At 40.5% G+C, this 288,358-nt stretch overlaps 1 protein-coding gene across 2 annotated transcripts; it reads left to right on the top strand.

Moving 5' to 3' along the window:
• The first annotated feature begins 96,560 nt into the window (after positions 1–96,560).
• LOC124717044 (TRPL translocation defect protein 14) lies at positions 96,561–263,307 on the top strand. 2 transcript variants are annotated; one of them, XM_047243710.1, is made up of 12 exons: positions 96,561–96,776; positions 96,958–97,025; positions 101,383–101,420; positions 101,544–101,581; positions 189,262–189,333; positions 203,169–203,297; positions 210,587–210,723; positions 210,897–211,037; positions 219,556–219,748; positions 240,415–240,622; positions 256,036–256,217; positions 262,977–263,307. In XM_047243710.1, exons 1-12 carry the CDS (start codon positions 96,731–96,733, stop codon positions 263,048–263,050), a joined length of 1,326 nt encoding a protein of 441 aa, XP_047099666.1. In that variant the 5' UTR covers positions 96,561–96,730; the 3' UTR covers positions 263,051–263,307. The 2 variants fall into 2 exon arrangements, with proteins under 2 accessions (XP_047099666.1, XP_047099676.1); XM_047243720.1 differs by lacking the exon at positions 189,262–189,333 and having other exon boundaries at positions 262,977–263,305.
• Positions 263,308–288,358: the final 25,051 nt, after the last annotated feature.

The following is a 288,358-nucleotide window of genomic DNA, read 5'->3' as shown; positions in this document are numbered from 1 at the left end:
ACTACGACACTGAACATAGACGGTGATCGCCAGAGTGTATATTATCAGACTAACAGTGAAGTTACACGTCGCCAATCATATAACCTCGTGAGAAAATCACCGAATTTAGAAAGTGGCTCGGCTAAGGAACGTGGTACGAAACCGATATTTGCAACTCCCTCGCGCCACCGTTAGATATGTCTCGACACAATGTCAGAGGTTCCGCGATATATCCACTGGGTTATAGGTGATGGTTGATTGAGAAAGATCACAAACAGTAGATGGTGTGCTGATTGAGGTTGTAAGAAATGTACTCAGGTTTTCATATCTCTAGTGTTACAGTCTCCAGTAGGAATACTGTCTATGATTTTGAATCAAGTCTTTCCAGTCAACCATATACCTGCGTAGGATCTTGTGGAGAAGCCCTTTAATGATTACAGCCACTAGTGAATCATATTTCTGGCACTCTCATATCTCGAAAGAAGTCACCTTTTTTGAACCTGTCTGTTACAGTAAAATTCCAACATGGCTTTTTAGGCAGTCCCTATGCCTCTTGCAACTGCTGCCATTCCTGTAGCTTTGCGCAAGTGATCATTTAAATTCAAGTCAGAACTGAGAAGAAGTCAGTGAGAACTATATCTACCACCTTTTGCAACCTGTGTAGAATCAGAGTGACCTGAGTCAAGTAAGAGCCAATCTGAATGCTCCATTCATTCACAAAACATCCTTTGTTCTGGGACATAGGAGCCTCTACATAGCGACAAGAACGTTTACCGTTTCTGAGACATATTTTGGAAGCAGGACGACGTGATTTCCAGGAAGGGTAACACATAACAGATGGGATGCCTCGTTAGGACCATCAGCAAGGATGCCATCGGTGTTATTCTGGACTATTCTCGTAAGCAGCTCCTGTTAGGACAAGAATTTCCATGCAGACATGCTGAGACATCATGAAAGCTACTACAAAAGCGACCGTTAACTATTTTTGCGATACTTAACGATTTCTGTGAGGGGCTGATATGTGATGGACGGGTTCTGCTGTTAGGAGCACCAGGAAGAATGCATTCGGCGTTATTCTGGACTATTTTTGTTAACAGTTTCTGAAAGCATTGCAGAAGATTTCTATAGCGCGTCCAGAGGGGGCACTTGGCTGTTATTTACATAGACATGAGACATCAGTATAGCACTGACAGCGTTTTAGCTGTGTCTGCGATGGTGAGTCACTACGCAAACTTTTGTGGCAGTGCGTCAGCCACACTGGGCACATAAACATGTGCATGGCTGGATGCATCTCCCATGTCCCGTTAGGACTGCTAGGACCAATGCACCCTGTGCTACTCTGGGAAGCATTGCAACACTTTTCTATAGTGTGTTGAGAGAGAGAGACTTGGCTGTTATTTACATAGACATGTGACGTCAGTATAACATTGAGAACCTTTTATCTGCGCCTATGATGGTGAGTCGCTCAGCAATCAAGTCTTTGCTGGACCACAGGTAGGTAGGGATCGCACCAGCAACAGTAAACATGTGTGCACAGCACAGAGGCATGTCACATATGGGACCAGGAGTGAGCACGCCACCCGGTGTGCACGCCTTGGAGCTCTGTAGGGCGGCAGTTCGATAATACGGAGCGGTTGACGATAGTTAGAAAGCGTCTTTCACGTGCTATGAGTGATTGTGCACTGTATTATTTTCGTCTGTTTAAGCATTGTGAGCATGTTTGCACAGAGTTACACATGCATTACCTTTTGACAATTTATGAGTTGTTTTCGTGTCTCTTGCATTATTTTGTGAACAGGTGTGCAGGCTGTGCAGTTGATTATTTCTACAGTTGACGATCATCAAGCGTGTTTGCAGAGCCTTTTACATGCATTATTTTGACAATTTACGAGTTGTTTGCATGTCTCCACATCAGTGTAATTCATTATTTCGGTGATTTACGAGTAGTTTGTAGGTCTGTAGAGTATTTATTGTGACAAAGCTACGTGAAAACCGTTCATAAATAAACTGCATGCATTATTGCGACAGTTTATAATTAGTGATCGTGTCTGCAGAGCGCTTTAGATGCATTAACTTGGTGATTTATGAGTAGTTTGTAGTTCTGTAGGCTATGTAGCGTGACCTCAAGCATGCCGGAGTGAGTGCTTTGTATCAGTGTAATTAATGAACTACTTGAAATCCATCACTAAATACATTGTTCCAAAATAAATAACGTACACTCCTTTCTCTCTCTGGCAGCCCCATAAAGGCTGAGTCGTTTTCCCACTACTTTCCCCCAGACCGCCATCTTGGAATTTGTTACGGAAGGGACGACAGTGCCCTCTGGTCGCAGTACTGTGTACTAGGTCAGTTGGACTCCAGACCTCATGGTGAACAGAGTGGATGGAGCTACTTCCTCAGACTGTTTATATAAATGCTGCATGCAAAATAAAGACTTACATCCCCCCATGAACCATGGACCTTGCCGTTGGTGGGCAGGCTTGAGTGCCTCAGCGATACAGATAGCCGTACCGTAGGTGCAACCACAACGGAGGGGTATCTGTTCAGAGGCCAGACAAATGTGTGGTTCCTGAAGAGGGGCAGCAGCCTTTTCAGTAGTTGCAAGGGCAACAGTCTGGATGATTGACTGATCTGGGCTTGTATCACTAACCAAAACGACCTTGCTGTGCTGGTACTGCGAACGGCTGAAAGCAAGGGGAAACTACAGCCGTAATTTTTCCCGAGGACATGCAGCTTTACTGTATGGCGTCCTCTTGGGTAAAATATTCCAGAGGTAAAATAATCCCCCATTCGGATCTCCGGGCGGGGACTACTCAAGAGGATGTCATTACCGGGAGAAAGAAAACTGGCGTTCTACGGATCGGAGCGTGGAATGTCAGATCCCTTAATCGGGCAGGTAGGTTAGAAAATTTAAAAAGGGAAATGGATAGGTTAAAGATAGATATAGTGGGAATTTATGAAGTTCAGTGGAAGGAGGAACAAGACTTCTGGTCAGGTGACTACAGGGTTATAAACACAAAATCAAATAGGGGTATTGCAGGAGTAGGTTTAATAATGAATAGGAAAATAGGAATGCGGGTAAGCTACTAAAAACAGCATAGTGAACGCATTATTGTGGCCAAGATGGATACGAAGCCCACGCCTACAGCAGTAGTACAAGTTTATATGCCAACTAGCTCTGCAGATGACGAAGAAATTGAAGAAATGTATGATGAATTAAAAGAAATTATTCAGATTGTGAAGGGCGACGAAAATTTAATACTCATGGGTGACTGGAATTCGGCAGTAGGAAATGGGAGAGAAGGAAACGCAGTGGGTGAATATGGATTGGGGCTAAGAAATGAAAGAGGAAGCCGCCTGGTAGAATTTTGCACAGAGCACAACTTAATCATAGCTAATACTTGGTTCAAGAACCATGAAAGAAGGCTGTATACATGGAAGAACAGATGTGGATTCTGACCACAATCTATTGGTTATGAACTGTAGATTAAAACTGAAGAAACTGTAAAAAGGCGGGAATTTAAGGAGATGGGACCTGGATAAACTGACTTAACCAGAGGTTGTACAGAGTTTCAGGGAGAGCATAAGGGAACGATTGGCAGGAATGGGGAAAAGAAATACAGAAGAAGAAGAATGGGTAGCTTTGAGGAATGAAGTAGTGAAGGCAGCAGACGATCAAGTAGGTAAAAAGACGAGGGTTAGTAGAAATCCTTGGGTGACAGAAGAAATACTGAATTTAACTGATGAAAGGAGAAAATATAAAAATGCAGTAAATGAAGCAGGCAAAAAGGAATACAAAAGTCTCAAAAATGAGATCGACAGGAAGTGCAAAATGGCTAAGCAGGCATGGCTCCAGGACAAATGTAAGGATGTAGAGGCTTATCTCACTAGCGGTAAGATAGATACTGCCTACAGTAAAATTAAAGAGACCTTCAGAGAAAAGAGAACCACTTGCATGAATATCAAACGGTCAGATGGAAACCCATTTCTAAGCAAAGAAGGGGAAGCAGAAAGGTGGAAGAAGTATATAGAGGGTCTATACAAGGGCGATGTACTTGAGGACAATATTATGGAAATGGAAGAGGATGTAGATGAAGATGAAATGGAAGATACGATACTGCATGAAGAGTTTGACAGAGCACTGAAAGACCTGAGTCGGAACAAGGCCCCAGGAGTAGACAACATTCCATTAGAACTACTGACGGCCTTGGGAGAGCCAGTCCTGACAAAACTCTACCATCTGGTGAGCAAGATGTATGATACAGGGGAAATACCCTCAGACTTCAAGAAGAATATAATAATTCCAATCCCAAAGAAAGCAGGTGTTGACAGATGTGAAAATTACCGAACTATCAGTTTAATAAGTCACGCCTGCAAAATACTAACGCGGATTCTTTACAGACGAATGGAAAAGCTAGTAGAAGCCGACCTCGGGGAAGATCAGTTTGGATTCCGTAGAATTGTTGGAACACGTGAGGCAGTAGTGACCCTACGACTTATCTTAGAAGCTAGATTAAGGAAAGGCAAACCTACGTTTCTAGCATTTGTAGACTAGAAAGCTTTTGACAATGTTGACTGGAATACCCTCTTTCAAATTCTGAAGGTGGCAAGGGTAGAATACAGGGAGCGAAAGGCTATTTACAATTTGTGCAGAAACCAGATGGCAGTTATAAGAGTCGAGGGGCACAAAAGGGAAGCAGTGGTTGGGAAGGGAGTGTGACAGGGTTGTAGTCTCTCCTCGATGTTATTCAATCTGTATATTGAGCAAGCAGTGAAGGAAACAAAAGAAAAATTCGGAGTAGGTATTAAAATCCAGGGAGAAGAAATAAAAACTTTGAGGTTCGCCGATGACATTGTAATTCTGTCAGAGACAGCAAAGGACTTGGAAGAGCAGTTGAATGGAATGGATAGTGTCTTGAAAGGAGGGTATAAGATGAACATCAACAAAAGCAAAACGAGGATAATGGAATGTAGTCGAATTAAGTTGGGTGAAGCTGAGGGAATTAGATTAGGAAATGAGAGACTTAAAGTAGGAAAGGAGTTTTGCTGTTTGGGGAGCAAAATAACTGATGATGGTCGAAGTAGAGAGGATTTCAAATGTAGACTGGCAATGGCAAGGAAAGCGTTTCTGAGGAAGAGAAATTTGTTGACATCACGTATAGATTTAAGTGTCAGGAAGTCATTTCTGAAAGTATTTGTATGGAGTGTAGCCCTGTATGGAAGTGAAACATGGACGATAAATAGTTTGGACAAGAAGAGAATAGAAGCTTTCGAAATGTGGTGCTACAGAAGAATGCTGAAGATTAGATGGGTAGATCACATAACTAATGAGGAAGTATTGAATACGATTGGGGAAAAGAGAAGTTTGTGGCACAACTTGACTAGAAGAAGGGATCGGTTGGTAGGACATGTGTTGAGGCATCCAGGGACCACCAAATTAGTATTGGAGGGCAGCGTGGAGGGTAAAAATCGCAGAGGGAGACCAAGAGATGGACACACTAAGCAGATTCAGAAGGATGTAGGTTGCAGTAGGTACTGGGAGATGAAGAAGCTTGCACAGGATAGAGTAGCATGGAGAGCTGCATCAAACCAGTCTCAGGACTGAAGACCACAACAAGAACATCCATGCTATCCAGTAATCCAGCACAGGATGAGTCCAAGGAAGAGGTGGTGGTTGGATGAATTAGGTTAATGCAGGTAGCCCAAGTGACCTCCTTTCCCACCATTTTCTCAGGTTAGTGGAGGAAGTGAAATTGACCTTCTTTCTGTCAAAATTTGAACTTCCTGCCATTTTATGTGTGAGGGGCAGGGTGATGATGGGGGAGGAGAGGGGAGGGGGTTAGGTTAGTGAAGGTAGCTCAGCTGATCTATCTACCTGCCAAAATTTGAACTTTCCTTCATGACATCATTGTGACGTTGCCACATCTCTCACCGCCATCTTGAATAAATTTGGCAACAATGCAACATTGAGCGATGTTGTCCTACTACTTTCGTCCACACATGGCACCCGTCTCTATGAACTGCTTGCATGATGAGGTACTTCAGTGGCCAACAAGAACTCCAGACCTGTCCCTATGGAACATGTGTAGGACCAAATTGGACATCAGGCTCATCCCAGTGACTTTATCCAGGATATCAAGAACCAGACAGAACAGTTGTGGGTGAGCTTCTTACAGGAAATGATACAGTACTTGCATCCAGCCCAGAAAGTGTGCAGCTTCATACTGTAAGTGGTCCCATACTGTCAAGTTCTTTGTAAATTGTAGTCACTTCTTTACCAGTTCACTAGGTTTCCCTTCGATTCCACCATTCTTTCTGGATCATTCCCTTTTTTGCTAGGCAGTGTAATTAAACTGCAATGCGTGAAGGTTTGTATAGATTATGACTCGCTTCCATATGTCCTGATGGCTCTATGCTGATCAAGTTGAATACGTAAATACGCTGATAAATCAAAACTTTGTGACTACTGCCCACCTCTATGTTGGATGCCGCCTGATCAAGTTGAAAACGTAAATACGCTGATAAACCAAAACATTAGGACTACCGCACACCTCTATGTTGGATGCCGCCTTGTGGCATAGCCGGCAGTTGGTGAGGTTAGGGAAGTATGTACGTGGAGCAGACACGGACAGGGGATCACCCTAGCGAAGGTAATGGAGTGCGAAGGCGAAATCTATTGAGATAAGCGACTTTGACAAAGGGCAGATTATTACGCAGAAGCAGCTCGAATGTTCATGTGCTACTGTCGTGAGAATCTATGGAAAGAGGTAGAAGGACAGTAAAACTACAATTGGGCGCTAAACTCTTGGACGTCCAGGACTCTTCAAAGAATGTAGGATTCGGAAGCTTGTCTGCACTGTAGAGTAGGATAGACGGCGATCTGTGGCATCTCTGTCGAAAGGGTACAATGCGGGTGCCCATACAAGTGTTTCGGAGCACACTGTTCATCGTACAATGTTGGACATGACGCTCCGCAGCTGAGTGTCCATGAATGTTCACACGTTGACCCAACAACATCGTCAGTTACGACTGCAATGGGCTCAGGACCATCGAGATTCGACCGCCGGTTAATGGAAACTTGTCCGCTCTTCGAGTGAATCACATTTTTGCTACACTAGGTCGATGGTCGACTCCACAAACACCATCATTGAGGTGAACGGCGGGTAGACGCATGCAGTTCACCACGGACGCAGGCTTGTGGGGCAGTATTATGCTATGGGAGGCATTTTCCAGCGCTTGCATGGGACCTGTGATAGTACCCGAAGACATACTGACAGCTGCAAACCACCTGCATCCCTGCATGCTTGATGTCTTCCTTGACGCCGATGTCATCTTTCAGCAGTATAACTGTCCGCGTCTCGAGGCCAGAAACTTGTTGCTACAGCGGTTTGAGGAGCGTTATAGTGAACTCACATTGATGTCTCGGCGATCAGATTCGCCTGATGTAAATCCTGTGGAAGCCAATTGGGTCGCTATCGAGTGCAACCACCACGTACAAAAATCAGCGGCCCAATATTTAAGTGGGTAGGCATCTAACGCCACATACCTCCACAAACCTACCAATAAACTGTCGGCTCCCTGATATACAGAATCAGTGATGTATTTTGTTCCAAAGACGGATAAATAAGCTATTAAGCGGGTGGTCACAATGTTTTGGCTCATCGGTGTAAGTAAATCAACGATTCATTGGTAGTTGATTTGCAATAGTTTTTTAATAGTCTATACGACGGTTTTGTGAAAAATCTCGTTGTTTTGGACGTTGAAGAAACGGCTAGACCAGTGTATTATGCAGTGAAGTATCGTGTGTTGGTTCAAATGGCTCTGAGCACTATGGGACTTAACTTCTGAGGTCGCGCGGTTCCAGACTGTAGCGCCTAGAACCGCTCGGTCACAACGGGCGGTATATCGTGTGTAGTAGTTGTCTACACTCGATGTTCATAGCTTCAGACTCCTGATGAGTACTACAATTAACAGTTTTATATTTTATGAGGAAGAAAATTCTGAGAATTTACTTGTGGGACACAGCACCATACGAAAGCAAATCACGGATGTGGGATAATCGACAAGGGAGAGAAATGAAATGTTTGAGATGTGGCGCTGTAGAAACATGTTGAAAATTAGTTGAACGGGAAATATTAGAAATGGCTAGGTTCTCCACAGAACTGAAATATGTGTTAAGGCTCAAATGGCTCTGAGCACTATGGAACTTAACATCTGTGGTCATCAGTCCCCTAGAACTTAGAACTACTTAAACCTAACTAACCTAAGGACATCACACACATCCATGCCCGAGGCAGGATTCGAACCTGCGACCGTAGCGGACACGCGGTTCTAGACTGAAGCGCCTAGAACCGCACGGCCACACCGGCCGGCTATGTGTTAAGATATCAGGGAATAAGTTCCACGATAACTGACGGAGTTCTAGAGGGTAAGAACCGTAGCGGAATACAGAGATTGGAATAATGCAACAAATGATTTAAGACGTTTGGTGGAAGTGCTATACTCTGAGACGAAGTAGTTGGCATAGGTAAACCAGTGGCAGGAGGACATGTACCTTATACACAGTACAGTCACTTCAATGCGACCACCTGTCAAAAGCCTGAATAACCACCTTTGCAGCGCGGACATCTGCGAGAAGTGCAGGGAGAGAGTGTCAGTTAGGTTCTGGAAGGTATCGACAGAGATGTGAAGTCATGAACGACTCCAGTGCCGTAGCCAGCTGCACTAGGTTTCTCCGTTGAGGATCCATAGCACGAACAGCGCGATCGAATTGGTCTCTCAGATTCTCGACTGGGTTTAAATACGGGGAGGTTGGTGGTCAAGGGCGCTCGGTAAACTCTTGCTGGTGCTCTTCAAACCACCCAAATATATTGCGAACTGTGTGACACGTTGTATTCTCCTGCTGGTACTTATAGTGGTGAACATGGTTCCCAAGGATACTTGCGTACTTGTGTTGATCCACTGTGCCTTCCAGAACGACGAGGTCACCCATGGAATGCCGCGAAAACTTCTCCCGACCACAACCCTCCCTCCTCAGGCCTGGAACCTTCCACTGATTGTTGCAGCCGCCGATAGAACATACATGCCGCCACTCAGTGGACCCCCCACTGCGGTATTGGCGATTCCAGCCTACGTCGCTGATCAACAGCAATCAGCATGAGTGCGTGATCCACGTGCCTGCTGTGGAGGCCCATACGCAGCAACGTCCGCTGAAAGGTCGCTGGGAGGGCAATGTTGGTAGCTCCTTGGTTCATCCTGGCGATCGCTGTCTCAAAAGATGCACGTCTATTCACCTGTACACATCTCCACAGCCATCGTTCACCCTCTCATCGATGGCACGTGGTTTTGGAAAGCGCCATTTTGGCATGCAAGGCACACTTTAACCACGACGGTACGCCAGCAGTTTACAAACTTTTTGTTATCAGTTTCGGAAATGCTTCCACCTTTGACCCGAAAGCCAATGATCATGCCCTCTTCGACACCAGATAAATCGCCCCGTTTCCGCATTATAACAATGACTGCACTGTTTCCCCCGTCCCCCGGACACCGTTTATACACTCTCCACTACTAACACCACCACCTCCCGTCTGTGAGCGGTTACTGCACATTGCCGTCGAACTTAGGCGATGGTCACATTATTTGGACTGGACTATGTATAAGACACATCAATGTGAAATTGTTAGCTCATTTTTAAAAGTAGCCAACTTCTTATTGGTCAGTAAGTATTTCATTTTACTGATAATTTAGATCTCGAAACAGACCTTCACTGCAATACAAGTTGTAAAAAAGTAATCAGTAGTTGTTTGCTTGTTTAAATAAGTGCAAGCACTACAGTTGGGCTCATGGACATCAAAATCAGTTGAACAGAACCATAATTATTCGAAATACTGTTTTAACATCTATGTGTTGTAGAGCTCATTTCGATCTCATTGTTACTATTTTAGGGAAAGAAACTGACAGTTTAAGTCGTTGTACAGAAGACTGTCGTGTCCGAAATGTGACGTAATTCTTAGAACTTAGGCATAGTTCCTTTTACTTATCTTAATGCAACATGATAGATAACCTACGACAAATTTCCAATTAAAACTATGTCAGCCAGAATCTTCTAGATCATTTTAGTGGCTTAACATTTCCATTACTGCAAAACATTGTAATACGATTGTGGAATCACCCGGTCGAAGTACAGTAAGGGAACGTAATGAAGACCACTGCAGCTTGATGAAGAAAAAACGGTAATTTTTGTGAGAGGGGACGTTTAGTTTAAGTCGTACTTCGCATTTGTGCATTACTGAAATAAAACCTTAACCTCTACAGACTGCGCAAATAGAAGCACAGTCACGTTCTGGTCGTTTGTATCTACTGCTTACCTCGAGTATCGCCGAGCAAATTATCAAGAATTAGCAATGTTATGTAATTGCAAAATACACTGAACCGTCTCGCATTGATCATTTACAGTGTCGAAACAATCAGACACCGTGTCACAAATTATCGTTTTGCCATATGTATTTATTACACGTGAAAGTTATAAAGTTGCAATATCTTACTCGATTACATTCCAATAACTCATTCCTCTTTATTGACTCTGTCTTTTGTAATGTCAATATGTCAAGTATTCCTCTTCTTCTCACTGGAGCTGGAATTTATAATTTTCTTTTCGAATATTTCTCCTTACTTCTTTCGTGACATTGCATGTGTGTTTTGTGTTATTGGTATTATTTGCGAAACTAGTATGATCATAGCGTAATGTACGACATAACGTGGCAAAAAATCTGATACGTTAACCTCAGACCTAATTTTGTTTTCGAATCGAGTTCGTTCCCAGTCAGCATTTTGATGTGTGACGTTGAGTTCAACGGACAGGATATAAGTAAGTGTCCGTTTCTCCACAGCCGTGAATAATACATACACGTTCTTCCTTTCGTTAAGTTACCTGGGTATGTTCTACGGTGTATTGGTGAGGGCCTTAAAGAGGACGAAGCCAAACTCCGTCGCCTTCAGTCACGTGTTTTCACGGAAGTTGGTCGTGAAGCAGTTGCGCACCACTTCATAAGATACCATACTTCCTTTTCGTTTTAATTACCGTGAGCTGACACATCTTGCGTTGTTTCAAGGAGTCAGCTCTTTCTGAACGCAAGCAAATGAGATTGGCTCACTTTAGCAATAACATTAATCGTCCTTCTTCATGAAGTCCTCTTCCGACGACATTCAAAAACAATTCATGTTTGCCTCATTAAGACGCGGCGTCCAAATCGCTCTCCCTACAAAAAACTCTGACTTTCTTCGTCTGGCTGTTGAAAGCTTCTTTTAGTATTTAACCCTCCTATTCACGTTTAACAATGTACACATTTAGCAATGGTTCAGTTGAGAGAACAATTACTGTCTTTGTAACAATGTGCGACTATGCAAATCCAATAACATACTAAACGAAGTCCTAGCAGTACGCAAGAGTAAAACACATTACTGGCAAGAGCAGCTGAACACGCCGCCGAGATGTCATATTCAGTGATATCACTCCGCTTAAATGCTGACGTCGTTTATGTTATTTTTTTATTCAATTATTGGCACTCGATCATTAGAGGTGTGTCCTTCCTTTTTGGCATCAAGAATTTTGTTTACGAATGAACGCCTTGCATATATCAACAGGCGGTGGAGTTCATTATACGAAACGGAGTAAGTTTAAGGATAAGAAAGAAGAATATCTTCAACGGAAGATGTTTATAACATCAAATATCGATAGAGAATCAAGGTAGATGATCTAGAGCGCAGTATTCAAAGGAAACGAGATGTGGACAATACCAAGACCACACAAGAAGTTATAGAAATCATATTATATGTCATACTACAGAAAGATATTAACAGTAACACTTGCTTTAGAGTTGACATGACGAAAGTTAAAGGTTTTGAAGGATACACTTGACGTCAGTAAACGTTTATGGCGATAATATATATCGCTCCGTTGTAGGTAGCTGTATGTGGACCTTGTGAACATATGACACAGTAGCTGTTTCGCAATCACTGAATGCCAGAATGTACGTACATGGAATCCGGAAGCGCGTTAGTCTGTGACCTAGTCAGAGCAACAAGTTGGCCCTGAGATAGCCAGTCTGAGAGACGCTCTGGTCAGATCTAACGCATCAGCCTCCAAGTCGCAGGCAGAAAGGCGGAGAGCAGGCTGCCGAATCAGCCCAGAGGGAAGCCATACGCAATTCACCAACGACTGAGACAGAAAAAGAGCTGTTCCCCTTATAAAAGGAGGTGCGTTGAGAATTCCCAAGAGCTGGATGTGCGTGAATGATGTGTGCCTCAGTAACTGTGTCCAGCCAATTCCCACATCAGCCATCAAATCAAATACATGATGTTCGGAAATTCCCATTTCAAACTTCTAGGACTTGTAGAGAGGAATGAGTACACAACATTTTGAATAGGAACCCATGTCCGGAAATGTAGCGTTCCCCTGCTACAGCTGTTTGAAAACATGTTTGCGAGGTAGGTACGCAACAGAGCACTCATGTTAGGGAGTGGTTACGTCGGATCGGTTGATGTCATTTGACGTTTATCCCGCCTCTCTCACGTGTCTGTGAGTTTTAGTGCAACATGGGTGAGTACACTTTTGCAGAATACACTGACATGATCCTTCTAAATAACAAAGCTCACGGTAATGGGAGAGCTGCTCGTCGCCTTTGTCAAGATCGTTCTCTACAACGTCCAACATCGTCGCTAAACCTTTTCGCCACAATTACACAACTGCTTCGAGAAAGAGTACGTTCACCAGTAATAGGGCAGCAGGGCTATGAGGACGTTCTCTTAGTGTGGGTAACCTATATTCAGGGGCAAGTATGCATTCAGGGACAAACCTATTGTTCTCTTTTGATTGACAAGCCCTTAACCTATTGTTCTGCTAAGAGGATTATGACTCCCTGGAGATAATCTGGCCTTCTGAGAAACTTCCCCCACCCCTCTCCCCCCCCACTCCTCCTCCCAACCCCTCAGGAAACCTCCAGTCCTCCACCCACCCCCAGACTCATACAGGTACATTTTCAGGCCTGAGTTATTCGAATATCCACCTCCCACTCCACCAGTTTTCAAAAATGGCTCTGAGCACTTTGGGACTCAACTGCGGAGGTCATTAGTTCCCTAGAACTTGAAACTAGTTAAACCTAACTAACCTGAGGACATCACAAACATCCATGCCCGAGGCAGGATTCGAACCTGCGACCGTAGCGGCCTTGCGGTTCCAGACTGCAGCGCCTTTAACCGCACGGCCACTTCGGCCCACCCCCCCTCCCCAGATTTATTGACTAATTAATTAAATTAATCAATTAATTAAAACCTCACCGTCTGTTAAATCCCCCAACCCTATCCTCCCACCCCCCCCCCAGGAAACTGGGAAACTGGTCGCTCTTTGTTGGAGCGAAAGGATCTCATGATAGGAAATTCAATTACGTAGCAGAGGGTATATTGTTTATTTATAAAAAATTCAATTGCAGGGTTTGGATCTCTCTTGCTCATCATTTACTGCTACTTGGGAAGATGAAGGTATTGTAAGAGAAATCGAAAAGCAGTAATTAAGTCGATTGTTGCCACTTATTCCGATCGCGTATGTAATATCGTCATGAAACAGTCATCAAATATAGTTACACTGTTAAAAATCTTTCGATAACAAAGCATGTACCGTCCACCATCAGCCGTCCGCTGGCCCGCGCAGAGCACTGGTTCGCGCCACTGCACGTGCAGGTCGCTTGGGGTCCCGCAAAGTGACGCGTCCGTCAGCGCCTGCGCCACACGGCGGCATCCAAGAGGTGTCGGCACAGGCCCCGTGACTGACAGACTGGATGTCGTGCTGAAGCCCGAACAAAAGTGTCAGGTGGCGAAGACCCTTTGATATTTGAAACCCGAGAAATTCCTGTCGAAACACCTGCTCTCTCTCGTCCTGTAGCGCGCCACTGCCGCTCAGATCGAACTGCAAACAAAGCAGCATTTACCTGATAGACCTCCAGCTGTGGATGTCTTGGAAATATTCCCTCACTCTGACAGACAGATAAACCAATTAATTAAATCGATACCCGCTATGTGGGACAATTTTTTCTTGCTTCCTATTGATAGGTATCAGGATTGGAATATTTGGTGGGATTCGATCCCGCAACGACCCGGTTTCCAAACTCCACTGGATTTTTTCCCTTGCCTCCTGTCGATGAATACTGGCACAGTTATGTCATTTGGTAGAAAGTCCATCACGTTGGAGGTAGCTGAAAATTTCGAATTTGAGAGCAGTTGCATGCTATGTCCTTAAACAACTTGCGGGAGGGGCTGGACAGATGCGTGCTTGCAGTACAACTATCGGAAACAATAAACTGATCAATCGAGAATTTGGCCTTGAAATTGGGTTTTGAAGGTAAATTGGTCCTCTCCGCTACATTCGAAGGAGGATGAAAGGTCTACCACGTGATGGAATAGTAACAACAACAACAAATACTGAGAAGCAAGACAGACGACGCACTTAAACCAAGATCCAGTCCGTAGCAGTAGTTATCATGGCTAGATATCAGAGATCGCTGTCAATCGGAAATTTGACGTCACGACTGGTGTTTTAAAGTACTATAGGATTCCTAAATTGGTTCTCTCCACTACATTTGGAAGGAGGAAGGCCTACTGCATGACAGGATAGAGACAACAGCAAATACCACTGCAAGACAGAGTCAACTGCGGAGTACTGAAAAGCACTAAACACGACACACTTAAACCACAAACCAGTAGATGTCAGAGATCGCAATCACTCGGGATTTGGCGTCACGAGTGCGTTTTTAAAGCATTATACAATTCCTAAATTTGCTCTCTCTACTACATTCGGAAGAAGGAAGGGCCTACTGCGTTATAGGATAGAGACAACAGCAATTACCACTGCAAGACAGAGTCCACTGCAATGCATTGAGGAAGCACTAAACACGACAGACTTAAACGACGAACCAGTCCGTAGCAGGAGCTGTGATGGCTAGATGTCGGAGATTGTTGAAACACTCGCACATCCTGTGCGCTCATGTCCCGATGTCCAGAAGAAGCTTGCCGATCAGTGGCTGGTGAACACTACAGCCGCAGCCACTGTCGCAGCTGGAGGCGAGTGTATGCCGGAGTGCACCACCCCCCAGCCATGGAGGGCATCCAGGTTTGATTGGGGTAGTGGGAATTCGAATGTTATCAATACATCCAGGTCAATCACACGCCCATATTGAATTTTCTCTCACCCAACACACCGGTCTTGTCGCCAGCCCTCGCTGCTGTGGGCAATATCAGACAGGTCGGCGCATTCCTTGTTCCCGTCACAGGCTGAGCTAATCCGCAACTAGAATAGTAAACTCATTTTTGACTCAAAATGGAGTGCTAAGATCTATCTCTATTACAGGACACCTCCTCACTCTCGAACTCCCTTGAAGTAACCAAATGCCTTGCCACGCATGAAGTCTCCTAAGGTAATAGCACAGAGAAGTTGTGAACATCAAGTTTATACTATGTATCACTTCATAAATTCAGTAATACATCTGATTTTATTCCGAGCGTCGTCTTTCCCTGCGTAGGTGAGAGATTGAAATATCACTAAAAGATATCACTACAACGAATAAAACGCTTATTTACCCGCCAAGTCAAGATTCATATCTGCTGTACCCTAGCCATCATCTCCAATCGCTAGGCGGCGCGTCATTGATAAACTGATACGCTAATTAATGAAATTGATCATAAGAGTCACTTTGCATGGCGAGTAATTTTTTTCCAGCAGTCGAATTACACTTACCAGATAGCTCAAATGGGAATCCCTGGAGGGAAGACGATGTTCTTTTCGAGGAACACTACCGAGAACCAACATATGAAGCTGACCGCAGAAGTATCATACCACCTACGACATACATTTCACGTAAGGATCGCGCTATTAGAAACACGATGACAAAGACTATGTTGCTGTCAGCCTGCACAAAAAGCGGTCTTGGTTCTACAGGTAACTGACTCGTAGACAACTGGCTGTTCTGTGTGTGAGGAACTTGGTAAACAGCAGGCGTCGTACACCTCTGGAAACCTATCTAGTGTTTCTGTTACAAAGAATCGATACTTTGTTTGGTGTGCAAGGTAGTAGGTTTATCACTTTAAAGTTTGTATCATAGTTCATCATAGAGAAACTTGCATGGAGAATGTATGTCATGCGCTAGGAATGTATATCTTACATTGGAATATTAACAGCGTTGCAGTCTCACGACTAATAGGTCGGAAACCACACCGCTGTAGCATTACAGCACGTTTTAAGTATAAAACCGTGTAGCCTTAGGAATGTATGTGTTTATGTTCGAAAATCATTTCTCTCTTACCTATACCTTCTTCGTACTGACCCCAGACACTAGAACAATACTTTATAATTGACAGTGGAGTTGATTTACGTAAAATGCTCCAAACTGCGTCCATCTGGAGCTCCATCATTCGTAAACCACACTTTTCTTTTTCACAAGCGTCTGTTATAGCATCACAAAACTCTCATATCTACTGTATATCGATAAAGGGTGCTAACCTCCTCGACATGCGTGCAGCTGAAGAAATCTCGTGCACTTGGATGAGTGCTGTGTGTAAGATTGGTGCGAAACAGCAGTTACGGACTCGGGGCGTGGAATGTAGCCTCCTACTTCTGGTCAGCTAAAAATTAAATCGGCGTCGGTGTTGCAGGAAGAGTTGGTCAAAGACAGTGCGAGGGTATCTTTCAGTCTCTAACTTTATCCTAAGAATGTGAGAATGCTCTGCGCTTACCACCCGCATAGGGAAAGATGGACAATCGTAATTGTAAACTACGCACTTTGATCAAAATGCTAGAAATATGTAGATTGGTATAGGACATTGCTTGTTATACGTTGGTATATATATATACTCCTGGAAATTGAAATAAGAACACCGTGAATTCATTGTCCCAGGAAGGGGAAACTTTATTGACACATTCCTGGGGTCAGATACATCACATGATCACACTGACAGAACCACAGGCACATAGACACAGGCAACAGAGCATGCACAATGTCGGTACTAGTACAGTGTATATCCACCTTTCGCAGCAATGCAGGCTGCTATTCTCCCATGGAGACGATCGTAGACATGCTGGATGTAGTCCTGTGGAACGGCTTGCCATGCCATTTCCACCTGGCGCCTCAGTTGGACCAGCGTTCGTGCTGGACGTGCAGACCGCGTGAGACGACGCTTCATCCAGTCCCAAACATGCTCAATGGGGGACAGATCCGGAGATCTTGCTGGCCAGGGTAGTTGACTTACACCTTCTAGAGCACGTTGGGTGGCACGGGATACATGCGGACGTGCATTGTCCTGTTGGAACAGCAAGTTCCCTTGCCGGTCTAGGAATGGTAGAACGATGGGTTCGATGACGGTTTGGATGTACCGTGCACTATTCAGTGTCCCCTCGACGATCACCAGTGGTGTACGGCCAGTGTAGGAGATCGCTCCCCACACCATGATGCCGGGTGTTGGCCCTGTGTGCCTCGGTCGTATGCAGTCCTGATTGTGGCGCTCACCTGCACGGCGCCAAACACGCATACGACCATCATTGGCACCAAGGCAGAAGCGACTCTTATCGCTGAAGACGACACGTCTCCATTCGTCCCTCCATTCACGCCTGTCGCGACACCACTGGAGGCGGGCTGCACGATGTTGGGGCGTGAGCGGAAGACGGCCTAACGGTGTGCGGGACCGTAGCCCAGCTTCATGGAGACGGTTGCGAATGGTCCTCGCCGATACCCCAGGAGCAACAGTGTCCCTAATTTGCTGGGAAGTGGCGGTGCGGTCCCCTACGGCACTGCGTAGGATCCTACGGTCTTGGCTGCATCCGTGCGTCGCTGTGGTCCGGTCCCAGGTCGACGGGCACGTGCACCTTCCGCCGACCACTGGCGACAACATCGATGTACTGTGGAGACCTCACGCCCCACGTGTTGAGCAATTCGGCGGTACGTCCACCCGGCCTCCCGCATGCCCACTATACGCCCTCGCTCAAAGTCCGTCAACTGCACATACGGTTCACGTCCACGCTGTCGCGGCATGCTACCAGTGTTAAAGACTGCGATAGAGCTCCGTATGCCACGGCAAACTGGCTGACACTGACGGCGGCGGTGCACAAATGCTGCGCAGCTAGCGCCATTCGACGGCCAACACCGCGGTTCCTGGTGTGTCCGCTGTGCCGTGCGTGTGATCATTGCTTGTACAGCCCTCTCGCAGTGTCCGGAGCAAGTATGGTGGGTCTGACACACCGGTGTCAATGTGTTCTTTTTTCCATTTCCAGGAGTATATATATATATATATATATATATATATATATATATATATATATATATATATATATGTGTGTGTGTGTGTGTGTGTGGGTGTGTGTGTGTGGGTGTGGGTGGGTGTGGGTGTGTATTCGGGAATTAACAATGAATGGATGTACTGCACGGTCATTTATCTACATTCGCAAACTAGTATATGTTACTCGCAAAGTAGTGGAAGAGTGGTTCAGAGATGATACGGAAATTCAGAAGCATGCTGCTACGTCATTGGCCGGCGTTAAAATTACGGAAAAACCTAGTAATATTGTTAAAATTGATTCCACTATCAACTGTGGCGCTTATTACAGTATATCGATGGTGTCTTTTCCATCCCATCTGACCACAGGTACTACATGACTGACTGACTGACATCACTTGTTTGAGATGGAGAATGAGTCTTGGAGGAGGGGCAACACCTTCCATGGACAGTTAGCACTGAAACAGTAATTGCGTACATGAGTGCAATATGAGGAATCAATCGAAACCAAACACACTTTGAAAGACGAGTTTAAACGTAGAGGTCGTCAATCACCTTTGGACAGCTGTTTGGAAATGCTTCACAATGCCGCGAAACTCTCCCAGTTTCCATACGTTGTGACTGTCTTTTATTTCAATCAATTTGTGTGTGCTGTGGGAGTGGCAGCATAAATTACACTGTACGATGTCCAGTTTTCTGTGTAATTCATTTGATCGAGACATGTTAATGTCGATTTAACACCTAACACAATCCTCAAAGTCATGATGGAAAAAACAAAATGATGGCGATGTATTTAGTTGTAGTCATACACTGTTAGGAATGTGTCAGACAACAACATAGGAACCCTCTCTTGTGAGTGATAATCTGTGGGATATGGTCCTCCTACAGTACAGATGACGAAACTTGACACTGGTCTGTGGAAGCGTCTTAGACCATGAGCAACCTGCCCCAATGAACCAATACTTGTATATGTAATAGGAGCGACACACTTGGTCAATGCCAGCATGCAGACGGTATTTGTTCGAAAACATATGTATCTGAAGACAGGAGAACAGCAATATTTTTGTTGTCTTATCTACTGGATGATGTTAGCGAAGTTTTTATAGTCACAGTTTTTCTTTGTTGGATGGTACAATATAACAAGGGAGAGAAAGTTGGGGTATCAGACATGAATGCACCCTGAGAGATGCAATCTCCTTCGGACTGCAGTACCTGTATGTAGTTTAGAGATGTACCACAATGCAGTAGCAAAATCGTCATCCTTCTTCCAGTTCCCTTAACTTTTCGTACTGTCTTTTCTACTACTTCATGTTGCAGGAGGAAGCTTCGTTTGGCGCTAGCCTTACACATCGTACACAGTTGCTGGAGGTAGGACAACATGTTGCCATTTCCACTGAGTGGTAAAAAAAGGCGGTCGTGTCATATTTACTCAGCTCACCCTGTTTCTCCACGGGTTGCAGAAGGTCTTATAGCATTCTCCGACTTTTGCTCAGTTGCGACTTAAATTGAAACGGATGACATGGACGAAGTTGTAGGGAGGGCGGGGGCAGAGAATGAGGACCAGTTACAAGATGCAGTGGAACTGTCTAAGAAAACCTCGCTGGCTTTTTGCCGTAGCAGATGAAGGTGTTTCGCTTTGAGATATGAGAGTGCCACGAATACGATTCGCTAGTGGCTGTAATCATTAAAACACAAGGATATGGTTGAATCGAGAGACTTGATTCCAAATCACACACAGCATTTCTACTACAAAGTGTAACACTATCAACGACTGTTGTGTGTCTGTAGGAACAAGACCACTTTTTATGCAGGGTGACAGGAAAATAGTCGTTTCGTGTTTTTAATAGCGCAGTCCTTAGGCGAAATGATTGTTGCCGGCAGTACAATCCTTCTGCGGTCAGCTTCAAATGTCGGTTCTTAATAGCGTTCCTCGAAAAAAAAAACACCGTCTTCCCTCCAGGGATTTCCATTTGAGCTACCTGGTGAGTGTAATCCGCATGCTGTAAAAAAATTACTCGCCATGCAAAGTGCCTCTCATGATCAGTTTAACTTATTAGCCAATCAATTTGATATCAGTGACATGCCACCTGGTGTGTGGAAGCGATGGCCAGAGTATAACAGATATGAGTCTTGACTTGGGGTGGTAAACAGACCGTTTTGTCATTGCGGTGATGTCTTTCAACATTATTTAAAACTCCCACCTACACAGGAAGAGACAACCATAGTAACAAAATTAGATGTATTACTGAATTTTAAAATGTTACGTATAAGTAGGATAAACCTGATATTTACAACTTCTCTGTGCTGCTATATTAAGAGATTTCGTATATGGCAAGGCATTTGGTTACCTTGAGAGAGAGTTCGAAAATGAAGAGGCATCCTGTGACAGTGGTCGATCTTAGCACTCGATGAGTTTAATAGCCTAATCCTGAGATGCATGACGTAACAGATAAGGAAAGATTCTTCCTACCTGATGAGAAAATAATTAGAGGAAATGTACTGTTACATAATTTTCACAACAAATAACGCTACTCCAGCAATGTGGAAGAGCATGTATGCCTCGATTTATTCTGTCTTCGAAAATGACTTGTATAAAAGGGAGAAATCAACATGTCGTGCGAGATATTCGAGGCGTGTGCTCAACAACTTAGATGTCTCGGATTGGTTAAAGAGGATTTTTTAAACTGGGGGATCTATGTCGGTGTGGAACTATTTAGAATTACTGTATACTTCCATGTTGCAGCTGCTTGTTTTGCAGATCCTTACGGCTGGCTGCAGCGACGGTCGCGAGGACTCGGCAACCAGAAGTAACGAATTAGCTCAGCCTGTGTCGGCTACAGAGAATACGCCAAACTGTCTGATCTTGCTCACTGCAGCGAGGGCTGGCCAAGTGACCAGTGTGCTGGGTGAGCGCGACAGAAGCGGACATATGTGTTGCATGAGAGAGGATCTAAAATGGTGGGTGTTTACACTGGACATATTAATAACGTTGTGTCTAGGAATCCTGCATACTCGGTTCGCTACACGAACAAACAACTCGTATTAATGAGTTTTATTACAACAAAGAACTGTTTCTGCTATTTAGTTGATATGTCATTGCCAGGAGATCCTATGGATAGTCTGGCTGCCTGTAATCACTGTTGCTCAGAATTCTTCACTGACATCCTGCTGATTGGTCAACTTCCATCTGAGTTTAAAAAGGTGAAGATAATATCTGTTCTGAAACCTGGCAAACCCAGCAACAGGGTAGAAAACTATCGCCCCATTTCCCTACTCAGCTGCTGCTACAAGCTTTTTGAAAAGCTAATATATAACAGAATAAGTAGCGCTATCTTAGAGAACGTTCCAGTTGATCAGGCAGGCTTCAGACCAGGGCGTAGCTGCTGCGACCAAGTATTGTCTCCCACATCCTTCATAGAGTCAGGATACCAAATGAAGCAGAAAACATCTGTGGCATTTGTTGATCTAACTACCGCCTTCGACACTGTGTGGAGGGAAGGCCTTATCTACAAATTTCTCCGCATCATACCCTGCAGAACAATGGCTCGACTGATTAACAGCATGCTAAGTGATCGGAAGTTCCAGGTAATCACTGGAAGCAACATAAGTAAGGAGAGGAAGCTGAACAACGGATTGCCTCAAGGATCAGTTCTCTCACCCTTACTGTTCAACCTATATCTATCTGATCTACCTTACACTTCGTCCAGAAAATACTGCTATGCCGATGATCTGGCTCTAGCCGTCAAACACCAGGAAATGAAGACAACAGAAGAGATTTTAGCCAATGACCTGTCTGCATTAGACAATTACTTCAAAATCTGGAGACTCCAACCCAGTGTGAGTAAAACAGAAGTGTGTTGCTTCCATCTAAATAACCAGTTGGCGAACGTAAAACTGGAGGTAAGTTTCAGAGGCAGAATTCTTCATCACAACTGGAACCCAAAATATCTTGGTGTCACCCTGGATCGTACACTATGCTTCAAACAACACCTTCTTAACTTAGCTCAAAAGCTGAGGACTCGAAACAACATCCTCCATAAGCTATGCGGAACTACCTGGGGATCTTCAGCAACCACCCTGCGAACTTCAGCTCTGGGCTTGGTATACTCGAGTGCTGAGTATTGTGCACCTGTTTGGATGAATAGTCATCATACAAGGCTTGTTGATACCCAGCTGAATACGACAATGCGCATAATATCTGGCACAATCAGATCTACTCCAGTTTATTGGCTTCCACTGTTAACTGGTATAATGCCTCCTGATCTACGCAGATGTACTGCCCTTATGAGAGAATTCCACAAGATCTCCAGGAATTCTAACCTACCCGTGCATAGCGACCTGCCACTTTTAAATCGCAAGAGACTGAAATCACGTCATCCAACTGTGTGCGATGCTGCTGACATGGTGGCTAAGAATTTCAAACCTCTTGAAGAATGGAAAGGTCGGTGGGAAGCAGTGACAGATGTGCACCTGCATAACATCTTCTCAGGTGCTAAACTTCCAAGTGGATTCGACTTACCACGCAAGACGTGGTCTACTCTCAACAGAATCCGTACCAGCCATGGGCGATGCAGGGATGCTCTCTTTAAGTGGAACAAGCTGCCTGATCCAGCTTGTGACTGCGGGGCTCCATACCAGACTGTTCACCACATCGTCAGTGAATGCAGGATTCGAGCCTATCACGGCGCCAAAGAGGACTTCCTGCTAGCAACTCCAGATGCAGTGCGCTGGATTGAAGGACTGGATATTCAGTTGTAAAAACAAACTTAAGTTTCTTGTGTGCCAATATGTACATATATATATGTACTTTCATGATATGTCTGTATTAGCCATACGCTAAATAAATAAATAAATAAATAAATAAATAATTACAACAAAGTCAATACAAATACTTAACTTTGATAGATGTGCCACAAGGAAAGGACGACATACAAAATAATCAGTTCTTCTTGAGAATAGACAAACATAAGTCTATGCTAAGTATAGAGTACTAATGATAGAGGCTACGATGGGTCGGCTAAAGAAGTGGCTAACGTTGAAGCTTCTATCGAAGTGGGATGTCACCAGTCAGGCGCGGCGCTTATGTCCCCTTCATCTAGGGGCCGCTGCTGTCGCGTTGTCATCCTGGAGGGAGGTCGGTCAGTGTGCAATTGGCTGACGTCTTCTCACAGCCATCTCTTCTCTGTCGCTCCCGACTGGCGTGTCGGCGCTGACTTTACGCTGTAGCATTCCTCCTCTCCTCCTTCCCCCCCCCCCCCCCCCTCCCTCATAAGCAAAAGACCGTCGTCGTATATGGAGCAAGACAAGAGGAGGAGGGGGGGGGGGGGGGGGGAGGTAGGCAGGAGCGTGGACGCTCTGATGGACCTGAAGCTGTGGCTACAAGGGACGTCAGGCTTCCGGTCGTACCCCGCCATCCGGCCTTCGCTCGGATGGAAACGACCCCCGCAAAACGCCCAGAAGGGTACGTCCGCCTCCTGAGGCCCACACGATGACGTAGAAGGTGTCGGCCGCTGCGGCGTGGCCGGTCCAGCTCCATCGGTAGGAGCAGAGGAGGAGTAGGAGACGAAGGCTCCGTCTCCATGGGGTCATCCCGCTGTGTATTGATGACAACCTCTGGTGGCTGGTGTGGCCGCGCTGCCCTTAGGATCCGTGAATCTGCGGGAACAGATACAGGAGGATCACCGTGAACACAACAGTGGCGAATCTGATTGTGATGTCGGTGCTGCAATCCGTCTGGGCTTGAAATGAGATACATGCATTGTCCAGGTCGACGAAGGATCTCGCCTCGTGCTCACCGTCTGCTGCCGCTAAAACCCTGAAAAACAAAGTATCATGCGGCTCGAAGCGATACTTGGGGCCTTTCTTCAGCGCCGGCTACTGAGGACGGTGGAGCGGGTGGAGCAGTGTCCAATGGCGTCGGCCGTGAAGCAATTTCGCCGCCGATGGTCCATCTCGTGGATGCGAACGATAGAAGGCTAGAAACAGTTACAATGCTTGATTCCTGGTATGTGCGGTGCGAAGTTCGGCCATCTTTTGCTTGAAGGTTCTGACAAAACGTCCCGCTTCGCCGTTTGACTGTGGATGGAACGGTGCACTAATTAGATGCTGTATGCCACTGCGTTCACAAAATGTTTCAAATTCATTTGACGTGAACTGAGTGCCATTGTCTGACACTATGAATTCAGGTAAACCTTCAAGGTAAAAAATAGAGGACAACGCCTTCTCTGTGCTACGTGACATTGTCGAGTAGATTGGCACAGCCAAAGGAGACTTGCTAGAAGAGTCTACCACAATCAACCAACGAGTGTTCCAAAAAGGACGTGCAAAGTCTATATGCACACGTTGCCATGGCGATTGCGACTTAGGCCAAGTAGAGAATTTTTGTGGTGGATCGGACTGATTTTCCGCACATGCGTGACACCATGACGTCATCTTTTCTATTTGCCAAGTACAGTGTCGACGCGCTGTTTCGTACGAACAATCCCCCAGTGTCCTTAGTAAAGTAACCGCAACACTTATTTTTGTAAAGCTTTGGAGATCAACACACGTGACTGTCCACTGTCATTTTGAACAAAAATGACACCTTGCTGTATAGCGAGGCTATGCCGACGTGCAAAATTTCGGCGCACTACGGAGTTCTTTATGCTATACAAATTAGCGAGGCCAGGCTGTGCGAATATATTTTAGCAAAATGTTCACATCTGAATCAGCTTCCGTGATCTGTACAATTGTCCTATAGTTCAGAGGAAAGGATTGAAGCAATTCAGAATACTGAACATCGATGTGACAACAAGATGCAGCAGAAGAGTCAAAGTCTGTGTCAGGGCCAATCGGAAGACGTGAAAGTGCGACCGAATTACCATGTTGAACTGTCGGACGATACACAATCTCGTACCGGTATTGAGACAACAATAAAGCCCATCTTTGCAGTTTTTGGGCAGTTCGTACAGGAACCTGCTTCATCGGATGAAACAAGGACTGCAGCGGCTTGTGATCCGTTACTAAGTAGAATTTTCTGCCATACAGATGATGGAATTTGGTGACACCATACACAATAGCCGATGCCTCTTCCTCTACTTGTGAATAGTTACACTGAGCTTTGGACAACACTATTGATGCGAAAACAATAGGTCTGTCTTTATCACCAATTCTGTGTGAAAGCACTCCAGCGACTGCTCAAGAACAAGCGTCAACTTGCAACAAAACCGGTTTGTCAGAATCAAAGTGAACCAAGCTTCGATTACTGAGCAATGCATCTTTAAGTTTTTGAAAAGCTTCTTGGCACTCATCTGTCCAAACAAAGGGGACATTCTTGCAACGCAAGCGATGCAATGGCGCTGCGATTTGTGAAGCATTCGGTATGAACCGGATATACGAGTAATAGTTCATTTTCCCTACCACTGACTGCAATTGTGCGATATTGCCAGGGACTGGCAGGTCGCGTTTGGCTAACAAATGTGACTAAATAGGATGTACACCTTGACTGTTTATGACATAACCAAGATGCTGCAGTTCAGGTTTAAAAAACTCAAACTTGTCCAGTCCACACTTTAGTCCTGCATCAGGTAACTCACGAAACAAAACATGCAAATTTGAAATGTGTTCTTCAGATGTACGACCTGTTACGACAATATCGTCTAAATAGTTTGAACAGTTTCGTACTTGAGCAGTCAGCTGTTCCAAATACCGTTGGAAAATGGCGGTGGTATTTGAAAAAATGTGTCGCGCAAATCAATTTTTGAAAAGTATCTACCGGAGTCTAATCTGTCGGGGCGTGGCAATGGATAACTATCAATCACAGGTTGGGGCTTGACTGTAGACTTAAAGTAAACACAGTGGCGAATGCGATCTGAAGATTTGGGGAGCAAAACCAGTGGACTTACCCACTGACTAGCTTTTATGGGTGCAACATCTCCGCTATTTTGCGATTCTGTAAGTTCAACAGCCACTTTGTCCCGTAATGCAATGGGATCAATTCTGGCCCGGCAAAATTTCGGCAGAGCATTGGTTCTCATAGTAATAATGTGTGCAACAAACTTGGCTGGCTTCAAAAAAGAGTTCAGGCAATTTTTCAGCAAGCGAGCTACACTGCCTTTGGCATAGAATGCAGTCACTGACAACACACTGTCCTGAATGTTAAAGCCAAATAAACCAAATTAATCAAAGCGAAATATGTTCTCACAATCGCGTGATTGTAGCACAGTGAAAGTCACAGTTAGCATATGCGAGTGATACATGGCAGGCAAAGTACATTTTCTGAGAATGTCTTGTCCATTGTAAGCCGTCAGGTGCGTGCTAGTTTTAGACAGATGTGGGGAGCCTAAGAGTTCATATGCGTGACGATTCAGCAATGAAACAAAGACACCCGCGTCCAGCTGGAATTTCACACGTTTTCCACAGAGATGCAAATGAACAAATAGGTTGTTGGACTGGCGTAGCACTGAAGAAACTGTTTGCTTGCTAGTTTTGCTAATGCCTGCAGCAGGCTTTGAATACACTACATTGATTATATGGGCCTTGTGACTAGATTGTTGTGAGCGGGCAGAATTCTTATGTTTATTATATTGCAAACATACGGATTGTAGGTGACCTTTCTTGCCACAAGCGTAACACTGTGCTTGTCTGGATGGGCAATCTTGGCGTTTGTGCCATGAATGGCACAGAGGGCATGACTTAATTCTATTCACTGATGCAGCCACCTGTTTAGAGAACTGTTTACATCGCTTGGCGCATGCATGCTGTAGCTGCCTACTGGACCGTTCATGAGCAAGAGACAACTCAACCCGACAAATTGGTGTCTTCACAAATTTATCTGCCGCCATGGCACATGAATCATACTGATCTAGAATTTGCACTACGTGATGATGATGTTTGGTTTGTGGGGCGCTCAACTGCGCGGTCATCAGTGCCTGTACAAAGTCCCAGTTTTTTCACAGTCCAATTTTTTTCACAGTCCAATTTTTTTCACACTCCAATCCAGCAACTGTCACGAATGATGAGGTTGGTGATGAAATGATGATGACAACACAAATTCCCAGGCCCTGGGCAGAGAAAATCCGCAGCCCGGCCGGGAATCGCACCCGGGACCCTGTGATCCAGAGATAGCAACGCTAGCCACTTGACGACGAACTGCGGACACACTACGTAATGAAAAGATGGATCTGATTGTTTCGCAGTCTGTTCTCTAAGTTTGACATCAGCTACGTTGTACTCGATTTCATCACACAACATAACATCTGAATATAAATCACCACAAGCTCATTTGAATTTGCATTTCCTCGTCATACCACACAAATCTGTTACCCACTCGCGATAAGTTTGTTCTGACCTTTGCCGGCCGGAGTGGCCGAGCGGTTCTAGGCGCTACAGTCTGGAACCGGGCAACCGCTACGGTCGCAGGTTCGAATCCTGCCTCGGGCATGGATGTGTGTGATGTCCTTAGGTTAGTTAGGTTTAAGTAGTTCTAAGTTCTAGGGGACTGATGACCTCGGAAGTCCCATAGTGCTCTGAGTCTTTTTTTTTTTTTTTTTGTTCTGACCTTTTCTCGCAACGAAAGAATTGGTACCTAGCCGATACCACATTCACTTGTTAGTCATAATAACTAGTTACATAACATACAACCTGATCACAGGAAAGTTCACTCAGAGTGGCGCTGGGAACAATTTCTGAATGAGGTGAAAGATCGCACTTTCTACCGTTGACTAAAAGTAATGTTGTTTCACAGTACCTGATACTTTGTGAGCAATGATGTGGGCTTCATACCATTGCAACCACTCGAGCCACTCCTCTTCGTTTTCGTTTAACTGGCGAAAAGCCGGTATAGCACTCGGAGCTACAGTTGTTGCATGTTGGTCGGTTGGCGGCGCTGCGTTGGTCGCTTGGTTGGCCAGTAACTGCCGTACTGAGTTTAGAAGGGTTGCAGTCTGCTGCGTCTGAAACCGAAACTTCTGTGTTAGCTGCGTGGCACCTATCGCTGGAAGCTGAGGCACCTGAGCAGGAGATGGGAGAGGTGGGTTGCTCATTTTGGAATGGGCAAATGCAATAAACAGACAATGCAAGCAATAAAAAGAAGCACACAAGCAAAGAAAATTTCTGCAACTACTTCTACAGACTGGATCATGGCTTAAGTGTATTTCGTGTTTAGTGCTTCTCAGCACATTGCAGTTGACTCTGTCTTCCAGGGGCATTTGTTGTTCAAAATCTTAAACATGTCTGCGAAACAGCAACTGTGTAAATATGAAGAGGTTGAAAACTCAGCTAACCAGTTGCGAAACAAAGGTTGACCTAGGTTTCGATATTTCTAAAAAGCCACTCGACTTCATCTAATCTAATGAACCATCATGTGATGTGATCTTCTGAAGATTTTTTAGAAATATCGAACCCTACGTCAAGGGCTAATAAACCTTTGTTTCGCAACTGGTTGGCTGATTTTTCAACCTCTTTGCATTTGTTGTTGTTGTTACTATTCCATTACGTGGTAGACCCGTCCTCCTCCTTCTGAATGTAGTGGAGAAGACCAGTTTAGGAATTCTATAGTGCTTTAAAAACCCAATCGCAACGTCAAATTCCCGATTAATCACTTTATTGTTTCCAATAGTTGCGTTGCGAGCACGCATCTGTCCAGATTAATCCGCAAATTGTTTAAGGATATAGCATGCAATTGAGCTGAAATTTTAAATTTTCAGTTACCTTCAACGTGACGGACTTCCTACAGAATAACCCAACTGTGCCAGTATTCACCAATAGGAGGCAAGAGGAAAAAAAATCCGGCAGGGTTTGGAAAACAGGTCGTTGCAAGATCGAATCCCGCCAAATATTCCAATTATGTTATTCACCAACAGGAAGCAAGGAAAAATTGTCCCACACAAAAGGTATCGATAATTAATTAGTCAATCAATCTGATAGACTGAGGGAATATTTCTAAGACATCCTCAGTTGGTGATTTACCAGATAAACGCTGCTTTGGTTGCGCATCGGTCTGACCAGCAGTGGCACACTACAGCGCGAGAGAGTGTTTCAACAGGAAATCCCACCACCTGACGCTTTTTTTCAGGCATTAGCGCGACTTCCAGTCTGTCAGGCAAGGGCCTGAGCGGTCACCTCTGGGGCTCCAGCACGTGGTGTGACCACTGACATACATGCCATTTTGTGGGACCCTGAGCAGCCTGCTCGTGACCAGGCACTCTGTTTAGTTAATTAGTCGATAAAATTGGTAGAGTGGGAGGGGGCTATTTGAATAACTAAGGCCTGAAAACGTACCTGTATCAGCGAGGGGGAAGGTGAAGGATTGGATGTTTTTTGAGAGGTTGGGTGGAGGAGGGGGAGGGATGGCGTGAGGTTTCTCAGGACAGATTATTTTCAGGGGTCATAATTCTCTTAGCAGACCTGTAGGTTAAGGACCCATCAATCAAAAGAGAAAACAATGTATACTTGCCCCTGAATGTAGGCAACCTGCACTAACAAATTGTGTTTATACACCCCCCCCCCCCCTTGTCCCACTACTTTCACTATGAGCACTTATGACTTTGGTGCTCCAAGGAAAGGCCACACACCCAAATTGGAAGAGGCTGTACTGTATCATGTTGAAGAGAATCTATCAGCTAGTACACAAGCAGTTTCAGTGGCTGTTAATGAATGGAATTGTAAAAAAGTGATCTACTGGGTCATACCTAATCAATTAGCTGTACAAGTGGTCGCATAACCAACATGTTTTCGAGTGGTTGTAGCATGGAAATGGTACGTTCTCGTACAAGGCCCCAGTTCAAAATATTATCTACTCACTCCAGTCTACAAGTCCTAGAGGTTTGTAACTGGAGTTTTCGAATATCCTGTATAGTGCGTCCAAAAACTCATTTCACATTTTCTATGAACATATAGTTTACTGTGTTATATGGAATCATATAAGTCACTGAACTAGAAGGCTAATATGTAAATTTCAAAACTTCCATCTGTAAAGTTCAAACCGAGCTAGGTGGCGCAGTGGTTAGCACACTGGACTCGCATTCGGGAGGACGACGGTTCACTCCCGCGTCCGACCATCCTGATATAGGTTTTCCGTGATTTCCCTAAATCACTCCAGACCGACATCCTGCCCTAATCCGATGAGCCCGATGACCTCGCTGTCTGGTCTCCTCCTCAAAACAACCCAACCCAATGCTGACAGTTCAACATGGTCGCCTTGTAGTTCTTACGGTCTTTTGTAGCTGCAACCACCCTCTTGAGTGTAACTATCAGTTGGTTGCTATTCTTCGGTTTACACTACTACATTTCTACACGAATTCCAATTTGATCGAGAAAATTAATATATGAAAATTAGATCTCGATGAAAACAGATTGACTGAAAGAGTAATGCATGGAAACATCAACGTTTATTATTGTATCAAATATACAAATGTACTCCCAGGGCATATTCGACTGGATACAGACATGACTCAGTAACGGAGCAAGTAGGAGGGAGGGGTGAGGAAATAAACCAGTTCATCTTGCTACTCAACGGATTCAATTTTACATAAAGGATGTAGCCCCCCTTCGTCAACCTGTTGTCGTCGACTTCCCTGATGGAAAATATATTGTTATCTACTGTGTATGCGCGGCTTTTAGTTAGTTCCCTACATCAGATGAAGCAGCCACAAACATCTTCACTGTAACGGTCACTAAATTTCAGGTTTTCATAATAATTAATGTTAACTTTTTGGCTCAGTCGATCACACTTCATTTGTTGCTGCGTTACCGAAGACAATGTAGTTAGTAACGTCTTTGGATGATAGTTATTATTCACCAATACAGATGATGTTATGGAAATCACTTTAGCTTTTTATTAACAACATTCAATAATAATTAAATGACCATGATTGATTGCATTTTGAGCAGAGGGAAAAGGAGGGTTGATTCTACAATTACTCTCAACAATTACGGCAACTTAAATGTCCGTGACTTTTATAGTTCATCACTCACAAGATATAATAGCAGGGATTAAGGTCCATTACTATACTTCGATACAGTCATTCAAACAGCGTACGCTTGTATTTTCACAAAGCTAAGTGTCCAGTCTCGTTCTTATGTTCAGTTTACCGTCCCTTCATTTAGTCCACTGATCCAATTACCAGTTATTGGTATGTGCTAGAACTTAAAACTGAGCGCTGCTTTTTCTCGCGCACGCAATTCCTCAGATATTCTAATTCCGTGGCCTATAGCAAAAGCCTGTCCCGTATAAATTAGCTATAGTCAATTTCCTTGCAATTTAACAAAAGTGCCCTGATCCCTTCCGTAGCGTATCACCCTCTACATCGCACGCCTCAGCTACGTAGGCTTATTCGGAGAGCAGAAAATAAAAGAACGGACAATACCCGCACATGGTTTATATAGTAGAATTCAGAAACAAAAGTAAGCATTTTAATTGCCCGCCATGTTGGCCGTGCGGTCTAACGCACGGCTTTCCGGGCGGGAAGGAGCGCCTGGTCCCCGGCACGAATCCGCCCGGCGGATTTGTGTCTAGGTCCGGTGAACCGGCCAGTCTGTGGATGGTTTTTAGGCGGTTTTCCATCTGCCTCGGCGAATGCGGGCTGGTTCCCCTTATTCCGCCTCAGTTACACTATGTCGGCGATTGCTGCACAAACAAGTTCTCCACGTACGCATACACCACCATTACTCTACCACGCAAACATAGGAGTTACACTCGTCTGGTGTGAGACGTTCCCTGGGGGGGGTCCACCGGGGGCCGAACCGCACAATAGCCCTGGGTTCGGTGTGGGGCGCCGGAGGGGCGAAGTGGACTGCGGTAGTCGCTATGGTGTTGTGGACCACTGCGGCTGCGGCGGGGACGGAGCCTCTCCGTCGCTTCTAGGTCCCCGGTTAACATACAACACAATACAATACAACCATTTTAATTAAAACTTTTTCATTGTTATTAGTTGTTACCCATATTATCGATCACCTCTCCCTATATAAAAATGAGCCTGATAATATTGTTCTTAGTTGAAAGAGCGGTTATAAGGAGTATGAGGCTGATGTGAAGCCAGTGCAATTTGTCGATCACCTCTCGTCATGGGTGTGGCTGCAGGTTGACATCTGGCAACTTTCATCTTCCATGTTCTCCAGTTTTGAGGTTTTTTTTTTTGGAAGCTTAACTCGGTGCTCCTTTTGTGCTGGCGGACTGCCAGCCATAATCCCTCCAGGTAGCACGCGTCTCGATGGTCGACGTAGTGTCATTGTCTTCGCCCTTGGTGTCTATTGTCTGCAGTCATCATAGGCGTCCTCAGAAATTTTTCCAAAGAGGGGTGCAGGGGGGGGGGGGGAGTTGAGGAGGTGCAAGTCTCTGAAATTGTCATTTTTGATATAAATTAATTGGTCAGTTTCGAAACATGCCATGCCATATTATATCCCAGAAAATTGATAATTATCCACTTAACATATGAATAAATCTTTGTCCTTAAGATCCTAGGGGGGAGGTGGTAGCAAGTGCCTCCTCTTACTCCTTCTTGCAGACGTCTATAGCAGTGATTATCTCTTAGAGGTCGTGTCAGGGGAACAAACGGATACTGAGATCAGACTGGCAAAAAGTCAGATGCTTAAAGATTCAAGCACTGCACCACAATATAATCCAAAAGGCACAGAATGGAAATTGAGTATGTCACAAGGTGACGCCAGACATCGGAATAAAAACAAAGACTTGACTGAAGCCTGAAATCTGAATCGACAATAGAGTGGCGTGCCTCTAGAACACAAAATTAGAGCGCTTTGTGAGAAAAACCACGAAAATCACTGCTTCTCAGGAATCTCTGAGATAAGTGTCTTCGCTCACCGACTGTCTCTCCTATTACTCGCTGTCTCTCTCCTCCTGTCTGATCTCTCATTATTCTGTCGTTCTCTGATTGATTCTGCTACTGCTGCTGCTCCTGCTAGGCAGTTCTGTTAACAGTTCCCCAATCTGTCCTCCACAGCGCTGAATTTTTCATCCTGACGTCTCTGTCACTGCCAGGCTCCATCTGCAATCTAATCCAATGAACGATCGACACTGCGTAACCACGCCTCCTGGTTTTCGCAGAAGATGACAAAATTTCCGATCTTGCGGTGGCAGACACGCAATGCCCCGTTGTTGTGGCACCTCTCAGTGTTGGTTGCTGGTTCCCTAGCGAATTGCTCACCACTAGGATTGCTTGGAACGTTCGTCTGAGTTACTGATTCGTCAAGAAGGCAGCATCCCAACAGACTTACTGGTTTGTAACCAGGTATGCTTGAGATTTGCCTACGTACCCCCAGGCATTTGGGACTTGGAGGCGCCCTTATTGCAATCACACAGCTTTTAAATAGGGCAGTCGTTTTACAGTGAAACAAAACCTAGTTAAATTGAACCGGTCTAGCTTTCGGGGAAGTCTCACAAGCATCTGTGGCCTAAATGGAGCCCTCTGATCCCAAGTGTCTGCGGATGAAATGTTACAATATAGTGCACAGTTTTCTTTTTTTCACTTTATCAAAAAAAATGTTCAAATGTATGTGAAATCTTACGGGACTTCGTAACCTCCCAACAGAAAAGTTCCGTAACCTCCCAACAGTAAAAAATATAATTATATCGTTCACATTCAGTATAACCTACCAACAGAAAAATTGCATAACCTATCAATAATAAAACGTGACTAATCTCCTAATAAAAAATGTGAATCATAGATAACCTTTCAATAATTGACTATAAATTTAAACTAGTAAATTTTGGACGTCAGCAGTGCTGCGTCATGGCCCTGAAAGATCATAGTGAATAAATTGAAAATTCTTACCTCAGTCAAGTCGCCGGATAACGCATATATATCTGCTCCTATATGAAACTAAACTTTTCTGGCACAGCCCTGTGCAATGCTGGCCGATAGATTTGTCATGTATAAAAAGAAATAACTGATTTTTCTTTTCAATGACCAGGATGACCATGGATTGGAGAAATTAGTAAATTCTTTAAATTGAGATGAATAATTGTCAAAAGTTAATTTTTTATGAGAAAGATTATTATTAAGAGATTTTTTTTAACATTTACATGGGACTTGATATAACAATACTACATATGCGCGAAGCTGCTTTTACCTAATATTATATCGCTCAGGCTCCGCCAGCGCTCCCCACGACCGGCCCAGCCAACTCCATACACCAGACTGCTATTTAGCAACAACTTACTCTTACTGCTACACAGTTCCTACTGCATACAACACTGCTCTTTGGTCCGAGATTCTCTTATAGCTCACATATCGCAGGCAGCGCGAGCAATCCATCGAAATTACATCTGCTCGAGTGCGCCAGCAACAAATTCCTTAATCATGGACCTCTAACAACTTAACTGCTAAGGTCATCAGTCCTTAAGCTTACACACTATTTAACCTAAATTATCCTAAGGCAAAGACACACACCAATGCCCGAGGGAGGACTCGAACCTCCGCTGGGACCAGCCGTTCACTTTATCTTTACATGCTTTACCAAGAAGTACTACTGAAATACTTGTGTGCAAAGTAAGAAGAAATTCTGCAAGGGCCAGAGTGTAAGTCGCACACGTGTTGAGGGAAGGAAGACATAGAAACTCAGTGGATAAAAATGAAGGTCACTAAACATACAAGAGCTGTTCACAGTATGATCACTTTCAATCACATTTTTTATGCCGTAGCATAGATACCAGCTGTCTAATCACAGTCTCCACTATTCACTATTTTCATCATTGGTATTTGTTTAATCACTGTCAGCACTTATGCCACATTCTTCCCAAAATTTATTACCCTTGCTACCATTCAGAGACCGGACATGCAACACTTCTTGAATCCTTTGATGATAAATGAAGAGAACGTTCACTCACACATAATGCTGACTGGTGGCTTTTTATTATTGCCAGGTGGACTGAGTGCGTGCTCCTCTTCTGAACGCAAATCGGATTAGTCTTTTTGGAGACGGTATTTAAATGTTTATGAGAACAAGCACCTGCAGTTTGAAAGTCATACCTCCAGGTGTAACTACTAGATCTGAGTTCAATCCAGTACCTTTATTCTTCAGTTTAGGTGTGAGGGACCATTAAAGGCATCCAATTCTAGGGTAACTCTTTTCCTCGGCGCACCAGCGATTTCCAAAGAGTGGCTCAACAGCCCGTCATTAATTACGTTGTCAGTCAGCTTTTTTCTTGATAGCGAGTCGCTAACCCCTTCGAAAAATTTTAGCCTTCCTCCCTTTTCGGTAACAGTTAACATTACGGAAAGTCTTTATGAGAAACTTTACTTTACTAAGCAACATTACTGGAATTCATATGAGCAAAATAAGAAGAAATTCTATACTGTTCAAAACATAAGCCGAACATTTGTTGAGGAAAGAAAAACAGAGAAACGCAGTGGAGAAAAATATATGTCATTACACAGTTACAAAAGCCTCTCACACTGTGGTTACTTGTTATCACATTTATTATGCTGTTCTAGTAGAGAGGATGGGAGTACCGCTGCAACATTTGGATTACATTCGTCTGGAAATTTCTCTACGAAATCTTCTGGCAGTCTTTGTGGTGGTGAAGCACTTCAGTGTCGCTTCTGTGTGTATACCTGCCGCACCAACCGGTACTGTCACGTACGAGTAAATCTATTTGAGGTATCTTTAAGGTCTTTCCAGTTTCCAAGGCCTTTAATTGGATTATTTGTCGACAGATGGGTATAATATATTTTCGTTTATCTTGTGCGAATGAAAGAAAAATAGTTCAAATGACTCTATGCACTATGGGACTTAACATCTGAGGTCATCAGTCCCGTAGACTACTTAAACTTGAACCTAACTAATCTAAGGACATCACACACATCCATGCCCGAGGCAGGAGTCGCAACTGCGATCGTAGCGGTCGCGCGATTCCAGACTGAAGCGCCTAGAACCGTTCGGCCACAGCGGCCGGCCGAATGAAACAAACCTAGTTTCAAGCTTAGAATATTTCCCAGCATTAGCGCCTGAAGAATTTCCTAGATGGAAGGGCAGGTCGCGCTTATTCTCCAATGTGATCCAACTCCGCACGTCACATTCGTCGAAATCATACTTTTTGTCCGATTCTCTATTAGATGTACTCTTCACATAACTAATATCTGCGAGTTTGAAATTTGCGTCATAACTGAGCTTAATTTCGAAGTTTGTCGATATTTCTCTTTCGACTTTTGAGCCCAAAACCGAAATGGTAGCAATCTTAACATCATACACGCTCGGTTATCTAACCACTACTATAGTAATCAGGTGTGACTCTCGATCCACTCTGACAACTTCACTTCTGCCAGTACACTCTCCTACCGTCCAAACCTTACTAAAGTTGTCTTCCATGATTTGTGCGACCAACACTACTGGGAGAAAGAATATTGCTGAAAAATGACGTGGGCGCTGCTTACGTGATCGTTTCCAGAATGAATCTTTAGCTCAGCAGCGGAGTGGCCACAGTTTTGAAATCTCCTGGCAGTTTCAATCCACTCAGGTGGATCAACTAAATCGTCCTTCATCGACCATTCTGTCTTTTCTCTTCACTTTATTGAGCTTCTTTTAGTTTCTCCAATAGATTTATTAATCAAATTGAAGAATAATGAATCTATTAGAAAAAGTAAGTATTGACAGCTATTGTCTTTACGACACCGAGAAAGTGTTCGACAAGATATGACCTGATGGCTTAATCTACAAACAGTCCCAGTTAGACATTCCAGGGCACACGATTTGCATGACTGTCTCGTTCCTGGCAGGGAGGCAGTCCTCTGTCAGGAGCGGCAAGCATGTTAGTACGATCAGTAACGCTGTGGCCAGCGTCCTGCAGGACTCTGTTCGAGGCCCCGTATTATACACGCTTTACACCAACGATGTGACTACGCTGGGAGGAGGTGAAATTGCCTTGTACGCAGATGACATGGCGGTCTATAGAAGCAGCAGTACTTAACTGCAAGAAAACTGCAGGAAAACCCAGACGCTATCACCCAGTGGTATAAGAACTGGGAAATAAAGATAAATCTTGACAAAAGCGTTGCAGTAACGTTCACAAACAAGATAACAACTCCAAACTGCCAGATTTCTGTGGCAGGCACAGAAACAAATCAACAGAGCAAGAAGTAGAGGCTGCGCTGCGTACTGTCAGTTGCACCCGCTCTCAAAAGGGTGGGGATCTATCAGTAGAGACTAAGCTAGGGATCAATAGAAGTGCGATCCTTCCTACTATGCTGTACGGATCCGAGGGAGTTGTCCAAGGCAGCAGACACACATCTGAGTGAATTACAATCATTGCAGAGCAAAATCCTTCACACCATATCCGACGGCGACAAACACACACCAAACATGCACGTTAGGGACCTCCTAGGCTAACCATCTATGTCTACATTAATGCATATCGGCCTTCCTATTAATATAAAGCGGGGTGGATTCAAATTAGATTAGATTAGATTAATACTAGTTCCATGGATCATGAATACGATATTTCGTAATGATGTGGAACGAGTCAAATTTTCCAATACATGTTATAATTAAGTTAATTTAACAACATAATTAAGTTTATATAAAAACTTTTTTATTTTTTTAAACTTTTTTTATAATTGATTTGTTTGGTTTTTTCTTTTTTTCTTAATTTATATCTGAAAATTCCTCTATGGATTAGAAGGAGTTGTCATTAAGAAATTCTTTTAATTTCTTCTTAAATACTTGTTGGTTATCTGTCAGACTTTTGATACTATTTGGTAAGTGACCAAAGAATTTAGTGGCAGTATAATTCACCCCTTTCTGTGCCAAAGTTAGATTTAATCTTGAATAGTGAAGATCATCCTTTCTCCTAGTATTGTAGTTATGCACACTGCTATTACTTTTGAATTGGGTTTGGTTGTTAATAACAAATTTCATAAGAGGGTATATATACTGAGAAGCTACTGTGAATATCCCTAGATCCTTAAATAAATGTCTGCAGGATGATCTTGGGTGGACTCCAGCTATTATTCTGATTACACACTTTTGTGCAATAAATACTTTATTCCTCAGTGATGAATTACCCCCAAAATATGATGCCATATGCAAGCAATGAGTGAAATAGGCTTAGTAAGCTAATTTACTAAGATGTTTATCACCAAAATTTGCAATGACCCTAATTGCATAAGTAGCTGAACTCAAACGTTTCAGCAGATCATCAATGCATTTCTTCCAATTTAATCTCTCATCAATAGACACACCTAAAAATTTTGAATATTCTACCTTAGCTATATGCTTCTGATTAAGGTCTATATTTATTAATGGCGTCATACCATTCCCTGTACGGAACTGTATGTACTGTGTCTTATCAAAATTCAGTGAGAGTCCGTTTACAAGGAACCACTTAGTAATTTTCTGAAAGACAGTATTGACAATTTCATCAGTTAATTCTTGTTTGTCAGGTGTGATTACTGTACTTGTATCATATTAAGAACAACAAAAGACCCAAGACCAACCCATGTGGAACCCCATTCTTGATAGTTCCCCAGTTTGAGGAATGTGCTGATCTTTGCATATCATGAGAAGTGCTTATTTCAACTTTCTGTACTCTTCCAGTTAGGTACGAATTAAACCATTTGTGCACTGTCCCACTCATGCCACAATACTTGAGCTTGTCTAGCAGAATTTCATGATTTACACAATCAAAAGCCTTTGAGAGATCACAAAAAAAATCCCAATGGGTGGTGTTCGGTTATTCAGATCATTCAAAATTTGATTGGTGAAAGCATATATGGCATTTTCTGTTGAAAAACCTTTCTGGAAACCAAACTGACATTTTGTTAGTACTTCATTTTTACAGATATGCGAAGCTACTCTTGAATACCTTACATCCTCAAAAATTTTGGATAAAGCTGTTAGAAGGGAGATTGGATGGTAATTGTTGACATCAGATCTATCCCCTTTTTTTATGCAAAGGTATAACAATAGTATATTTCAGTCTATCAGGGAAAATGCCCTGTTCCAGAGAGCTATTACACAGGTGGCTGAGAATCTTACTTATCTGTTGAGAACAAGCTTTTAGTATTTTGCTGGAAATGCCATCAATTTCATGTGAGTTTTTGCTTTGAAGCAAGTTTATTATTTTCCTAATTTCTGAGGGAGAAGTGGGTGAGATTTCAGTTGTATCAAATTGCATAGGTATGGCCTCTTCCATTAACAGCCTAGCATCTTCTAATGAACACCTGGATCCTACTTTATCCACAACATTTAGATAATGATTATTGAAAATATTTTCAAATTCTGACTTTCTGTTTGTAAAGTTTTCATTCAATTTGATGATAATACTGTCTTCCTGTGCTCTTGGTTGACCTGTTTCTCTTTTAATAATATTCTGTATTGTTTTAATTTTATTATCAGAGTTGCTGATATCAGACATGATACACATACTTCTGGATTTTTTAATAACTTTTCTTAATATAGCACAGTAGTTTTTATAATGTTTGATAGTTTCTGGGTCACTATTCTTTCTTGCTGTCATATACATTTCCCTTTTTCGGTTACAAGATATTTTTATACCCTCAGTAAGCCATGGTTTGTTACATGGTTTCTTACGAGTATATTTAACTATTTTCTTGGGGAAGCAGTTTTCAAATGCATTTATAAAAGTGGCATGAAATAAATTATATTTTAAATTGGCATCAGGTTCACGGTACACCTCATTCCAGTCTAACTGCTGTAGGCATTCCCTGAAATTTGCAATTGTTAAATCGTTGACTGAACGTACTACTTTGGAGGATGTTTAGTACAGCTGAATGGGGCTATGTCATATATTGTAACTAGCTGTGCTCCATGATCAGAAAGACCATTCTCAACAGGCTGAGCATTTATCTGGTTAAACTTATCTTGGTCTATAAAGAAGTTATCTATCAGTGAGCTGCTATCCTTTACCACCCGAGTAGGAAAATCAATAACGGGAGTCAAATTGAAAGAACCGAGTAATACTTCAAGGTCATTTTTCCTATTACCCTCTTTCAGAGAATCTACATTAAAGTCCCCACAAATAATAATTTGCTTCCCCCTGTCTGACAGATAGCACGACAAGGGGTCCAAATTTTTCAGAAATAGATGAAAATTTCCCGATGGGGACGTATATACAGTTACATTTATAAATGTGCCTTTATTTAATTTAAGCTCACAGGCACATGCTTCTATATGTTTCCCTACACAAAACTTTTTTGTTTCTATACTTTTTGCACAATGATAACTTTTGACATATATGGCAGCTCCTCCTTTCTCCATATTTTCTCTAATTACATGTGCACAGAGCTTATATCCACTTACATTTACCTTATCCATATCAGAAACAATGTGATGCTCAGACAGGCATAGTGTATCTATTTCATCCTCAGCTTCTAAATCTTCTAAACAAACCAGAAGCTCATCTATTTTATTCTTCAAACTCCCAATATTTTGATGAAATATACTTACATTATTTTTAATTATACTTTTATGAGAACCTTTCCTTATTCTAACATTTGCAGTACTCTCCTGTCTGAGTTTCTCATTTAGTGGCGATGGAGTGACTGAGCGGACGACCTTCATTTAATCTTCCATCACGGCAGGCGATGACGCGGACGTCTGGTTTGAACGTGAAATGGGAAAGGTTTGTCAGTGGTTCTGCGTAATTCAGAGGTAGTTTGTAGACATCTTGTACTTGCAGACGAATAAAGGAGAAGGGCAATACCAGCGAGATTCACTGATGGGTTAACCCAATGCTCTTTGTGTAATCATCGCTATCGACGAATTATTTTTTTCGCCAGTCTTTTGACTGGTTTGATGCCATCTTCTATAGCTATCGCCTGTCATTCTTTTGTTCTGGCGACGTTACTACATCCAACGCCTCCTATAAACGGTTTTACATTAGCTAGTATCTGTCGGTCCCTAGAATTTCTGCTTCCTCCAGTAATTCCAGTATTTCATCACGCCATACGATGCGGTGAAGTGATTAGACACTGGATTTGTACTCGAGAGTACAGCAATACAAATCCCCGTCTGGCTATCCAGATGTATCACAATTAACAGTGAAAACTAATACGGATGAAAGTACATGATTATACCGCCTGACAAAAAAATGAAACATCCAGAAAACATGGTCAAATGTTAGTATAAGTTCGGCGAGTATGTAAATTCTCTGTAGCAGAGTGTTGTTTCCAGGTCTAGTAGGGTATATGAGGGAAGTAAACAGTGTCAGGTGTTGAGTGATCACTCTGAAGTACATAGAAATGCCACGTACTCGTTTAGAACACCGTTGTCGGGACCTGGCAGAGTTTGTAAGGGGCCTCATTGTAGGTCTCCATTTGTCTGTCTGGTCGAATTGTACACCATCTAGATTTATGTGACACTTGGATGTGGCAGTGGCCCGATGTTAGACTGCATGGGAACGAGAGGCCTGGCATACTCTTCCAGTCCACCACGTCCGACCACTACAATGGAGGATCGGTTTACTGTACACCAAGCACATGGTAACGCTGCATCTGCGCCTACCATCTGCGAACAAGTAACAGATTCCCTGCAACACTCTGTGCCATCCCACATCACTGGTCAAAAACTAGGAGCAGCCAAACTAGGGGACTTAAGTAGGCAGCTGTTAACACAACACAAAATGGCTGTGTCTGGAGTGGTACTGTGGTCGAGAAGTAAGGCGTGCTGATGAATAGCATCACATAATGTTCAGGGGTCGATCGTGGTTCCGCACAACTCGTCTGCCAATATGGCGGCGATTTGGGAAGACATCTCATTCTTCCATTGTTCGCCCCCGGTAGCTGAGTGGTCAGCGTGGCAGAATGTCAATCCTAAGGGCCCGGGTTCGATTTCCGGCTGGGTCGGAGATTTTCTCCGCTCAGGGACTGGGTGTTGTGTTGTCCTAATCATCATCATTTCATCCCCATCGACACGCAAGTCGCCGAAGTGGCGTCAAATCGAAAGACTTGCACCCGGCGAACGGTCCACCCGACGGGAGGCCCTAGTCACATGACATTTACATTCTTCCGTTGTTTTGTAGAAGCCCTGCAGTGTTCTTCCAGCGCCGTGATATGGGAAACCATCGAGTATCATTTAAAGTCACGGCCGTTAGTTGAGGGAACTGTGACGGCACAACAGTACCTCACGGACATATTGCGTCCTCAACTGTTACCTCTCATGCGGTAGTACAGCGATGCTATTTTTCAACAGACAATACTTGTACACACACGGCACGTTTCTCCACGAACTATGTTATGTTGACGTACCTCCGTGGCCAGCAAGATCCCCAGATCTGTTCCCGATCGAAAACGTGTGCGGGACCAGCTCTGATGTCAACGCCATCCCAGTGATAGTATTCAGAATACCAAGGACTATTTACAACATTTGTGAGCCTGCTTGCCTCAGACGAGAATACAACGGCTTTATGACATCCTTCGAACCACGTGCACCTGGGCTAGAGGTTGCAAAGTGAAACTGATAAGTTGGCTCACACTGCCTAGTTTATTGTAAATTTGTCTCGATTTTGCAGTCACTAAAATAACATCATACACCGTGTGATCCTATGAAGTTTCGTTTCGTTTCCTCTTCCCGTTTTGGGTGCTTTACTTTTTTTGCTCAGGCAGTGCAAAAGTAAAAAAAAAAAAAAAAAAAATCCCAGTAAGTATGCGTCTGTGTAAAGGAGCCGTTTGCGAGATAATTACGAATGAGCGACTCCGAACTTCCACTGCTTCGGTAAGAAACGTATCTGAAATGTAAACTTTTCAATTAAGTCTCCTTCCTGCTGGGTTCAAATTTCACCAATAGCCTAGCTTAACAAGAAATACAAAACTAGGGTGTAGAATAATAACCGCTACAAGCTACAATAGAAAATGATTTTATTTAACATACGACCGGTTTCGAGCCTGTGCCCATCTTCAGGTGATTTACAATCATTTACAAGTTTCCACACTCAGTGTAGGACTTCACTGCTTAAGGAGAAAGTCAGTAATGTAATTACGACTAAATAAACACAACTGAAACAATTTGAAGTGGCTAAGCGGCATGCGCTGAAAATATAAGTTTACTTACACATGTATCTAGAGTATCTCTATCGTTTCCACAGTTTACATTTATCACATTTTTTTATAAACATACTAGATGAGTACCTCATGTTGCCCGTGTATGTATTTATTCCAATCTTCTATTAGTTCATCTTCTTCTCTCCCTTCTTTCTGCCCATATCCGCCTCTCGCTCTTTCTGTCCATCCCTTCCCCCCTCCCCTTTTTCTGTCCATCTCCTCCTCCCCCACCTCTCTTCACTTTCATGCTCACCACAATAGGAGATTGGTGGTTCTTACCCCCACAATTTCGTAACCAATATGAGTACAAAATTTCGTTGAAATCGTCCCAGAGGCTTAGTTTGAGCTTTATAAACGTGTATTTGCCCGCATATGAACATGTCAAATAAATCTCACAAGTATTTAACATATTTTACATATATTTGTACACATATTTAACCGTATCTCTAGCGAATTTCACCCTGCAGTTTCATTTTCACGCAGCTCAGTGTTTTTGACGCCGTATCTCCTGAACTATGTATGATGCAATGATATTTTTATCAGCGACGTATGCGGATACTGTCCGCGAAATGTGCTGCGAATAGAGGTAGCAGTAAATGATGATGAGGTCCCGTACTCCGAGGAGCGTAAGGGACGATGTGGGAGACCCGCACCGCTGACTAGCCAAGATCCTAGGTGAGGTGGCTTGCCATTGCCTTCCTCCTACCGTCATGGGGATGAATGATGATGATGAAGACGACACAACACACAGTCCCTGACCCCACCGGGAATCGAACGCGGGACCCCACGCGCGAGAAGCGAGAACGCTACCGCAAGACCACGAGCTGCGCGCAGCAGTAAAGAAGTAATAAATTAAAATGTTATGCATTGTGCGGCAGTTTTTTACACATCTCAGTATTTGACGTCATATCAGCTGAACTATGTGTCGCACAATGATATACAGTTTTGTAGGTACATTTAGCGACGTATGTGGATGCTATGTGCGAAAAGTGTTCCGAATAGAGTTACTAGTAACGAAGTAAAAAATTTAACCGTCTTGCATAGTGCTACTGGTTTTCACCTACCTGGGTGTTTATGGTGTCATATCTCCTGGGCAATGTGACGTACAATCATATAATTTTGCTGGTACACTCAGTGATATATGTGAATACTGTTAGCAAAACGTGTCGCGAATACAGTTAGCAGTAAAGAAATAATAAATTAAAACGTCATGCTTCATGCTGCAGTTTTACTACATGAACAGAGAAAGTATAGTAAGCGATAACCTTTTTTCCTTTCGCACTTTGTGTAGGTTGACAGCGAAGAAAAGCTCGTAAAGGCTTGAAGTTATGTATAAAGATTGTAACAAATTTCTAACTGCTCTCATTCTCAAATACTGGATGACTAGTGCACATAAAATCAGGCGTCATATGTTACACTACTTCTTCCCCCACATCCCCATCCCCTTGATAGGTAAATGGTTCTTACCCCAACAGCGATTCTATCCAGACAGCAAGTGATATGTGTACCAAGTTTGGTTGAAATCGGCCCAGTCATTTAGGAGACGATGTGGAACACACATATATACAAATATACGTGCAACCATTTCTATCATATGTTTGGATTTCGATTTTTCACACGTTAACTGTGTATCAGTCACCATGGTAAATATTGCAACTTCCATGTTATGCCTTTGATACAGTAGTGACACTCTAAATGTTAGGAACAGCAGAAGGAGATGCACTCACAACATCCAACGTTTAGTATTTTGTCTATTCTCAGCAACTTAGTTGTATATATCTGAATAATCAGCAAAAAGTTGCATAAAAGAAATTTAATTTCTTAACCGGTTTCGGGCCCTAAGTGCCCTTCTCCAGAAGCTCCAGTCACAGGTACCAGCCTCATGATGCGCTTCCACCCTGTTCCTGCTGACAGGCTTATGCGCATCATGGGGCTGGAACTTTTGACTGGACCTTCTGGAGAAGAGCACTTCGTGCCCGAAACCGATAAATAAATTAAATTTCTTTTGTGCAACTGCTTGCTGATTATTTCGATACGACACCCAACGTGTGTTCATTGGCAAAACAGAGGTTACGGTCAAAGAGCTTAGATCTAAGTACAATACTAGTTAATACTAGTTTAGCACGTTACATGTTAGAATATACTGCGCACTCGTAACTGTTTAAGGAGGTGTTCCATGTTACATCCTCGCATTTGGATTCAATACTGCACTTGCAGTGAGTTACAAATTCCTTCAAGAGTTCCCGAATCGTTCCATAAACCTTATCAGGGCTTCAGCCGTATCAACGGAAATGCTGTGCACTTCCCTTTTACAATGACCGCAGACAGAAAAATCTAGAGAATTCAGGTGTCATGATCTTGAAGATCGAGTTACAGGTCCTGCTCCACCTATCCATCTAGCCCATATTGGCGCTAGATGTGGTCTCACATCAAGAGGCAAATGTACCGGAGCCCCATAATGCATGAACCGCATTTCGCAACCATGGGTCGTGGTTGAATTTGAAGCCAGTTACATTCGAACGTGACACTAAAGTTTATATTTGTGCTTATTAGGACAATTTTTAAACTGAAATCAGAGACGGCTCGTAACCACATTAGCACTTATCACGCACATGGCTCATCTACGGACTCGTGTTTACTGGAACGTTCTTGCTCGTATCACATAGTTTCGCTTGTATCAGTTTTCTCTATTACGATACACCCCATAGGTATTCCGTAATTTCTGTTCCTTTGCACGATTGATTTCCTATTGGTAAGGACTGATTTTCTTACAACCCGCCAGGGTAGCCGAGAGCGCTAACGCACTGCTTCTTGGACTCGCGTAGGCGCGACGGCCCCGGATCGAATCCGCCCGGAGGATTAACGACGAAGGGCCGGTGTGCTGGCCAGCCTGGATGTGGTTTTTAGGCGGTTTTCCACATCCCCCTAGGTGAATACCGGGCTGATCCCCATGTTCCGCCTCTGCAACCCATTCACACAATTCCATGGCTTACATTAGACACAAACAGCTGGGGTACACTAATTCCTTCCTGGGGGGTACGGGGTGGTAGGAGGAAGGGCATCTGGCCACCCCTTAAACTTACCATGCCACATCCAATTAACCATGGCCGACCCTGCGTAACTGCGGGACAAGGCTCAGACAAAGCGTAACGCCGGAAATGCATATCCTTCTATTTCCATCTATTGTACTATAGATTTTTCCTTATTTTGTCATCTGAAGATATGACATTTCTCTCTTTATATATTGTAATTGTTTTACTGTTTGTATATATATATATATATATATATATATATATATATATATATATGCATTTATGTTGGTTTGTTTTGTGAATATTATTTGTATTTATACGCTGGGTCTGGCCTAGGGAAAACTATGCTATCGAACGAATACATCGATAGGTCGTGTGGAGAACCAAAGTGTTTAGGATCTTTGGTAGTGGAGCGGGGGCAGAGCAGAGAGAGTCTGGCTGGGGTGGTGCAGTGGAGCAGGTGTGTTGTGTGACGCTCCCGCGAGTTGCCGCGCTTTCGGGGTTGGGCAGCATGTAATTGCGCTCCACTTGCTATGATAATTTCTGACACGGTGTCGCGGACGGGAAGCATTAGCTGGCGCACATCAAGAGCCCGTTTCGCCTGGTGACCGTGTCGGGAAGAAGGCGCGCCAACGTCCAGCTTCTGCAACAGCGACGGCCGACAATGAGTGACTGTCGATACCTCCTCGATCGACGGCTTCAAACCTTCAATCAACCAACAAGGAAGACTGGAAGCACGTAAAGTTTTAGAACTGTATGGCAGACCTCAGCTTTTCAAACTTTTAAAATTGTTGCATCACAAAATTACAGCAACTTAGCATGAACCTTTGTTACTCATTGTCCCAACTGCATTACCAAGCAGGGTCCCTTCCTTTTCCAAAATGAACCCGAGTGTCGTTGAAATTCAAGCGCCAGCATTAAAATAATATAATTCGATTTCACTGCTTTAATTTCAAAGTTCAGTTAAAGTATTCATAGCTGGCTACAATATTTAGATTACACGAGCACAAATTAAGAGTGCGAGTTTTGTTAGCATATTTTAGCTTACCTGTGACTGCAGCTCAGCTTGGTACGTACTAAATTTTACTATTGTTAATTGTTCAGAATCATCTAATTCAAGTTCGAGGTTAAATCTCTTATTTCTAAATTGCGTAGATTCAGGTAGCTTTTGAAATGATTGTGAGGTATCCCAAGACTAACTGTATTTTACTGAATTTCGGTATGCTTCAGAAACAAAGTTCACTATTAATCTCAGTCACTAAATTAACTTTCAATTTTCCGGTTTTATTAATTCTTTTGCTAAATTAAGTCAGAGTGTAGCGAAATTTATTACTTCTGACAAACTTTCAGTTTTCACACTACACGTGTCAACCTTCAGTTGCCACGCTTCTAGTGCTAATTATATGTGTAATAACCTTTCTTTTTCAGTTACTATTGTAGTTGTCCATAGGACTGTCGACCGTAATTTTCCCCAAATCTCAAATATCTAATTACCGCTAGTTTATTGTTAACGTAACGGCCGCACATTTACTTTCTTTATTAACTTTACCCCTTTTCAAAATTAATTTCCACCAGTTTCATTTGCATTTTTCCTTTCATTTAGATGTAACCCTTTCCTCCCTCTTTACCGACAAATTAACTTCGGTGACGATTGCTTTTTTCCCAAATTTCCATTAGGTACACGCGGTTTAATTTTTCACTGTCATTAAGGTCGATAAGTGAGGGGGAGGTTACAAAAGAAAGAAAGAAAGAAGGAAAGGACTGATTTTCTTACCAGGAAATCAGTTGTGCAAAGGAAGGGAATTACATTCGTAGTATTCCCGGTCGATGCTGGGTTTGTTGGACAGTTAGTTTCATGTTCCATGGATTATTTGCACTATAAACCTAATATTGTGGAACGAGTCATTTTACATTCACATCGCAAATTAATTTGTAAACATGGCCAGTAACATTTATGAGGTTGTGCTAAAAAGTAACGCGTCGGAATTTTTTGTTCTGTTCTCAACATTGGTTAAGGTATTAGATGTTAAGCACATTCCTCAGTTGACTTTCCCGCTTCGCTGACGCAAGTTGCAAGCCTCTGTTGCGAGAGGGATCCGAATTGCAGCGTGTAACGTGGCACTGTGTAACGTAACCACGTCGGTGTACTGCTGCGCACCCTCAGAAACTGAGAGCACATGGAGCTCTCTCCTTCAGCATGACAATGCTAGGCCACACACGAGCGTTGCGCCATTTGCCATAGTCGGACACCGTGGGTTCGCTGTTGTCAGTCAGCCTCCATACAAGTGGTCATCAAACTGCGGCCCGAATCAAGTGCTCGTCCTGGCCTGCGTTTCTCTGTCGAAAGTCCTTCAACCGCTCTTACACATTACAGTAACAGAAATTTTTCTGCATAAAATAAGCAGTTGTCAAGGACAAAGTTTTTCAGTTTTTTTCAGAGTATGTGTATGTGATTAAAAATTTTACTTGCAGCATTGCAGCACTTTTTGCGCTAAAGACAACTTTAATGTGGAGTAATGAATTGTACTGCAATTATGTACATCATAGTTCCTTTTGAATTGGAGTGGATTATTTATAACAAATTTCATGAGGGAATAAATATTCTGTGGAGCAGTAGTCAGTATGCCCAACTCCTTAAACAGATGTCTACAAGACGATCGTGGATGTACACAACATACTCTCCTTACAGAACGTTTTTGAGCAATGAAGACTTCCTTTCTTAAAGATGAGTTACCCCAGATAGCTGAAGTCAGCGCTTACCACGATCATGTGCTTATGATGTTCTCTATTTTCAAATCTAGGCCGTCTTCAAATGAGTCTTCAACCGATGTTTGTTTGTTCGATACTTCTGTCAACTATCGGCGAGTGTTCCACGTATTAGGAGTCGTTGTTTGATACAAGTCGAGACTGGAGTACGTCGCTGAAGTACTGAGCGCAACTCAGGTAACTGTGGTAAACGAAAACCCGCTTGTGACTTGAAACGCAGGGACATCAGAAATTAAGTTAAACATACCGTCTCGCTCTTAAACTGTTGCTCAAGCAAGAGTGGTGAATAGTCAGATGAGAGTACATGCAGACACAGTTCTGCTGCAACGGTACGAACAACAGGTGCATTAAGTGTGCGACTGAAATGACGTGGTCACTCGAAACACGCTCCGAAACTGAATTAGGCAGGACCACACCAACCAGATTTACCGTGAAATTCTGGCAGTATATCGACCCAGTGCGATGTCCCATTCATCTGTAGTGAAATGGAGCGAACAATTTTGTAAGTAGGCTGTTTATGTTTTCTTATTGGCAACGTTATGTAGCGCTCTGTATGAAAATCACTGGCTGTGCTGTGTGCAGTCTGTGGCTAGTTTGCATTGTTGTCTGCCATTGTAGTGTTGGGCAGCGGCAGCTGGACGTGAACAGCGCGTAGCGTTGCGCAGTTGGAGGTGAGCCACCAGCAGTGGTGGATGTGGGGAGAGAGATGGCGGAGTTGTGAAATTTGTGAGACTGGATGTCATGAACTGCTATATATATTATGACTATTAAGGTAAATACATCATTTGTTCTCTATCAAAATCTTTCATTTGCTAACTATGCCTATCAGTAGTTAGTGCCTTCCGTAGTTTGAATCTTTTATTTAGCTGGCAGTAGTGGCGCTCGCTGTATTGCAGTAGTTCGAGTAACCAAGATTTTTGTGAGGTAAGCGATTTGTGAAACGCGTAGGTTAATGTTAGTCAGGGCCATTTTTTTTTGTAGGGATTTTTGAAAGTCAGATTGCGTTGCGCTAAAAATATTGTGTGCCAGTTCAAGGACAGTCATGTATAATTGTTCTAAGGGGACGTTTCATATGTCGACCCTTAGCTGAGGATACCTCACTGGAATCTTCTGATTTTTTTTTTTTTTTGTAGTTTGTGTAATTAGTGTAGATTTTGTTTATTGCTAGCGCGTAATTGTAGAGAGAATCTCCTTTGTAGTTGTAGTCTTTCATTGTTGTACAGTAAAACAGGTGTGGCACGCATGTAAATTTGCACCAAGTATTTCGCAGCTTGCAATTAACTACTGTAGATATTATTTTCAGCGCTATGTTAATGTGTTCTCTTATTTTCTGTGTTATCGTGTGAAATATTGTGACAATAATGGCGCGTGAAAAACGTAACACTAGGCTCCAAAGTAAACAGAGAAATAATAGTGACGACGAGCGTAACTTACCAGCACCGCTGTGTAATGAATTAACAGACATTCAAAGTAGTAACTTGGTAACTGTGCATAGGGAAATGGAGCGGGCGTCAAATAATGGTATAGACAGTGAAACAGGTAGTGAACAGGGAAGCATTATCGATCGATCGGTCGGCAACAGCTCGCCTCGGGAATCGGGAATGACAGAACACAATATTGCAAATACTGTAGACTCAGGTTTTGGGTTCTCACCTTTTCTCAAATGAGTCCAGACACATTTTCCGCTTGTCAAAATGTGAATGTTGCCGGTGCAAATTCACTGCCGAAAAGCACTCAGGAACATGTTTCAGACACCAGTGCATTACAATTAATGCAACAAATGGGACAAAAGCTTCAAAAGTTAGACACAATGGAACAAAATCAGAGACAAACACAGCAAAAGCTTCAAAAGTTAGACACAATGGAACAACACCAGAGACAAACACAGCAACAGTTAGACGCAATGGAACAAAATTTTCACACCACCCTTGAACAAACACGTGAAGATTTAACTACTGAGTTACATAAAATCGAATCGAAATGTCAAAAAGTCTGTAACGACGTAAAAACACAAATTTGTGAGCATTTTCAACCTATTTTTTCGCGGCATGAAAATGCATTACAGAATCACGAAGCAGCCGCATTTCCGTATTAATGAATATGACAGAGATAATCATAGAAACAGACAATATGGCAACCAGAACTATTATTATCACGGAAGACAGAATAACTTCAGACGCAACGGACCACCGTGCAGTGATAATTCAGGGAGAAATTCTCCACCACTTAACCGACAAGAAAGAAACTACAGGAACTACCGACATGACGACAGACGATATACTCATAACGACAGACCTGAATTTCATCAGAACTGGCGAGATTCAAACAGAGCAGGGCACTCTTGACAAGGTGAATTTGTAGAAGTTAGGTCTCCTAATCCCAATAACGACGCGCGCCAACAAAGAGACAGACAGTGACTCGCACCGCAGCAGCCACGTGCGCCCGCTGGCTCCGAGAAAAATAACATAAGTCGCTAGCCTTGAGAAAAATTTTAGCATTCCTTACCGACGTATACCACATGAGAATTGCGTTGAAGTTGAAACTCTGCGTACTAGGAAGAGTAAAGGTTTACACCACATTTCACATGTAAAAGCGTTTATTGAAAGATAATCTGCTTTTTAACTTTGTCTTTGCCATATAACTTTTCACTTTACATTACTAGTATGCTTTGTCAGACTTTGAATCTGTTAACATGCAACAATGTTTGAAGTTAAATATCCAGTCAAGGACCAAGAGAACTTATTTAAACAGAAATTACGAATGCATTGTTATTGTGAACAGACGACACAGTGTTATTGTGTGTGTACATTCTTGCTTGTTAGTTGCACGATTACGTAACGACTATAAGGCTCACCTCCAACTGCGCAACGCTACGCGCTGTTCACATCCATCTGCCGCTGCCCAACACTACAATGGCAGACAACAATGCAAACTAGCCACAGACTGCACACAGCACAGCCAGTGATTTTCATACAGAGCGCTACATAACGTTGCCAATAAGAAAACATAAACAGCCTACTTACAATTTGACCATCGCTGCACAGACTTGGGTGATGCTAATCAGGAGGGGAGGCCACCGGTATCCCCAATAGAGGACAATGTCCAGACAATGGAGGAAAAACATCTTGAGGAGGAGGGTGAGGGGTGGAGGAGACTTTAAATTTTCCTATGATGAGGAAGTTGACAAGCCGATTCTCGACTGGCTCCCTGACCAGGGAGTGGATTTCTAGCGAGGAACAGAACGACTGATCGAACGTTCCGACCGACGTTGGCAGAGACTTGATGACTAGATTGTTTCACTTTGAAATCTAGTGCAGCATTCATTAAAAGTTGCTTGGTCTCCCACAACTGTGTGTAAAACATCTTTTGAAGCCCCCCCAAAAAATATCCTTGTTAGCTAACCTTCTCAGGCATTTCCATACAATATGAAGTTTCATGGAACATCCTGTTGTTTTCTTATTGTGAAGGCTGATCTGAAACGGCTAACTGCGACTAGGTTCTATGGCGTCGGTGGTCGGTGAAAAGGGATGAGGCAGACGCGTGGTGGGGATGCTGGTGGGGGTGGGGGTGGAGGTGAGGGAATGCTGGAATGGCAATTAAACAATGCATCACTTGAGGTTTGCAAACATTACGAGAGCTGGCTGTTTACAAACGCAAATTTTATAAGTTCTCAAAGAATTGGCAACACTTTAGAAATAATCGTTACATTGCAGCGATGTGTTCTGGTCATCGAATGGCTACTTCCTCAGGCACGTGCAGAACTGCTTTGGATGGCCTTGTGAGTAAACCAGCCGCTCCTCAGCCGCTGACCGCCCTTTACCCTCCTCCGTCGCTGCAGGCGGGACGCGGGGCAGCCCCATGATTTGCTGCCATCGACAACTCACTTGCTCATGCTCCCCAGGGTGAAGGCTGGCGACCGGCTGTCCCTATCTCCAGTTGGCTTACAAGCCCTCCTTTCCAGTCTGTCACAACGGCAAGGGGCAGTACTACACGTAACATAGTGTTTAAAAAGGTTCTCCATGCTTTTCTCGTAAACATTAAAGAAAAAGTCGTCAAAAAAGACCCAAATTAATAGTAGTGTATACATACGCTGAAGCATAAATTTAGCGAATACTGGGAATGTATTTTATTTATATCCTTTCTTGCTTCTACCTTTCTAATTTTGTATGAAGGTGAAATAACGTGCTGACTGCCATTAATTAAAAGTACTTTTTTTAGTTAATCGATCAATGGTTTCGCCATATATCCTAGTCAGCACTGAAGTGTCGCAGTTCACTGCACAGTGGGCGACATTAGCTACATTTGGCCTGATAGATATCAGCTTAAAGACGATACATTAGAATGAAAGAAAATAACTAGATACCCATATGTAAACAAGGCTACTAATTGGTAGGCACAAAAAAAGGGGGGATTGAAGAATTACGGGTATTCCAGTTTTCTTCTCCTGAATATGTAGTGTATGTATATTGGTTTCCAAATTAATCTTTTTCATTCACCTAAACTAAAATTTAGCCTAAGTAAAACTTACTAGTTAATGTCTGATTGAGCTCAGGGGTAATGGCCTAAGAAAGGTTGGGAACCACTGCTTACAGTAATGTGGAGAGTTTATTGAATACCTGCGCGAGAGTCTGAAGGCGGTATTGTCTGTCAAGGTCTGCGGTGCGTGTTTATCGTGGAACATTGATTATGATATGTAGCACTCTGTTCTGTACGACCTGCACGCTGCACAGGCGAGTTGGAGCCGCGTTTCCACAGACTAGAGCCGGTACGTTGTCAGTGGTCATGTACATGGACCTCGACACCATCCTACTCGGTGTGCTTTGCCTGTAGGGTAAAGCCGTTTGAGCCTCGCGTTTGCTCGGTTGGTTACATATTCAGTGTGACCCCAGCCAGACACTGAGATATCTGACCTTCGCACAGAGTACTGGGTCTGCATGTAGTGTTATTTGTCTGCAGTCTTTATGTTTGCGCAGTTGTTTCGTTTTGCGTGTGAAACAGAACTACTTCGCACTTGTCGACGTTTACTTTAACACACCATCATTGCAGCTAAGGCTCGGCAGTTCTGAGTGCTGTGTAATCGTGAATTAATGGTTGACGGTTTCCAATCTTGTGCTAGGATGGCAGTTTCACCTGCGTAGGTGGCTTCCACAGTGTTTTGTGTAACTGGAAAGTCATTAATGTAGAGGTTAAACAAGAGGGGTCCTAGGATACTGCCTTGCGGTACTCTCGCTTGTATACCGTGACGTATTGACTGTTTACCCTGAACGTCAGCGTTGAAGTTTCTGTCGGTGAAGTATGAGTGTATGAGACGTATGAGCTCGTCTGGGAAAGCAGCATCGCTGAGTTTGAGAATGAGACCGTTGTGCCATAGACGGTCGAAGGCCTTTTCGGTGTCCAGTATCAGCGCCCGTGTAGCTCTGTTGGTGTTGTAGCCGTATGTAATGCGTTCTGCTACACGGAGGAGTTGTGTTGTGGAGTGGTGAATCTTGAATCCGAAATATTCCGGTCTCAGTGTGTCATTGGTGGTGAAGTGCTTAGCAAGACGTGTGAGAATCATCTTCTCAACAATCTTGCCGAGCGAGCATAGCACACTGATGGGTCGGTAATTTTGTGGGAGGGAGTTGTCCTTCCGTGGCTTCCTGAACATCAGGACCTTGGTCGCCTTCCTAAAGGCAACGTCGTTGGATAGCATTCGTGATAAGTGTGAGATATACTATAGCGTTATCCGTGAACTCCTGGAGAACAAAGTTTTGAATGCTATCGGAATCAGGAACTTTTCTAGCTGTAGTGTGCTTAATAATCCATGTAATTTCGTGTGTGCTAATACGGCTTATTTTGTCGCGAGTGGGCTGGCTTAGAAGTCGTGTAACCTGCTGGTCCATTTCAAGTGTGTATGCTCGCTCGGAAGGAACCAGATTCGGTGCGAATAACGCGGCTAGTGTTCTGGCAATTCAGTTTACCCTTGTCCTCCGAGGAGTATGCTGGTCCGTCGGGTCCTTGTAAAGTTGGTGTGTTGTGTTCCTCCTTGGTGAATTGATGAGCTAGTTGCCGCAATCCAGGTCGTGTGGTATCAAGCTCTGTGATTTTATTGATCGATTATGTGGTTTTAAATGTTTGAATTTTTCCCTGTATGATCCCCTAGAGCCTATTAATGTGCTGTTTGTACAGCGGTCGAAGATGCGCTGCCAGTATCTCCTGAGACCGTTTCCCACTGAGATCAGCTCCTGGATTTCCGGAGACAGGGCCGCTGAGCGTTGTTGTAAGTACTGGGATGGTACCAATTACTGCGTCCTGAACCGCGGTGGTGAGGGTTTCAATAGCTTCACCAATTTGTGCGATTTGCGTAATTTCGTGAATTTCTGGGATACGAAATGCCCGGATTCAAAAGGGTGTAAGACAGGCATTTAGTCTTTCTCCCCTATTGTTCGAACTATACATCTAAGAAGCAATCATGAAAATAAAAGAAAGATTCAAGAGCGGGTTGAAATTCAAGATGAAAAGATAGCAATGATAAGATTCGCTGATGACATTGCTATCCTCAGTGAAAGTGAAGAAGAATTACAGGATCTGTTGAATGAAATGAGCAGTCTCATGAGTACAGAATATGGGCTGAGAGTAAATCGAACAAAAACGAAAGTAATGAGAAGAATCAGAAATGAAAACAACGAGAAACTTAACGCCATAATTGGGGATCACGAAATGGACGAAGTTAAGAAGCAAAATAACCCACGATGGACGGAGCAAGGAGGATATAGAAAGCAGACTAGCACTGGCGAAGAGGATATTCCTGATCAAGAAAAGTCTGTTAATACACACGTCAAAAAAAAGTTTTGCATCACCCCTATTGCCAGAACTCCTGAAGATTGACGTTGACTGTGGATATTGTATCACAGCCGAAGTCTCTTAGACTGTTCAGAGATGCCACTAAACCCAGCCAAAGCTGTAAACAACCATGCATGAACAGCGCCTATTAGACAGAGGGGTCCTACAGCCGACCAGTTCCAGTCATTCCACCAGGAAGGAGGTACACGGCTCCTGTTGTCTTTAGTTCAACCATGCCTAGACGATCAATACCGAGGTTCGATTGCGTCCGCATTGTTACTTTGTGCCAGGAAGGGCTCTCAACAAGGGAAATGTCCAGGCGTCTCGGAATGAACCAAAGTGATGTTGTTCAGACATGGAGGAGGTACAGAGAGAGACAGGAACTGTCGATGCCATTGCCTTGCTCAGGCCGCCCAAGGGCTACTACTGCAATGGATGACCGCTACCTACGGATTTTGCAATAATGCCTTTCATGCAGCCACAGGACGTGGTGTTACGACTCAAACTGATAGGCTGCATGATGCGCAACTTCACTCTCGACGTCCATGGCGAGGTCCATCTTTGCAACCACGACACCATGCAGCGCAGTACAGAAGGGCCCAACAACATGCCGAATGGACTGCTCAGGATTGGCTTCACGTTCTCTTCACCGATGAGTGTCGCATATGCCTTCAACTACATAATCGTCTGAGACGTGTTTGGAGGCAACCCAGTCAGGCTGAACACCTTAGACAAACTGTCCAGCGAGTGCAGCAAGGTGGGGGTTCCCTGCTGTTTTGGGGTGGCATTATGTGGGGCCGACGTACGCCGCTGGTGGTCATGGAAGGCGCCGTAACAGCTGCAAGATACATGAATACCATCCTCCGACCGACAGTGCAACCATATCGGCAGGATATTGGTGAGGCATTCGTCTTCATGGACGACAATTCGCGCCCCCATCGTACACATCTTGTGAGTGACTTCCTTGAGGAAAACGACGTCACTCGACAAGAGTGGTCAGCATGTTTTCCTTCAGGAAAACGACATCACTCGACTAGAGTGGCCAGCATGGCCTTCAGACATGAACCCTATCAAACGTGCATGGGGTAGACTGAAAAGGTGTGTTTATGGACAACGTGACTCACCAACCACTCTGAGGGATCTACGCCGAATCGCCGTTGAGGAGTGGGACAATCTGGACCAACAGTGCCTTGATGAATAGCATGCCACGACGAATACAAGCATGCATCAATGCAAGTGGACGTGCTACTGGGTGTTAGAGGTACTGGTGTGTACAGCAATCTGGACCACCACCTCTGATGGTCTCGCTGTGTGGTGGTACAACATACAATGTGTGGTTTTCATGAGCAATAAAAATGGCGGAAATGGTGTTTATGTTGATATCTATTCCAATTTTCTGTTCAGGTTCCGGAACTCTCGGAACCGAGGTGATGCAAAGCTTTTTGATTTGTATATCAAACATAGGTCTTAATTTGAAGAAGAAATTCCTGAGAATATACGTCTGCAGTACAGCATTGTTTGTTAGTGAAACACGAACTGTGGGAAAATCGGAACAGTAGAGAATCGAAGCATTGGGGATGCAGTGCTACAGACGAGCTTTGAAAATTATGTGGACTGATAAGATAAGGAATATGAATGTTCTCTGTAGAATCGGCGAGGAAATATTGACAAGAAGTAGGGACAGGATGATAGGACATTAGTGAATAATTTAGCTGTAGAGGCTAAAAACTGCAGTGCAAGACAGAGACTGGAGTACATCCAGCAAATAACTGTGGACGTAGGCTGCAAAAGATACTCTCAGATGAAAAGGTTGCCACAGGAGAGGAATTCGTGGCGTACCGCATCAAACAATTCGGAAGACTTGTACCGATATACAGTAGGAAATATTAAAACATGTGACGAAAAGTCAGACAAAACAAAAAAATGAAAATAGTAAAAAAACTCGGAAAATGCGAGTGCAATTAGGTCTCATAATGGTAATTTATAATAAAATGAAATAATAATGGTACAGACAGACTCTATAACTGTATAGGATCCCTGTGTTAATTATTCTTTTACTCGCTGACGAAAGAAACTAAAAAGACCAGCGTTATTGCTCACTCTTTGTTCTAGTCTTGAAGCTAACGCACGCTACAGCAACCATTTCACACTTTAAGTTTAAATTTTAAATAATATGTTGTAATTTATGCTGATTGTGTATTTTTTCCTTCATATGCCTAGTGACCTTCATGCAGGACTAAAACTGTTATTAGTAAGGTTTTCAGCACGCCGGATAAACGACAAGAACGGTCGAACAATCGACCATTCTTGGCAGACATCTTGCATAGGAAAAATTTCATTATAAACTTCATTGCGTTTCGTCATCAACGGACGCATTAAAAGACTCGAACCTAATTATTAAGAAAAAGAAAGTGGATATGCAAACTTATGTTGTATTAAAGTAAAAAACTAAGAACATTTAATTCAGTTCAAATATTGGCCGCTTCTCGGCAAGACGAAGATTATTACTTTAAGAAAGAGAGAAATACTTTATCTCATTACAAGGCTTCTTTTGATTAAATTTCACTACAGTAAAGATACAGTAAAGATCGTGCAGCAATATTTAAATTTGATAACACGAAATACAATCCCTGAGATTAGGTTTACGTTTTTCTGTCATTATGAAAGCTCCACCTAGACCTTTGTTTAAATTAATTCCAAAAGCGCCTCAAGCAATCCTATATTAACATGGTGGTGAGTCGCGCGTTGTTAAATTATGAGTTCAGAGAACTATGTTACGTAAGTATGGATTCAGGTCCCACTTATTTTCATGTTTCTTTCTTGTGTCCGCTCCGCCAAATAAGTGCTCTATTCACGCTCTTGCCGGGCGCAAAAATCAGTAAAGTTAGGCAATAAGATCATGCACTCTTTTCGTCACATTCATTGAGTACACCGTAAGTACACTTGAGACGGTGTTCGGACCTGGACGGTAGTGGCACAGACTGGTAACTAAAAGATAAGTATGTCAATAATTTCATCGAGTTTTCGAATAAAATATTGTTTTTACTATTTTCAGTCATCTTCCAGCTTTTTTTTTTTCTTTGGAGCTGCTAATTGTAGCCACCAGTCAATATGTATACCGGATTTAGTAAACCGATTTCACAACACCGTCATATAAACACTCCCAAATCGATTCTGGAAATTCGTTCCTAGTTGCCGATTTTTTGCTTCCACAATCGATTTTCGCTCCCATGTAAACGTATAACCGTGACTGAAACGTGCTTGGGTTGTCAGGTTACGTCTTGTTTTCAAAATATCCGGTTAATATGGATGGAGTTACTTATTGTGCAGTGAAGGAAGAGCAGAGATTAGACTGAGTATGAAGCTGTCTGCCTCTGATATTTTAGTAAAGAGACATAGCGACTATGCAGACTACATCAGAAACTCGAACATCTGCTTTCCAGACGTCACATTTAAGTGGGCTAGCAAATCAGCTTCAGACTTTAACATGTAAACATGACAGCTAAAAACAGTCTCCGAAATTCTGTTTTCGTCTTTCTGAAGACGTGTTGCATGTAAACGAAGTGAGTTCTTAGGCCCTGAATCGACTCTTGCTTCTTTCTAATGAAATCATCACTTCCCACGCAGCTAGTGTGGCACTTATTTCGTGCAAGTAATATCCATGCGAAGAAAGTTTATCCTGCAAATGAAGTAAGGCGAACACACTGTACTTGTTGCGGTTACTACCTTGTTCCGAAGGTGAAATATGCTTGTGTTGATACGGGTTGGGTCGTAAAAAACAATGGCTCAGCTCACTCAGTCGTTTCTCCTAACCTGACTTGCTATCGCCGACCTATCGCGTCAACCTATCAAGGCGATCTTTGAAATGAAAATGCTTTCATTTAAAGAGACTGAAGAAATAACGTGCCTGTATTAAGTAATGAATTCCTCATACAGAGGTAACACTTTGAGAAGTTGACGGTTTTCTATTTTTCTGGATTTTCCGACTATGATTCCGCAGGGGAACACTTCTCCTTGTCGTACTGAGTCAAAAATTTCGTGCAGTTGATTTCTATAGAAAATGAAACAATGTGGTTGATAACCCAAGAGAAACCATTAGAATTTTGAAAAGCGCCATATAGGAACCATCGTACTGTCCAAATTCAAACCTGTATAAATATTTCGCAACTCCCTACAGTCACGTCACCATGTAATGTAAAATGGAATGCCGGTAACATATTCCCATAAGTAAACTGTGTCTTTAAAGAACTTTTGTTTGTACGTCGTAGTCCACTGATCCAAACTAGAGAAATTTATATACGAAAATTCGACATATTGGACATTGCATATAATGATTTCATGATGTCAATGAAAATGTATTTCTGACTTTTTGAATGGCTATGTATTAATATTACGAGATACCAATTCTCCGGTTTCGCCCTTTTTTTTATATCGTTTCAGAAAAATTCATTAATAATCTAGGAGTTACATCTGTTATATGAAAGCAAAACACTTGTCTCACTGTGACTCTTTGTCTTTTTTACATTGTTGTCTACATATGTTATGATACTTGTGTGCTACGTTATTAGAGAATACATTATCAGTAAGGTGGCTCCTAGTCCGCCAACTCACGCCATGTACTCATGTATGTGCTGTTCCATGTACTGCACACTCAACTCAGCCAGTTCTTTGTTGATAAGTTGCAGGCTCCCTTCTCTGATGCGGTTTTGCTGACCTAATCTCGCTTTCGCCAATGTACGTCTCAACCAGAGTCAGACGTTCATCGCCCAGTTGTTTGCATTCAGTCAACTGACTCATAGAATTGCACTGCACACTGAGCTGGACTCTGGCTGACCTAGTTAACCAACAGGTCTTGTAACACGTATCATTCCGACAACAACGACATGCAACATGTAAAAGTTCATTTTCTGATGAGTTTCGTTGTTGCATTCGAATGTGTTTCCTGCAGAACCTCGTCCTTAATGTCGAATAGACAGAAATCGGCGAACTTGAGAGCCTGAAACTACAACAGTCACTTCCAAGATAGTTGTTTTGACAGTATCACCGAAAACACATTTTGCTTCAATTACACTGTTTAATTTTGTGCACATTATAGGTCTATCAATGCCCAAAACTCTAATGTTATGCGTGTCAGAGACGCCAATGCATCGATGTCATTGATGATGAGATGCAAAATCAAATCACAAGTGATATTACTTATACTGGAAATATTAAAACACCCCACTAACACCCACCACCTTAATCATAATGTACGGAAAACATGTGCCGAATATCACCCGAACATATACCTTTCACTTCAAACTACCTGTACTTTTCGTCTGTAGTTAAGCTCAACAGTTTTACGTTGTGGTACGTCTTGAATGTTTTTCCCCACAGTTCATCCATGTGAGCCAGGCAATATATATTGTGAAGAGTGGCGCTATGGCTTAGCGAGTAAACTTTCTCACATTCACCTTCAGATCAGTGAGAAGTAGTCTTTTTAAGTTAAGGTGCACAAATTCTTCCAATAGTACTCTTTTACATCAACGCACTTTGTCCAATCTTTTTTTAGTGAACAAAGTTGTATCTCTGAGGAGTGATCAAAATATCAATATTCAGCAACCAAACATATGCATTTTCTAGTCAAAGGCATAAACAGTCAAAGGGCGTCAAATTACATTACTAATATATATAATCCAACAACTCATCATTTAAATCGCTCAAATTTCCCATTGCCAACGTTCATTTGTAGACTGGTGTACTGATCTGAAGAAAGATGATTTTAAAAATGACAAATTAAAACTTTGTTATATACTGTAACAATGTATAATTTTATTTTTACAGGTTTTCGACTTCTTAGGCTTTCACCATGTGACAACTGATTGTCATAAAAGCAAATATGTCATCGGAGAAACTGAGAGATGAATGAAACAAAAATTATGAGTGGAGTGTACACTGATTTAAAACTTCATCACAGAGTTAAACTGTTTGCCAGACTGGAATTCGAAATTCCGATCTTTGCGTTTTGCAAGCAAGTGGTCAACTGACTGAACTCTCTTCCTTCTTTTTTAACTGAATCTTTTATTGTGGTACAATGCAATGAATTACAGCTTTGTAAAAATTTTGATGCAAAACTTAGGCAATACCGTCATTCAAATAATAATCACATTAAGCAAAGAATTAATTTAAGAATAAAAAAAGGAACAAGATAAAAGAAGGCAATACAAATGCACATTTGTAAGCACGAGAACCCCAAACAAGACTTCCACCCCCTGGAACATTTCTTTCTCTTACATACATTGGAGGACTAGCAATCCTTTCTTCCAAGAAAGCAGAGAGGATTGTGGGAATCATTCTAACGATGATGCTAGTCGGAAATGAGGAAATGCAGTGGCATAAGCAACTGTACAAAGCGTACATTGTTATGGCCCAGCACCCATGGATGTTATGTACTTCCAGCTTTACACCTACAAACCGTCATCTCATAATTTGTGGCTATGGCATGAGGCACATTGGGTGCCAGCTTTGCACCCACAAACCACTACCTTATAATTTAAAAAAGCTGTGTGATCAGTACATAGATATCTGGTGCCACTCCCCCCAGAAACCTGGCAAGGACTCCTCAAACCCGCGTCCACAGAATCTCTGGTATATTGCGTTCCATAGGTGACCCAACACACTCTTAAGCTGGTGAACATACAGAGTAATTGGGCTGATGTAGTACAAGAAAAATCTACATTCCACAATGAGATTTGCAGTCTGCAGCGGAGTGTGTGCTGATATGAAACTTCCTGGCAGATTAAAACTGTGTGCCAGACCAAGGCTAGAAATCGGGAAGTGAAGTTTGGAAGGTAGGAGACCAGTTGCTGGCGGAATTGAGACTGGGAGGAGGGTTTGTGAGTTGTGCTTGAGTAGCTCAGATAGTAGAGCACTTGTCTGCAAAAGACAAGGGTCCTGAGTTCAAGTCTCGGTCTGTTTCACAGTCTTAATCTCCAGGAAGTTTCAAAATCTACATTGTTGCCAGATTTATCCCCCTCTCCTTTCTTTCATGATGTCACCAAAGATGCCACACAATGTCACTAGAGCTTCCCTCCTCCACCCTTGGATGTAGCCGAAATAGCCTTTGTATAAAATAGGAGAAATCTAAAAAAAGAAACAGTGGGCAATTAAAAATCTAGGTTTCCCCCACCCCTCTGATGTCACTGCGTGGTAAGGATGGCGGGAAATTCAAAAAATGCAAGATGCGCATTTAACCTGTTGTTGTGAAATAAAAAATCCAAAATGGCGATTCAAGAAGGCGCTCATGAGATACGAGGACAATCTCTATGATTTCAGAACCCACGATGTCTTACATGGAGATATAAGGAGAGTCTCTATGACATCACAATCTACAATGGTGACTTGGAGATAAGAGCAGTCTACACGGTTGCCAGGTCACTTAAATCTGTAGATGGTGTGCCAGGGATACAGGACAGACTGCATGTTGTCAGATTTTGCATTTTCTAAGTTTATAATTATGGTGTGAAATCAAAAAATCATTGGTTTTCCTTTATCCTGTAATATTACTGTTCAGAGGCAGGCCACTAGCCATAACTTTAAATCCATTTGTGCTATGCCCATATTCAATGTTTAAACAATTCCTCCCACCCCTTTGCTGTCACAGATTGACACTCTACTTTTGGAGCTGATTTGCCCTATGTTGAAACGTTTACTGAAGGAATACGATGGAAACAAACAATGCTGTGAGGGCCTCTTCAGTGTACATCACGAAGTTCACTACTGGTAAGTTTCCACACCACACCGCATTAATTTAACTGTTTTACATTATTCATAAGACATATAACATTTTAAGTGAATTTATAAATGGTGATAGTTGAGGAATCTGAAGGTGTAAGTGATATGCGAAAGGTTTTCATGATCGTAATCAACTGGTGGAGAAGTAAGGCTTTCTTTCATGAGACTGAGCACTGCCTTAGGATTTCTAAATAATTTTCTAATGAATACTAACATGATTCCTTCAAAAAGGTCGCTTGTGCAGGAAGTATTCAGCTGGTGAAGGTTGTGAGTTTTGGAAGATAAGCCGTGAAATCACAGGGAGAAATTCATGAATAGGAGGGCTATCTGAAAACTAAGGTTACAAGACATGTAGCTTTAGCATGGAATGTCCGTGGGGGAAGTTGGTAACATTGTCGTGTAGCGGGAAGCCAGCAGAAGAAACGACCATTCCCAACACTCAATAGCTCGTCGATTAGTGTTGTGGTGACTGTTTGAAACGAGCGTTCTCATTCCGGCTCCCGCCAAGTGCGAAGTGCGTGCTGTGATTTGCTACATAGATGCTAAGGGCACGAACGCCATTGCATTTCATTGGGAAATTGTTTCAATTTATGGAGAGGACGTAATTTCAAGGCAGCTTGTGATGAAATGGGTACGGAATTTCAATGCTGGCCGGGCGGAAATTCATGATGTAGACAGAAGCGGAAGTCCGTTTGTTGTGACTGACGATGTGACTGACGATGTGCTGCAGAAAATCGACGAAAATCTTTTCTCTGATCGCGTTTCGACAACTGACGATTGCATGCAGTTCGTCCAAAAGTTTCACGAAATGTTGTTCATGAAGTCGTAACTGATCGACTAAATTACCGCAAGTTGCGTGCGCGATGGGTGCCCAGGATGCTTACCGAAGCAAACAAAATGAGCAGGGTCAGTGCCACTCGCGAATTTCTTGGCCATTTTGAGACTGAAGGCGAGGTTTTCTCAACTGTATGGTGATGAAACTTGGGCTTATCACCATACTCCAGAGAGCAAACAATGCATGTAAATTCTGTTAAAACGAATCATTTTTGTATTTCAAAAAATTCTTAAAAAAATTACTTTTCAGATTAGTCTCATACATTCAACAATTGTAGAACATAGAAGTATTCAAGATCGTGAGAGTTCGTTTTCACGAAGGTCATTCTGACATATTTTGGGTGGAGTTCAGGTTCTGAATTCTGTGCATGAAGCGGAAATATGATGCGAATTTGAACAATTTATGCACTGATCAACGGAGTCTATGGAACAGTTCAGCTCACACACCTACAAGCTGTAGTGAAATTATAACAAAATAATCCATGTTGCACTAAAATTGTAACAAAATGCTCCATGTTACAGTGAAATTGTAACTAACTGTCCCCTATTACAGCAAAAAAGGTCACAAAATGCCCTATGTTTCAGTAAAATTTAATAAAAATGTTACATGTTACAGTGAAGTTGTATGCAAATACCCCACGTTACAGTAAAATTGTAGCAAAATATGTCCTGTTGTAATAAAATTTGTAACATGTGACCCTATGTTACAATTGGATTGTAACAAATGGCTATATGTTATAGTGAAATTGTAACCAATAGCCCTATGTTATAGTGATGTAGTAACAGAATCCTCCCCACGAACCATGCACCTTGCGGTTGGTGGGGAGGCTTGCATCCTCAGCGATACAGATAGCCGTACCATAGGTGCAACCACAACAGAGGGGTATCTGTTGAGAGGCCAGACGAACGTGTGGTTCCTGAAGAGGAGCAGCAGCCTTTTCAGTAGTTGCAGAGCCAACAGTCTGGATGACTGACTGATCTGGCCTTGTAACACTAATCAAAACGGCCTTGCTGTGCTGGTACTGCGAACAGACATGCAGCTTTCCCAAGGGCATGCAGCTTTACTGTATGGTTAAATGATGATGGCGTCCTCTTAGGTAAAATATTCTGGAGGTAAAATAGTTCCCTATTCGGATCTCCGGGTGGGGACTAATCTGGATGACATCGTTATCAGGAGAAAGAAAACTGGTGTCTACGGATCGGAGTGTGGAATGTCAGCTCCCTTAATCGAGCAGATAGGTTAGAAAATTTAAAAAGGGAAATGGATAGGTTAAAGTTAGATATAGTAGGAATTAGCGAAGTTGGGTGGCTGGAGGAACAAGACTTTTGGTCAGGCGAATACAGGGTTATAAATACAAAATCAAATAGGGGTAATGCAGGAGTAGGTTTAACAATGAATAAAAAAATAGGAGAATGGATAAGCTACTACAAACAGCATAGTGAACGCATTATTGTGGCCAAGATAGACATGAAGCCCACACCTACTACAGTTGTACAAGTTTATGTGCCAACTAGCTCTGCAGATGACGAAGAAATTGAAGAAATATATGATGACATAAAAGAAATTATTCAGATAGTGAAGGGAGACGAAAATTTAATAGTCATGGGTGACTGGACTTCGTCAGTAGGAAAAGGGAGAGAAGGAAACATAGTAGGTGAATATGGATTGGGTGTAAGAAATGAAAGAGGAAGCCGCCTGGTAGAATTTTGCACAGAGCACAACTTAATCATAGCTAACACTTGGTTCAAGAATCATAAAAGAAATTTGTATACATGGAAGAACCCTGGAGATACTGACAGGTTTCAGATAGATTATATAATGGTAAGACAGAGACTCAGGAACCAGGGTTTAAATTGTAAGACATTTCCAGGGGCAGATGTAGACTCTGACCACAATCTATTGGTTATGAATTGTAGATTAAAACTGAAGAAACTGCAAAAAGGTGGTAATTTAAGGACATAGGACCTGGATAAGCTGACTAAACCAGAGGTTGCACAGAGTTTCAGGGAGACCATAAGGGAACGATTGACAGGAATGGGGGAAAGAAATGCAGTAGAAGAAGAATGGGTAGCTTTGAGAGATGAAATAGTGAAGGCAGCAGAGGATCAAGTAGGTAAAAACACGAGGTCTAGTAGAAATCCTTGGGTAACAGAAGAAATATTGAGTTTAGTTGATGAAAGGAGAAAATATAAAAATGCAGTAAATGAAGCAGGCAAAAAGGAATACAAACATCTCAAAAATGAGATCTACAGGAAGTGCAAAATGGCTAACCAGGGATGGCTAGAGGACAAATGTAAGGATTTAGAGGCTTATCTCACTAGGGGTAAGATAGATACTGCCTACGGGAAAATTAAAGAGACCTATGGAGAAAAGAGAACCACTTGTATGAATGTCAAGAACTCAGATGGAAACACAGTTCTAAGCAAAGAAGGGAAAACAGAAAGTTGGAAGGAGTATATAGAGGCTCTATACAAGGGCGATGTACCTGAGGACAATATTATGGAAATGGAAGAGGAAGTAGATGAAGATGAAATGGGAGATACGATACTGCATGAAGAGTTTGACAGAGCACTTAAAGACCTGAGTCGAAACAAGGCTCTGGGAGTAGACAACATTCCATTAGAACTACTGATATCCTTGGGAGAGCCAGTCCTGACAAAACTCTACCATCTGGTGAGCAAGATGTATGAGACACGCGAAATACCCTCAGACTTCAAGAAGAATATAATAATTCCAATCCCAAAGAAAGCAGGTGCTGACAGATGTGAAAATTACCGATCTATCAGTTTAATAAGTCACAGCTGCAAAATACTAACACGAATTCTTTACAGACGAATGGAAAAACTGGTAGAAGCCGACCTCAGGGAAGATCAGTTTGGATTCCATAGAAATGTTGGAACACGTGAGGCAATACTGACCTTACGACTTATCTTAGAAGAAAGATTAAGGAAAGGCAAACCTACGTTTCCAGCATTTGTAGACCTAGAGAAAGCTTTTGACAATGTTGACTGGAATACTCTCTTTCAAATTCTGAAGGTGGCAGGGGTAGTAAAACACAGGGAGCGAAAGGCTATTTACAATTTGTACAGAAACCAGATGGCAGTTATAAGTGTCGAGGGACATGAAAGGTAAGCAGTGGTTGGGAAGGGAGTGGGACAGGGTTGTAGCTTCTCCCCGATGTTATTCAAACTGTATATTGAGCAAGCAGTGAAGGAAACGAAAGAAAAATTGGGAGTAGGTATTAAAATCCATGGAGAAGAAATAAAAACTTTGAGGTTCGCTGATGACATTGTAGTTCTGTCAGAGCAAAGAACTCCTCTTTCATTAACTAATTGTACATCATTATTCTGTAACACATTTTTGAATTCATAGTCCAGTCTGTTGTAAAAGTAGGGATACAAAGTCATTTTCCTCTTATTGTTGTACATGACAAGTACTTGCTAAATCCTTTACTTGAGGCAAAATATAACCATATCTTACCCCCTTCTGATCGTTTTGTGTTTGAACACTGGTATCTTTGCATATGCAGATGCAGACCAGCCAGTGCTGTTGTATGATGAGTAGTGAGACATTTATCTCCACTAATTTTGAGATGTTTTGACTTTGGAGCTGATGTTTGACTGAGTCCTTGGCACTTGACCCAGGAAAAGTCAGAATTCCAGAAGTGAAGTGTTCTCACTGTCTCAAATACAATGTCCTATTCCACTAGGAGCATTACAGTTTCAAGTTTTTGGAGCTTATTTTCTACAATACAAAAAGATCTGTCAACAGGCATGTATGAATCGCCATGTACAGGGAAGAACCACTGAATCTGAAATCCATATTGTGATGTAATCACACAGAATGGAAATAAGATACAGTAATTTTTGTTTTGAGTTGCTGCAATTGTCACAAAACAATAGAACACACTTAATATCATTTGCATCCTAGTGTGGTTTTAAGAGTGACTTGAAAAAAATTCCATACACATGAACTAATTTACTTTGGACCCCTTGATCCTCAAGCCACTTATGAAGCTGTCATGTGTAGTGAAACATTTTTTTCTCCTCATGAGTAACTATTCCCAGCACATGAAACCATAGCTCTCTTAATTTGTGTCCTCGATAAAGGCTGATTTTGCATTAAATAAAAGTTCATTGATATACTGCCATCTGGAAATTTCTGAAGGTTTTGAAAAAAGCCTTTTAATTTTATTTTATGGACAGGTCTTTCCACAACAAGCCTCATTGCAGGTGTCCCGTTTTATGTTGCCAAACTCCAGATTGAATTTGGTGACAAAAATTTAAAGAAAAAAAGCAGGTAATTAGATATTGCATTTTAGTATCCAGTGATCTTTACAGAAATTTTAGACATAATAAAAATCTAACTTATATCTGTCAATTCATCATATCGTATCTATTAGACAATTAATTTACTGCTCACTTTATACTACATCATTTGAGTACACTGTGTTGATTATGTTGAACTTGAGCTGCCAGCTGTTCTCTCTTCGCCAAATAAATTCTGCATCTTACATATGGTTTATACTGGAGCCATATATTTTCTTAGTGGTGTCTTTTTCCTTCCCAGTGCATTTAAACCTTGTTATTTGAGCAATAATTTCAGCCCGTAGTTCTTCATTACATCACCCAGCCTTATACCATCTCTTGTTTCAGGAATTGCTGCCTAACTATTCATTTTCTCATCATTTGCATACTAAAAATTACTTCTCCCAACATTAAAAACACATAGAAGTATAGGTCTACAAACATCTACCTTCCCCTGAAGGCCAGTTTGTATGCTTTAGTTTATTATTTTCTTTCTGCTTGAACATTCTTTCTACCTGTGAATAGGCCTTTTTCTTTTACAATAATTCACGTCGGTACACCATAATAAAATGTTTCTCTGACTCACAGCATCTGTATTGTTCCAATATCTGATACTTTCATGAATCATGTCATCTTCTGATATGTATGATGGTTTGCAAAAATTATAATTATGTTCACATATGATCTGAGGTTTTGCACTTGCAACAGAAAAATATTTTTCATGTTTAAAAGCATTCTGCTTCCACATATTTACAGGTCCTTTACATTTCCTTGGCTTTTCTGTAAATTCAGGCACATCAGCACATTCACCTCACATATTAGAATTTATTTTAAGTGTTAACTATAAACACACAAAACAGAAAACACAAGAATATTACATGACATAACACAATAACAAACTGAAGGCAGCCATTACTGAAACAGTAATTATTTGTATGTGATTGCACGGACTCTCTATACTGGATCACTGCGTTTATGGTGTCACAGTACTCAGCCAGATCATTGCAAGAGGACTTGGTACTTCTTACTATGAAGGTTCAAATGGATTACATTTTGTGCAGAAATTTACATGGAATTGTTTATCTTTTACTGTTTCTATTATTCAAAGAAGGAAGCAACTTCCTTAAGTTATCATGATAGTACACAACAGAATGAGTGCTATTATACACTACATGCATCATGTTATGTAAAAACAAAAAAAAGGGGGCGTTCCACCTGCGATGGATTGAATTTGTTCCCTCATCGTCACTGTTAAATTCTTATAAAGAGTATCCAAACATTTTTAGAACTTCATAAAACCTGCAATCGCATTCCAAGAGAGAACAAGTATCTCTTCTCTTGAGGATACCTACACTTAATATATATCGGCTCTGCTTCTTATCTGAAATATCTAGTCACTTCCTACACAACTAAAATTCGATCACAGTGTTAACAAAAACATCTGTAAAGATACATTTGTTGTGTACAGAACTATTCAAACTATAGATGAAGGTAACAAATCAAGAGATTGTGACTATAACTGCGATGCAATGTAGCAAATGTAACCATTAGTTTCAATAATACTTAACAACTTAATGACTGTGGAACAACAGCTATCTAAGAACAACGCTGCTCTATTTGCCACAAACAAAAAATTTATTTGTTGATTACTGCTACTTGATTGATTACTACATTGATGTTAAGAGGGCTTTTGACCGTGTCAGATGGGACAAACAGATGAAAACCCTAAGGAAACATGGAGTTGACTGGAGGGATAGAGGGCTAATTAGAAATTTATATTTGAACCAGAGAGCAAGAGTAAGAATAGGAGGCTGATGAGCGAAGAAATTGAACTGGGAAGAGGTGTAAGACAAGGTTCTTGTTCATCACCAACACTGTTCAATACCTATCTGTAGGAAATTATTAATAAAAGTTTTGTTGGAAGGACAGGAGTTTGTATAGGGAGTCAGAGTGTGGAGAGTATAAGATTTGCAGTCAACACAGTTGTGATGGCAGAGAGAGCAAGAGAGATGGAACAAATGTTAGATTATCTAAACACAAAATTATAAGAATATGGAATGAAGAAAATGAAAAGGATGGTGATTGGAGGAAAGGGGAGAAAATGCCATATGAAAATAGAGGGACAGGAAATGGTGCAAGTGAATAACTTCAATTACTTGGGAAGTGTAATAATGGATGATATGTATTGCTCAACAGAAATTAGGAAAAGAATTGCAATAGCAAAAGAAGGATTCAAGAGGAAACAGAAATTACTTTGCAGACCACTGATCAAAGATCTGAGGCAAAGACTTGCCAATGTTATATCTGGAGCATTGCACTGTATGGTGTGAAGACCTGAACATTGAGCAAGGAAGAAGAAACAAGATTGGAGACACTAGAGATGTGAATATGGAGAATAATGCAAATAGTGAAATGGTAAGACCGAGAAAGGAATGAAGAAGTATTAAGAAGAACTGGAGAAGAAAGAAACATGCTGAAAGTCATCAGAAAGAGAAAACAGAACTGGACTGGACATTGATAGATGAGGAACTGTTTATTGAAGGAAAGAATAGAAGGAATGGTGGAGGGAAAAAGGGGAAGAGGAAAAAGAAGATATCAGATGCTGGACAATATCAAAAGAGACAAATATTCAGAAATGAAAAGACTGTCTATGGACAGACAAAAGTGGAAGAGGCTTAACCCATGACAAGACCTGCCATAAGGCAGGATACCATAATACTACTACTGCTACTTTTATAAGACCTATTAATTTCAGACTATAAAGAAATTAGCATCACATTGTTAGTTACAAACATAATGAAATGTAAAAAGCAATATTATTGGACTTCATTTTTAAAATTTTACAAATGCTATATATTTAACTGAAAATAATTTAACTGAAAATTATATGTATAATACACAGAATATTGCGTATTTACATCATATAGTAGCACATTAATTTCTCCAGTATGTGATATATTAACCATTTAAAATTTCAAAATATTATATTTACTCTGCTGGCCACCGTAAATGCAACACCCTGAAGGAAGCATCCGAATCAAGTGAAATTTACACCATGGGGTTGCAGCGATGAGATATGCAACTGATTAGATTTTCCGTGCAGACGCACATCACGCGCGCCTGTGGCGCCACCTCATAGCACCATTTAAAGCTTGGCGATTTCGACGAGTGTACGTTCGGCACGTGTGTTTACCTTGTGGTTGTTTCACAAGACGATCAGTTATGCCTCGTAGACAACAGCGAACATCGTTTGATCAAGTATCCGAGTTCGACAGAGGAAGGATAGTGAATTACCGGGATTGTGGATTATCATACAGAGAAATCGCTAGTCGTGTTGGACGAAACCAAACAACTCTAATGCGGATATGTGACCGTTGGATGCAGGAGGGTACGACGGACCGACGTGGTCGATCGCATTCACCTCGGTGCACCACTGCACGTGCTGATAGGCAAATTGTGCGCATGGCAGTGACGGATCGCTCAGTGACATCCCGAACCATAGCACAGCACATTGCGTCTGTAACGCATCATCCAGTGTCTGCGTGTACCATTCGACGCCGTTTACAGCAGAGTGGTCTGTCCGCAAGACGTCCATTGCTTCGTCTACCATTGACGCAGAACCACAGACGTGTCCATCGCCAGTGGTGTGATGACAGACGGATGTGGACGGCAGAATGCAATGACATTGTCTTTACTGACGAGGCACGCTTCTGTCTTCAGCACCATGATGGTCGGATTCGAGTGTGGAGACACCGTGGAGAGAGGATGCTGGACAGCTGCATTATGCACCGCCACACTGGTCTTGCACCGGGTATTACGGTATGGGGCGCTATTGGATATTACTCTTGCACGCCTCTAGTAAGTATTGCCGGTACTTTAAATAGCCGGCGCTACATATCCGAGGTGCTGGAGCCAGTTGTCCTTCCTTACCTTCAGGGCTCGGCCACAGCCATAATTCAACAGGATAATGCGCGACCACACGTGGCACGCATTGTCCAAAGGTTCTTCGTCAATAACCAGATTGAATTGCTTCCCTGGCTGGCTCGCTCTCCTGATCTTTCGCCGATAGAAAACATGTGGTCCATGGTTGCACAACAAGTGACCCAGATTACATCCCCAGCTGCCACACCAGATGATCTATGGCAACGTGTGGAAGCTGCTTGGGCTGCTGTACCCCAGGAACACATGCCACGTCTCTTTGACTCAATGCCGAGACGTGTGGTAGCGGTGATCTCCAACAATGGCGGCTACTCTGGCTACTGATTCTGGCAGGAAACACATGTCACAGACGCCTGTAAACGTAATCATTTGATACTTGGTCAACATGTTATCTACAAAATAAATTTTGTTGTGCTACCTCTTGTCTTTCTTGGTGTTGTATTTACGGTGGCCAGCAGTGTAGTACACATAACTAAAAATCCAATCCTTGAAACATCTAAACTTCCTTCTCCAATGACATTGTTAATCAGGAACCTATTTGGTTTTAGACTTCAAGAAGGTGAAGCAATGCCCTCTATTTTCTTATACAGTTATGGGAAGTGTTATTCCAAGCTGACCCAAAACGAAATTAGATTCTGCTGCAGGCCTGCTTCACCTTACAGACACTGAAAACAAATTCTATAAGACAGAAAAATCTTACAACAGCTGCAAAGCCATTGAGTGCTAAGTAATCATTAATTTCAACATGGCCTCATGGTCCAGACACACATATTTTCAGGCATCAAAAACCACCATTATCCATGGCTGCCACCCCTTCCCCCTTTCCACTAGCAAGCACTTCATTAACATTCCCATTCTGCACCCAAAGTCACGACTGGTAATGTGATGTAATGAATCCGCTAAGTAACTAGATGTCTGTTGTATTTACTACACATAACCGAAAATGCAACCTCTGAAACAGAAGGTCTCTTTTCAAATTCGAAAACTGCTCTTTGGACATTCACAGATGTATACAGAGACAAACAGAGCTCTAGCCACGAACCTATATAAGAAAAACCCGAGAACCAGGTTTATCTGTTGTCTTGAGGTGGCCAACGATGTGAAACTTCTTTTCATCAGCCTGAAAGTAGCTAAATTTATTGTGAACTTGTATTGATCCAAAAATGCAGTGCATTTTTAAAATAAAGCATTTCTGTATAATCATCCTCTATGCTTTCTTTGGCAGATATAGATATATTTTGGATAGATTTAGCGGTAGTCAGAATTGTTGTAACACTTGTTACAAGATGTAGATTTATAAATAGGACCTTGTGGGAAAGTGCTTACTCGCTTCCTACAGTTTAGCTAGTACATGATACTATATATACTATACAAGACAGCATGTTAATGGATGCAAGTCAAACACAGAGTGCTAAATGAAAGGAAATGAGACAGTCTGATCATCAACTTCGCTCTGGCCTCTTGGTCTTGAGCCAGTAAGGATGCACTATGGATGGCATGTTAGAGTAAATGCTGGTATAAAGGCAGTTTGCTAACGGAAATGAAACATATAACGATTATACTTGTAAAATACCAAAGTGACATCATATGGTCTCTATCATAACCCCATTTGTAAACTGTAGAGTAATGCACAACTGTTGAGCAGAGATGGGAGTTGTGTCGTACTTGTTACTATAGAGTCCTGGCAAGTCAATTGCAACACATGTGTGACCTTTTTACTGTTTAATGACTATGTCAAAGTCTTGGGTACAACAACACACCCATTACATCACTCAATAAATAGTCATACTGACTGCACAATAACTTAATTAATTGCGAATGATGAAAAAGTTAAGTAATGTCACAATTCAGACTGATTTTATTTTAAAATAAATAACATGTATTAAACTTTCAGTTCATAAACAGACACAACAACAGATTGAATTCCTTACAAAGAAAAGTCCTTAAGAGTAGCATACTATATTAGTATTAGACCCTAGCAGCTAACTATCAAAACTCTAACACTAGTCCAAAATTTGGTCTCAAAATTGTAATCCAACCAAGCTAAGTGGCGAAAATTACAAGTTAGTTAACTGGTGAAAATCGTAAGTTCAGCTCTTGTTGTTAAATTTTAAAGTCAAACCTACATGGACTGGTGAAAATTACAAATCTTCAGATCTGTTTCCCAAAAAATTCTAAGTTCACAGTACTGTAGCCTGAAATTATCAAAAGTCCCCAATACAGTCCTCAGATAATTATAAGTTCATTTTAACCATGTGACCAACACATTGCTCAAAGACCCACACATCTGCTTCCTTTCAAGACTCAGAACGAACTATACTGAGCCACATTGGCTGCAACTCTTAAATAATCTTGCCCTGTCGTAGTCAAATTCACTAATACACATATTTTTAAAGTTTATAAGTCTTTACTAAACATTCCTCTTGAATAACTTAAAAACCAATGGCCTTAATGAGTGTGCACTTAGATGCATGTTCTCATTTTAATTTCCTCTTTAATTCAATATATGTGCTTAATTTCTAGCTGTATTGGTTGATTTAATGGTTTTGTTTCTGACAAGGGAACATCCCCATCGCACCCCCCTCAGATTTAGTTATAAGTTGGCACAGTGGACAGGCCTTGAAAAACTGAACACAGATCAATCGAGAAAACAGGAAGAAGTTGTGTAGAACTATGAAAAAATAAGCAAAATATACAAACTGGGTCGTCCATGCCTAACATAGGCAATATTAAGGGCAATGTGAGCTGAGGAGCGCCATGGTCCCGTGGTTAGCGTGAACAGCTGCGGAACAAGAGGTCTTTAGCTCGAATCTGCCCTCGGCTGAAAATTTTGCTTTCTTTATTTTCGCAAAGTTATGATCTGTCCGTTCGTTCATTGACGTCTCTGTTCACTGTAATAAGTGTAGTGTCTGTGTTTTGCGACAGCACCGCAAAACCGTGCGATTAGTTGACGAAAGGACGTGTCTCTCCAATGGGAACCGAAAACATTTGATCGCAAGGTCATAGGTCAACCGATTCCTCCACAGGAAAACACGTCTGATATATTCTATACGACACTGGTGACAGCATGTGCCTCACATGACAGGAATATGTTGTCGACTCACCTAATTAGTATACTTGGCGAATGGATAAAAAGATTCTTCTACCTTGCCCGATTTAGGTTTTCTTGTGGATGTAATAATCACTCCAAAAAAAGTGAGGAAAACATAAGGGTTTGTCACATAAACTGAAAATAAAAAGTTAAAATTTTCGGTCGAGGGAAGATTTGAACCGAAGACCTCTAGTTCCGCAGCTGTTCACGCTAACCACGGGACCACGGCTCTCCTCGTCACACCTTGCCCATAATATTGCCTATTTTGCACATGGATGACCCAGTTTGTATATTTTGCTTATTTTTTCATAGTTCCACACAATTTCTTCCTGTTTTCTCGATCGATCTGTGTTCAGTTTTTCAAGGCCTATCCACTGTGCCAACTTATAACTAAATCTGAGGGGGGTGCGATGGGGAGGTTCCCTTGTGAGCAATGAATATTTCAGGTGCTTGTTCCCTTCAAAGTGGAACCTCCCTCCTTCCCTTCTTATTTGCTAATAAAAACATAGTAAAACAAGCACAATTATATAAAGACATCTTAGCTTACTTTATCATATTTCTGTTCCTTTCATTATTTTAGAAGATATTTTACATATAAATGATATTTAATAGGTATTTTGCTAGCATGTTCCGATAGAATCGTTGAGCAATATTCATAGGCACTTAGTTTGTGAAAATCGATCAAGGTAGTAAACAGTTATTAGTTTTTAAAGTTCAAATGACTTAACATAATATTCACCTTGAATATCTTAAAAACCAATAGCCATACTAAGAGAATGTTTAGATAGATATTCTCATCTTAATTTTCTCTTCAATCTAATGTATTTATTTTCATTGAGTATATGTATAAGCAATTAATAATTTCAGTTGCTTATACATGCCAAAGCAGAAACCTCTATCCACAGTCGGTCAACTGCTGAACATCCTGGGTTTCCCAGTGGCAGTAATGGTTATAGGTAATGCTCTCTGCCCCCTGCTGTCCAAATGAAAGACAGGCTTTTATTTCCACTTAAAGCAGAATTTGAAATCGTCGTCTGCTCATGACCAGTGACCGAAAGTCAAATCGCCAGCTCCTAATGAACGCTGCACCCCTGTGTTCCACTTAAAGTGGCTGCCATCCATTTAGCTGTCTCAATAGACTGTGTACCCAGCTGAGTCTGTCTATAAAGTCTCGACATTTAGGTGCATCTGGTCGTTACCTCTCAGAGTATACACGTGTTACAAATGTTCATAGGAAAATTACGAGACAAATGTGTGAATTAATGACATGATATCATTGTTCTATTTGTTCAGTAGATTCAGAAACATATACTAAATCATCATCATCATCATCAAATCAAATCGGCGATCGAGGACCCTGCAGATCATGTGTCGACCTCACAATGCTCCTCCACAGATGGTGATCTTGTGCACTTTGGATTCAGTGGTCACGGACTCCTAGCTGGCAAAGGTCTTTCCGTAGCTCATCCTCCCATCTTTTTCTGGGTCTTCCAATTGGATAGGTACCATCAGGTATTGCCATAAGTATTGCTTTTTCCTGAGAGGTGTCTAGTCTCCTAGCAATGTGGCCTGCCAAGTTTATTCGCCATGCTTTCAGTTTTTGAAAGATGTTTGGTTGCCTCATCAGCTCATACAATTCTTGGTGTTTTTGTACGTGTCTACGAACTCTCTTCCTTCTTTGTTATGCTTAGAATTTCTGTCCCATACAACAATGCTGGCACTATCACAGCATTGTATGCTTTAAGTTCGGTCTTAATTGACAGATTCCTGGATGACATCATCTGCTTTAGACTGAAATAAGTTTTAGACCCATTCACAATACATTGGTTTATTTCCTGTTTAAAATTATTTTGCCTGTTGAACCATGTACCAAAATACTTAAAAATTTCCACTTTAGCAAATTTCCATATCCCTAACTATAATGGAATGTCATTAGGGGATTCTCTTGATACCTCCATTACTTCAGTCTTTTCCACATTAATCCATAATCCAACCTTACTTGTATTTTGCACTAGGCCCTCTACAATTCCTGCGACCTCTTCTTTTGATTCTGCTGGAACTGTGATGTCATCTGCATAACCCAATAAATCTGTCCTACCCCATTGTTTTCTCTTTTCATTTCTCGGATTACTTTCTCTAAGAGCAGATTAAATAACAGTGGTGAATAATATCACCTTTTCTCACGCCTGGTCTGATATGGAATTCCTTGAACAGCCTCCCTTGGTACTAGACTTTGGCTTTTGTCTCTGCTGTGCGCACCTTGACCATATTTATTAACTTCATTGGTATACCGACCTCTCTCAGGATGTTGTACATACTTAATCTTTAGATACTGTCATAAGACTTTGAGAAGGCCACAAACGTCACCAGAAACCGATAGTTGAATTCCCAGCAGTTTTCCCAGATTTGCCTCATGGTGAAAATTTGATCGATGGTCGATCGTCCTTCCTGGAAGCCTGCCTGGTACTCCCCTACAATATATTTTGCAAATGACATAAATTTTTCAAGTATTATTAAAAATAGAACTTTATAAGGTACACTTAGGAGAGAAACGCCTCTGTAGTTGTTAAAATTCTTATTACTGTTCTTTTTATGCAGTGGGATCATGACAGCTGATTTCCACTCTTCTGGGATATCCTTTTTTTTTCAATATTTCTTTTATGAGATTGTACAGCTCTTTCTGAATTGTTTCTCCTCCTGCCTTCAACAGCTTTGCCGTTATCGTATCTTCTCCTGGTGCATTATTATTCTTTAGTTTCCTCATTGCTCTTTCTACATCTCGTTGAATCACTTGAATATTTGCGGCTTCTCCTTCACCCTCTGTATTATTCTCACGTGGAAAGACACTCTCTGGGTCTTCAGCATTTAGTAACTCTTCAAAATATTCTTTCCACCCATTCAGATTTTTTTTCTGTTAATATATTACCATTCTTATCATTAATAACTAAAGCTTCGTTTCTGTGACCATTCCTCACACGTTTCAACATCTGAAGTATTTTCCTGCTGTATGATATTCTATTTGCCTTTTCGATTTCATTGATCATATTGTTTATGAACTTCCTTTTTTCTGTTCTCAGAATCCTTCTTACCGTTTTGAGTTCTTCCTGTTTTTCTGCACATTGTCTGTCTAGCATGTGCACCGCCCTTGCTCTCTTCCTGGCCTTCACAGCTTGTTCACATGCCTCATTGAACCATTTATTCTTAGTTGTTAGCTTTTTCTCTCCTCGAATTTCTTCAGCTGCTTCAGTTACAGAGGTTCTTATTTCTTCCCATCACTTGTTAGCACTTATTTCATCAGAGTGGTCTGATTACAATACTTCAAACTTGTTGTGCACTTTAATGTAATACTGCCTGCACATCTCTGGATGCTTGAGCTTCTCAATATCAAACTGTCTCTTGGCCATGTTGTTCTTTTTCATTTTGTAGCACAGCTGTAAGCATAATTTGGCTATGACTAGGAAGTGGTTTCTGTCCGCATTTGCATCTCTGTACGATCTCACATCCATCACACACTTCTTGTGCCTCTCATCTATCAGCAGATGATCTGTCTGATTGACAGTGCTACCATCTGGAAAATCCAAATGTATTTGTGGATCTGTTTGTGGGGGAAAATGTTGAGCTCACCACAAGCATCTGACTTAACGCAAAACTGATTAACAGCAGGCCATTTTCATTTATTTTTATTTGCATGTAAACTCTCTTTTACAGTTGTTGGTCTCTGCATCTTTATCGTCCCACTCTGGCATTGAAGTCTCCCAGAATAATCTTAAGATTTCTGTTGCTAATGCTCTCCTCTGTTCTTTCCAGTTCTTCATAGAATTCACTCTTCTCCTCTTCATCACTTACGTCTGTTGGTGCATGTACAATAACATGGGTGAGATCGCCATACTTATGTCTAATAGTTAGACACAATATCCTGTTGCTGACTGCACTGAACGCCTTTACTAGCCCTATCATCCGCTCATTCACTACAAATCCCGTTCCACATTCATGCTTACCATTTTCTTCACGATCTTCCATAAAATATTATTAATTTCTTCTCACATAATATCCCTTGCCCTAGCCATATTGTTTCTTGTAATGCAGTAACGTCTATTTTATACCCATCTAGTTCAGAGACTACTGTCTTAACAGCTCCAGGCCTATAGTGAATTTTAATATTCCGCGTGTCAACTCGTAACCCAGTGTAACTAGCCATTTTCAGCTTATGGGGTGCCATCTTATTCTGAGGCACATTTGTGAACTTTTTGTGGGTGTAAAATGTTCCCTGCCCGCTTTACAGGTGCTGTGCAGGATTAGCCCAGTAGTGGAGCTGCCAATGTTCTGCCCTGAGCTGGCAGGATTTCTTTTCAGGGTTTACTCCTTTAGGAAACCTGACTTCACCAAACCTAGAGAGCTGTCCCTACCTCGTGGTTGGAGATAGAAAAGAAAAATGAAAGACGCCCTTGGGCCTCAAAACCTAGTACCATTGGTGTCAAAAAAGTAAGAGTTGGCCAATAGGAAAGAAAACAGAAGAGGCCTGACACATGTAAGTGGAAGTGACGTCAGACTTATCTAAGGAGCCATGTAGTTGCCACCCACACACACCCAATGCGAGAGTGCCCTTGGGGGACTACTCTTTGTCTGTAGCCTCACCAATTGACCTGTATGCATGGGCGATCCTACCAGGAGCATAGCTCTCGTGGCATAGCTCAGTGGATCACTGAGACACCCAAACCTACCCACCAACGTAAGGTGATAGTCCTTGAGGTACTACATAACAATCCAAATATTTCTTCAAGGAGAAAATGAACCTAAGCAGATATTCTGAATGCATCAAATAATTGTCTTTCTTGTCTCATGTTAAGCACCATGGATCAAGCGATTCAGGTTTGGTAGACACTCCTTGATGTCTGTAAAACATTAGTGCAAATGAAATGAAGTGATCAGATGGCATTATTGGGTGGGAGACCTGATATGTGGCGCTTTAGAGCATTGTAAAAATCATAAATTTTGCTAAAATTGTGCTCATAATCTTAATCCAGAAACGAACTGCTGATGAAGCAAAATTCAGAACACAAACCCCAAGGAAAATTACAAGTAGATATTTAAAACGAAGTTACTTGTGACTAATAATATGAAGGAAAAACATATATAATTTCAAAATCCTTCTAAATGTTATGACTGTCCACATTTCGAAAAGTGTGGCGATATTATCCATTTAGAGCCTGGTAAAACTTCAACAAAATGTAATGAACAGTGCAACAAACAAAGATATTTCATTAATTAACAAAAATATAACGACCATTTAATGAAAAATTTGTGGACCAAAATCAGAAATAACTATGTTCAAAAAAGATTTTGAATTGTAGATAGAGACACTTGTGACAGAAGAAGTATGTAAAAGAAATTGTAGCAAAAGTGAATGATAGCTGACACAGGAAAATTATTGATTTAAAAACATTTGGTCAGCAAAATCTGAACATATCTGAAAATACTGTACAACCCTGATGTTTGCAAAGAAAACTTCCTCTTTGTTGGTATTCAATCCAGACGTATTTGATCAGAAAATCTAACTAGCTAGTCTGTACTGAATCTGGGGCATCCAAGTTAGCTACAGTCTTATTTAGTGTATTGTGAAAACAATAATATGTACCCTGTGAAACGTTAATTTAGTATTTATGTACTCTACCATCAAAAAAATATCAATAACTTTTTGTACATTCCTATATAGAAGAGGATAAAATAGAGCAGAAGTTTTGATAATCCGGTATTTTATGCAGACTTAATCTCTTCAAAGTATACATTGTAGTTCAATTTTATACACTGACCATACATTTATCTACTAATTACAAACATGAGTGTAAACATTGAAGTGCTGATGTATGAACTGAAATGGAGTTGCTAAGATTTGTACTGACAGGTTTTTAAAATTATTTCTTAAGAATTCTTCTACCAAATTGAATTTCTTATTTTTAGGCCTCACTCTTAACACTCTCATACTCAACTTGTTGAAAAATTTTATGCTTTCATTGTTGTCATTATGTGCAATAGAGAATACTATATAAACTGTTAAGTTATGTCATTATATTAGCTTATTTAATGTTCTTTCTGAAGGATGTCCTTGGCTCTAACTACAAGATGTAACTAACAGCTTTCTTCTGTGGGCTTTCAAATAACTACGCACCCTCCTACTCAACGTTGCAATATTAAAAGTTTTGGCTGGTTTCGTTGTCTAGGGTCTGGGATACGTAGTTGCCACATTACAGGCAAAATACTGCTGAGTCTACAGTATACGATAAGAATACACACATGAATCGAATGGTCAAAGGTTTCTATCACTCGGCAATTGCGAATTATGAAAGTAACATGTAAATTTATAAATGAAAGATTGTAATTAAATAAAATCTGCAGGTGCTATCTTAAAGACTTCAAATGGTGAATAAGATAGTAAAAGTACTTTCGAGATTGCGGTATATTTCTGTAAAACACTTATTGGTGTCGATGGTCCAGGAATTAAATAAAATATAAGTTGAATAACAGGGAAACAATAGATTCCGCCAGCATGTAATTAGTTATGAACAACAACTCAGCTCGCGAGATATTCACTTCTAAACCCACACTACATCCTCACTGTAGGAGTCCCACGGAAATCTCACAAGTTCACAAGTCTGCACTCCGAAGTATTTCTATCTCTCGCGACCACATGCAAAACGCTCCACACACTCCAAGTCTCTCCACGACCCCGAATCCGTCGTGCTGTACCATTCTGGCACTTCCCGTTTCCTGTGCTGTCCTGTCCATAACTCCCACACTCCCAGCACTCCCCCAGAACTCTCCGAAAACCATGCTCTCTTCCCACTTCCATCCAGTCTCCCCACTCACAAGAGCTGTGATTGGGTTGAGCGCTCCCGCCATATCTTGAAGCGAACACACATTCACAAACTTAATTAAACACTTTCTAAATACTGGATTTACATTTAAATAACTTGAAATTAAATAAATATTCCTAAGGCTGGGCCATAAACACGCTCTAACACACATTATTAAATACATAAACAACTAAATAAACATACATCAAAAGAAAAGAAGGAAAAGGTAGGCTAGGAGCCTAATGTCCCTGTGCTTTCTAAAACACAGTAAATAACTGACCAGTTTCTTCATGAATAGCATATATAGGATATTAATAAAGATATAGATGAATCAATAAATTTATAAGCATGCTGCCACCGTTTTCTCGTGTAACTGTAGAGTACTTATGGCTTGTCACGATCGATAGTAATCGGCCACTTTGACCTCCAATAACTAATGTACTATTTAAGTTACATTCCTGTAATTCATACCAATTTAGGTTTACACTAATAGCTTTCTGAAGACATGGCGATCGACAAAAGCGGATGAAGCATTTATATTTATATTCGTGTCTGGGTGTTACTTGTATAATTTACTCTCAATTACTAAACTTTAAACTAATAAAGATATTGAAAATCTGATTACACCATCAGAATCATCATGCAAATAACGATAATCTACATGTTTCTTTTTGAGGTATCTTGACTCATGTGGCTACTATTAATTTCTATACAAACTGTGAAATGTCTGCCATGATGGTTTCACAAAGTTCGCCATCTTTGGCACTCTCGGCATACAAGTCTCTTTCACTGGCACAGACTCACCCTGGAATTCCCAGCCATGCAGCTGGACCATGTGCTGGGGCTACCTCTCTCGTCCAGCTAACGTTCGCCACCACGTGTTTGTTGTTGGGTATCGGCTGGCCGACTGGCCCGAGTAGCCAAGCCAACTTAGAATATTTTCAGGGCGCCACAATTCGCCCGTTACCTCACACTTCTAACATCTGAAATTATGTTTAGTGCCATGTAAAGTTCCCTCATAGTAATTTTCTGTGCTGCAGATGAGTGTGGAATAAAGCAAAATAAATGTTGAGTAATTACAGTTGGCATTAATTTTATCTTAATTTATATAAAATAAAAGTATACAATGCCATTTACGGCACAGATAATTCGTGTGTTCTTCCCAAGAGTGATTTTATTTAAGCTGTCCCAGTAGTTACACTGTTTATTTTCAATTGTGATTACCTGAAGTTTAAAGACACCCTCTTATGTTTTCTTCACCTGACAACAGCTATTACGCTCTTACACAGTTTTCTGTTGCTTTCAAAGGCAGTGTAAATTTAATTTAATGCCATGTGATCAGAAAACAACATATTTTTGCATATATATTGGATGTCACTCCTAAAGCCATCAGGTGGATTTTCTCTGGTGTCTGGCAAATATTTGCGATTTCCTTTTGGCAAAGTCTAGCTGGAGTCAGCCAAAACAAATATTTCTCATCATATCTTTCACACAACGCCCATTGTAGATGGAAAACACTGATTTGTTTCCCATTACAAACAAAATTATTTTAAAAGGAAATTTTATGTATCCACTTGATAGAATGGTCCTACATTAGTCTACTACGATATTCGTTTTTTCGGTATGTATTAGCAGGAACATTAATATACAGTACCATGAATAACCAGTACTCCAGCAGCAACTCATGTACCACTCCGGTCTGCCCTGGCTGCTGGCACCATGCAGTACTGCTGCCCAGCCCCTGTGGGTGTACAGTGTTTTAGTGTTCTTGTTCATACATACTGATAAAACAAATATCGCACTAAACTAGTTTAGGTGCATTCTATCGAATGGACATGTAAAATTGCACTTCAAAAACATTTTCTTTTTGTTGATGGGAAACAAACCGACTGATTCAGTCACCACTAGTCACCATATGAATGATGTAACGAGCAGTTTTACCTTGGGCCTACTCCAGCTACACATGGCAAAAAGGAAATTGTAAATGTCTGCTGAAACACCAGAGAGAACAGGAATGATGATGATCTTACACCCGTATAATTCGAAAGTCATCAGAATGGGCAATTAATGATAAATGTTTGGCAAAAGATCGTCAGGAATTCCTGTTTTTATTTGCAAAACCACTCTGTGCGAAAAGCTGTCTGGTCCTAGAAAACCAATTTTGGGCTATGCACACCTTAAAAATTTACGTTAACAATTTTTTTACTATGCACAGTTTTAATTTCAATGGATAACGCGATTTCCAAGGCCATAAGTATATATTCTAAACTGGAGATTTACCCAAAACTCTATTTTAATGGGAACTGAAGGTGTCTAACTGCAACAGTTTTTCAAAAAGCACAATAAGTTATTCAGGAAAACACAGTAAAATACCAACAAATTACTGAAGGTTTCTGAATGACTTTTAAACTCAATTCGTATAACTTTAATTAATGGATTTTGAATGGCTTGCAGAGTTACTTTCGCCACGAGATATTTAAGCCATTCTAACGCAAAATATCAAACAGTAATCTGGTATGAAAATTCATTAACCCAAACGAGCTCAGTTGCTGTACATCCGCTCATTAATCAAGGGGCTCATGTACTCAACACAGTAACTGAGAATCTGAGTCAGGTTATCGTACAGAAATCCGTAAAAGCGGTCCAAGAATGCCCCATCATACCAGTTGTGCAATTTATCCTCACTGTAATTATTCTTGGATAGCTGTGCTGGATGCTGCTGATGTGTGGATAACTTTGCTGTGGAGGATGTGGGCTGCAATTCCAAACTCCCTGTCGTCCACCAAGACACATTCTCTGGATCATGACTTCAGTGTCTCCACCACACTCTGATCTCCTACCATGAACTCTGACCACCATTGCCTATTTCCTAGCATCATCCTAAGCTCAGCATCATTTTCCTGAGAAGCCATACAAATCCGCCAATAGCAAAAAGTGTGTATATGGTGGCCCAATAAGAAGGATTCTCTCCAGCATGTAGAATGCCGACAAGACAACTTGTCGCGACACCAATCCAACTGTACTGCGAAATCGCCTTCCCACTTTTAAAAAGCAGTCGCTTTGGCTCTATCTCATCCTTGTCACTGACTAATTTACCAATGCCACATTTTCGCACCCAGCACTAGCCTCACACAAGAGATTCTCTGGAATTAGAGAGTCATATGCGAGGCTAGGCCCATTATTTCACTGCTCCTTGTTTCTTTGGGAAAGTGAGCAATGGTTGTTGGCAAAAGCTTCTATTGAAACATAGGGTTACTGGAGTCAAGGCACAGATATTAGGCAGAGTAATGGGCCTAGCATAATTTATAAAAAGTTCATTGATATTATTACCATCATGTGAGACATTAATTTCTTTGCAAGAATTCTTTATAATATTACTGTCACAGAAATGGGGTTGTAAATATTATAATAACTGTTAATACATATAATAAAAATGATTATTTTCCCAGTCTAGTAGGGGTATGTGTACAGTAATCTAATTACACCGATACAGTAGAACATACATGGTACTGTACTTTTCACACTGACTTACAGAGTGCAAACAAGAGTTACCTGTAGATAATTTAGTTGAATTACATTTTATACATATTACTGATATGCTTATTGTAAAGACATGTAATGAATTTCCTTACTAATTATTTAGTATCACTAATATTTTGATGTGGCTTAATGCAGACTATTTACAGGTTAAATTATGTAAGTGTAAAATTATTATTTTTGTAATGGACCTATGCATGTAATTACATTCCACTACATAAAGTGTATGATTGTGTAATATTTTTCTATAGAATAGATATTCTTAAAGAAAGTTTTTGAGCTTATCAAAGTTCTCTTTGGTCCAGGCCAGTCATTTTATGTTAACATCAGTGATCAGAATGTCAGTAATAGTAATACTTATTACTTTCTGATCTAGTTTTAATGAGAACTAATAAATGTTTTTATTTAGTATTGTAATTCTGAATGTTGTTAGTTTTACTGAATTTTAATGAATTGTGTGCAACAAATTTTGTAAGAGACCTTACACTATGTCATGCTGTAATTACAATATAGGACTCCTTATACAGTGTATACAGGATGAATGGGAGTGGAAACCCAGAATTTTTCTTACTTCATGACTGTGGAAAATTTCCTTACTTAAAAGTGTATTATACTTTAACAAAATTTTCTTTGGCCATTTCTAAATAAGTCCATTTTGATTGTTCCTCTGAGCTTGTACTAAACACACAGCGTCTATGAGAGGAATATAGATGGATGCCATATATTTTCTTACTTTGTAGCTTTGTGCAGTACTTCCTTAATATCCTTTGGGTATCATTAAGTGAGTCCATATCACTTATTCTTCAGGGCTTATTTTCGTAATTCGCGTATCTACGTGAATCTAGTTCAAATGGTTCAAATGGCTCTAAGCACTATTAGACTTAAGCGAATCTAGTGTGCACTTTATTTTACCATACAAAGTACAAAAAACTGGGGTGTACATAAAATTCGATCGCGCATTAGATTTGAGTACAAACTTGAATCGGTCACCGGTATTTCTTACCCTATGTGATCCGAAGTAGAAAAACCTTTATTAAACTCTAGCAAGAAAATATAGGCATGGTATCTGTGAATTAAAGAAAGGAAGATGTAAATTGGGTAAGAGGTTATCGAGTTAAAAGAGCTGGTATATATTTCCTGTTCAGAATTCTGTTTGCAGGCATCAGAACAAAATCCATTACTGCCACGAGTGGAAATTTTCTTTAGTCATCAGTTCAAATAGAACGTGTTTTTTTTGTGTGTATTTTATTTGCAAGTTGAAATTTAGGTTCTGTCACGTACATCGACACATTGTTGTACTTCTCAATCTCGTTTCATTAATGTTGGCCTTCTACAGTACTTCACATTATGTTTCCATTAGGTAGTCACGAAATGGAAGGCAAACAGAGAAGAATATCGTATGAAGCTACTTTCAACCGTAAAGTAATTCTTTAAGCTGAAAAATATTGTAAGAGAAGGGCAGGAAAAAAGTTCAATGTAGCTGAGCGTAAAGTTCACTTATGGAAGGAACAGAAATTGGAATTATTTTCAACTGCCACTACTAGAAAGAAATTCACTGGACTTCACAAAGGTTCAAATGGCTCTGAGCACTATGGAACTTAACATCTGAGGTCACCAGTCCCCTAGAACTTAGAACTACTTAAACCTAACTAACCTAAGGACGACACACACATCCATGCCCAAGGCAGGATTCGAACCTGAGGCCGTAGCGGTCACGCGGTTCTAGACTGAAGCGCCTAGAACCGCCTGGCCACTCCAGCCGACGGACTTCACAAAGGAAGACGTCATTACGGTGAGGTTAATGTTTTGGAATTCGTCCGAGAAAGGAGTAAGAATGAGCAACTTGTGACCAGTAACACCATAACAAAAAAGCAAAAGAGGTGGCTGCAGCTTTTAGCATATCGAAGCAAGAGTTTAAGGCTATCCGGGGATGGTTTGAACGCTTTATGAAACGAGAGGGCTTATCTCTGCGACGCCGTACAACAATATGCCAAAAGCTTCCACAGAATTTTGAGAAGAAACTTCAAGAATTTCAGCGGTATGTTACCACACTTCCGAAAGGGAAGAATTTTTCGATAGGCCACGCTAATGAGACTCCAGTTTGGTTTGATATGCCACGTAATTACAGTATTGACATGAATGGTACAAAAGAAGTTACCATCAAAACATCTGGGTATGAAAAACAGCGTGTAACAGTGATGATGGAAATCACAGCAGATGGGAACAAACTTCCCCCTTTTTAATCTTCAAGCGAAAAACAAGCCCAAAGACTCCAAAAAATGAAAAGCTACTCCCTGATGACATCATTGTTCGGAATAGAGAGAAGGGATTGATGACTAAAATTTTGATGCTTGACTGGCTCCAAAACTGTGGGAATTCCGTCCTCGTGGGCTTTCCAAGTAACCATAAATGATTTGTTTTGATACATTTCGTGGGCATCTCACTGACGACATAAAACAGGAGGTCCACAGCTACCCAGTGACTGTGTTATTATTCCTGGAGGAAAGACTTCTGTATTACAGCACCTGGACGTTAGTATAAATAAACTTTTCAAAGGTTATGTTCAGGAACAGTACGAAAAATGGTTTTGCCAACTAAACCATGAACTGACTCTGACAGGAAAAATTAAACATGCTGCTTCCTACATTATTGTGCACTGGGTTTCAGCTGCCTGGAAACGCATCAAAGCACCAACGATCGTAGAATCATTAAGAAATGCTGTATTTCAAATACTCTGAATGTCAGTGAAGATGATGTGCTCTGGAACGACACCGAGGATGGTGGGGAAGGAAGAAATGAATCTATTTCTGACATAGACTCTTCTGAGGATTGCAATAATGATGACATTAGTGATTAATAATGAGTAATGCCTGTAATTTACAGTAAGTTTCTTTGTATGTCATATAGATAATCAAGCTAAGCATTCTTTTCTAATAATGAAAATGTCACTTATTACAATGATAAGTTACTTAAAAATAAATTATTCTTGTTTCTTATAGTTCTTGTATACTTTCACTATTGTTTGAAATAAAGTTAGGACTGTAAAATAAATTTCAATGATATAAAAATACCCTACCAGCGATGTGCCAAAATTCCTTTCTTTATTTATATCATTTTTAAAATTCGGATGCACATTACATTCAATGGCACATTAGATACTTACAAGAAAATAACATATTTAAATCAAGATAGAGAATGTGTAGACTCAATTAATCTAATATCTCCTGTTAACAAATAAGAAGAATTCCATGGAGATCTAAAGACAAATTAGAAGTACACAAAGACTTCTATGGTGGAAAACAATGAATATGCCATTTTCATAACACTAACATTTTACATAATCATACTGCATTTAAGAACACGCACAGTAGAAACAGTGAAAAATTTTAACTGCTTGCAATTCAACATAATTTACTATAGATACAGAGATATTAACAATAAATTAAAAGTATGCCAATATTCTGTGACATCTTAAAGAGAAAACTAATCGAAGCTAATGAAACGGACAACCCTAAATCACTATGAGATGATAATTGTACCTGCAACTTTATGTGGCACAGATGCATTGGCTATGAGTAAACTGTTGATGAAGAGGACAGAGATGGCCTAAAGGAAATTCCTGTGTATTGTTGGAGACTACGCATTAATCGATAAGAAGCAAAACGAATGCACTTGTAAGGAATAAAAAGTAGTGTCAACATGTCTGTAGAAATAACACTGAAAGACTGCTTTGTAACATCCAAAGAACAATGAAATATTGCTTTGAGAGATTTTGTTCATGTAAGAAGAAGCGATCAGGAATCATCTCAGTAAAATGGAATCAGCAGTTTTAGGTTTGGAACTGGAATGAATCCGTTGACTGAATTCTTGTTTATTGCTGACGATGCTTATTGAGTGAAAGTAAGCAAAATATGTTAATTTACACATGTTTTTCTTGTGTCTCACTGTTTAGCGGCACAAAACGCGTGGGTGTTTTCAGCTCGTTACTAAATGCAAATAAGTAGGAGACCAAGTTCGTAGGAGCTGAAGGAGTCCAGGTTGCAATAATATGCAGTATGGCACACTGTTAAGAGAAGGATTATTATTCAAGAAACACATAGTACAATGAAAATTACTTATCTTCAGTAGTTTATAGGACTGCAGCTACGGCTATGAACTAACAATCTCGAAACATGGAATACCATAAACTAATACAACATATTCTCAGGGACTAAGCCTGATGGGCCCTCCCCAGAGAATCAGTGCAAACAGAACTGGCTGAGGGCCGATTATGAAAATGCATCGGCCTAGGTTGAAATCTAGCAAAGAAGTGAACGAGGCACACTCCAGTTCCATAGAGCTGCACAGCTCGCTAGAGTGAGCTGTGCTTGGCAGACGACGGGCTGCCAACCTTGTATTGGCGCAGAGTTGTAGTAATATCTGTGGCAATGATACTACAGTTTTTCTCTGGAAATTTCAGTAACGCAAAGTGCAAAACAGACTCTACTGAATTGTTTTGAAAGTTACAGAAAGCATTTCTAAAGTATCAATTGTTGACATTTAAACACTCAAAAAATTAGTCTTTCTTCATTAATAATCCTAGGCTAAGTACTACATACATCACTGGAGTTGAATATGTAGAACTTACTATGCTGTTTTCTTACAACATTAATACAGTCATTAATTAGTGAAAACCTGTGACAAATTATCTTAAAATCATTAGGGCCAACCTACAATGAACATCAAGGGGCATAAGACGGAGTCATCTTCAAATGGTGATGTGCATATAATATGGAATGTCAACATAATGTTACTTCACTTAGCCCAGAACTGAACGAAGAAAATGAGGCTAAGAGAAACTGTATGTGATACAAAAGTCAGATTATACTGTCAGAACTAAGGAACTAGCTACCATAGAGCTTATAAAGAACCGAAGAAAATATCATAATGAGAACAGATGTTCTCAACAAACTTTGCATGATAAACTGTTGAGAAGTGAAACGTAAGGAAAAACGCCATCCAAACATTTCTAAACATCGATGTTTATTTGCTGGGGAAAATATTTATATAAAATTACATTAAACAAATTCAGAAGGCAATGTTAGATTCCTTTTACCTTATCCATTATTTTGTTTTTTTATTTAAGTATCGAAATGTTGGAATTGTGTGAACAATATATTTCGTGTGTGACGGCGCAAAGTGCACTGTGTAAAATAGACCTCTTTGGCATTGTCTAACACTCTTTGTGTGCGCTAATTATTCTGTTGTGTTCGCTGTAAATTTTTTTGTTCTTGAATGTGCAAATATAGTTATTAGTGAAATGTCGTTTTTTTCCCCTTAATACTTATTCAGCTGCGCAAATTCCAATAGGTTATGGGCCCAGGCTGCATTTGGAATAAGTATATCAATAAAATAGTAGGGAGAAACTATTGGAAAAGTTCCAATTTACGTGAAGTGCGAGTTATCCTTACAAGACGATCGCAATTTTTTCCGCATTATTTTTCGGTGTTCTTTACGGCAATAAAAAACAAGTTACCGTTAAGAATGAGTGCGGCACAAATTCCACAGATTGAAAGACTTATAGGTCGCGAAAACTATGCAACCTGGAAGTTCGCAGTAGAAGCGTATTTACGTTTAGACGACCTATGGGACGTGGTAGATGGGACAATGAAATCCACAGATCAGAATTATTCGAATAAAGATAGGAAAGCAAAATCAAAATTGATATTACTCATTGATTCAGTGAATTATGTTCATGTTGAAAAAGCTGCTACAGCGAAGGAAGTGTTTGACAATTTACGAAGTGCATTCGAGGATGGTGGTCTTATGAGAAAAGTAGGATTATTACGCGCGTTAATTACCACTCATCTGGACAAAGGTAAGAGTGTAGACGAATATGTTAACAAAATAATAGCCACGTCGAACCGACTGAGAAACATCAGATTCGAGATGACTGACGAATGGATGGGAACATTGCTGTTGTCAGGACTCCCCGAAAGGTATGCACCTATGACTATGGGACTTGAAAGATCGGGTATACCAATCACAGGCGACAGTGTTAAGGTGAAAATCCTGCAGGGCGTAAAGAGTGCTCCAAGCTGTTGTACATTGGAGAAGGAAGGTGCGTCTGCTCTCTACTCTAAAAACAAAAGGGGGAAATCGGTGAGGTGCTATAAATGTCAGAAGATGGGACATATTGCGTCTCAGTGCAAAGAAAAAGTAAGCCCAAGATCAGACTCTCAGCAAAAGAGGTATGTTACTGATAGCCCAGAGAGAAGGACTAATAACAAAGGTAAGGCACTCTCATGTTTTTATTCTTTTGGTGGGATGAGTAATCGTGATATGGAATGGATTTTAGACTCAGGTGCATCTGTGCATATTGTTAAAGATAAATCACTTCTTTATGACATCAAAGATAAGACTCATATGGGAATATCTACTGTTGATGGCAACAAGCTCCAGTGTCACCTGGCTGGGAAACTAGATCAACAAGTAAGTGTAAATTGTGAATCAGATATGGCTACAGCACACAATGTTCATTATGTGAAAAATGTGGCAACTAACCTGCTGTCTGTAGGGGAAATTGTCAAGAAAGGAAATACAGTCACTTTTGACATGCAGGGTGCAAGAGTAATCAGTGAAAGTGGTGAAGTTATAGCTACAGCAAGTAACGAAAGGGGTATTTTTAAGTTGGATACCATTTACAGTAAACATAAAAATGTTAGTGATTCATATATTCTGCAGAAGGTTTTTTATGGCATCGGAGGCTTGGACATCTAAATAGAAAGGATATGGTAAAGGGAATACAGAATTTTAGTGTGTCCAAGGAGCCTTGTGAGACATGTATAAAGGGAAAACAAGCAAGGTTACCCTTCAAGACTAGTAAGAGTAAATCCACAGAAGTCTTACAGTTAATCCACACAGATGTATGTGGCCCGATGGAGTGTGAATCCATATGTGGGAGTAATTATTTTCTTACGTTTATTGATGATTACTCATGATATACTCATGTTTATTTTCTTAGTTCTAAAGACCAAGTGAGAGATATCTTTGAGGAATATTGCAATATGGTTGAAAGGTGGATGGGAAAGAAGATCAAGATCATCAGGTCTGATAATGGGAGAGAATATATTAACCAGAAATTGAAGAAACTTCTGGCAGAAAAGGGAATCAGGCATCAAACTACCATAAGGTACAGCCCATCTCAAAATGGGGTTGCTGAGAGGGCTAATAGGACCTTTGTTGAGAAAGCAAGGAGCATGATGACTGATGCTGAATTATCCAAAGATTTTTGGGCAGAGGCAGTGTCAACAGCTGTATATTTGAACAATAGATCACCTACAAAAGCATTAAAGAATAGAACCCCTTATGAGATATGGATAGGAAATAAACCTAATCTAAGCAATATAAGGGTTTTTGAGTGTGATGCAATGGCACATATTCCAAAACAGCTAAGAGGAAAATGGGATCTGAAAGCTAGAAAGTATATTTTTGTAGGCTATTGTGAAAATTCAAAGGGCTACCGATTAATGGATCTATTGACTAAAAAGATTGTCACAAGTAGAGATGTAATATTCTTTGAAAATAGAAAGGACTCAAAAGAGAGCAAAACCACTAAGTCAACTGCACCTAGTTCAGAAGGTGAAACCTTGTGTGAGGAAATAGAAAGTGAAGAAGAGGAAGACGACAGCCAAGGACAAATGGATACAATTTATGATGACAATGAGTTAGAGGATGAAAAAAATGAAGAAAACAATGTAAGGCGTTCTTCTCGTGTACCAAAACCGAAGGAATATTCGGATTTTGAGATGTATACAGCACAGTCTTTTAATGATGAGCCAAGAACAGCAGAAGAAGCAATGAGTGGCCCAAACTCTCAAGAATGGAAAGAAGCGATGAAGAGAGAATTAGAATCTTTATATCAGAACGAAACCTTTGAATGGGTAGATATGCCAGGAGATAAGAAACCACTGCAGGCAAGATGGGTATTCAATTTGAAGAACCCTGGAAGCTCATCACCAAAATACAAAGCAAGACTTGTGGTAAAAGGATATTCACAAAAACAAGGGGTAGATTACGAAGAAACTTTTTCACCTGTAGTCAAGTATGCTTCATTGAGATATCTTTTAGCCTTGGCAGTAAAACGAAATTTAATAATTCATCATATGAATGTTAAAACGGCATATTTAAATGGGAAATTGGAAGCCATAAAAACCAGATCAGAAAGTAAAAAGATTTGGCGTTTGAGAAAAAGTATTTATGGACTTAAACAAAGTGGACGTTGCTGGAATCGATGTGTACATGAAACTCTAATAAATATGAATATGAAGCAAACCAAGGCAGATCCCAGCATTTACTATAAAGGGAGAAAAGAAGAAATAATAATAATAATGGTGATATGGGTGGACGATTTCTTTATCCTGACTGAAAGTGAAGGCCAAATGAGAATTTCCAAGAAACAGCTGCAAACCAAGTTTAAGCTGCATGATTTGGGAGAAGTCAAACGTTATTTAGGTATGCAGATTACTAAGGATGAAGAAAGACAAGAATTGAGCATCAGTCAATCATCATACACAGAAAAAATATTAAAGAAATCTGGCATGAGTGATTGCAAACCCATAAGTACTCCAATGGAAGTAGGAGTGAAGTTAAGTGTAAATGAGACTGATGTGGAATGTGACAAGAATGTTCCTTATTTAGAAGCAGTAGGGAGTCTGTTATATTTGTCTCAAACGTCATGACCCGACATTGCTTTTGCCACCAATGCAGTGAGCAGATATTGCAGAGACCCAAAGGAAAAGCACTGGAAAGCTGTAAAGAGGATATTCCGATACCTAAGAGGAACCTCAAACTATGAGTTAAAATACCATAGAGATGGTAACGCAAAACTAGAGGGATATAGCGATGCGGACTGGGGGAGTGAATTGGGAGACAGATACTCCACCACTGGCTGCTGTTTTAAATTAATGGGGGGCCTCACATCATGGTCCTGTCAAAAGCAAAAAACTGTTGCATTGAGCACCGTAGAGGCCGAGTATATGGCACTATCTTACGCCACACAGGAAGCATTATGTCTACGAACATTAATAAGTGAGTTGAACCCAACTTAATTGAGGAACCTACAACCATCTTCTGTGACAATAAGGGAGCCATAAACCTAGCTAAAAATGATGTTACTAGTGCTAGGACAAAGCATATTGATATACGGCACCATTTCATTCGGGACCACATAGAGCGACAGAACATTGCCGTGGACTATCTGCACACAGAAGACATGTTAGCTGACCTTCTGACCAAACCCTTGGAAAGGGAGAAGTTTGAGAAGATTGTGGGAATATTTGGTTTATCTTGTGGAAGCAACACACAAAATATAAGTTCAAGGAGGGGTGTTGGAATTGTGTGAACAATATATTTCGTGTGTGACGAGCAAAGTGCACTGTGTAAAATAGACCTTTGGCATTGTCTAACACTCTTTGTGTGCGCTAATTATTCTGTTGTGTTCGCTGTAAATTTTTTTGTTCTTGAATGTGCAAATATAGTTATTAGTAAAATGTCCTTTTTTTCTCCTTAATACTTATTCAGCTGCGCAAATTCCAATAGAAAAAGTCAATGAATTTTATTATTATTCTTCAATACAACTGACTTTTTCACTGTTAAAAAAGCATTGTCTAAGGAAAATTAGTTCATCAATTTATATTCTTATCTGTTCACAGTGTAGGATTTATCTTTGTCCCGCTATTGGCAAATCTGCTATTTTTTTTTTTTACTTTCATGTACTTGACCTCTTTTATGGAACTGCACTCATAAGAAAAATGTGCTACTCCCCATGGAAATTTCACAAAATATCACGGAAACAAATCAAAATAAAATAAGGATTTAGGAGACACGATACACAACACATATTATGCAGGCGACGCCACACGCAACGTTACAACTGTCTTCCCAAGAATCTTGATGGAGTCGTATGGTTCCAATGAATTTTGTTGAGGACATGCGTGAATGTCGTTACTTGAAATTCATTGTGAAACGTTTAGCTTTACTGTTCCGTGAACAACGGGTCGACCTTTATTTACAATTTCTTTTTCTTCTACATGGCAATACCCATATTGTGTGTAACAAATCAATTCGGCATGTTAGTTATTAAATAAAAAAATTTGACATATGGTAGTTATGGTATTAGATGAGTGACAGTAGTATACTGATCTTGTGAATCAATTAGCCAGTAATTTGGCTTAAGGTGAACATACAATCGAGAGTTGCATTCGATATCAAAGTTTCTCCAACGTAACACTGTCACATCTTTGTTGCGGCAAAGATTTCAAACTGTTCTGCTAACAAAGTTATGTCGTTCAAGGCGGCATGGAGGATGGTAGGGCTGTGTAGCTGAACAGAGGGGAAGAGAAGCATCTTTCGTTGCTGACGAATGTCATAATCAATTATCGTGATCGCAATGATTTGACTAGCACTACCGTTCATCACTAGTATTTTACAACTTCATTAGAACATCTGTCAACGATGGAAACCAAGAAGCACAGAGTATATAAGGTCGTCCTGACCGGAGGTAAGACAACCGCAGTTATGTTTTTAGTTTGAATAAAGACTTGTGGTTTGCGGACATAATTTTTTTTACACTATGTGACACGTTTAGTTCATTAATACGTGGTGGAAATTTTGCAAATCCGCTTACTATGCGACATTTGCGCACACGTTCATAAGGTTCATCCAGTCTTTCGATGTTTCAGGCCCCTGCGGTGGCAAAACTACTGGACAATCACGTCTGTGCACGTTTTTTGAAAACATGGGATGGAAGGTAAGTGATTTGCTCTTTTTCTCATGCGGGAGTGCTTACTGATGAAGTTAGGACTAGTTTAGAAAACTGCGGTCGCTCCCAGTGATAACCTTTGGGAATAGGTTGCTGTGGAAGTTTGGTTTGGTTAGCGTCGCATTAGTTGGTTGTCACCAAGGAAAGGAAAGTTTACTCCTTCAAAATCCTGGAGAATGATAGAAAGTAATAAGTAATACAATTACTTCCACACAGATTTATAAATAATTTCTGAAAAGATTCGCACGTTAGTAGGCTAATCCTCAGTAGTAATGGATCCATTGAGACTTGTGATCTAAGTTGTTAGAGAGCAGATGGTGTAAACAGTGTACGAAAGCAATAATCTGACAGTTTTTTTTTCAGATATGAGAAGGGGTATGTTTTAATATTAAAACGTTAAATTCTTGAGTGTATAACATGTTTAGTAAAATAACTTCATTTTTTTCGTATCTTCAGGATGAACGTTGCCAAATTAATAACTACTGGTGTTTAGTAAGTAGGTTGCTAACAAAGAATCAACGGGCTTTCCATATGACAGAAAACAATCAGTTACAAAAATAGATCCGGACTACTTAAACTGGCCCAGAATGAGGAGAATAGAGCATCTTGCAGGACAGTAAATGTTGATTGATATATTGACTAGGGAACATATGGAGGATGTTAAACCATGTGACAGTGACAATATCTATACATTACAAATAAGCATTTCTGCACATCGAACCCTTATAAGCTATTTGATTATTTTATTTTTATGAAATCTTCTCAAATTTATCGTTTATGTTTACACCCTGTTCTCTGTTTGCTCTGTTTTAAGTGTTCATAGCCTATATTGAATGTAATTTGGTACAATGCCTCTCTCCATAACTGACCATGTTTAAATGTGTGTGCCCATCCAAATGCAACTTGCAATGAGCAAACTATAACACCAGTTTGCAGTAAGTAAAAACACAAATTGTTTTATATTCATGCTATGCCTCAACTTCATACGGCATGGCATGAGTCAAGTGAAGTTCGCAGTACTATCCATTAACTTTAATCCATGTTGTGGGGTCAAGACTAATGTTTGATATGAGTCACTTTGGCCAGTGATGTAATGTTAATGGCTGTTGTCACATCATGTTCCTGTGCATATATTCAGTTACTTAGTAAAGCCAATGAATGTGAAGAGGAAAAATGAAAGAAAATTTAAAAAATAACAGTGGTTGTGGTGACAGATTGATTCATCACTTAGCATGAACTACAGGTTAGGCACTAAGATGACAGTTTGAGTTGACAAAGTTGTATTGAACTTTTCAGTCAATTAGTTTGTAATTCATTCACTGATAATGTGTCCTTGAAGTTTTTTGTAAAAGAGACTTTCATGATAATATCATTCGGTAACTGAAGAAATATCTTGTTATGCTTGGGTAGTTAGCCACTTTTATTACACAAACTCTTACGTACAGATAGTTTGGCACTGTGGCAACAAGGAATCGGATATGTTCTTTAAGAGTCTGACATTTATTTTTACTAGTCTGAGTATGAGTGAATATACATCTTTGTCATTACTTTTTGGCATTGACAATTGTCGGTGAATAGTAAATCAGTCTTGTGGCATCTTTTGATGCCTGACACAATTTGGGCAGACACTGAAGTGTGAACTAAGGGTTATGCAGACATAGATTCCCACTTTAACTACTTGTTCTGAACTGTGCTTTGCCACCCTTCTTCACACAAATTCCTATCATGTCAGCAAGTACCAATTCTCCAAATTAACATTGTTGTACAAGTAACCTTTAAATTATAGTTACATCTGAGCAGCTCTCACTGTATTGATGACCTTCATTCATAAGATGCAATTCTGTCCTGCGATCAAAGTTGTAACTGGAAGTCATTAACTTTGATGGATTGTGTGGCCATAACTCATATGTCCCTTTTTCAGGTGTGTCTAGAACATATGATAGCATTTGGGAATGAAATGTGGCTAGAAACCAGGTATGAATAATGTTTTGTAGTAGCTGAAGAAGAATTATTCCATATTCATTTGTAGATGGCAATGGACCTGAAAACCTCCATTAAAGTGTACATTTTCTGCTTTCATTTGTCATCCTGTTATACACATAACACAACTGGAACTATAAATTTATGCACCAAAAGTGATGGCCAGCAGCCATTAAAACTGTGTCACTGGGTGAAGCCAACTACTCAAACCAGACATTCCTCTTGACCCAAAAAGTGAAGTTATATGGCATGAATGGCTAAGAGACCAAGAAGGGCAGGTTTTGTCATGCAATTGGAAAGGTTTTCCCTGGCCTTTGCATCCAGTCACTTTCTCATCATGAAATATGTCATCTACTACTTTAAATTATGCTGCACTTCCCTATTTGTACATATCTATATTACAGTTAATTATCATCTGTCTAAAGTGAAATATGGAAGTCATTTTCACTGTTCTTTCATTTAGTATACAATACTTCTTGAAGTACATCATGTCAAAGTGGAAGATAATGTAAGACTAGTGGCTGATAGGTACTATTATAGGAAAATACATGAAAATTCTTTAGATGAATTAAAGGATTAATTTGTTCAAAGACTTGAAAATGTGTAGATATAGACCTGAGTTTTCTCTATGAAACTTACTAGGTTTACCTTGTGACATAAGGAACATCTTTGAAGAGTGATCAAGGAAATATAGAAAAAAAACCTTCAAATAACAGCACCTAGTGGGAAGAGTATCAGTGACAGAACCTACTTACTATTCATTTAAGTTGTCCTGAAGTGTTACCCTGAAGGTAATGCAACTTCGTTATTAAAGTTGCATTCTTGGTATTGAACTAATATTGTGATAACTGTATTTCGACACACTTCAAATATAGTTGGTATGTTTTATCCCTACAATATGTCTATTTTCAGCATAAATTTGTAATTGTTGTTATTTAATATTGTTTTTAGCTGCCAGAGTTATGTTTATACAACAAAGAAGGGAGTGTTCACATTTTTCAATGTGTAGATAAGCATTTTCATTTTCTATATATAAGTTCAGTTTTACATAAATACATTATATAGTGCTCAGTGGTTGCTAACTTATGAACTGAATATATCACAAAAATCAGATGTTTCCTCCAAGCAGATCCTCGACAATGTCCTGATCTCCAAGTAGACCAGTCATGCTCTGCCAGAGCATATCAGTGGTTACTGCAGAGGCACTGGCCACATGCAAGCTCTCCAATTTGTCTGCTTGGGTTGAATAAGATCTTGACTATCCAACTTATTTAGTGTGCTATTGGTTCTCAACACCCCAACAATATGCACAGACAGCAGCATTTATCTTGCAAATATTACCCAGAAAGTGATTGAGCTACAGTGGTACGGACCTCTGAATTTTTCAGGACACAGTTGTCCCAAGACCTCCCAGAAAATGAATTGGGGGGGGGGAGGTGTCTTCTTGCAAATGACATAACCCTTAGTGAGCACCTACTTATCCTCAGTTCAATGCATCTGTATGTGTCCCTGAACATAAAGTGAGGGTAAATAACGTATGGAAACAAGAAACGTGGCAGCACAGACACCACCAGTGCACTGTACATATGCAACATGCTTGGTGTGAAAATCATAATTTACAGATTGAACACACAATCTGTTGCTACATAATATCCACTTAAGGATATACGTCCATCATGGAAATTTACTGTCGTGTTCACAGTAAGGGCTTGTATTTCTCATCCTGTGCATATTAGCATTATGTATTCTATATGTGTGAATGGTAATAATGATCAGTCTGCCTCTGTAGCTCAGTGGCCAGTGTGTGTGACGGCAGTGCAAGGTACCCCACCAGGTTCGATTCCCGGTTACTGCCAGGGACTTTCCCTTGGGGGAGAACTGGAAAGGGATGCACTCAGCTTCATGATGGTAATTGAGGAGGTACTTGATTTAGAAGTAGCAACTCCATGTCAAGAAAACTGATAGCAACCAGTTTTCTGTGATGTTTGGAAGCTGTTTATTTGCAAACATTATTTAAGTTGGAAATAACCCACAGCAAGAGTGCTTGGTTGATATTGCATAAGGTCTTTAGTAGTGCTTGGTAAATAACATATTTGTTAAAGCCACTTCTTTTTGACTAGCAGTTTATGCTTTCTGCATCCATAATGGTTTCCTTTATGAAAGAAGCTAATAAGCAATAAGTGACTGAATAGCAGAGAAGCAGGTGGCATGGGAGTCATCAGATGTGTACCACTATGTGGAAAATATTACAGAATTAATTATTAAGTTTTGTTGCCAAAAAATTCTTTTTTCGAGAACTCTCTATTACAAGTGACATACTATTATGTGACAGATTGAAAGATAACTTTCTTCTTTACAATTTCAGGTATTTAGAGTACCAGAAACAGCAACAGTTCTTTTGAGGTATGTAGTTTTTGTTCATTTAAATTTGGTACCTTTCACATTGGTTTGCAATTTTGAACAAATATTGTGCTCATGTTTATGTACTTGTCAATTAATGTCAAAATTTCTTTATCTGTTTTCTAGTGGTGGGATAAAATTCACAGATCTCTCAGCACAAGAGGGTGAGTACAATTGTCAGTAATGTACTTACAATGTGAATGCAGCCTTCTACGCTTTGTCCTTCTCCTTGTCTGTGTGCTCAAAAGTACTGCGGAATGCTCTCGCATATATACTAATTCTTGAAGAGAAGAGGACTTTGATACTGATTTACTCGTGTGTGTGTGTGTGTGTGTGTGTGTGTGTGTGTGTGTGTGTTTCCTAATGCATGGTAAATGTGAAGTGTTGGACTGATTCTTGTGATTCACTAACAGTGGTAAATAATTGAGCAAACTGTATTGTACAAAATGTTGAATTATCATTCTGATGGCATTACAGGTAAGGAGCAGTATAAGGGCACAGTAAAGTAATTTGAGACAGAACAGTAAATTGTTAGTGTTGATTAAGATTTTGTTCCTGTTTCACATACCTGTTGACATGTGTATTAACTGCTGTTGCTCCATTGTATATTTAGCATTTCCTGTTGCTTTTGTCAGCTGCAATATTTAAGTCTGTATATTTTATTAGTCGTCATTGTTCTGGTCACAACTCGTTGCTGGAACAAATTGGGTGTGATTGAGACTATTGTTAGTATCTTTTCTAACCAAAGTTCATTTAATATACCTTATGCAGTGGTGGTATCTTTCCAGTGTTGTAGACTTAGTTGCTCTGACACCTGAAGGTCTTAAGATCTTTATCATGGCCTTCTGCACCACTATGTTTTAAAACTTTGCTCTCTTAACCCTGTCCTAAGCTGTTCTTCATAGCATTTTTAGTCTACAAAACTTTGTTTGGTTTCTATATACTCAAAATTTCTGTTATGTATGGCCGTGTTTCGCCAAAGTGAATTTAGTTTCCATGGTCTAACCCAAAGTGTTTGTTGATAACATCTGAAATGAGGAGACATGATGGCTGAGCAGTGTATTTATGTAGCTAAGGATATATTTATGTTTTTGTTTTGATTTGGGGAGGGGTCATTCCATATCAAATCACCCAATAAAAAATAAATTTTACACCCACTTCCTTAGATTTTCATGAAATTTGGCTCAAATGGTTCTAATACCATCCTGACAACACCTGCAATTTTTTTTTTGCTGTATCTCTTACAGTTTTTTTATAAATTTTTAAAGTTTTTATGTTTTGCGTTTTCTGAACCTTTGGAAATGGTCAGTTTAATTTGTATTCAAAACTTTAAATTTGCTTATCTTAAAAACTCTTTTAGATAACATCATGAATTTTTGCAGCAAGTTTATTTATTATACATATTTGAAGATAAAAATGATGCTATTAAAATATATTAATATTTTCTATGAAAAAAATATATATATGTATTTTTTCTTTTTTTTAACGGATGTTTTGTTTCATAAGAATTGCAATATCTAGAGTCTCAGACCTGATAGAATGCTCAAATTTGTTTTAATTTACTCTTAAACATATAGGCTACTTCATAAAACAAAAATAATGATGGCTTTTTAACATGTTTATTAACTATAGCAGATTACATTAGAATTATGTACAAAGATAGTTTACTTACGACACTTATGTATAACCCAACTGATTGCTTGAAACATTGAATTTTTTGAGTAATTTTGTCTTTTTAATAAACATTAATGCTGATTCAAACTGTTTTTCCACTTCATCCAAGAGCTTTCAGTTCTTTTGATACAGTCTTTTTTGAAGTAATACATTCTCCCAGTGCCGCTTGATTGAGGTGCGTCTAATACAGACTATGTGCTCCAAAGGCACTATGCAGGAATCTTCTCTTTCAGGCCAGTAAAATTATGCAGCGGGTCCTGAAGGATGTAGAAATAGAATTTCTGCATCTTCTTCATCATTGAATATTGTTTTTACCAGTCCAAAGTACCAGTTACCATCATAATTTGCAGCCACATAGCAATTTATGGATGGTTCAACACGAACCCAATCAGAAGAAGAATGGAAAGAAAAGACTAAGGAGGGTTTTACACTATCTGTAGTCCTTCTATTTTCAAGGTTGTTTGTTGGAAGTGGTTTGAAGTTATGAAAACTTCTAGTTCCAGGAATGGTTCGGGTTGCTGAAAACCGTTTTTCTAGTTTTAACCGTAGCAAATCAGCTTCTTTTTTGTCAATAAAGTGAAAATGAATGTTTTCAATATTTTTTTCACAAAACTTATACACATAGATTGCTGTCATTATTTGTTCTTTGTCTGAAAGCTGTAGACTGGCTTTCCTTAAAATTCTTTTAATAGTTCCTCCTAGGCCATCACAAATTGACTTCCCATGACTTGTTGCAAAAAAGTGTTGGGCCTTCAAATTAAAATCTCTCAAGTGTTCAGTCAAATTTTTAAAACTGTTTCTATTTTTGTACTGCCCAGCACAACCATCTGTAAAGTTGTGAACTGAGTCAATGTCAGTATGATGTAATGACAGCCACTTTGTAATTTCTTTTTGTACAAAGTTAACAAAACCAGTGTCATGTTCTTGGTCATCACTAATAAAACAGTGGTTGGAAACAAAAATATTGTTTTCCTCATTTCGTAGAAAAACTCCAACTGGGTGTAGAGGACAACCAACTCTATTCCAGTGGTAACTTTGGATCTCATTTTGTATAACAAAGGAATAATTTTCACTGAAATCCATCACAATAATTGCTGTTTTGGGTGGTGGGTCTTCTTTCAATCTTTTAAAGGCTGCTGATTGGGATTTTGCTATAAATGAGTGTGGGGTGAGCTTTTCCAATGACCTAACCAATAAAGAAATGTTGTCTTCAACACTGATAGACTGTTTGATCATTTCTGCCCTGTCTGTGTTAACCCACTGACTGATTACAATTTCTTCTTCTAAATCATAATCTTCACTTAGTTTTTCAGTTAAGCACTCTGTTAGTGCAGTATTTGCAGGACAGTTGTTGCAATGATGTAGCATGCAGTTTTGGTTTTCTGTGTTGCACACAAGCATCTTAATTAGGTCTTTATAAGATTCTTCAATTTTCACAGCATCCAGTAATAGTTTAACATTCTGGTGGGTACTGCATACGCATACAGTGTGTGTCCCTGCAGCACCAGCAAGGATACACCATTTAGGTCTCAAGAAACAAAATTTTGAAAATCCTACTTCTACGTCGGGATTCTCCCATTTGAAAGAATAATAGAGTTCTCTCAAGTTACACAAAATGAGTCTTTTTTGCATGTACACATTTTTTTGAACACTTACTTTGTCTTTTGTTCCAGGTAGCACTCTGGAACTTTCATCCTTTTCATAAAAATCTGTTACAAGTCTTACTGTATTTTCAGAAAGAGTTTTACCTTTTTTTGGACCAGGAGTTTCCAAAATACCCTTTTCAGATTTTAGCTTTCTAACTTGTCGCATCATGTACTCACTTACATTAAATTCTTTCATCACTTTATTTCGAGTCCAAGAATCTGGAGCCAAGGTCAGAATCTGGATTTTTCTAGACCTCCCAACAGATGAAATCTTCTTTCATAAGAGAAATCATTACATCAAAATCCTTTGCTTTCTCAACCACACTTTTATCTTCTTCGTCATCATCAGAACTTGGTGCATCATATTTTAATGCTTTTGAAACCGCCTTTTTTGCAGTCTTTTCAATACTGCTAACCTTCCTTTTAAAATAAGACCCTTTACTTTGTTCTGACAAGCCATGAAGCTTTATCGGTGTTAAACCTAAATAATAAAGAGCAATGTTTGTTTGTACGAGGGATTCATTTCTGGATTCCAATGATTCTAATTCAACCATGACTTCATCATCTGTTTCACTTTCATTGACTTCAACTCTTAATTTTTCCTCACAAAAGTTACGGCATGTTGAGCAAAGCTTTTGTCCAGGTTTTATGCTAATATTTTTTGTCAGTAATTGTTTAGAAAGATCCAAACCTACACTTCTCAACGATTTTTTGATGGCCTTTTTGTGTTTTTTAGTGGGTCTACACATGTTGTTTGATACTTTTCAAAAACATTTAAAAAGTAGTAGCTGTGGTGTGAACATATATTTTTAAATTCACACAGATTAATTCCAGATCGTAAGTGGATCAAATCTTTTTCTTCCTCACTCAATTCTGATACTGGTTGTAACTTTTTTGAAGGTGTGTAGGTTGTTTGGAAACAGATTTTTTAAATAACCCTACACTATAGGTTTGAATATCTGACATACTGATTTCACTTTTGGTCTGATTACTGTTCTGGTTACTTTTATAGGATATTGGAAAAGAATCTCTGTAAACTAAGCAACAGTACTTACTGAGAGTTCGAATAAACTTAATAAAATACTATCCAAGCACTATTTAACACTGTAATAATTTTTTACTTTAAAACACAGGAGTAACAATACAAAATCCAAGTGTACATTGTTACTCCAAGAAGACAAAAACTTATTTTCGGTGTCTAAGTCACTTGGTATTTTTTATTTTTAAAATATGATTAATATTATTTTAAAAATTAGATAACTATTAAACAGGTTAAAAAGCCAACATAATTTTTCTTTTATCTAATAGCCTATACAATTAAGAGTATTTTAAAACAAATTTGAGCCTTCTATCAGGTCCGAGACTCTAGATATTGCAGTCTTTGTAAAACTAAACATCCGTTAGCTAAAAAAAAATAAAAAACTTATAAATTTTTTTTCATTTTGAAGAATTTAATATATCTTTATGGTAATTTTTTTTAACATTTAGATATAATACACAAACTTATTCCAAAATTTCATACTGATATCTTGAGTATTCTTTAATATACAATTTTTTTTAGTTGTGAGGACACGTTTAAGTTACAATTTCCAACTACTGAAACAAAGCCAAATCTAAAAACTTTAAAAATTTATAAAAAAAAACTATAAGAGATAGAGCAAAAAAATTTTACAAGTGCTTTCAGGATGATGAAAGAAGTAATTGTATCAAGTTTCATCAAAATCTGACATGGTTGGTGTCAAGGCCTGGGTGACTTGACATGGAATGACACGGAGAAATATTATCTATTTAATGTACCAACCATACTGCTTGCTAGAGTATAATCAAATTGAATAATCAGAGAAAAACTGTGTGTGCAGTGGTAGGTAAACACAGGCATGTAATAAATTTTTCATTTATTTTTTCTGCACCTTGGCATTCTTGTTAGTGCATGTCTCCGGACGCAAGTAAACAATGATAAACGAAGCTATTAGCTTCCGAGGTAAAATAAGCCATCAACTTTACTCTGAATTGTTTTGAAATAACAATGTACATTTAATATCCACATTCATTGTTTCCACTAACTTACAACCAGTGAGGCCCCTTGCGGGTCTGGAGGTTAGAATAGGCCTGAGGTATTCCTGCCTGTTGTAAGAGGCGACTAAAAGGAGTCCCACATGTTTCAGCCTTTATGTGATGGTCCCCTGTAGGGTTTGACCTCCATTTTTCAAAATTTTTCCAAAGAGCGAACCGACTGGGGAAGGGCGCCTTACATGGTGCATAGTGTCAATTGTGCATTGAGATCTTTAGCCCACTGTCTTGTCACATTGCAGTCCTGCTCATTCTCCATGTCGTTGGGCGAGGACATCTTCCTGGGTGTGGTTTCCACCAAGCACTATGCAATGTCACTTTCTGTGCTGACGATGACCGTGGACTTCTTTGCACCTCATATCCGGCATGGTAACCAGTCAGTTGTGCTGGGGCTGCCATGTGCCCTGTTGGTTGTAGGCCTCTGACAACACAGGAATCACTATGCTCATGCCTGCACTGTTAACTCCCCATGTATGGCAAGGACCAGATGCCCATCATCCTGGGGCATCAGGACTCCCAGCAATGGCCATCCTGCCAGGTGGCCTTTGCTGCAGCTGGGTGGTGCCTGTGGACAGGGCCCGTGGTCAGAGTGGGTGGCATCAGGGTGGATGACATGCCATGAAGCGTAGTAAGTCATCTCTTGCTGGTGGTCTGCCGCAAGCAGTCTCTGTGGGCAAAGTCTAATTTCAATGCTAAGAAATATGACCCCAAGTCATTCCCCTCCCTGGCAACACTATGGGAGGAATGCCAGGCTAAGGACGGCAGTAAAGCTTATTCGCCCCAGTACCTTGCATGTACGAGAGCTGATGGGGAATCTTTCATGTCCATGAAGCCTCAGTTTTTTGTGGAGCATTTGGAGGACAAGTTTGGGAAGGTGGAGGGCTTGTCCAAAATATGCTCTGGGTCAGTTTTGATAAAAACAGCATCCTCTGCCCAGTCATGGGCATTACTCGCTTGTGGCAAGTTGGGGATGTTTGTTACCATCACGCCCCATATGAGCTTAAATATAGTCCAAGGTATTACATTCCACAGGGACCTTCTTTTGCAGTCTGGTGACAAGCTGCATTCCAATTTAGAGCAGCAAGGTGTTAATTTTGTCCAGCGCATCCATCAGGGTCAGAGGGATAACCAGGTTGCCACCGGTACCTTCATTTTGGCCTTCGAGGGTGACACATTGCCTGAGAAGGTCAAGGTGATGGTCTACCGCTGTGACGTCAAGCCGTACATCCCTCCCACAATGTCGTGTTTTAAGTGCTGGAAGTTCGGCCATTAGTCTTCCCGCTGTACTTCCAGCATCATGTGTTGAGAGTGTGGATGTCCATCGCATCTCAGTACTCCATGTGCCCCACCTCCCATCTGTCACAGCTGCAGAGAGCATCATTCACCTTGCTCGCTAGACTGCAAGATTTTATAGAAAGAGAGGAAAATCATGGAATATAAGACCCTGGACCGACTGACCTACACTGATGCAAAGAGGAAATTTGAGCACCAACATCCTGTGGCTATGACCACCTCATACGCCGCCTCTACGAGAACAGTTCCTCAAATTCCTGTCGCCTCTCAGAACTGGGAGACTACTGCCCCATTGATGGTGGGGGACCACTTCCCTCCCTGTTCCTCCTGCATCATCTGTTGGTAGTAACACCCCCCCCCCCCCCCCCCTAACTATTGGGGATTTCGGTCCCCACTTTTGAGCCAGAGAAGTGTAAGGCTTCTTCAGCTCCTCTCGCTAGGGAGGGGTCCTTTGGGTGACTCCCTTCCCATGTTTCTGTTAGTGGGAACGGTGACACCTGCCAGTGGCTGAAGAGCCCACAAGCAGCTGGTCACAGGTCTTCACACTCACCCTCAGTCCCAGAGACAGATTCAGTGAAGTTCTCGCAGCCAGGGAAACCCAAGGAACAGTGCGAGAAATTGAAAAAGAAGACCCCCAAGAACAAGGAACTTGTGGTGGCACCCACACCACTGCTACCTACAAGCTCTGCGTCTGAGGATGGGGTGGAGATCTGACATCTGCTGAGGACCTGGATATTGCCAGGCCTTCAAACAAAACATATATAGACTGCTTAGGCAAAAAGTCAGTGGCAGTAGGTGACCCTGAGGTGTAAACTCCCTCATTGAATGTTCCATACCTTCCCAGTCACATGATGATGTCATCCTCCAGTGGAATTGTGGCAGTTTTTTCCACCACCTGCCTGAGCTACAGCAACTGTTAAGGTTTACACCTGCTTTTTGCATTGCCCTCCAGGAAGCATGGTTCCTGGGAATGCGGACCCTTGCCCTCTGCGGCTATAAGGGATATTACAGGAGCTGTAGCGACTAAAATAGTGTCAGATTGTTTTTGTTTATGTGTTAAACTTAGTCTGTAGTGAAACTGTGCCACTTCAAACCCCTCTTGAAGCTTTGGCTGTCTGAATATGGACGATGCAGGAAATAACTGTCTGCATCCTCCAGGTGGTGCAGTACCCTGAATGTATTTGCTGCACTGATCGATAAACCCTCTAAACCATTCCTGCTTTTGGGAGATTGTAATGCCCATAATCCCTTGTGGGATGGCACCATGCTTACTGGCCAAGGCAGAGATGTCAAAACTCTGCTGTCTCAGTTCGACCTCTGCCTCTTAAATACTGGGGCTGCCACACATTTCATTGTGGCTCATGGTAGTTACTCGGCCATTGATTTATGGATTTGCAGCCCAGGACTTCTCCCATCTATCCACTGGGGAGCACATGACGACCTGTGTGGTAGTGACCACTTCCCCATCTTCCTGTCACTGACCTGGTGTCAGGCCCACAGACGTCTGCCCAGATGGGCTTTAAACAAGGCGGATTAGGAAACTTTCACCTCTGCTGTCACCATTGAATCTCCCCCACATGGGAACATCGATGTGATGGTTGAGCAGGTGACTACCACAATCGTTTCTGTGGCAGAAAACGCGATCCCTCGATCTTTAGGGTGGCCCCGGTGAAAGACAGTCCCTTGGTAGTCGCCAGAAGTCGCTGAGGTAATTACAGTGTGTCGGCAAGCTGTACAGTGACATAAGCGGCACCCTTCTCTAGGTGTCCTTGGCATTACCATCAATGGTGTGCTATGTACTGATGCAAACGCAATTGCCGAGCACTTTGCTGAGTGCTATGCTCGAGCCTCTACGTTAGAGCACTACCCCCAGTCTTTTGCACCCTCAAACGGCGGATGGAAAGTAAAGTCCTCTTGTTCACTGCACGCCATAGTGAAACCTATAAGGCCCGCATCTACGGAGTGGGAGCTCCTCAGCGCACTTGCACATTGCCCTGACACAGCTCCTGGGCTGGGTCGGATCCAGTCAGATGATTAAACATCTCATCTGACTACAAGCGACATCATCATCTTCAACAGGATCTGGTGCGATGGCATCTTTCCATCGCAATGGCAGTAGAGCACCATCATTCTGGTTCTCAGAACTGTTTGAAACCCACTTGATGTGGATAGCTATTGGCCCATCAGCCTCATCAACGTTGTTTGTAAGCTGCTGGAACGTATGGTGTCGGCAGTTAGTTTGGGTTCTGGACTTGGGTGGCCTACTGGCTGCATCTCAGGGTGTCTTCCTCCTGGGTCACTCTACCACTGTTAATCTTGTGTCCCTAAAGTCTGCATCCAACCGTCTTTTTTCAGATGCCAACACCTGGTTGCCGTCTTTTTTTTAGCTGCACAAAGCATATGACACCACCTGGTGACATCATATCCTTGCCACATTATATGAGTGGGGTCTCAGAAGCCCGCTCCAGATTTTTATCCAGAATTTCCTGTTGCTCCGTACTTCCCGTGTCCAAGTTGGCGCCTCCCATAGTTCGCCCCCCATATCCAGGAGATGGGGTCCCGCAGGGCTCCGTATTGAGTGTATCACTATTTTTTGTGGCCATTAACAGTCTAGCAGCAGCTGTAGGGCAGTCCGTCTCACCCTCTCTGTATGCAGATGACTTCTGCTTTTCGTACTTCTCAGTACTGGTGTTGCTGACCAGTGCCTACAGGGAACCATACGCAAGGCGCAGTCATGGGTTCTCACCCACGGCTTCCAGTTTTCGGCCGCAAACTGGTGTGTTATGCACTTCTGCCAGTGTCTTACCATTCATCCTGAACCAGAACTTTACCTTAATGACAATTCACTCACTGTAGTGGACACACATTGATTCGTAGGACTGGTTTTCGACGTCCGATTGGCTTGGCATTCTCACCTTAGTCAGCTTAAGTGGAAGTGCTGGCAGCACCTCAGTGCCCTCTGCTACCTGAGCAACACCAACTAGGGTGCACATCGCTCTATGCTGCTGCAGCTCTAAAAAGCCCTTGTCCAATCCCACCTAGACTGTGGGAGTATGCTTTATGGTTCAGTGGTGCCCTCAACGCTGCGTGTACTCGACCCAGTGCACCACTGTGGCGTTCACCTAGCTACAGGAGCTTTTAGAACGATTCCGGTGACCAGTATCCTTGTGGAGGCCGGAGTCCCTCCATTGCAGATCTGACATGCACAACTGCTCATCAGTTACATTGCACACACTAATTTTTCTCCTGAGCATCCGAATTACTGTCTCCTTTTTCACCCCTTGGCAGTTCATCTCCTGTACTGGCAGCCCAGGTCAGTAATAACGATTGCAGTTTGCATGTGATCCCTCCTGTCTGGAGTCCTTCCCTTTACCACCTCCAGTCCAGGTCCATCCGCATACACCTCCATGGTGTAAACCTAGGCCGCAGATTCATCTGGACCTTTCGCATGATCCTAAGGACCCAGTTACTCCTGCCACTCTTCGTTGTCACTTCCTCTAGATTCTTGACGTGTTCCGGGGCTTTGAAGTGGTTTACACAGATGGCTCGATGGCTGATGGTCATGTTGGCTTCACCTACATCCACAGAGGCCATTTTTAACAGCACTCCTTGCCCGATGGCTGCTGTGTATTCACTGCAGAGGTTGTGGCCATCTCTTGTGCACTTCAGTATATCTGTTCATGCCCCGGGAAATCGTTTCTTCTGTGTACTGACTCCTTGAGCAGCCTACAAGCTATTGATCAGTGCTCCCCTCGCCATCCTTTGGTATCATCCATCCAGAAGACGATCTATGCCCTGGACCGGTCCCATCATTCAGTGGTGTTTTTTGTGGAACCCAGGACACTTCGGCATCAGACAACGAACTTGCCGACAGGCTGGCCAAACTGGCTACACAGAAACCCCTTCTGGAGATAGGAATCTCTGACCCTGACCTGCGTTCTGACATATTCCATTCGTTGGGTTTTTCGGCTTTGGGAGATGGAATGGCATAACAGTACACACAACAAACTGCATGTCATTAAGGAGACTACAAATGTGTAGAAGTCTTCCATGCAAGCCTCTTGCAGGGAATCAGTTGTCCTCTGCTGGCTCCATATTGCCAGCATGTGGGTTGATGTTCTTTTTTTCCCCCGGTATTGCGGTATTGTTCGTTGCATTTGGTCTGGGTGGACACCCCAAGACATCCTTTGAAGTTGATCGTTGATTCCTTTACACTTTTTTTTATTATTACAGAGGGCGAGCAACCCTCTGATTGAACATGCTGAACTACCATGCCGGGGACTTGGGTGACCCACGGTTACCTCCTGTGCCGTGAACAACTGCCTGAGTGTCGGTGCAGTCCCAGTTGACAGTGGCCCATTTTCTGGTGCACTGTCCCACTTTGACTGCCCAGCGACGAAATCTTGGGTTACTGGACTCGTTGCCACTAATTTTATCTGACAATGCCTCATTGGCTGATTTAGTTTTACGTTTTATTTGTGAGGGTGGGTTTTATCATTTGAGCTAAGTTTTAGTGCATGTTCTTTGTCCCTCTGTGTCCTCCACCCTAGTGATTCTAGGGTGGAGGTTTTAATGTGTTGCAGGGTGCCTGGCTTCTCCTTTTTTATTCTCATAGTCAGACAGCCATGCTAATCTGCTTTGTTGTTTTAATCTCTTCATCCCATCTCTTGTGTTTCTGTCGTTTTCTTGTCCCCTTTTGTCCATTTACGTGTTTGGTGCCCTTCATAGGTCATGTGATTTTTCCTTTCATTCTGTTTTGAATTGTCAGTCTCATTTGTTTTATTCTCACACTTGTGGCATTGTTTTATTTGGATCAAGGGGCTTATGATCTCGTAGTTTGGCCCCTTTCCCCATCTTTTAATCCAACCAACTTACAACTAGTGACCCCTCCAACCTAACCTAGACCTTGGTCTAAACTACAGATATGTCTGTCACCACAATGTGGATTCCTTCATTCAGGTGAAATCATTAATTATATTCCAACGCAGATAATGCAGAAATGCTGTAATTATCAGTAACAGAAAGTATTCTAAGGAGAAGAATTAGAAAATAAAGAAATGATCATGTACAGAGGTGATAGATTTGTATAATTTTGGCAACCCTTGCCACAGTATTTATTTTAGATTAAATCATAAGTAACATTTCAGCATGAAAGATGTGGAAGCATGTGAACTTTAGGAGCCATTTGCTTCTGTTAGAAGGGTTGAAGTAAAAGAAAGTGGGATGAAGGAAAAGTACTTGAGTTTTGGGAAAAGGGGCGAGTTACAGAAAACTTGCCCAGAACTAAAGATTACGTGAGACTTTCTACAGGGTAGAAGGAAAATGCCCTGACTCCCTCACCTCATTTTTCTCTGATGTTTCAGCAGATATTTGCAACTTTGTTTTCGCCATTTGTAACTGGAGTCAGATCAAACAAATATTGATCACATCTTTCATGTGGTGCCCAATTTACAAACTGAATGATTTTTAAAGGGGAATTCTATGTGCCCATTCTATTGACCTGTCCCAAATTAGTTAAGTGTGAAATTTGTTTTACGATTGCATAGTAATAGGTGCAGTAAAACACTAAGAATAACGAGAGCTTCAACAGCCTTTCATCTACCAATGATTGTTGGCTACCTGTAACTTGGCACGGATACAGGTTGCAGGCATCTGGTCTATATTGCAAACACAGGCTGCATCTGGATGGTCCTTCATAAGGTTTAGCTTTATTTTGTGTGTGCTGTGGAGATGGTTTTCCACTTCCATCGAGATGATTGCTAGGTGCTCTAATCATGATGCTTCTTGTTATACATTTATTGGCATTAATCACAGTTAGCCTCTCTTTGTGTGTGTGTGTGTGTGTGTGTGTGTGTGTGTGTGTGTGTGTGTGTGTGTCTTAGTCTATCATGATATGTTTGTTCTGTGACATGAGCTCAGTGCAGCATATATCATAATCTAATGACACAGTACAACTACTGTTACTGCTCACATTGATTTACTTTTACAATGCCAATCCCAGACGTTGTATTTTTATGCTTAAATGTTCTGTTTGTGGTTACATCTGAGTTTCTACATTCCTTTTGCTGCCACAATTAACACTTATTACTTACATATCATTGCAGCCATTCTGTCTAAATTAAACTACCATCTCTGAAGTTAAATGATTAATCAGTTTTTATTTTCTCTCCCTACATTAACCTCTAAAGTGATGGTTCTGATATAACTTAGTGTGTGTGTCTTGAAGGACAGATATTCATGGCTTAAATGCCAGTCACACAATTGGCACAAAGTTACAAATCTTTAAAAAATTAACTCAAAGATAAGCAGTATGGCAGTGGGTGCAGGGCTGTTTATACAAGTAATTACTGTGTGACCTCGAGGGCAGATGTCCAATCACAATTGTGCTGTTATCACCATGATAGAGATGATCTGTGTGCAGCCACTTCAACTTCCCTACCTACTAATGTGACTAATGTAGATTTTGACAAGACCTGTCATTTCCCTAATTCGTGTAAGGATGAAAGATGTTGATAAAATAAAATAGTCATCACGTGTGCAATTTATTGAAATTGTAAAAGTTCTGACTTTTCAGACAGTTGGAACAACACACATGGACAGACTTTGATATCTCTTAATACTTCCTCAAATTTAGACTTTAATTTTCTTAGTTTGTGGACTATATAATCATAATTTCTTTCTCATATTTTTATTGAGCTAGTATTCTGAAATGGGTTGTCAGAATAAGTGTGTAATTCTGTATTAACTCCATTGTCCTGTCTCTTGCCATTAAACCCACATCCACTCACTTCACAAGTAGACTGATCATGCATGGGTCTAAGAGACAACTCACAGCTATGTGAAGTTTTCACATGATAGTGATTTAATTTTAGTCGTGCTGTTTCAGGCGTATATATTACTGTCTGATCCACAGTCTTAAGTATTCCATCAGAAAATGGCAATGACAAATTCCATTCAAACAACAATAGTGGGATCTGTGAAAAATTACTTTGTAGCTCTTAGTAGGCCCAGGGCTGGCACTATAGCAGTGTGCAAATAAGAAGGTAGTTGCTGGGATGATGGCACAGTGGCAAAGAGGAGTGTACCATATGACACTCTGGCCAATAGCCTCATGCTGCCATGTCTGTCTGCAGCATGTGCATTGAGCAGCCCGCAGAACAATAGTTTTCCAAATGTAGTCAGTCAGAAGTAGAAACTGTGGCCAGGTAGGCAACAGCAGGAGTAAGAGACAGGGAACAGGGCAGAGCACACTGGTGGTGATGAGTTATTTTGTCTGTGTGGAATGCATAGTGCTGCAGCCTCCTTATGTGCACCTGACTATAGCAGTCACCTTGGATGTTAACCTTACATCGTCCTTGTTACAGAGGTCTGGGGCTATTGTAAAAATATTTGAGAATGGAAGCATGTGTACTCCATATTATATTTTCAGAAAAATGTTTTGTAACATGTTATGCCAGCACTGCAAATGCCAAACTATACTAATACCTCTAACCAGAGGGATAGGTTGAACTACTCTGTGGCGTATTCTGGTTGTCTCGTGAATTTAAGAGAAAATGAAACAAGTTTACAGTACAAAATTCCTTATCTGCTCATTCTCTGGGCTATCCAGCGTATGGACCTTGTACAGTTCAGCACTCTCTTTTTCACAAACAGCGTCTATGGAAAGAGTTGATTTTTGTTGAGTACCAGACCTGTCGCATTTTCATAAGTGACAAAAGGTAGAGAATAAAACAAAAATGCTTTGAAACATTTTGTAAAAGGTAGGATGGTAAGGGCAGTTGACTCAAGGGAAACTTTTGGAAACAATGATAATGAAAAGTTGATTTGTGCCTCTGTAAAGAATTGTCCATCTACTGAAAATAATAACCACGATTACTGACAATGTATGAAAAGACATATTGCTACTGACTGAAAGAAGACGCATAAAGTTGCTTCAGGCACAATTAAGACACACACACACACACACACACACACACACACACACACACACACACACGTGTGCTGCAGACAGACATGGCAGCATGAGGCTATTGGCCAGAGTGTCATATGGTACACTCCTTTTTGCCACTGTGCCATCATCCCAGAAGCACACCTTGTGTGCACAGAGTTGCCATCTCTAGCATCTTGGGATGGAATGCGTGACCAAGATGCTGGAGCTGGTGTGTGTGTGTGTGTGTGTGTGTGTGTGTGTGTGTGTGTGTGTGTGTGTGTGTGTGTGTTTTACTGACGAAGGCTGTGGCCGAAAGCTTTGTGAGTGTTTTTTAATTGTGCGTGTAGCAATTTGACACATCTTCTTTACGGTAAGGAGCAATCTGTCTTTTTCTATATTGTAGATATTCCTACCTGGAGTTACTGTTGTTTGAAACACCATTATTGGCATATTACACATTGTCTTGCATAATTTAATCCCTAAAACTGCTTGTTTCCTCATTATCTTCAATTTTTTGAAGTAATATTGCACAATGAAGCCAATAAACTAGAGAAAGAAGAAATCAAGTACAAAACCAAAGAAATTGCATAAATAAGAGGTGATAAAAGTTGGAAGTTATTCAGCAATGCCATGTGATGAATCAATAAATTCCTATAATTTTCATAAATGATTGCTGAAAAATGATACGATGAACTAAAAACAATCATTAGGATCAAAATTGTAGAGCATTTCGGATTGTTTAATTTAATGTAAAACGATGTTACTGGAAATATGCATTGTCTGTGTTGCAATAAAAAAAAATGTTTTTGACTTTTTTAACTGTTTTGCATTTCAGGGGAAAAATGAAAAATATAAAATTGAAATTCATAATCAGCACTCCAAAACTCATAAATGACCAGATTTTCAGAATTCCTCTAAAGCTTTCAAAATAAAAGCACTGTTTGCCTGGAGTATAGAATTAAAAATGGGAATAGTATTGTTCTCCTCTACAATAACTGTATCGGTGAATCTTTTCAGTCTTCTCCTGCTACTGCTATTACTCAAGTATGCTTTCTTAAACCACTTAGAAGAATGTGGTTGGTGCTTCAAGAATATTCATAAATGCAGGCACATTTGGTAGAAAGTAAACAGCAAGCAACATCATTCAGAGCCTGAAACACACTCTTATTGTGATGTGTACACATAAGGCACTACTTTTCACTTGCTTGATTTTTTTTTTTTATCAAACAGTGGTTAAGTCACTAAGTGTCTCAGAGAAGTAGGGTTTAAATCTTCATTTGGCCATTAGAGTTTGGGTATTGATGGCTTTCGTAAATCATTTTAGGTAAACTGCCAGAGCCCATTAAAGACAGTCTATGATGACTGCTTAGTAGGCCCCTTTTCCTTTATTATTTCAGTAACATCCTATCTCCTTCCTTCCCTTGTTAGGTTAATCTATTAGAGGGGAACTAGACCCATGTGGTTACCACAGCATGTATGGATCAGGTACATAACTGCTTTATTGTTGAATAGTAATTTTGACTTGTGGGAATAAACCTAAAATGTATAGTATTTCTGCACCTCGGTTAAATGTGGGCAGAATCAACTGGCTGCCAAAGGCTTCACAGGAAGATGGGTAAGATTTTAGAGAGGATTGCCTTCCAGTTGCAAGAGCACACTTACTACAGGCACATCTCCTGCTGATTCATCAAGAATAGTGGGGGATTGTTTAAGACACTGTAATATCTTTGAGGGAACAGTTCAAATGCTCATTTACCCATTCACATTTAGGTTTCCCTAAATCTCGTAAGGAAGGTACCAAGGTATTTGCTTTGTAAAGGACATGAACAGTTTCTTCCTTATCTCTCTCCTATTCAGTTGTATGTTTCATTTGTAATGGCCTTGTCATCTTCCAATGCACATCCTCTTCTGTCATCTCAGGATCAAGAAACACATTTTCTGTGGTAGTATATGTTGGGGCTGCACTGACAAATTTTCATCTCCAACAGGCTTTCTTGATGTCTGAACCACTGAAACATAATGGTAGTTGGAAGAAGATCCCAAGTGTCAAATGAAATTACTTTGATTTCCACCCAAACCCACTATAAGATAATGGAAAATCATTACCTGCAGATATCATATTTGTGCTCCGTCGTTCATGATATCATGTGGAGTAAGATGATAGAGGCTTCAAAATGGCTGTGTGTAGTTACCTATATTAATAGTATGCTTCTGGGTGTTAGGCTAATTTGTAGTTTCCATTTTATGAAATGAAATGAACAGATTGGCTAAACTCTCAGAAGTTAAATGAGCACATATTAGAGACCATTGTAAGAGCATAAATTAGGATACATTTTCATCAAAATTATGAAGTTGTATTTGTAAAATAATGCTTTAAGTAGCTTAGAAGTAAAGTAATTACTTTCTTTGGTGTTCTTACACTGCTGTGAAAGCACGGTTATGTATTCGTAATGGAGGTTTCCCAAAGAACCAATGTCTTGGCTCAAAGTTACTGCAAAATTATATCATCTGTTAAGTTTCAGCTATAAGCAACCTGCATTGTTTATGAAAATATTTCTTGCTTAATGATCATGCTGTATATTGCTACTATACATCTTCTCTTTAAAGGAGTGCAGCTTCTGAAGTTCTCATTGTAGGATAATTTTTAAAGGGACAAAATGAAATTTCCTCAATCTGGCAGACTATTTGTTGGTAAAGAAAAATGTGAAATCCTTTAGTTTTAAACAAAGATTACATTTAGATTAATGCACACCCACTTACTTTCCTAGTGCTCTTGCAGAGATTGTAGATTGCAGTTCTTGTGTTATACCTGGAGAACTGGCTATAGTATAATGGATCACCTGCAAGTAATGAACAAAATTTTGAGTGTGAAGTAAGACTTTGTTGGGAATTCAAAGACTTTGAGGAAGGTATTGACTTGGTTTCACCCACCAAAATATGTACAGACAGCTCTTGATGAACAGAGAATAGATTCCACATACATTAGGATACTAAAGACTATGTATGCCAATGTCAACAACTTCCGTTTGATTCTATAGAGTAGGCAGAAACTGAAGTGAGGGCAGAGTTAGCAAGAATTTTCTGTAACATAAAAACTATTCCCAGCAGGCCAAAAGGTAGTTTCAGCACCCTGAAACTGCAAAAACGTGTAAGGCATACATACTGAAGGGACATATCTGAACCTCATTCATTTTACAGGTGTCATTGTAATGTTTGCCTCAAGTTCAGATAACCTTCAGTGATGAATGAAGAACTTCATACAGCCAGTTTGAAAGTAGGCCTGAAAGTCTCATTATAATGAGTCAGTGATGTATAACCCAATAAAGTGAAAAGAAAGTGTTACTAATTAACAATGAAGTAGTAGAACTTGTTGATGAGTTTGTGAGGGAAATTAAAGATGACTGGATGGACAATGAAATAAAGACTTGGAATGCTCTTTGTTTACACAAGTGTTTCCAAAATAGGATTGTGACGAGTCTAAAAGGGGAAGCTTACAACTGGTGTATGGCACCAGTTCTGACTTCAATCAGTGACACACTAACTTTTCCTATGAAAACCATTCAAAAACTGAGTGTCACCCAGTTAACAATGGAGAGGTGCATATTGGTAATTACTAAGAAGGGTAGGAAGACAAACAAATTGATTAGGGAATGGGCAGGAAGAGAGAGAGACATTATGGCATAACACAAATGAAACTGAACTGGGAAGGGCACATGACCAGACAAATTGATGGTAGCTGGTTGAGGAAATTCTTTGCTGGACTGCCTGACATAAAGACAGACTTTGGCCTTATGGAAGGTGAGTAATGACATTGGACCACATGCAGTGCAACTTGGATGCATATAGCTGAAGTCAGTAATAAGTGGAAAAGTTTAGAGGAGGCTGTCATCCAGTCATGGATACTGGAAGGCCCACAGTCATAGTTGTCTTAAACTGTTTTTCAAATTTCTGCCAGTTACATTACATGATGAACTCGTTGATCATCATTCACACTGTTTTTTCTGTAGGTACATAGTGCTTCATAAATCCTGTATAGCTGATCCAATCCTTAAATTTCATATCACCACGTTTCATAGAAACAGATATTTTTCAGATGAACCTAATTCCATTTTGGCCCTCAAGTATTCAAAGGCTTTATTACTGTTATTCTTTGGGAAGCATGCATTATTAATTTATGTGTACATTTGTGAATGTCATGCCAATAAGCAACATAATTAATGTCATAGTAGAGGTTTGGGCATTTAGTGCTAGTCCTGTCTCTAACAATCCTTGTACCTACATTGCTGAAATAAGGGTGTCAGTATAGCACATATGCTATGTGATTGGTACTGTAGCATTACTATGGCACAATGAACATAAACTAATGTCTCTGTGTTAATAGATGGCAATTAGTGGGTGGTGATGAAGGATGGAGGGAGGCTTGAGACTCCGTGGATTGAACTGGATGTAAATTCTTGTTGGTCACTAGAAAAGGAAATCTCGAAGTATAAAAAATCTAAATCAGAGAATCTGAAAGGTGATAAATTTGAAGACAGGTTTGTAAGGAAAAGGTAAAAAGATGCTGTAGAAGTGCAAATGGAAGGCATTAATATAGTATAGATGAGCTACCACTCTGAACTGGAAAAAAGATGTGGAAGAGAGCAGTTACGTCCAGCACAGGGAGGAAAGGATGAAAACTGATACAGAAGAAATGGGCTGTTAGTGCAGCAACTTGGATTGCTTGAGCTTTGAAAGTATGGAGTTTAAATAAGGTGGTCTAATAGCATCTCAATATGTCATTAAAAGTTGCTTTTAAAATCAGCAGATGAATTACCTATTAGATGATAGTTTGGTGCTCAGTCAGAGAGTGTATCACTTAATCATTTTCACATTTCTCCAGTGATATTTAGGAGACCAGTAGGGGAAGAAAAAAGAACTGACTAGTTCCAAAAGCTAAAGCCATCAGAGGCTCTTTAATAATAGAAGGAAGTACATTTCTCCAGTGATATTTAGGAGACCAGTAGGGGAAGAAAAAAGAACTGACTAGTTCCAAAAGCTAAAGCCATCAGAGGCTCTTTAATAATAGAAGGAAGTGTTGAGAAAAGCCAGAGTATCTTTACGATAGAGAAATTAATTATATAAGGTATTTAATAATGTGATTACTTCATGTGAGTAGTATTCTATCGACCTTGTGAAGATGTGAAGAAGAGGGTTTGTGATATACATTAAAGTCTAGTTTTTTTAATATATTTTGGGGTATGTGATAAAATGACTAAATTTATAAAATACTATAGTGTTGCAACACTAATATCAGTTATATTTATAAGCTAATACATAAATTTCCCCCCCCCCCCATGAACCATGGACCTTGCCGTTGGTGGGGAGGCTTGCGTGCCTCAATGATACAGATAGCTGTACCGTAGGTGCAACCACAACGGAGGGGTATCTGTTGAGAGGCCAGACAAACGTGTGGTTCCTGAAGAGGGGCAGCAGCCTTTTCAGTAGTTGCAGGGGCAACAGTCTGGATGATTGACTGATCTGGCCTTGTAACATTAACCAAAACGGCCTTGCTGTGCTGGTACTGCGAACGGCTGAAAGCAAGGGGAAACTACAGCCGTAATTTTTCCCGAGGGCACACAGCTTTACTGTATGATTAAATGATGGCGTCCTCTTGAGTAAAATATTCCGGAGGTAAAATAGTCCCCCCTTCGGATCTCCGGGCAAGGATTACTCAAGAGGACATCGTTATCAGGAGAAAGAAAACTGGCATTCTACGGATCGGAGTGTGGAATGTCAGGTCCCTTAATCGGGTAGGTTAGAAAATTTAAAAAGGGAAATGGGTAGGTTGAAGTTAGATGTAGTCGGAATTAGTGAAGTTCGGTGGCAGGAGCAACAAGACTTTTGGTCAGGTGAATACAGGGTTATAAATACAAAATCAAATAGGGGTAATGCAGGAGTAGGTTTAATAATGAATAGGAAAATAGGAATGCGAGTAAGCTACTACAAACAGCATAGTGAACACATTATTGTGACCAAGATACACGAAGCCCACGCCTACTACAGTAGTACAAGTTTATATGCCAACTAGCTCTGCCGATGATGAAGTAGTTGATGAAATGTATGATGAGATAAAAGAAATTATTCAGGTAGTGAAGGGAGATGAAAATTTAGTCATGGGTGACTGGAATTCGTCAGTAGGAAAAGGAAGAGAAGGAAATGTAGTAGGTGAATGTGGATTGGGGCTAAGAAATGAAAGAGGAAGCCACATGGTAGAATTTTGCACAGAGCATAACTTAATCATAGCTAACACTTGGTTCAAGAATCATGAAAGAAGGTTGTATACATGGAAGAACCCTGGAGATAATAAAAGGTTTCAGATAGATTATATAATGGTAAGACACAGATTTAGGAACCAGGTTTTAAATTGTAAGACATTTCCAGGGGCAGATGTGGACTCTGACCACAATCTATTGGTTATGACCTGTAGATTAAAACTGAAGAAACTGCGAAAAGATGGGAATTTGAGGAGATGGGACCTGGATAAACTGAAAGAACCAGAGGTTGTACAAAGTTTCAGGGAGAGCATAAGGGAACAATTGACAGGAATGGGGGAAAGAAATACAGTAGAAGAAGAATGGGTAGCTTTGAGGGATGAAATAGTGAAGGCAGCAGAGGATCAAGTAGGTAAAAAGAAGAGGGCTAGTAGAAATCCTTGGGTAACAGAAGAGATACTGAATTTAATTGATGAAAGGAGAAAATACAAAAATGCAGCAAGTGAATCAGGCAAAAAGGAATACAAACGTCTCAAAAATGAGATCTACAGGAAGTGCAAAATGGCTAAGCAGGGATGGCTAGAGGACAAATGTAGGAATGTGGAGGCTGATCTCATGAGGGGTAAGATAGATAGATACTGCCTACAGGAAAATTAAAGAGACCTTTGGAGAAATGAGAACCATTTGTATGAATATCAAGAGCTCAGATGGAAACCCAGCTCTAAGCAAAGATGGGAATGCAGAAAGGTGGAAGAAGTATATAGTGTCCATACAGCGGCGATGTTCTTGAGGACAATATTACGGAAATTGAAGAGGAGGTAGATGAAATGGGAGATATGATACTGTGTGAAGAGTTTGACAGAGCACCGAAAGACCCAAGTCGAAACAAGGCCCCGGAAGTAGACAACATTCCATTAGAACTACTGACGGCCTCGAGAGAGCCAGTCATGACAAAACTCTACCATCTGGTGAGCAAGATGTATGAGACAGGAGAAATGCCCTCAGACTTCAAGAAGAATATAATAATTCCAATCCCAAAGAAAGCAGGTTTGACATATGTGAAAATTACCGAACTATCAGTTTAATAAGTCACAGCTGCAAAATACTAACGCGAATTCTTTACGGACGAATGGAAAAACTGGTAGAAGCCGACCTTGGGGAAGATCAGTTTGGATTCCGTAGAAATGTTGGAACACGTGAGGCAATATTGACCTTACGACTTATCTTAGAAGAAAATTAAGGAAAGGCAAACCTACGTTTCTAGCATTTGTAGAGAAAGCATTTGACAATGTTGACTGGAATACTCTCTTTCAGATTCTGAAGGTGGCAGGGGTAAAATATAGGGAGCGAAAGGCTATTTACAGTTTGTACAGATAGAAGGCAGTTCAGAGTTGAGGGGTATGAAAGGGAAGCAGTGGTTGGGAAGGGAGTGAGACATGGTTGTGGCCTCTCCCCAATGTTATTCAATCTGTATATTGAGCAAGCAGTAAAGGAAACGAGAGAATAGTTCGGAGTAGGTATTAAAATCCATGGAGAAGAAATAAAAACTTTGATGTTCGCCGATGACATTGTAGTTCTGTCAGAGACAGCAAAGGACCTGGAAGAGCAGTTGAACGGAATGGACAGTTTCTTGAAAGTAGGATATAAGATGAACATCAACAAAAGCAAAATGAGGATCATGGAATGTAGTCGAATTAAATCGGGTGATGCTGAGGGATTTAGGTTAGGAAATGAGACACTTAAAGTAGTAAAGGAGTTTTGCTATTTGGGGAGCAAAACAACTGATGATGGTCGAAGTAAAGAAGATATAAAATGTAGAATGGCAATGGCAAGGAAAACGTTTATGAAGAAGAGTAATTTGTTAACATCGAGTATAGATTTAAATGTCAGGAAGTCATTTCTGAAAGTGTTTGTATGGAGTGTAGCCATGTATGGAAGTGAAACATGGACGATAAATAGTTTGGACAAGAAGAGAGTAGAAGCTTTCGAAATGTGGTGCTACAGAAGAATGCTGAAGATTAGATGGGTAGATCACATAACTAATGAGGAGGTATTGAATAGAATTGGGGAGAAGGAGTTTGTGGCACAACTTGACTAGAAGAAGGGATCGGTTGGTAGGACATGTTCTGAGGCATCAAGGGATCACCAATTTAGTACTGGAGGGCAGCGTGGAGGGTAAAAATCGTAGAGGGAGACCAAGAGATGAATACACTAAGCCGATTGAGAAGGATGTAGGCTGCAGTAGGTCTGGGAGATGAAGAGGCTTGCACACGATAGAGTAACATGGAGAGCTGCATCAAACCAGTCTCAGGACTGAAGACCACAACAACATAAATTTTAAAAGCTCCTACCAAGACATTCTTCAGGGGGCTAGGCAATTGTTCTTTAATTAAAATCTGCTCAGTTTCCTACGACACACCTAATGTGCATTGCTAGATTATTGGATACATGTATCTACTAATATCAGGCTCTTAAAATTTTTATGAAGGATGGCTTTGGACCTGGTACTATAACTGTCTCTTGCACTACTTGTTCAGAACAGAGAAATATTAGTAATAAAAAAAGACATTAATGAATATATGTATAATGAAATGCTTGTCAAAACCTGCACAATGTTCTAAGGCTAACACCGAAACATGCTCATTTAAATTTGTAAACATGTATACTGCAAATGTAGTTGAAATACAGCACGTTTTGAGTTTAGGTTTTTCAATTTAGAATGTGACCAGTAAACTCTGATTCATTAAAGAATTGAACTCCCATGCAGAAAACAGCTTCAGCCACCTGATTACTTTGCAGATGAGTTAATGTGTTAAATATTTGCCTTTAAGCATGTAAGTGAGAAAAAGTTTGGGAAAGGATTGAATTTATACATAAAGTTTGTTGGCAGTTTTTCATTATGAAACACTGGATGAATGTAAACTGCATAATTTGCAGTCCATTTTGAGTGAAATCTAGTTTTTTAAGCATCTCAGTGTTTTTGTACCTCCTGAATTGTGTATTCTACAATGATATAATTTTGCAGATAAATTCAGTGGTATGTGTGGCAACAGATTGTAAACAGTGTTGGAAATAGTAGTAAAGAGGTAATAAATTAAAACGTGTCTCATGCTGAACTGACTGCATGAGCAGCAGCAATGTAATAAGTCATAATCTTTTATCCTTTCTTCATTTAGTGGGGTATGTCATGAGAAAAAGTTTCGTAAAAGTTTGGAATTATGTGTAAAGTTTGCTGTTATTCTGATATACTGAATGAATGATATCTGTGTATTTGCATGTCTTTAGTTATGTGGTCTAAAGAAAACCACATGGTTTCTGACCCTGATACTTGTCTGTGTTAAAAGTTTAACTTAAGATTATATGACTTATTGAGTAGATGAAGACAGCATTGTAAATTTTTGTATTCTGTTAATATTTATGTGAAATACTGAAAATTAAATTTTTGTCACCTCGCTGTTACAGATACAGCTTCTGGAATAGTGTGTTAGTAATATAAATATGTTTGTAGTCCCAAAACTGGAACACTATATATGTCCTACATGTCATTATTGAAGTACAGTGTTATAGGTTCTGTCACTCTGATATGTATTTGTGTGTAGCAAGTCTAGTCAGGATTTAATGGCAACCCATTTGCCTTGAAACTTTTGTTGAAATTTTCAAGTAGTTCATTAGTCATCTTTCCTGTAAGGGAAACGGCAATATTTTTAAGTTTTGTTCTTTCAGTGTCTGCAAAAAGACTGAATTTTCATCCACTGATGGTGAAAGTACAAAACTGCAGCTGTATATGAGAAACAATAATAGAGCCCAGATAGAACTTACAGAACTCAGTCTGATTGCTTCAGATTATTATGATAATCATAAAACTGATATACAGTGCTTTCTGTTGTGCAAATAAGATAAAAATCGTTACTCTTTGTCAAATACTCCATGCTATTTTAACTTTGACATCAGAATATTACGGTTGACCCAGTCAAGACACAATGAAATCACATATTCCACTAACAGTTACCATTTGATCGTAATATAAGTCAGTAGCTTATTTAGTTGAACCTTTTTTAAATACACGCTTACAGTCAGTTTTTTCTATCGAGATGTTAATTTCATCTATACATGACATGCTCAAACATTTTTGACAATGGTGCTACTTATGAGAAGGAATTGATAGCACAACTGAAAAACACGTAATCATTTTACTACCTATTTAAATTTAACCACTGGTGCCAATATTTTGGAGAGATTTGGTAACTTATTGTGGAAGTGTGGGAGGTAGGTGACCATAGCAAGATGGGAGTGTATCTGGGTTAACTTCCTTTTATTCTGCGTATTGCTCCATCCAGTAATGTCAGTTATTATAAATAAATAAATGAGGTATTACGACAAGTGGCAACATATACGTCAATGTTGGATACTCCATCATTACATGTCCAAATGGCCATGATTATTATGTAAATCTAGACTTTATATTGCATCCAATTAGGTATTTCAAATGTTGTCAGTAGTCATGTGCACAAACCTATATATGTGAAACTATAGCTCTTAATCACAACTCCTCTTTCCATGAAATGCTATAGAAATATACACTCCTGGAAATTGAAATAAGAACACCGTGAATTCATTGTCCCAGGAAGGGGAAACTTTATTGACACATTCCTGGGGTCAGATACATCACATGATCACACTGACAGAACCACAGGCACATAGACACAGGCAACAGAGCATGCACAATGTCGGCACTAGTACAGTGTATATCAACCTTTCGCAGCAATGCAGGCTGCTATTCTCCCATGGAGACGATCGTAGAGATGCTGGATGTAGTCCTGTGGAACAGCTTGCCATGCCATTTCCACCTGGCGCCTCAGTTGGACCAGCGTTCGTGCTGGACGTGCAGACCGCGTGAGACGACGCTTCATCCAGTCCCAAACATGCTCAATGGGGGACAGATCCGGAGATCTTGCTGGCCAGGGTAGTTGACCTACACCTTCTAGAGCACGTTGGGTGGCACGGGATACATGCGGACGTGCATTGTCCTGTTGGAACAGCAAGTTCCCTTGCCGGTCTAGGAATGGTAGAACGATGGGTTCGATGACGTTTGGATGTACCGTGCACTATTCAGCGTCCCCTCGACGATCACCAGTGGTGTACGGCCAGTGTAGGAGATCGCTCCCCACACCATGATGCCGGGTGTTGGCCCTGTGTGCCTCGGTCGTATGCAGCCCTGATTGTGGCGCTCACCTGCACGGCGCCAAACACGCATACGACCATCATTGGCACCAAGGCAGAAGCGACTCTCATCACTGAAGACGACATGTCTCCATTCGTCCCTCCATTCACGCCTGTCGCGACACCACTGGAGGCGGGCTGCACGATGTTGGGGCGTGAGCGGAAGACGGCCTAACGGTGTGCGGGACCGTAGCCCAGCTTCATGGAGACGGTTGCGAATGGTCCTCGCCGATACCCCAGGAGCAACAGTGTCCCTAATTTGCTGGGAAGTGGCGGTGCGGTCCCCTACGGCACTGCGTAGGATCCTACGGTCTTGGCGTGCATCCGTGCGTCGCTCCGGTCCGGTCCCAGGTTGACGGGCACGTGCACCTTCCGCCGACCACTGGCGACAACATCGATGTACTGTGGAGACCTCACGCCCCACGTGTTGAGCAATTCGGCGGTACGTCCACCCGGCCTCCCGCATGCCCACTATATGCCCTCGCTCAAAGTCCGTCAACTGCACATACGGTTCACGTCCACGCTGTCGCGGCATGCTACCAGTGTTAAAGACTGCGAAGGAGCTCCGTATGCCACGGCAAACTGGCTGACACTGACGGCGGCGGTGCACAAATGCTGCGCAGCTAGCACCATTTGACGGCGAACACCGCGGTTCCTGGTGTGTCCGCTGTGCCGTGCGTGTGATCATTGCTTGTACAGCCCTCTCGCAGTGTCCGGAGCAAGTATGGTGGGTCTGACACACCGGTGTCAATGTGTTCTTTTTTCCATTTCCAGGAGTGTATGTATCACTTTTGAAGTGCTTTAACTGTTTAGATAATGACTCGTGAAACATAACTACTACTGCCTATCTGGCTACAGACTGATTGTGGAAAAATGGTTACCCAATGGAATATTACAACAACATTGCATAATATGACCATAACAAGTGTCTATCACCACACGTCTTCTATATTAAAAAAAGGTACATCAGGACATTGACAGAACATTCCATCTACTTGTGAAGAAATGATAGTGTGTGTGTGTGTGTGTGTGTGTGTGTGTGTGTGTGTGTGTGTGTTTCATGTGAAACGGCTCCTTACCAAAACCTTTAATTCATACCTTGACTCAGTGAATTTGCGTGCAAGAATTCAGTTTTAGGAGCTCACCACTTTAACACCTTTCCTAAAATCAGGGGGAAATAGTGCTTTTACTAGCAGTTGTCAGGATATCATTCTCACCATCTGCCAGGAAAAGAGCATTGAACAGATGTGAGCCCATAACTAGTGTAGATGCTAAAATCCAGTGGTATATTTTTTATCATGTAGATTCATACAGTATTGTCCCATTTTAGATAAGTGTTATTCAGTATGTACATTGAGGAAGCAGTAAAGGAAATGGAGAAATTTGTAGATGGAATTAAAGTTCAGGGAAAGAAATAAAAACTTCTGAGATTTGTTGATGGTACTGTAATTGTCAGAGACAGCAAAGGACTTGGAAGTGCAGTTGAATGGAATGGGCAGTATCTTGAAAGAAGGAAATAAGATAAAGCAAAAGGAGGTTAAGGGAATGTAGTTGAATTAGATAAGGCAATGATGAGGAATTTCGATTAGGAAACAAGACACTAAAAGTAGTAAATGAGTTTTTTGTTGGGGCAGTAAAATAACTGATGATGGCCAAAGCAGAGTGAATATAAAATGTAGTGGCATTGGCAAGAAAAATGTCTCTGAAGAGAAATTTGTTAATATTGAATATATTTTTAAACGTTAAGATGTCTTTCCTGAAGATGTTTGTCTGGAGTGTAGCCTTTTACTGAAGTGAAATGTAGACAATAAGCAGTTCAGACAAGAAGAGAAAAGAATCCTTCGAAATGTGGTGCCATAAAAGTATACTGAACATTAGATTGGTAGATCAAATAACTAATGAGGTGGTACTAAATTGAATAGGGGGAGGGAGATAAATTTATGGCACAACTTTCTAAAAGATGTGACCAGTTCCTAGAACACATGCTGAGGCATCAATAAATATAAGGGACATTCAAAAAGAAACGAGCCGGGGGCATAATTACAGAAACCAGTACCCGTATGTTAGGAGTATTGACCCTGGCTGTTGAGACACTTGTCCCACTGTTTTTCAACACAATCACCTCAGAGATAAGGAATTTTTCTTTAAACTGTATCAAATTTCCTGTAGCCACTGCAATAAGTCACCCACCTGTCAAGCCATGTCATTATAGTACCTGTTTGAGGAATCCACAGAACTACATACTACAGGAATAAACAATCAATGGGGCTTCTTACTCGGAGATGATGTGGATTGCAAAGATCTGTTCAAAACAGACTTGCTGTTGTCATGTGCTGTTCTGCAGCCCAGCCACATGTTACTGCACAAGCTCTGAAGCTCTTTATGGTATGGATTGGGCAAAAAATTATTTCCAACTATTTTAGTGATGAAATGTTTGGGTGGAAGACATTTTACCTTGAATAAGAAACTGCAAGGTAACATAAGAAATGATACATGCACTGTAATTGTTTTAGGGAGGGGATATGAAAGATGGTACATCATTACATCATCTCAGGTGCCATAGTGATCAAAAATACTTAATACGTGTATGTAGTGTTTTAATTTCCAGCCTTATTGGAAATGGAAAAGAAAAATGCTGTCTTAGAATAAACAATTATCAGAAAATATCATGTTTGTATGTGTTAAGATGGATATGACTGTTGCAATGTATGCAAAACATTCACATGCTAATGTAAAGGGAAAAATAAAGAATTTTGATAAGCAGATCTTACAAGGAAAGAGTTCATCAGTCTTGCTGCTACCATGAGCATGTACATTTGGGTGACTGAGACAGTAGTATGGGAATGTTTGTATTCTTACTATAAAAAGAGCAAGAGCTATAACAGTAGCATTAACTGTTACATGTTTGTATGCCACACACCAATCCTCTGTAGGTAAGTGGTTACCTTTCCCTTGTTTTATGGAAGATTTCCACTCTGATCCACTGAGGTTAATTACACTGCCAAAAGCAAAATCCTCAATGGATGACAGTTGACAAATATCAAGCCAGTCTGATGAACATTTTATTTAAAACCAAATATCCTCGCCACACATACAGTACATACACTTGGCTTCTGTACAAGTTTATTGTAGAGTGTGTGGGAGATATACTAAAAAGCAAATAGCTGCCTGTCAGCTCTTCGTAATGGCACATATGGAAGTGTCTACTGTTCATAATAACAAAAAAGATCTAGTCACTTCAATGTCATGCTGCTGAGAGATTAGTGTAAAGTCAATGCCTGTGTTTTGCTCACAAATTTGAGTGTGTGCGCTTTGTTTAATTTTTTTTCTTTAAAAAGAAGTATAGAAAGAATTCATATATCCTAGTGTGTTGTACACTCACTATTGTATGCCATGCATATGAAATGGCTTCATTAATGTATTATCAAATCTTAGTTAATGATTTACTTGAGAAAACTGATTGTTTTAAAATGGCAAAATTTGGTCTGATTCTGCAACCAGAATAGATTTATCAATATTATGAAAAGGATAGTTGCTACTCACCATATAGCAGAGATGCTGAGTCACAGATAGGCACAATGAAAAGACTTTCGGAAAGTGAACTCTCTTTGTCAAAATTAGACTGCATACACACATGACTGGTCTCTGGCAGCTATGTCATGTTACTCCACTCTTTCAAAACACCTGTTGATGTTGCTGCACAAAGACATTGATTATTGGGTCAGATATATTAAACAGATTCACACATGTCATCTGTTAGATAATAGCTTCATAATGTAAACTTTCATCATACACTGTTCACAAAAATAGTGAAAATAACTTAAGAAAATATCATCTTTGCATCTAGTGATGGACAGGATATGGTATAAGTCATTACATAGAGTATATGGGTAGAGACTCTATGGTATGTTTCTCACCAAGCTGTAAGAAATGATTTTTTGAAAGAGTTGTGGGTTGCTTGAGCTGATGAAAATATGCCCCTACCTATTGCTGAAATTTAATTCCATATTGAGACTTTGATTATTTGAGATACACATTTGCCCAGTTCCAATAGGTACAAGCATTTGATTTGTGCACCTCATCAATTGGTTGAAATAGTAGTTAATGATTTGAACATAGTTTCAAAGAAAGGAACATCTGGTGTCTTATCACAGCATCATCTGTGCCACAGTAGCATGTGAGAATTGGATTAATTTTTAGAAATTGGTTTGTGGAACTGTTTAGACTAATTTCATATGATGTTACATAACAGTAATGGACATTCCTATAAGGAGCAATACATGAAATAAGGGAAAGGCAACCACTGAACTATAGCAGATCAACACATGGAGCACAGTAACGTATTACAGAAAACAAGTCACACTAGCTTTATAGCACTGGATCTTTTTTTCTAATAATAGTACACAGATTCAGACACCTAGATGCAACTGAGTGAGGTGGCACAGTGGTTAGCACACTGGACTCGTATTTAGGACGACAACAGTTCAAACCCCCATCCAGCCATCCAGACTCAGGTTTTCTGTGATTTCCCTAAACTGCTTCAGGCAAATGCTGTAATAGTTCTTTCAAAAGGGCACTGCAAACTACCTTCTCCATCCTTCCCTAATCTGATTGGACTGATAACCTGACTTTTGGTCCCCTTCCCCTAAATAAACCAACCAACCTAGATGCACATTCCAAAAGAAGCTACCAAATCCTTTCAAACTATGGCCTCCAATGGTTACACTGTAATAGGTAGTACAATAATGAAGTGTTGTTCAGTTGTGCCTCTATCACTTTCATCTTATAAGTAGTACCATTGGTGAAAATGTTGGAATGTCATGTAAAAATCAATTTAATAACACCCAGAGGAAAAATCTGACACAATCAGAATGTATATAAAAAAGCCTCTGCTCAACAGGCTAACCTAATAAAGTAAATATAGATAACTGTCACTTGGAATATGTGACTTCGCTGAGTCATGATTGTATGAACTGCAATATTCTGATGTCGAAGTTAAAATATTGTGTAGTACTTAACACAATGGAGTAGATTTTTATCTTAATTGCACAACATCCAAATGCTGTGTGGGTGTCGGTGTGGTTGTGTGAAACTTTGTACAACTACTACAGAAAGAGCTAATGCTTGATAGCTAGTATGAATGCTGTTTTCTGTTGTGTGTTGCTGTGCTTAATGTAACATTAGCTAATGACAACAGATATATTTCAGTGAACATTTGAAGAAATAATTGTACCATATTAAGCAAAGTGTATGTATATGTTATAACGTGTATCAGCGTGTGTGATTTGCACATTTCTGATAATCACTTTTTGTTACAACAGTGCAATGTGTAAAATTTACACAGCATAACAAAACGATCAACCATTGTTACAAATAACCCCTCAGTCTATCTTGGCAGAATATTGACATCTTTTAGTATGATGGGAACCACAGATACTGCATGACTTAGCCAAGATCACGGGAAGAGGCCAGTCTGAAAATGCAGGTCTGCTTTTTTGCACTCTGGGCACATTCAGGGTTCTATGTTTTTCTGTGAGACTGCAGGAAAAATATTTGAGGGAGAAGTGAGATAAGTGTATGTTACCTTCAATATGCATTGATGACACTACAAGAAATAGCAACGGTTTTGTTTTACAAAGTGGCTTAAAACAGTCAACGAAAATGCCGCTAAGGCTGCTACTGGGCCAACACACTGTTTGAGAACTTCAGCAAAGCCTGCAACAAGTATACTGCTTGTTGAAATGCATCTTTTACATACTCTGACCTAGGGATCTCAGTGCTTAAGAAAAAGTGAACAAACAGTACCTATGTAAGTTAGAACAACTTTGTATTCTGCAAAGGCATTTTAAATTATACAAATCACATACCTGCTGCAGAAAACGGTCTTTCCAAGAAAACACAATGTGTTAACCATAAGTCGCCCTGTCAGCTCCCTGGTTCAGAATCTGAAGTCAGTGGATGCCAGAAGGATTCAGTTGGTGGTTTTTTTCTCAATGTTAGCTAGCTGGCAGTACTGTGTGAAGTAGTGTTTGTTCACTGCTGTTACTTTGTTGTATTTCACTTTAGTTTGTACTGTGTCCTTCCCTGGTGATAAGTGTATGTTCTTCTCACAGTTAGGATCTTTATTAAACATGTCAACCCATAAGATATCATTTTGGTTATGAACAGCATTTAAACAATTTTTACCTGTGTGTGTGCTTTCGTGGAAGCATGAGCAACAGGTTGAGGTGCCTACCCTATGGGAGATTGGCAGTGTTTGTTTCCCTTCCATGCTTTCTCAGCCCATGGATGTCAGTGTGGAACCAGGCTTACTTCCTCTATTGTGCCCAACCCTCCTCTGACATTTGACACCTTACAGTTAATGTACCATAGTTACATAATAACTTCTCATGAGTAAGAGGATAAGGTCTTTTCCATCTGCAACAATAATGTGCTATTGTCAGTACATTAAGTAATTAATAACTAGATAAATTGGACAATAATAATGTTATAAGAACTGTTACAGCTAAGTGACCCTTGATGCTACTGCAAAGGGAAGTAGGATTTTTATAATTTGAATATATCATTGTCTTCATTTTTGCTGCTGCGTAGTAAAAACGCATGCTACTGACTAACACTTTCCTGGTTGAAAAGGGATGTTTTCTTCACGACAGTGTATTTATCTGTCTTGCATTATCTTGCTAAAGGATTGGGAATCAGTAATCCTTCCCAAACATCACGTTGGATTTCCACACAAATGGAATTCTGTATTCCATGAATCACAATTTCTAGACAGTTGAGTAGGCTGCAGGATCTCATGATTCTATTAGGCAAATGTTAGATTACTCCCAGTCATTGCTAAGTTTATCTTATTCTTCATTGTGAATTCAGTGTTTACAAAATGCTCTGTGGTGACGCAAATGGACACATTTTATACAGTCAAGCTGGTTCACAAACTTCACATCCTGCAGAACTTTGAGAGGCTTATTTTACTCAGTGGTCTGATAGTGTTGCTCAGTGCTTTACTGCATTCTTTGTCCCATTCCTGTTTTGATCTTAGTAGATTTAATTTTGTTAAATTGTTACTGTTGCTGAAGAATCTCATTTTAACTTATTACTTTCATTGCTACGTCTACATGTTGTTTCAGATTTTTGATAATACATGTTTCTCATATCTATTCCAAACAAGCAGCAATACCTACTTGTTCCTAAATTTACAGTGGAGACTGCTGTTTCCTAGAAAACAGCCAATTAACAATTGTTCTTTCATTTCTACATATGTTATGACTCAGTTAAACAGGTATATAATAGCTTTGTGGATACAGAGAAACAAATGTCTATATGATAACTACAATATACAAGCTGCCAATTTAAGCAACTTTGACAAATGACAGTCATGTGTTGGGAGCTGAGAATGGTTTTATCACTAAGTGTGCCAAGTGCAGACTTGATCATCAGTGTGCTACCACCTCAGTCAACTGACTATAGAATACTGACATAAAGATGCTGCTCTATAAAGGCAGACCATGGAGCAGTGAAATGGCTTGTCCAGACAGATGCATCTTGCTTTGTATTACATATCGAAATTGTATTGCTATGATGCACCGTCTTCTGTGAATGGAGGAACATACTGCTTCCTCTCATACATACCCTGTGAAATCATGATGATGGTAAAATTGCAGAATTTGGAGCTCACAGACGATTACTGAGAATTTCATCTGACATAGCATTTGTGAATAGTACAGGAAAGAGGAAATAATAATGGTACATGAAGTACCCCCACCACATACCATCAATTATCTTCTGAAGTAAACAGAAGTGTGACATGTGAGAGTGTGCACAGGCTGCTAGAGGGACTTTGCTCTTGTCTACCTAGTAACAGAATTGGATTTAGATGACACAGCCAATCTGAAATTTGTCAGTGTAGTTACTGACTACTGATTGTTTGCATGACTTGGGAAGTAATCCGCGGAATACTTATTCTCCGCAGAAGACCAGGATCACGCTGAAGAAATTTTTTCGGTATGGTGATGAATTCCCATGACTATGTAGGATACCAAATATGCTAGAAACCAAACATATTTCATATGTTGTCATGTCACTTTGGAACTCGCAAAGGATTTCTACATTTACATCTATATGCTGTAGATCATACTTATACCTTGTAGTACATATTTGGGATTCTGGCTGTTCCGTTCTCGTATGCAGCAGAATCTTATTAGGCTTATCTGATGTTCGCGACTCCTGCACAAACCTATATGTTAAAGGTGGTTGTATATTCATAGGTTCCTCACTTAAAGGTGGCTTTTGAAACATTGTAAGTATGCTTTCATGGAATATTTTGCATCGGATAGGCACTTCCCAGAAATTGTCAACAATATCTATCTCTCTCTCTCTCTCTCTCTCTCTCTCTCTCTCTCTCTCTCTCTCTCTCTCTCTCTCTCTTGGAAGTCCTAGAGTCTAACAAGGCGTAAAGCAAATAATAAAACGGCAGCAGAGTGTGCACGCAACAGCCACAAAATTTTAAACCTCATAAAAGAAACCTATCAACAGCTTTTGGACGAAGTTTTGTGACCTTACATAAAATTGTAGCTGTTTCTGCACATATTCATTCATGGGGTGGGCCAAGCAATCCCAGCTGTTTGTCGATGATATCGAAAGTGTCATTAAAAATAATTCCGCCGAAGTATATGCGATTCTGTAAACACTAAGACATATCTTACCGACAGTTGAAGTATGACATTCGTCGATTGCAGAAATGCCCTATTATCATCGCACAACAAAGAGAAATCACAAGTGCAAGCAATGCAATTAAAATACATTGATCCATTAAAATACGTTGATCCATAATCAACTCCAGGCTCCTGCTTTCTTGAAAATGTCTCGATATGCATGTTTTGTTGTGAATTTATCACCAGATTGCAAGATGTTTGACAGCGTTAACAAGGCTGCATTTCCTTAAGATATTCACACAAATTTGTTGTGGCATATGTGGCTTCGCAAGTTGCTTGTGTTGATCAGATTTTTTATGCTTCGAATGTTTTTTCTGGTATATCCTGGGGAATGCACTGGTTTGCGACAAGTGTAAAAGTAAAGACCAAATTGAAATATTAAAATCATAATCATATGGTTTTTATTTTTCACTTGCTATTTGTCAGTAATTGTATCGTACTTCATGGTGTCACAAATTATATTCATGTCACTGGCTTCTGTGAAACAGTTTGGACACAGGATGCAAAAAATCGAAACTGTACTCTTAGCCACTGTACTACTGACTAAATTGGTTTGCGCTACCGCGAGCGGACTGGTGGGCACAGACGCAGACTCCATGGGGTATGAGGGGGCCCGAGTCCCCACAAAAATCCGTTTGGAGGCGGAGGTCCAACCCCCAATAATTTAGGAAAACTATTAGTTATATTATGCTTTGTAAAATCACTAAATTATGTTGGAACTTTTTATTTTCCTTGTTTGATGATAGTTACCTTTTGAAGTACAATCGATAAAAAGTTAAAACAAATAATTATTACGGTAGTAAGCAGGTTAACTGAAAACGAGTGGTGTGAATCATGATTAGATTAGATTAGATTAATACTAGTTCCATGGATCACGAATACGATATTTCGTAATGATGTGGAACGAGTCGAATTTTCCAATACATGACAAAATTAGGTTAATTTAACAACATACTTAAGTTAATATAACAACTTTTTTAAATATTTTTTCTTTTTTTCTTAATTTATATCTGAAAATTCCTCTATGGAGTAGAAGGAGTTGTCATTCAGAAATTCTTTTAATTTCTTCTTAAATACTTGTTGGTTATCTGTCAGACTTTTGATACTATTTGGTAAGTGACCAAAGACTTTAGTGCCAGTATAATTCACCCCTTTCTGTGCCAAAGTTAGATTTAATCTTGAATAGTGAAGATCATCCTTTCTCCTAGTATTGTAGTTATGCACACTGCTATTACTTTTGAATTGGGTTTGGTTGTTAATAACAAATTTCATAAGAGAGTATATATACTGAGAAGCTACTGTGAATATCCCTAGATCCTTAAATAAATGTCTGCAGGATGATCTTGGGTGGACTCCAGCTATTATTCTGATTACACGCTTTTGTGCAATAAATACTTTATTCCTCAGTGATGAATTACCCCAAAATATGATGCCATATGAAAGCAATGAGTGAAAATAGGCGTAGTAAGCTAATTTACTAAGATGTTTATCACCAAAATTTGCAATGACCCTTATTGCATAAGTAGCTGAACTCAAACGTTTCAGCAGATCATCAATGTGTTTCTTCCAATTTAATCTCTCATCAATGGACACACCTAAAAATTTGGAATATTCTACCTTAGCTATATGCTTCTGATTAAGGTCTATATTTATTAATGGCGTCATACCATTCCCTGTACGGAACTGTATGTACTGTGTCTTATCAAAATTCAGTGAGAGTCCGTTTACAAGGAACCACTTAGTAATTTTCTGAAAGACAGTATTGACAATTTCATCAGTTAATTCTTGTTTGTCAGGTGTGATTACTATACTTGTATCATCAGCAAAGAGAACTAACTTTGCCTCTTCATGAATATAGAATGGCAAGTCATTAATATATAACAACAACAAAGGACCCAAGACTGACCCTTGGGGAACCCCATTCTTGATAGTTCCCCAGTTTGAGGAATGTGCTGATCTTTGCATGTTACGAGAACTACTTATTTCAACTTTCTGCACTCTTCCAGTTAGGTACGAATTAAACCATTTGTGCACTGTCCCACTCATGCCACAATACTTGAGCTTGTCTAGCAGAATTTCATGCGTCACCTTGACGCTTAGAGACATTCCACAGCTGTATAAAGCCCACCCTGCTGTCGCAGTCATGCAGCGTGGATAGTTTTGTTCAGTGCATGCTGCAGATGTGTTTAGTGTTCAGACTGTGGTGTCTAGTGGACTATTTTATATGACTATATTTTATTCGTTCACATTAGTCTCTTTAGTGTATTGTGAATTAAGTTTGCAATGGATAAATTTGTTACCAAAAAAGGCACACTTGGAAGTTGAGACTGCAAGTCAACCTCAAACAATTATTGTCATCAATTGCTTCGTTGTCTTCAGGTGAGAACCATTCACAGCCAAAACCTGAACAATCCGGTAAGGGAAGATCACTTCAGAAGTCTTTGTTGATCAAAAATACATGGCTAGAATATGAAGTATCTACCGAGAAAGTTTTCCGCAAAACCTGCAAAAAAGGCAGATGCTGAAAATCTATTACAATTTTCTTAAAAAAAAAAAGATGCATTTACTTCCGTAGGGTTTTCTAACTGTAAAATGGCTTCGGAAAAATTCCGTCTTCATGAAAATACATTTATGCATGAAGGTGGTCTGAAACTAAATTCTATCACTAACTGAAGTGTGACCTCCCAATTGAATGAACAGTTAGTGATATGAAGAAAGGCCGTTTAGCTCTTGAGACAATTTTTACTACCGTGCGGTTTCTATGCCGACAAGGACTAGCAATTAGAGGGCATGAAGATTTGAAATTTGTTTCAAGTGTTGGAACTCCGAAAGAATGACATACCTGAGTTCAAAGATTGGTTAGGGCGTTCGGGGTACAAGTGGACATCCAACAATATTCAAAACGACATCATTGGTCTACTAAGAAAGTCTTTGTTGAGAAAGGTATTGGCTTCAATCAAGAAGACGGAACATTTTTCTATTATGGTTGATGAAACAAGTGATTCTTCGATTCACGAACAAGTGTCATTTTGTATTCGCACTGTCGATGATTCCTTAATCATCAACGAAGACTTTATTGGCTTATACGAGACACCCAACACTGAATCACAAACTCTGTTTAATATTTTAAAATACGTTTTCGCTCATCTTGATTTGTCAATGGATAACTTAAGAGAACAGTGCCTCGAATATGAGAGGTAAGTTCAAAGGACTAAAAATGTTAGTTTTGGATATACAACCAAAAGCACATTATGTGCACTGCACTGCTCACAGTTTAGACTTGGCAGTTGTAGACAGTCTTTGTCATCTTATGTCTGAGGGATATTATGGCTTTACCCAAGGACTTAATAAACACCGTAAGGCAATGCAACAAAAGGATGCGACTTTCCAGAAGCATACGCTGTGAGAGTGTCAACTACCAAGCTGGTCTGACTCCTTTTCCCGACTAGATGGACTATGCAAGCTTCTAGTATCTTGAGAATATTGAAAAACTATTTAAGAACTCCTAGAGTTTTTGAAACCTTTTCTGCAGAGGACAAAACAGAGGCAGGTTACAAACGTGCAGGCTACCTTGAGTCAATATTACAAATCAAGACTTATTTCTTTATACATCTTCATTGCCATGCAATGAACCCATTAGAGGATGTCAATGAAAATATTCAGTGCCCTCATCTAAGTGTTGCTGATCTGGAAAAATATGAGGGCTTAATTTGTAAATTGAAAGGAAGGTGTGATAGTCTTGAACAATTTGGGAATTGTTTAAAAACGAAAAACCTTCACAAGCCAATGATCCTTCACTTCCTCAGAATTGAAGTATACCAATTAAGTATGGAAATGACGACGCCAGTTCACCGCACTCTTTCAAAACCCCAAAGGAATACTACAAAGCTTTTTTATATTGAAGTTTGTGAAACGGTGCAGTCTTGCATTACTGAGCGGTTTGGTTCAACTGGACTCACATAGATCATTGCAGTTGAAGAGTAAACAGAGGTGAAACAAATTTGGAAAAATCAAGAGTTTTTCAAAAATGACCTAGACATTGAGAGACTGCACTAACAGTTGAATATGTTAGCCGATATCGCCAATAAAAAAACAACTGGTCTTAAAAAAAAACCATGCGTGATGTAAGAAAGTACATTACACAAAAGCCTGCAGTTGGAGAAATGGTATGTGAAGCAGTGAAGTGCATTAAGCATCAAGTAGTTCCAATCAAGACAGCAACAGCAGATTGGTCATTTAGCGCCCTTACACGTCCATAGTCATAACTCCGATCAACAATGGGACAGAGGCGAGTGAACGACTTGGCTGTTTTCCATCCCCCCCCCCCCCCCTTCCCCGAGATGTTTCGGATGAATGGGATATCCGACCAGTCATCAGCGACTTCATATTCAGTAATCCAGTGACACGGTAGACATTTGCACCTTCCTAAAGACACTCTAGCCCTAATAATGACATTTAGAGCAATATTAAAAATCTTTATAAAATAGAGAATTAGATACATACATAATGTTAAATTTTCAGTTTCGAAACAATAGTACTAGTTAAGTACTGTATTACTATAGTACTGTATTAGTTATTTTCAAATACTTAAATATTTTTAGGGTGTAAGACCCAGTTAAAACCCGCTATTAAGATACTTTGACTGAAAGTATTAGTCTGCAGATATCTTGCATGCAAAATTAAACATTATCTATGTTGACATTGTGGCTTGTGCAGCCCGTTGCCCACGAAACTGGCGAAAAACTTAAAATGACCTCACAAGGATCCGTTGCGAATGTGCGATGCGCATTCAGATTTAAACGATAGTTTATATCGGCCATTTGGTTTAATCGTCATGTGGCACAGTAGGAGCAGTGTCAAATTAAGTTATATTTAAGCTGGAGTCGGTACCGGCCGGGGCCTAGCACTAAGGCTTCTCCAGAAGCCCGCGACTGGCGGCGGGCGCAGTTCGCGCACGCAATGTCCCCGTCACCGTACCTGCCACCAGCACCGCCGGCGAACGCGAGCTGAAACTAATGCATGGAAAATCTAGGAATTTTAACGGACTTCCAGAGTACTTTGCGTTAAGCAAGGTCTTGCCGATGTCCACGACATTACCGGCAAACATAAGTTCGCCTGACGAGTAGCTATTAAAGCGGCATCTATCTGGGATCGGAGTCACAAAAAACACAGCATTGCTGAACTTTGAATGAAAACATACAACTGCGCCAAACGAAAAGCAGCGCTAAAGTAATCGCCTCCAAGGAAACATTTGTGCCAAACAGTTGACTTGCTCTGAACGCACTCTCAAACTCAAAAACCATGTCCTATCCAATCTGTATAGTGACCTGAATCTATTACACGTGCGTCGGATACTTAAGGGTTCTTAGGTGGAGTCGTCCCAAGAGATTTATGACGATAGAGACGTTGGTTATAATTAAACTTTCGCTAATTGAGAGGGCTCTCAAGAAAGAGTGATTTTAGAATGAATCTTTGTGGAAACATTTATAAGAAGGAAGCGCGCAAGAGGAACAACGAATAACCCGTTGAAAGAAACAAATTTTTATTTTCACATTAGAGGGTAATATTTACTGCGTACCGTGGTTACGTTCCAGGTTAAAAAATGTTGCTCAGTGTGACGACCATCTGCATCCACGACTGCCTGGAATCGCACTAGAAATTGCTTTATTGCTGCCCGAAACTAAGGTGGACCATGGAATGTTCAGCTGTCGTGACACAGCTCGTGCATTGCTTGAAGATCGCAAATCGTGTCCAGCATTCTCAGCCATGGCGATATTAACTTTAACAATTTATGACGCAATTGGCCGTCGGCCTGTCCCAGGAGTTATTCCCAAATCGCCAGTTCATTCGAACTTTCGAATCCTATTTTTCAACCCAGATGCGCAAAGACGATCTCTCCGCGTTCCTTTAACGCGTCGATACCCGTAAAGACCAGCAACATTATTGCTCTTGTTTTGATAAAATAGCTTTACGAGTAAAGCCCCGCTCACGTTGCCCAGTCCCACGTTGGTTGTCTGCATCTGTAATGCACACTGGTGCTTGTTTCAACTCTACCTCGCCGCAACAGTACCGTAGCGGCGCCTAACGGCAACTCATGACTCTAACGTTACTTAGAACGCATATTCTGCAGCGCACAGTCTGAACGCCATTCCTATGTAGTTGGATATCCATACGGTAAATAGTTTTCCGTTTACACTCGCTCAGGTAGCCAAAGTTTAATTATAACCACCCGATATTTTCAATAACATAAATTATCTGGAATTTAAGTAATATCAACTTTTTTTTTAGAACTGTTGATATCTTCTTCCTTCCGTAGCATTTCAAAAATGGTTCAAATGGCTCCGAGCACTATGGCACTTAACTTCTGAGGTCATCAGTCCCCTAAAACTTAAAACCACCTAAACCTATTTAACCTAAGGACATCACACACATCCATGCCAGAGGCAGGATTCGAACCTGCGACCGTAGCGGTCGCGCGGTTCCAGGCTGTAGCGCCTAGAACCGCTCGGCCACCCCGGGCGGCCCCTAGCATTTCTCTTGTCTAATATGGGGTCTCCGTTTTGCAGGAGTTGTTAATTTATTTTTTATTTTATTTTTTTATTATTGTGCGGTCGGATGCCCTTGCTGGCGCCGCATTCGCCAAGTAACCGAAAGTAGCGAAGCAGAGTGCACCATGTCTGTGAATCGCATAAACTCATTCCTGTATGTTATCCTGTTTTAAACGTTTGCAAATTCTATGCTCTGAGCCAGAAGTTGGGGGCATCCCAAATATTTATCTAAAAGAGCATTGGAAACAGTCTATAAACCGCGCCCAGGCTGGTCGGTGTACCAGCCCACGGTCGATAACCCACCGCGTTCATTCGATCGAGGTCTGGCCCACCTCCTCCTGCGCAAGCTAGTGCGCTGCGTGTTACATTATCCGAACAGGTCTATTCATAGAACTACTGATATCGATTGATGGTTCTCGAATAGGTGGTAGCTACCTTCAAGGTTGCGCCTTGAAGTGCCAGTTAGCCCTGCGTAGCGGAGGTTTGGGGGCTTTACTTCTACAGAGCAGAGCTATTATGGAATTCTAGAAGGTTCAGATAGCTGAGCGTAAGGAAGTCGTGCCATCCTCCACATGAGTTTCACATTTCACAGCCTACAACAAAGGGAATATACAGGGTTATTCTAAATCATGGACCCATTTTCAAAACTTCGTATTTATTAAAGTACAAATCCAAAATGAACAAGCTTTATACCAAAGAGAAGTTTGTTTTTTCATAATATTTGATATCAATTTAATAAATTTAATAATTTGTAATTAGTTTTTAATAATTATTTAATAATTAGAAATGTGATAAATGTTAAGTTCATTGTGGCTGCCATTGGCTGCACGGCAAACATCAACGCGGTAGCCAAACTCGTCCCACACACTCGAAAGCGTATCTCCAGTTACTTAGTGCACGGCAGCAGTGATCCGGTTCCGCAGATCGATCAGAGTGGTTTGTTAGAGGCGAGACGTAAACAGCTTCCTTCACATAACCCCATAAGAAATAGTCGCAGGATGTGAGATCAAGAGGTAGCGGTGGCCAGAAGTGCAGAGCCAGGTCCTCAAGACCCTTGCGACCGATTCATCGCTGAGGAAGGGGGTCATTCAAAAAGCCTCGTACATCACGGTGCCAATGGGGCGGAAAATGAAGTCGTGGGAATCTTCCATAACGTGAGGAAACAGCCATTGTTCCGGCATGTCCAGGTACGTGATTCCCGTTATAGTTTTTTCCGCAAAGAAAAATGGTCCATAAACCTTTGTACCGGATACGGCACTAACACGTTGATCTTCGGTGAGAGTCTTTCGTGTTGGAATGGTGAATGTGAATTTTCCAAACCCCATATGCGAACATTGTCTGTTGACTTTACCACTAAGGTGGAAAAATTACACGTTGTAGAAATGCGTAATCCTGCATTTTTGCTAGCATATAACCAGAAAATGCGAGACGCTTCTCTTTGTTATTGGGGTTGAGAGCCCGCACAAGTTATAATCGGTAGGGCTTGTGCAGCAAACGCCGTCCCAGAACTTTCCATACAGTTGGTTGGGTTATTCAAAGTTCTCGACTGGCTCTATTGGTTGTCGTACTGGGACTGCGCACAAAACTTTGACTCCGTCGGACATCATCCTCTAACAAGCGCGGTCGGCATGTGCTTTGCACGCAATCCCAGTCTGTTTAAATTGGTTAAACCGACTGCTAATGCTTTCGCGAGTTGGTGGTTGAATACAGAGTTTGGTAAGAAATGCCCGCTGCACTGCAATTTGCGACTCACTTTTCGCGAACACAAGAACGCAGAAAACCTTGTGTTCCACAATTGCCACCTCACTAACAACCGACAGTGAAGCGGAATGACGGTCCTATTGCCGCGCGAACTCTACCGGCCGCTTCTGAAACCATCAACGCCCGCCCGCCGCCGCCGCCCGCCAAAAACTTTTGACACTTCCTCTTTTCATTGGTATAAAGCTTGTTCATTTTTGATTTGTACTTGAATACATACGAATTTTTGAAAATGGACCAATCATTTAGAATAACCCTGTATATTTCTGGCAGTCACCAAAGTGTTAGGAACGCCAGCCACAAGAATTCTTTTGGCCCATGTAGCCCCAATTAAGTTACTTTGCTGCTGGTGTAGGAAATGATTTGTCAGTTATCAATTACAAGATTCAGAACTGCAAATCGTGTTTGCTATGAGCCAAACGGAACCAGCAGGTGGATTTGGATGAGAGCTGAAATGAATTATACCGGGCAGTGATCAGACTGATAGCGGCACACAGAAAGCCGCGATGCAGATGGGCAGCATGAAGTCGGCGGGCGAGGCGTCTCCGGCAGCCGGGGTTGGGTGACCCACATTGGCGGCGAGGTGGAAGGCGCTCAGCGACAGTCTCGTCACTCGTCCCTGGGCGGTTCGTCTCCCCTTTCACTGCTCGACACAAATGTCCACCAGGCGATCTCTTTGCGTTCTCTCGAACTATTTTCCTCTGCGTGGGCACATACTCGATTGGCTGGCCTGTATTCTTCTCCAGCCAATCAAATAATTGTTCATTATGTGCCGCCTACAATTCCCTCGGCTGGATGATCACATTTAGAGCTTGTAATGGAATTCCTTCACTGGCCAAGCTCCATATCACTAATTAAGAATGATATCCTGTGTTCCGTCTATTTATCTCCTCCTCCGCTGACGACCCCACATAGAGGACAAAAGCAAACGTTAGAAGGCACTCACAGCAAGCGTTCTTTCCCTTAGCAAACTGCATATCGTCCATTTGACATTAGCATCTCGCGCACCTCTGTTCCTTTATGCGATAACGGCTCTCTTCTGCTCTTCTCCACAGCATTCTGGCGGAAGGTGACCGCATTTCATTGAGTCGACCAAAATGCTGTACAGGTGTAGGGAGAATTGTGCGGCGTAGAGCATACCTTAGAATTTTTTACACGCTGGTGCTTGCGTATCACTAAGACAAGAATTGCGGTAACAGGTAGAGACAAGGTGTTATATTTTTTCTCGAAATATGCGTCTTCAAAATTTATATGATTTGGCGTACCTTCGAATAAATTCCGAAAACTTTCTTCCATTTTATTGTTTTCTTCAGGTTATGGAAATCTGTCAACGCACTTTTATTTGACATAAGGAATTAAAAAGATGTCGTTAGGAGATAATCAGGTGAATTCAGACACTGAGACATTAATTTGACGATTTTCTCCATCAGGTAATTGGTTTGTTCGTCTGGTCGTGTGACAGTTGGCATTATCATAGTGAAGAATGATGCAGATTTTTGGTTGTTCCTGATTTCGTCGATAAGTTGCGCCATACACTGCCGTATGCCATTCAGCTTTGACTGTTTTTCGAGCAATGGTCACAACATGTGTTGCGCAGCCAAATAAACAAAAACGGTTTTCGGGTATATGCTTCGCGAACGGACAACTTTTATTTCTTTTAATTCATCTCCTACCAATCTAACAATTGATTGCTGCTTGGCTTCCGGCTTGTACGAATATATCCATATTTTGTGCCGTGTTACGTTGCTGTTACAAGGATTTTGCATGTCCTCGGTCGAAGTTTTTGAACATTTTCTTACACCAGTTTATACGAGCTTGTTCTTGAGCATCGATCTAATTATACGGAATCCATCGGGAACATATTTTTCACAGAGAAACAGTCTTGCAACATGGGGTTTACTGCAGTCTGAGATGCCTAAGGTTGCTTTTGTCTCAGGGTGTCACATGACGGTACTCTCCAGTGTGGCGTACAAAATCGATGTTGTTTGGAACAAACGACACTGGTGTGCATAACTTAAGGACGAAAGTAAGTTTCGCATGATATCATTGTCTAGTGACATAGCTCGATGAAACTAAGACCATGCATAGAAAAAATGGCTCTGAGCACTATGAGATTTAACTTCTGAGGTCATCAGTCCCTAGGACTTACAAGGGAACCTCCCCATCGCACCCCCCTCAGATTTATTTATAAGTTGGCGCAGTGGATAGGCCTTGAAAAACTGGACACAGATCAATCGAGAAAACAGGAAGAAGTTGTGTGGAACTACGAAAAAAATAAGCAAAATATACGAACTGAGTAGTCCATGCGCAACATAAGCAACATTAAGGATATCGTGAGCTCAGGACCGCCTTGGCCCCGTGGTTAGCGTGAGCAGCTCTGGAGAGAGAGATCCTTGGTTCAAGTCTTCCATCGGGTAAAAATTTTACTTTCTTTATTCTCGCAAAGTTATGATCCGTCCGTTCGTTCATTGACGTCTCTGTTCACTGTAATAAATTTAGTGTCTGTGTTTTGCCACCGCACCGCAAAACCGTGCGATTAGTAGACGAAATGACGTGCCTCTCCAATGGGCACCGAAAACATTTGCTCGCAAGGTCATACGTCAACCGATTCCTCCACAGGACCACACGTCTGATATATTCTATACGACACTGGTGACGGCATGTGTGTCACCTGACAGGAATATGTTGTCGACCCATCTAACTTGTACACTTGGCGAATGGGTAAAAAGATTCTTCTACTTTGCCGATTTAGATTTTCTTGTGGATGTGATAATCACTCCCAAAAAAGTGATGAAAACATAAGAGTTTGTCACATGAACTGCAACAAATGACTGCAACAGTTTTACAGTCGCACAGTTTTCCCTGTGCTCTGTCAAAACATATGTTTCTAACGTTTTCAAATTTTTCCATGTGTAGACCGTCAAATCCTGCATGTGTCCAAGCAAATATGAACATGTCCTGGAATTTTGGAGAGCAAAGTTGATTATGTTTGAGTGCCTTAACTTTGATAATTGTAAATAAAAAATTTTTCACACGAGGGAGGCTTGAACCAAAGACCTTTCTTTTCGCTGCTGCTCACGCTAACCACGGGACCACGGCGCTTCAGAGCTTACATTGCCCTTGATGCTGCCTATCTTGCGCATGGACTACTCAGTTTGTATATTTTGCTTATTTTTTCATAGTTCCACACAACTTCTTCCTGTTTTCTCGATTGATCTGTGTTCAGTTTTTCAAGGCCTATCCACTGTACCAACTTGTAATTAAATCTGAGGAGGGTGCGATGGGGAGGTTCCCTTGTTAGAACTACTTATACCTAACTAACCTAAGGACATCACACACATCCACGCCCAAGGCAGCATTCGAACCTGCGACCATAGCGGTCGCGCGGTTCCAGACTGAAGCGCCTAGAACCGCTCAGCCACACCTGCCGGCCCATGCATAGAAAGAACTGACTACAATGTGGTACACAAGGTAACTGAAAGAAATACGCAGTAAGACGACCAGAAATTACGCTTTTCTTCAAAGACAGTAATTACATTGAAGGCATCATTCAAAATGGGAAAAGGGGGGGGGGGATCTTATCCATAATAGGGTGTGTTACCACCACGACAACAAACCATGCTCTGCAACATGCTCTCACGGTGGCCACGAGGTTGGTAAGGAGTTCGACAATGCCTTTCTCGAATGGGGACAAATGGGGACACGTAATGCATCCAGGAAAATTGCGGAAGATGATCGATTTGGTGGCCCGGGTGTTAGGGTAGGGCGAGGCATAATGTTGCATGGGCATACTGACCTCCAAATCTTTGAACACAATACACTCACCTGTAAGCGTTATTGTGACGCTACGCTTTCCTTATGTGCTCCTTTCAGGGGTGCATTCGGCCCCGACTTCATTTTTCTGGATGACAGTGTGCGACGGTGTCGAACAGCGCAGGTGTGGGATGCGTTGGGAAGACGTATTGCAGCACGACCATTTGACCAGTAAACGTCTAGCAGCTGCCAACCGCGCTGGTGCAGGAATGGAAAGCGCTACCAGAAGTTTTCCTTGCCATCCGTATGGCCGGTATGGAAGCTCGTTGCACAGCACACATTGCTGCCCGTGGTGATCACATGCCGTGTTATGAACATGAACATGTCTCACCGTTTCTGATGTCCAGGGGACCTCATGAATCGAGGTGACTTCAATGTGAACAGTCACTAGTGTTCGTCTCTTTGTGTATTTCTTTCAGTTTCCTTGTGTACTACACTGTTGCAGTTCTATGTTTGGCCCAAGTTTCATCGAGCTATGTTACTTAGCAGTGGCGTATGATGCTAAAGTTACTTTCGTCATTAAGTTTGCACACCAGTATATTTTGGTGACCTGGAAAGCACGGACATGACAAAATGTTGCAAATAAGTTGTGAAGAATCTGTTCTGAATGTGATTAACAAAAACTAAAGTGAGCGAGTCCATTTATTGTTGCCGAACTATGCCTGTACGAAAATCGTAAAGAACACGGTTTCTTTAAACGTTCACTGTTAACAAATTACTCTGCAGTTTTGGAAATGCCATTTTTGTAACAATAATAAATGGCAAGTTTTAGAACAATACTAAGCCTCAACCCAAAAGCATCATTTACTGCCGTTTGGAAAGGAACACTCCAAATGAAATAATAAAATCTAAAGAAAGATGTATACCTTTAATGTCCTATTTACAAAATGACTCTAAACAATCTTGGCTGCGTTGATGGGACTTCTCAAGGGTACTGAATGACAATTGTGAAAATGCTTGAACGTCAAGATAAACAAAACGTATTAATAACTTGAATACAAAGTATTAATGATCCACAATAATTTTTATTAGTTCTTTATGAACCGCTTCCGGCTATTTAGGCCATCGTCAGAAAACTGAATGTTATCTTACGGTGGCCCAAGATGTCGGAAGCCGGTTCATAACGAACTAATAAATATTATTGTGGAACATTAATACTTTATATTCAAGTTATTAATACGTCTATGTTCCTCAAAGAACCGACGAAATATTCCCTAAATATAAACAAGACGGTCCAGTTGGCTGTATATCCCTGAGTGCGGGGTAATAACGGATGTTACTACAGATATCTCCGTGCATGTTCTACGCTGGATAATGGACACTTTCCTATTTGGTCATATCCTCAACAACACTCCAACAGAGATTCAAATGAGGGAAGGCTAACTTTGTGCTGAGAGCAATTTATATTACTGTTGCCAATCCTAGACGCAATCTGCAAACCGACGCCACAAAGCGCGGACGTGGACGACGTAAGCGGAGAACGCAAAATATCACTGACAAAGCTGTGAACCTCATTGGTTTCGTGCCACAATATTCCACACGCAGAGTAGTGTCGTACCAACATTCAAAGGAGCGGGCTGTGCCGACACGGAAAGCACAAGGATAATTGGGAAAAGTTGCCCGCTTCACTGTATGCCTGATTGAGGAAGAGGGAGCAATAAGGAACAATGTAGTATATAAGAAGTCGTTGTTTAACGTTGTCACCAAAAATCTCGAAAATTTTTTGAACATTTTACTTTCAACTTTTACACGATACTCTAATAAACGTTCAGACGGATCTATATGGCTTGTATTTTTAAACAACATTGTACATACTTTGTGTTACAACCGACTGCGAGACAGTAGATGCTGTGCTATGAAAACGTGCTGTTTTTTTCGCAGTCAGTTTTAAATAAGATAGCAGGGCAATTACACCATTAGATACATTGTTTCTTCCACGTGTATTCTTTTTCCTTACATGCCACGTTAAACAAAAATTGTATCATACACAACAATGTACTATCATTTCCTGTCTCGCAGTCGGTTATAACACAGAAAAGGAGAGTTGTATTTATGGCCTATTCTTAATTGCCCGAAACTTTGTAATTCTACCCATTCGCAGATTAAAACTATGCGAAATACCGTCACTGAAGCTACTGTCCGCACAGAAACAGCAGCAGAAGGGTTCTCATACTCTGTATACCAATAATCGCAACAAATTTACTGATTCATTTTAAGAGACACTTCAATTCCCAATCAAGGTTTCTTCGACAATAATAATAAGGCTCAAGGGCAGAGAATGGGATAAGGAGATGGACAGAGGGGGGAGGAGGGAATGTAGGGAGGGGGAAAGAGGAGAGAGGGAGGGAATATAGTGAGGGGGGGGGGAAGAGGAGATGGACAGTGAGAAGGGGAGGAGGTGGTGTGGGGAGAGGGGGGAGGAGGAGGTAGTGTTGGGATTGGAGGTGATGGACAGACAGAGGAGGGAGTGAAAGAAATGGACATAGGGCGGGAGGAGGAGACTAGGACTACATCCAATTCCCATACATATTTAGCGATAGCGAAGCATTGCCGGATTCGCTAGTGATTTATAAGCTTTCGGAACATCTTGAGCAAGGAGAGTTCGTATTCTAAATTAGTGTTGAATTGTATGGTTAAAAGGAAAGCTACCATATTAAGAGTAACACTTGTGTTCTCCATTTGTTCAATAATCTAATGACATCCATACATAACTGCATTTCTGCGCGTCGGTGTGCAAACTCATTAAATGAAGCATTAAATTAAAATTTAACTTAACTGCATTCCTTCGCTGTACCGTCCTCGTAAGATGCAAAAACGTTAAAGTGGGTCGGTTTCTGTTGCCTGTTCAATACAGGAATTAAAAAAAAGAAAAACCCTTACCCGACGGAGTCAATAATTTATCTTCTGAACTGCGTTTCGTTGCAAAATCACAGAACCTGCGATACAAGACGCAATTTCCAACGAACCTGTCAGGAAGAATAGGGTTGGTGACTATTTGGTAAATAGCTTCACTTTATTAGCGCGACGCCCGCATAGAGGGTGTATAGCGCCGTATCTTCCATGAAACATCTTCATAAGATTCGTAATTCCTGGGTACTTTTCATCAGAAACTTCGTTAAATGTAGTGGTAAACAGCGATGAAATATTTTGAACCGTTGATTTAACGTACATTATGACTAAATTTTCGTTAGAGCTCTTAATCATAAAACCTTTAGATAAAATCTCGTATTAGTTTCACGTTAAGTTGTCACAGGAGCTGGGGCGTATTTTAAATCTATCAGTAGCTCTTTGCTTCCTTCGCGATTTCTTAATGTTAACTCCACTCTCTCTGTTTTCGCGACATAAAATAAATTAAAACCTGTGGATAATTGGTTTAAGTTAAAACAGCTCTACAATATTTTTGCAAGGGCTAAATGCATGCAGATGATCATGCTGCTAATACGCATTTTTTTTTTACACCTACAAATACCAGTTCTCTCGTTAATTTCAAAACTCGCTCAATTTCGCTGCTTTATAATGGTTGATATAGTTAAAAGCTAATGGGCTGTGAATAGTTCCACGTTACACTCTCTACTACGCTTAGAAATCAGGTTATTCTACTATCAAAATTTGTCACATTGCTATCAGTGAATTATACGTTTCATTCTTGAAGCCCTCTGAAACATGCGTAACACGTTAAGAGGGGAAAATGTACTAGCGCTACATATACCTCACGCTGTTGACCCATGGACTGACAAGCCACGGATATCGACTTCACAGGGTGTCTGATAATACGCAGGTACTATTAATGTCCAACAACTTTCCAGTAAAATTCTACTCACAAGAAAACATACAGCAGCAGCATTTTCGCCAGCACGAAGACGTTAGCGTCTGTCTGCAAAATCAGTGTCAGTTCATTATCCATACTCCGTCGAGGTGAGGTTTACTATATGACGGCGATGGAGTAACGCATGTAAGTTCAGTTCATCTCATGCGGCAACATTCCAGTTTCTGTTAACTAGGGAGAATGGTATTGTTTCACCCCAGACATGGAAGGATGATTGATTCAAAGTAGTAAGGTTACATATAGTATTAATCTACGACTTTGCTTAATGTAACGCGGCAAACGCAGTGCATTTTTCCACACTGCTTAAAGCCGAGTCAGGATGAGCGGACGTAGTTTTTAAGCCCGGAACTTAATGAATACGAGATCACAGAAATTTGATTTTTTAGACAGCTATAAAATGAGTGTTGCATATCCGAACTTTATCGCTAGCATATTATTACCCATTGGACTGAAGTGATAAAGTCGAAGGACATGAAAGGGAGGCATTTATTGAGAAGGGAACGAGACTGGGTTGTAGCTTTGCCCCAACTTTATTTATAACTACGAAGTTTGTCAGTGCTGACACAAATTGTTTTACCAAGTGTACTGGTTTAATCTGCTTAGCACTAGTCAAAATCAGTTATGCGACAGTCCTATAATCACACCTCCAGTAAAAGCCTCATGGAAATGTTGACTCCTAGAGGCTTCGGACTGTTGTTAATAACTAGTGCTAATCAGTTGAAACTATTATACCTGGTAAAACAAATTGTCAGGATTGACTGAAATAAACATCGTTAAAAACGTGTTCAATGAGGCTTTTCGCCAATAACATGACAAATATGCTCATGCTACCCAGTCTGTACACTGAGCAATCATTAAGCGAAACCAAAAAGAAATTTGGAAAGAGAATTACAGTTCAATGAGACGAAATAAAAATTTTGAGGTTTTTTTCGACGACAGCGATGGAAAAGGACTTGGAAGATCAGTTGAAGATAAAACCAAAACGTAAAGCGAAGGTAATAAGACTGTAATTGATTTAAATCAGGCGATGCTAGGGGAATTACCTTCTGAAAGGAGACAGTAAAAAAATACATCAGTTTTGCCATTTGAACGAGCTGACGTAGAGAGGATGTAAAATGCTGACTAGGACTAATTAGAAAAGCGTTTCTAAAAAATATAAATTCCGGTATTAGGAAGTCTTTCCTGAAGGTATTTGTCGGAAAAACGGTTCAGACAATAAGGAAACAGAAGCTTTTGAAACATAGTGCTACAAAACAATGATTAGATGGGCAGATTGGATAACTAGTGAAGAGGTAGCTAAGAAAATAGAAATTTGAGGTTACTTGACTAAACGAAGTGATTCGTTTATAGAAAACACCCTGCCACGTTAAAGAATAGTCAGTTTGGTCAATTGGCGAAATATGGAGGTAAAAATTGTAGAGGTAAACCACGCCTTGACTGTGGCAAACAAGATCAGGTGGATTTAGGTGGCACTAGTTACTCAGAGATGAAAATCCAAATTTGTAGCTTTCATTTATTTATTTGGCTAACACCAGTGACAACTTCGGAAAGCTTTCTATATGTTCGAACGCTGCCCGTTTTTAATTCCTTTCACTCTGTCCGTTTACTTCGCACACTTTTCTAGATTTCGCACTCTAAGAATTACCTCATCACTTTGCATCCAAATACTCCCATACATAAGCCTTTGAGGCTCTATTTTTGACGTAGATTACGGTTTCCAGGACCCATGGTTTCCTCTTTCTACTAGTTTCGCAATATCGTCTATAGAATGCAAATATTGTTGTATCTTATATCATACTGCACCAATCAGTTTTCCCATCGCATTGCGTATCCTAGTTGCAGGTCTGTTGATGAAATCGTATCGATCAGGACTTGATAACAGCGAAAACATCAGCAAGAAGCCACTTTTAAATATGAAATGTATGTATGAATGGATTTTTTTCTTGCTGCCTGGTAGATCAATTTTATATTTTAGCACGAGAAACACACAGTGAAATTTGCAGTGTGCTTACTTTTCCTGTTAATCTGTTTCGGCTTACGACTGTAGCTGTTCTTCGAAAATGGTCTTGTAAGCAGGAAACCGCTTAGCAGGAAAAATAAAAACGGTAGACTGTAACTGTTTTTAAATTCTTAGACATAAAATACATGCTTTTAACATCTATTGCTTACTAAATAAATTAGTAAATAAATAAATACACTTAGTTGTTGCATAAAATTGAACAATTGTTAGCGTTTCAGTGCATAAACGTTCCATACCGTTCAAATACTAAATGAATATAATATTGTCAGTTGTTCTCTGCATAACAATGTGTTTCAAAACGAACAGCGTATACCAGTTACGGTACGTTATGTGTGTCACGGAACATATTCGAAGATAGTTAATTTAGGAATATGTAGTATTCTGCCACAATATCGCCACCCCCTCCCCTCCTATTGCCCTTATCTTGTCCCGTGTAATTTCCTTACTTCCCCAATAGAAGTAACGGGATGGTTCCACTTCAAGGGCACAGTCGATATTTTTTTCCACATTCTTCCCTAACTCAATCTTGCGGTCTGAAATAACCTCGTCGTCAACTGGATGTTAAACGATAATCTTCCTTCCATTCTCTTCAGAGTGGAAGTCTTTTTCCTCCAGTTGTCGATTTCTGAAGCGTAATTATATCCTTCATTGTTACGAACTTTCGGCATAAAACTTCACACGATTTTCATACTATTTGGAGCGTGCAGAAAATCAGTATAAATATCAAAATGATTCAAATGGCTCTAAGCACTATGGGACTTAACATCTGAGGTCATCAGTCCCCTAGACTTAGAACTACTTCAACCTAACTATCCTATGGACATCACATACATCCATGCCCAAGGCAGGATTCGAACCTGCGACTGTAGCAGCAGCGCGGTTCCGGACTGAAGCTCCTAGAACCACTCAGCCACACCTGCCGGCTAGTATAAATATCGCTTGGTAGGAAATAGACGACAAAAATCATTAGGTGTACTGGAATACCAATTAGCAGGAAAATAAAAGCAAAAGGATAAATGTAAAACGAATAGACACGACGAATAAAGACCCAACAAAAGTGTACCATCAGATTATGCGAGAACAGTTGTTGTATATAAAGTCTAATAACAATTTCTAGACTGCTCTCTAACGCCCTCCTTTGCTTCTTGTATTGAACTGCTCTCTGTCTGCGTTAGCCTGCGTATTTAAAAATGGCATCAGTAAAAGAAACAGGTCGATTGGCCCGAATACTCGGCAAAGTTCCAAAGTCCATCTCTTGTTACGTAAGCAGGCGTTCTTTATCTGGATTGCGTGCTGAGGAATAGATCGATTCTAACTGTACTGTTTATAAGATAATTGGTCGTGTGTATACAAACAACATGAATAATGAGGTATTATCATTATCAGCAGAAACTTTCAGATAAGGAAATTGTGCTGTTAAAAAAATTGTTTAACGATTTAGTTGCAGATGATACGCTACCAGTTCACGATAATGTGCAGACCGTATAATGTGAAATTAAGGTGATGACGACGGCAACAAGCAAAAACTGTCTTTAGGCATGCTTTTCGTAGATTAATTATCACACAAAATATGTTCACATTTCACAGATTTGAATAAACGAAACATGATGATGGCACAAAGGTGCTGAAACACGTTTGTGCCATATGCCAAAATAGTGTTTTGGGTAATAGGAGGACCTTATATGCAATAATTTTGTGTGCAAACACGGCCAGTGCAAGAGCAGCAAATCCAAATTATGACATAGTATTTTCATACACTGAAGCACCAAAGAAACTGGTATAGGCATGCGTATTCAGATACAAGAGATATGTAAACAGGTAGAATACTGCGCTGCGGTCGGCAACGCCTACGTGTGAAAAGTGTCGGGCGCGGTTGTTAGATCGGTTACTGCTGCAGTGGCATGTTATCAAGAGTTAAGAGTTTGAACGTCGTGTTTTAGTCGGCGCACGAGCGATGGGGCACAGCATCTCCGACGTAGCGATGAAGTGGGGATTTTCCTGTAAGACTACTTCAAGAGTGTGTCGTGAATATCAGGAATCTGCTAAAACGTCAAATCTGCGACATCGCTGCTGCCGGAAAAAGATCCTGCAAGAACGAGACCGACGACGACTCAAGAGAATCGTTCACCGTGACAGAAGTGCTACCCTTCCGTAAACTGCTGCAGATTTCAGTGGTGGACCATCAACAAGTGGCAGCGTGCGAACCATTCAACGAAACATCATCGACATGGGCTTTCGGAGCCGAAGTCCCACTCGTGTACACTTGATGACTGCACGACACAAAGCTTTACACCTAGCCTGGGCCTGTCAACTTCGACATTGGACTGCTGACTGGAAAAATGTTGCCTGGTCGGACGAGTCTCGTTTCAAATTGTATCGATAGGATTGACGTGTACGGGTATGGAGACAGCCTCATGAATCCATGGATCCTGCATGTCAGCAGGGGATTGTTCAAGCTGGAGGGGGCTCTGTGATGATTGGGGCGTGTGCAGTTAATGATACGGGACCCCTGATACGTCCAGATATGACTCTTGACAGGTGACACGTATGCAAGCATCCTGTCTGATCACATGAATCCATTCATGTCGAATGTACATTCAGATTGACTTGGGCAATTCCAGCAGGACAATGCGACACCCCACACATCCAGATTGCTACAGAGTGACTCCAGGAAGACTCTTTTGAGTTTAAACACTTCCGCTGGCCACAAAACTCCCCAGACATGAACATTATTGAGCATATCTGGGATGTCTTGTAACATGCTGTTCAGGAGAGATCTCCTCCTCCCCGTTATACTCTTACGGATTTATGGACACTCTTGCAGGATTCATGGTGTCAATTTCCTCCAGCACTACTTCAGATATTAGCAGTCCATGCCACGTCGTTTTGTGGCACTTCTGCGTGCTCTCTGGGACTCAACACGATATTAGGTAGGTGTACCAGTTTCTTTGGCTCTTCAGTGTATAATACTACTTGGGTATATTATCGGTTTTCGGGATCAGGCTTTCACCCTGTTTCGTTGTCATATTTCACTCTCTGCCGTACGTGGTCTCCCTTTGTTTTTCCAACGGTGTCAGTATACTGTTATTACTGTAGGAAGTCGCCCGTTCTACTCGTATCCTACGCGAGTTGTTTTCTGAGATCTGCTGTGGCACTGATTTTTGCTTTATTTACTTTGATTTTTATGATTTCATTTCGGTTGCGGTCATTGGCAAAACATGTTTTAACGATTCTTAGAACTTTCAGTGATACCAGCAGCTTTACGAAATAATCCTAACAACTTTATCCATCAATATATTGTCACGTAAAGGAAGGTTTATTCAGCACTTGCACATAAAAGAGCGCGGAGCGAACTGCTTCCGGCCAGAACACATACGGTGTATATATATATATATAACATTCCAGTACAACGCTTCTTGCCATTTGTGGACGCTTCTAGAATGTACTCGAACCGAATATAGAAATTCAGATGTTTCAGTTCAGGTGAGTTTTGAACTCACGACCCTCCATGCATCAATCCAGTATCATAACCACTATACTACGGCGACTGCGCTACTCGGCTTCTTCTGCGACAATATTGAAAACGGTAGGAAAGAAACTACATGTCTTTCCGCCTCTACTGATTTTAATATTATTTTTTTGTTATAATACATGCCTGTTTTGATTATCGTGCTAAAATTTTGTTCCGCGACTTAGTTCAAATGCATTAATATTATTCTGCTTTGTCATTATTTGTTGTCGCAAATTACTTAACACTTGTATCATAGTCGGTGAACTGGACATTTATTTCTAAATTCAGCGTGTAAACTGTGTTGAGCACTGTGACTGTGTACTAAATGAAATATAAGTACAGAAAATAACGACCGATGACCTCTGAAACATTTATTTCCATGAACTAGGTTTCGATCCTTTTCTGGGTCTTTTTCAGATGAGGCCTTCAGAACTTTAAATATTCATGAATTAGCGTTATGCTGGACACTGGATGTTGCAGGAAGATAGGGGACAGTTAAATTTGTCCTTTGTATGTTAGTTATATGGTAAGTTCTGTCGAAAAATGCAACTGGCCTTTTTCCTCTGTCCCTCACTGGGTCCTCCTTCGGTAGTACGCAACCCCTCTCGACAGATACTGACGATGTCTTCGTTAAGTAGGTTCAGCAGTATGTGGTTTACAAAATACGATCCTTGCGCATCTCTAATCTTCGGAGAGCTAATGTTTGTAATCAGTTTCTGTGCAGAGTGACGAGCGACATTTGGGGTGAATTACATTTGTAATAAATCTTGTACTGCCATGTACAATTAAGTAAAAATAAAGGGCCATTAGCTCCATCTGATTTTAATCCAAGCAGTGTCTCTCGGAATTTTCGCAGTATGTCTGTAATTTTAGAGTCCCCAGAAACCGCTGGGACGATTATGTGAAGATGTATGTTCTTCTGTGACTTTTTGTTGTATGGGCAGGCTGCGGTCCATGGCATATTTCTGTTATTAACGATCGTCTCCCAGTACTGGAGACTTATTTGAAGAATATAGACACAGACAGCGGTTTCAAACTAAAACAAGCGCAACAAGCAGAACTGTTTGTATCTATCCATGCAATGGCCAGTTCGTGACCTCTCCCAGTTTTGCTGTGGTTCTTTCTGTGCCCCTTTTACCTTTTCTTGCGTAAAATGTTACCGGTTATGGGTGTAAAAACTATTTCATACCCATAATCGGTAAAATTTTACGTAAGAAAAGGTCCCTCAAAGAACCCTCTCCAAGGGGGGTCCGCAGCTCTTTCATGGTTGTGTGTGTGGAGCGCACAGGACCCCTCTTCTGTCCCAGGCTGCATTCCCTTTCCCTTATCCACTTCTTCACAATCTAGCTACTACTCCTCCCCCCCCCCATCCCTACCCCTCCTCTTTCTCTCTTGATGTTTTCCACTATGACGACATGGCTATTCCCTCCGTTCTCCTATTACATTACCGTTTGGTCTCACGTTTCCACTCTTCCCTTTTTCTTCCCCCAGTTTGTAAATAGCTTCCACTGTGTGAACCATATGGGGAACTTCCCCCATTGTGGCTCTGTCGTGGGTTCCTATCCTTCTCCTTCTGCTGTTCCTTCCCCGCCATAACCTCCACCTCCAACCCCACCCCACCCCCACCCACACACCCCCGCTATGTCGCCAGCACGGTAGCCAGTCAATGTGATGAGGCTGTTAGGTACTCATTCGATTGAGCACCCTGACAATGCATGGATAACACTTCTGTTATCTACGCTGTAAACATCTCGTGTATGCCTAGGAGTTGGCGTTCATCTTTTTGGGGCACTGGAACTTCCAGCAATGACTGCCAGTGCCAGGCGTCCCTTGCTCCGGCTGTGGATGCCCGCCAGGGAATGGTACCAGAGCAGACACTCTGCAGATGAAGTGTGCTACGCTCTGGCTATTCTTCTGCAACTGTCTTTTCAGATAGGAACGGCTTTCTCTCTGCTCTTACTTTTGCTTCCTCAGTTTTCCCATCCCTGGGAGGAGGGCCAGGCCCACCAGCTTGGAACGAAACTCTTTCCCCATTACTTGATTTGTTCCAGATGCTACCAAACCGCATTTTTAGAGCACATTGGAGAAGTTTGGTGAAGTTGGTTCCCTACTGATTAAAAGGTCTCCTGCCAGCCAATCAGCTTCACTTTGTGCTTGTGAGCGCTTAGGAGATTTCCTGGAGAGCATTATTCCTCACCAGTCCTTAAGTATGACCTAAGGCAATATTTTCCACAGGGACCTCCTTCGCCAATCTGGTGCGCCATTAATTTCGTTCGGTGATTCCAGAGAGACCATAAGGACAATTTTGTTGATACCACCACTTTCATCATGGCTTTTGAGGGTCATATCCTCCTGGAGAAAGTCAAAGCTATGGTTCACCGTTGAGATGTGAAGTCCTATATCCCAAGTGCTGTTTCAGGTGTCTTCATTTTGGTCACATGTCTTCAATGAAAGGCGACTCCTATTTGCGGCGACTGCGGCTACCCTTTCCATGTGGGGAGTCCTTGGCTGCACCCAAGTGCGTGAACTGTTCCAGCTAACATTCTCGTCACTCACCAGATTAAGGTTCTAAACATGGCTGTCAATCAGCGACTTTTGTATAATACAAAATTTTGAAAAACACAGCCCTCAGTCGCGAACACAATTTAATTTGTGACCTAGGTTTCGGTGTCACAAGGGACACCTTCTTCGGACAAAATTAAAACTAAATGTTACAGCATAACGTACTAAAAAATACGAATGCTGTGGTCATACCTGACAGCGTCAGATAGAAATAAAATGCAGCGGAGGTGCAAGTCACTAGGGGTTGCTATGTGTCCTCTGCTACAGTTTTGTGTTTCTGACTATCTGATGCTGTCAGGCATGACCACAGCATTCGTATTTTTTGGTACGTTATGCTGTAACATTTAGTTTTAATTTTGTCCAAAGAAGGTGTCCCTTGTGACACCGAAACCTAGGTCACAAATTGTGTTCGCGACTGAGGGCTGTGTTTATCAAAATTTTGTACTCACCAGATTGCCTGATCTATAAAAAGGAAAGTCAGATTCAGGAACTGAAAACTCTCGTCCATATCATTCTCAGAGGCCTGATATAAATTCGACCATATCCACCCAGTATCTCTAACGTCTACCTTTGCTTCTGTTGCGCTCCTTCTCCTCACCTCCATTGTGTCCCCCTTCCCATTCTTCCTATGTGGCAATTCCTGTTCCCTGCCTTCACAGGCCTGCTCCTTCTCCTGTGTTGCTTTGAGTTGAATATGGGACCCATGCTCTGTGGACATCAAAGTGACTCGTTCTCTTTTGGATCCCACTGTTGCTGGGACTTGTTCCTTTCTTCACCACATTTAATCTCACCCTCCAAAGGAGAGGAGATGTGTAAGTCACATGACGAGTTCCGCCTTCCTCCTGGCGTCCAGGTGGTGTCGCCCACTGCCTTTCAATCAGGGTCCAATCTTGCATTCATGTGTGTCATTATGTCCATACCAGTGACACATACTGACTCAGCACAATGATTAATTCTGCCTGTTTGACGTCCATCTGGGCTCATGTACTGTTCTCCTCCAATGTAACTGTAATGTGTACTATCGTCATAATCCAAAATAGCAGTCTTTTCTTTCTCTCTACTTTGTAGCTTGTGTTGTAGTGCATGAATCTCCTTTCATGGATACACATTTGTTGATTCTTCATGGTTTCCAAGCCTTCTGCTGGAACTGGGTTGAGCCTTTGCAAGCCTCTAGTGTTGTCTGTACATTGGTCCATAGTCATTACTAGTTCCTGGGTTTGGGAGTGGTGGCCTTTTGGATCCATTTAGGCTCTGCAGTCTTCATCTCCTCTGACAAGCCTCCTAACTTCCTGCTCTTCTTGCCCTCCTTCAACAGCTCCCTTTTCATTCTTTCCCCTTGGGGATTTTAGTGCATGGAACCCCCCGAGGGATGGTACTGCAACCACTGACCAGGGCAGAATTGTTGAAGACTTGCTGACAGAGTTTGGTGTCCGCCTTCTCAACACTGCAGTTACCACACACTTTAGAGTGGCAAATGGCACTTTCTTGGCCACTGATCTTTCCATCTGTAGCCCTGGAATCCTCCTCTGTGTTCAGTGGGGGTACTCATGATTATTTGTGCAACAGTGATCGTTCCCAACTGTCTTTACTTCAGCATAACTTGCCTAGTTGCCCTTCCAGGTGAGCCTTTACTAATGCAAATTGGGATTTCTTTTCCTTGGCTGCCATCCCAACCATTCCACCACATTCGGCATTATGAGTTTGTATAGAGTTTGACCAGCACCATCCTTTCAGAAGCTGTTCAGTGATTCCCTTTACATCGGGTTCTCCTCAACGGAAGTCTGTCCCTTGGTGGACCCCTGAAATTGTTGCAGCTATTAAAGGCCATAGTCATGCCTTCCATTGCTACAAATGGCATCCATCTCTCGATCACATCCTGGCCTTTAAACGACTTCATGCCCAAGCTCGGTATCGTATGAGCAAACATCAGGCATATTTTTGGCAGCCATCCTTCTACAGATGTCCTTGAAATTTTCCTGAATGATGATGGCCTCACCAGCCCAGACTCTATTGCTGAGCATTTTGCTTGGCATTTCGTCTAGGCCTTAGTGTCGGTTCACTACCCGCCTGCATTCCATCTTCTCAAACACTGTCTGGAGTGACTCCCTTTATCTTTTGTTCCCTGTCGCTTGGAGCCTTATAACGCCTTGTTTAAAAAGTGAGAATTGGCCAGCATCCTTGCTCTCTGTCCCAACATGACTCCTGCATCAGACATGGTACACAACCAAACACTACAACACTTATCAGTGGGCAGCCAGCGTCATATACTTGGCCTTTCCAACTGTCTGTGGACCAAGGAGGAATTCCCTTCCCAATTGCGAAAAATTTTGTATTCCAGTTTTGAAATTGAGTAAGCCAACGCCCCAGATGAACAGTTATTTGTCTGATCAGTTTAACAATGCCTTCTGCACGTTACATGAATATATGGTGAGTCGAAGGCTGCATTGGATCCTTGAATACTGGAACTTTTTTACTTCGATCCAGGGTGGTTTTTGCTGAGGCCATTCTACTGCAGATAATTCAGTCCACTTGGAGGCTGCTATCCAGACAGTTTTTGCCCAGCAACACCATCGTGTTGCAGTCCTCTTTGACCTGCCTAAAGCTTAAGATACCACATGGCGCCACCACAATCTTGCCACCTTACATGAATGGGGCTTCTGTGGCCCACTCCCAATTTTTTTCCAGGTCTTTTTTTCCTGTTGCACTTTCCAGGTACTGGCTGGCACCTCCCATAGCGCTTCCCACATGCAGGAGAGTGGGGTACCACAGGGTTCTAATTTGAGTGTCCCTCTCTTTTTAGTGGCTGTCAGTGGTGTGGTGGTGGCTGAGTGACAGTGTTGACCTCTTTCTATGCTGGCGACTTTGACATTTATTTCCATTTGTCCATGATGAATGTTACTGAATGCAGAATACAGGGAGCAATACAAGAGCACAGTCTTGGGCTCTTACTCATGGCTTTCAATTTTCGGCTACCACAACCTGCATTACGCATTTCCATTGTCACTGTACAGTGAATCCCCATCTGAATACGTACCTTGATGGCCAGCCCCTAAATTTGGTGAACTCTCATTGTTGTTTGGAACTGTTCTTTGACGCCCGGTTGACATGGCTTCTCCTCTGCAGCAACTAAAGCAGATATGTTGGTCACATTTCAGTGCTCTTTGATGTCTCAGCAAGACCAATGGGCCCAGGACCACTGTACTCTGCTACGGCTCCACAAAGCATTGGTCCAATCTCACTTTGATTGCAAGAGTCTTACATAAGGCATGGCATCGCCTTTGATATTATAGATCCAGACCCGATACACCTTTGTGGGGTATGAATGGCAGAAGGCGCCTTTCAGACTAGCCTCATGATCAGCCTCCTAGTGGAGGCATGGGGTTCAACCACCACAGGTTCTGTGCCAATGACAACTGATTGTTTATGCATTATGCATCCACTACGCCATGGAGCACCCAAGCTACTGTCTTCTCTTTCCAGATGCAGTGGTCTGTCTTCATCAATGGTAGCCCTAGTCTGGGGCTACGATCACCATCCACATCCTGTCCCATTATCCAGAACTACAGCTCTCCCCTATCCCACCCCTCCTCGTGTCCTGCTCATGTGAACCTTCTTTGTGCATCCCCTGTCCATAGCTCTTTCTTGAGTTGTCACAAGGTCTGAAAGACTCGGCTCTGCCTGAAACCCTAATGATGTCTGCTCCTTTCTGGATGACTGTGTTGTCTTCATTGTGGAATTGGTATCCATTTCTCGTCCTCTTGAGAATACCCGTTTCTGCCTCGAAGAGTTTTGTCTCATCTTTAGCGACTCCTTGAGTAGTTTACAAGCTCTTGACAACTGTTACCCTCGCCACCCCTTGGTCCTGACTCTTCAGGATTCTCTTTTTGCCCTGAAACAATGTGGATGCTCTTCAGTCTTTGTCTGGACCCTGGGTCATGGTGGGATCCCAGGGAATGAACTCACTGACAGTCTCGCCACATTGACTACCAGCAAGCCACCTCTTGAGATCGGTATTATGCTGTCAACTTCCAAGAATTTGGAATACAGAATGGTATACTCTGATTTTGCCAAATTACTAGACAACACAGGAGACCACAGATTTGTGGAGGTCTTCCATGCAGGTCTCTCAAAAGGACTCCATCTTTGCTGGCTATGCATTGGCCACACTTAGCTGACTCATGGTCGTCTCCTCTGTCTTGAGGATCTGCCCCACTGCCATTTTGGTGCCCGTTTGATGGTGGTCCACATTTTACTAGACTACCCTTAACCTAGCTGCCCTGCAGCCAACTCCTAATCTTCCTGTCTCACTACCCCTGGCTGACCAGGTTTTATGGTTTATTTGTAAAGGAGGTTTTATCACTCTAGATAACAGAGGGCACCTCAGCCTTGTCAGCCCATTTATGAGTTGGCAGGACACCTTGTTGTCTCCTGTGCCCCAACTGGGCAATGGCTGTTTGGGCCTGATGGTCTGCTCCATCCTTCGGCCTACTCGTTCTTTTGATCTTCGTACCTTTCTCGTGTGTTCTGTCTGACTTGCTGTTCTTCCTCTGCTTTCCTGTGCTTTTCTTGCCCTGTTCATGTCACTAGTCTTTGTGTAATGTTGGGTGGGGTGTCTTTGGTAAATGGTGAGGGTATGTTCCCCATTGCAGTTTCTGCTTAGAGAGCCTCGAGCTGCTCCCTGGATGAGGCACCTCACCTGTCTTTCTACCTTTATTTTTCCTTGTTCCTTTCTCTAGGCTTTGCTGACTTTCAGTAGACCTTGGGCTTTTCTTTCCTTGGGTTTCGCGCACTAGAACCTTCTTTGTTGTGTAGATCCTTCTTTGGTGTGTAGTTTCGTTGACTTGCCTGTTTCAGATAGGAGGGACTGGTGACCTCTTAAGTTTCGTCCCTTTAATCTTCAAACCAAAGAACCACTTTAAATGTGTTTAAACGTGGCCTCTTTTTAGTTACCATTAATGACAGTGTGTCTTTGGTAGGGGTTCTATACAGTGTGTCTTATTGACGATCGATTTTGCAATTTTCTGTACTTCTTCCAACCTCCCAACATCTACACAGCAACTAACTTTTCAGTGGTGGGAGAAATGAGGGAAAAATAAAGTTTTCAAATTTTCTGCTCGAAAGTTAGTGTCTGCTGTTTTGAACCATACACATTCAGACATTAAAATGAGCGGCACCATCTTAAATTTAAAGATTCAATATGATTGAAAGCATGGTCCCTCCAAGCACTCAGTATTTTAAAACGTGTAAACCAGAAGACACACAGAGCGTACAGAACACAAGTTTCCCAGAGCCTTTGTACGAGTCCAGCTAAATTTTGGTCAGACTGCTAGTCTGTATTGCTTGAAAATCCTCGATGATGTTCATCATAAGAAAATCATACTGGCTACAAGGGGCATTTTAAGACCACCCCCTATCAAAGTCTGTGTGCTGAAACTGGAGAACTACATCTATGAACATATTCTCTGAAACACTGTGAAGTGGACAATAAATTCCTCATTGTTCAACAAGTGTGTAAGGACTTACCCCTAAACAATCACTTGTTTGTGTGACAAATATTGTTTTTCACCCTGATTGGTGCATATCACCCGCTTGGTGTGTTAAGAGGCCCAGAGTTGTTTTAGACACGAAGGTTTTATTAAGACTAGTACTGCTTTTAAATCTTAGTTTACAGTATAATGCACAAGCGCTAACATTTTGTTCCCACATACATTGATGGGTCTAAGTATGGCGACCCTTCTGACTGGAGCATTAATTTTACTTGGCCATATATTCAGGAAATGCATGCCAAACTTACTTACAGCCTATTGTGCAGATGTTTGTAAGACTCTAAAGGCACTTGGGCAAACTAGGTGTGACATGGAGAATGACGGGGAAACAATTTCTCACTTCTTCCAGTGTCCTCCAACTGATTTCATATCTGTACCTTACAGAATTATTTCTTCTCTTGTGCATCTCCATGACCAGAGAGGTGAAATAGTAATCTGTTGGGTATCGGGGCATGTCTGAATGCAGAGAAATGAGGAAGCTGACATAGCAGCCAACGAAGGTTAGCGAAGAATACAGTGTCTGCTTGCAAGCAGTTTCCTCGCTGTTGAGACAGAGGCAGAGTGGCTGGTCGGAAAATAAGCTGCAGCGGTCTTCCTTCCAATCACGGATGTGGACTGACATGACTCTGAGACCCGTCTTCGTGTTAGCCACTGTCCGCTGACACATGGCCCACTGCTTTTTACTCCGGTGAGAGGGGCTCGTAGAGTGTGTGTTTCAATTCGTTGTATCGTTATTGTGTTCTAGGTTGGAACGAGAAGTCAGCAGTAAACTTTAAGTAAAGGCCGCCCTCTATTTTAGTTGAGAGAGTGGGCTAATGTCTATTTGTGCCGTGTTTTTGAAATGCAAGCATGACGAATAAGAAGTCTTAGAAAAGTTTTTTCTGGTCTAGCATGATTCCTTACTGCGTAGCCCTTTTAACCACATTCGTCTCATCAGACTTCAGTATGGGCATACAGATTTTAATGTCGTGCGTCCGAACAGTTCAGATACTACTACTACTACTACTACCACTACTACTACTAATAATAATAATAATATCATCGAAAGGAACTCTCGTGGATCTCAGTGACTGTTTCATATTGTTGAGAAAAAGTATACTTCTGTTGTAGCTAATATACTCCACTAACAAAATTGCAGTGATACTTTCTAACAGTTTTGAAACTTGACATCCCAAAGGCATATGCATCACAAACTGCACAATTTGTCAATTTATTTCGCACCATTTATATCATCATCTCTAAATATCAAATTTATGGCAGCATTTGCGTTCCCAGGTCATTATGTTGCGATCACCTAACAACTTTTAACTCTATTGAGTTTCTAACAATGATACCATTCACCATGGAGAAATGAAAAGCACTGATACAATCTAAATGCTGATGAAAACACTCCTGCCTTTAGAATAAATTTCTTCATTTTGATTTATAAAGATGTTCAGTATTTGTCAGCTGTTAATAGTCTTAACTCATGTGACATTTATTATACATAGCCCTCAGGGGCTCAGCATTCGTTTTCTGAGTACAGGCTTGGCAACTCCGGGGTTCCTGAGCTGGGGACTGGCAAGTGCCGCTAATCTCCTGTTACCGTAAGCTCTGGGCATGCTTAAACGTCCACTGTATGGTGCAGCAGTGGACTGTTGTGTGTCGCAGGGAATGGGGATCTTGGCTTGACCACCCAGATCGTGAGGATGGTAAAAACGTCTATAAAAGCCCCTCAGTCTCAAGGTGTGCTGTGCGCTGATGTGATGCATGGCTGTTGAGGTGGAACAGTCATTAGCAGGCAACTTCTGGGGAACCCCCTGTACCTCAGTTGTATAGGGATTACTCAGGCACACAGCGCTCTGTCTGAGTGGATCCTTGTTTCCGTAGCTGCTCGTGGGACCAAGATAGAACCCTCGAAATCGTCTTCTCCTCCCAGTGGGAAGGGTGTACTGCCTGAGAATATTCACACCCAATCCTCCAAACGAATGAGTGAAGCTAGCCCACCTGGTAATCTGCATCAGTTCAATTATAGTAACAGGGCTCAAAGAGTCATAAATGAAAATGTTTTGGTCATTAAGATGGAGGGCATGTTTGAAAGTGTATCCCTTCTACATCCATAAATGCTTAGAAGGACTTGCTGGAAGCTTGAAGTCCATTACGGAATGGTTCCCTACTGGTCGAGACCAACAGGGCAAAGCAGGTGGAACTACTTACGAAGACCGAAAACTTGGGTGAATGATGTAACTGTTGAACTGAATAACTCCCTTAACTCTAGCAAGGGTGTGGTCACATGCTGTGACATGACTTGCACGGAACTGATCGCTTCCCGATCTGGTTTCACCAGCCAGATGGGATGGAAACCAAAAGGAAACTGCCACGATGGGTGCTCGGTAGAACCGACTGGACACTTTATAGCCAATTGGCCCAGTTCAGACATTGTGCGAATGTCGAGAATCACGTTGCCAAAACGATCCACCATGCTGCTACAACATTCATTTCATAGTCAATGGGACAACAGAAGAGGCAACCTGTCCCTTCGAGAGAGCAAGAAATCTTGGCAACAGTTCCTGAACACCATTAATCGTCCCACCAAAAGCTTTGTGGGAGACGAATCAGGAGAATTTCTGGGAGAGGAGGCAGGTGCCCCATGGCTGCTGTAATGGGGAACGGCATTCTCCAAACCAATCTGCAAGACATTGGCCAGACTATGGGGGCGTATTTTGCCACAGTTGCTGCAACAGTTAGTCATGATCAAGGTTTCCAGCACCATAGAGCAGTTGCTGACAGCTGTAGCTTGGACTTCATGTCCACTTGTAATGAAGATTACAACTGCCCATTTTCCATGTGGGAGCTGGATTCTGCATAGTCTGCTGCTCGTGACACATCTCCTGGTCATGACAGGACCCATTAGAGTATGCTGCGGCACCTCACAAGGCGAAACAAAAATATCCTCCTCGCACCTTTTAATGCCATTTGGTCGTCAGGTCGCTTTCCCGACTTGTGGCGTGAGGCAATTTCAGTTCCTCTTTTAAAACCTGGGAAAGACCGTACATGCCCAATTAGTTACTGTAGTAGTGCACTCACGAGCTGCATGGGGAAGGAGCGGATGGTCAACTGCCGCCTTGTCTGGACCTTAGAATCCAGGCACCTCCTTAGTTGCTTTCGGTGTGAGTTTAGGAGGTATTGCTCCACCTTTGATAACCTTGCCCTCCTGGAGGCAGCAGTACAATAGGCTTTCCTACGCTGGCATCACCTTCTAGGTATATTTTTTGATATCGAGAAGGCCTAGGATACTACTTGGAGGCATTTCATCCTGGAACAGCTTCACGAATGGGGTTTTCGTGGTTGTCTTCCCATTTTTATTCAGTCCTTCCTCTCGCAACGATATTTTAGATATCGAGTCGGTGACATCCTGTCTGATCCCTTTGAGCAGGAGACCTGTGTCCCTCAAGGTAGCGTTTTAAGTGTGACTGTCTTTGCCATAGCTATTAATATCATTACGTCCATAGAGAAAAGTCCTGTCCAGTGTTCTTTGTTTGCGGATGACGTTTCTGTGTTTTGCTCTTCTTCAAGCCTGCCCTTAATCGGCAGGTAGGTTAGAAAATTTAAAAAGGGAAATGGCTAGGTTAAAGTTGGATATAGTGGGAATTAGTGAAGTTCGGTGGCAGGAGGAACAAGACTTTCGGTCAGGTGAATACAGGGTTATAAATACAAAATCAAATAGGGGTAATGCAGGAGTAGGTTTTGAAACTAGGAATGCGGGTAAGCTACTACAAACCGCACAGTGAACGCATTGTTGTGGCCAAGATAGACACGAAGCCCACGTCTACGACAGTAGTACAAGTCTATATGCCTACTAGCTTTGCAGATGACGAAGAAATTGAAGAAATATATCATGACATAAAAGAAATTATTCAGATAGTGAAGGGAGACGAAAATTTAATACTCATGGGTGACTGGAATTCGACAGTAGGAAAAGGAAGAGAAGGAAACGTAGTAGGTGAATATGGATTGGGGCTAAGAAATGAAAGAGGAAGCCGCCTGATAGAATTTTGCACAGAGCACAACTTAATCATAGCTAACACTTGGTTCAAGAATCATGAAAGAAGGTTGTATACATGGAAGAACCCTGGAGATACTAAAAGGTTTCAGATAGATTATATAATGGTAAGACAGAGATTTAGGAACCAGGTTTTAAACTGTAAGATATTTCCAGGGGCAGATGTGGACTCTGACCACAATCTATTGGTTATGAACTGTAGATTAAAACTGAAGAAACTACGAAAAGGTGGGAATTTAAGGAGATGGGACCTGGATAAACTGAAAGAACCAGAGGTTGTACAGAGTTTCAGGGAGAGCATAAGGGGACAATTGACAGGAATGGGGGAAAGAAATACAGTAGAAGAAGAATGGGTAGCTTTGAGGGATGAAGTAGTGAAGGCAGCAGAGGAGCAAGTAGGTAAAAAGAAGAGGGCTAGTAGAAATCCTTGGGTAACAGAAGAGATACTGAATTTAATTGATGAAAGGAGAAAATACAAAAATGCAGCAAGTGAATCAGGCAAAAAGGAATACAAACGTCTCAAAAATGAGATCTACAGGAAGTGCAAAATGGCTAAGCAGGGATGGCTAGAGGACAAATGTAAGAATGTGGAGGCTGATCTCATGAGGGGTAAGATAGATACTGCCTACAGGAAAATTAGAGAGACCTTTGGAGAAATGAGAACCATTTGTATGAATATCAAAAGCTCAGATGGAAACCCAGTTCTAAGCAATGAAGGGAAAGCAGAAAGGTGGAAGGAGTATATAGAGGGTCTATACAAGGGCGATGTACTTGAGGGCAATGTTATAGAAATGGAAGAGGATGTAGACGAAGATGAAATGGGAGATATCATACTGCGTGAAGAGTTTGATAGAGCACTGAAAGACCTAAGTCGAAACAAGGCCCCGGGAGTAGACAACATTCCATTAGAACTACTGACAGCCTTAGGAGAGCCAGTCCTGACAAAACTCTACCATCTAGTGAGCAAAATGTATGAGACAGGTGAAATACCCTCAGACTTCAAGAAGAATATAATAATTCCAATTCCAAAGAAAGCAGGCGTTGTCAGATGTGAAAATTACCGAACTATCAGTTTAATAAGTCACGGCTGCAAAATACTAACGCGAATTCTTTACAGACGAATGGAAAAACTGGTAGAAGCAGACCTTGGGGAAGGTCAGTTTGGATTCCGTAGAAATATGGGAACACGTGAGGCAATACTGACTCTACGACTTATTTTAGAAGCTAGATTAAGAAAAGGCAAACCTACGTTCCTAGCATTTGTAGACTTAGAGAAAGCTTTTGACTATGTTGACTGGAATACTCTCTTTCAAATTCTGAAGGTTGCAGGTATAAAATACAGGGAGCGAAAGGCTATTTACAATTTGTACAGAAACCAGATGGCAGTTATAAGAGTCGAGGGGCATGAAAGGGAAGAATTGGTTGGGAAAGGAGTGAGACAGGGTTGTAGCCTCTCCCCGATGTTATTCAATCTGTATATTGAGCAAGCAGTAAAAGAAACAAAAGAAAATTTCGGAGTAGGTATTAAAATCCATGGAGAAGAAATAAAAACTTTGAGGTTTGCCGATGACATTGTAATTCTGTCAGAGACAGCAAAGGACTTGGAAGAGCAGTTGAACGGAATGGACAGTGTCTTGAAAGGAGGATATAAGATGAACATCAACAAAAGCGAAACGAGGATCATGGAATGTAGTCAAATTAAATAGGGTGATGCTGAGGGAATTAGATTAGGAAATGAGACACGTAAAGTAGTAAAGGAGTTTTGCTATTTGGGGAGCGAAATAAATGATGGTCGAAGTAGAGAGGATATAAAATGTAGACTGGCAATGGCAAGGAAAGCGTTTCTGAAGAAGAGAAATTTGTTAACATCAACTATAGATTTAAGTGTCAGGAAGATTAGATGGATAGATCACATAACTAATGAGGAGGTATTGAATAGAATAGGGAAGAAGAGGAGTTTGTGGCACAACTTGACCATAAGAAGGGATCGGTTGGTAGGACATGTTCTGAGGCATCAAGGGATCACCAATTTAGTATTGGAGGGCAGAGTGGAGGGTAAAAATCGTAGAGGGAGACCAAGAGATGAATACACTAAGCAGATTCAGAAGGATGTAAGTTGCAGTAGGTACTGGGAGATGAAGAAGCTTGCACAGGATAGAGTAGCATGGAGAGCTGCATCAAACCAGTCTCAGGACTGAAGACCACAACAACAACAACAAGCCAGACAACGATAGGTCAGTTGCAGCTAACTCTTCGATGTTTGGATAAATGGGTGCAGAAGAGTGGCTTTAAGTTCCACGCCGAGAAGTCTGTGTGTGTTTTCTATTTAACCGTTCTCGTTCCATTTTAAACTTTCTTGAGTTGAAGATGAGGGACACTGTCACTTTTAAAGACACAGTGAGGTTCCTGGGACTCATATTTGACTCTAAGGTCCATATCTTAAGAACCTGAAAAAATGGTCACTTAAAGCTTTATGTATTATTTTAAAATGTCTTAGCCACAGTACATGGGGAGCTAACAGGACTTGTCTGCTCTGGTTTTACAGAGCATATGTGCGATCTCGGCTCGATTATGGGTGAGTGCTGTATGGGACTGAGAGACCTTCTTATTTAAAGATGTTGGACGTGGTGCATCATGAAGGGATTCGGTTGGCCAACTTGGGCATTCAGAACAAGCCCCATACCAAGCCTCTGTGCAGAGGATGGTGAACCGCCACTTCACGTCCGGCGACGGCTACTTACGGTTTGCCAGGCATATAAAACACTGTCCACACCATAGACACCCGCCTACCATACCACTGCTCAGCCTCCACTGGAAAGGCGTTTTCGTAACTGGCAACAGGCAGTGAGTTCCTATGGTATTTGTGCAAAGCATTGCCTTCTAGAGATGGGTGTGGTTGGTCTTCATGTTTTACATCGCGGTGGAAGCAGATTTCCACCTTGGCTTCTCCGGAAGCCCACACTTTTTAGACTTGACGAATCTTAAGAAAGCTCGTACGTCAGATTTTACAGTTCAATCTCTGTTTTTTAGCGTTTTAGATATGCATTACGGTTTCACAGTAGTGTACACTGATGGCTCCAAACAAGGGAATTCCCTTGTCTGCTCTGTCGTGTTCCCCAACCATGTCACCAGGATTCGCTGATACTCGTCTCAATCTGTTTTCGCGCGAGCACTAAGGCCGTTGCTGTCGTGCGCCCATACAAACATGTCCATACTTGGCAAGCCACCTTCCGGTGTATTGCGGAAGGTACTTTGTGTACCAGTGTCACGTCTCCACCTTGTCCATTTCCCAGTCGCGTATGCCTCGCGGGAAGAAAGATTGCTAGTAAGCCTCCATGTGATCTCGAATCCCAATTTTATCTTGATGGTCTTTTCCTCAGCTAAACGTAGGAGGAAGCAATACATTGCTTGACTCAGGCAATACGTTGCTTGACTTTTCTAGGAATGTACGCTCAGTAGCCCATACCGTGATGCAGAACTTGTTAATGACAGATATTTATATTTTTATAGTTTACACCTATCTTCTAAAGTCCAAAAATAATACCTTGCAGATTACTTAAAAAATATCCAGCCACTACGTCATTTTCGTCTCCCTGAACATAGTCTCAAGATTTTAATACCAATTGGTTGCTGAAACGTATCTAACCATATATATCTGAATGGTAACTCCTAGAGTTAGAAACTCGCTTAGGCATTTACCAGGTTAAATAATGATAAATTATGGCCGGTTACTGTATATTCAGTCACATTTTGAAATCCTCCGAAAACCATTTCTTTCTTTTACTGTGTATTCAGCCATGTTTTGAAATTCTCCGAAACTTTTTTTATTACAACCAACTGTTTAAGCACCTTTCCAGTTAAAAATTACCATCACCTATAGGAAAGTTATTGTATTAATGAAGTAAGTTTAAAGGAATTGTTACTAATATCGAATAAGTTCTTTAAGCCTATTCTTATCTGTAAGTTAAAAGGAATGCATTTTAATCCAGGTTTATTATTATTATTATTATTATTATTATTATTATTATTATTATTATTATTATTACTATTACTGAAAAAATTTATTCTTGCAAAATTGTGAATTGACTGCGTATGAAGTTTCACGACTCTGTATTTATGGCGAAATGTTACATGAATTGGTTAACCCAGGTTGAGAAACGTTTCTTATTAACTTGCATGAGCCATTCGCATGATGAAAAAATGCTTAGTGAGACCAAGTACGCCTTATTTGTACCCTCTTGGCAAGACGTAGTATGAAGTTTTCCATTTTATTAAGAATTATTTAAATCTCGAATCTTGAAGATCCAACAGTCGTTTTGAGCTACGTTTGCTTTACTTGTAGGGTAATTGTCTAATTCATGAAGCTACAATGATCATGAGCGCAACTCTTTCGGATGTTTTGAATGTACCAATAGTTTCGTTATTTAAGTGAACCCCCAACCGTTTGGAAAAGCAACAGACAATTTCCCGCGAGGGAAAATGGAATTGATTTGTAAGTTACTATATAAAAACTTACGTTGCTACCCTTGATTTAGAATCGAGTAACAACAGGAAACGAATGGCGCAACGAAATAATTTCTGTGTGGGTTTCTTTTAAAGTGCCAGATTTGTTTTCTCTGTGTAATTAAAATTATACTCTGAAAAAGATTGATCTGTTACGTTTTTGTTATTTCCTCGTTTGTTTCAGTATCTTCAAATTTATTGTGGTATTGAAGATTTCTTTCCTGTTGTAATTCACTGAAACTGTTCACTTTAAAATGGAAACGGGGGCAGGATATGAAGACATTCCACGCACCATCAGAAATACGAAACCAGTTCATCAGGCAACTGAGGAAAACCTAATTACAACAGCCATATTGCGTCTCCGTGAAAGAGGCGTAAAATCAAACCTGATTAACATCGCAAACCACGTTCGTCTGCTAACCCATTCCGAAGAACCTATGCATAATATAGTTGAGAAATTAAGGGTTTTTATTGAAAAGTCTATGGAAGCTGGACTAATTCATAAAAAGGGCGATGAGTACTTGTTAAGTACATAACCGTACTATCTGCCACTCGTAAGGCATTAGTGTGTGCTTTCTGCTGCATGAAGAAATTAAAGAATGCCACATTCACCAACCGCAAATCGCTCTCAACAAGTAAACGACAATCATGCTCTTAAAAATACGTGAAATATATTGTTTGTTTAAATAATTTTAAGTATTTCACATCTTACATGATTTTCAGCACTTAATCAGTATTTCCTTTTATGTATATATTACATCGCCATCGAGAAAAACAATACCACATAGTGTATGGTAATTGGCATTTCCGGATTTCAATCAGTTGGCGTACTTAGCGCACCTGCACTAAATGAAAATAAAGCCGAAAAAAAAACAGTAAGTCAACCAAGCCGAGTGAAGTGTAAATTCGCGTATCTAAAGCAATGCAATAACCAGTAACTGTGCCGTCGCTAACTGTTGGCGAACTATGTACATGTATATGGGGAGGTTGAAACGGCGGAATATCGTAGCGAAATCAAGGAAGAACCACAGCGGATGGACGACTGGTGGGTTAGGTGACAGCTGCTGATCACACTCAAAAATAAATGTTCACTTTCATACGGTACTTTAAGTGACAGATTTTGTGACACTGTCCATTTCATCTGTGGAAGCCTCGACTCAGGAACAGTTTTCCAGCACGCGGGTAGGCGTAATAATAAGCAATAACAAAGTGCTGTGCTGTGCACGATTTTGAATCTACGCAGCAAATCGACAGTCAGCTTTATAATTTCTTTAGCGACGAATATGCCATATTAAAATCAGCAGAAGTATAAAGCGGAATATGGCTAAGGCCGGGTTCACAGACTGGTACCAACGTTGGCGCCAACAGTGTTCATCCATTGTGTGGATCGCTGAAATATATTGGAACCAACGTTGGCTTCAATATTGGTACTACTCTGTTGCATGTCGGCATTCCGATATCAAAGGAATAGGTCCAATATCGATAACCTGACCACACATTGGCAGGCAATTCTATTTGTGGGCATCTTAAAACTCAAGGCAATACAGAAAATCAATGCACAATGTAAAGCAGTTTACTGTTAAAATTCAGAGAATCTGCTTTTGACGCTCTTAGTAAACATATTACTACCATCCAACACACCTATTCTGTCAACATCTTGAAGAGAAAAATTAGTAAATACACTTGAAGCATGCAGTGGCTTTTGCTAGTCTAGTTAAATTTTGTGTGTTTCATTAACCAAAGAAAGTCATTCAACAGAGTGCTATCAGAGCAGCTTGCATGGCAGTGCCAAATATTTCATTACTCAGTGGAATGAATGCCTGAAGAACACAGGGATTTTTCTTTTTTAGAGAGGGTGAGAACCATACCTAATGCCAGTACATAGTATACTCTTTTGAGATGGTGGTGCTATAAATAGATTGCCGAGCTAAACATAGCAACATGGTAGATAAATCACCAAATACTTAACATACTCTCGTTTCCTGAAACAATATGGAAATTTTTAAATGTAATCTATGTCGTCAGTATACAGCCTACTGATCAGGAGCTGCAAGAACCCGCATCTTTTTCCTTTTCAAGCCAAATATTGGCAGTGAAAATTTGTACCACCACCAGACATTGGTTGGCGAAAATGCATGTTCAAAGCCGGTGGTAGACAGAAAACATCTTCCGAAATTGTACTAAATACTTTTTATGAGAATTACTTTGAACAATTAGTTCATGAGCCCACACGATCTGTAAATGGTTGCGAAAACACACGACCTCTTAGCCACAAATAATCCTGATCTAATACAGAGCGTCGTAAGGGATATGGGGATTAGTGAACACAAGGTCATTGTAGCGAGGTTCAAAACCATATCAACCAAAACCATAAAAATAAATGCAAAATATATCTATTGAAACAGCAGATAAAAATTCGCTTTATGCCTTCCTAAGAGCGAGTCACCATTCCTTCCAAGCTAATTATGTAAGTGTAGACCAGATATGGCTCAAATTCAAATATTCAGTACCGACAGCAATAGATAGATTCATACCGCATAAGTTAATAAGAGATGGGACTGATAGCAATGAAAAAAGCATGCCAAATTCAAAAGAACGCAAAATTGGCTATGTTTCACGGAAGCTTGAAATTTAGTGCAGATGTCAATGCGAGATGCTGTTAATAGTTTCCACATGAAACATTGTCTCAAAATAGGGTAGAAAAACCAAAGAGATTCGGGTTGTATGTAAAATACACCAGTGGCAAAGAACAGTCAATACAGTCACTGCGCGATAGTGATGGAAATGTTACCGATGATGGTGCCACTAAAGTGGAGTTACTAAATACAGTTTTCCGTAATTCCTTCACAAAAGGAGTTGATGTAAATATTCCAGAATTCAAAACCAGGACAGCTGTTAGCATGAGTGACATAAAAGTAGGTACCTTAGGTGTTGTGAAACAACTCAAATCACTAAAGAAAGGCAAGTCTTCCAGTCCAGATGGTATAGCAGTGAGGTTCCTTTCAGAATATGCAGACACAGTAGTGCCCCTCTTAGCAATCATATACAACCACTCACTTGACGAAAGGTCTTTTCCTGATCTAGGTGATAATCTGAGCAGCCCCCTTAGATTGTTTGCAGATGATGCTGTAATTCACAATCTAGTAAAATCATCAGACAATGAATTGCAATTACAAAATGATCTAGAGAGAATTTCTGTATGGTGCGAAAAGTGGCAAGTGGCAATTGGCACTAAACAAAGAAAAGTGCGACGTCATCCACATGGGTACTAAAAGAAATCCAATAAATTTTGGGTATATGATAAACTGCACAAATCTAAGGGCTGTCAATTTGACTAATACCTAGGAATTACAATTATGAGCAGCTTAAATTGCGAAGACCACATAGATAATATTGTGGGGAAGGCGAAACAGACTGCGCTTTGTTGGCAGAACACTTAGAAGATGCGACAAACCCACTAAAGAGACAGCCTACATTACACTTGTCCATCCTCTGCTGGAATATAGCTGCGCGGTGTGGGATCCTCACCAGGTGGGATTGATGGAGGCCATCGACAAAGTGCAAAGAAGGGCAGTCTGTTTCGTGTTATCGCGCAATAGGGGTGAGAGTGTCACTGATATGATATGCAGGTTGGGGTGGCAGCCACTGAAACAAAGGTGGTTTTCTTTGCGGCGGGATCTCACCAACTTTCTCTTCCGAATGCGAAAATATTTTGTTGACACCCACCTATGTAGTGAGAAATGATCATAATAATAAAATAATAGAAATCGGAGCTCGAACGGAAAGATTTAGGTGTTCCTTTTTCCCATCGCCATTCGAGAGTGGAATGGTTTGATGAACCCTCTGCCAGGCACTTAAGTGTGAATTGCAGAGTATGCATATAGATGTAGATGTGCATGATATCACAAGCGTGCTAACCATCTCAGCAGTGAATGCATATTTTAATTATTTGTGGGCACCATCCACAAGCAGAGCAACACGGCATTGATATGGTTGTATTTTCTGACACATACCATATGGTTTCATGCCAGAAACAAATGTAGATTTAGATGCAATTAAGAGAAGTATATCACTAACTAAACTGGAGGAGGCCTGAAGAAAACATCCAGAAACAAGAGTATAAATAGTCCAATTAAAGAACTGTTTGAAGAATCTTTGACAGCTATTTATAACAGGGAACGAAGTTAATGCGAAAGGTAAAATATGTTCCACATACTAAGGTATACTGACTACATAACTAATCTGTATATCACAATTTTCTGCAGTGTGAAAAGGAAACTTGTTCGATAACTTTACACCAACAGAGGTAGCACAGATTAGAACAATGCCCTTCTTTTGGTAGAATTTATTGAACACTGGTGTGTGTGTGTGTGTGTGTGTGTGTGTGTGTGTGTGTGTGTGTGTACGTACATATGAGAGAGAGTACAGTCGGATGAAGAGAGTGAATCATTCTTTATAGAGATGAAGTCACTAGGGGGAGCAGGATGTCAGTTTTTCAAAAATATGCCTATTCTGTAGCGCACATCTCCCTGAATAGTTTGATTTATAAAACATATATATTTCAGAGAGTATAATGCATGTTATTTTGCCTTAACTGTACCAGGCTGCAGTGCCACACCCCTTTGCAAAGTGTTCTTCCTTGTACGAGTATTTCGCTCTGTAGATTCTGAATGCTAATTATTATTATTATTATTATTATTATTATTATTAAGGCTTGCAGTGTGGTGGTGTATATTTCAAAACGATTTTCATTTGACTGTTGTTTTGTGTTCGTTTGTGGCATATTGACGCACAGGACGCCTAGAATTCATTGATTTAACTGTAGACATCACCACCAGAGCAACAGATACACAGTAAAGGCTGCTAGTACAAATGTTACACCAGTGGCTCAAGACTGCAACATCTCAGAGCCGGTAAACAAACCACCGCCGAGTGCTTCAAGAAGGAAACTTGTTTTTGTTGCCAATGAAAATGGAGGTTGTGAATCTGAAGGTTATGGAGGTTGTGAATCTGAAGGTTCAGGTAATATTATCGTTGGTGATAATGTACTGTCACAGTTAAATATTGGACAATGTTATGTGCAAGCATTGATTTGGTGTGCATTGTGTTTCTGTGGTGGAAGAAGAATGTACCAGGAAAGATCTTACAACAAACTTATCTGTGATATGCAGCAAATTCAACATTGGCGTGTCTTGCACGGTATTAAAAATGTAAACAAAGGTTTTTATGTGAATTTGATGGTAGCATATGGCCTGTGCTGTGTTGGTAGGCGACAGAAGGCAGCAAGAACACTTTGTGCAGTGATGAATCTTCCACCACCTCCAGGAAAATTTGAGAGATATTATGGATTACTGCTTGGGGGCTGTGAAAGATGTTGCAGAATCACCAATGAAAAGTGCTGCAGAAGAATATTATTGAAAATGATAGTGGCAGGAACATAGTGGCAAATTTTGATGGTACCTGGCAAAGAGAGGGGTTACTTCAATGAATTGTGTTGTCCCAACAGCATCTGTTGACACTGGCAAAGTACCAGATGTTGAAGTGTTGAGCAAATTTTGTCATAGTTGTGTGAAAGGGATTCCATATCATGAATGTAATATGAACTATGAAGGCTCAAGTGGAGGTATGGAAGTGCAGGGAGTTGACAGCTTGTTTACCAGATCTATTGCCTCTTGTGGCCTGCGATATGTGAAGTAGCTTGGTGATGGTGATAGTAAAGATTTCCTTGAGGTTCAAAAACGTGCTCCATGTGGAGCGGAGACTGTGCAGAAGTTAGAATGTGTGGGACATGTACAGAAAAAACTTGGCACTAGACTTACAAGGCTGAGACAAGATGTGTCAGGAAAGAAATTATCTGATGGGAAGGGAATAAAAGGGAGAGGGCGACTGATGGATTCAGAAATGGACAAGCTACAGACATATTATGGCTTGGCAATAAGGGGACTAGAAAAATATGAAGCAAGTGGTTTGGGCCTTATACTTCCACAAAATGTCCACAGACAATAACCCCTATCTGCAACTAGTGCCGAAATGGAAGTGAATCGTGGTGTTACTACCAAAGGTCAATTGCTGGTGGTGAAGAATACCATCACATGAATTCTGTACCAACTGCTATAATGGAGGCCATCAAACCTATGAACAGGGATCTTGCAAAGGTCTTAATGGCGGTACCCAAAACCCAAATGAAAGTTTTAGCCCATATGTATGGGAAAGACTGCCAAAAACCATATTTGTGGGAAGAAATGCACTTGATATTGGTGTTCATGATGCAGTTTCATGTTTTAATGATGTTGTGCAAAGCAGGAAATATGTTTTAGAGTAAATGGGAATTAAATCCGGAGTGAACTGCATCAAAGCTTTGTGTGTGATGGACGGAGAGCGTGTAGTGAAAGCAGACAAATCGTTTTTGGAGGTGATAAAATCAAGAAGAGTGCATCGTAAGAATGTGAAAAGGAAGAAAACTGATCCAGAAAATGAAAAAGAACCTGCTCATGTGCTTGACAGTTCTAAAAGAATGCCCAATACAAGCAGAAACTTTAACGGCCATTTTCCGCAAAACCCAATTTCTGTACATAGGTACATGTAACATCCAAAATAAATATCCTATTACTTTCAAACTTTATATGCTTATTAAACACAAACTCGTTAATGCAATACTGTAAAATTTTCCAAATCTATTAAAAGCTGTGGTAAAAATTGAGATAATTAATTATAAAATTTGAGTTTTTCTAAACATGAAGTTTAAAATGTAACAGTTCATTCATTTTTTCATAAATGAAATAAGTTCTAGAGTTTACTACACCTGTAAGTATGGTTTGTATGCTGTGTAAAATTCATCGAAGAATATCTATTACTTATGAAGAAAAGTGTACATATAGCAACAAATGCAGCCAATAGTAAATAAAAAAATTATGAAATTTCACATGTTAAAAAAAAACTATTTTGTTTTGTTTTAGAAATTCCACTGCTATGAGTGTGAATCCTGAATCCTTCCTGGTCAAGCTGACGAAGTTTTATGAATTTATTTGTAAAAGTCCTGTGGTGCCTCTCCTGTTCCAAGTGGGCCCATTTGACATTCTACCCACCTAAAGGGGACAAGAGTGAACCCCAGTTGACATTGCAACACAACACTGAATACAACTAGTATTTTGCCACAGCTTTACCTCACTAGGAGTGGAAGCTCCCGTCAAAAATGTTGATGTGCCCCTTGAAGTGACACATCTTGTCAACTGGATAGCTCCAATTGGGATAACACCTGAAGGACTGCTACTTGCAGAATTTTTCTGTCAATCAAAGCACTTCAACCATAAACCACATATGTGAGAAAGCAAGGACCACTGATGAACAAAAGGTCGCCTTAGAATGACAATACAGAATAGGTAGCTCAATTTGGATGGAAAGGACTAGAGCTCAATTACAGGAGGCAACCCGTTCCATGGAGAGGCATACAGATTCCAGAGTCGGATGTAACTTCATGGAGTTTCTGTGCAATTTATCAAAAGAAAATTTTAGCTGAGTCGTTATACTAAAGTATGTAGAAAGAGAACAAATGAAGAAAATTTGTGTGTTTTATTGGCCTTTATCAACTGCTTACACAAGTACATAGTAAATAAGACTAATTTGTGCTAGTGGTATAGTACATTTTAACTGTCACAGTGAAAACTGTTGTCTGGTAAAGATTGTCCAGGCAATGGTGAAACACTCCTGGTTTGACAGCTCTGTGATAGCACCCAATCTCACCGACCTTTTGAAGAGAACATAGAAAGAAACACTTTTGAAAACCAATCAAGTTGCCTCATGAGGGAGTTAGAAAATGCCACACATTAATAGCTGTGTAGCCCTGAATCCAGCCTAGATCATGTACATTCTCATTGTTACTTCATAAGATTGATCCTCCAGCAGTTTGGAACAGTAGTAAATATTTAGGTTACTACAATTCGTTAATAACAATTGTTCTTTTTTAAATTGAAATATTATTCTGTGAAGCTGTTTTAATCACTCCCAAGGAAATCTTATGCCGAGGATGGTGATTCATAGGGCTGACCCAATGTCAAAGCAAGCATAGCCAAATAACATTAACAGAGCTCCAGGAGATCGTAAAAATGAGTACTTTATCCTACAAACTGAACATTTGAAGCAGCAAAAATCTACATAGCAACAAGATCAAATTAAACAAAGGAAAATCCAGGTTGGAATATTACCAGTATTATGAAAGTATAGATTGCTGCTCACCATAAAGATGACACACACTGTCGCAGACAGCCATGACAAAAAAGACCGTTACATATAACCTTTCGGGCATGGCCTCCTTCAGAAATGAAAAATGTACACACATTCACACAAGCAATCACACGTCACACACACGTAACTTCTTTCTCCAGCCTCTCTGACCAGAAAGCTAGTGAAATGTGTGGAACAGGAGCAACAATGTGGAGTGGGGTGGGGTGGGGAAAGGGGAGGTAGAGCAGGGTACATATGGGGAAGAGGAATCATTGCTGTTTGACAGACCATGTAGGACCTAGCTGTGCCAGGACAGGGGTACTAGGTGCTATGCTGGGTGGCTGTGGGAGATGGGAGAGGGAGATGTGGAGCAGAAGGGGGAAAATACCAGTTGGTGCACAGGCAGAGAGCAGAGCGCAAGGAGGGTGAGGTGGCACAAAAAGATGGGGAAAAAAAGATTCGAGCAGTGATTAAGTACTTTGTAAAGGAAGGTATGAAAACAAAGGACATTCATGCTGACTACCAGAATACACTGGGGGACTCTGCTCCTTCATGTTCAACTGTTGCCAAGTGGACAAATGAATTTAAATTTGGTTGGGAAGCTTAGATGGAGATCTGTGCTGTGGTCGGCCAAGATGTGTCGCTACTCCAGAAATCATTGCAAAAGTGCACAAAATGGTCATGGAGGATCGCCAATTGAAAGTGCGTGAAATTGCTCATGCTTGCGAGATGTCATCTGAAGGGGTATGTCACATTTTAAGTGAAGAATTAGAAATGAAAAAATTATCTGCAAGATGGGAGCTGCAACTCTTGATGCAGGGTAAAAAATGTATGAGAATGGACATGTCAGAAAAATGGCCTGTTTTAGGAGAAACGAACAAGATTTTTTTTGTGCCGGTTTGTGGTCACAGATCAAATTTGGGTGCACTACTACACCCCAGAGACAAAACAACAGTCAAAGCAGTGGAAACATGCTGATACTACGCCACCAAAGAAAGCAAAGACAATTCCTTCGGCGGGAAAGGTCAAGGCATCAGTGTTCTGGGATGTGAAGGGGATTCTGTTAGTGTATTATCTCCCTACTGGGCAAACAATTACTGGAGAATACTACGCTAACCTCCTGGACAAATTGCAACAATAGAAATGCGAAAAAAGGCCAGGTTTAGCAAGGAAGAAAGTCATTTTACATCAAGACAATGCGCTTCCGCACACATGCCTTCGCCATGGCAAAATTACACGATCTAAGGTATGAATTGTTGCCACACCCGCCTTGTTCACTTCATATGGCCCCATCAGACTTCCATCTCTTCCCAAAACTGAAAATTTTTCTTGGTGGACCAAGATTCACTTCAAATGAAGGATTGACAGCCAGAGTTGACAACTATTTTGCAGGCCTGGAGGAAACTCGTTTTTGAGATGGGATCAAGGCACTCGAACATCGGTAGACCAAGTACATTAATCTACAAGGAGACTACATTGAAAAATAAAAAAAGTTTCAGTGATTTAAGTGCTTTTTTTTCTATGCCATTCTGAGAACTTTTCAAACCACCCTCGTAAAAGTAAACATCTGATTTGCTGTTTTGAACTATTCTGAGAATAGAGCTGTGTTACATTGTCTGTGTATATTCTGTGATGTATCTTCCCACTCCTTTTTGCATTCTCAGTCCAACGATGACCAAGCCAGGTCTGGCCTTACCTGTGAGGTGGAGGAGAAGATGGCCTGAGAATGATACTACGCTTGAAAGAGCTGCACTGCAGTTGTAGACTGAGGGTCATGACCTGGTATTCCTCTACACCTCCAACTGTTCAGCAGAGCCATGGCAGACTTGCTCATAGTCAGGTACAGAAACAGGTGTGAGAGAAAGCTACTCAGAAGGAAATAACTATCAGGATTGCCTGAAACTGTTAACAAGTCATGTTTCTTGAATTTACCAAATATTGCTGATGCAGCTTGTATGAATTCCTGACAGCAGCAGAAAATCTTCAAATGTAGAGAAAAACTGAAATTTTAAAGACAATAAGAGACTCAAAAAATGATTATTTTATCTTTCAACATGTCATTGTGGCATATCTTATGTCTGACTGACTGTAAGACTCTCAAGGATAAACCCAAAGATCATAGGTGTAATGCCAAACTTGAGCCATTGAATAAACAATTGTCAAGCACTTCCTTATGGACTACCACCAAATTGTAATTATCATAAGACCAATATTGTTTTCAAGCGTTGAGTTTATTATGGAACCAGCTGGACTTAATCGAAGCAAAGAGCAGAGTCTGCTACTCAGCTTATTAAGAATAAAAGTAGTGGATGTGTTATGGAGTGTCACTGTGAGCACTGAAAACAGTGTGTTTGTAAATATGAGTTTATTTCATTGTCTCCAGGAATAGTATGAGACTATTGCATGCAAAATATAGCCATTTGTTGGTTTTTCTTTGTGCCACCACTATGACTACTCCCTTATTATCAAAAATGTGCTGCCAATGTGTTCACAAGCTATTATTCTTAGGACTATTTCACAACTGTAATGTGAATGTTTATCACAAGAAAAATAAGCCAAGCATCAGGCGCTGTCATCATGCTAATTTTCTTGTAATCAGCTTGCCTCTACTGTTCTAGTAAAGGGCCCTTAGAACCAGCTGCCATTTCTTGTATTACTGAGAAACAACAGAGGTATTCTTGCTGAAATGTATTAATTAGAACACTCGTTGGATGGTGATACCATTTACATTGCCTTAATATTTGACAGCGTAACCAGGATAAACAAAACTGTTGTTTTCAGAATTGAAAAATAGGCTGGCTTACATGTGGGGCTCTGTACTTGTCGACACGTCACATGAAAGCTTCTGGTTGTATTCCCTTTACAAAAGAGAGTAATCTACAGGACACCACAAATTCATATGACAGTGATGTGATCAGTATTATTCCCCCTAATGAATGGAATCTCTTTATCTGTGTCTGAGAAGTTAGTAGAGATATATTTGTTTTTCAATGGACCCCTGATACGTAATAATTCAGATTCAGACCACAATCCTGTCACTTTCAACCCAGCAGTGTAGTTGGAAGAGGCGTCATCAGGAAACTGCTGAGGCACAACACAGATAACATTCACATTCCAGACAGAAAGTGACATGAAGTAGTGCAGTGCAGTCTAGTGCTTCACACACAGAATTGAAAATGTACATAGTACTGTACAACCTAGACTGTCCAATCAAAAAGACGTGAGTATCTCTTGTACTGAGCTTATTTGAACATGCCATCTTCTAAAGTTAAATGGCACTATTCTGTATTCTGTGGGCAAGAGAATATGAACAGCCTTGCACTAGAACTCAGGACCAACTATGGTGCCAGATTTAAACTTCTTGTTGTTAGACTAATTAACAAATCCAAAAGCTCAATCTTGTAATGGTGCTAAACCGTAATTCAAAAATCCTGTTCCTCTTCCCCCTCATTTCTAAATCCTTGGCAGGAATTTTTCTTTTCGGAAGGACTGCTGCTTCCTGTTCATATGGAAGAGAGTGGCTATTACCAACCTGTCAAAAAAAGAGAACTAACTCTTTCTCTAAGTCAGTAGTTTTTGTCTTCTACTAAGGTTTCTAGGTGCATAAAAATCACTCCTCTTAGATTTCCTGTATCTGCAGAACATAGTCATCACAGAGCAGTTTGGTTTTGGTATTGACGTTGGATACTGTTCAGCTGATTGAAGAGATTGTATTGATTAACACAGGCTGCATGTGGTCTATTCAACACTGAAAAAGAATTTCCCTGGCTAACACCTTACAGCTCTGTATGTGTGTGTGTGTGTGTGTGTGTGTGTGTGTGTGTGTGTGTGTTTGTGTGTTTGTGGTCTTGACTCATGCTTAAGAACTTAGGTACTCCTCCCTCCCTCTCCCCTTTTATTGCTAAAGAAGCCTACAGATTTTGCATACTGGATTGCAGATGGGGGGATGTTAAATAGTTTCAGTGTGATTAAATATTTACAGGTGGTATTCAGGCAAGTATTCTTTTTTGTGCAAGGAATTTTCCAATACTTTCCACTAAATCAGTCATCCCATTTTGTTGTCTTCATGGGAAAAATAATTAACACAAAAAATAATGAATGCCTTTTTATTGGCATTTTTAAACAAATTTATCAGCATAAGAGTAATATTTCTCTCTGGGATTAAAAGAGGGATGCATAAAAGCTTATTGAGAGAGTATTTTACATGTGGTGGTAATTTGCTGTTTCGTATGTTACTTATATCATGCTTAAGATGTAGTGTGACAACACTGCAGATTGGTGGGGAAACTACATTGCATTTCAAGGAAATGCATAACATAAAAAACATGCTTGACTCGGAGGTTCGTAGCTACTGAGTTTTTTTTTTCTTTATGTAGTTTGCTTTGGTTTCCTGTTTGAGGAACTGTGACCTTGAGTGAAATGTTTAAAACAAATTGTTGTAGCAGCTTTTCAGAATAAGTCTTTTGTCATTGAATTTGGGAAATACTGACATTTTCAAAGTACATTTTCAAGTTTCAGTGTTTTGTAAAACGTAGAATTTGTCACCTTTGGGCAGACTGTGACACATACTTGCATTGGAAGAGGAAGTGACAGAGCCTAATTATAAATTCTGCTTCCTATATGTTATAGTTACTTCACATTTGCTGCACCTAAGACATGGTTAAAACATTGTGATGCAAATGAATACACAATAGATGCTATTAAAAGAAACAGGCTTATATCATTAACAGTTTTCAAACTTTCTAAGCGAAATGTATTTTTCTTTAGTCATATCTTTTCTCCTTTCTTACTGATTTGCAGTCGTAATTTAAATGTTTTAAATCCTATGTCACAGTTCCTTAAATTTGGTGGCTCTGCTTTGTGGGAGACACATTGCATATGAAATTAAGGAGGCATCTTAAGATTTTCATAGCTGGGTGTAATGGAAAACTGTGTAAAAAAAACACTATTCAAAATCCAACGAATCATATGTTGTACTGTAGGAAAGTAAGGTTTATTCAGTCATACTTAGTATTGTATATGTCAGTTACAGAAGTTTTATGTTGATAGTATGACTCGGTGGTTAAGTGCCAGTTTATTTTCCCAAAGGTCTGTAGTTCGATTCCTGGTGACTTCTTTCACTTTTGACAATGTTTTTTACTGTGAAAACTGCCAGAGTTGGTTCATATTCCTTGTTAAACTGTTGGTCTCTCTTTTAAATGACTAGGTACATCAGTTCAAAGGTCAGAGGAAGGCAAGGGCATACCACCTCCAATAGGATTGCACCTAGTAAAGCAGTTTGGTTTTAAAATGAAACTTCAGGTTGGTGACAACTTCACTCCACCTTTCTGAGAACTAATTATGATTCCTAAACTGCGTCAAGAATGACAAACAGGAATATAAATGTAACTGAAAGCTTTCAAATTCCAAACTTGCATATTTTCTGTATTACAATATGTCATTCTATTGTGTACGACGTACAGAAGACAACACTTATACTTGACATACTATCATGAAAAAGGCAAGACGTAACAGTTTCAATTTTTATTGAAAATGTGGGGCACTCATATATAAAACAGGAAAGTTGCATTTCATGCAATGTACAAAAAAATTCTACTTTGCCTTAGTGGCCTCATACCACATTCTTCCATATTGTGGCAAGTAATCCTATTGCAAGAGTGACTGAAGTATGTGATAGTGTTACGTTCATTGACCTTTGTATTTATTGTGCAACAGTTTAGGATAATATTATTCTGATAATGCATGCATCATTTAAGTTTGTATTTTTATTCAGTTTGTTGATGAGTGACCATATTAACCTTCACACATGCATTTTTTGTGATTCTGCATTTGGCACTGCAGAAGTTATGATTTGCTGTGAATCATTTTATTTGCTTGTGTAAGAGAGCAAAAGGATAGAGGACAGTGCACGTATGTGAAGTTATACCCAGCGAATTTTCTGTTTCCTTGAGTGTTAGCTTTTCTTTTATATTTTCTTGAATGTTTTGTGTGTAATTGATGCTAAAAAAATTTAGAAAGTAAAGTAGTCATCTGAAATATAGACGATCTTTTATTCCAGTGAATACTGACCAGTATTAAAAGAATAATGTGTGTGTTTGTATGTGGGATAACAGGGAAATGTGATACTCTGAATAACAAAAATCTGTACAGGCTTCAGTATTTTCTGCAGTGATTTGTGAAAACGTTTATTTTATCAGAAGGTAGAATACTATTGTGGTTTTAAGTGTTCCATTGTAACACAGTAAATTACATGGCAATTCGGTAATTTATGTTGTCTTGCTATTACTGTCTGTATTTTTTCAGTGTGGCATGTAGCTTGCAAGTATAAATTTAATTTTTAAGTTTAGGTTTAAGTGTAATTTCTGCTGGATGATTCAGATAGTATTTTTAACATTGGTAATGCAAAGATACAGATTTTAGCTTCTTGAAAATGAAAAGGTACTATTAACACTTCTGTGGGATATGAGGTTTTGTACGAACTGCTTAGATTGGACAGTGAGGCTACTGGGATAGCAAAGTATTCTGAAATTTTAAGAAAATTAATATTATTATTGATGTACAGTGGCAGATAATGAAGCTGACTTTTCACTCATGAGGGAAAGGGGAGTTGTAGCCACCTGATTACAATTGGAAAAGACAATGGCAAGAGAAACTAGAATTGGTCTAGGTGAATCTTGCTAGTGATGATTACTTGTTCTAGTGTTGGCGTTCGTACCTCACTCGTGTCCAATTTGTGTGGCGAAGTGCACTGGACATGGCAACAGTAGTGAGGGTGAGTCTGGCCTCCCCCTAACTGCTTGCTGTGTGCCATTTAAAGGACAATAATTTTTATTGTAGTTAATGCTTTGTGCTACAGAATGGATTAGTATTGTTGTCTAGTTCATTTGAGATACGTATGTAGGGTGCTACACACACACACACACACACACACACACACACACACACACACACTCTCTCTCTCTCTCTCTCTCTCTCTCTCTCTCTCTTTAATGTTGCAGCAGAAGCAGCTGCTGTTTACTGACATTTTCCCCAGTATTACACAATGGACAAGCAAAATTACGCTACACAAGCTGTGTAAGATGCTAGTAAGTTAAGGAAAAACTCACTCTGTAGAAACTGGGTGACTGGTATATAATCCCACAAAGCTTTATATCCCAATACTCTCCTTGTTGAATTTGAATTGAATTCATTTTATACCTTACAGAATGCTGTCACATTTATTCTCGTGAATAGCTAAGCATATCGAGATTTGTACAATATTCCTTTATATTGAACTAGTTATAAATAGAAAGTAACAGTGGTATTAATATGTACTACATACATACATGTGGAATCCTGCTTAAAAATACAGAAGATAAGTAAACATGTTTTAAAATAGGTGAAATGGAGAAGACTCTTTATAGAGTTTTCAGTTTTTGTTTTTTCTTACCAATATTCCCATTATATGATATGGGTAAATGAAGAAGACTGTACTTACTGGTAGTGGAAAAAAGCGAAGTGACCCTTTAACAAGTCATTGAAGTTTGTTGCCTACTTATATGAATATTAAACAAAGGAGAGGATATGAAGAGTCAGCAAGAGGAATGACAAATTTGGAACTCAATGGCAAGATGTGAGAGGGGAAAAAAGGTACAGCAAAATAAAAATGTTAAACTGAATGGAAGCCCTCATTTCTGTTTTGTCATTGAGGCTAGTTGGACTTGATGACCTAGTGTTAAAGCACATACCTGGGAACCAAAAGGTCACTTAATCAAATCCCATCTGGGCCACACTATTTCAGTCTACTGTTGACTTAGTCTTCACCTCTCATTGACGTAAAGATTCTTCAGGAACAACACATGGTTTAGATCCTACATTAAACTGTAGGTCCTCATTCCCTGCCAGGACTTCTGGGGTATATGCAAGTAGCCGAAAGTGTTGTCCCATTAAAAAGTTTGCAGCAAGTCATTGAGCCACATGAAATTGAAATTATTATTATTATTGTTGTTGTTGTTGTTACTATTATCATTATCATTATTATTATTATTATTATTATGATTAAGACAAGTAATGTGTCATTGTATCCTGCTCTTTCATTTCTCTTCAGATGGTCTTTTTCATTATCTGTACTTCGTACAGTTTTCATGCTGTAAACTTTTTCATTGAGGCTATTTGCTACTTCTTCAAATAACAACGTTTCTCTAGCAGCCCTAAATGTATTACATACTTTAGCATTTTCTTATTCTATTTAACTGTTGTTGACTACAGTCTTTCTCACCCATGTAGTTTTTTATATTTTTATTATTTGCTGTTACCTTTTGGATGAAACTTCACTTTCTGATGTAACATCACTGAGTTGCAGTATTAATGCCTCTTGAGTATTCATTGTATGCATATTCCCATAAAACTGCAATTTTGTCCACTTATTGCTTCAGAAATATGTATTTTTAGAAAAACACCTTGTAACTTAAACTGCTTACAAAAAAGAAGAAACGCTAAGTTCTATCCTGAATAGTACTTAAAAAGTTTTAGTAATAATAGATTAATAATAAGAAAGATTGAGTCCCACAAGTAGTTATATTGTTTCTTATACTTATATTTTGCAGCTTTGGCACTATTAGTATTACTGAGCGGTAAACAAACTTTCAGTAAATCAAAGATACAATAACGAAGAACTTACCCTTGTTCATTTGTGTACATAGTTTCCCACTAGTAAAGTTTTCAGCAAGTTTATAATATATTAATTGTAATACTAGGATGCAAAATTAAACATCTCCAAAATGCGTTGTTGTGACTCAAATTACTGATATGCTAAAATTACTGAAATGCTACTACATTATGCTTAAATAACTTTGGGTATTAGATATTGTACAGTTAAAATTGTTATGTATTTTGATTGAGAGAAAAAAAATATTTTAATTGTGACATACAGGTAACACTATTCCAAAATCATAATAGATCTAGCAGAGGAAGCTTGAAATATGTTCACACACCCTTTGCATCAGAATGTGTAATTAGTCTTTGAAAGATATATCCGCCTGAAACAACACACTGTCAGCAGTGGCGGAACACCGAGACGAGTGCGGGAAACCAATATTTTTTCAAGAAGCCCGCGTCCTGGCGAAACAGCCTCTCACTTTCAAAAGAAAGATTAGAGAGGCAATAGAAATAGCCAAAAGACCCGCCAACATGAATAGAGAGGACGGGTACAAGCTTCCGAGGTCTTGGCTGCCTGCAATAGCAGGGCTACGGAGCGGCGGCAGAGCCGTGGCGGCCCATGCAGACACGCGGAGAGCCGCAGTAGTGGTCGCAAGCACACAAAGCAATGGCACGCCGCAGCCGGCTTCTGGACAGCATGGAAACAGTGTGACGTCACAGCCATCACCTGTTCGCTATTCGTCCGTCTCCTCCAATGGGGTGGATTAATATAAAGACCAATAGAAAACGGCTATTTCAGCCAATGACAGATAATAAAGGAAACACCAATAAAGCATACTTTTCACCCCTCCTCCTCCTCCTTTTACAGCCAATCAAGTAACGACACGGTTTTTTCGTGCAGCTATTTAAGGAATCAAGTGTGTTCATTTAGCAGTTAACGTAAGGCCCTGATGATGGCTAGCTGCAACGCTGGCCGAAACGTTGGCGCATTTTAAATTATGACGATGCGGTCTGATACCCTGAAGAATTTTATTGAAGAAGACAACGGCCGCAGAAGCCTACGCTTACAGGTGCACTTCTGTTTTCCAAGCCTTTCTGAGATTATAGCTGCTGTCCTGATTGATAAGGTTATCCCCAGTACAAATTTTGATGTCTTATCTAATGCTGCTGTTCCGGTATTTGGAAGTGTGCACTAAAGTCCTGGTACTTTCGTATTCCATTGCATGATTCTCTGACAAATGGTGCTCTTAGACTGCCGACTTATTGGCATACATTAGTAAAGTGTGCCGCTGGTGTTCTCTGCATCGATCTTTGATGGTACGCGCTTTTTGTCCAATATTTATCTCGCCATTTTGGTACAAAGTCTTCCGCAAACCTAAGTCATCCTTGACACTCCCTAATTATGCCCATGTTCTACTGGTGCAGGGGGGGGGGGGGGGGGCAAAGATTGTTCTTACACAGTCCGTTTTTATTATGTGCCTGACTTTTCCTGATAGTGTCCGGGTGTTTGGCATAAAAGCTGCAGCTCTCTCTTCCTCCATGATTTCTTCCATTGCCACAGGCTGTACTGTAGTGGTGGGGCATTGCATGCTTAATCTGCAGTTCTGAGTATATGTTTTTGTGGAACACAGTTCTAACGTGTTAAATTTCCTCGTGCAAACTCTTTGCATATTGTTTTTAGTAGCCCACACCATTCCTGCACAGGGTGGTGGCAGCTATCTGCATGCAAATACTGATCAGTGTGAGTTTTCTTCTGATACACACCATGGTCCAGGGTGCCAACAACTCTTCTCTTGACCATGATATCCAGGAATGGTAGTCTTCCGTTTTTTGTTAAGCTATATGGCATTCAGACATACAAGGAAGTCAAGGAGTTTTTCCCTTCCATGGGGCCATGTGACAAATGTTTCATTCATGTAATGGAAAGAACGAGTGGGTTTCCATTCAGATGTTATCAGGTCCTGGTCCTCAGAGTGCTCCATACAAAAATTTACAACCACTGGTGAGAGTGGGCTGCCCATTGTGACTCCCTCTGTAGTGCTCTCACAGTATTCTCCATTAAGCAGCAAAGACAAGGAGGTTGGGACATGCCTGAAGAGAGTGGTGCTCTTCTCGTGAAATTTCTGACCAATGAGTTCTAGTAACTAACATAAGGGCACCATGGTAAGCAACGAAATGATACAAAGCTCACCATGATATCAGGGTCTCCAGCCAGAAGTTGAGGCATTTCACAGAATTGGGAATGTGATGTGGGCATTTACCCACATAAGGATTTAGTATCTTTGTCAGGTATTTTGCCAGCAATTTGTAGACACTGATGTTACTGACAGTGGGATGTAACGGTGCACAATTGAATATCTGTGCCAAGAACACCAGCAGCACACACTACTAATGTATCCAAATAAGTTGGTGGTCGCAAAGCACTGTTTGTCAGAGAATCACACTATGGAAAAAGAACATACCAGGATTTTAGCTCAGACTCCCAAATACTGGAACAGTGTTGTTAGAGAAGCCATCAAAATTCACACCAGAGACAATCTTATCAATCAGAACTGCAGCTATAATCTCAGCAAGGCTTGGGGACCAGCACTGGGTCTAATGAAAAAGATGCTCAGCAAGCACAACCATCTAGTGACCAAGACCAACAGAGCAATAACATTAATGCTACTACAGATGCCAATGCAAGTTTCTCCACAACTACCGCCGCATGCCCTCAGTTTGCAGACCGCGGCGGTAACGGCTTGCAGTGGGAGGGTTATGTCAGCTGCCCGCCCTCAGGAACTCAGTTCATTAGTGCACATGATGGCAACACATCTGATTGCTGAAATATTGTGCCTGTCGGACAATATGAGCCATGGACTGTTCAGTCAACAAATACATTGGGATAAACTCAAGAATTACAATAAAATATAAGTTTACTTTGTTGAAATGATATGCTGATAAATTAATTATTCTTGGAGTTCTGTAAATTGTTATTGCTTGTAAACAAAATCCATAGATATTCCTCTTCTGTCTGCTCAGACAAAATAAAATTAATAAGTCACAACAGCTCACTTACCAACATCTGCAATTTTATGTCTTTGCTTCCTACCATAAAAACTTCATAAATATATCGGACATTAATAATATTTTTGCCACATGCTATTAGTAATTATGTGCAGCGCGTGACAAATCACACTACATATTTACAAACAGTGACTTGAGGAACCCGTGTCTGGAATCATTATCTGATGCCATTACACAGTCAGTTACAGGCATATGATCAACACAGTGATGAAAATTACAAGGTGAAAACAATAGACAAACAATAATGGTTGGCATTAATTTGGTGATACACGAGACATCCAAAAAATTCCACTAGCTGCCAAATTAAGTTTCGCCAGCTGAAATCTCTCTCTCTCTCTCTCTCTCTCTCTCTCTCTCTCTCTCTCTCTCTCTCTGTCTGTCTGTCTGTCTGTGTGTGTGTGTGTGTGTGTGTGTGTGTGTGTGTGTGTGTGTGTGTGTGTGTGTGTTTTTAATGGGGAGGAAAATTTAGTTGTGATGAGGAATTGGAATTTGATAGTAGTAAAAGAAAGAGAGGGAAAGAAAGTAGGTGAATATAGAGTGAGGGAAAAGTATGAAAGAACCCCCCAGGGAGCTCGCCATTCTTTGGCGGGTTCGTGTTTGGCTACCACGGGGCCCCAGCCTTTGCAGCATTTTTTCTCTTCTGTGCTGCATGTCTATCCTCTTGCTATTCTTTTTCCCCTCCCTCGGGGAACATGTCTGAGGTATGTTGTGCATTCTGTCGCTGACAAGCGAACAGTCTCACCTTTGTTTTTCGCTCCCTTTTCCTTTCTTTGTTTCCCTTCTCCTCTCGTTCCTCCGCTTCGGCGTTTGAGAATCCTCTTTTTTCTTCTTTCCTATGCGCTCCTGAAGGCCAGCCCAAGTGTCTGAAGTGTAACAGGTGACTGGGTAACGCGTAATGCCCAACCCCGAGTCAACGGGTCGGGTTCGCACGTACCTCCTGGTACAGGCCAGACCCAGGAAGGGGTGATTGCCTGAGCTGTAACCTTCCCAAATTGCCGCTTGGTACCTCTGTCAGATGATCAGAAAGTGTGACCTGAGGTGTGAACAATCACATAAGGGGGGTTCACTCCCTTGTGAAGGGGGCCTCCAGTTGGAAGTAGCGCACCATCAGAGATACTGGCAATTGTGGGGCATTTTCTCGCGATGAGTCAATCATCTTCCCACTCAATATCTACAAAACGTAAACGTAATTAGGGTAATGATTCAAAGACACTTCCCGCTGCACCACGGTTCCTCGTGGTCTCACATACTGAAGACGGTCAGTCCTTCACCTGTGAAATCCTGCTCTCGTTTACAGAATGGCACTTTGCTTTCAGAGACCACTTCTGATTCTCAAGCACAACAACTGCTGCTGCCTCGCTTCTCCACAGTTACCCTGTTTGTGTTGAGGCCCATAGAACTTTGAATTCTTCCCGTGGTGTAATTTACACCAGGCTGCTCAACGGTCTATCGAGTAATGAAAAAGGTAGATTCCTCCGTAGTGCCCACCCGCACTCCCTTCCTCACCTTTGATAGTGGAGCTTCTATCCAAGCTCCAAGCAGGCAATTAAATTATCACCGTCTGGCTATACATTCCAAACCCGATGTGCTACTACCGTCATTATTTCAACCACAGTAAAATGTCTTGTCGACACTCAGACACATGTCACGTGTGGTAGGAATGTGCACCAGGGCGATTGTCCACTCCCTTTCCCAATTGTATCAATTGTAATGGTGGCCATGCCGCCTCCTCTCAGGATTGCCCAGTGTATCTTGATGAGCGAGCTGTTCAAGAGATCCGGGTAAAGGAAAAAGTTCCTTGTCCAGTTGCTCACAAGTTACTGGCTAGTTGCAAACCCTGAGTTCTCCTGTCTGGTACCTGTAGTTCTGTTCTTGTTATCCCTCACTCCATGAAGGGCATGGCCATGCAGACAAGTGACCTCCAATTCAGCTCTGAGGTTGTGAAATCGCAAGTGTCTAGGTAGCATTGCCATCCCCCCATCGAGCTGTGCAACAAGCCACTGCACTCTCGCCTCAAGGGGCAAAGCCACCAACTACACAACCAGTAGGCCAGAAAGGACTGGAGAAGTACTCCCGCGAAGACTTCCTCTGTCCCTCCAGCCAAACAACACCCAAGTCTTCATCTAACCGGAAAGGCTCGAAGAAGTCCACCAAAGGCAAACGGTCTTCTCCTTCACCACCTCAAAGATCCTCTTGGATGGTGTTGCCACATGGTACCTTAGCCCGGACAGCCTTTGTGTCCCCAGCGCGCACCAACAACCATTTCTCACCGTTGGACTCCACAAACCAACCACACAAGCAAGCTGATGCTTCTGTGGACCCCATGGAGCAGAATAATCCTGCTACTGTGTCCTGCAGTAGCGCCTCTTCCCCAGCTGTCACACTGCAGCTGCTGAGGTGACACCACTACATCTCTTCATCATGACTCTCTTCCAATGGAACATTTGCAGCCTTCGGTCCCACAAAGAGGATTTACAGCTGCTTTTAGCGTCACAGCGTTCCCCTGTACTCTGCCTTCAGGAAACGAAATTGCGCCCTCGCGACTACTTTGAGCTATCATATTACTTCCCGATTAGATTTGGCCTTCCCCCTGAGGTTGGCATTCCATCTCGTGCTGCTCATAAGGGATGACATTCAGTCAACCCATTACCCTGACTACCCATCTTCAAGCTGTTGCATTTCACCTTTCTCTTCCCCACGTGACCTTTGTCCTCTGTACCATCTATATCACTCAGTCATTCGATGTCACCATGGCTGGCTTCCTTCAGCTTATTGGGCAGCTATCTCCCCCATTTTTGCTGCTTGATTACTTTAATGTGCATCATCCCCTTTGGGGTTCTCCCAGGACCTGTCAGAGAGGTGCCCTCTTGGATGACCTTCTTAATCAACTTAACCTCTTCTGCCTTAACACTGGAGCACCCACTTTACTTTCTGACTCCTTGCACACCTATTCCCATTTGGACCTCTCCATACACTGCCCAGCTTGCCCCTCATCTTGGGTGGCCCGTTCTTTCTGACACCTATACGAGCACTATCGATTTGCTTACTCCTACCCTATTCATGTGCATGCCTAAATGGCAGCTTCCTAAGGCTGACTGGCAGCTTTACTCCTCCCTGGTGACGTTCAAAGAACAAGATTTCACCAGTTGCGATGACAAGCGTTATCCTTACTGCTGTAGAATATTCCATCCCCTGCACTACTTTACCACGGCGTGTCTCAGTCCCTTGGACTGAGGCATGCCGTGATGCAATTCATGCACGGAGATATGCTCTCCGCATTTTTAACCGTCACCCTACGCAGACAAAAACTGTATTCATTATAAACAGATGTGTGCAAAGTGTCATCACATTCTTCGGGATAGCAAAAGAACCAGCTGGATTTCATTCACTAGTTCTCTTAACAGTTCCACACCTTCCTCTGTCGTGTGGGCCAACTTCCGATGGCTCTCTGGAACAGAGATCCATTTTACATTTTCCAATTTCCAGCCTGTTAGTAGCTGATGATGTCACTGTGTACCCTATTGCTCTCTCCAACACCTTGGGCCGCCATTTTGCAGAAGTTTCGAGCTCTTCCCACTATCACCCTGCCTTCCTCCATCGGAAACGAGCGGAGAAGGCTTGGGCAATACCCTTCTCTTCTCCGAATCGTGAGTGCTACAATGCTGCCTTTACTATGAGGGAGCTAGATCATGCTCTAAGTTCATCCCGATCCTCCGCCCAAGGGCCAGATGCCATCCACATTCAGATGTTGCAGCACCTTTCTCCTGCAATTTCTGCTAAACACATACAACAGCATCTGGGCAGAGAGCACATTTCCTGGATGCTGGTGTGAAGCCACCTTCATACCCATACCTAAGCCTGATAAGGACAAAAACCTTCCTTCTAGCTGCTGCCCCATCTCTCATACCAGCTGTGTTTGCAAGGTGATGGAACTAATGACTCGTGCGCGGCTGGTATGGTGGCTTGAGTCTTGTCATTTGCTAACGAATGGACAGTGTGGATTTTGAGTGCAGCGTTCTGCAGTTGACCATCTCGTTACTTTGTCCACCCATGTCATCAATAGTTTCCTGTGGAAATCCCTGACTGTGGCTGTCTTTTTCGATTTGGAGAAGACCTACAACGCCTGTTGGAGATCTGGTAGCCTCCATACTCTTTATACGTGGGACTTCCATAGGTGCCTGCCCTGTTTTCTGCAGACATTTTTACAAGATCGTGCATGTGGGTTCTGTCTTGTCGGACACCTTTATCCAGGAAAATGGTGTGCATCAGGATACCATCGTGAGCATCGTGCCCTTTGCTATTGCCATTAACCCTATAATGGCCTGTCTCCCGCCGGGCATCACCAGTTTCCTTTTTGTTGACGATTTTGCCATCTATTGCAGTTCTCCAGACATGACTCACTGAGTAGAGCCTTCAGTGCTGTCTTGATCATCTTTACTCCTGGAGCATCGACAATGGCTTTTGCTGTTCCACTGACAACAGTTTGTATGAATTTCTGGCAGCGCAAATGTTTTCTCCCACCATCTCTCCACCTTGGGCCTGTTGCCCTTCCGGTCATTGAAATTACGAAATTCCTGGGTCCTACCATGTATCTTACCTGGCAGTCTGCTGTATGTGGTCCCTCAATGTCGTACGTGTCCTCAATGGTACTTCCTGGGGTGCCGATCGAACCACCATCCTCCGTTTGTATCAGTCCCTTATCCGTTTGAAACTCGACTATGGGTGCTTTGTTTATGAATCTGCACGCTGATCCCTCTTATGCTGTCTCAACACTATCCACTATCGTGGCATCCGTTTCGCCACGGGTGCCTTTTATACTAGCCGGGTTGAGAGTCTGTATACTGAAGCTACTGAACTACCACTGTCCCACCACCGTAACTTTCGCCTCAGCCAGTATGCATGCCGTTTGTCTTCCATGCAGGGCCACCCCTCCTATGCCACCTCCTTTGATGATTCCTTTGATTGTGAGTATGGGGCTCATCCCTCTTCTCTATTACCTCCTGGAGCCCGCTTATGGCGGCTTAACTTCACACTACCTGCGACTTTCCTGGTGGGTGTGAACCCTTCACCACCTTGGCTTTGTGAAGTGGCCCATGTTAATCTTGGCCTTCATCCTTAAGGACACTACTCCAGCCTCGATCTATCGCCTTCAGTTTCATGACCTTCGCATGGAACTTCGTGATAGTACCTTTTTATACACTGATGGCTCTCAGACTGACCAAGGAGTCGGGTGTGCCTTAATCATTGGCACCCGTGTCTTTCGATATCGGCTTCCAGTGCGCTCCGCAGTATTTACAGTTGAACTCTTCACCTTGCATCAGGCCATGGAGTACATCTGGCAACACAGTCTTTTCAATTGTGCCCTCTGCTCAGACTCATTCAGTGTCCATCAAAGTCTATCTGTGCTGTACACTGCCCAGGCTTTAGTGCAGCGGGTCCAGGAAAACTGACACTTGCTCACTCTTGGTGAGTGTCATGTTTCTGTGGGTTCCTGGTCATGTTGGGCTGCCAGGAAATGAGGCTGTTGATGCTGCTGCCAAGGTTGCAGTCCCCGTACCTCAGCCCATGAGTGCCTATATTGCCTCCGATGATCTCTGCATTGCCATCTGTCAGGAGGTGGTGTCCCTTTGGCATCGCCAATGGTCCTCCCTTCACTGGAAAACCTTCGGCTTATTAAGCCTCTCCGAGCACCTTGGATGACCTACTCTCGGCCCTCCTGCCAGTAGGAGATCATGTTAACTTGGCTGCATATTTGGCACTGCCTTTTTAACCATCATCATTTGCTATATGGCGCTACCCCACCACTTTGTACATATTGTACCCAGATTTTAACTGTCTGCCACTTCCTGATGGACTGCCCCTTTTTTAACCATTTTACATTCCAGCTTGGGTTTGCCGTCTGATTTAGCGGCCGTTTTAGTGAATGGCATCGAAGCAATATGGCAAAGGCCATTTAATTTTTAGTTTTGGATCTCCGTTTCTGTTTGATGTCTTTATCGTCCTGTTTCAACTTGCCTGTTTTTAGCTATCTTCTCTTCTGTCAATTGGGACTGACATATAGTCATTTAACTCCTCTCTCTGATGTTCTATAGTTCTGACTTTGGCACATATGATCCCAGTTGTTTTTTGCTCCCTAAAGCAAGACAAAACAAACATCTGGTAGAATTTTCCACAGAGCATAATTTAGTCATTACTAACACTTGGTTGTTGAATTGTAAAAACAGGTTGTACCTATGGGAGACCTGGAACACCAGAAAGTTTGACTGATTATTTAATGCTAAGACAGAGATTTAGGAACCAGATTTCAATCTAGAAGACATTTTCAAGGGTGGTTGTGGACTCTGAACACAGTTTATTGGTTATGAAATGTAGATTAAAACTGAAAAAAATTGCACAAAGTCAGGATATTAAGGAGGTGGTACCTGGATAAGTTGAAACAGCCATAGTTTTTTGGGTGTTTTTAGAGGGAACCAGAGGCTGTAGAGGGAGCATTAGCCAATGGTTGACTGAAATGGGGGGAAAGGAATGTTGTAGATGATGAATGGATAGCTTTGAGAGATGAAATAGTGAAGGCAGCAGAGGATCAAATAGGTAAAAAGACAAGGCCTAGTAAAAATCATTAGATATAACATGTGATTACTGAGTAATTGGTGAATGGAGAAAATATAAAAATACAGCAAATGAAGAATGTAAAAGGGAATACAAACTTTCAAGAATGACGTTTATAGGAAGTGCAAAATGACTTAAGTAGAAGTGAGTATTGGATAAGTGTAAGTATAGTTACTGTATACAGGAAAATTAGAGACTTCATGAGAAAAGAGCTCAAGATGTCAAGAGCTCAGATGGAAAAACAGGACTAAGCAAAGAAGGGAGAGCTGAAAGGTGGGTGGAGTATATAGAAGGGCTGTACAAGCCAAGTGTACTTGAAGGTAATATAATAGAAAGAGAAGAGGATATAGAAGATGGAATAGGAGATATGATACTGTGAGAAGAATTTGGCAGAATACTGAAGGACCTAACTCGAAACAAGGCCCCAGAATGGATGACATTCTCTCAGAACTACTGATAATGTTGAGAGAGCAACCAAACAAAACAGATCCACCTGGTATACAAGATGTGTGAAAAGGGTGAAGTATCCCCAGTCATACAAGGAAATAAAATTCAATTCCAAAGAAAGCAGGTGCTGGTTGGTGTGATTGAAGAACAAGAACAAAAGAAAATCGAAGCATTTGAGATGTGGTGCTACAGATGAGTGTTGAAAATGAGGTGGACTGATAAGGTAAGTAATGAGGTGGTTCTCCACAGTATCAGCAAGGAAAGGGATATACGGCAACCACTGACAAGGGACAGGATGATAGGACATCTGTTATGACATCAAGGAATAACTTCCATTGTACTAGAGGGAGCTGTAGAGAGTAAAGACTGTGGAAGAAGATAGAAATTGGGATACATGCAGCAAATAATTGAGACATAGGTTGCAACTGCTACTCTGAGATAAGGTTGGCATAGGATAGGAATTTGTGGTGGGCCATATCAAACCAGTCAGGAGACTGATGACTTAAAAACTAATTTACATAACTAAATTCATGTTACCAAGGTTTGCAGTTGGAACTGAAGGCACAATATTTAGAGATATGTCAGCAGATATTTGACAGGATTGTGTGTATTCATTATTGTGGGTGGTGATGTGGTTATACAAATATGTTCCAAAAGAAAAACTGGTATGGTAGAAAAGTAAATTTACATCCATGTGCTGTGATATATACTTGCATAACCTTTCCAAAAGATTTTGGAAGCAATTGCCCAAGACCTGCCTGCTATGCGCCTGATGAACCACACCTGCTCACAGGACAGACATGTGTAATTTTTTGTCAAGTTTCGAATTCTTGTGATTCTGATTTTATGTTAGGACTCACAACTAAACCCAAGTAATTTTTTTTCCTTCCAGAAATTGAAAATTCTCTTCCCAAAAAGAGCTCTCAAACTCAACTATTGATGCTTGTGCAATGCCCTCGAAAAACCTTACTATGAAGATTAGTGATTGAGATGGAGGGAGGGGGGGGGGGGGGGGTTCATTTTCTTCATGGATAATACATAAAATATGTGAAGATTAATTTTCAGACTATCCAAAATTGTGGAATGTACTTCATATTATGCTGATTAATGATTAGAAATGATGTTTCTTTTTCTTTAATGATGGTGGTTAAGACAAAACCATTACACAGTAGTTTTACATTAGGTATCTTCCAACACGTTGGTCACATCAATATTTGTGATACGGTTTTCATTCTTAAATGGATTTTGTTTCTTGCTGTGAATCTTAAAAATCATTTGGAATTTTACGTTTGCCAACATTGCTGGAGGTGTTTGTGTGTGTGTGTGTGATGAGTATGCATTGTGAAACTTTAAAGAGCTTTTTGTAACTACTGTTAATAATGCATTCAGTGCCTTGTATGATCATTAAAATTGGCAGTTTTATATTTCTCTTTATGTTAAACGTAACTAAATTCATTTTCAACTTAATCCTAGAAATTTCATTGAATAGAAACCTTACTCTTCACTAAAGAGGAAATTTGTGTGTGCAAAATCTCATAACAGGACATGTGAAGCTATGTAATACATTGAAATAATTCGTAATTTTCAAGTGACAACCAAAATGATAGAATTTCATAAAGACTTGTCCATATTTAATCATAAATCATTTTGCGTCATAATGTGTGACGTCCTCAATGCTCCTTTTTCCTTTTGTTTAATACACACTCTCTATGTCTGAGCATGATTGCATTCTTTGTTTTTTTCCTGGTGTGGTGAGTTTGCTGTGTGTCCTGTTAAATAATTCTAACATAATATATTGGTTTACTGATTTCCTAAAACATGGATTTATCTGTCTGTTTGTTATTGCAGCATTCAAATTCCAGGAAAATCTTCTGAAAACCATGCTGCAGATAGAAAATACTTTCTTTGCTCTTGGAGAATCCTGTAGTAGAGATTGTTTGATTATCTGTGATAGAGGTGCCATGGATGCTTCAGCCTGTATGTATACAATTGTAAATCTTTATATTATGTTACATTTTGTGTTATACTGTTGATGCACAATGTTCTGCTTAAAGTAATTCACAACAGCCAAACACTTTATTTGTACTTAAAATATTCCTACACATCATGGTCATAGAAATGTATCACCTTTTACCATGTTTCATTGACATTGTGAAACATAGCGCAGAAAAATTTAACAAGAAATTTGTACAGTTCAACTCTGCAACAACAAACACTGATGAGAAAGTTGTAAGCAGTTGCGGCAACAAAACTGAGAAGGTGGTAAGATATTGCAAAGAGAAAGGTAGATTTTAGAGATAGACTTCCAGTTATCTGGTCGGACAATACAGTAACAATAAGGTGTGTAAGTGACACAGGATGCAGCATAGAAGCTGAAGCAAATCATAAAAGTGCAAGATTTTTTTAGAAAGACAAATATTTCTATTTTAATTGTACTAGTCATTTCTTAGCTTATTGTCAGTAATGGTAACATTTTTTAACAAGATTAAGTATCACGAGTTAAGAAAATAAAAAAAAAAAAAAAACTTATGGATCATCATGATGAAAAAGTAGTAAACAGAGAGAGAGGATGGGAAATGTTAATGTTGCTAGCCAAACTCTGAGTCTAACAAGCTAGTTTCTAATACAGATTTCTTCTGGAAAAAGGTCATTCAGTTTTTATTCATTTACTCATTCAGACCTAATATTCTGTAAAGAAGTAATGTGTACTGATGTAATGTAAATCAAAGAATAATAATAATAATAATAATAATAATAAGAGTATTGAAAGGAAAGTACAGTACAAAATACATCTCTGGTCTAGTCACACAATAGCCCTCTCACACATCTGTTTTTATACTTTTCCAAATTTCTCTGTTCAGAGCAATCCCTCTTACAATTTTATTTGTCTCCTCTGTTCTTTCCGATGCTTCTTAGTCACAAACAACTAGGATGACATTCACATCTCTCCAATTTCATATACAGAACAAGATTATGCTTATTGGTAAGAAGATTATTTATCACATGATTCTGCAGCGGTTAAATCTTCAGATGTAAGTTGTTTCATGGACATATCAATTTTTAATATTGTTATTATTAGCCATTTAACATCTGTTGTTGGTTTAAGGCCTCTTCTAGACCTTGAGTGAATTACAATATTCAGCTATATCAATAAACATGCAGTAACTCTTGTGTTTTCTAGCAAGTGAATAAAGGCGACTAAATCACAATTAGCCTTTGCATTGATAAAATGGCAGTTATCAGAAAAACACTCATTATTAGCTCTGATTATGAAATCACCCTCAAATAGTTTAGTTTAATTACTTATGCTCTCTCTGACTTTAACCTCCTCATCCTTTTCAAATTTTTCAGAACTGCAGATTGTCTAGGGAATGACACATGGCATACACCTGGAATCTAGTACAGCAGCCAATTTGTCACAGTTATGCCCCTCCCTCCCCCCTCCCCAAACACTACATTAGAAGCAGTAGCATTCTGTGATTATCTGTCTATAAGGGCAACAATATATAACATCTATCTCTCACCAAAAATAATTTTATTATGAAAAGGATAGATCACTACCGACCAATTCAGAAAGCATTGAGTCAGACAGGCACAATGAAAATACTGCTAAAGGTTTAAGAACTGGAACTTCATGCATGAGCCCCATTCTTTGTTTCCTAGCAGAAGTGGATATCCCTCCATGTAAGGTAGACACCAGAAATATTTTAATTAAATATGTAATCACACCAAACTACCCATGTTATCACAGTCTGTTTCACAGACAATGTTTCAGACTTTTATGAATCACTTCAGGATAGATAGACCAGTCTGGGTATGAGTGGAAGTTTTATGTACGGACCTTCAATTCCCCATACATGAATGCATACAAAGTGTCTCCTCTCAAACTTCATGACAGATTAAAACTGTGTGCCGGGCCAGGATTTGAACCTGGGACTTCTGCCATTTGTGGGCAAATGCTCTACTGACAGCTATCCAAGCACAACTCACAACATGCTCTCACAACTTTACATCAACAAGTACTCTCTTCCAAACTTCATAAAGGTATGCAGGAGAACATTAGTGAACTTTTACTTCCTGCTCTGTTCATTGCTATTGAAACATATGTCTTGACTGTAATTCTATTAGGTTTTGATGTTTTTCTGCACTTCCGATAACCCCATTATATTACCTTTTATACTATTTTCTTTATATTTAAATTCCATAATCTGTTTTCATATTATAAATGTCTCCAGTCTATTGTCCCTCAATAGAAACTAGTAGATGCAGCTAGGTTTCAAGGCCGATGTTATTGTCTATACAAATTACATGATACTCTTGTACGAGTGTTTGGCTGCAACATAGCCTCACGAAAAAGAGGTATTGAGATAAGCAACCTTAATATTGAACAGCACCAATAAAGACTACTAAAAGTGAACAGAACACTGTGCACTGACAGAATTCCAGTTATGTTTTACATTGAATACACCATGGAACTAACCTTCTTCCTAGTTCATATTTTTCTAGAATCTCTCATACAACGAGAAGTCAAAAATTACATATGTCATTTCTGTTTACAAAAAGCGTAAATGATTGAATGCACAAAATTAGAGACCAGTATTTGTGATGTCTGTCTGCAGGATTCTAGAGCACATTTTGAGCTCAAATATTATGATGCTCTTGGAGAAATACGAGCTTGTCTCAAAGAATTGGCATGTATTTAGGAAAAGTCATGTGAAACACTACATGCTTTTCTCATACATGATGTGTTGTAAAAGATGGTGCAGGTGAAGAGAGAGATTCCATATTCCTAGTTTCTGAAAGCCATTCATCACTGCATTAAATGACTGACTATTATATCCAAAATATGATCTATGGAGTATCATTGGCTCAATGAATATTTGACTAATAGAACTCAGTACCTTAAACTGTACAGTAAATGTTCAACAGAAACAAAAGTACAGTGGGTGTACCCCAAGAAAGCATAATAAAATTGTTGATGTCCTCAGTATACATAAGCAATTTACTAGGTCAGCAGCACTAAGATTGTTGCCTGACTACACTGTTGTCTATAGGAAAGTATCATTGACAGATGATCATAAACTCGACATGTTAATTTGGATTTTGCAATGTTAGAGGCAGAGGGTGATCAGATTTTTTTTCTTTTGCTCTGAAGATAAATTTTTCTTGAATTGAATTGAATTGAATTGAATTGAATTGAATTTTATTTGATCCTGTAAGATTACATCATGTACAGTAAATGTACGTGTAATATAGGACATGTCAAAGTATTAAAATTCTTTATCAATTATTTTTCTACACCTTTAGCTTACATTTTTACATCACTGATAATGAGTAACAATCTATACAAATTTAATGGCATAAGTATTCTGCAACACTGTAAAACTCTTTTTCAATGAGATAGTCTTTAAGTTTCTTTGTAAATTCATTGTGAAGTACACTATCTTGCAAGGTTTTGGGCAGACTTCTTAGTAGTCTGATACCAGAGTACTGGGGTCCTTTTTCTAGCATTGCCAGTCGGTGGGGTATGCTCCGTACTTCATTCTTCTTTCTTGTATTGTGGGTGTGTACACTAGCATTTGTAATCCAGTCCTCACTACCTTTTGTGATGTACATTATTGTTTTGTATATATATAATGATGAAAAAGTTAAGATACCTAAATTCTTGAAACAGTTTCTGCATGTTTCAGAGGTCTTTCTTCTTAAAATGGTCCTAATTGCTTTTTTTTGTAATGTGAACACTCGTTTTGTCTCTTGTTTGTTTGAGTTTCCCCACACCGTCACTCCATACTGTAAGTATGGTTCGAAAAGTCCATGATACACTGTACACAGAAGGTTCTTGTCTGAATACTGTGATAGCTGCATCATTAAGAATATGACAGAGCTCAGTTTCTTACAGACATTATTAATATGTTTTTTCCATTTCAGTTCATTATCCACAAGAATACCTAAGAATCTAGCAGATTCTACTTCTTCCAGCCTTGTTCCGTCAACCTCTAAATCCATGTCTACAGCCTTTTCCTTGTTTTTAAACACTGCATACATAGTCTTTTTTAGATTTATAACCAGTTCATTTTCCAACAGCCATTGAGCTGTGACATTTGCAGATATGTATGCTCTTCTCTCAAGCTGTTCCATATTTTGGTCACTATTTAGTATTGTCATGTCATCAGCATACAATATTTTCTTTTCTTCCTCCTCAACACCTATATCATTAACAAATACATTAAATAACAATGGCCCCATTACCGAACCCTGCGGCACTCCATATTTGATGGATTGGGTTTCTGATTGGTATGAGTTTCCTAATGATACATACTGCTTGCGGTTGCACAAGTATGATTTTATCCATTCACCTGGTTGCCCCCGAATGCCATAGTTGCTTAATTTTTGTATCAGCATTTCATGGTCAATGGTGTCAAATGCCTTTGAAAGATCCAGAAACATTGCAGAGACAACCTTTTTCTCATCTAAGGACTGTAAAATGTATTCTGTTAGACTGACAATTGCTGATTCTGTAGATGTACCCTTTCTGAAACCATGTTGTGAGGTCATGAGAATGTTATGTTTGTCCAAATAGTTAACTAATCTGGTATACATAAGCATTTCTAGGATTTTTGAGAAACCTGATATCAGTGAAACTGGTCTGTAGTTGTTGGGATCATCCTTACACCCTTTCTTGTACACTGGCACTACCTTCGTTATCTTCAGTTTTTCTGGAAAAATTGCATCTCTGAAAGAACAGTTTGCTATGTTCAGCAGTGGTGTTATTATCTCCTCACATACCAGCTTTATTACATGATTTGATATTTCATCATCACCAGCTGATTTCTTGGACTTCAGTTTCTGTATAGTTTTCCGCAATTCATCTTCCGTGACTGGTCTTAAGAACATAGTACTGCATGATCTTCTTGGTACCTTAATACCCTTCTGTTTTTGACTATTTCTTTCCAATTTTAGGTTTTCTACTACACTGATATAGTTATTATTCAGTATGTTTGCTATTTCCATACCATCTGTGACCACTGTGTTGTCTACTTTAATTGACCTAATACCTTCTTCTTTGTTTGACCCATCTTTTTCCTTTCTTTCAGCATTGATTGCCTTCCAAGCTGCCTTTGCCTTGTTTTTTGAGTTCGCTATAGTGGTGTCAATTGCTCTTGCTTTCGCTTCTCTTATTGTTTTTCTATACTTCTTTTTTAACATTTTATAGTTTTCAGCTTCGCCCATCCGTCTCACATCCTGAAGCTTCCTTCGCTGTTCTAGTATTTCACTCGTAATCCACTGTGTTTGATCTTGATGCCTTTCTTGTCTCTTTACTTTGGGAAATGCTACATTAAAATGGTACTTAATTGTTGAAATAAATGCATCATATTTTTCATTTACACTCTGGGCCTGTAGGATTTCATTCCAGGTTTCCTTACTTAACATTGTTCTAAAGATGTTGATATTTTGTTCACTGATGATCCTAATTTCTTTGGTTGTTTGTTTTGGTTCTGATACTGTGTCATTACTTCTGCAAAAGCTGATTAGTTGTCCATGATGATCAGATATTTCTGTCTGAACTACATGTGACTCATAGTTACACATATTAGTAATTATGTTGTCAATAATTGTCTCACTTTGTGAAGTCACTCTTGTTGGTGCAGTTATTGTCACTTTCATGTTATGCTGTATTAACAATTCTTCAAAATCCTGTCTTATTTTTGTGTCTTTTCCCATGTCAATGTTGAAGTCTCCACATATAATAAGATTTCTCTTCATATTCATTCTCAATAAGCTAGCAACTTTTTTTAGAAAGATGCTAATATTGCCACATGGTGACCTGTACACACAAAACACTCTAAAATCTTCTGCCACTATACCAGTAACTTCAAAGTCTTTTTCTCTAGCTATGGGAAATGTAGCAGCTTCACTGTTTACATTCTTTGAAAGAGTACCTGTTTTAATATATATACAAACGCCACCACCCTTATATTTAGATCTGCAGAAGTAACTAGCTAGTTTGTAGTCCTTTACTGCCACATTATGTATTTTACTTTCAGTTAGTCCATGTTCACTTATGCATAATATGTCTGGTCTTACTTCACTCAGGAGTACTTCTGCTTCTAATTTTTTGTTACCAAAGTATTGTATATTTTGATGAAGTACTTTTATGTAATTTTTATTTTGTTGGTTTACATGTTGTGAGCTGTATTCTGGGGCAAATTCTTTAGTATCGTCTTTTTTTGTATGGTGCTTATAATTTTCTTTTCCAGCTGGAGTGTATGATTTTTCATCCCCTTCAGGCCATATTAGTTTCCCTTGCATCTAATGATTTTGCAGACATCTGCAAACATTCTGCTGAACGTTACAGACCCCAGTCGATTTAAATGCAAGCCATCCTTCGCTAGTGAGTTTTTACATAGGAATTTGTTTGGGTCTATAAAAATTGCCCCAAGACGATCACATTGTTCTTTAAGAGCACAGTTTATTTTGGCGATATATTTTTCACTCACCGACCTTCTGTTTATGATTCCGCTAAGTATCAGACGAGATCCTGCATACATATTTCTTGCAGTACGAATCATGTTTCTTGTTTCGCTTGCCATTTCTTCCTCACTGCTGCTCCTTAACGAATTCGTCCCAACATGTATAAACACCCCATTATAGTTATGTCTGGTTTCAGAATCTGGTTCTGTAGTATCTTGTCTTGCATTTACCATATTTTTAAAATGTTTACCGAGTTGATGCGTTCTAATGCCAGGTCGTACGTCGATCTTGCAATTGGGGACAGCGATATTCTGTTCATAATGAAAACAATTATCATTTCATCTTAAATTAGCTTTTGGATCTGTTGATTTACCACAGAACCCATGTAACCAGTATTAAATATTTGTGTGTATTTCAAAATAACTGTTTCTCTTGTCACTTTTGAAATATTCTTCCATTATCACTGAGTTATTTTTCTGAGGTGGTGTGTGTGGTAATTCCATTGTGTTTAACTATGAGCCAGTGTTTAAGAAACCATAAAATACGGAAAAAGTTGCTGGTGCCAACTTGCCCAGTTTGTTAACTGTAGAAGAGTTGATTCACATGTATTTTCTTCTTTTCTTATTTATGGGTATAAGAAATTAGCAGAATTAGAGTTCATTGCAAACTATTATAAATGCTAATGTATCAAGTATCATTTTTGAGTCATCTTTCCTTGCAAGTTTGTAAATATGTATTCAACCTAGTTATTATTTTCATTTCTCAAATCTGTTGGTATTTGCATATACTTTCAGTTATATCAAAGGAAAAATGGGAAAGGATGATGTCATCAAATGCTTGGAATTCAGTCGAATTAAGAGACAATCGTTACAATCAGATTATCCACATGGTTTCAGCTGCTAATGGTGCTGAAGACTTTTATTCAACAGAGGTAATACTTCATATCTTATATTTGATTTTAAGTCATATGTTATGTTTTGAAATTGTGTGTGTGTGTGTGTGTGTGTGTGTGTGTGTGTGTGTGTGTGTGTGTGAGTGTAAGTGTAAGTGTAAACATACTTGCTAAGTGGATCTTTCTATTGAGACTTGTGTTTACTGTTGCAGGATCATGCATGTCGCAGTGAGGGTATAGATTTAGCACGAGATTTGGATTATAAAGCAGCAGCTGCATGGGTCGGACATCCGTATTTTGATGTTATTGATAATTCTACAGATTTTGAAATGAAGATCTGTAGGATGATTGATGTAAGTTATTGTGGTAAATGCCTATTACCAGCGTAGCATAGAGTTCAGTGGAGTGGGTTAAGTGAGGTAGAGGATAGGACCTTACAGCCTATTTACCTGGGGCAAATTAATGTGAACTATATTTAATAGGTAAGAGAAGGTAATATGCAGAAAGTGGGCTACCATATGTACATAAAGGAAATATCTTAAATTAAAAAGAAAAGAAATGAGCAAGACAAATTGGTGGAATTTGCAGAGTAGAAAGAGAACAGTTTGGGGGAAAAGGAGGGGCAAGGCAATGATGCAGAAAAATGAGAATACAAGTGTGGATTAAATACAAGTGGCTTGCAGGAACAGAGAGTAATGTATAATTTGAGAAAAATTGATTTAAATTGTTGACTATAAAACTATAAGGAAAATTGTCAAAAGGAGAAAGTTAAAAAGTTAATACAATGAAAAGTCTGTTAAAATTTCAGTCATGTTCACTGAAGACAGTTAGTGAGAACAATTAACATCTTATTTTGAAAAGTACACTGTTACTTTGAAACATCCAGTCGGAAATGAAAGAGAATACATTTTTTCCACTAGGCTGACATGTTACTTATGTCACAGATTTAGAAAATGGTGACTAGACAAACTGTATATTTTGACTCCCAGCTCAGATGATATTTGGATGGTGCTAAATGGCCCAAAGTGAAAATTCATTAATATGGATATACAGTAGTGGATTGTTGTAAAAAATTTTACATTTCACTTACTAATTTAGCTTTTCATCTGCTCACTCATTTCTGGAAGCTTAAAATTATCCTTGCATAATTTCTGTGTATGTATTATTTACTTACATCTTTACTTGCTACTGTGTTTTCATCAGATAAATGAACCACTTAGCGGGACGCCTGCTGAATCTGAAAGTTCCTTATTTTTAAATATTCAGAAATTTCAGTGGGCTCTGAAATTAACAATCTGATGTAGTTAGTTATTAACTTCTAATGTATGGAACATAAATTTAGATATTTTGTGTGTAAAAGTAAGAAGAGTAAGGCTGCAAAAACAATCAGTATTAATTACAAAATAATGGATTAATGTCCTTTCTGTATTGAGGAGAAAAGTGGATTCCATGTTTTGTTATGTACACTATATTTCTCATGGTCTTGAAGGTCAGAACATGGGCAGATTGTGGATTATGCAAGTATTTAATTTCTGTTATCTGCTATCTTGCCTTGCAATACAGCTTCAGAAGTTAAGAGTTCCTGGTATATAATACAATGTTCAGATGCAATATTAACTAAAAGTTGAAGGACTTTTTTCTTTCTTTTTTCTTAAAAAATGTAGTTGTTCCACATAATCCTGGCCATATTGGCCCTTCTATCTTTGTAATTTTAACTGCAAGGAGGATACATTGGTTGTACATGTGACATGGGACAAGGGGTCAACACATTTAATTTATGATTACAGTAGTCATTGTGACTACATGGTCAACACAAAGTTCATAATAATATAAACTGATGTAGCTATTGCTTGTACACATGATGCAGTTGTTAGTGAGTCTACGTGATAAACATAATCAAAGTAAATTATAGTATAAAGTGACATAATAGATAATTAACAAGATTTGATAAAGGAGGTTTACTTCTTATTATGTTCCAAAGGTTCTGAGACAGAGTAGAAGCACTGGTCAAGCAAGAAGCCTTTCAACTTTATCTTAAATATATTTAATGTCAATGTTATCAGGAGAAAGAAAACTGGCGTTCTATGGATCGTAGCGTGGAATGTCAGATCCCTTAATCGGGCAGGTAGGTTAGAAAATTTAAAAAGGGAAATGGAGTTAAAGTTAGATATAGTGGGAATTAGTGAAGTTCGGTGGCAGGAGGAACAAGACTTTTGGTCAGGTGATTACAGGGTTATAAATACAAAATCAAATAGGGGTAATGCAGGAGTAGGTTTAATAATGAATAAAAAAATAGGAGTGCAGTTTAGCTACTACAAACAGCATAGTGAACGCATTATTGTGGCCAAGATAGACACAAAGCCCATGCCTACTACAGTAGTACAAGTTTATATGCCAACTAGGTCTGCAGATGATGAAGAAATAGATGAAATGTATGAGGAGATAAAAGAAATTATTCAGGTAGTGAAGGAAGATGAAAATTTAATAGTCACGGGTGACTGGAATTCGTCAGTAGGAAAAGGGAGAGATGGAAACATAGTAGGTGAATATGGATTGGGGGGAAGAAATGAAAGAGGAAGCCGCCTTGTAGAATTTTGCACAGAGCATAACTTAATCATAGCTAACACTTGGTTCAAGAATCATAAAAGAAGGTTGTATACCTGGAAGAATCCTGGCGATACTAAAAGGTATCAGATAGATTATATAATGGTAAGACAGAGATTTAGGAACCAGGTTTTAAACTGTAAGACATTTCCAGGGGCAGATGTGGATTCTGACCACAATCTATTGGTTATGAACTGCAGATTGAAACTGAAGAAACTGCAAAAAGGTGGGAATCTAAGGAGATGGGACCTGGATAAACTGAAAGAACCAGAGGTTGTAGAGAGTTTCAGGGAGAGCATAAGGGAACAATTGACAGGAATGGGGGAAAGAAATACAGTGGAAGAAGAATGGGTAGCTTTGAGGGATGAAGCAGTAAAGGCAGCAGAGGATCAAATAGGTAAAAAGACGAGGGCTAGTAGAAATCCTTGGGTAACAAAAGAAATATTGAATTTAATTGATGAAAGGAGAAAATATAAAAATGCAGTAAATGAAGCAGGCAAAAAGGAATACAAACGTCTCAAAAATGAGATCGACAGGAAGTGCAAAATGGCTAAGCAGGAATCTGGAGGACAAATGTAAGGATGTAGAGGCTTGTCTCACTAGGGGTAAGATAGATACTGCCTACAGGAAAATTAAAGAGACCTTTGGAGGGAAGAGAACCACTTGTATGAATATCAAGAGCTCAGATGGCAACCCAGTTCTAAGCAAAGAAGGGAAGGCAGAAAGGTGGAAGGAGTATATAGAGGGTTTATACAAGGGCGATGTACTTGAGGACAATATTATGGAAATGGAAGAGGATGTAGATGAAGACGAAATGGGAGATAAGATACTGCGTGAAGAATTTGACAGAGCACTGAAAGACCTGAGTCGAAACAAGGCCCCGGGAGTAGACCACATTCCATTGGAACTACTGACGGCCTTGGGAGAGCCAGTCCTGACAAAACTCTACCATCTGGTGAGCAAGATGTATGAGACAGGCGAAATACCCTCAGACTTCAAGAAGAATATAATAATTCCAATTCCAAAGAAAGCAGGTGTTGACAGATGTGAAAATTACCGAACTATCAGTTTAATAAGTCACAGCTGCAAAATACTAACGCGAATTCTTTACAGACGAATGGAAAAACTGGTAGAAGCGGACCTCGGGGAGGATCAGTTTGGATTCCGCAGAAATGTTGGAACATGTGAGGTAATACTAACCTTACGACTTATCTTAGAAGAAAGATTAAGAAAAGGCAAACCTACATTTCTAGCATTTGTAGACTAAGAGAAAGCTTTTGACAATGTTAACTGGAATACTCTCTTTCAAATTCTGAAGGTTGCAGGTATAAAATACAGGGAGCGAAAGGCTATTTACAATTTGTACAGAAATCAGATGGCAGTTATAAGAGTCGAGGGGCATGAAAGAGAAGCAGTGGTTGGGAAGGGAGTGAGACAGGGTTGTAGCCTCTCCCCAATGTTATTCAATCTGTATATTGAGCAAGCAGTGAAGGAAACAAAAGAAAAATTGGGAGTAGGTATTAAAATTCATGGAGAAGAAGTAAAAACTTTGAGGTTCGCCGATGACATTGTAATTCTGTCAGAGACGGCAAAAGACTTGGAAGAGCAGTTGAACGGAATGGACAGTGTCTTGAAAGGAGGATATAAGATGAACATCAACAAAAGCAAAACGAGGATAATGGAATGTAATCAAATTAAATCGGGTGATGCTGAGGGAATTAAATTAGGAATGAGACACTTAAAGTAGTAAAGGAGTTTTGCTATTGAGGGAGTAAAATAACTGATGATGGTCGAAGTAGAGAGGATATAAAATGTAGACTGGCAATGGCAAGGAAGTCGTTTCTGAAGAAGAGAAATTTGTTAACATTGAGTATAGATTTAAGTGTCAGGAAGTCGTTTCTGAAAGTATTTGTATGGAGTGTAGCCATGTATGGAAGTCAAACATGGACGATAACTAGTTTGGACAAGAAGAGAATAGAAGCTTTCGAAATGTGGTGCTACAGAAGAATGCTGAAGATGAGGTGGGTAGATCACGTAACTAATGAGGAGGTATTGAATAGGATTGGGGAGAAGAGAAGTTGTGGCACAACTTGACTAGAAGAAGGGATCGGTTGGTAGGGCATGTTTTGAGGCATCAAGGGATCACAAATTTAGCATTGGAGGGCAGCATGGAGGGTAAAAATCGTAGAGGGAGACCAAGAGATGAATACACTAAGCAGATTCAGAAGGATGTAGGTTGCAGTAGGTACTGGGAGATGAAGAAGCTTGCACAGGATAGAGTAGCATGGAGAGCTGCATCAAACCAGTCTCAGCAGATGGTAATGTTGAACTGAGCCAGAAACTGCTTGACTTGATCTCTGGTGTATGACTGCACATTGGCATAATGAGTTGCCATCCTGTCGGAGAAAGACCTGGATGTTTCAGTGTGCTGCTTCAGTTTAGCCAATACTGACATGCTGTATGCTGCTGTAACGGTAGTGAGAGGATGGGCTGGGACTGCATCCTGTAATTCATTCCATCACAGTTAAAAAATGTGATGACTGTCACTTCCCCTGCAGATGGAACAACTTTTGCCTTTTTCAATGTTTGTCGATTTTCGAACTGTGCTGGGACATTCTCCTTCAGGATTCATAATGATGCAGCCATGGGCACCACCAGTGATAATAGATTTTAGAAATGTACCTGTCCATCAACAGAGAGACACAGCCCCTCACGGCTTGTCTCCATTTGCACACCCTTTTGTTCCAGAGTCAATAGCTCAGGAAATTAAAAAGAAAAGGAAGTCGCAGATTTACAGATTTTAGTTCTAGTAAACACATAGAGCAAATGTCATTAGTAGGTAATACTATAGCTTGTAGCTGATGTGAAGTTGAAACCTCTTGCTGTGTATAAAGCCAAGCAGTCAGATTTCGTGCAAGAATGGCAAGCAAGCCACACTTTATTATTGAATGAAAAAAGTCAGAGTTGTTTGTGCAGTCAATGAATGCTGTGACACATTCTTCCATTTTTCTAGATTTTACCATGTGAGTTAAAAGATTTTTGCCACCAAAAGTCCTTTTTTTTTAAATTTTTGGTCCTAATTTGCCTTAAGGTTCCTGAAGAGGGATAAAAGCTGTGAAAGCTGCAATCCGCTGTTACCTCTAGCACAGGCCTGTTAGTGGCAAAGCCGGCCGCGGTGGTCTAGGGGTTCTAGGCACGCAGTCCGGAACCGCGGGACTGCTACGGTCGCAGGTTCGAATCCTGCCTCGGGCATGGATGTGTGTGATGTCCTTAGGTTAGTTAGGTTTAAGTAGTTCTAAGTTCTAGGGGACTGATGACCACAGAAGTTAAGTCCCATAGTGCTAAGAGCCATTTGAACCATTTGTTAGTGGCAAAAATCTTGTAACTAAATGTACTAAAATCTGGAAAAATGGGAGAGAATAATTTTCAGTATTGCATCTGAAACATCTTCTTAGCTGTTGGGGGGGGGGGGAATAATAATAATAATAATAATAAAGTCTCAGGCTTTAGGATGATGATGAAAAGATTGTTAATATAATCTGGATTCCACTTGGAAATAATAGTGTGATTCAGCTTTTTGACAAAAAAAATTTTGACAGTGGAAAGAATTTTTAATAAGTGGAACAGTATTGTTAAATGTGACTTAATTGTTCATTGTTAGTTTGCATCACTGCAGTTTACAAATCTGATACAGAATGTCTGTCATGCAGCACAATGCACAGAATAAAGCCATGACCATTTCTTACTCCATCCTAGTTCTATCTAAATAAAACTAGTATTTACTGTGAAGTGCGTGAATTCATTAATTTTTCTTTTGTCAGATGTGCCTAGTGTAACCAAAATATTGGTTTTTGTCATCCAACCAATAGGCACTTCCCACTTTTGTGACGACTGCAGGGAATAAATAAGTGACTGTTTCATTGTTATTAAAACATATATTGTTCAAAAATTATCGTAAGAACTGTGCTACAGGAGCCGTTATAAAGTATTTAATGTCAACAAATTAAAGCCCCAATTGATGGAAATCATATGTAATGTATCATCATACACTGCCTTGATTTCATTTTCTCTGCAAGGCACTTGTGTAACAATTACATCTGAAACAGTTTAGCTGCTGATATGAACTGCAAGTTATTCAAAACATTAATCATTCAAGGCACTTTTGGTATGTTTTTAGTGCTTAAAATTTGTGTGCGTACACTTTGAACTTCGCACTGTGCACTGTTCACTATTGTAGATGTATTTAATGTCTTCTGTAATTGGAAGATTAAGGTTACTTATAAGAACACAAGAAATTTTCTTGTTCCGGTAGCAAAAGTGAAAGGCAGCCTTCCCTAAACATTGAAAAATGTGCACACCTTTGAGCACATTATGACGAAGTTGTTCACAGCTGGATTATTATTATACTGTATCATTTTAGTAGCAAATGTCTTTAGTTGACTGAGAAATCACACTAGGAAGGATTTCCTGAAGCATTTGGCACAATTCACTCACAATTGTTTAAGGATCAAGTATGTGTGAATAGGTCATGTTTAATTTGGATACATTAAACTGGAGATATTAATGGTATTTAACTATAAACCCACCGTAGCTAATTCTTTCATCTCAGATTGGTATCTGAGATGGTCAGTATGTAAGTCGTTACGTAATGTTTTAGTTCTTCCAGGGCATGTATTATCATAGGCAGCACTAACCTCATATTGCATTTGATTCCTGATTAAGGCATCTTCCAGGCTTCTCCCTGTTGCTCCTGAATGGGTGTTTTTTTGTCATTAACCCTTCCACTAGTACATCATCTCAGTTTTCTCATATACCTCAAAATTCAGCAAACTACTTCTGTTGTCTATCTACCACACAATCCAGCTACATGTCCTACCCACTACCATAATGTTTTCATTACAATCATAATTACATTTTTACCATTGTTCTGTTCTCTGGTGTATTTGTCTGTTTCTCCATCTTTTGTAGTAATTCCTTGTATAAATGTCTTCATTGTATTCACTGCTTACTGATAGTAAGCTTTTCTTTTTAGATACGCTAGAAGCTTTGAATTTGGTAACTTAAATAGCATTTTCAGAGCAGTGACTACCATTTTTACTGTTCTGCTTAAATATTTTCCTGTCCATCCTTTCTCTGTCTTATGCTGCCATTAGCACCATGTAAACTCATTAGTTGGTTTAATATCTTGTTTGTTAATTTCTAGTATCTTTTTTATGTGCTAATCCTGTTATAATGGTTTTTTGATGCTGTTTTCAAACTTGCACTATAAGTTTCTCCATTTGTTGTTGAAGTTTATGTATACCAGAGGCAAACTGTGCAATAGCATCAGCAAGACCAGGGTGTTTCTGATGGTTCAGCAAACTGCTTTTCTCCTTTTTTTCCAGTTTAGGGATCTGAAAAGTTCATATAAGGCCACAGAATAGTTGTGATGGTATAGAAATCCCTTGCCTCACTCCACTGTCATCTTAGAATTTCCCACTAGAAGAACTGTAATGAAAGCTGCAGCATTTATGTAAAAATTCCTTAGTTGACTAACATAGGTTGAATCAAAACCTTTTTTCAGAATCTGTGGACTCAAGGCAGAGTGATAATTCTTTACTTACAAGAGGTGTATATAGTTGTTGGTTTCTTGTAGAGTTGGCATTTAGGGGTCTTAAAACTGCCTGGTGTGCAAATTGCCAAACTTGCCCCTGATTCCAACATTATCTCAGGCGATGCAGAAGCAGAGCATAAATGTGTTTGAAATACCATCAAGCAATAATATGAATATATCGAAAAAGTGGAGAGCACAAGTGTATTACTGAGCCTGTCAGACATCATCTCACTCCGGTGATATCTCACATTTAATCGTGTATAATCTTTTTAATGCTACAGAGCTAAGTAAAAAACAGGCACACACACACTAGCATGACTATATTGTCATGGTCAGTTATCCTGTTTCATATCTGTCAGAAAGTATCACAAAAAGTTGTCATGTTGGTGTCTTTTGACCACTTAATGCCTCAAATATACAATGAGTGGTTACCTTTCTTCCTTCCATTATGTGTGGTTTACTCAGATCTTTCCAGTATTGTACTACTGATTTGCATGTCACTTGAAATTTTACAAGCTTATGGTCCCAGAAATTATAATGTTTTGTATGTTATGGTATGGTAATATAGTTTTTAATATATCTTCCAAGAAAATAAAAATTACTTCTGAACTTTTGCCCATTTTAATCCTTAGCTTGCAGGTACCTGTGTTTAAATTGGTTTTCAATTATTTCAGAGTGTGTGCCAAAAACTGGGTATTGATACTGGTGATCGTCTTCGAACAAATTCAAGAAAGCTTAAATTTTTGGTTGGGAGCTTGCCGCCTGATTCACTTTTTCCACCTTTTCAAGATTTTGATGTTGTGCACAATTATTTACAGACAAACACACCCAGTATGCAAGCTCGTCTGAGGAAAAGAGGCCAAAATGGTATGCTGTTCATTTTATAACCATAATTTAATACAACACATCAACAGTCTCATTGTTAATGATTATTATTCAGTTGAAAATTTTATGAAAAGGGTAGTTGCTACTCACCATATAGTGGAGATGCTGAGTAAGACAGGCACAACAAGAAGCCTGTCAAGCAAGGCTTTCAGACAAACAGGCCTTTATCAGAAATGGGCAACAACCCAGACGACCCCACACACACACACACACACACACACACACACACACACACACACACACACACATTGACCACAGTCTCTGGTTACAAAGGCCAGGCTATCCATGGCAGCCAGAGAATGTGCTTGTGTGTGTGTGTGTGTGTGTGTGTGTGTGTGTGTGTCTAATTCTGATGGCAGCCTCTTTCACTGAAACATCTTTTTGTGTCTATTGTGACTCAATGTGTCTGCTATAAGGTGTATAGCAACTATCATTTTTATAATATTGTTATAATTCCATCCTGGATTTTCCATTGTTTTATTATTCAGTTGAAATGTTCTTTAAAAGTTATGCACCCTGGCAGCATGAGATACCTCTAGTTCTAAAGCAGGATTTAAGCCAATATATACAGTAGAGCGTCGATTATCCGAAGTAATTGGGGGACATGGGTGTTCGGAAAACTGGTTTGTTCGGATAATCGAACTGTACATATTTATTTGCCAAAAAGAAGTACTGTACAGTAAATTTCTTCATAAATTTATTTATAAAAACAAGGCCGGCCGTGGTGGTCTAGCGGTTCTAGGCGCGCAGTCTGGAACCGCGCGACTGCTACGGTCGCAGGTTCGAATCCTACCTCGGGCATGGATGTGTGTGATGTCCTTAGGTTAGTTAGGTTTACGTAGTTCTAAGTTCTAGGGGACTGATGACCACAGTAGTTAAGTCCCATAGTGCTCAGAGCCATTTGAACCATAAAAACAGGCATCTCTTTTAGTATTACAAAGTAACATACAAAGGCAACTTTAGTAGGAATATATAGTATGTGGCACCGTTTATTAAACAAAAATATATACATATTACATACGCATTTTGCATGAACAATCCACACAGTATACAAAATTAACGTTTAAAAAAAAAATCCTTTATTTTGGTCTGTCTAAGCAAGCTTACATGCTTACGAGCAGCTAAGTCACGTAGTTTTTTCATTACAGATATCTGAAACTGGTCACTTTCATCTTGGGCTTCAAACCATCGCAAGGCAGTGTCTAAACAAGTGAACATCTCAGAAGCTGTTGGTATACTTTCGTCTTCACTTTGTGGAGCACTGATTGATGAGATGCTAGCGGCGTCATCTTTATCAGTGACGACGTTTACAATCTCGCTGTCCTGCATGATCTGGTGTCCTGGATCTGCATCATCGATATTCTTCCATTCATGAACGTCTTCTCCATCACATTCGTGGCAATCTATTTCTTTTAGCATACCGAGAATTTCGGACATATCATTCTGTTTGTCATTTTCAATCATACCTTGTGAATTTCCTTTTGTGTCTTATTCCAGGCTTTCTTCAAATTCTCTTCCTTTACACTATTCCATGCTGCGCTGATCATGTAGGACGCATCTTTCAAGTCAGTATTCTTATGATTTCTTAAGAGACTTTCTTCTCCATCCTCTTCTCTTTCTAACAATAACTTACGCAACAATTCTTTCCTGTAATATCGTTTGAAAGTCTCAATAATGCCTTGATCCATGGGCTGTAATAAGGAGGTTACGTTAGGTGGAAGAAATATTACCTTTATGAACTCGTCTTCTTCGTCTAAAATATCATATGACGGATGAGTTGCTGCATTGTCAAGGAGAAGTAGTGTTTTCTCCCTCTTCCCATTCTTTAACTGATGAGCTTTTACAGAGGGTACGAAAACGTCCAGAAACCACTTCATAAAAATCGTACTATCCATCCAGGCACTCTTTTGTGAGGTGTACACAACAGGCAAGGCTGACATATTAACGTGCTTGAAACAACGCAGTTTTTTACTTTTACCAATGACGAACATAGGCAGTCGGTGACTTCCAGTAGCATTAGCACAAGCCAAAGCTGTAATACGGTCCTTGCTTGTTTTAAGACCAGGTGCTGCTAATTCATGGCGTGAAACAACAGTTTTTCTCGGTAAAGCTTTCCAGTTAAGTCCAGTTTCGTCTGCATTGTAAACGTTTTCGAGAGCATAATCTTCTTCCCTTAATACGTCCCCTAGTTTGAGTTTGAAAGAATCAGCTGCTGAAGAATCAGCCGACAGTTTTTCTTCCTGTATTGTAAGCTCACGAATGCCGTGTCTTGACTTGAAGCATTTTAACTAGCCCGTGCTCTCTTTAAAATTCGAAGGCCCTCCAAGTTTTTCGTTGAACTGCATTGCCTTCCCACACAGAATGGGACCTGAGATAGGTTCTCCTTCCTATCTCTTTTTGTGTAAACTTCCGATCTCTTTTTGTGTAAACCACTTGTAAACAGCATCATCTATATCTGTGTTAGTGGCGAGCTTCATAGTTTTACAGCTTGTACAGCTTGTTGATCCATCAGTAGAATCAAGAAGCATAGATATAAAATTTGCTATGCTCGTCTTTTGTTTTTTTTTATATCCGTAATTGTCGACTTCCCCACCTTGTACTCATTGGATGAAGTGGTTGCAGATTCACCTTCTTCTAACCTTTTAATAATCTCATAGTTGTCCCTCATAGAAAGGACAACACGTTAATGTTTAAGCATTTTGCATCGTCAAGTTCACTTTTTCACGCAGCAGTACACAAGTGGTCGTAACAGAGAACAGAAGGTGACTGTTTGCACCGTGAGAAGCTCTTCTTGGGGGCACGCAATCCTTCAAGCTGCGCGGAGCGGCACACCTCAACTCTATGCTGGCGCAGCTGTTGCTGTGAACAGCTTTGGTACTGCCGCTACTTCTACTGCCAGTGCCAACCCGACGGAAGTGTGCTGATTGTTGAAACACAGCGACTGGCGGCTTGGCCGGTCAGCAGCACCTTGTGAAGGCCCCATTAGAAGCAATGTTCCGACAGCGGTGGCCCAGTGTGGCGACTACTGTGGGGAAACTGGGTTTGGGAGTGAGGGGGATGATGGACGGTAGGGTGGGAGAGCAACAGGTGCGAGCGAGTACACAGCTCGGTTAAGCGGTCATTCGGTTGGCCGACGTTCGGATAATCGATGCTCTACTGTAGTACAAAACGTTTGCATTCAAAAACAATATGTATACTATGATTAACATAAACATTGTAAGGAAACTTCTGGCAAAATGCAAATACTTTAGGAATACGAATTCATCCAAACCTAGCAGATTTTCATTCTTTTTTGTGTGCCTATCAATGACTCAATGATTCTACCAATTAATGAGTGGTCTCCTTTATTCCTAGAGTATTTACAAGTACTGTATTTTACTGAGTGTAAGACAACACTGAATATAAGATGATCCCCCTCTTTTTTTAAGAGGCTCATTGAGAAAAAATTCTGTTCTACGTGTTCTGACTAATCAAAATTACAAATTGTTTTATTGACATATATACCAGTAAGTTAAATTTTACCTTTTATAAACGTATGCCTTTTATCATGTACAGATTTTGGTAATATTAGGAACAAAACGAGATGATTTACATTAATTTTCAAACCACTTTATTTTCTACCTTTCTTGCTTACTGACCCTGTAGTCTGTTATATCACTATTTTTAATCATCATCCAAATAGCATAGCTATGAAATTTACACTGAAGTGCCAGAGAAACTGATGTAGGCATGTGTGTTAAAGTACAGAGATATGAAAACATGCAGGATACAGCACTGTCGTCAGTGCCACATTTATAAGACACAATTGTCTGGCGTAGTTGTTAGATAGGTTACTGCTGCTACAATGGCAGTTCAATATTTGAGTGAGTTTGAACATTGTCTTGTAGTCGGCACATGAGTGATGGGGAACAGCATCTAAAAGGTAGCGATGAGGTGGGGATTTTCCTGTATGACCATTTCACAAGTGTACCGTGAATATCAGGAATACAATAAAACGTCAAATCTCCAACATCACTGCAGCCAGAAAAAGATCCTGCAAGGACAGGACCAATGACGAATGTCTGAAGAGAATTGTTCAATGTGACAGAAGTGCAACCCTTCCACAGATTGCTGCAGATTTAAATGCTGGGCCATCAAAGTGTGTCAGCGTGCAAACCACGCAATGAAACATCATCGACATGGGCTTTTGGAGCTGAAGGCCCACTCGTGTACGTTTAATGACTGCATGACACAAAGCTTTACACCTCGCCTGGGCCTGTCAGCCCTGACATTGGACTGTTGATGACTGAAAACATGTTGCCTGGTCAGACGAGTCTTGTTACAAATTATATCGAGCCGATGGACATGTATGGGTATGGGGACAACCTCATGAGTTCATGGTCCATGCTTGTCAGCAGGGGATTGTTCAAGCTGGTGGAGGCTCTGTAGTGGTGTGAGGTGTGTGCAATTGGAGTGATATGGGACACCCGGTCTAGGTGACACATGCGTAAGCATCCTGTCTGATCACCTGCATCCATTCATGTCCATTGTGCATTCCGACGGACTTCGGCAATCCCATCAGTACAATGCAACACCCCAGACGTCCAGACTTTCTGAAGAGTGGCTCCATGAACACTCTCATGAGTTTAAACACTTCCGCTGGCCACCAAACTCTCCAGACATGAATATTATTGAGCATATGTGGGATGCCTTGCAGCATGCTGTTCAGAGGAGCTCTCCACTCCCTCGCACTCTTATGGATTTATGGACAGCTCTCAGGATTTGTAGTGTCAATGCTCTCCAGCACTACTTCAGACATTAGTAAGAGTCCATGCCATGTTATGTTGCGGCACTTCTGCATGCTCATGGAGGCCATACACAATATTAGGCAGGTGTACCAGATTTTTTGGCTCTTCTGTGTGTCTTCATTGTCACAAATGTTTGGTTGTTTCTTCTGAATATGTTGCTATTTTTGAGATTGTAGTTATGGAGGGAATTGAGAACACAGCTGGTTTTTTATACATATCAGATTTTGCTCCTATACCGACATGAAAATGTTGCAATGTCTAATGCTTCCAAACATAAACCCTGCCCACCGCTTTGTCATTGGCTGTGTAGAACCAGTTGGCACACCCCCTTTCATTCCCATCATGTATGACAGTGAGTATCGACCACTTTGCAGCCTGAAACACACGACGACGTCACCGGCCCCTATCTAGACTTTTACTGTCTCCTGCAGAAATGAATACTATTCTTGTGTATTTTTCCAATTTTAAACTCAGTTTGATTCCGACTACAAATGGATTCAGGCAAACTGAGGTTTAAATATGGTAGCCGTTCTTAAAAAGCCGAAGTATGTGGTATACATTCACATGACTGGCCACATGACAAAACTTGCTGCTCACTCACTTCACCCCCCCCCCCCCCCCTCCCCATTGGCAATCTTCAAGCTGATGTCACTGTTCCCCTTCCAACCCTTCCGAAGTACTGACCTTGAGCAACTATGGAAAACTGATTGTCATATTTTCTAGTATGCAGCTCATATGTAACAATACCAGTTAATTCATAAATTAAAGGTCACAATTACAACTTGGTCCTACTCTCGAACTTTCGCTCATTGGTACTATCTCCATGACAGGTAATTTATTCTTGTGATAACAATTACAGGCAATCTAATATGATTTACTTGCTTTGTTAGACATTTCATTCTGGATTAATTTTTCTTTTCATTTCAACTGGATGTCACAATCATATTCTAAAGCTGGTCATGTTTTTACCCACTACTATTATACATGAACAGTGGCTGAATTTCTCATTTGCAGTCCACTTTGTAAATCAATAATCATTAGTCACTCAGAAAAAAATAAAATATTAGTCTGGATTTTGAATCAAATAATGTTTTTTTGAAAGTCTTTGTTTACATTTTTGAACAAAAAAATTGGAAATTTTGTGGTAAGGTCTTACGGAGCCAAATTGCTGAGGTCATCGGTCTCTCCATTTTTTAATGTTAACTTTATGTAAGAATACTGTTTGTGTACAGTGTTCATACATGTACAAGAACATTTACTGCAAACCTGTTTGAATACAACAAAAATTTGTAAGATGATAGAATTTAATGCTTTTTCCTCTTTGTGTCACAAAAATTTTAGATTTTAATCAGTGCAATAGACCATTGCAGTGGCTAGTTCATAGTTTCTTGCATATCTCTTGCACTACCACAGCACAGGTCAGTGTCACGTGATTGTGGGAGCAATGTGAATATTGTATCAGGTGTTTCGGCATATTGGGAAATCTTGAACCTGTCTGAATGGGGAGTATCATTTGCAGAGTCCTGCCCTTCAGAGTTTTTCAGAATCTACATCTACATCCATACTCCGCAAGCCATCTGACAGTGTGTGGCGGAGGGTACCTTGAGTACCTCTATAAATTCTCCCTTCTATTCCAATCTCGTATTGTTCGTGGAAAGAATGATTGTCGGTATGCCTCTGTGTGGGCTCTAATCTCTTTGGTTTTATCCTCATGGTCTCTTCGCGAGATATACATAGGAGGGAGCAATATACTGCTAGACACCTCTGTGAAGGTATGTTCTCGAAACTTCAACAAAAGCCCGCATCGAGCTACTGAGCGTCTCTCCTGCAGAGTCTTCCACTGGAGTTTATCTATCATCTCCGTAACACTTTCGCGATTATTAAATGTTCCTGTAACGAAGCGTGCTGCTCTCCATTGGATCATCTCTATCTCATCTATCAACCCTATCTGGTACAGATCCCACACTGGTGAGCAATATTCAAGCAGTGAGCGAACAAGTGTACTGTAACCGACTCCCTTTGTTTTCGGAATGCATTTCCTTAGGATTCTTCCAATGAATCTGTCTGGCATCTGCTTTACCGACGATCAACTTTATGTGATCATTCCATTTTAAATCACTCCTAATGCGTACTCCCAGATAATTTATGGAATTAGCTGCTTCCAGTTGCTGACCTGCTATATTGTAGCTAAATGTTAAGGGACCTTTCTTTCTATGTATTCGCAACACATCACACTTGTCTACATTGAGATTCAATTGCCATTCCCTGCACCATGCGTCAATTGCTGCAGATTCTCCTGCATTTCAGTACAATTTTCCATTGTTACAACCTCTCGATATACCACAGCATCATCTGCAAAAAGCCTCAGTGAACTTCCGATGTCATCCACAAGGTCATTTATGTATTTTGTGAATAGCAACGGTCCTACGACACTCACCTGCGGCACACCTGAAATCACTCTTACTTCGGAAGACTTCTCTCCATTGAGAATGACATGCTGCATTCTGTTATCTAGGAACTCTTCAATCCAATCACACAACTGGTCTGATAGTCCATATGCTCTTACTTCGTTCATTAAACGACTGTGCGGAACTGTATCGAACGCCTTGCGGAAGTCAAGAAACACGGCATCTACCTGTGAACCCGTGTCTATGGCCCTCTGAGTCTCGTGGACGAATAGCGCGAGCTGGGTTTCACATGATCGTCTTTTTTGAAACCCATGCTGATTCCTACAGAGTACATTTCTAGTCTCCAGGAAAGTCATTATACTCTAACATAATACGTGTTCCAAAATTCTACAACTGATAGACGTTAGAGATATAGGTCTATAGTTCTGCACATCTGTTTGATGTCCCTTCTTGAAAACGGGGATGACCTGTGCCCTTTTCCAATCCTTTGGAATGCTACGCTTTTCTATAGACATACGGTACACTGCTGCAAGAAGGGGGGCAAGTTCCTTCGCGTACTCTGTGTAAAATGGAACTGGTATCCCATCAGGTCCAGCGGCCTTTCCACTTTTGAGCGATTTTAATTTTTTCTCTATCCCTCTGTCGTCTATTTCGATATCTACCATTTTGTCATCTGTGCGACAATCTAGAGAAGGAACTACAGTGCAGTCTTCCTCTGTGAAACGGCTTTGGAAAAAGACATTTAGTTTTTCGGCCTTTAGTCTGTCATCCTCTGTTTCAGTACGATTTTGTCACAGAGTGTCTGGACATTTTGTTTCGATCCACCTACCGCTTTGACATAAGACCAAAATTTCTTAGGATTTTCTGCCAAGTCAGTACATAGAACTTTACTTTCGAATTCATTGAACACCTCTCGCATAGCCCTCCTCACACTACATTTTGCATCGCGTAATTTTTGTTTGTCTGCAAGGCTTTGGCTATGTTTGTTTGCTGTGAAGTTCCCTTTGCTTCCACAGCAATTTTCTAACTCGGTTGTTGTACCATGGTGGCTCTTTTCCATCTCTTACAATCTTGCTTGGCACATACTCATCTAACACATATTGTACGATGGTTTTGAACTTTGTCCACTGATCCTCAACACTATCTGTACTTCAGGCAAAACTTTTGTGTTGAGCCATCAGGTACTCTGAAATCTGCTTTTTGTCACTTTTGCTAAACAGAAAAATCTTCCTACCCTTTTTAATATTTCTATTTACGGCTGAAATCGTCGAAGCAGTAACTGCTTTATGATCGCTGATTCCCTGTTCTGCGTTAACTGTTTCAAACAGTTCGGGTCTGTTTGTCACCGGAAGGTCTAATATGTTATCGCCACGAGTCGGTTCTCTGTTTAACTGCTCAAGGTAGTTTCCAGATAAAGCACTTAAAAAAATTTCACTGGATTCTTTGTCCATGCCACCCGTTATGAACGTTTGAGTCTCCCAGCCTGTATCCGGCAAATTAAAATCTCCACCCAGAACTATAATATGGTGGGGAAATCTATTCGAAATATTTTCCAAATTATCCTTCAGGTGCTCAGACACAACAGCTGCTGAGCCAGGGGGCCTATAGCGACATCCAATTACCATGTCTGAGCCTGCTTTAACCCAAATTATTTCACATTTCAGATCTCCGTCAATTTCCTTCAACACTATTGCACTTCTTATCGCTATAAACATGCCTCCCCCTTCACTGTCCAGCCTGTCTGTGTAGTATACATTCCAATCTGAGTTTAGAATTTCATTACTGTTTACATCTGGTTTCAGCCAACTTTCTGTCCCTAGTGCTATGTGGGCATTGTGACCGTTTATTAATGAGAGCAGTTCTGGGACCTTTCTATAAACGCTGCTGCAGTTTACTATTCGCAGATTAATATTGTTATTCCCTGTTGCATTTTGCCTACTTCTACCTTGCCGCGTCTCGGGAGGTGTCTTGTCAGGCCTAGGAAGAGAATTCTCTAACCTAAAAAGCCACATGTGCACTCCACACGTACTCCGCTACCCTTGTAGCCGCTTCCTGCATGTAGTGCACGCCTGACCTATTCAGGGGGACCCTACATTTCTCCACCCGATAGCGGAGGTCGAGAAATTTGCACCCCAGATGTCTGCAGAATCATCTGAGCCTCTGGTTTAAGCCTTCCACTCGGCTCCAAACCAGAGGACCGCGATCGGTTCTGGGAATGATACTACAAATAGTTAGCTCAGATTCCACCCCGCGAGCGAGGCTTTCCACCTTCACCACCTTCACCAACTCCACCAGCCACCTGTATGAACTGAGGATGACCTCTGAACCCAGACGGCAGGAGTCATTGGTGCCGACATGAGCAACAATTTGCAGTCGGGTGCACCCAGTGCTCTCTATCGCCGCCGGCAGGGCCTCCTCCACATCTTGGATGAGACCCCCCGGCAAGCAGATAGTGAACACTGGCCTTCTTCCCCGACCTTTCCGCTATTTCCCTAAGGGGCTCCATCACCTGCCTAACATTGGAGCTCCCAATCACTAATAAACCCCTCCCCCCGTGTGCCTTTTCGGGCCTTGCTGAAGGAGCGGCCCCATGTCCACTCACAGGCAGAGCGGTCGATGCCACACAGCCAGCCTCCACATTGACCCTCCGCCTCTTGCGCCGTGAACGCCGCTGACCCCACCACTCCCCTTGGGGAGAGGGTGGCCCAACTGCGCCCGGTACCCGCGAAGATGTCTCGACAGCAGGGACAGTGAGTGAAGCATGTAACACCTGGGGTGTACCAAGCGACGCACCAGACTCCCCACTGCCGCTACACTCAGAGGCAGCAGCAGCCTGAAGACGGCTGTCCGCGGCCATCAACACGTTCAGCTGTTCGCAAATAGTTGCCAGCTCCTCCTGCATCCGTACACAGCAGTCACACATCCTGTCCATCCTAAGAAATCAATTTATTGTAGAGAGTTAATCAACTTTTAACTAGACTGCTAATTCACTAAAGGCGGCTGATAGTTGACTAAACTGTGGTTACTAGACACTTCTTGTAGAAAACAATGAAAATAGCACTACCTGTCTCTGGACTGTATTCAAAACAAACTTTAGCACTACTGGCACTGTGGCTGACTAAAGGGACTCTCTCTGACTGTATTAAAAACAAACACAGAATCTATGGAACACTATTATTAGCACTCGACAATTATGTTGTTGTTGTGGTCTTCAGTCCTGAGACTGGTTTGATGCAGCTCTCCATGCTACTCTATCCTGTGCAAGCTTCATCATCTCCCAGTACCTAATGCAGCCTACATCCTTCTGAATCTGCTTAGTGTATTCATCTCTTGGTCTCCCCCTACGATTTTTACCCTCCATGCTGCCCTCCAATACTAAATTGGTGATCCCTTGATGCCTCAGAACATGTCCTACCAACCGATCCCTTCTTCTGGTCAAGTTGTGCCACAAACTTCTCTTCTCCCCAATCCTATTCAATACTTCCTCATTAGTTATGTGATCTACCCATCTAATCTTCAGCATTCTTCTGTAGCACCACATTTCGAAAGCTTCTATTCTCTTCTTGTCTAAACTATTTATCGTCCATGTTTCACTTCCATACATGGCTTAACACATTTCGTAATTCCCTTGCTGACGGAGACTGGTTTGGCCATTGTAGTGTCGATGGACATTACACATCAAGTAATGATCTGCCAGCCAAAATAATATTTGATAGATTTTTTAATGCATTCTTGACCCAATTTAACCATAGTATTCCCATAAAGAAAATCAAAATAATGGACAGCAGCCACAAATCCAGATCTCAAAACAGACAAAATATATGGTACACTAAACAGCTGACAGATATAAAGAAACAAGTTTTGTTACTGTACAACATATACAATAGTATGAAGTCTGACTGTGCCAAATCAGCCTATGTGGAATGCAGGAATGAATACAAAAAAGCCATCCTGCAAGCCAAAAAAACCTACAATGCCAACAGCATACATAATTCCACCAATAAATGCAAAACTGCTTGGAAAGTAATTAACGGTGCTGCCAGAGATGCTAAAAAAGACAAAATTAATATCCCACCACAAACACTCAATGAGTTTTTTAGTAATTCAGTGAAAGAAATAGGAGACACAATTATCAAACCAGACATTAGTCCATCAGAGTTACTCTCCCAAAATTGGGGTAGATAGTCACTAAATACAAGCATGGTAACCTTCTCCGAAGTATCGCCTAGATATGTACGAGGGGTCATAAAACAACTGAAATCATCTGATAGCTTAGATATATATGGCATATCATCCAACCTGCTAAAAAAAGTGTGTGACTGCATTCTCTACCCCTTAACCCATTGCATAAACAAGTGCTTACTTGAGGGATATTTTCCTGATGAGTTAAAACTGTCTAGGATCGTCCCAGTATACAAAAAGGGAGATAAAGACTCTCCATCTAGCTACAGGCCTATTTCAATAGTACCCACATTCTCCAAGGTAATAGAATGCATCATGTACCAACAATTATCATCTCACTTTGAGAATCTAGGAATAATTAATGCTACACAATACGGGTTTAGGAAGAATCTGTCGACCATTGATGCAATCAACACGGTAGTCAGTTACATCCTCAAAGTTTTTGAGAACAAAGGCTTTGCTCAGGTCTCATTCTGTGACCTAAGCAAGGCCTTCGACTGTGTTGAGCACATGCCACTACTAGAGAAACTAGAATTCTACGGCATCAAAGAAAACAGTCTCGGACTATTAAAAGCTTATCTCAACAACCGTAAACAGGTAGTTTGTGTTGGTAAGGAAATGTCAAACATAGAAAATGTTAAAGTAGGTGTGCCTCAGGGATCTGTACTGGGGCCCTTCCTGTTTCTGATAATGATCAATGACCTCCCCTCGTTTATTAGATCCACCACTGTATTGTATGCAGATGATACGACTTTTCTCCATAGCAGTAACAGTCTTAATGATCTTAAAACCTGTGCTGAAAATACACTCACTCATGCAGCATATTGGTTCAGAGCAAATAGTTTCCTGCTAAATGAAAATAAAACTCAGCAGATAATCTTCACTCTAAGAGACAAGCCACTATCTGATGACCCTAGTTCTGTTAAATTCCTGGGAGTTTATGTAGACGAAAAGTTATCCTGGGGCCAACATGTAAACTATATTAGTAGTAAACTATCTAGAGTAATTTATTTATTAAGACAACTGAGAAATTGTTTACCTGAAACATACATCAGATCATCTTATTTTGCATTTTTCCAGAGTATAATATCCTATGGCATTATCTTGTGGGGTAACTGTAGTCATATACATGACATCCTATTATTGCAGAAGAAAGCCATTAGGATAATTACAAATTCTTCACATAAGGCTCACTGCAAACCCTTATTTACTAAACAAAAAATTGACTGTAATAAACCTCTATATATACATTGTCTTAATCTTTACGAAGAAGAACCTACAAGATGTGAAACGTAGAGAAAATGTACATTGTTACAACACAAGAAGCATCAAACACATATACACGCCTTACCACAGACTATCAAAATCAATAAATAGCTATGAAGTCACAAGGCACAAGCTATTTAATAAGCTGCCACATGCCATACAGGATCTTCCTGAACATACATTCAAAGAAAGACTGCATGAATGGTTTATTGCCCACCCGTTCTATGATATCAATGAATTCTTCAACTGTAAAATGCAGTAATCCAACAGATGACCCACTGTACATTTATTGTAATATAAGCTAAAATATTTCAGTAGTCAATACCTTATCACACTGTATTATAAATTGTAACTTCATTTGACGTTATCAATTGCTGTAATGGCCTAAAGACAATAAAATCTTTATTATTATTATTATTATTATTATTATTATTACAAATACTTTCAGAAACGACTTCCTGACACTTAAATCTATACTCGATGTAAACAAATTTCTGTTCTTCAGAAACGCTTTCCTTTCCATTGCCAGTCTACATTTTATATCCTCTCTACTTCGACCATCATCAGTTATTTTGCTCCCCAAATAGCAAAAGTCCTTTACTACTTTAAGTGTCTCATTTCCTAATCTAATTCCCTCAGCATCACACGACTTAATTCGACTACATTCCATTATACTCATTTTGCTTTTGTTGATGTTCATCTTATATCCTCCTTTCAAGACACTATCCATTCCGTTCAACTGCTCTTCCAAGTCCTTTGCTGTCTCTGACAGAATTACAATGTCATCGGCGAACATCAAAGTTTTTATTTCTCCTCCATGGATTTTAATACCTACTCCGAATTTTTCTTTTGTTTCCTTCATTGCTTGCTCAATATACAGATTGAACAGCATCGGGGAGAGGCTACAACCCTGTCTCACTCCCTTCCCAACCACTGCTTCCCTTTCCTGTCCCTCGACTCTTATAACTGCCACCTGGTTTCTGTACAAATTGTAAATAGCCTTTCGCTCCCTGTATTTTACCCCTGACACCTTTAGAATTTTAAAGAGAGTATTCCAGTCAACATTGTCAAAAGCTTTCTCTAAGTCTACAAATGCTAGAAATGTAGGTTTGCCTTTCCTTAATCTTTCTTCTAAGATAAGTCGTAGGGTCAGTATTGCCTCACGTTTTCCAGTATTTCTACGGAATCCAAACTGATCTTCCCCGAGGTTGGCTTCTACTAGTTTTTCCATTCGTCTGTAAAGAATTCGTGTTAGTATTTTCCAGCTGTGGCTCATTAAACTTTCTTTGGGATTGGAATTATTATATTCTTCTTGAAGTCTGAGGGTATTTCGCCTGTTTCATACGTCTTGCTCACCAGATGGTAGACAATTAAAGCTTCCTACAGAAGAATGCTGAAGATTAGATGGGTTGATCACATAACTAATGAGGAAGTATTGAATAGGATTGGGGAGAAGAGAAGTTTGTGGCACAACTTGACCAGAAGAAGGGATCGGTTGGTAGGACATGTTCTGAGGCATCAAGGGATCACCAATTTAGTATTGGAGGGCAGCGTGGAGGGTAAAAATCGTAGAGGGAGACCAAGAGATGAATACACTAAGCAGATTCAGAAGGATGTAGGTTGCAGTAGGTACTGGGAGATGAAAAAGCTTGCACAGGATAGAGTAGCATGGAGAGCTGCATCAAACCAGTCTCAGGACTGAAGACCACAACAACAACAACAAAAGCAAAACCACATGGAAGAAGAAGTGACAAGTAAGAAATATACAGTTAATACTTAAATTGACATAGCTCGCTGCACAGCAGACGTGACGCAGACGGCAGTTACAGAATAACTCTGCACATGACTTCAATAGCCAAAGCTTCATGCCGAAATGTAAGACCACCCCTATATCCTCTACTAAATAATGTAAAAATGTTGTCAGAAGTAATAGTTTAATCTGTGAATATAAGAGGACGCTGTAGTTTTCAAATAACAGATTTGGTACAAAATCATATCTTATAATTGGATAAATTTGGTAATATACTGTACTAATGTTACATATCTAATGACATCTACAGTTATTATAATATTACTCATGAAAACACACATTGGAAGAGGGTTAAACACTTCACACTCATAGAACATACAGGGTGATTTTTTTTCCGCTGTGTACAAACTCTAGGTATTGATTGATAAGAGGATATGGAACAAAAAAGGTCAAATGAATGTATGTCCAGAAATGAATGGTTTCCATGGTAGAGAACATTTATTCAGTCATACTTTCTTACAGAGACTGCGGTCTAATAAGTACTGTACCATGCAACCAGTCACAGTATCATAGTTTCCTTCTAGAGGATGGTACTGTTCCTCATACGCCATGCCCTTGTGCCCTCTCCTGCCATATTCATTGGTAATGTTACGTCTGATTCACCTTTCTTGCTGACTCAACTTGTAGTGGATGTGATAAAGCGTTGTACACAATGGTTCGACATTCGAATTAAGAGACTGCCAACATGGCGTTTGTTTATGGAAAGGCAAATGATAATGGACAGTGGGCAGCAAAGGTCAAAGGTTGTAACACACACACACACACACACACACACACACACACACCACAGAATTCAATGTTTGCAACAGTGTTTTGTCGCTTGTCTGAGACTGGGTTGTTTCAGGAAATCATGAGGAATATACCCATAACATTTGGACACCAGACTTTGTGGAAAATGTGATTAACACTGTGGAAGGCGACTGCCGTGTCAGTTCCAGGCAGTTGTCCCGCCAGTATGGGGCAAGCCAGACAACCATGTGGAACATTTTCCGTGACAGTTGTTTCTACACTTATCACTTACAGCGTGTGCAGGGCCCATTATTAGTGGCCGACTTTCCATATCGGGAGCAGTTTTGTCACTGGTTTTTTCACCAGGCAACCACGATTGTGGGATTTGTCATGCATCCTGTTCACAGATAAGGCCACCTTTACGCAGAGTGGTATGTTCAACTTTCATAATCCATCTGTGGGATAGTATGCAGAACCCCCGTTATATGGTGACAGTGAATCATCAGCATCGGTGTAGCCAGAATGTATGGGTCGTGATAATTGGTGACCATATTTTTGGGCCAGTCTTGCTTCCATGTCACCTAATAGGCCGGAACTATTGGCATTTCTTGTGGGTGACTTTGCCTCCCTTGCAGGAAGAACTGCCATTGATGATTCGAAGGGTTGTGTGGCTGCTATATGGTGGTGCTCCAGCCCACTTTGCCATTAACATTCGGACGCATCTTAATCATGTCTTCTCTGGTAGACAGATCGGACAAGGGGATCCAGTTGCATGGCCTGTTCATTCACCAGATTTCAACCCATGTAATTTCTGGTTTTGGCGCCATCTCAAAAGTATCAAGTATGCAGAGCCCATTCCAGATGTAGAGACAGTGGGACAGCATATTCATGTTGCATTTGACAATGTTCGGATGGAGCATGGCTGATGTGAACATGAGAGACAGAACATGCTATGGCACGTACATGCATGTGCTGAAGCACAAGGAAACCATTTTCAACTCGTACTCTAATGTGGTTGCATGGTACAGCACACATTAGACCACTGTACGATTCAATAAATGGTCTCCAGCATGGAAACCTTGCATTTCCAGTCATAAGTTCATGAGACCTTTTTTGTTCCATGTAATCTCATTTATCAGCCCCTAGAATTTGTGCATGGTGGAAAAAAAATCGCCCTGTATAATCATTTCACAATCTTCTTGTCAACATGATTACTTTTATCATGTTGGTACATGACTACTGATGCTGAGCCACACACAACAGTAGTAGAAACGTCCTTTTGTAAAAAAATATTCTTGTAATACATTTCTGAACACGCTCTTAAAAAAAGTTACATTGTAGTTTTTTGGATAGAGTGCACATGGAATTCTGTGATCATTTTCAGTTTATTTCACTCCTTTCCTATCTATATGTCTTGGAATTATTATTTTAAAATTTCCTAAAAGGTTTCTACACAGTATCAGGGATGGGAAGATGAGGCAGCAGCTTGACCACCAAGCAATTCTCAAGTGTTACATTCTTAGTGTAGCTCATGCGTACGGAATCGCACCGCTGCAATTATTTGTTGACATCACAGTCACTTAATATGAATATGTCACTATGCTGATTTAGCTATAGGAGCTTTATGATTGGCTGTTGTTGACTGACTTAACTTTTTATGCTACATTGTGTCCCCTTTAGACATAAAATTTTATGCCTGCAAGCTTTTTCTTGTATGTATTACAAAATGACTACTTACCTCCATCCAAACTTTACCATCAGTTGGCATAAATAGAGTATTGTGATGCTACTTAAATTGAGTAACTCTAATAACACCATGAGCACACTAAAACGAGAGCTGTTACTTTGACAATTTTTAATTGAGGCTGAAGACTATTTGTTACAATATTTGCACTATAGCTTCAGAATATTGCAAACAGAAAAAGAAAAAAAAAAAAAAAAAAAAAGTGAAGATGAATCATCACATAAAATAGCACAAGGTATTGAGTAATGAAATATCTTCATTTGTTAATACAGATTCAAAGTACTTTACTGATTCAATTAAGGCAAAATAGTGTGTTTAAATATTTTTTAAAACAAGGCTTACTTCTCGAGAGGAATTGTGATTTGAATTTTGTGTCTCACTTCTCATAAGGGACCAAGCAGCAGCATGATCGTCATGATCTTGAGGGAGTTCTTACATACATTCAAAAATTCAGTTGCTAAAATCTATACCAATAATAAAACTGTAAAACTGTTGTGCCTGTTTGTTTGAACACACTAAGCTCCTAAAGTATATGTTTTTCCCAGACTTCTGAACTACGTCTCCCCCCTCCCCCTTTCAGAAAAGTATCTTTAGTGACAAGTTGAGTAACACCTTCTCTTGTTGCCATTTAGATCTGCCTCTTTTCATGAAACATTGCAGATTTTAAAAAGATTAACTGGACTTTCTATTGCGACAAAATCGTACAAACTGTATTATTAAACTAGCACCTGAGAGCAACACAGCTCAGTAGTTTGTGAAAAAGCTCATCCTCAGTATAAAATAAACATTTAGCTTATTCAGTTATCTTATTGCAAAACCCACAGCAATTATAATTTCACCACTAATGATGGTCTTCAAAGAAGTATAATGCTCAATTGAAGAAAGAAAAAAAAAGAAAGAAAAAGAAGAAAGAAAAAAAACTGTAGTTCCTTGCGTATCACGGTAGATGAGAAAGTTTCACGTATTAATAGTATGGTAAAATACTCTCTTTATGTGTCTCAAACTGTTACTGACAAAAGGGGGGACATTACAAATATTTCATTCTGGGTGTATTACTTATGCTCATGAACAGAAGTGAGTGTCCTATATACTATCCATTTACTTCAGATTGGAGATAGATATACATGTCCTCACAAGTTTATAGAAAACTTCAGTACATTAGATACATTTCATACACAGATGTGAATGACCCAACAGGCACCAAACTCGCAGTGACCTTTATTTTTCATTGCAAACTATTGGAATTTAATGCAGTGGGTTACTTAATTTGAAAATCTCAAAGTAACTATGATCAGTAAAAAATAAGCAGTTCATGAGACTGACAAATGGGGCTATGAGATGTGAGAAAATAAAATATTTTTACTAAACAATTTGTTGAAATCGTTTGAGAAAGACTGAAGAGTAAGTGGCAGTTCGTGAAATCCTGTTTTGTCTGACAATTTAAGCAGCATTCTCTAGGAGATCCTGGCTTTTGGGCTATGACATCAGATGCCAAGAGGGTTCCTGCTTGGCCAATACACAGTTAGGATTCAGTGAAGCTTACAAGGGAAATAGCACCACGGCTATCGTGGAAAACGTCAGAAACTTCCTACAGGGAAGCAGGCTAGCACTCAATGGAGCTTGCTTGGAAGTTGTCACCCAAGCCAGTGAGTAAGATTACAGTGAATCTTACTCTGTGCAAGCTGAGATTTACAGTTTTGTGTAATGACTGGACAAGTGTAGCAGAGATTTTAAAATTTTGTAAAGCAACAGGATTATTCCGTAAATTATTATGTCATAGTTAAAAATCTATCATCAGAGTAGCCGGCTCTCTTCCCATTTCTTATTTGTAGTCCACCAGCCACAACTTAAGTCTTTTATACTACTATTGGATCTACTATTGCAAATACTTTCATCTTAAGCTTAATGTTCTAATGAATGGATAAGAAAGGTTTTAGAACTTTTTAAGCTCTATCTTCCACAATGGTTTTAGCAACTAATAATGCAGCTGTTGGGCACCCCAAACATCAGGTACTTGTGACTAATTGTAATGTATTGTGTTTACAAAGTAATTGTAATTAAAATTCGGCACTTCATGGTGTATAGCAGCAGCTTGATAGCAGTATCATTTATACACATGACAGGCATCACACATCATGAAATTTTGAAGATCTGTTGTTTCGAAAATGTTTCATACATTGTGCAGTTTGTATCGTACCATGTTCCAACTTGTAAATATGTATCATATCGAATTTAACAGTAGGAATCTAAGACAATATTATTTGTGTTCTTGGAAACATGCAAGTGAACAATTTTTGTGCCCCCGGTAGCTGGTGGTCAGCGCGACAGACTGTCAATCCAAAGGGCCCGGGTTCGATTCCCGGCTGGGTCGGAGATTTTCTCCGCTCAGGGAGTGGGTGTTGTGTTGTCCTAATCATCATCATTTCATCCCCATCGACGCGCAAGTCGCCGAAGTGGCGTCAAATCGAAAGACTTGCACCAGGCGAATGGTCTACCCGACGGGAGGCCCTCATCACACTACATTTCATTTCATTTCTGTGCTGTGTTGAGACATTGCCGTGATGAGACATTGAATGCTTTACCCTGTTCTTGGCACCAGTTCACAGTGATTATCTATGATGTCTCTTCTGTTAATGGTATCCCTTCTGCATTGTAAATGATATCAAATGATACTTAGTTTCTCCAGGTTTGATTCCACAAAGTCAGCATTATTTCTGTTGAGACAGGATATTTGTATTTATTTAAACAACTATTGACTAATTTCTGTGATACAGCAGTTTACAAGAGGACAAATAAGATACACACATCAAACACGGACATATAATTTTCATATGTATCACACAAGCAATAGACACGTAATTATGAATGAGAACATATACTGTGCTTAGTTTTTCAGGACTTATGCTTAAAACTTTACCACTTGTGTGATAACAACTGTATTATGAATAATGTAGGTTGCTACTCACAATAAAGATGTTTTGCGTTGCAGACAGGCACAACAAAAGACAGTTACACATTAGCTTTCAGCCAAAGCCATCTTCAAAAAAGCAAACGCACACGCATTTATTCATTCATTCATTCAAGCAAGCACACCTCACACATACATGACTGCCATCTCTGGCAGCTCGGTCCGATCAGTGTGGATGTGGTTTCTATGTTGTTTTCCATACTCACTTAGGTAACTATCGGGCGATAGTCTGATTCCCAGGTTCTGCCTCAGTTACATCATACACACACACTCTGAAAAATGATGTCACATCTTACAATGAAATCTACATTAGACGCAGGCAGATGGTGTTCATGGATGCTTTTGGAATGGCAACCATCTCATAATAATAGCCTATAGACGTGTGAGAAATTAGAAATGCACCATACCAGGTCTGAGCTGGCATTGGCTGAATTGGATGTAGGGCTCTGGCCTCTTTGTGTGTGTGTGTGTGTGTGTGTGTGTGTGTGTGTGTGTGTGTGTGTGTGTGTGTGTGGAGATGGGTGAATGGGTTGGTGGGTGGGCAGATGATACCTAGTGATATTGGATGCTCTAGTTGTTGTTTGGTTGGCACATGATTGATATTAATGGACTTCAAAATTATTACATAGCCTAGATTTCCAGTAGTAGTTCAAATAAACACACACACAAAGTTTTTGTGGAAGTAATTTCAGTTTACAAAAAATATTTCTCTCTGCAGCTGATGATTTATAAAGTATTCCATTTGTTGATACAGGTCACTGGAGCTACATACACACAATCCGAAAGCCAAAGATTCGTGACCAGATTGTGGAAGTGAGAACTCAGCTCACTCACAGAGACTATATAAATATGTTGGCCCAAAAAGATGACTCACATTTCACAATTTTCAAGAAAAGGAGATGTTTCCTTGTTAATAACCAATATTTCCAGCTGGATATTTACAAAGAGCCATGTCATCCAAGGTTTGCACATGTCATCATATTTTCAGTAGCGTCTAATTTACCAATAATTTAATATTTCCTTGCCTATAATTGTTTTCACATTAATGGGCTAAGTTGACTTCAGTGTAGAAAAATATTGGCTGGCCTGTTGCCACACTTGTTAGTTTTCGTGTAACATACTGTGCAATTGAATATAATAGAGGGAAACATTCCACGTGGGAAAAATATATCTAAAAACAAATATGATGAGACTTACCAAACAAAAGCGCTGGCAGGTCGATAGACACACAAACAAACACAAACATACACACAAAATTCAAGCTTTCGCAACAAACGGTTGCTTCATCAGGAAAGAGGGAAGGAGAGGGAAAGACGAAAGGATGTGGGTTTTAAGGGAGAGGGTAAGGAGTCATTCCAATCCCGGGAGCGGAAAGACTTACCTTGGGAGGAAAGGACAGGTATATACTCGCATACACACACATATCCATCCGCACATACACAGACACAAGCAGACATTTGTAAAGGCAAAGAGCTTGGGCAGAGATGTCAGTCGAGGCGAAAGTAAAGAGGCAAAGATCTTGTTGAAAGACAGGTGAGGTATGAGTGGCGGCAACTTGAAATTAGCGGAGGTTGAGGCCTGGCAGATAACGAGAAGAGAGGATATACTGAAGGGCAAGTTCCCATCTCCGGAGTTCTGATAGGTTGGTGTTGGTGGGAAGTATCCAGATAACCCGGACGGTGTAACACTGTGCCAAGATGTGCTGGCCGTGCACCAAGGCATGTTTAGCCACAGGGTGATCCTCATTACCAACAAACACTGTCTGCCTGTGTCCATTCATGCGAATGGACAGTTTGTTGCTGGTCATTCCCACATAGAAAGCTTCACAGTGTAGGCAGGTCAGTTGGTAAATCACGTGGGTGCTTTCACACGTGGCTCTGCCTTTGATCGTGTACACCTTCTGGGTTACAGGACTGGAGTAGGTGGTGGTGGGAGGGTGCATGGGACAAGTTTTACACCGGGGGCGGTTACAAGGGTAGGAGCCAGAGGGTAGGGAAGGTGGTTTGGGGATTTCATAGGGATGAACTAAGAGGTTACGAAGGTTAGGTAGACGGCGGAAAGACACTCTTGGTGGAGTGGGGAGGATTTCATGAAGGATGGATCTCATTTCAGGGCAGGATTTGAGGAAGTCGTATCCCTGCTGGACAGCCACATTCAGAGTCTGATCCAGTCCCAGAAAGCATCCTGTCACAAGTGGGGCACTTTTGGGGTTCTTCTGTGGGAGGTTCTGGGTTTGAAGGGATGAGGAAGTGGTTCTGGTTATTTGCTTCTGTACCAGGTCGGGAGGGTAGTTGCGGGATGCGAAAGCTGTTTTCAGGTTGTTGGTGTAATGGTTCAGGGATTCCGGACTGGAGCAGATTCGTTTTCCACGAAGACCTAGGCTGTAGGGAAGGGACCGTTTGATGTGGAATGGGTGGCAGCTGTCATAATGGAGGTACTGTTGCTTGTTGGTGGGTTTGATGTGGACAGACGTGTGAAGCTGGCCATTGGACAGATGGAGGTCAATGTCAAGGAAAGTGGCATGGGATTTAGAGTAGGACCAGGTGAATCTGATGGAACCAAAGGAGTTGAGGTTGGAGAGGAAATTCTGGAGTTGTTCTTCACTGTGAGTCCATATCATGAAGATGTCATCAATAAATCTGTACCAAACTTTGGGTTTGCAGGCCTGGGTAACCAAGAAGGCTTCCTCTAAGCAACCCACAAATAGGTTGGCGTACGAGGTGGCCATCCTGGTACCCATGGCTGTTCCCTTTAATTGTTGGTATGTCTGGGCCTCAAAAGTGAAGAAGTTGTGGGTCAGGATGAAGCTGGCTAAGGTAATGAGGAAAGAGGTTTTAGGTAGGGTACAGATTTATTGATGACATCTTCATGATCTGGACTCACAGTGAAGAACAACTCCAGAATTTCCTCTCCAACCTCAACTCCTTTGGTTCCATCAGATTCACCTGGTCCTACTCGAAATCCCATGCCACTTTCCTTGACGTTGACCTCCATCTGTCCAATGGCCATCAAACCCACCAACGAGCAACAGTACCTCCATTATGACAGCTGCCACCCATTCCACATCAAACGGTCCATTCCCTACAGCCTAGGTCTTCGTGGCAAATGAACCTGCTCCAGTCCGGAATCCCTGAACCATTACACCAACAATTTGAAAACAGCTTTCGCATCCCGCAACTACCCTCCCGACCTGGTACAGAAGCAAATAACCAGAGCCACTTCCTCATCCCTTCAAACCCAGAACCTCCCACAGAGGAACCCCAAAAGTGCCCCACTTGTGACGGGATACTTTCCGGGACTGGATCAGACTCTGAATGTGGCTGTCCAGCAGGGATACAACTTCCTCAAATCCTGCCCTGAAATGAGATCCATCCTTCATGAAATCCTCCCCACTCCACCAAGAGTGTCTTTCCGCCATCTACCTAACCTTCGTAACCTCTTAGTTCATCCCTATGAAATCCCCAAGCCACCTTCCCTGCCCTCTGGCTCCTACCCTTGTAACCGCCCCCGGTGTAAAACTTGTCCCATGCACCCTCCCACCACCACCTACTCCAGTCCTGTAACCCGGAAGGTGTACACGATCAAAGGCAGAGCCACGTGTGAAAGCACCCATGTGATTTACCAACTGACCTGCCTACACTGTGAAGCTTTCTATGTGGGAATGACCAGCAACAAACTGTCCATTCGCATGAATGGACACAGGCAGACAGTGTTTGTTGGTAATGAGGATCACCCTGTGGCTAAACATGCCTTGTTGCCCTGCCAGCACATCTTGGCACAGTGTTACACCGTCCGGGTTATCTGGATACTTCCCACTAACACCAACCTGTCAGAACTCCGGAGATGGGATCTTGCCCTTCAGTATATCCTCTCTTCTCGTTATCTGCCAGTCCTCAACCTCTGCTAATTTCAAGTTGCCGCCACTCATACCTCACCTGTCTTTCAACAAGATCTTTGCCTCTTTACTTCCGCCTCGACTGACATCTCTGCCCAAGCTCTTTGCCTTTACAAATGTCGCTTTGTGTCTGTGTATGTGTGGATGGATATGTGTGTGTGTGTGCGCGAGTGTATATCCGTCCTTTTTTCCCCCTACGGTAAGTCTTTCCGCTCCCGGGATTGGAATGACTCCTTACCCTCTCCCTTAAAACCCACATCCTTTCGTCTTTCCCTCTCCTTCCCTCTTTCCTGATGAAGCAACCGTTTGTTGCAAAAGCTTGAATTTTGTGTGTGTGTTTGTTTGTGTGTCTATCGACCTGCCAGCGCTTTTGTTTGGTAAGTATCATCATCATCATCTTTGTTTTTAGATATAATGTGCAATTGGATAGATTTGTTTGCTGCAGATACAATGAAACATTGTAAAGACTGTTATCTTCAATTGTACCTAAATGCCTTTATTGAAGATTTTTGTTACTGTGGTTAATAAATTAAAACTTTTAGTACAGGCCCATGAACCACAGACATTGCCAAGGTGATTTTACGTTCTCTGATTTCAGTGCTAAAAATTCCATAATTTTACATTTTGTCCCGGTAAGATTTACCTCAAGTTTGTGTTGTTACTTGATGTCTTGCTTGGTTTTGTCCCATTTTCTTCCTATTGACATTTGATATGACAGAACAGGTTATAAGTGGCACAAAAGACAGACAGTTCACACCCTGGGTAGTGCAGAGATAAGGGAATATTTTAGGCCATCGCGGGGAGGGGAGATGTGAGAGGGGAAATTCTGGCATAATATATGATCAGCATTATCAACGCAAATTGTAATGTTAGGTTCACTGTGCGGTTATGATACAACTACTGCTAGGTTGCAGCGGCAATGGAAAAACAAGACAGTCGACACCAGGTGTTGTGGACTGAGCCAGTACATCACAAAGGGGCCCAGCTACCAGCTTTTCTTATGCCACTTATAACTCACTCATCTTTTTGCATGTATTTCTGATGTACTGTATTCAGCAACAATGTGTGTCGTCAACCTTTTAAACTGAAACACTGAGTCTCGAAGAATTTGCTCAGTCTTAATCAAGGAAATGTCGGCCATTTCCTGCTAGTGAGCTCTTATTGGCTGGTGATGTTTGTTACCCAACAGCAGCACAGCCACCACACCACACTAACAAATGTGAAATGAGCTCGCATGCTGGATGTGTGGAGGGGGGAGTGGCTCTTCAGTGACAGAAGTGCAGGTAGGGCTGAAAGCATTTTGTGGGGTGCTGAAAATATGCTTTTCGTACAGATATGTGTTGTGGCAGAGATGTCACATGGAAATACAGCAAGGTTTTTGCAATTGCACAGTTGTATTGTCAACAATACAACTGCAACTACTACATACACTACTCACATGTGTGCTTTGCACCACACACTGCAGATTGTAAAGATTGGTAGCAGTGACAGAAGGCACGAAGTGAAACTGTAGCGCCTGGGCTTTCTTTTAAATTTACGTTTTACACAGTGTACAGAAATTCATTGAACAGACTTCTGATAAGCTTGTAATGTCAGCTATGGAAGTACTCATTTTTTCACATCTCTGTTTCGGAGTTTAAAATAACACTTTGTCAGGATGGATGATATGAAGTGCGGTGAGCATATGAAGTGTGGCTCGTAAGAAAAGTGTTAAACAGTAACAGCGATGGTGACAAATTTGTCATTAAGAAGATTCTGATATCTTTCACCATACTTCAGTTTTTTGTCACCTTAATCAATTTTTGCTGTTTTCTGGCCAAGTGCAAGGGGAAGATCTCTCTAAAACATGTAATTTGTGGTCATAGCATGTCAGAAAATTGCTCAATTACCATGTACCCAGATACCACTTTCAATTTTTTGACCAGTTTTTACTTGCCTGTTACACCTCTGTGACCTTTTTAAAACTGATGTTCATAACCATAAATTACAGTGAAACACTGCATTATACATTTAATTTCCTTCACTTGTACAGATTTTATACACTGTATTGGAGAGGATTATGATTTTTAAGCATGTATGCCAGTTACATATGTTTCTGCCCATATTGGTTTTAATATTTTCCTAGATTCTCCATTTTCCTCCATTTTATGTTTTTAAGTCTGTACCACATGAGAATAAAATGGGGTTTTTACAATAGCTATACTGTAGGTTGAACCACAATGGAGGGGTGTCTGTGGAGAGGCCAGACAAATATTTGGTTCCTGAAGAGGGGTAGCTGCCACTGCAGTAGTTTCAGGGGCAACTGTTTGCATAGTTGGGGATTTGGCCTTGCAACATCAACCAGTGAGGTCTTAACGCTGGTACTGTGAACAGCTGAAAACATATTTTTTTCAGAGTGCATGCAGCTTTAGTGTATCATTAAATGATGGCATCCTCCTGGGTAAAATATTCCGGAGGTAACGTAGTCCCCCATTGGGATCTCGAGACAGGAACTTCTCAGGAGGATGTTTTCATCAGGACAACAAAGCTGGAATTCTGCGGTTTGGAGTGTGGAATGTTAGGTCCGTTAATCGGGCAGGTAGGTTAGTAAAGATATGAAGGTAAGTTGGAGTTAGATGAAGTGGGACATAGTGAAGTTCAATGGCAGGAGGAACAGGACTTATGTTCAGGTGAATACAGAGTTAGAAATAAAAGTTCAAATAGGGGTAACGCATGAGTACATCTAATAATGAAAAAGAAAACAGGAATGTGGGTAAGCTATTATGAACAGCATAGTGAACACATATCATAGCCAGGATACAAACAAAGCTAATGCCCACCACAGTAGTAAAAGTTAAATGCCAACTAGCTCCGCAGGTGATGAAGAATTGAAACAATGTATGATGATGATATAAAAGAAGTTCTTTAGATAACTGAGGGAGAAAGATTTTAATTGTGATGGAGGACAGGAATTAGATAGCAGGAAGAGGAAGAGAAGGGATATAGTGACAGGATATGGATTGGGGGAAAATGAATGAAAGAAGAAGCCAGTAGGTAGAACTTTGCACAGATCATAATTTAAATGAACACTTGGCTTAAGAACAATGAAAAAAGGCTGTACACAAGGGAGAGACCTGGACACACGGAACGATTTCGTACTGATTATGTAATGGTGAGGCAGAGATTTTGGAATCAGATTTCAAACTATGACATTTCCAGGGGCAGGTGTGGACTCTGAACACAATTTGTTGGTTATGAAATGTAGGTTAAAACTGAAAAAAATTGCTAAAAGGCAGGAAATTTGAGAGATTGGACATGATTAAGTTGAAGGAAACAGAGGTTGAGGGTTTCAGAGGGAGCAATAGCCAATGACTGACTCAAACAAGGGAAAGGAATAAAATAGATGATAAATGAGTAACATTGAAAGATAAAATAGTGAAAGCAGCAGAGGATCAAATAGGTAAAAAGACAAGGTCTAATAGAAATTCTTCATTATCCCTGGGATTATTGGGTTTAACACACTGCATACAGCTCATGTAGATTTCAGTTTTTCCAAGTGTGATTGTCGTGGACAGGTCACGTAAATTTACAATTTTTGTTCTGCACACATTTTCTGAGATCTGTTGCTCGTGCCAGTAACTGTTTCAATTTAACCAAAGGTTATATCTGAAATGGAGGGTTAAGTGCAGTGAAAGACAGTATGAACTTAATTACTATTAAAAACAGTCTTGATCACGATTTTTTTTTTTTTAATAGTAATTATTTACAAGACATTGATCACTGCTGTTCCCATAATGCATTCGAAAGTAAGTATGAACTTAGTTTTATCAATCAGCACCGCGAAATAGTCAGTACTCTGGTCATTGCTTTGTGCAGTATGGCACGAAAATATTTGATGGAAAGCTAGATTCTTGCTGAACTGTTTACAGACAATTGTTTTGATGTGCCAAGCGATTCAGATGATGTTTATGTAGTGGACATGAAGAAGAAAAAAACACGGCTATAATCAACCAAAGTGAGATGATTGCGAACTGTTTTAGATGATGAAGCTTCTGACAGTGAAAGCTGGCTAAAGGACAAGATCATTATTTTAGAAACCTTTAGAGATATTCCAGATGTAAAAACCCTTTCCAGTGAGATCAATTGCATTATAATCACTGTAAAAAAATTTCTAGGTGATGAATTGCTCATCAGATGTCGACACGAAAAAATTTGTATTACGAACAAAACAGAAACTGTTATAAATAATCTCCCAAGTCTATCAAATTTTCGAATATCACAGCTGTTGAACTGAAATAATTTCTGGGTGTGATTATCTTGATGGAGCAAATAAAAAAAAATATTATTTGAAGAACTATTGGTCAACAGAGCCTGTAAATAGACAAACCAATTTTTGGCAAGCTAATGAGCAGAAATTGTTTTGAGCAATATGAAAATCATGGCATGTCAATAACAATTCCATACAGAGTGGTCAAGAAAACTCTGCATAATTGAAATAGTGCTAAAGTATCTCCTAGATAAGTTTCAGACCATATAAAAACCTGAATGGGAGATTTCTCTTAATGGAGCAATGATACTGTGGAGAAGGCAGCTTCATTTTAGGGCATATAATCCTGGAAAGCTTATCAGATATGGTTTGCATGTTCGTATGGTTTGCGAAAATATCTACAATCTAGAACTATACTCTAGGGAAGATAAAAAAAGCTTCACGACACTGTTATCTCTGTACTTTCACCTCACCTTGGCATGTGACACCATATTTATCAAGACAATTATTACAACAGTACAGCTATTGCCAAAACACTTCTAGAAAGGAAAACAAGAGTTTGTGGTACAATCAATAGAGGGCTCCCTCAGTGTCCACAACCAGAAGCCATATCTCTAAAGGCCTGGTAGAGAGGCGACAGTCATAACAATAATTCACAATGCATCCTTACGAAATGAAATGCGTGGACAGAGATGATCAATATCTTTCCTATTGTGGAATAATGTGGAAAACCAATAAATGGACAAAGGAAGTAGTTTGGTTTCTAATAGATTCTGCTTTGTTTAACACATACAAAACCCGCAGAAATCTAAATCCAGACACACACAAAATATACATAAAACCTTCCTAAAAGAAGTTGCAAGAGCCTGGACAAATGATCAACAAGTTAGCGCACCAACTGTGGAGGAAACTGAAGCAATCCGACCTACAAAACAAGCACATGCTAAGGATCCACCTGGTCGATTGTCAGGGAACATGTAAGAACATACTATTCGGACTGTTGTGGGAAGTGGAAAAATAAATTTCCAATACGGTCTTGCAGAGTTTGTGCAGTACATCATAAAAGAAGTGAAACAAGATACCACTGCCAGTTTTGTGAAGTATTGTTACAGAAAGGTGTGTGTTTCCAGAGGTAGCACACCCTTCAAGAATATTAGAACATCATACAAACATGTCTGCAGGTTTCATCAGCATCAGGCACTGGTAAGTGCAGCTACATTCAGATAAGGAAGACATGTTCATTTCTCATGCATCTTACAAAAATTGCCAGGAACTGCAACAATAACTGTAGCGTGGCAGCTGGTATACCATGTGTTGCTTAATGAACGGAGAAAATATAAAAATACAGCAAATGAAGTGTGTGAAATGGAATATGAATGTCTAAAAAATGAGAGACAGGAAATGCAAAATGACTTATCAGAAGTGGCTAGTAGATAAATGTAAGTATCTGGAAGCAGGTGTAACTAGGGGAAAGAGTTACCATCCACAGGAAAATTAAAGAGCCCTTTTGAAAAAAGAGAAACAGCAGTATGAATATCAAGAGCTCAGATGGAAAACCAGTACTAAGCAAAGAAGTGAAAGCTGAAAGATGGAAGGAGTACATAGAAGGGCTATACAAGGCAACTGCACTTGAAGGCACTATTATAGAAAGAGAAGATGTAGAAGAAAGTGAGATAAGAGACACATACTGTGAGGAGAATTTGGCAGAATACTGAAAGACCTAACTCAACAAGGCCCCCAGAATAGATGACATTCTTTCAGAACTAATAATTGCGCGAGAGACAGCCATAACAAAACCAATTCACCTGGTCTGGAAGATTTATGAATCAGACGAAGTGCCCCAGACTTCAGAAAAATGTAATAATTCCAAAGAAATAGGTGCCGACAGGCGTGACTCTTAATGAACTATAAATTCAGAACATCATTATTGCAAAATACTGCTACAAATTATTCACAGAAGAATGGAAAAATGGTAGAAGCTGACCTTAGGGAAGATCAGTCTGGGATTCAGAGAAATATTGGAACATTTGAAGCAGTATTGACACAACTCACCTTAGAAATAGGTTGATGAAAGACAAACCTTTGTCTATAAATTGTGTTGATTTGGAGAAAGCCTTTGACAATATTAACTGGGTACACTCCTTAAATTTCCGAAGATAGCAGGGGTAAAATACAAGGAGCAAGAAGAAAAAGTTAGTTTCTCTTGACACTTTTCTTTTGCATTTTTCTCGTGCACTATGAAGTTGTTGAACTGTTTGATATATCATTTTTCATATCCCTGCCCTGAAGAACCTTCCTGGCCCAGAATCTTATTTGGTTGTCCATATTAATTCATTGTTAGTTAAATTTTTTCAAACCATCCTCGCATTCAGCAGAACAACAAACCTCTGTTTCTCTGATATACAGTTTGTATGTCCACTGTACCTTGTGGTTATAGCTTCAGATAATTCTGTAAATTGTGATAAAGGTAATTCAGTTGCAAATAGATAAACAAAAGATGGAAACCTTTTGGAAAGGCTAGCTCAGAGTGAAGCAGTTTTCTCTGAAACTGCTGAAATTGGGAAGGGGGCTTTAAATTAGCCATGTTAAGTTCAGTAGCATTCTCGGCAGTAGGATATTAGATGGGGCCATTGATTATGGCTCATTATTATAACTACTATTCCATTTTTTAAGCAATGGAAGCTCCAGGTAGGAATATCAACAATGTAGGAAAAGATAGATTGCTACTTACCATAAAGAAGACACATCATGTGGCAGACAGGCATGACTGAAAGACACAGCCTCAGCCTTCATCAGTACACACACACACACACACACACGTACACACACACACACACACACACACACACACAAATGAAAGCAAGCACACCTCACGCGCACGTGACCGCCAACTCCGGCATCTCGGCCCAGAATGAAGCATCATGTGGGATGCAACCAGCAATCTGGAGAGGTTGTGGAAAGGGGAAGAGATAGTAGTGTAGGTGGGGAGAGAGATGAACACTGTCTGGTGGAGTGTGCAGGGACTAGACTCCAACAGGTGCAGTGTCAGGAGGTTGTGGGGCAGAGGGGTGGGAAAAATGAACAAAAAATGAGAGGAGTGGGGAAAGATGGGTGAATGCGTTGGCAGAGAGCTGCAAATAAACAGGGTGGGAGATGGGAATGGGGAGGAGATGATAGGATATAGGGGTGGAAACTGTTGGGTGGAGGATGTGGGGACAGCATGTTACCGTAGGTTGAAGCCAGAATAATCGCGGAGTGGAGAATGTGTTGTAAGGATAACTCCCATCTGTGCAGTTCAGAAAAGATGGTGGTGGAGGGAAGGGTCCAGATGGCTCTGGTAGTGAATCTGCCATTGAAATAAAGTGTTTTATGTTCAGCTGCATATCGTGCCACAGGGTGGTCTACTTTGCTCTTGGCCACAGTTTGGTGGTGACCACTTATCTCGGTGGACAGCTGGTTGATAGTCATACAAATAGAAAAAGCTGCTCATGGATTGCAGCAGAGTTGATAAACGACATGGCTGCTTTCACAGGTGGCATGGCCTCTGATGTGATGGCATAAACCTGCTACAGGACTGGAATAGGATGTGCTAGCTGGGTGGATTGGGCAGGTTTTGCATCTGGATCTTCCACAGGAATATGATCCTTGTGGCAAGTAGTTGGGATTGGGAGTGGCATAGGGATGGACTAGGATGTTGTGGAGGTTGTATTTTTTATTTGTGTTGAATTTAATCTAGGAATGATTTTAGAACTACCAAGTTTTGTTTCTGGGCAGTAGGAAATCTCGACCTCTGAGAACTGTTTTAATTCTTGAGTGTATGATAATGAAGAATGGAGAAGCATTTGTTACAGACTAAATTTATTTAAAAATAGCTAATGATTTAAATAGGAATTTACGTCAATGTTTTGTGTTCATTGAATATATAACTTTGGGGAAAATGTTCATTTGTTGTAAACTGAAATTGGCATCATGTGTTCCAAATTGGCAACCTAACAGTTAGAAAAGCATGAATTTATTTTCATAACTAACTCTCCACCCTCTTTTCTTGCCACATGTTGTTTAGGAATACGTTAATTACTAGCTACATTGTACTATTAATCATCTTACTGCTTTAACAAATCATTAAAGCAACTCATCTTTTCCTCCATGCAATTATCACTTTCCATATAAATCAGTTAGCCAACATTTTGCTCTGCTTAAAGTTTTGTAAAAGTTGTTTCAGACAGTGCAGACAGCCAAAATCAAACGGCAACTATTGGCGTTATATTTTAGGAGGATGTGCAGCTCTGCAGTATGATAATTATGATGATAAACTGTGCAAAAGGTCAAAAAGTCCCACTTTTATTTCTCAAGATAGGTATTACTAAGGAGGACCTGGCATCAGAAAAGAAAATATTTTATTGTATGGATTGTTTAAATAGGTTAGAGAATTTAAGAAGAGAAAGCATTGTTTTGAAATTAGATACAGCAAAAGTGACTGATGGATGGTGGCAGAATGAACAGGATTTGTTATCAGTCAAATATGAGATTACTAACTCAAAATCAAGAACAGATAATGCACAAGTAGGTCTAATAATACTGAATGGATCATTATAACCAAGATAAACACAAAGCCAATATTACAAATATGCCTATCGAATATGGTAAGAAAAGTTCTGGGAGATTGTAAAATTTTAGGAGTAATGGAGACCACTCACCAAATACTAGAAGCATTGAGTTGTCAACAGATGCACAAAAAGGAATGAAAGAAAACTTTCTAACTTTTGGACAAACCCTTCGAGCCAGAGAGAGGAAAAAAGGTGGGAAGCAGGAGATGGCATTGCGGAAGGGTAGGTGGTGGCTCGCAGGGAAGCAGCCTTTGTGTTGGATAGGAATGAGAGAGAAAGAGGCACCAGGTGTATCGGTTAAGAATGTAGAACATGGGCAATGGAGCCAGTGAGTTGTAGTGTACAATGAAAACTTCCTGGCAGGTTAAAACTGGGTTAAAACTGTGTGCCGGACTGAGACTCGAACTCGGTGGGGTTGTGGGGGAGTTTGGAGGAGAAATGAAGTACGTTGTTGCTTGATGATGTTTGAACTGTGATCCAGCTGGCGGGCGGTTCTTCGGATAGTGAAGTACATTTGAAATGGCCACTATTAGTGATAAGGGGTGCAAAAATGTTGTGGGACCACATTGGTTTGGGCTGGTGATGAGTGTGTGACAAAATGAATGGGAAATATGGGAGAGACAAAGCAGGTGTAAATTATGATACAGTTAAAGCATGTACAATATGAAGTGGAGACCAGAAGGGAGCCACTAGGCAATATGAACATGGTAAGGAAAGTTCTGATAGAATGCAAATAATTTAGGAATGAAGGAGGGGTTTGGGGTTGGTAGCTAACAGCTCAAAGGGAGGTAGCTAGTGTAAGGGATAGGGATGCAGGAGGGGGAGGTAGCAGGTGTGTACAGGAGAGTAATGTGACGAGCAGGATAGAGCCAATGGGTTGTGCACAATGACAATGATGTGAAGGCCTGGTTTGGAGGGGGTGACAGGATGGAATAGGGTTTGACTTCTTTGGTAGAGAATGTGGGTGCACCAGATTAGCAAAGATTGAGGCCAGAGGAAGATTATGGGAGTGAAGTATGTATTGCAAGGACAGCTACCATCTGTGTAGTTCAGAAGAGCTTGTGCTGGGGAGGGAAGCATCCAGATGGCAGGGGTTGTGAAGCAGCCATTGAAATTGAGCATCTTGTTTTTGGCCATTGTGGCACTGGCTGTTCATCCTATGGAACAGCTGGTTGGTGATCATAGCCACATAAAATGCAGCAGAACCCATGTAAACAACTGAATTTCCAGGTAGCCCTGCAGGTGATGGGGTAGAAGGAGCCTGTGACATGACAGGAGTAGGATGTGTTCAGTGAGTGACTAAGTAGGTCTTCATCTGAATTTTTCACAGGTATAAGACTGCTGTGGCAAGGAGTTGATGAACAGTAGCTACATTTTACAGCTGTCACACCTTCACACATGCCTAATCATCAGAACAGCCACCATGAACCAGCTGTAGTGGAATGCCTCCCTTATCACCCAATATAACCCTAGAATGGAGCAAATGAATCATGTCCTTCACCAGAGCTTTGACTATCTTATCACCATACCCAGAAATTAGAGACATTGTAATTGAGATTCTTTTCACCCCTCCTAAGGTGGTATTCCACCATCCACCCTACATGGACAGTATTGTGATCCATCCCTATGACACTTCCATTCCCAACCTTTTGCCACAGTCGTAATATCTCTTTGAAAGATCCAGTAGTCCCTGCATGGAGAGCGAAATGGGGAACTATTTTACCTCCAGAGTACTTTATGGAAGAGGATGCCCAAATCACCCACCCACCACATCACATCCTATTCCAGTCCTATCACAGGCTATCTTATCTCACACATGGTCCCCTTTGAGAGCAGCCATGTCATATACCAGCTCTATTGCAATTTCTGCATAGAGTTTTATTTGGTCATAACCACCAGCCAGCTGTTCACCAGAATGAATGGTCTCCAGCAAACTATGACCGACAACAGAGTTGACCACCCAGTGACAGAACATGCCACTGAGCACAACATGCTAAAGTTCAGTGGTTGATTCACGATCTGTGCCATTTGGATCCTTTCCCACCTCAGCACAGGCTTTTCTGCACTACACAAATGGAAATTATCCTCCCATAATCCTCATGCCTGCTGTTGCTGCTAACCCACTGCACGCACACTCTATACTCAACATTCTCTCATTCCTCTGTCCTGTCACCACCTCCCAATCCAAGTCTTCATGTCAGCATCTTTGTTCTCCACACAACTCGCCAGCTCTGGTGCTCGTGTCATATTCCTATCCTGAACACCTGCTGCCTCTCTCCAAGTCACCAGCTACACCTACCCAACCCCCTCCCTCCTACTTCCCATCTTTTCTCCTACTGCCCCCCCCCCCCCAACCTCCTTCCCCACACCAGAGTCAGTTACCCCATTCCACCTGCCAAATAGCAATCTCTGTATTATGTTTTCAGGTGGCATGTGCAGATATATATATCATTTAGCTTATTAAAGGGTGTGCCCAGAAGGTAGAAAATCTTCATTCTTCTACTCGATGACTACTCAATGCTTCTGCTATTTGGTGAGGAGTCTCCTTCACTCCCAAATTATTTATGTATACACAGTTCATAAATACTTGCTCCAGAGATGTTGAGATTGAAAAAATGTATAAGGAAATAACAAAAATTATTCAGCATATTTGACTGTGATGAGAGATTGAAGTTTGTTGATACTAATAAGAAGAGAAGCAGGCACTGCTATTATGACCCATAGGACATGCAGATATTTAAAAATTGGTCTAACTGTGTCGGGGAAACAAATCTGAGACTACTTTCCCAATAACAAAGCACACTAGGTGCCAGATTAGCAGAAAGCAAATGAGCACTTGTCAGGCGTCTGAGAGTGCTACCTTGCCAAATCACCTGTACACAACAGTCTAATGCAGAACAAACAACTGTGAGCTAGCCATGCATAATAGCTTGGCAATGCTGATAAGTGAACAATCCTCCAACTTGAAGAGGACTAACAGTGTTCATTTTTCTCTCCCGAACAACTGCCATACCTTATTTATTTTTCTACCAGGCAAGCAAAGTTAGTTTGTACAGAAGTTTTAAGTGCAGTGTCAGTTGGTTATTATTCAGATATCAGATAGCTGATGATGATGGGGTCTGGCACTACAGTGCAGCAGTAACACTGGTGTGTGTGTGTGTGTGTGTGTGTGTGTGTGTGTGTGTGTGTGTGTGTGTGTGTGTGTGTGTGTGAGGGGAGGGGGATGAGGTCTTTTTTGATTGAAGGTATGAGTATGGAAGCAAATTTGCTGTCTTCTTGGCTGATAATTTATCCCAGTTTACTTAGCAAGAACAAGTTTCTTATTTTAGTACTGTGTATCTTAAAATTTGACTATTCTTAATGTGTAGTGGATGGTATGACGAGAGTATTAAATGGACTAATGTGCTGCGTTAGCAATCTTGCTTTCTGCCCCATACCCTGCCATCATCCCCATTTCCCCTATTACACCCTCTCTTCCCTTTTTATTCACCCCTCAAATGTGTCCCATGAAAATCTTATTGATAGAAACTTTTTCACTGAACTTATAAGATATGCAAGCTGTGTTTATTAATTTGTAATTAAGTCATGAATCCATAATTTTCTCACAAACTTATTGTGTTCTTAAAGGTGTAAAGGTCTTGTCCTGCTTGAAACATACACAAGTGCTGATGATAGTGAACTACACAGAATTCTCCCTCAGTTCCTGACCATCATAAAAGAAGTCACGGGCAATCCTAATTTTTCCATGTTCAATCTCTCCCTACGTGAAGAATGGGATACTACGAAGAAATTCTGTCACTCATTGCAAGGTTAGTACATAGCAGCTGTGTAAGTGTATTATCTTTAAGTATTTCTAATGTGTTAAACATTTCTTGAAAGACATTTACAGTACTGCATGTTGTATATGTACTATCATTTTGTTTGGGGATGAAATCTCTCTCTCTCTCTCTCTCTCTCTCTCTCTCTCTCTGACTTACTCTCCCCATTTCCACAACCTCATCAGTTTTTCCTTTTATCCCTCTTCCTTTCTTTTCAACCATCCTGTCAGGAGGAGGATGAGCCACTGGCTCTGAAAGCTTGCATATTTCTGTAACATTTATGTGTGTTTTCATATCGCTTCTTGGTGAGCAGCTTTATTTATCTATCCAATTGCAGAAGTTAGTGTAACTGATTCAGTATTGTGGTGTACGATAATGAGAAACCCATTGCTACTTACCTCAATTCCTTTTGTACATGTCAGTAAGGTTTCTGTGTAACAACCAGTACAACATTTATTAGCTGTGAATTAAAGTAAAAATTCACAAAACCTGAATGTACTATGTTGGGGCAAGCTGTCAGACTAGATTGTGGAAGAGCAATACAAAGAAACCTGTGTGTCCTTGCTAAAGAAATTAGCTGCCCAGCAATTATCAGCCCTTAGAGCAATCAGATGCTGATATCCAGAAGAGGGCAGCCAGGTTCCAGAAGCATGTAACGAGGAGGATGGTGCTTCTAACCGTCTCCTGTGAAAGCAATATATGCTGCAGATAGAAGGAAAGAGAGAGGGGGGGGGGGGGGGGGGGGGGGAGCAGTGGTGGCAGGCAGCAAGTGAGCTGCCACAAGCATCATCTGTCATGAGTTCCCATGCATCAATACTGTCAGTGGTGGATTTATTGGTGCTATGTAGGCGAGATACAAGAGCTGTGATCAATTTTTTTTATCTGGAACTTAGGGTATCATTAACCCATCATCAGCCAACAATTTGCAAGTGTATGCTGGCCCACTGTTCCTCCCCTGGCTGCATTTTCTTCACCATGACCCTCCCTCCCTATCCTCACTCTCTTCCAGCTGCCCCCTTCTTCCCCTCTCTCCTTCCCCACTGTCCCCTCCTTCCCCTCTCTGTGTTCTGATTTATGTCGACCCAGCTTACTTGTAATTTTGTTCCTCCTGCCTGTTCTCTTTCATCCTTTTTGGTGCTTAGGTCCTCACTTGAGGTTTGACCTCCACTTTTAAATTTTCTATTTTTAGTGTGAGCCATTTGGGGAAGAATTCCCTCCCTAGCATCCACGGCATGGATTCCTCTCCCCCTTTCCTTCTCCTCTTCCTTCCCTGCCATAGCCACCTCCATCCTGCTTGGTCACTGGCATATGTGGCCAATCCGTGTGGTGGGGCTTTTACGAGCCCATCTGGTTGAGCCCCCTGATAACACAGGGTTCACCAAACTGATACCTGTCCCCATGTATATCAAGGAGTGGTTGCTTATCTTCCTGGAGCATTGGAACTCCCAGCAATGTATACAGTGCCAGGCGGCCCTTGCTGTGCCTGGGCGGCACCCATGGAGAGAGCCCCTGATCAGAGTGGGTGGTATCAGGGCGGATGCTAGGCGCATGAAGCATATCAAGCTGCAAAAATCTGACCGTTCTGAAATGACAGTCTCTATGGATGGTAAAGGATAGTTGACTGCTGCTCTGTATTACCCAGCAGCCTTTCCCTGACTGCTGCTCTGTATTACCCAGCAGCCTTTCCTTCCCTGACTGCTGCTTTGTATTACCCAGCAGCCTTTCCTTCCCTGGCTACACCCTGGGGGGAGGGCCAGGCTGACCCTGACCACTTTGGTTTGAAACACTTTCTCCGCTACGTCGTCTGTACTAGGATAGTCTGTGACACATTCACTGCCACAAAGCCATTGTTTTTTTGTGGAGAATATCTAGGACAAGTTTGGCGAAGTGGAGTCTCTCAGTAAGATGCAGTCGGGCTCCCTGTTGATCAAAGCTTATTTTATCACCCTCTCTGCAGCTGTTCATGCTTGTGATGGTCTTCACAATGCCCCAGTATCTATTACCCCTCACTAGTCTTTGAATATGGTCCAGGGAGTCATATTTCATAGGGACCTCATACTGCAAACTGAAGAGGAACTTCTAGCTAATCTGGAGTGACATGGCATTCATTTTGTTCAATGTGTCCAGGACAGGAGGGCCGTAAAGACAACCACACTAATACTGGTGCCTTCATTCTGGCTTTCAAAGGAGATATCTGTAGCACATAACCTTGACCTTCTCTGGGAGGATATGATTTGAGGCTGTATGTCCCACCACCCATGAGTTGCTTTCAGTGCTTGTATTTTGGGCATATGTCTTCACGCTGTACGGCAGACCCTCTGTGTGGTGACTGTGGACACCCACTTCATGAGGGAAGCCCCTGTGTTCCATCACCTGTGTGTGTCAATTGTCATGACAGTCACTCTCCATGCTCTCCAGATTGCCCAGCTCAAAAGAGAGAAAAGAAGATCCAAGAGTACAAGCATTTGGATCATCTGTCTTTTGCTGAGGCTCACTAAAAATGACAGATTACATTCTTTTCTCCTCCTACCTCTTCTTTACACCAGCCCCATCCCCTCTCCCACCCCTGCAGTTTCATATCGTCCCCTCCAGAGTCCCCTCCCCAACTGAAGAAGTGCCTCCCTTCTTCAGCACCTGCTGGATGGTGCTCTCCTCCCCCCCCCCTGCCCCCCCCCCCCCCCCCCCTCCCCAGTGTGTCTCAGGCCAGAAGCCTGCCATCACAACCTGGTCACAAGATGCAAACTGTGCTCCCCAAGGTCGCTCACACTCTTTTGGTTCTGGATTTTGAAGAAGCCTATTCTCCCTTTGTGCCCTGCCATCCTCCGCCTCTGTAAGAGGGAGAGGGAGAAGTCCCGGAATAAGACCTCCTGGTGCCCTTTGAAGTGCCACCTCCCCACTTGCAACCTGAGCCTGACGTCTTATTTATGGATGTCACCCCATTCTTATCGGCTATGACCACTGGCAGTGACATAACCTCCCCTCGGCTTCTCTATGTCTAACATGGACTCTCACCACACATTAATCCAGTGGAATTGCAACGGATACAATCACCACCTACTGGAAATACAATGCCTTGTTTCCTCATATTCTGTGTTCTGTCTAGCTCTTCAAGAAATGCATTTCCACGAGGACCACACTCCAACATTTCGTGGTTATGGGGCATTCTGTCAGAACTATGGTGGCCTCGGGATAACATCTGGAGGGATCTGCTTATTGGTTCATGCCTATGTCATTAGTGACTGGATCCCCCTTTGCATCAGCCTGAAAGCAATAGTGGTTAGAGAGCAAATGACTCCAGTAATAACCATTCGAAATGTCTATTCCCTCCAGGTAGATCACTTCCTTATGTTGAACTGTCTACCTTAATACAGCAACTCCCATCCTGTAACTCATCCTTGCGACTTCAGTGCACACCACCCTTTGTGGGGAAGTGCCACTTCAGCGGGTATGGCTCTTCTAATTGATTTGTTACAGACTTTGATTTGTCTCTCCTCAGTGACAGTTCCCCACACACTTAAGTGCCTCTCATGGCACCTTTACTGCTATTGATCTCATGATCTCCTCTCTTGCTCTCATGGCTTCCCTACATTGGTCACCCCATGATGACCTTCATGACATGACAACTTTCCGTTGAGTCTGTCATTCCCCTGCCGCCACCAGGCAGACAGGCCCCCACATTGCACATTCCACAGGGCCAATTGGCACTCTTAAATATCTGCTGTGCACTTCGACACCACTCTCTTGAATTGCGTTCTGATGTCCCCTATCTGCAGGTTCCCCTCGTCATCAGCCAGTACAGTGGTGGACCAAGGACATAGCAGTCACTGTCCAGGACCACTGACGGGCGCTGCAGCAATTTAAATGGCACCCTTCACAGACCAAACATCTTGCTTTTAAGCATCTCCATGCTAAGGCTTGCTTCCTTATTAAGCAGAGTAATAAAGAATACTGGGAGTGCTATGTTTTCTCCCTTGGGGCGTAAGCCTCATCATCACAGGTTTGGTCAAAGCTCCGTAGCCTTCTGGGCTACCAGCAACAGTCAAATGTCCAGGGTCTTATCCTCCAAGGTATTATGTGTACCGATCAATTGGTTCTCGCAGAACACCTGTTTGCAACAGCATCTGTATCCTCTTCCTATCCCCATCATAAAGGCTGAGAACAACCCGACATCTCTCGACAGCTGCCGCCAAATTAGCCTGACAGATGTACTTTGTAAACTGCTTGAGAGGATGTTTAGCTTCTGATTATGTTGGGTGCTCAAATCTCGGGGCCTTTGTCCCTGTATCAGTGTGGCTTCCGGGAAGGACGATCTCAAACTGACCATTTACTCAGATTGGAAACAGCAATCAGACGGGCTTTTACTACTCATCACCTTGTCACAGTCTTCTTTGACCTACGTAAGGCATTTGATATGGCTTGGCACCATCACATTTTAGTTACCTTCCATGACTGGGGCGCCTTCGCGGCCCCCTTTCGATTTTTATCCACAAGTTTTTATGTCACTGGATCTTCCGGGTTTGAGTTGGCACTTCACTCAGTGCCCCTTGGATTCAGGAGAATGGCATTCCACAGGATTCAGTGTCAAGTGACATGGGCTTGTAGCCTCTGTTGGGCCTGTGGTTACCCTGTCATTGAACATCAATGATTTTTGCATCTGCTGCAGCTCCCACTTGCCAGCATGTGCTGAGGACCGGCTCCAAGGCGCCACCTGATGGGCCTTTATGTGGGTCATCTCCCTTGGCTTCCAGTTTTATGCATTTTTGTCGTCAACCCACTGTACACCCCGATGCGGAAAATGTATTAAGCCAACCACTTCCTCTATGTTGTAACACAATCCTGTTTCCTGGGCCTTAATTTTGATAAAAAGCTGACTTGGCTGCCCCATATTCACAACCTAAAAGCTACATGCATGTGGAAACTTAATGCTGTCCGCTTCCTGGCCCCCACATCTGTTGGTGAGAGCACTCTTCTCCCTCTTGAGAATGCTCTGGTCTTGTCCAGACTAGATTATGGTAGTCAGGTTTATGGCTCAGCAGCTCCATCAATACTGCAAATACTTGACCCTATTCACCATTGTGGGGTGCATCTGGCTTTCGGTGCCCTTCGTCTAGTCCCGGTGACAGTCTCCTCGCAGAAGCTACAAATATGATAGAGCCAACTCTGGTTTCTTATGCAATCGCCATTTGCTGATTCCATGACCATCCCATGTACCCTGTCCTCTTCACAAATAAGGGATGTCTCCCTCCTGATAGCTGCACGCGGGTGGGATTGGATTGCCGGTTGGAATGCGTTTATGCCCCCCCTCCCCGGATGGTGCCTAGACCACGGATTAGGACCGACATATTCCAGGCCTTCCAGTATCTTGTACATTCCATCCTTGCAGAGTTTCATGGTGCTGCCACTTCTACACTAATGGTTCTAAGATGGTAGATAAAGTGGGATACACTTTCACATCTCCTACTGGCTTAGAATATCATTTATTGCTGGGATCATGTAGTGTGTTCACAGTAGAGCTCCCATCCATTAACAGGGCCCTCCATTTTGTTATTCAGGCCTCCCTTCACAGTGTTTGACTCAGTGAGCAAGCCTGCAGGCAATTGAACAATGGTACTCTCATCACCCTCTAGTCTCTGCTGTCCATGACCACCTCTCTGCCTTTGGCCGTGCCACCTGCTCAGTTGTCTTTCTCTGGGTCTTAAGTCATGTGGATATCCCATGGAATGAACTGGCGGATGGTTGGACTAAAAAGCATCTACTTACCCCTATTTCCTTTGATGCTACCAGCTGCAGATATTCACTACATGTTGATGCTTTCCCCTTTTTGTGTATGGATATAACTTTTGGTCATATTATCCAAACAAGCATTCCCAAGTATGGAGCTGTTATTGTTAGTACAATATAAATTTAATGAGTTGAGTAGGTTTAGAAACATTTCCGAGTAGGGCTCATCTGAGTCTGACAACTCTGTTGAAATCACCACACATTGCAACATTTGTTCTGAGTTTTTAAATTTTTCTCATTTTGTTAAAACATCTCAAAAAATAATTTATCGCCATCTGAAAATCTACACAACTTAACAATTATGATATTCTGGTCAATCATTCTTGTACAAATAAATACTTCATTTAATTTAGAGGAGTATGAGTCACAGGTGGCTAGGCTGTATAGAAGGGGCTTCTTGGCATGGAAAATGGGTGGCAGAGACCAGTTTAGTTATGGCATGTTCCATAGATCATTTTCACAATTATTTTATGGATGTGATTTGGAACAAGTCGGATTACAAAATTTATATACACTCACATGAATAGTGCTAATATGAATATTACTGAAAATTTTAGTTCTACACTTGCAACTACATTTAGAGGTACAATTCCCCCTCATGCCGCCGCCACCACCACCACCACCACCACCACCAAAGTGAAGTGTTGATGATAGTTGGTAGGATTGATATGGATGGAGGTATTGATGCAGCCATCATTGAGGTGGAAATCAATATTGAGGAAGGTGTCTTGTGTGTCAGCATTGAGGAAGGTGGCTTGTGTGCATGCATTCGTGGGAGGGTGGTGCACGCACACACACACGTGCTGCTCATAAAGTAACTCAATGAGTCTTAAGATCGATGGCTTTAAAGTAAATGTTTTGTAATGCAATATCCTCTTATCCTAAATAGTAACACTTACATATTTTCTAATTAAAATTGATTAAAACATGCAAGGGATGCATAACATTAAGAGTCAATGTTTATTTCAGGTACTGTTGATGAAGCAACTGGAGACATACAAAAAAATGGTCAGAAAGAGCCTCAGCTAGTAAATGGAGTGTAAGAAAATATTTATATTGCTACTTTCAAATGCATATAGAAGATGGCATTGAAATTAATCTCATTTTACAAAGTGTAAAAGTTGTACTTTTCTGTGAAAATAGTAAGTAAGTTTCCTTTGTTCTTGTTAGTTGAAATGGCAAGAGCATTGCTAAAACACACTAAATTTATTTTACAATAGTGTGTTTAGCTGTAAATAAATAAATTTCTTACTGCAGTTAAATTTTGGCTACATTAACTTTATATTGAAATTATATTAATCACTGAAAGCTCATTTTAAGAGAAGGTAATGAAAAAGTTTCATTTGCACTGAACTTCTACTTGGGGGGGGGGGGGGCAGGGGGGGGCAGTGAAGAGGAAAATAGAAAGAGAAACATAAGGGGAGAAATTGAGAAGAAATTAAAAATATTTTTTGTGGAAGTGTCTAAACACATACAAGAAGAAAACAGATTAAGAGACACACAATGAAAGGTCACTATTTTCAAGTGGCTGTATGATGTCACATGTGTGTGGGTGTATGTGCGCGCGCGCACACACACACACACACACACACACACACACGTTTTTTCTAGTTTTAGTACACACACTGGTGACACCCAAAGTGTTTTAGGACATTTTCTTTGAAGCTGTAGGCTATCCATTAAGAAACCTTAATTATTTATTACTGAGAGTTGGTTTTTTATCTTGACAGAAATTTCCTCAATTGTTTGGTTAGTTTTCCTGGCCCATAATTTTATTATGTTTCAACTATTTATTACATTATTAGCACCAGAAAGATTTTCTTGTTGCATATTCATACATTTTGATGTCTGCTGTCTTTGTGATGCTCATTACCTTAGAGTAAGAGTATCAACAAAGGTGCATGACACATTTGGTGTGTGTGAGAATTACGCAAGATAAAGTGGAATAGCTCAAAAGCTTGGAACATGTCCATTGTGTTACATCTGTCTGTGTTTCAGAAAATTGTGGTGTAGCTATGTACTTGAAGTAGTTGGGCAGGCCAGCATATGACAAGTGACTTAACATTACTTAGTGACATCCGCTATAAAAAAAAAAATTAAGAATTTCTGAAGATATGGAATGAAAAAACTACTGAATTGAAGAAAAAGTAATTTATTCCAATACTTCGCAATTTCTTTTGCCTTTTAATTTGGTATCATCAAAAGAGCAAATAACATGCAATTAACATTGTGAATGCAGGCTAATTTGTGACCTATATATTCAGTTAGTAACATGTCCCTCTGATTTTCCAAATTAACTTTTGTTAGATGAAATATTCCATACAAGTAAATTTCTCTGTAAAATCAGGGACATGTGGAAAAGGTTAAATTTGAGCAGCATACTGTAAATGACTCATGTTGAATAATTTGACCCATTATGCTCCAAGTTTGAACACACTGTACAGTACACTGACAATGGACATTTAGAAGATATGTTAAATATATCTGAAACTAGCTTCTGCTTGTACATATCACTTAGTGATGATGATGTGAATGCAAATCTTGGCACTGTATCTAGTAAGAGACAAAAACTGTGCACAGGCACAGTAAATTGGCAAGATAAAAGAAGCCACTTTGATGAGTCATATCACTGTTGCTAAATGCAAGTTATTTGTGGAATGCTTTATATCACTGTATAATAATTTGTTACGTAAGATAAAGCAGTGCTCTTACCATTTCATAGAATTTGTGATTTATTTGATAAGTATTGCTTGTACCTCAGACTGATACACACATTGGTGAATAGAGAAACTTCCTGAAGTCCTTTTCCACTTGTAGCGTATGCTTGTAGGTTTCACTGATTCATAGTGTGTTGTGTCTTCTGAGTGACAGATTTCATTTTACTACCTTAGTACATCTAGTCATTAATTGCAACTGGCATACAATATTACTGAAAGGTTACACAGTAGTATCTTAACTGTTGTTTCTGTTTTGTCTGGTACTTACAGCTGTTTTGATGACATCCTCATTTCAAAATCAGCTTTTGTCTCCTACTGTGTGGTGTATTGTGTGCATTGTTGCAAATGTCTTTCTTGCAGATTGAAGTAGGCCAATGTTAGTGCCTTTTTGTTAATTGAAATTGTATTATGTGATATCTTCTTACTTTAGGCATTGTGTTTTTACTCTATGGTTATACAAGTAATTGAAAGGGATTTTTTAAAAGAAAACAAAGTATTTGTATTTTTATGTCACAGAATCACACAAAACAGCTTTATATTTTCACTTACATTGGAAATTCCAATGAATTCAAATAGTGGATCATAACTGCTAGTTGAAGTATTTCAAAGACAGTATTGTATTGTGTACTTAAAATGGTTCCAGAAAGACAATTTTCTTTGTACCTGTAGCTTTTCATTGTTACTTTTTACCTGTGTGCATACATTGTGTGTGTTTGAACTGACCTAATATCTGTTACAAGTAATATAACTTTTGTTTTGCACTTCTTGCTGAAAGAGGAGCAGTTTAGTCACTAAATTGAAAGCTTTTTTATCTTACTTTTGTCACTGATGATACAGTGTGACTGTATTTGCAATACATTGTTGCTGACTAAAGTTAAATAACTGTGTTGCAGCAGAAGTTAGGCACTGAATATTTTGAATATTATAAAGTCCTGTTTTATATCTTCATTTCTTTTTCCTGATTGCTTTATATGATGCTTCTGATTTCATGTTCCAAAACTTCTATTATATTTAGTATTCAACAACAATAGCACAGTAACTGTACAACTATTTGGCATCATCATTGTACACAATTCTGATTTCTGAGTTAAAATACTGTTCGTTATGGATCATAGTATTACTAAGTGTTTTGCATAACATTATAATAATTCACTATATGACACAGAAGGCATGTCCCAAAATTTAGGACAGAATTGTAACTATTACCAACCCAATATTTTTTTAAATTTTGCTAAATCTGTTAGTAAAAGAATTAGAATTGTTCACAGAACGAATGGAAGTTCCAGTATGACCCACAGGTCAGAGTTTATATTAATTTGCACTCTCTCATTAGTTTGCTTCCCTCTTTAGTTATTATAGATAAAGTTAATGCTTTTCCCATCTCTTATTATTTTGTGATCACTTGTACCAAAATTATGCTCCATACATTTTTATATATAAAAAAAAACAGTGGTTCAGATAGTGTATGTCTGTCATGTGCACTGAAACCTATTAAGATATGTATCTCCCATGTCTTTACTGACTAGCTGTTACCACACACATTAAAAAACAAACTGTAAGGAATCATAATATTTTAAATGACTTCAGCCTAAGATATTTTAATCTTCAAGAAAGTTTGTATTTTTTGTGCATAATGTGCTATAAAAAGTCAAAGCTTATTAATAACTATTTTTCCATCACTTCAAAATCTTTCATATGAAAACACTCAAAGGCATTAAAGAACATAACCCCCCCATATATAGATGTGCCTCAGTATTATTTTATTTTCTCCATTTTAAGTAAAATAATTTGTACATTAAAATTGTTTCACATACCAAAATTATTTATATGCATATAATTTAGTTGCAACAGGGTCCACAGCTGTGATATACTTCTTGAAACAAATAAGTTTTCTTAATTGGCTGTTTTTCATTTCCATGCTATTTTGTGTATCATATTATTTTGGCTCTGTAGCCATTTTCAGGTAAAATGTTTAACCTGTTAACTATTTGTTTCAGGTTAGTTGTATAATTTTATGTGTGTCTGTTGTTGGCTGGGCTTGAGAGCTATAGCCATGATAATTGTTATAGTACAAACAGTAGCACACAAGCAAGCCATTTACTATCCTCAGAATTGTGTGAGTGTAACCTGAAACAACATAGTACACAAAATGAAATGGAAATGAATGACAGCCAGTTCAGGAAACTTATTTCTTCCAAGATATTTATATGCAGTTAATGCAAATACTGTCTGGATTCAATAACTGCTTTAGAATTGTACCTTTTAACACTATGGACTATGGGTTTCAGTTCTCAGTGATCAACAGATTAGCAAGTGTGCCTGTATAGTATATATACTTAACATCTCATCAGAAATGATGTAAAATACAAGTAATATCTGTAAGATTTTGTGATCTGTAACCTGTAGACCACTGTAACAATGCACCCAGCAGTATTAAAATGTTCTATTTTTTCATAGTGTGAAATAGTGATGTAATAATCATGTTTCTCAGTAACTTCATTTTTTTGTGTCATGTAGTAAAGCAAATTAAATTTCTTGTTGGTATTGCAGTTTTAAGAATTGTTTTCAAAAATAAATGAAGAAGACCATATGCATTTCTTAAAATATTTTGTTCTTGTGTTCTGGTGAAGACATCTATTCTGGTTTCCTGTTTAATGCAAATACCTTCTTCCAAATCAAGCTTTGGGTACAGTCTCATTACAAAGTAAACAGAAGAACTTATCACCCTCCATTGTTTCCCAGATCTTCCCAAGTTCAGTCAGTGTATATTAGAATGCTTAAAGTGATAGTTTCTCGAGGGGCAGCCTCTCAATAATTTGGCAGCTGCATTGTATATTACCACCAATAGTATTTGCAAGAGTACACAGAGCGGAGATGCTTTGAATAAATATCATGCTAAATGCATTTGGTAAGAAATGGGCAGATGACTGTAGTGTATAATCATCACATTATGTATTTTTCTTCAGCATGTATAGAAAAGATGTTGCATATAGAGAACAGTGCAAGAGTTTGCATTTATGCTACACAAATGTGTTACATCTATATTTTAGGTCAAAGACTGATCCTTCTCCACCTCATTTTGCCTTTATCCCCAGCTGATAGCAGGTAAGAATTTTCCTTACTATACTGTATTCTCTGTTAAGACAATTTTCTGGTGTTTGGTGTGATCTACAATCACATTTATACAACAGTGTTGCTCCTAACGCTCACAAGCAAACAGTTTAATATTTTCTTTAGAGAGATAGCTCATTATGCTAATAAATTTAAGGTGAAAGAGTGAGAAATTTTAGTTGCTTTCAATGTGAGGGGCGCCCATTTCCAGAGAGATGGGTGCCCTTCACATTGAAGCATGCATGACCAGTCTCTTGCTGTGTGTGTGTCTCGGCTTGTAGCAACTATCCTTTTCATAACATTGTTACACTCTATCCTGGATTTTCTATTGTTAGAAATCAATGTGGGACATATGATGAATGTATCCATTAGGACTGTGCGGCAAAATCTGGTGCTAATGGACTAAAGCAGCAGGTGACCAATGCAAGATCTTTTGCTAACAGCACGACATCACCTGCAGCGCCTCTCCTGGACTCAGTCATATCAGTTGGTCCTAGACAACTGGAAAACCTTGGTGTGGTCAGGTGATTTCCAGTTTCATTTGGAGCTGATGGTAGGGTTAGTGAGAGAGGCAGATCCCACAAAGCCGTGGGTTCAAGTTGTCAACATGGCACTGAACTGATTATTGACGGGAAATTCTTATGTTTGGCTACTTATGGTCTATTTGCAGCCTTTCATGAACTTTATGTTCGCAAACAACAATGGAAATTTTATGGATGGCAGTGCGCCATGTCACTGGGCTACAGATGTTCGCAAATGATCTGAAGAACATTCTGGACATTTCGAGCAATTGATTTGGTCACCCATTGAACATATATGAGATATAATCAAGAGGTCAGTTTGTGCCCAGAATCCTGAACTGTCAACCCTATCACAATTATGGATGGCTATAGGGGCAGCGTGGCTCAGTATTTCTGCACAGTTCTTCCAGCAACTTGTTGAGTCTGTGCCACATCAAGCTGCTGCAATGTGCTGGACAACAGGAGATCAACACAATATTAGGAGGTATCCCATGACATTTATTACCTCAGAGTAAATAGTGCATTGAGCCTTAGTTTTCCTCAAGGTATTTTATACTCACTTTTTCATCAAACCTACTTCTATATGCAGGCATGGAATGGCCAACAGCAAATACAGGGCGTTTCAAAAAGAAAGAGCAGATTTCAAACATTTATTTCTCAAAAACTACAAATGATAGAAACACAATTCCAACGGTCCTTCACTCAATATGAGTACCAAATGTTACACAACAAATATCAAAACTGTACCTCAATATGAGCACCATTTGTTACACGACAAATATCAAACCGGTATCTCATTTCTTGCCACACACGACGCAACTGGTCTTTAGTTACCGAATTCACGGCCGCAACAATTCGATGTCGTACCTCTTGAAGAGTAGCGGGCATAGGTGGGACATAAACACAGTCCTTTATGTACCCCCACAAATAAAAATCGCAGGGAGTAAGGTCTGGTGACCTGGGAGGCCACAGACGATGACATTGATCTTGTGCTCCTGCTCTTCCAATCCACCGTCCTGGAATGGTGTTATTTAGGTACCGTCGTACAGGTTCAGAGAAGTGTGGTGGGGCGCCATCTTGCATGAAGATGAAGTGATTTGAATCTTCCTGAAGTTGAGGAAATAGCCAGTTTTCTAACATGTCCAGGTAAATGGTTCCTGTGATAGTTTTCTCCATGAAAAAGAAAGGTCCATAAACTTTGTTTACCGAAATTGCACAAAAGACGTTAACCTTTGGTGAGTCTCTTTCATGTTGAATAACGTCCCTCGGAGTTTCACTCGCCCAAATTCGTACGTTATGCCGATTAACTTTACCAGAAATGTGAAACGTTGATTCATCTGAAAAAATTAATCGTTCGGCAAAATTGTCCTCTTCCATGTCCTGTAGAATTGCAGTTGAAAATTCGAACCTTTTGTTGTGGTCGTCAGGACGCAATGCTTGCAATAACTGCAGTTTGTACGGCTTCATGTGCAGACGGTTACTCAGAACGCGCCATACCGTTGTTTTAGACATGTTTAGTTCGTGACTTGCCCGTGCCGTGGATTTTCTAGGGCTCCTTTCGTAAGCTGCACGGACACGCTCGACATTTTCATCCGATGTGCGTGGACGACCCGTGCTTTTTCGCTTGCAGATGCAACCATCTTCTACGAATCTGTGATGCCACTCATAAATTTGCTTATGACGAGGCGGCTGTTTGTTGAATTGACGGCGGAATGCACGTTGCACACCAACAATGGACTCTAACTTTGCAAATTGCAGCACACAAAATGATCGTTCCTGTGGTGTCGTCGCCATTTTCCTACAAACAAACGCCAGCGCCACTGCGGATTTGCATGGAACTTCTGCGCGGACCATTGAAAAACTTTGAACCTTTCTCTGACAAGAAACGTTTGAATTGTGTTTCTATCATTTGTAGTTTTTGAGAAATAAATGTTTGAAATCTGCTCTTTCTTTTTGAAACGCCCTGTACTGAGAGACCCAATCCACCTAGTAGAGAAAGGCAAACCATGAATTGTTGGTTCTGACCCAACTACTAGAGACACAGAACAAACAGTTTCCATTAAGTGATCCAGTATAACTTAAGCAAAATGCTCAGTGTTAAAAAAACATATTGAAAGAGACTTTAAGCCATGGCAGACAAATTAATTGGTGAATATCCAGCAAAATTTTGGAAAAGATCATCTTGTGCTGAACAGATCCTAAATATCAAGTCCATCTTACGAGGGTGGTTTGAAAAGTTCTCGGAATCACCATGAGAGGTCAGCGCTAGTGCAACGAGTTGTTCAAGTGATATTCATTGGACTATTGCCTGTCAACACGTGCCATGTCAGTGCTCTTGAAAGAGTGCTGTGGCAGTGACTGTTGTTGTTCCCACATAGTGATTTGCGAAGATGGAAAACAATCGAGATTCGAGCAGTGATTAAGTACTTTGTAAAGAAAGGTGTGAAAGCAAAAGACATTCATGTTGATTTCCAGAATACACTGGGAGATTCTGCTCCTTCATATTCAACTGTTGCCAAGTGGACAAATGATTTTAAATTAGGTTGGGAGAGTTTTGATGATCCACGCAGTGGTAGGCTGAGATGTGTTGCAACTCCATAAAGCATTGCAGAAGTGCACAAAATGGTCATGGAGGATCGCCAATTGAAAGTGCGTGAAATTGCTCACACTTGCCAGATGTCATCTGAAAGGGTATGTCACATTTCAAGTAAAGAATTAGAAATGAAAAAATTATCCGCAAGATGGGTGCCGCGACTCTTGATGCTGGATCAATGCATGAGAATGGACATATCAGAACAATGGCCTGTTTTAGGAGAAACAAACAAGATTCTTTCACACCGGTCTGTGACCACAGATGAAACTTTGGTGCACTACTATACCCCAGAGACAAAACAACAGTCAAAGCGGTGGAAATATGCTGATTCTATGCCACCAAAGAAAGCAGAGACAATTCCTTTTGTGGGAAAGGTCAACGCATCAGTGTTCTGGGATGCAAAGGGGATTCTGTTTGTAGATTATCTCCACACTGGGCAAACAGTTACTGGAGAATACTATGCTAACCTCCTGGACAAATTGCAGCAAAAGAAACGCAAAAAAGGCCAGGTTTAGCAAGGAAGAAAGTCATTTTCCATCAAGACAATGCACGCCCGCCCACATGCACTGTTGCCATGGCAAAATTACACAAACTAAGGTATGAATTGTTGCCACACCTGCTTATTCACCTGATATGGCTCTGCCTGGAGGAAACTCGTTTTTGAGGTGAGGATCAAGGCACTGGAACATCGTTGGACCAAATGCATTAATGTACAAGGAGACTGCATTGAAAAATAAAAAAAAAGTTTGTGATTTAAGTACTTTTCTCTATTCCATTCAGAGAACTTTTCAAACCACCCTCGTGCAAGTTGCAGATCCACAAAAACAGATTGGTAGGGACAACATTCTTGGTAAAAGACTTAATATTCTATAGACACGAATACTCTATTTGGCATGGAAGAGAACTAATCAAACGAACATTAACTGACACAACTTTAAAAATCTAATTTATAGTCATAGTATTTGAATCTTTTGATACTAGCACAAGATGATTACTTCATGGCCCTGCTGTTCAGTCATACACAAGGAAAAGTAGTAAAGCTCTGGCAAAAGTAGTAAAAGGAATAACGAGTTGAGGACTACTAGAAACTAAAATTCACCTTTAATGTTTAGGTTTCGCAGATGATCCTGAAATGTTTTCAACCATATACAAGAAGTACGCATTCCCGTGAAAAGAGTCATGAATTTTGACCAACACTAAGCTCCAGATTGCTAAACAAAAATGTAGTACAACACAGTGTTTCCACAATATCTTAATAGTCAACATTTAATTACTCTGTTTGGTAAAACTGTTAGTAGACCTCAATTTAAATACTTAGGAGAAACCATCCAACCTTTAGGGTGAAATTGAGAAACTAACAGAGAGGACTGTCTAAAATTCTTTCTGGGCTGTTGAATGAATTGCCAGTATATAAAACTGTCTGACATTTGGGCCACTATTGCAAATGACCTTCCTCAGGGCTTTATGTGGAGCTGTCAGTCAGATCAGCACCAAGTCCTCAGAAAGGCCACTTGCAAGAGTGGCCGAAATGTCAAGACCGTTTTATATACTAGCAATGTGGTCAACAGTCCAGAAGAATTTTACTGACAGGGACAACTGCCGCAAAAGCCTAAGCTTACATTTAACAGAGACAAATCTAAAATGCAAAACACATACAGGATTACTTGGGACAACCACATCGAATATTCCAGAATGTTAACTGCAGACATCATAACATAGTAATTACGTTTGAAGATTTTATGCAACAGTAACTTTTGTTATTGTAAACCAACAATTAAGAATACAGAACAGCAAGAAATAATAATTCAGTCCTGTCCAGAAAAACTGAATGCCCCCACCCCCGAGGCAGCACAAAGCGTATAATACACGAAATATATAAATACATGACTGCAACTATCATCAATCTACAGAGAAAACAATTAAGTAAGTAAGTTTATTATAGCTCCAAAGCCATTCATTTATTCATTCTATCTCATAGATAAATTGAAGAGGTGAATCTTGAGGGACATAGAATGCCTCGAAGTATACACTAGAAAAAGAGAAGCAAGCCATAGGAACTTTATCTGTACACAATAAAAACAATAAGATATCACTGTAACCATAATGAATTTTCACTCTGCAATGGAATGTGCAGTGGTTTGAAACTTCCTGACAGATTAAAACTGTTTGCTAGACTGGGGGACTTCAACCTGGGACATTTACTTTTTGTGGGCAAGTAATCTATTGTCTGAGCTATCTAAGCATGACTGACAGCATGGCCCCATAACTCTAAGTCTACCAATACATCTACACAGTTACTCTGCAATTCACACTTAAGTGCCTGGCAGAGGGTTCATCAAACCATTTTCCTACTACTTCTCTACCATTCTACTCTCGAATGGCGCGTGGGAAAAAGGAACACCTAAATCTTTCTGTTCGAGCTCTGATTTCTCTTATTTACTATGATCGTTTCTCCCTACATAGGTGGGTGTTAACAAAATATTTTCGTATTCAGAAGAGAAAGTTGGTTATTGAAATTCTGTAAATAGATTTTGCCACAAAGAGAACCGCCTTTGTTTCGGTGACCCCCAACTCACGTATCATATTAGTGACACTCTCACCCCTATTGTGCGATAACACGAAACCAGCTGACCTTCTTAGCACTTTTTTTATGTCCACCGTGAATCCTACCTGGTAAGAATCCCACACTGCGCAGCAATATTCCAGCAGAGGACGGACAAGTGTAATGTAGGCTATCTCTTTAGTGGGTTTGTCGCATCTTCTAAGTGTTCTGCCAACAAAGCGCAGTCTTTGTTTCGCCTTCCCCACAATATTATCTATGTGGTCTTTCCAATTTAAGTTGCTTGTAATTGTAATTCCTGGGTATTTACTCAAATTGACAGCCATTAGATTTGTGCGATTTATCATATATCCAAAATTTATCGGATTTCTTTTAGTACCCATGTGGATGACCTCGCGCTTATCTTTGCCTAGTGCCACTTGCCACTTTTCACACCATACATAAATTCTCTCTAGATCATTTTGTAATTGGAATTGATCGTGTGATGATTTTACTAGATGGTAAATTACAGCATCATCTGCAAACAATCTAAGGGGGTTGCTCAGATTATCACCTAGATCATTTATGTAAATTACGAATAGCATAGGGTCTATGACACTACCTTGCAGAACGCCAGATATCACTTCTGTTCTACTTGATGATTTACCGTCTATCACTACAAACTGTGACCTCTCTGAGAGGAAATCACAAATCCAGTCACACAACTAAGACGATACTACATATGCAAGCAATTTGATTAATAGTCGCTTGTGAGGAACGGTATCAAAAGCCTTCTGGAAATCTAGGAATATGGAATTGATCTGAGATCCCTTGTCAATAGCACTCATTACTTCATGGGAATAAAGAGCTAGCTGTGTTGCACAAGAACGATATTTTCTGAATCCGTGTTGGTTATGTAGCAATAAGTCATTTTCTTCAAGGTGATTCATAATGTTCGAGTACAGTATACGCTCCAAAATCCTACTGCAAATTGAGGTCAGTAGTATGGGTCTGTAATTCAATGGGTTACCCCTATTTCCTTTCTTGAATATTGGTGTGACCTGTGCTACTTTCCAGTCTTTAGCAAAAGACCTTTTGTCAAGTGAGCAGTTGTATATGATTGCTAAGAGAGGCACTATTGTGTCTGCATACTCTGAAAGGAACCTGACTGGTATACCATCTGGACCGGAAGACTTGCCTTTCTTAAGTGATTTAAGTTGTTTCACAACACCTAAGGTATCTACTTTTATGTCACTCATGCTAACAGCTGTTCTGGTTTAGAATTCTGGAATATTTACTTCGTCTTCTTTCGTGAAGGAATTACAGAAAACTGTATTTAGTAACTCCGCTTTAGTGACACCATCATTGGTAACATTTGCATCGCTATTGTGCAGTGACGGTATTGACTGTGTTTTGCCACTGGTGTACTTTAAATAGGACCAGAGTCTCTTTGGGTTTTTTACTATATTTTGAGACAATGTTTCATTGTGGAAAATATTAAAAGCATCTCGCATTGACGTCCACCCTAAATTTCAAGCATCCGTGAAACTTAGCCAGTCTTGGGGATTTTGTGTTTTCTGAATTTGGCATGCTTTTTTCATTGCTTCTGCAACAGTGTTCTGACATGTTTTGTGTACCTTGGTGGATCAGACCTGTCTCTTATCAACGTATGAATCTATCTATTGCTGTCGATACTGTATCTTTGAATTTGAGCCATATCTGGTCTACACTTACATAATTAGCTTGGAAGGAATAGAAACTCTCTCGTAGGAAGGCATCAAGCGAATTTTTATCTGCTGTTTTAAATAGATACATTCTGCGTTTATTTTTAGTGGTTTCGGTTGATATGGTTTTGAGCCTCGCTACAATGACCTTGTGTTCACTAATTCCTGTATCCGTAATGACGTTCTCTATTAGATCGGGATTATTTGTGGCTAAGAGGTCACGTGTGTTTTCGCAGCCATTTACAATTCGTATGGGCTCATGAACTAATTGTTCAAAGTAATTCTCAGAGAAAGCATTTAGTACAATTTCAGAAGATTTTTTGCTGTCTACTACCAGCTTTGAACACGTATTTTCGCCAACAAATCGAGGGTAGATTGAAGTCTCCACCAATTATAACTGTATGAGTGAGGTACTGATTTGTAATGAGATTCAAGTTTTTCCTCTCCTACCTTCCTAACTTCATCAGAGTATTTGGATTCAAAGATGTAAACTCCACATTACTCTAGTGTTTAAAACAAACAGATCTTGAGTTTTCCAGTATATAGATAGCTGATAGTGGTCTCTGTAAAGTTACACCAGTGCTTTTTTTTAAGTATTAAATAAAAATAACAGCTTAGCAATATTAGAGAAGCAGTGTATTTTTTCACAAGGTAGTTTTTTTCTTCTTCTGATCCACATAGAAAGTAATCCAGCAGTAGTTCCTATCAGCGTGAATAAATCAGTATTAGTCATAATTTATTGTTAGTATGAATATAATAGAGGGAAACATTCCACGTGGGAAAAATATATCTAAAAACAAAGATGATGTGACTTACCAAACAAAAGCACTGGCAGGTCGATAGACACACAAACATACACACAAAATTCTAGCTTTCGCAACCAACAGCTGCTTCGTCAGGAAAGAGGGAAGGAGAGGGAAAGACGAAAGGATGTGGGTTTTAAGGGAAAGGGTAAGGAGTCATTCCAATCCCGGGAGCGGAAAGACTTACCTAATTTACAGAGGTAGCCTACTGTGGCTGATTATTCCTGTTAATGTCTTAATTTGACTCATCCCTCATCCATTGGGATTTATGGAATATGATGATGGTAGAGAGAGACCAAAGCGTGAGTACAACAAGCAGTATCAAATGGATACAAGTTGCAATAGTTCTGCAGAGACACTTGTGTGGAAAGCTGTGCCAAACCAGTCTTTGGACTACTGCAACAACAACAACAACAACAACAATGTGTGTGCAAATGAATGAATGGTCCAAATGGATTCAACTCTGTGAGATCATTTCTAGAGTTCTATATCTCACCTGGTAAAAGCAGAATCCTTACAGGACTACTTTCTTTCTTGTTTGTCTGTTATAAACCCTTTTCCTTGGGGATGGTATATGTATCAAGTTCAAATTTATGTCACATACTAAGCTCTATGGTCCCTTGGTGGTGTAATAAATGTAAGCTTCTATGTGAATGCAATTAAAAAGATATGGTTATTTATGTCACATTTTGATATTCACAAACTTACTCATTAAAACCTATAGGATACTTTCCACTGACCTAGACTCACGAAATTTGCCAAGAAGCAAGGTTTCACAATACAAGTAGCAAGGTTTCACAATACAAGTAAAGGAAAAAATTAGAAATTTGTAGTTATATCACAAGAAAAAAAATATTTCTTTTGCCATTTATTATCTGACTTCAAACTTAAAATTAAAACATTCTCAAAAGTCTTGGAATTTCCAGGATCAGCATCTTGCCAGTATCAGTGTCAATAACAGGCAGAAATCACCCAGATTGAACTGTTTATATACATTATTAAATTAATACGGAACGCTCACAGTACTCCTACTCGCACCAGGCCAATTTTTTAACTACTAGACTTTATTCAATTTTCTCTGGTCCTATCCATCTTGGAACAACGCATCAAGTAAAAGCAGACAACTGAAAACCAGATCTATTGCAGAGCTTTGAAAGGTCTGAAAATACTCATCTGCTACATTATTTTGCAAAATATATTTATAACCCTTGGTCTAAAGTCAACAACATAGTGAATAGTCACGTTGACAAAGATTTGCTAGGCCATTGGGATATTGCTAATGACACATTACTCTTCATACCTCCAATGAGCAGCATGAAGGAAGATTTTAACTTTACCTTTAGCAGATAATGTAGCTGATTAAATATAAGACCTAACTGTTAGTAGCATATCAAGTGCATAGAGGAGAAAAATGTGTCGTATGGTGTGTTCCAAGTACTTCATGCCATCAGGATTCCACACTAAGCCTCTGGTCCTTCCAATCTCCCCTGGCTCAATTACAAATAATAATCTCACTTGTGAATGACTAGTTTGACTATGAGAAAGGAATATTAATAGTGTAAGGTTCTCTGCTTCTACAGTCAGTTTGCTCATGTTTATTTCAGATACTGCTGTTCAAAAGCATGAACTTTTTGCTCCTTTCGGAGAACAATTCATTGATTTTATTTTACGCTGTCATACCAATATGCATTTGCTGTATCCTTTAGAAAATATCTACCACATAAATATCTAGACCGTAATGTACTCTTAGAACTACTAACCAAGGTCATTATAAATTTTGAAATAATAATCCACCGTACTTAGAGAGATGAAGCTGTGCATTCCAAACGCAGAGTTAATATTTAGAATAAAATTAGTTTTATCATGTCCATTTTAAAGATGTGTTCAGCTGCTTGAACAGTTTCAGAAATAGACCTATCAATGTTCAGAGAGTTGTGAGAAGCACACAGCAATCCTTAAAATGATTTTCCAAGACAGTTCTATCAGATGAACAAGGAGGCTGCAGAAAATGCTACATTACTGATTAAGAAACAAGTCCTAATGACAAATGTAATCAGATTTACAATTTTTTTCTTTTTCTGTGTATTCTGTTTTGAGAAAATAATGGGCTCGCCTTTTCTACCAGATATTAGTTTGTGTCACTTATGTAACATGTTATGTTGAAGAACCATAGTCTTTCATAAACACTGCATAATTTGTAGCAAAAAATGTACTTTCGGACTGAATTTAGTTCTGTAGGAGGAAGTGACAAATGTTATATACAGTATATCTGTAAAATTTAACGAATATGTCTGCTGCACAAGGACCCCAGAGTCTTGCTTCTTTCCCAGTTTCATTTACATTCATGTGAACAACCACAGTATCACAAGAAAATGTAGTCTCAAAACTTCGATACAGTACCAGAGTAAAGGCTAAAACAACTCTGGAAAGTGTTGCTAAGTTTTCACCTTATAAAGATGAGCTCATAAACCAGTAACAAAATGAATAAATGTTATTTAAAGAGACTGTCTGCTGTCAGACTTTCCACAGTGTAGTTTTTTTTAACACCAAGATACCACATGTGTGAAAAGGGAATAGGCCTACATTAAAAACTTATACATAAGTAAGTCTATTGGATTTTAATTCCTCTTGTGACATCTTCAATATGTAAGCTCTTCAGAGATTCTAATAAAGGTTTATTTTCAGATAAAAACTGCTGATGTAATGGGAACTGCTAACTGTCTAGGAAGTAGAAACGTTTGACTCAATTTCACACGTCATACTCGATGTTTTCGGTAAGCCTGCAGCTGTCATTTATTATTTAAATAATGATACACTGCACCAGTTACGTATTTTTTCATGTTTTCTTGACACTAGGGCGCTCTGCTCAGTGGATTTGGAGTAAAGCCCTGTACAGGAAAAGTAAACGTGCCAATGGCCGCCATTTTGGGCCCACTGCACCACTGGTGATACATTGACTTCTGCAGCATATTTAGCCATGTACATATTAAAGAAGTGCACTCAACTGTCTAATGCACTACTGAAACTTCAAACGGAACATGTCAGATATTAGCTACAAAAATATCTCAACAAATTTAAGCTAAACGAGTCGAAAAGTATTTGTTATGGTGAGCATGAACCACAGTTCTTTCCCTGCTATCCTTTATTAATAGCGAAAGCAGATTTCTTAGTTCTTGTTGCGGTATTGAGTTTGAACACCTGTTTTCGTAATTATTGTTAAATTGGTCCTATCCAATAGTCAGAAGAACAGAAGTGAACCAATATTAATTCGCAAGTACATGGAAAAACCCAATGCTAATTTAAAGCTTTATATCGACTTACTTCTTGTTCCTGCTACTCTGTACTACAAAAATCCGCCCAGTGTCTCTTTTGTTATACGAAATAAAGCACTGGATTCAAATATATATGTGTGGTAACTTAGTAAATAGGATTGATAAACGTGCCTATATGATTACGCATGATTTATATTTGAGCCAGATCTATTCCATAAAGTTTTGCCTGCAAATTGTTCTATTACATCAGGAGAATAATTACGAAAGTACGTGAGAATACCATATTTTTAAAATGTGTTCGAATAAAACTAAGCCGACAATCAAAAGTAGGCTGTAGGAAACAGTAACAACTGTATTCGTATCAATACAATGTGGTTTGGCAGCCAAGTTGCAACAGTAATAATAGTCTTCTTGTAACGGAAATGGTTACTGAACGGAAAATCGTAGGTTCAATATTTGGATAATGCAACAATTTTTTTTTTCATTTTGCATATCATCCTGTGTGAACAAAGTACAATTTATTATTGTCAGCATCCTAAATACAGGGCTATTACAAATGATTGAAGCGATTTCATAAATTCACTGTAGCTCCATTCATTGACATATGGTCACGACACACTACAGATACATAGAAAAACTCACAGAAAGTTTTGTTCGGATGAAGCCGCACTTCAGGTTTCTGCCGCCAGAGCGCTCGAGAACGCAGTGAGACAAAGTGGCGACAGGAGCCGATAAAGCGTATGTCGTGCTTGAAATGCACTCACATCAGTCAGTCATAACAGTGCAATGACACTTCAGGACGAAGTTCAACAAAGATCCACCAACTGCTAACTCCATTCGGTGATGGTATGCGCAGTTTAAAGCTTCTGGATGCCTCTGTAAGGGGAAATCAACGGGTCGGCCTGCAGTGAGCGAAGAAACGGTTGAACGCATGCGGGCAAGTTTCACGCGTAGCCCGCAGAAGTCAACGAATAAAGCAAGCAGGGAGCTAAACGTACCACAGCCGACAGTTTGGAAAATCTTACAGAAAAGGCTAAAGCAGCAGCCTTACCGTTTACAATTGCTACAAGCCCTGACACCCGATGACAAAGTCAAACGCTCTGAATTTTCGGCACGGTTGCAACAGCTCATGGAAGAGGATGCGTTCAGTGCGAAACTTGTTTTCAGTGATGAAGCAACATTTTTTCTTAATGGTGAAGTGAACAGACACAATGTGCGAATCTGGGCGGTAGAGAATCCTCACACATTCGTGCAGCAAATTCGCAATTCACCAAAAGTTAACGTGTTTTGTGCAATCTCACGGTTTAAAGTTTACGGCCCCTTTTTCTTCTCCGAAAAAAGCGTTACAGGACACGTGTATCTGGAAATGCTGGAAAATTGGCTCATGCCACAACTGGAGACCGACAGCGCCGACTTCATCTTTCAACAGGATGGTACTCCACCGCACTTCCTTCATGATGTTAGGCATTTCTTAAACAGGAGATTGGAAAACCGATGGATCGGTTGTGGTGGAGATCATGATCAGCAATTCATGTCATGGCCTCCACGCTCTCCCGACTTAACCCCATGCTATTTCTTTCTGTGGGGTTATGTGAAAGATTCAATGTTTAAACCTCCTCTACCAAGAAACGTGCCAGAACTGCGAGCTCGCATCAACGATGCTTTCGAACTCATTGATGGGGACATGCTGCGCCGAGTGTGGGAGGAACTTGATTATCAGCTTGATGTCTGCCGAATCACTAAAGGGGCACATATCGAACATTTGTGAATGCCTAAAAAAACTTTTTGAGTTTTTGTATGTGTGTGCAAAGCATTGTGAAAATATCTCAAATAATAAAGTTATTGTAGAGCTGTGAAATCGCTTCAATCATTTGTAATAACCCTGTATAAGTTTAGACCATACTGTACAGTCAATCAGATCAAATTTTTTACCACTCACGGTAAATTAGTACGCTACCACTCACTATTTTCCATTTTACGTGCTAAAAGTGTCAATTTTATCTCTAAGATTTCAATTTTGTAACTAAATTACCATTAAACCATCCTATTAGCCCTTCTGACTTTTTTTGCTGTTTGAATGGATTAGAAACTAAGTAAGAGAAATATAAAAAAGGAGACAAAGACAAATGGGCAGAAATGAATTAAAGTAACTGAATGGGCTACCAGTCACCTCTGCTAATTTTCACCAGTATCAGCCACATTATCCTTCTTGCTGCATCTCTCTTTTCGGAAGGAATTCTGTACAGTTTTCCCCATTTTCACCGCGAATCATACAGCCAAAAGCACAGCAGTGAGGCATTATTCCACTTAAAACTTTGAAAATACGTAACACTTCCTATGCTTCACACGTATCATAACGCTTAGGCCCACAATGGCTGCTAACTTCATGCGACATGGTTTCACCCAATCCTGAACTGCGGATGACAGCAAATGCAGGGGAATAGGATGGCCATGCTTTCCTTCATACAGAGCTTTAGATTTGGAGCCCTAAACGTTTAAAAGTTAGAACAATTCGTGTAGTATCTCCTGCCGCTACCAAGCTCTATTCAGCATAGTGGCTGATGGGAGTAACTAGCACCCCATTTATTAAAAATTACATGGTGCTCCCAAAACAGGATTTCATAAAACGATTTCGAATACCGCTTCTGGGTGGTAAAGGTTCACTCAAATAGAGACATCATGACCAATCACAACCGTGCGCAATTTCGTGATTGTTGTGATCAGATTCGTTTGAGCAGTTGCCAGAGAGCGCCAGACAACAGGCAGTGCCATGCATGTGCAACTACGATGACGTAGGCAGTCCGTGCTTCGTATTTGATATGCTCATATGCTTTACGTTGCATTTCTGTTTGAAATTTCATGCGTGTTGAAGCATCACGTGGACATGTGCAGCCCTGTGGCATGCTGTTGAGAGAACATAAAGAGTTGCACCTGGAGCAACTGTTTTACCATATTCTACCCAGTTAAGGAATGCAAATAAGGAAGCAGTTCTTGGCGTAATACTCATTTCAAAACTAGACTCTACAGCTCAAAGTACCTTAACATTTTGCTATGTGGTGACTTTAACAAAGATTTTTTTTTTTTATTCGTATCTGCAATATTGTTACATAGCACTTCCAATCAGGTTTACATCCACACAGCACTGCAAAAAGCTAATACATGGGAAGTAAACAGTTCCTTGTGTAGCTTACACCAGAATAAAGTACAATAAATTATTTTATGATTATTTCAAAATGTGAAAAAAAAATTGACAAGGTTGTCTGAGGCAAAGAAACTGTACAAATGACAGTTTACATAAGGGTAAATATAAAGCCACGTGAGGAGTTAAAATGATAAAACGTGGTATGTTGCCAGTCTACAATTTAGCATAGAAGGGCGTTCCATAAATTTAAGATGTAAACAACAGAAATTAAGAAATAACATAAAGCCTAGAGGAAGTGCTAGACAAGTGTCTTGTAATGAAAAATATTGTGTTTCATGGAAAGAAAATTTGTAAATTTCTGCTAAAACTGTCAATATATTTCAAACAAAATATTTAATTCAAAACTACCGACCAAATTTGGCTGCTTAGCTTTAAGTGAATATTTACGCATGTTCGTACTTATATAGCAATAAGACATCTTCCAGTGTCATAAAAGAAGCAGGACAGAAACTATCCCAAGGGCATCGGAATTTAGTAAACCATACTAAAACGTTTAATTCGGCTTAAAGTCCACGTTTGTATGTACGGGTTCACACTGAAGTATCTGATATCCAGCTTTTCTATGTGGTTTTCGGGATACCAGTTTTCTTGGGGCACGAGTACTGTGTTGTGTTATGTTTGGATCTTTATTGTGGTATAATGCCAGCCATAATTTTTCCCGAGGGCACGCTGCTTTACTGTATGGTTAAAATGATGATGGCATCCTCTTGGGTAAAATATTCCAGAGGTAAAATAGTCCCCCATTTGGATCTCCGGGCGGGGACTACTCAAGAAGATGTCGTTATCAGGAGAAAGAAAACTGGCTTTCTAGGGATCGGAGTGTGGAATGTCAGATCCCTTAATCGGGCAGGTAGGTTAGGAAATTTAAAAAGGGAAATGGATAGGTTAAAGTTAGATATAGTGGGAATTAGCGAAGTTCGGTGGTGGGAGAAACAAGACTTAAGGGTTATAAATACAAAATCAAATAGGGGTAATGCAGGAGTTGGTTTAATAATGAATAAAAAAATAGGAGTGTGGGTAAGCTACTACAAACAGCACAGTGAATGCATTATTGTGGCCAAGATAGACACGAAGCCCACGTCTACGACAGTAGTACAAGTCTATATGGCTGCTAGCTTTGCAGATGACGAAGAAATTGAAGAAATGTATGATGAAATAAAAGAAATTATTTAGATAGTGAAGGGAGATGAATTTAATAGTCATGGGTGACTGGAATTTGGTAGTAGGAAAAGGGAGAGAAAGAAACGTAGTAGGTAACTATGGATTGGGGGTAAGAAATGAAAGAGGTAGAATTTTGCACAGAGCACAACTTAATCATAGCTAACACTTGGTTCAAGAAACATAAAAGAAGGTTGTATACATGGAAGAAGCCTGGAGATACTGACAGGTTTCAGATAGATTATATAATGGTAACACAGAGCTTTAGGAACCAGGTTTCAAACTGTAAGACATTTCCAGGGGCAGATGTGGACTCTGACCAGTCTATTAGTTATGAATTGTAGATTAAAACCGAAGAAACTGCAAAAAGGTGGTAATTTAAGGAGATGGGACCTGGATAAACTGACTAAACCTGAAGTTGTACAGAGTTTCAGGGAGAGCATAAGGGAACAACTGACAGGAATTGGGGAAAGAAATACAGTAGAAGAAGAATGGGTAGCTTTGAGGGATGAAGTAGTGAAGGCAGCAGAGGATCAAGTAGGTAAAAAGACAAGGGCTAGTAGAAATCCTTGGGTAACAGAAGAAATATTGAATTTAATTGATGAAAGGAGAAAATATAAAAATGCAGTAAATGACGCAGGCAAAAAGGAATACAAACGTCTCAAAAATGAGATCGACAGGAAGTGCAAAATGGCTAAGCAGACATGGCTAGAGGACAAATGTATGGATGTAGAGGCTGATCTCAATGGGGGTAAGATAGATACTGCCTACAGGAAAATTAAAGAGACCTTTGGAGAAAAGAGAACCACTTGTATGAATATCAAGAGCTCAGATGGAAACCCAGTCCTAAGCAAAGAAGGGAAAGCAGAAAGTTGGAAGGAGTATATAGAGGGTCTATACAAGGGCGATGTACTTGAGGACAATATTATGGAAATGGAAGAGAATGTAGATGAAGATGAAATGGGAGATATGATTCTGCGTGAAGAGTTTGACAGAGCACTGAAAGACATGAGTCGAAACAAGGCCCCGGGAGTAGACAACATTCCCTAAGAATCTAAGGGGATGTTGTCTACTCCCGGGCCTTGTTTCGACTCAGGTCTTTCGGTGCTCTGTCAAACTCTCCACGCAGAATCATATCTCCCATTTCATCTTCATCTACATCCCCTTCCATTTCCATAATATTGTCCTCAAGTACATCGCCCTTGCTTAGAACTACTGACAGCCTTGGGAGAGCCACTCCTGACAAAACTCTACCATCTGGTGAGCAAGATGTATGAGACAGGTGAAATACCCTCAGACTTCAAGAAGAATGTAATAATTCCAATCCCAAAGAAAGCAGGTGTTGACAGATGTGAAAATTACCGAACTATCAGTTTAATAAGTCACTGCTGCAAAATACTAGCTCGAATTCTTTACACACGAATGAAAAAACTGGTAGAAGCGAACCTCGGGGAAGATCAGTTTGGATTCTGTAAAAATATTGGAACACGTGAGGCAATACTGACCCTACGACTTATCTTAGAAGCTAGATTAAGGAAAGGCAAACCTATGTTTCTAGCATTTGTAGTTTTAGAGAAAGCTTTTGACAATGTTGACTGGAATACTCTCTTTCAAATTCTGAAGGTGGCAGGGCTAAAATACAGGGAGCAAAAGGCTATTTACAATTTGTACAGAAACCAGATGGCAGTTATAAGACTCGAGGGACATGAAAGGGAAGCAGTGGTTGGGAAGGGAGTGAGACAGGGTTGTAGCCTCTCCCCGATGTTATTCAATCTGTTTATTGAGCAAGCAGTGAAGGAAACAAAAGAAAAATTCAGAGTAGGAATTAAAATCCATGGAGAAGAAATAAAAACTTTGAGGTTCGCCGATGACATTGTAATTCTGTCAGAGACAGCAAAGGACTTGGAAGAGCAGTTGAACGGAATGGACAGTGTCTTGAACGGAGGATATAAGATGAACACCGACAAAAGCAAACCGAGGATAATGGAATGTAATCGAATTAAGTCGGGTGATGCTGAGGGAATTAGATTAGGAAATGAGACACGTAAAGTAGTAAAGGAGTTTTGCTACTTGGGGAGGAAAATAACTGATGGTGGTTGAAGTAGAGAGGATATAAAATGTAGAATGGCAATGGCAAGGGGTACCTTTCTGAAGAAGAGAAATTTGTTAACATCGTGTATAGATTTAAGTGTCAGGAAGTCGTTTCTGAAAGTATTTGTATGGAGTGTAGCCATGTATGGAAGTCAAACATGGACGATAAATAGTTTAGACAAGAAGAGAATAGAAGCTTTCGAAATGTGGTGCTATAAAAGAATGCTGAAGATTAGATGGGTAGATCATGTAACTAATGAGGAGGTATTGAATAGGATTGGGGAGAAGAGAAGTTTGTGGCACAACTTGACCAGAGGAAGGGATCGGTTGGTAGGACATGTTCTGAGGCATCAAGGATCACCAATTTAGTATTGGAGGGCAGCGTGGAGGGTAAAAATCATAGAGGGAGACCAAGAGATGAATACACCAAGCAGATTCAGAATGATGTAGGTTGCAGTAGGCACTGGGAGATGAAGAAGCTTGCACAGGATAGAGTACCATGGAGAGCTGCATCAAACCAGTCTCAGGACTGAAGACCACAACAACAACAACAATGCCATTCATGTCAGAAAATTAAAAACGTGCACTTGAAACTGAACGAAATTGAAACTAACCAATAGTGTAGAATGAAACACTTCATTTCAAATGAATTGACTGCCTCGGCGGAAAAAATTAACAGAAGCAAATTTCTCCAGCAAACGGTCAAAAATAACTTCATTAAGATGATTAATGGTTGACTGCTAATAACGTGGAAATAATACAAAATCAGAAAATTGAAATCCCTAACTTATTTTAGTTTTCCATGATTATGACAATGTATGTTAGTACACTTGATGACTCCCGGTCACAGAAATCTGTTCTGTTTTTATTTGACATGGGAGCTGTAAACGAAGAGTGAACAACAATATCACAAAACATATGCAGGGATCACGTGGAGAATGATCCCCCCCCCCCCCCCCCCCACAACAACTCAAGATTGCTCCGCGCATGCGCGAATCTGGCAGCTTGGGCACACCAGAAAAATTTTTCCAGGTAGCATTTGACTACTTGCTGCTTGTATGGCAAACAGCCACACTTCAAGTAAACAGAAGCGGGAGAAGGCACTGCTCATACACGAATTCAGCTCTGTGCTTGTGCATGAGCCCGCCGGCAACAGCTCAAATGATATGAAACTATCATCGTCATACTTCTGTCGAATAATATTTCAAGTGTTTCGTCGTTTGGCCACTTGTACCGACAGCTGAAACCTCTCACTTTGCTTTGCTCATATGTTTCTCATTTAAACACAGCGCCAAATACGTATTTGTCTTACAGGGTGACCCAATGAGCCCTTTGCTGTAAATTCTTGCCACTGAAGAAGTACTGTGGGTTGGACGAAATGAAGAAGATATATACAAACTGTATATCATACGGTGACGACATAGAGATGCAGAAAATCATTGAGAAAATAGATAAATGGTGCAGTGGTCACACAGTACACATAGAAATAACAAAAGCTGAAATGTTGATTTTCAGAAAAGGAGGCAAAACACCCAAGAATGCGGAAATCAACATCAGAGGCAAGAATAATAGTAATCTCATCAGACTTTAAATGCCTAGGGGTGACACTGCAACCAACAGCCAAATCCTTCACAAAACATACAGCAGAACATGCAGCCCAAGCAATAATAGCAGTACAGGACATCAAAAATATCCTACTCAGTCTAGATACGGACATGAAATTATTCAGTGCAAAAATCTTGCCAATCCTTTCATACGGGATGGAGGTTATATGGGACCACCTGACAGAAAAAAATCTTGGAACACTAGAAAAGGTAAAATTGACTTACCTAAAAAAAAAAAGAGCACTAGTCTCTGGTCTCTCAAAGACAACAAGATCTAGACTAGTGTCCCTGTTAGCGAGAAAGACATTCCTAATTGAAGACATCAAACTTCGATACATGATGCCACACTGCAAGGCTTCCAAAAATCCACTGAAGATCATGGAGGATGAACGAGAAAAAGTATGGCCGGAATTCTGTGGCACCGAAGCAATGATGAACTGCTCATGGACAGCACCAAACTTCAAACTGTGACATGTCTTAACTAGATTATCTATTCACAGCTTTCATCGTCTAATTTGCAAAAACAAAAATTATCACAGCCTAACCACAATGTGTGTGTGAATTGTGTAACAAAGCTTGTGAATGATATCACATAGAACCGTGCAGTAAAATAGTGAAACCTGTAAATTAATATGCAAAAATGTAAAAGTAAAATGTTAAGTAACTATGTGGCTATTTGGCTACAATTTTACTAAATAAAATAAAAAATACGTATTTTTTATGCTGGGCAAAACGTGCTTCGAGAATTTATTCTCGTTGTCAGATGTAGTATTTACGTATAAATTTTTTGTGGTATTACAAACAATCTAAGTGATAGTTTGCGTGTGTGTCGGGTTATCTATATAACTGAGGACTTAAAGTACCTGATAACCTCAAAAAGACGAATACAGTGCAAGAGAGACAGAACAACACAGGTGCAAATGCCCCACAAAATACTTAGTGAATATTTGAACCTGACAACAAGAAAAAATTCTCGAAACACTTCGAGATAAGCATGAAAACATACATAACCGACG

Source organism: Schistocerca piceifrons, chromosome 1, assembly GCF_021461385.2.
Source record: "Schistocerca piceifrons isolate TAMUIC-IGC-003096 chromosome 1, iqSchPice1.1, whole genome shotgun sequence".
NCBI lineage: Eukaryota > Metazoa > Arthropoda > Insecta > Orthoptera > Acrididae > Schistocerca > Schistocerca piceifrons.
The sequence above is the reverse complement of the archived record's forward strand: the minus strand, read 5'-3'. Positions and strand labels throughout refer to the sequence as shown.

Bases quoted from the DNA above. Each gene is read 5' to 3' on its own strand.
- LOC124717044 (XM_047243710.1), top strand. From the start codon at position 96,731: ATGGAAACCAAGAAGCACAGAGTATATAAGGTCGTCCTGACCGGAG. The intron at 189,334-203,168 runs GTGAGTCTGGCC...TTGTTATTGCAG, and splicing joins ACATGGCAACAGTAGTGAGG to CATTCAAATTCCAGGAAAAT. The intron at 240,623-256,035 runs GTTTGCACATGT...GTGTTCTTAAAG, and splicing joins AAAGAGCCATGTCATCCAAG to GTGTAAAGGTCTTGTCCTGC.